General features: G+C 36.7%; 34 protein-coding genes and 1 long non-coding RNA gene across 79 annotated transcripts in view; 19 read left to right on the forward strand and 16 right to left on the reverse strand.

The window, feature by feature from the left end:
- Positions 1–1,671, forward strand: part of LOC109187998 (GDSL esterase/lipase At5g33370-like) — a 2,129-nt gene extending 458 nt beyond the window's left edge. Inside the window, exons 2-5 of the mRNA XM_019338452.1 lie at positions 48–175; positions 260–502; positions 760–1,012; positions 1,184–1,671. Of these exons, the coding sequence (XP_019193997.1) occupies positions 48–175; positions 260–502; positions 760–1,012; positions 1,184–1,419 (860 nt within the window). The 3' untranslated portion in view covers positions 1,420–1,671. The remainder of the gene's footprint in view (positions 1–47; positions 176–259; positions 503–759; positions 1,013–1,183) is intronic.
- A 2,078-nt stretch (positions 1,672–3,749) lies between these two features.
- LOC109187947 (GDSL esterase/lipase At5g33370-like) lies at positions 3,750–6,561 on the forward strand. The gene is made up of 5 exons (XM_019338386.1): positions 3,750–4,064; positions 4,256–4,383; positions 4,474–4,716; positions 5,854–6,106; positions 6,243–6,561. Exons 1-5 carry the CDS (start codon positions 3,752–3,754, stop codon positions 6,473–6,475), a joined length of 1,170 nt encoding a protein of 389 aa, XP_019193931.1. The 5' UTR covers positions 3,750–3,751; the 3' UTR covers positions 6,476–6,561.
- Positions 6,562–10,293: 3,732 nt separating this feature from the next.
- Positions 10,294–35,327, forward strand: LOC109187944 (eIF-2-alpha kinase activator GCN1). 27 transcript variants are annotated; one of them, XM_019338359.1, is made up of 62 exons: positions 10,295–10,615; positions 11,627–12,003; positions 12,086–12,217; positions 12,396–12,777; positions 12,942–13,088; positions 13,258–13,442; positions 13,567–13,693; positions 13,789–13,862; positions 14,013–14,089; positions 14,234–14,270; positions 14,359–14,522; positions 15,955–16,138; positions 16,434–16,511; positions 16,609–16,728; positions 16,848–16,907; positions 17,250–17,405; positions 17,514–17,613; positions 17,719–17,729; positions 17,786–17,947; positions 18,440–18,733; positions 18,854–18,970; positions 19,074–19,175; positions 19,255–19,404; positions 20,152–20,316; positions 20,405–20,581; positions 21,400–21,522; positions 22,014–22,094; positions 22,195–22,311; positions 23,128–23,300; positions 23,499–23,576; positions 23,724–23,871; positions 24,727–24,849; positions 25,035–25,091; positions 25,177–25,287; positions 25,362–25,553; positions 25,629–25,802; positions 26,724–26,834; positions 26,977–27,046; positions 27,270–27,348; positions 27,584–27,686; positions 27,756–27,926; positions 28,013–28,135; positions 28,247–28,360; positions 29,754–29,860; positions 29,950–30,001; positions 30,094–30,200; positions 30,290–30,349; positions 30,433–30,547; positions 30,695–30,805; positions 30,896–31,033; positions 31,112–31,234; positions 31,342–31,413; positions 31,751–31,863; positions 32,104–32,262; positions 32,373–32,469; positions 32,550–32,735; positions 33,778–33,972; positions 34,059–34,238; positions 34,345–34,477; positions 34,648–34,726; positions 34,837–35,057; positions 35,103–35,327. In XM_019338359.1, exons 1-61 carry the CDS (start codon positions 10,501–10,503, stop codon positions 34,877–34,879), a joined length of 7,911 nt encoding a protein of 2,636 aa, XP_019193904.1. In that variant the 5' UTR covers positions 10,295–10,500; the 3' UTR covers positions 34,880–35,057; positions 35,103–35,327. The 27 variants fall into 27 exon arrangements, with proteins under 27 accessions (XP_019193922.1, XP_019193928.1, XP_019193929.1 ...); XM_019338365.1 differs by lacking the exon at positions 17,719–17,729 and having other exon boundaries at positions 10,296–10,615; positions 17,766–17,947; positions 18,440–18,451; positions 18,494–18,733; XM_019338360.1 differs by lacking the exon at positions 17,719–17,729 and having other exon boundaries at positions 17,766–17,947; positions 32,104–32,189; positions 32,321–32,469.
- Positions 35,328–37,060: 1,733 nt separating this feature from the next.
- LOC109187293 (DNA-directed RNA polymerase III subunit RPC10-like) lies at positions 37,061–39,216 on the forward strand. Of its 4 annotated transcripts, none has more exons than XM_019337467.1 (4): positions 37,061–37,435; positions 37,882–38,023; positions 38,108–38,198; positions 38,849–39,200. In XM_019337467.1, exons 2-4 carry the CDS (start codon positions 37,910–37,912, stop codon positions 38,974–38,976), a joined length of 333 nt encoding a protein of 110 aa, XP_019193012.1. In that variant the 5' UTR covers positions 37,061–37,435; positions 37,882–37,909; the 3' UTR covers positions 38,977–39,200. The 4 variants fall into 4 exon arrangements, with proteins under 4 accessions (XP_019193012.1, XP_019193013.1, XP_019193014.1 ...); XM_019337468.1 differs by having other exon boundaries at positions 37,890–38,023; XM_019337469.1 differs by having other exon boundaries at positions 37,907–38,023.
- A 401-nt stretch (positions 39,217–39,617) lies between these two features.
- Positions 39,618–42,341, reverse strand: LOC109187429 (probable aminopyrimidine aminohydrolase, mitochondrial). The gene is made up of 6 exons (XM_019337615.1): positions 42,094–42,341; positions 41,489–41,588; positions 41,107–41,379; positions 40,609–41,026; positions 40,259–40,519; positions 39,618–40,177 (listed from the first exon to the last, which is right to left on the reverse strand). Exons 1-6 carry the CDS (start codon positions 42,339–42,341, stop codon positions 39,741–39,743), a joined length of 1,737 nt encoding a protein of 578 aa, XP_019193160.1. The 3' UTR covers positions 39,618–39,740.
- Positions 42,342–44,030: 1,689 nt separating this feature from the next.
- Positions 44,031–46,790, reverse strand: LOC109187430 (probable aminopyrimidine aminohydrolase, mitochondrial). The gene is made up of 6 exons (XM_019337617.1): positions 46,369–46,790; positions 46,040–46,148; positions 45,659–45,937; positions 45,170–45,584; positions 44,819–45,082; positions 44,031–44,725 (listed from the first exon to the last, which is right to left on the reverse strand). The coding sequence occupies exons 1-6, from the start codon at positions 46,788–46,790 to the stop codon at positions 44,283–44,285; spliced, it is 1,932 nt and encodes a 643-aa protein (XP_019193162.1). The 3' UTR covers positions 44,031–44,282.
- Positions 46,791–49,603: 2,813 nt separating this feature from the next.
- Positions 49,604–52,210, reverse strand: LOC109187431 (probable aminopyrimidine aminohydrolase, mitochondrial). Its single transcript, XM_019337618.1, has 6 exons — positions 51,861–52,210; positions 51,682–51,787; positions 51,320–51,601; positions 50,846–51,236; positions 50,493–50,762; positions 49,604–50,412 (listed from the first exon to the last, which is right to left on the reverse strand). Exons 1-6 carry the CDS (start codon positions 52,208–52,210, stop codon positions 49,973–49,975), a joined length of 1,839 nt encoding a protein of 612 aa, XP_019193163.1. The 3' UTR covers positions 49,604–49,972.
- A 2,716-nt stretch (positions 52,211–54,926) lies between these two features.
- Positions 54,927–57,525, forward strand: LOC109188417. Its single transcript, XM_019339083.1, has 10 exons — positions 54,927–55,218; positions 55,326–55,385; positions 55,684–55,731; positions 55,870–56,002; positions 56,098–56,174; positions 56,415–56,513; positions 56,601–56,671; positions 56,758–56,848; positions 56,928–57,034; positions 57,311–57,525. Exons 1-10 carry the CDS (start codon positions 54,973–54,975, stop codon positions 57,315–57,317), a joined length of 939 nt encoding a protein of 312 aa, XP_019194628.1. The 5' UTR covers positions 54,927–54,972; the 3' UTR covers positions 57,318–57,525.
- Positions 57,526–68,328: 10,803 nt separating this feature from the next.
- Positions 68,329–70,755, forward strand: LOC109188416 (ammonium transporter 1 member 2-like). Its single transcript, XM_019339082.1, has 2 exons — positions 68,329–68,813; positions 69,379–70,755. The coding sequence occupies exons 1-2, from the start codon at positions 68,381–68,383 to the stop codon at positions 70,479–70,481; spliced, it is 1,536 nt and encodes a 511-aa protein (XP_019194627.1). The 5' UTR covers positions 68,329–68,380; the 3' UTR covers positions 70,482–70,755.
- Positions 70,756–73,629: 2,874 nt separating this feature from the next.
- On the reverse strand, positions 73,630–75,793 carry LOC109187265. Its single transcript, XM_019337435.1, has 2 exons — positions 75,353–75,793; positions 73,630–74,278 (listed from the first exon to the last, which is right to left on the reverse strand). The coding sequence occupies exons 1-2, from the start codon at positions 75,701–75,703 to the stop codon at positions 73,781–73,783; spliced, it is 849 nt and encodes a 282-aa protein (XP_019192980.1). The 5' UTR covers positions 75,704–75,793; the 3' UTR covers positions 73,630–73,780.
- A 4,398-nt stretch (positions 75,794–80,191) lies between these two features.
- Positions 80,192–82,801, forward strand: LOC109187432 (probable aminopyrimidine aminohydrolase, mitochondrial). The gene is made up of 6 exons (XM_019337619.1): positions 80,192–80,409; positions 80,820–80,919; positions 81,024–81,299; positions 81,386–81,791; positions 81,876–82,133; positions 82,207–82,801. Exons 1-6 carry the CDS (start codon positions 80,192–80,194, stop codon positions 82,632–82,634), a joined length of 1,686 nt encoding a protein of 561 aa, XP_019193164.1. The 3' UTR covers positions 82,635–82,801.
- A 2,700-nt stretch (positions 82,802–85,501) lies between these two features.
- On the reverse strand, positions 85,502–86,857 carry LOC109187433 (protein GPR107-like). The gene has a single exon (XM_019337620.1). It carries the CDS (start codon positions 86,834–86,836, stop codon positions 85,502–85,504), a length of 1,335 nt encoding a protein of 444 aa, XP_019193165.1. The 5' UTR covers positions 86,837–86,857.
- A 735-nt stretch (positions 86,858–87,592) lies between these two features.
- On the forward strand, positions 87,593–91,149 carry LOC109187978 (probable aminopyrimidine aminohydrolase, mitochondrial). Of its 2 annotated transcripts, none has more exons than XM_019338428.1 (7): positions 87,593–88,289; positions 88,794–88,902; positions 89,140–89,427; positions 89,563–89,977; positions 90,063–90,329; positions 90,446–90,781; positions 90,825–91,149. In XM_019338428.1, exons 1-7 carry the CDS (start codon positions 87,886–87,888, stop codon positions 90,878–90,880), a joined length of 1,875 nt encoding a protein of 624 aa, XP_019193973.1. In that variant the 5' UTR covers positions 87,593–87,885; the 3' UTR covers positions 90,881–91,149. The 2 variants fall into 2 exon arrangements, with proteins under 2 accessions (XP_019193973.1, XP_019193972.1); XM_019338427.1 differs by having other exon boundaries at positions 87,715–87,756; positions 87,825–88,289; positions 90,446–91,149.
- A 2,955-nt stretch (positions 91,150–94,104) lies between these two features.
- On the forward strand, positions 94,105–98,419 carry LOC109187979 (probable aminopyrimidine aminohydrolase, mitochondrial). Of its 3 annotated transcripts, XM_019338430.1 has the most exons (7): positions 94,105–94,457; positions 94,961–95,060; positions 95,160–95,432; positions 95,513–95,927; positions 96,015–96,275; positions 96,357–96,799; positions 98,361–98,419. In XM_019338430.1, exons 1-6 carry the CDS (start codon positions 94,210–94,212, stop codon positions 96,791–96,793), a joined length of 1,734 nt encoding a protein of 577 aa, XP_019193975.1. In that variant the 5' UTR covers positions 94,105–94,209; the 3' UTR covers positions 96,794–96,799; positions 98,361–98,419. The 3 variants fall into 3 exon arrangements, with proteins under 3 accessions (XP_019193975.1, XP_019193974.1, XP_019193976.1); XM_019338429.1 differs by lacking the exon at positions 98,361–98,419 and having other exon boundaries at positions 96,357–96,916; XM_019338431.1 differs by lacking the exon at positions 98,361–98,419 and having other exon boundaries at positions 94,105–94,412; positions 96,357–96,916.
- Positions 96,480–117,600, reverse strand: LOC109187980. Of its 2 annotated transcripts, none has more exons than XM_019338432.1 (3): positions 117,186–117,598; positions 114,627–116,240; positions 96,480–96,499 (listed from the first exon to the last, which is right to left on the reverse strand). In XM_019338432.1, exons 1-2 carry the CDS (start codon positions 117,292–117,294, stop codon positions 114,652–114,654), a joined length of 1,698 nt encoding a protein of 565 aa, XP_019193977.1. In that variant the 5' UTR covers positions 117,295–117,598; the 3' UTR covers positions 96,480–96,499; positions 114,627–114,651. The 2 variants fall into 2 exon arrangements, with proteins under 2 accessions (XP_019193977.1, XP_019193978.1); XM_019338433.1 differs by lacking the exon at positions 96,480–96,499 and having other exon boundaries at positions 114,482–116,240; positions 117,186–117,354; positions 117,385–117,600.
- Positions 105,206–108,100, reverse strand: LOC109187982 (vacuolar protein sorting-associated protein 26A-like). Its single transcript, XM_019338434.1, has 12 exons — positions 107,985–108,100; positions 107,317–107,354; positions 107,161–107,235; positions 106,997–107,071; positions 106,835–106,907; positions 106,656–106,700; positions 106,457–106,568; positions 106,164–106,230; positions 106,029–106,073; positions 105,868–105,923; positions 105,616–105,791; positions 105,206–105,413 (listed from the first exon to the last, which is right to left on the reverse strand). The coding sequence occupies exons 1-12, from the start codon at positions 108,073–108,075 to the stop codon at positions 105,235–105,237; spliced, it is 1,032 nt and encodes a 343-aa protein (XP_019193979.1). The 5' UTR covers positions 108,076–108,100; the 3' UTR covers positions 105,206–105,234.
- LOC109187977 (MDIS1-interacting receptor like kinase 1-like) lies at positions 110,836–114,395 on the forward strand. The gene is made up of 2 exons (XM_019338426.1): positions 110,836–113,794; positions 113,874–114,395. The coding sequence occupies exons 1-2, from the start codon at positions 111,157–111,159 to the stop codon at positions 114,281–114,283; spliced, it is 3,048 nt and encodes a 1,015-aa protein (XP_019193971.1). The 5' UTR covers positions 110,836–111,156; the 3' UTR covers positions 114,284–114,395.
- A 3,777-nt stretch (positions 117,601–121,377) lies between the features above and the next one.
- On the reverse strand, positions 121,378–122,460 carry LOC109187434. The gene has a single exon (XM_019337621.1). It carries the CDS (start codon positions 122,458–122,460, stop codon positions 121,378–121,380), a length of 1,083 nt encoding a protein of 360 aa, XP_019193166.1.
- A 7,039-nt stretch (positions 122,461–129,499) lies between these two features.
- Positions 129,500–135,456, forward strand: LOC109187579 (histone-lysine N-methyltransferase SUVR4-like). Its single transcript, XM_019337810.1, has 9 exons — positions 129,500–129,582; positions 130,043–130,262; positions 130,691–130,925; positions 131,357–132,387; positions 132,554–132,819; positions 132,918–132,984; positions 133,091–133,141; positions 133,711–133,804; positions 135,287–135,456. The coding sequence occupies exons 2-9, from the start codon at positions 130,080–130,082 to the stop codon at positions 135,334–135,336; spliced, it is 1,977 nt and encodes a 658-aa protein (XP_019193355.1). The 5' UTR covers positions 129,500–129,582; positions 130,043–130,079; the 3' UTR covers positions 135,337–135,456.
- A 1,225-nt stretch (positions 135,457–136,681) lies between these two features.
- On the forward strand, positions 136,682–140,705 carry LOC109187221 (protein PHOSPHATE STARVATION RESPONSE 1-like). 3 transcript variants are annotated; one of them, XM_019337364.1, is made up of 9 exons: positions 136,682–136,901; positions 137,561–137,628; positions 138,361–138,853; positions 138,943–139,135; positions 139,242–139,318; positions 139,397–139,436; positions 139,612–139,672; positions 139,841–139,910; positions 140,040–140,705. In XM_019337364.1, exons 3-9 carry the CDS (start codon positions 138,410–138,412, stop codon positions 140,358–140,360), a joined length of 1,206 nt encoding a protein of 401 aa, XP_019192909.1. In that variant the 5' UTR covers positions 136,682–136,901; positions 137,561–137,628; positions 138,361–138,409; the 3' UTR covers positions 140,361–140,705. The 3 variants fall into 3 exon arrangements, with proteins under 3 accessions (XP_019192909.1, XP_019192908.1, XP_019192910.1); XM_019337363.1 differs by lacking the exon at positions 137,561–137,628 and having other exon boundaries at positions 136,683–136,901; XM_019337365.1 differs by lacking the exon at positions 137,561–137,628 and having other exon boundaries at positions 136,684–136,901; positions 139,615–139,672.
- Positions 140,706–141,682: 977 nt separating this feature from the next.
- On the forward strand, positions 141,683–144,977 carry LOC109187298 (protein IQ-DOMAIN 1-like). Of its 3 annotated transcripts, XM_019337478.1 has the most exons (7): positions 141,683–141,888; positions 142,283–142,366; positions 142,454–142,762; positions 142,841–143,068; positions 143,155–143,277; positions 143,427–143,915; positions 144,030–144,977. In XM_019337478.1, the coding sequence occupies exons 2-7, from the start codon at positions 142,286–142,288 to the stop codon at positions 144,789–144,791; spliced, it is 1,992 nt and encodes a 663-aa protein (XP_019193023.1). In that variant the 5' UTR covers positions 141,683–141,888; positions 142,283–142,285; the 3' UTR covers positions 144,792–144,977. The 3 variants fall into 3 exon arrangements, with proteins under 3 accessions (XP_019193023.1, XP_019193021.1, XP_019193022.1); XM_019337476.1 differs by having other exon boundaries at positions 143,427–144,977; XM_019337477.1 differs by lacking the exon at positions 141,683–141,888 and having other exon boundaries at positions 142,183–142,366; positions 143,427–144,977.
- Positions 144,978–155,349: 10,372 nt separating this feature from the next.
- LOC109188298 (LOB domain-containing protein 1-like) lies at positions 155,350–156,685 on the reverse strand. Its single transcript, XM_019338918.1, has 2 exons — positions 156,286–156,685; positions 155,350–156,038 (listed from the first exon to the last, which is right to left on the reverse strand). The coding sequence occupies exons 1-2, from the start codon at positions 156,577–156,579 to the stop codon at positions 155,667–155,669; spliced, it is 666 nt and encodes a 221-aa protein (XP_019194463.1). The 5' UTR covers positions 156,580–156,685; the 3' UTR covers positions 155,350–155,666.
- An 8,041-nt stretch (positions 156,686–164,726) lies between these two features.
- LOC109188294 (pentatricopeptide repeat-containing protein At2g16880-like) lies at positions 164,727–169,332 on the reverse strand. Of its 3 annotated transcripts, none has more exons than XM_019338914.1 (2): positions 166,791–169,332; positions 164,727–165,531 (listed from the first exon to the last, which is right to left on the reverse strand). In XM_019338914.1, the coding sequence occupies exon 1, from the start codon at positions 169,187–169,189 to the stop codon at positions 166,853–166,855; it is 2,337 nt and encodes a 778-aa protein (XP_019194459.1). In that variant the 5' UTR covers positions 169,190–169,332; the 3' UTR covers positions 164,727–165,531; positions 166,791–166,852. The 3 variants fall into 3 exon arrangements, with proteins under 3 accessions (XP_019194459.1, XP_019194458.1, XP_019194457.1); XM_019338913.1 differs by having other exon boundaries at positions 164,727–165,541; XM_019338912.1 differs by lacking the exon at positions 164,727–165,531 and adding an exon at positions 166,044–166,410.
- Positions 169,333–171,563: 2,231 nt separating this feature from the next.
- LOC109188295 (uncharacterized serine-rich protein C215.13-like) lies at positions 171,564–174,145 on the forward strand. The gene is made up of 6 exons (XM_019338915.1): positions 171,564–171,744; positions 171,872–172,057; positions 172,392–172,561; positions 172,641–172,854; positions 172,944–173,467; positions 173,561–174,145. The coding sequence occupies exons 1-6, from the start codon at positions 171,594–171,596 to the stop codon at positions 174,125–174,127; spliced, it is 1,812 nt and encodes a 603-aa protein (XP_019194460.1). The 5' UTR covers positions 171,564–171,593; the 3' UTR covers positions 174,128–174,145.
- Positions 174,146–174,231: 86 nt separating this feature from the next.
- Positions 174,232–174,680, reverse strand: LOC109188299. The gene is made up of 2 exons (XR_002055378.1): positions 174,547–174,680; positions 174,232–174,418 (listed from the first exon to the last, which is right to left on the reverse strand). It is a non-coding gene; the product is annotated as an uncharacterized LOC109188299 (long non-coding RNA).
- A 1,564-nt stretch (positions 174,681–176,244) lies between these two features.
- Positions 176,245–178,700, reverse strand: LOC109188297 (probable RNA-binding protein ARP1). 2 transcript variants are annotated; one of them, XM_019338916.1, is made up of 6 exons: positions 178,097–178,700; positions 177,838–177,988; positions 177,584–177,746; positions 177,448–177,490; positions 177,125–177,356; positions 176,245–176,646 (listed from the first exon to the last, which is right to left on the reverse strand). In XM_019338916.1, the coding sequence occupies exons 1-6, from the start codon at positions 178,298–178,300 to the stop codon at positions 176,594–176,596; spliced, it is 846 nt and encodes a 281-aa protein (XP_019194461.1). In that variant the 5' UTR covers positions 178,301–178,700; the 3' UTR covers positions 176,245–176,593. The 2 variants fall into 2 exon arrangements, with proteins under 2 accessions (XP_019194461.1, XP_019194462.1); XM_019338917.1 differs by having other exon boundaries at positions 176,560–176,666; positions 178,097–178,698.
- A 5,187-nt stretch (positions 178,701–183,887) lies between these two features.
- LOC109188014 lies at positions 183,888–185,323 on the forward strand. Its single transcript, XM_019338474.1, has 2 exons — positions 183,888–184,762; positions 184,987–185,323. Exons 1-2 carry the CDS (start codon positions 183,888–183,890, stop codon positions 185,240–185,242), a joined length of 1,131 nt encoding a protein of 376 aa, XP_019194019.1. The 3' UTR covers positions 185,243–185,323.
- A 5,426-nt stretch (positions 185,324–190,749) lies between these two features.
- LOC109188016 (DNA-directed RNA polymerases II and IV subunit 5A-like) lies at positions 190,750–192,898 on the reverse strand. Of its 4 annotated transcripts, none has more exons than XM_019338478.1 (5): positions 192,841–192,898; positions 192,443–192,650; positions 191,738–191,917; positions 191,188–191,301; positions 190,750–191,100 (listed from the first exon to the last, which is right to left on the reverse strand). In XM_019338478.1, the coding sequence occupies exons 2-5, from the start codon at positions 192,641–192,643 to the stop codon at positions 190,975–190,977; spliced, it is 621 nt and encodes a 206-aa protein (XP_019194023.1). In that variant the 5' UTR covers positions 192,644–192,650; positions 192,841–192,898; the 3' UTR covers positions 190,750–190,974. The 4 variants fall into 4 exon arrangements, with proteins under 4 accessions (XP_019194023.1, XP_019194021.1, XP_019194022.1 ...); XM_019338476.1 differs by having other exon boundaries at positions 192,443–192,659; positions 192,841–192,895; XM_019338477.1 differs by lacking the exon at positions 192,841–192,898 and adding an exon at positions 192,751–192,831 and having other exon boundaries at positions 192,443–192,659.
- Positions 192,899–194,429: 1,531 nt separating this feature from the next.
- LOC109188013 (leukotriene A-4 hydrolase homolog) lies at positions 194,430–197,126 on the reverse strand. Its single transcript, XM_019338473.1, has 4 exons — positions 196,019–197,126; positions 195,570–195,803; positions 195,157–195,483; positions 194,430–195,082 (listed from the first exon to the last, which is right to left on the reverse strand). Exons 1-4 carry the CDS (start codon positions 197,000–197,002, stop codon positions 194,798–194,800), a joined length of 1,830 nt encoding a protein of 609 aa, XP_019194018.1. The 5' UTR covers positions 197,003–197,126; the 3' UTR covers positions 194,430–194,797.
- Positions 197,127–197,321: 195 nt separating this feature from the next.
- LOC109188015 (histidine biosynthesis bifunctional protein hisIE, chloroplastic) lies at positions 197,322–200,015 on the reverse strand. Its single transcript, XM_019338475.1, has 6 exons — positions 199,859–200,015; positions 199,321–199,477; positions 198,498–198,743; positions 198,307–198,402; positions 198,052–198,197; positions 197,322–197,882 (listed from the first exon to the last, which is right to left on the reverse strand). Exons 2-6 carry the CDS (start codon positions 199,462–199,464, stop codon positions 197,684–197,686), a joined length of 831 nt encoding a protein of 276 aa, XP_019194020.1. The 5' UTR covers positions 199,465–199,477; positions 199,859–200,015; the 3' UTR covers positions 197,322–197,683.
- A 589-nt stretch (positions 200,016–200,604) lies between these two features.
- LOC109188012 (small G protein signaling modulator 3-like) lies at positions 200,605–206,847 on the reverse strand. 2 transcript variants are annotated; one of them, XM_019338471.1, is made up of 17 exons: positions 206,463–206,843; positions 206,010–206,079; positions 205,291–205,842; positions 205,028–205,216; positions 204,811–204,924; positions 204,187–204,245; positions 203,585–203,651; positions 203,375–203,426; positions 203,171–203,263; positions 202,944–203,027; positions 202,484–202,853; positions 202,264–202,333; positions 202,067–202,147; positions 201,863–201,964; positions 201,437–201,573; positions 201,220–201,340; positions 200,605–201,055 (listed from the first exon to the last, which is right to left on the reverse strand). In XM_019338471.1, the coding sequence occupies exons 1-17, from the start codon at positions 206,522–206,524 to the stop codon at positions 200,939–200,941; spliced, it is 2,340 nt and encodes a 779-aa protein (XP_019194016.1). In that variant the 5' UTR covers positions 206,525–206,843; the 3' UTR covers positions 200,605–200,938. The 2 variants fall into 2 exon arrangements, with proteins under 2 accessions (XP_019194016.1, XP_019194017.1); XM_019338472.1 differs by lacking the exons at positions 200,605–201,055; positions 201,220–201,340 and having other exon boundaries at positions 201,499–201,589; positions 206,463–206,847.
- Positions 206,848–209,649: 2,802 nt separating this feature from the next.
- LOC109187246 (CDP-diacylglycerol--glycerol-3-phosphate 3-phosphatidyltransferase 2-like) lies at positions 209,650–212,421 on the forward strand. Its single transcript, XM_019337406.1, has 7 exons — positions 209,650–210,126; positions 210,728–210,825; positions 210,933–210,983; positions 211,150–211,263; positions 211,611–211,667; positions 211,774–211,859; positions 211,947–212,421. The coding sequence occupies exons 1-7, from the start codon at positions 209,739–209,741 to the stop codon at positions 212,065–212,067; spliced, it is 915 nt and encodes a 304-aa protein (XP_019192951.1). The 5' UTR covers positions 209,650–209,738; the 3' UTR covers positions 212,068–212,421.
- Positions 212,422–212,897: 476 nt separating this feature from the next.
- LOC109187217 (protein ACCELERATED CELL DEATH 6-like) lies at positions 212,898–215,059 on the forward strand. Its single transcript, XM_019337359.1, has 3 exons — positions 212,898–213,700; positions 213,769–214,292; positions 214,387–215,059. Exons 1-3 carry the CDS (start codon positions 212,992–212,994, stop codon positions 215,044–215,046), a joined length of 1,893 nt encoding a protein of 630 aa, XP_019192904.1. The 5' UTR covers positions 212,898–212,991; the 3' UTR covers positions 215,047–215,059.
- A 1,309-nt stretch (positions 215,060–216,368) lies between these two features.
- On the forward strand, positions 216,369–226,074 carry LOC109187435 (ankyrin repeat-containing protein At5g02620-like). The gene is made up of 3 exons (XM_019337622.1): positions 216,369–217,074; positions 225,595–225,987; positions 226,067–226,074. Exons 1-3 carry the CDS (start codon positions 216,405–216,407, stop codon positions 226,072–226,074), a joined length of 1,071 nt encoding a protein of 356 aa, XP_019193167.1. The 5' UTR covers positions 216,369–216,404.
- On the forward strand, positions 226,022–227,066 carry LOC109187218 (ankyrin repeat-containing protein NPR4-like). The gene is made up of 2 exons (XM_019337360.1): positions 226,022–226,151; positions 226,307–227,066. Exons 1-2 carry the CDS (start codon positions 226,107–226,109, stop codon positions 226,955–226,957), a joined length of 696 nt encoding a protein of 231 aa, XP_019192905.1. The 5' UTR covers positions 226,022–226,106; the 3' UTR covers positions 226,958–227,066.
- Positions 227,067–232,500: the final 5,434 nt, after the last annotated feature.

Raw genomic sequence — 232,500 nt, forward strand, 5'->3', positions numbered from 1 at the left:
TATGTTAGTTATGTTGGTTACATTTTTAACTTTTTGGCATTTTTTAGGTGAGCGGTTGGGATTGGCGGTTGCAGAGCCGTATCTGAGCCCAATGCTGAAAGGGGATAGCCTGCTCGGAGGAGCCAACTTTGCTTCTGCCGGCGTTGGCATCCTCAATGACACCGGCATTCAGTTTGTACGTAATTATTATTATCAATTTAATTAAACTTGTAGTTGAATGGAATGTGGTAAACTTATTAAATCTGGGTTTAATTTGCAGCTGAACATAATCCATATTGGGAAGCAATTGGAGTACTTCGAACAGTATCAGATGCGGGTGAGTCAACTTATCGGGCCAGAAGGGACGCAGCAGCTGGTCAACGACGCTCTGGTGCTCATCACCCTCGGCGGCAACGATTTCGTTAACAACTATTACTTGGTCCCGTACTCCGCAAGATCTCGTCAGTTCTCCCTCCCCGACTACGTCCGTTACATCCTTTCTGAGTACCGCAAAATTCTTCAGGTAATCACTATTTGATGATGTACACGGAGTAAATCACTCTTCCTGCTCAAACTAAGAAAACTGAACTTAGAATATCCTACTTACCAAATCAGATATCTGACCAACTTAGTTAGTGTTGAGTATATAACTATTAATGTGCAATCCAACTATCAGCTTAGCTTTTAGTTGAGATAGAGCACATGCTTCAATTAGCGTGAATCCTAACAAATTATGAGTAGTATCTTTTGGTTATAATTAGTGTGAAAAATGTGATGCAGAAACTGTATGATTTGGGAGCGAGAAGGGTGCTGGTGACAGGAACAGGACCAATAGGGTGCGTGCCGTCAGAGCTGGCGCAGAGGAGCCCAACAGGGGCGTGTGCACTGGAACTGCAACGGGCTGCCAACTTGTACAACCCCCAGCTGCGTCAGCTAATTGCGGAACTCAACAACGACCTCGGCGCCGATGTTTTCATTGCTGCCAACACTTTCCAAATGAACATGGACTTCATCTCCAACCCCCGAGCATACGGTAATTAAACAGATTTACTCTCTCTGCTCAACTCAAGAAGGTCAATATAGACTGTTTCTACTAATTCAACAACCTGATCAACTTGGTTGCAGTTGTATCTATACAAATTTAATTTAACTTGACCAGTTTATATTATAGTCACAACTTAGTCGGTCTATGGTGCATTTATAGGATTCGTGACATCGAGAATAGCATGTTGTGGACAAGGTCTGTACAACGGGATCGGGCTATGCACGGCGCTGTCCAACTTGTGCCCGGACCGGAACGTATTCGCATTCTGGGATGGATTCCATCCGACGGAAAGGGCAAGCAGGATTATTGTGCAGCAGATCCTGACCGGAACCTCGGAGTATATGCATCCCATGAATCTCACCACCGTCATGGAGTTGGATTCCAGGAGGACCTAATAATCAACCATGGCGCGGCGCCGCGGTGTTAATCCTCAGTATTATTGTTTGTCTTATTGTGATTGTGGATCATCTTGTTTTGCAATTAGATTTATATATATATTATATTGAAGTAGAGTTATGTATAACTATTTGTATACTGTGTATTCCGTGAGTGATGTTTAGTTGCTTTTAAGGTTTGTGGCAACTTTGTCAATTTGTAGTTCAAGGTTTCGGAGAAATAATTATCCAAACATTTATTTTTTTGGAGAATTGATTTTTAATTTAGTTAATATGTTATAAAAATCTAATTCATTTATGAGTATTGTTGTGACTTGTTATAATTAATGGATTAATTATTATATGGTGTACTATGATTGCGGTTAACTAACTGACTCCATGGTTTAATAATTAATCAATCCTGAAACATACTCCGTATATTATAAATAATACAATGGAGGACTTAAAAAACAGAGGACATTTACAATGATGGCAATCTGGCAAAGTTCATTTAGCCCTAATTGGAGAGGATGGATCACATGGAGCCATGGAGGGTGGGTGGGTGGGTGGTTCATCTTGAATCCTTGATTTCAAGTATATGCAAGTTTTCTATTACGGAGTATTATTTTTAGAGTAAATACCCAAAATATTCACAAATTGATCCTCGACTTTCAATTTCAACCAATAAGTCCTTAACTTTGTAATTTTGACACGATTTGATCCCCCATCTATTTGACTGTTTGTTGACTGTGATTTTTGAGGATATATATGTAATTTCATGGTCCACCGTCGGTTTTTTAAGGTTCCGGTTGCATTTCCAGACCGCACTGTCACATTTGAATCCATTGCCGAAAGCAATCTACCAAATTCGGTCGTCTTTCTTCATCCTCCCTTTGGATTCAATATAGTTGAGTTCATACCAGAGCGAAGAAGACGGCGTGTTTCCGAACCAGTGCAACATCATTATGGAGGCCTCCACGTGCTCCGACGAGAGCTGAAGGTTCTTCTAGAGATCTTCGATCACGGTCAACAAACGGTCAATAGATGGAGGACCAAATCATGTCAAAATTGCAAAGTTAAGGACTTAATTGGTTGAAATTGAAAGTCGATGACCAATTTGTGAATTTAGGTATAGTCGATGGACCATTTTGGATATTTACTCTTATTTTTACATATTGTCATGTATTAGGATCTGTATATTTTCCTTTTTTATTTGAACTGATTAATTATGTGTAAGTATGTAACATAGACTAGTTTATCCCAATATACATTTGAATAACGGGCTTTTCAATAAATTAAAGTTTTTTCAAACAAATTTTTTTTTTTAAAGTTAACATGCCAGAGTAGCAGGAGAAGTCTGAATTATATGTACTGTTACAGATGCTTGGGTCATCACAAAACTTCAACCTAACTAGATTGAATTTAATTATGAATTGAAGATGGAAGATATTGTATTGTAGAGGTGAGTGTTTGAAAGGTTGAAGTATGAGAGGCAGTGACGGTGGTATTACATTACCCATTACGTTACCAATGGTCCAATGCATTAACGCCTGGTAAGTAGCAGTTAAGACCTAAGATGGGTTGTTAGAAAACAGGAATCATCAATGCATGGGGAAGGTATCATGTCACTACTTCCAAAATCATTATATCAATTCTACATTTCTACTCTATTAATTATTGTTAATCATTCCAATTATATATAAATTTTTGTCAAAGCATCATATAACTCTTGAACGTGTAGATTAGATAAATCATATATAACACGACCTTTAAATATATATGACAATTATATTCTACTCATCCAACCATTTATTTTGAGACCAGCCAGGCAAGCATCATATACTTTGACTATTATATTAGAGTTGACACTCAAATTTGTCATAGCCTAAATTATGGGTGACGGATCATACATCAATATATATCCCCATCCACCACCACTATATACTACAACCTACCCAATTAAGAAACGCTTCACAATTTGAATCCCTAATTAAGACAATGAAACTCTATTTTCAGCTGAGTTTTCATCCTTCCAAATGTATTGTCGGATCTGAGTGTGGGGGCCATTGGAGTTGGGGATTCAACATTTTGGGAAGAAAGAGAAGGAAACTCTAATCTGATCGGAGTTGAATGCTTTAATTTAATGGATGCATTAATTTGGGTTTAACAAGAATCACCATTATTAATTAATACCATCATCTTCCCATCCAGCTCCCTCCCCTTGCTAAACAACCGTCCTTTGCATTGATTGCTACATGATCCTTCTCCTTTTTTTTTTTTTTTTTTTGTGTATATATATATATATAGGCCTCTATCTCCTTTCCCTACACTTCACAAGAGTTCTTAGTTACACATGCAGGTATTGCTTATGGGGAAATTAAACACTGCAGTAACACTATACACACTACATATGGCCGCTGCTGTTCCTTTCTTCCTCAATTTCGCGGTGATTTTTGCCCTCTCGGCGGCGCCCTTGCTTGCCGCAGATGTGGCGGCGGCAGGGCGGCGCGCGTTTTTCGTGTTCGGAGATTCCTTGGTCGACAATGGCAACAACAACTTCCTCGCCACCAGTGCCCGCGCCGATTCTCCCCCCTACGGTATTGATTATCCCACTCACCGCCCCACCGGCCGTTTTTCCAACGGCCTCAACATCCCGGACATTATCAGTTAAGTTCCGATCCGCCCAATTCAATCCACTTTCTATCGTCCGGTTATGAGTTTTTCTACCCACCGTTTTGATGACTCCATGCATGTTAATTACGTAAGACCGACCTTAGCTTGTTACATATGACCCGGACGGAAAAATTCCTTTTTACTTTGTTTGATGAAAAAAATTGTTTATGTGATTTTTTTTTAGGTGAAAAGTTAGGATCGGAACCAACAATGCCGTATTTGAACCCACAACTCGATGGGCAAAAACTTCTCATCGGTGCCAATTTTGCTTCTGCCGGAGTTGGCATATTGAATGACACCGGAATCCAATTCGTAAGCCTATAATAACCTCTATCTTATAGTTTAAATTAATTTTTATTTCATACTTAAATGACTCAAGATTAACTCATTTCACTTATGCAGGTAAATATAATAAAGATCTACCAACAGCTGGACTACTTCGCAGAATACCAACAAAGATTGGCGGCATTGATTGGTGGCGAGAAGGCGAAGAAGCTGGTGAATGACGCCCTTGTCCTAATCACCCTCGGCGGAAATGATTTCGTCAACAACTATTATTTGATCCCTTTTTCGCCAAGGTCTCGCCAATTCACCCTTCCCAATTACGTCGACTTCGTCATCGCCGAGTACAAAAAAGTTCTAAAGGTAACTTTTTTTGAAAGGAGCTTGTACAACATTTATTCGAAATATCCAGAAATAGCAGCTAGTGGACCTAAGTCCGAATACATAATAGTCGACTGAGTAAAGGCAGTAGATGTTAATGTATGAGCTAAATAATTATTTAATCTAGGAACATAATGAATCAAACAGTACTCAAAAGTTAACATACTAGTCCTGCAACTATCAATGGCATAGCCTAAGTATGATCGTGAGGAGCGTGTCATAGACGATAGGTATTGTTATGTAAGTAGCTTAAATTTCACATTTCCCAATTGTTTTCTTCGAGCATTTTAAAGTGTATTTTTATAGGTTATTCTTCAATTCGATGAAGTTCTATTATGTTTTGTCTAAAAATAGATTTATGATGTTAGGGACAAAAAGTTGTCCAAGCTAGGGAGAGTGATGTTTGAGAAAGAGAGAAACATAATTAGTGTGATTTGGTAGATAAACAAAAGATATGGGTATGTAGTTGGTGTAGTTAATAATAGAATAAATATAGTATCTATTTACCTCCTCTGCGGGATACATCATTGGATTTCGATAAAATAGAACAAATGTGCATCATTATATATATGTGTTGGCCTGAGAATGAATTTAGCATGTGTTATGTGAAATTAATTTATTTTTTTTTTAAATTCATCATCTAGTCCTTTTTATGAAAGTATGATTTCATACATTTCTTAATTAATACTAATGTGTACTTGAATAACATAACATTCCCCTCGGTCATGCATGAGTAAGAATACGTATATAAGTATATTGACTAAATTCTTTGATATAACCCTATAAGTATACACGTTCATTAGATATTAAGTACTTTAAAAAACAATGGAAATTAAAATACAAGTTTTCAATTCTAAAAATATATTTTACACTTGCACTAATTATTTAACTTGACCATGTAAAGGTGCCAAATTAGTTTCCTAGCTCACTTAATACTATAAATTGCATGTATTTACTTATATCAAATTAAATTATTATTTAAATTCATATCTCAAAATGGCAACTTATTATTAGCCAATTTTTCCAATAATGCATGGTAACTTAATGTGCATGCAGTTTCTTGATACATAATGTTATTATACCATTTGTTTACTTTTACATTCAATAACATTTATATAGAGACTCTACGATTTGGGAGCTCGAAGGGTGATGGTTACAGGAACTGGACCGTTAGGGTGCGTGCCAGCGGAGCTTGCTCAGCATAGCTTAGATGGCAAATGTGCCCCAGAGCTACAAAATGCAGCTTACATGTTCAATCCTAGGCTTGTTCGAATAATCAAATGTCTCAATAGGGAAATTAAGTGTAATGCTTTTCTTGCCGTCAACACACACCAAATCCACATGGATTTCATCACTAACCCTAAAGCTTTTGGTACGTATATATTAAACTTCCCGTCTAAAGTCATTGCATGCTATCATTTTTTCATATATTGGATTGATTTTGAGTCTTGCATCATACAAACATAAAATAAAAGATTAATTTAGATAAGTCTTGGATATGCATACAGGATTCGTGACATCTCAAGTGGCATGTTGTGGACAAGGACCGTATAATGGGATGGGGCTCTGCACACCATTGTCTCACTTGTGCACCAACAGAGATGAATATGCATTTTGGGATGCATTCCACCCATCAGAAAAAGCTAATAGAATAATCGTTGATCAAATGATGAATGGATCCAACACTTACATGCATCCCATGAACCTTAGCACTGTCCTAGCTATGGATTCACATGCTTAATCGTAGTTATCATGATTAATTTCCCATGTCAAATGTGTTTAGTTTATGTTGACAGTTATTCCTCTTCCTATGCTGTTATATTTTTATAGGGTTTAACAGTTCGTAATGAGAATTGAGTTGTTATGTTTATGTAGTTGGTACCTTATCTTTTTAAGTGAGTACATTAAAAAAAATAATAAAAAAAAAAATAAAAAATAAAAATAATAAAATAAAAAAGGACCCATTACAATTTTAAGTTTGAATGTTTAATTTATATTACAGTTTTTATTATCTCATCAATATCTTGCGATTAAATATTACATTGGGGTGTGTATTAATCCTGACATTAGCACAAATTACAACATTGATCATGTTTATTACGCCAAATTTAATCCTGATATTAGCACAAATTACAACATTGATCATGTTTATTACGCCAAATTTGATAATGACAAAATTCACCCATAACTATTGATCTTCGCACTGATAAATCAGAGTTTCAAATAACATATAAAAATAAATGTGAGGTGGACTTCTTTTATAAGACTTTGTTTTTTTTTTTTGAAAGTTACTGGCTCTATTACATTGTAGTATCTGTTCATTTATAAGACTTTGTTATGTTAACGCAATTCATATAATTAAGAGTTTTCTTATTTATACGAGGTTGACCACCAATGTGAACTCAGTTTCACTAATCAACCAATGTAGTACAAATGGTAAATGGACGATATGATCAATCATTCAATTTAATCGTATAACTCACCTCGTGCTTTCTTTGAAATCTAAAATTGGTCGAACTACATCAAATCACCTAATAGTTATTGGATCACATCCATAACAATCCCATCGTTTAGTTGGTGCATATGAACGAATGATGAGTAATGCCCATATCACCGATTAAACCACTTTGAGACTATGTGAAGTTGTATAGAGAGTGAGTATTGTAATTTTGAGAGTACTAAGTAGTAAAAACCCGTCTTAACATTAAAAATGAGTATGAACTTAAATCCATTTAGTTGATGCTTTAATCTATTATAGGTGATATCACCAAGAGCCAATACATCACAACACACGTAAATGTTATACTTGTGTAGCTGTGTATAGTTTGTTGTTGGCTTAATTCTTGAAGAAATTAGACTAAGAAGTCATTATATCTTGGAATAAGTGTTTGTACCAGTTTGTGGTATTACTTGGTTAGGAAAAACGGTTATGACGAGTTACGAAGGAGTTGGCAATTCATTTAAGACTTCCGCACGTCCTAAGTCATAAATATTATAGAAGGTCTTATAACAAAATTCTCTTGCCTAGGTGGTTAGGATATTAATATTTTATTTAAGTCTATAATTCTAAAAATAAGTGGTTCGATGGTGTGTACTATGTAAATCTCGATTTGTGACAAAATCATCAATTATGTGTAATTTATATTATTTGTACTTTATCATCAAAGTTGAGATGTCCTTATAACAATTATAATCATGGGTGCCAATACAGGCCCACTTGCCCTGTGACGGGCTAGAAATTTGGCGGGCATTATCGGCCGGGCCTCCAGGCTAACATATAATTTAATTTTGTTTTTTAATAAAATACTTATATAACATGACATACTGTATTTTAATATATAAATAGGAAAATGCGTATGACTTTTAAATTATATTTATTATAATTTGGAATAAGGTTCAAATTAGCCACTGAACGTAACCTGAAAATGCAATTAGGCCACTGAACGAACAAAAAGTGCAATTAGGCAACTGAACACTCAAAAAACGTGCAGTTTCACCTGATAGCAGGTTACCCTCAATTTATTATTAACCTGCTATCAGGTTTTTTGAGGGTAACCTACTACCAGGTGAAATTGCACATTTTTTGAGTGTTCAGTGGTCTAATTGCACTTTTTTTTTTTTTTTTTTTTTCGTTCAGTGGCCTAATTGCATTTTCAGGTTACGTTCAGTGGTCAATTTGAACCTTATTCCTTATAATTTTATAGATAATGATGTTTTAAGGGATAAATGTCAAATAAGTCCTCTAACTATATTGAAATACACAAGTAAGCCATTGAAGTTAAAAATGCTCTAGTTAGATCATTGAACTTTTAAAAAATTAAGCAATTAGCCCATTTTTACATGTTTTTGCCAGTTATTTAAAAGTTAATGTCGTGTCACAAATTGATATTATTATTTGATTTTTTTATTTTTATTATTTAAAATATTATAACATTGTAAATAATTAACATTTTGTCACTATCGTTTGGTTTGCTTGTTGTCGCCACCCATATGCTTGTCAGTTGTCATCGTCGTTGTCTTCTGCCTGGAAAGGGCCGCGATGCGTTCTTCCCAGAAGAATGTCATGAAGCCTTCCTCCTATAAGAAGGCAACAAAAATGGGTGTGACGGCAAACGACAGACAATCGACAGTGATATTAACTGGCGACACTTGATGACGAGGAATATTTTCCTCTCTTTTTTTTTGATTTATTATTATTATTATTATTATTATTATTATTATTATTATTATTAAAAATGGTCAAATAGGCCTCTAAACCTTATACCAAAAGTCAATTATGCACGTAAACTTTTAAAAAATACAATTAAACCCTCAAACATGTCAAATTGAGACAATGAAGCCTAAGAACCGATAAATGGCTTGTTATTACATGTCATTTCATTTCAAGTGAAAATCCGGCGACCGGCGAACTGTATAGTCTCGGTGAGATAATCTCCATCATTACATATTAAAAGAATAATGACCTAACAAATTATTTGAATGATTTTAATCCAGTAGACACACTTTTAGCCATTGTCGATATGAAAAAATAATTTAAGGGTCTGTTTGGAAACCCGGAAAATGACTTCTGGAAATCATTTTCCGGGTTTTGGGTGTTTGGCTAGGCTGAAAATTGAATGGTCAAAGGAAAATTAAGAAAAGTCAATGGAAAATGAGCCCAAATTTATGGAAAATGACTTCCCCTTTTTTTTTTGGGGAAGTCATTTTCCATCTTCTCCACACACTTGCTTATCTTCAATTCCTCCTCCTCCTTCAACGGAACAACTCCATGTCTCCACCAACAATGTTTCCGGCGGAAACCTCCGCCGGAAACCCCTTCCGGCGAACATTATTAAAAAAAAAAAAAAAAAAAAAAAAAACGTAAAGATGGACCAGAGAGAAGTCCTTCTCTCTGGTTTCTTCCGGCGAGGAAAACCAGAGAGATGTTCTCTCTGGTTTCCCTCGCCGGAAGAAACCAGAGAGAACGTCTCTCTGGTTTCCCTCGCCGGAAGAAACCAGAGAGAAGTTCTCTCTGGTTTCTTCCGTATTCTTTTTTTTTTTTTTTAATCATTAATATTATTTGATTTTAAAAAATAAATTTTATTATATATTTTTTTATTTTAAATAAAATAATTAATTATATAAAATGATTAATTATACAATTCTATCTCATTTTCCGAAAATGAACCAAACACACAAAGACTGTTTTCTGCCGTGCTGCCAAACACAAGAAAGGAAAATGTTAAATGACTCATTTTCCAGAAGTCATTTTCCTGCTTTCCAAACGGACCCTAAGGTTGATTGATCAAAGTTGGGACAATAATGTATTATGAAAGCGATTAGATACCCATCTACTTGCATGGATCAACCGGCTCAAGCCAAGAACCAATGCGAATAATTGAACTTAGAATTTGATGGTTACGAAATCAATTGTTCGACCAACTTAGTTGGCTCACCCGATAAATACATAATATTATTAATTAATTTTAAACATAATAAGTATTAAAAGTTTTTAATATAAAATATTATTTGATCATTTTGAAAGCCATACTAGTTTGGTTATATTCCAATATCACCTTAGAACCATATTGAACTAACACCTCACCACATCATTAGCAATCTAAAACCCTAAAGCTAAAAACTTTAAAGCTCAACTTCACAGAGTCCTGAACTCCTTTCCTACCCATTCCGCCGGCGGACGCCATATAATTTGGCGCAATCAGAATCAATAGATTCGAGCACCTCCGAGTCACTCCCGAGTCAACTGTCTGAACTGAATCCTAACTCATGGCAAATCCAGTGGAGTCACTCGCTTCCATTGATTCATCAGTGCCAACCTCATCCACCAAGCGTCGAGTTCAGATCTTCCGCGATGAGATTCCATCTATTCTCAGCGGTTCAGGTCAGCATTTCCACATTCACACTCTATTTTGGCACTACTATGTACTACTTATTACATTATATATATGCACCAATCGGTTCTGTGTAAATTGAGGTTTTCATTTTTATTTTTATTTTTTATTTTTTATTTTTTAGAGCAGATTGTTGTTCATCTTCAGTATTTTAATCTACATTTTAATAATGGGAAAACGTTATGCTTTTATATCAATGCAGTTTTTTTTTTTTTCCTCTTGATTTCCACGTGTGTGTATTTGCTTTGGCTTAGCCTTATGATCCCTGAGTTCATTTGAATTGGAGTTACTATTTATTCGTTGCAGTTTGGTGTGAGAATGTTCTGTTTCTGTAATAAAGTAAATATGCATTATTTGTTGTGTTAGAGGTTGGTAAACGATCAAATTATGAGAAATGAGGATATCAAGCAGCATTATATGCATTATTATAATGCTTATAGCTTCATATAATTCCCCTTGTTGCAAGCAAACATATATGCATGTTTGCAATCTCTAGATGGGGAAGAATTCAACAAGTTATCAAATAAAGGAAGCCTAAAGACCAATTTGATCAATTTATAGGACTGCAGAGCTACGTATAGTTATGGGGACAATTTTGTTAGTTATTTTAGTAAACAGGTGGAAAATTCTGGATTGATGTGAATGCTTGAAACTTGAACAAAGTGAGGCTTTTGCATCTATCTATTGCTAGAAGCCTAGAATGAAGCAAACCCTTGCTCACAAAAGAAAGCTTAAAGAAAAACAACACTTAAGGCTTGCAATGATTTACCCTCTATATTGATACTTGTTTAGATATTGGTAAATAGAAGCTAGGGATTGATGTTGAGACATATGAAGTGCCTGTTGATACTGGTTTTTTTTTTTTTTTTTTTTTTTTTTTTTTTTTTTTTTTTGGTTATAATAACCTATGCGTTTAACATTATACTGCAGCATCTCTACTTTCATTTGTATCTTTTATACTTAAATAAAATGCTGATGTAATCTTTTATATTAATCTGCAGAAATGACGACTGAGATGGCATCCGTGTTGGTAGATTTAATTTTCAAGACATTATTTGTTTATGATGATCGAGGATCAGTTAAAGCAGTAGATGATGTGGTAATAAAATCTCTGAGACAAGTAGCATTTATGAAGAGTTTTGCAGCAACCCTTGTACAGGTTATGGAAAAGAATTTGAAGTTTCAGTCGCATATAGGCTGTCACAGACTTCTGAAGTGGTCTTGTCTCCTCCTTACTGAAAGTGAGTTTAGCTCAGCATCAAAGAATGCATTTTGTAGAGTAGCACAAGTGCAGGCATCAATTCTTCATATTGGTATGCAAGGATCACTCCGTGTAAGAAGAGCCTGCAAACAGACATTTTTCTTTTTGTTCTCAAAGGTCTCATCTCCTAAAACTTTTGGCTTATTCTGGTTTGAAGTATGCCTTTTAAAGTTATTAACTTTGTTTTATTCTCTTTCAGTTACCAGATATTTATGGAAGTTATATGGAAGAACTTAGGGATTCGAGGATCTCATATAAGGATTGCCCTGAAATTGTACTGTTGATGTTAGAATATTCAACACTGAACCCTTCTTTATTTGAGAAGTGGAAGGTAATATCTGCTTGCTATTGATCTATTACATCATTGGGGATGCTAAAGATGGGTTTTCTATGCCTAGTATTTTATGGGTTTGATCATATTCTATGTAGTTGTAACTATGGAAAAATGTTTAAATGATACAAGTTTTACAACTTTACCGTATCTAATATTTTGTTCCTATATCATACAGCAAGTATTTCTTGACATGTACACCAAAGTGGTTCTAAATGCAAGAGAAAAGCCTCCAAGGGGCCTCAGTGAGGCCTTCTTTCCATTATTTACTCATCTATCTCATGAAGATTTTAAAAGTACTGTCATCCCGCTGTCTGTCAAGATGTTGAAACGGAACCCTGAGCTTGTTTTGGAATCAGTTGCAATCCTTTTACAATCTGCCAACCTTGACTTGAGCAAATATGCTGTTGAGATGCTTGCAGTGGTGTTAACACAGGCAAGGCATACTGATGAAGGAAGAAAAACTACTGCGTTATCCATAATACGATGCTTGAGCACAAAGTCTAGCAGTCCAGATGCTCTTGAAGAAATGTTCAAAGCAGTCAAATCTGTAATTGGAGGTTAGTTTTTTTAACTTAATATTTTGTCATGGTTTGGTAATAATTTTAATTTACTTTAGAAATTGTTTGTTTGTTTTGTTTTTTTAGTGGGTGTGGGGTTAGTTTAGTTAATTGATAAAGCGGTGCTGTTAGTTAGCATTTGACTGGTTTTGAATCTTTGGCAGGTTCGGAAGGAAGGCTCACGTTTCCCTACCAGAGAGTTGGTATGATTAATGCACTGCAAGAAATGTCTAATGCCCCTGAAGGAAAATATCTTACCAGCTTATCAAAGACGATTTGTAGTTTTCTTTTGTCCTGTTACAAGGATGATGGTATGTTTTGATTTTTATTTTATTGGTCTATGTGTTACGTGTATGTCATTCCTACATACGTTCATCTAAATGTCTGTATGCCAAGTTTTTATTCATATTTCACAGGTTACACTTTTATTCTATCATTTTCAGCTTATTGATCTATGTTTTGGGTTGTGTGCATATCCAGGTAATGAAGAGGTAAAGCTTGCAATTTTATCTTGTTTTGCTTCTTGGGCAGCAAGATGTGCAGATGCTATTGATCAGGGTGTTGTTTCCTTCATTTCAAATGGGCTGAAGGAGAAGGAAACGTTGAGGAAAGGTCATCTTCGATGTGTTCGACTAATTTGCAAGAACATTGATGCTGTTCCTCGGGTAAAGGGGATATATATAGTTTTTTTTTTTTTTTTTTTTCTTTTTTTTAATCTGCCTCATTGTATTGGGTTTCCTGGCTGTCATTATATTCTACATTATATAACTGTCAATGTACTTGTTTCAGATTTCATCTTTGCTGGCACCTCTTCTCCAGCTTGTTAAAACAGGTTTCACCAAAGTAGCACAACGTTTGGATGGAATTTATGCACTTTTCTGTGTTGCAAAAATTGCTGCGATAGATGTTAAAGCAGGTTTCTTTTGGATTTCTCACCTCAATTTCTATGGGTCTGTGTATATATAAAGTACTCTAAAGTGCATTCTTACTTTTGTGATTCCCTTTCTGTAGACGAGACTGTAATGAAGGAAAAGATTTGGGCTTTAATATCACAGAATGAACCTTCATTGGTACCAATTACTATGGTAAGTATTCAACAAAAACTCGCTAGTGTTATTTTGAATCTTTGTATTTTCTTTGAATACTTGTTAGATTTGGCAGATAACTTTTAATCACTATGTAGTTCATTGCTCCCTTTCATTTGAGTCTTAAACATAATTCACTCAATTCTTCAGGCCTCAAAATTACCAATTGAGGACTGTATGGCATGCCATGACCTTTTTGAGGCCCTTCTGATTGACCATCCTCAGAGGTATGTTTTTCATAATTTGATGGATAACAATGGATCCATTTTCATTAAATTATATGGATAACTGCTAACGACATAAGATGTGCTCCTACACTGAAAGTCTTAATCTCATTGTAAATGAATGTTTGTCTTTTGTGTATTCTTCAGGATGTTGGAGACTTTTCCTGTCAGTACATTTGTGCAGGTTAATTTAGTAATACATGCTTGAACATCACTTTTCTTTCAATTGTTGTTTTCTGCTGATTAGTAATCAATTATGGATTTATGTGCAGTTTATACTATTTGTACTTTGTCATCCAAGTTGGGCTGTCCGGAGAGCAGCTTATAATTCTGTGAAAAAGATTATTGCTGCTATCCCACAGTTATCTGAAGCCATAATGCTTGAATTTTCAAATTATCTCTCCGCTGTTGGTGAAAAGGTTCTTTTGAAAACAAGGTGAGTTCCAACAGTTCAATGCCACTTGCTTGTAGCAAATCTGGTAACTATCACAATTTGGTGAGTCTGAAAGTAAGCGGATTACCTAGAAGTGTTTGGGTAGAGGGTAGGATTGGTAATCATGGCCATTGGTATTTGATAGCTTTCCAAATTTTACTTGCTTGGGATGGTATTGAAAGACAAAAGGAATGACTTTATCCTTTCCTTTCTTTATCTCCTGAATCAATGGAAAGAATGGTAATTCTTCCTCTTTCTTCTGCCTCTTTCGCCACTATCCCTCCCTCCTGACCTTCTCAGCCCCTTTGGTACCTTGTTTATTGGGTGGAAGTACTTTCTCCACTTTCTTTTGCCTCCTTCACTCTTTCCCTCCCTGAAAGTAGGCTTGGGAGTAGAGGCTGGAGAGAGTTGTTTGGATAGGTGGGGGTTTTATAAAGAAAAATGCCGATTTCAGCAAGATCCCTCAGATCATCAACATCCACTCTTTGAATGATTGGAAAACCTGACCCAATTTGAAAAATCAAGTAGACATGTGGCAGCTATGAGATACAATCCAATTAATGGCTTGAAAGAGAAGATGAAAACTCTGACTATTTTGTATTAGTAAAAGCAAGACTATATTGCATTCAAGAACCAGTGTTTGAAGTCAACAAAGCCAAGTTCACTATGAAACATAGTATGCATCTCCTTGGTTTTGCAAAAAAAGATGGAAAAGATGACAACGAATCCAGTCCCTCTGGTAATGTGATTAGTTCAAATAGTTGAGGTAGAGAGCAATGGATATAATGTGAAGATTGGAGGCTTCTCTTCAGAAAGATAAGATGAACAGTGGTGGTGATGGTGGTGGAGGGGGAGGAGGTGCTCAGATGCCATGTTGTAATAGAGAAAAGTTCAAAATTATAATTGATTCCCATTCCATCTTTCAAAAAAAAAATTTTGATTCCCATTCCTATCTTTTGTACCAACAATATGTTTAATTTTATTTTTTTTTTGCTGAAACCAATCTTGATTCCCCATTCTTATGATTCTGATTGCACATGTTTTTTCAACCAAATGCCTGCCTATTGACTTACTGGGGGCTGGGTGGGGTTCATTGATGCACTGATGTTTGCTTGGTCACATCCAAAGATTTGACAAAATTTTATCCTGGCTGTCAACTTTCTGTGGCCCTTCTTTATCTTGGAGAAGCTGTGTTGATAAATTTTCTTCTCCTGTTTTGCATTTCAAATTACATATCAAATAACTGATTCATCACATAAGATAGTATTTAAGGTTCTAAGTAACTGAAGATCTTTCTACTCCTGTTTATTGTCATTCCATTAAGGTAAAATGAGTTGGCTTATTATTCTTTCATGGTAGTCTTAGAATGTTGATTCATTATTCACATGTTTTCCCCCCTTCAAAATCAATGTTATTAACTACTTCTGGCTTATAGTGACACAGACAGCTTATCAGACAACCAAGTTCCAGTCCTTCCATCTGTTGAGGTTTTGGTCAAGGCTTTAGTTGTCTTATCACCTGCAACTTTGTCTGCTGTGCCACATGTTTGCAAGCAAATTTTATTTTGTTCGCATAATCCATGCCTCATTGGCTCAGCTAAGAGAAATGCAGTGTGGAGGGTAAACACTTTGGCATTTCAGTCTCTCTCTGTATGTGTGTGTGTGTGTATTTAATTGAAGCTTGGTATAGTAATTATAGTTTTTTTTTTTTTTTTTTTTTTTTTTTTTTTTTTTTTTCTCTATAAATAGTATCTTTAATTTGCATGTTTGAAAAATATATTGAGCATTTTTGTCAATTCCACTGGCTATGTCCAGTTTCTGGTGCTTCCTATTTTTTCAGTTCCGCTATGGTCTATACTCTAGCACATGCTTGTAGTGTCTAATATTTCTGCTCTCTTCCTTTTTATTTTCTCAGAGGGTACATAAGTGTTTGCAGAGACAAGGCTTTGATGTTGTTCATCTTCTTTCCACTGATGTTGCTGGCTTGTGTCAGGTGAATAACTTAATTGATTTTATGTGGACTTCTTTGTTTTGACCATTGCTGAATGCTGACTTTAATAAAACCCAAAATCTCTTTGTGGTATTTCCAGGGCTTGCTGGGCTCAAGGGGACTGATGAGTCAAAACCATTTTGAGCAAGAAGCAGCAATAAACTCATTTTCAACTCTGATGTCTATAATTCCTGGAGAAACTTATACTGAATTTGTTAAGGTTATCTGCTTTGTTTTGTGAAGTTTTGATTTTTTTTTTGTAAGTAATTCATGAAGTTCTTAGCTTATTAGTTTATTACTGCTTATTGTGAGTTGAAACTTGTGTTTAATCTTCTGCAGAACTTCAATGACCTTCCAGACCGTCATGCACATGATATGTTTTCAGAAAATGACATTCAGGTCGATTCTTACCCTTCAAAATGTAGATCAATTATGAAAGGATAATTGCACTTATGCTCTTTAAATCATTATTAATTTTACTGTCATTTACCTGAGTTCATCTTTATTATAGTGGTTTTTATCATTCATGTGTTTGTGGCACCTATAATTGTAGTATCTTCTTTACACTTCAAGTGTATTAAATCCAAGTCTTTTATATGTGAAATGAAATGTATTGTTTTTTAGTGCTAAAAAAGCCTATCATCCTCACTGTGAATGCGAAATCTAAAAGATACCATTATCTTTTAGTTTTTACTTAGCTTTAGATGCTCTAATTTATGTTCTCTGTATGTACTACAACTGGCTTTCTCATGCTTGTGTTATTTTATTCAGATCTTTCGTACTCCTGAAGGGATGCTTTCAACTGAGCAAGGAGTTTATATTGCTGAATCCATTTCATCTAAGAACACAAAACAACCGAAAGGCCGTTTCCGAGTCTATGATAGCAATGATGACCTGGTAACTTCATTTACCTTTTCTTCTTCTTTTGTGTATGTCTGTGTGTTCTCTTTTTTAGAGTAATCTTTTCCCTCTGCTTTCCTCATTGACTTTGAACTTGTGGCGCAGGACAAAGGAAATTCTAATCGTTTGCAAAGACACGAGCTTTCTAGCAAAGATGCAACTGTTGTAGGGAAAAAGGATGGCGGAAAGTCAACTAAGAAATCTGGTTGGTCATTTTGCTACATTTATTTGTTGCATTTAAAATTTAATTCTTTACTCATAATTGTTCTAAATAGCCTAAAAATTTCGGTTTTATAATATCAATTGTTAGGCATTTATTTTAACTATTTTATTTATATTTTTATTTCCTTCTTTTAGACAAGGACAAGGATAAGGGAAAGACAGCTAAGGAAGAGGCACGTGACATGCAGCTTAGGGAGGAAGCCTGCATACGAGAAAGAGTGATGGTTGTGCAAAATAATCTCTCTTCAATGCTGAAAGCTCTAGGAGAAATGGCCATAGCCAATCATGTTTTCACACATAGTCAGCTACCTTATTTGGTTAGTATTCTGTGGGTCTGCTTTTTAATTCATCTGTAGATTTGACTAACAGTTAGGAAATATTTATGTTACACCTTGGGTTGCACGGCCAAAATGAAAACTGAAAAGAACCAGAGAAGAGGGGAAAATAACTTATATTGTGATTTATGCTGCTAAAGACTTTATAATCTACTTTCATAAGTTTTCTACTCTAGGTAGAAGGTCTCAGGTTTAATCCTCATTCCGTTTAGATGTACCAAAAACTTGTGATTTATACTATTCAGTATGCTAGAATGCCATTTATACAATTATATGTAATATGTAATTATATATAGTATACTACTAAAATGAACACTTTTTGACTGTTAAACTTTGGGTGTCTGGTTTGTGTTCTAGAAGAATATAAAATAGAAGTGATAATTTTGGGATGTAAATATGTAATCTTCATTATACTTTGTTACTTTTTTTTTTTCCTCAAAAAAATTAACTTTTGTTGTTGCACTATGATTATAGTTCAAGGTTATCGATCCTCTATTATGTTCACCAATAGTTGGTGATGTGGCATATGATGCGCTGGTGAAGCTCTCAAATTGTGTTTCCTCCCCTCTCTCCAACTGGGCTCTTGAAATTGCCACTGCTTTGCGTCTAATTAGGACAGAGGATGCCAATGTCCTATGGGCACTATTTCCGTCAGCCAGTGAGGAGGCCAATGAAAAGCCTGGTCTCTTTGTGCGAGTAGTAAATGGCTTATCGTTTTCCTGTAAATCTGGGTCTCTTCCTGTGGATTCGTTTACTTTTGTTTTCCCAGTAAGTTAACTTATTTTTTGAATGTACATTATTTGACTCTTTTTTTTTTTTTTTTTTTTTTTGATGTTTGTTTTTTCCTGTCTTTTATTCATTTCCTTTCACTTCCCTCTTGGTATGCAGATAATGGAGAGGATACTGCTGAGCTCTAAGAAGACGAGGCTGCATGAAGATGTTCTCCAGATAATTTTCTTACATTTGGATCCTGTTTTACCCCTTCCTAGGGTTCGAATGCTATCAGTTACGTCCTTGGCTCTGGCTCATTTGCCAATGTGTTATTCTGTGTGATTGTAATATTATTTTCTAATTGAATGATCTCTTATTCTTATGCTATCATCTGCAGGTTCTATATCATGTTCTTGGTGTTGTTCCTGCTTATCAAGCTTCCATTGGACCATCACTAAATGAATTGTGTCTAGGTTTGTCAGCAGCAGAAGTGGCACCAGTACGTGTAATGAATATTAGTTTCTTCTTCAAGTTATCATGTATAACATCTCATGCTTGTTGCTATGTTCTCCCTGCAGGCCCTTTCGGGTGTTTATGCCAAAGATGTTCATGTAAGAATGGCGTGCTTAAATGCAGTTAAATGCGTTCCTGCTCTTGCTGGCCACTCTATTCCTGAAAATATTGAAGTTGCAACCAGCATATGGCTTGCTTTACATGATCCTGAAAAGGTCAATTTTTTTGCTGAGAGATTTCTTATTTTGTCATGCTGATTGCTTACACAGTTTTTGAGTACTTCATTTACTTAGCAGGCGGTTACATCTTGGTTTTAGTAGAGGGCTTCATACTGATTGATAGTTTGCAGAGACAAGTGTTGTTCAAGGAATCAAACGTTAGGTCCAAACTTAATGTAGGTCTAAACTTTCAATTAAGTGTAATGACTTCAAGAGAGTCCTGACTGAAACGATAAACAGGTTTTGTTTGAATTATTAAGTAATAATTTTGAGAGCATATCCTTGTTGAAATGAGAAGTTGATAGTTGTAAGGACTAAAGAGAATTTGAGATTCCATAAAATACCCAGATATGTTGATAAATGATGGTTGAATTGGATGTATAGTAACTAGTTCTAGATCATGACTTTGAAATCATAAACTCTAAAATTGAAGCAGAGCAGATCTGTAAGTATAGAGTGTTTTTTGCATACCTTTTAACTGTTGTTTCAAGTCATCAACATGGCTTAGTATGGTGATGTTGCGTTGGAGATTGGGCTTCTAAGTTATAAAGGAGGTTGCACTAATTGTCACCATTTGTGGTTGCCATTGCCTTTTCCATGATGTCAATCTTCTGTTGCATTCTCAAAGTTCTATGCTATGTCATGGTTTCAATACCCATAGTAAAATCTTGAAAGTACCATTTTTAAAAAATGTGAAATTTCTTCTTTTTTCTACCCATAGTAAAATCTTGAGGTTTTTTGCAGTCGGTTGCTGAAGCTGCAGAAGACATATGGGACCACTATGGATATGACTTGGGGACTGATTATTCAGGAATCTTTAAGGCATTTTCAAACATCAACTTTAATGTTAGGGTTGCTGCTGCAGAAGCATTAGCTGCAGCTTTAGATGAAAATCCTGATACAATACAGGTGATTTAACTTGCCTTGCTTTTTGGAAAAGACCACCAATTTTCAACCTGCTAATTCATTTTTTGCCATGATTTTGATATTGATATAGGAGTCATTATCAACTTTATTCTCACTGTATATCCGTGATGCTGGTTTTTCTGAGGACAATATTGATGCTGGTTGGATCGGCAGACAAGGGATAGCATTGGCTTTACATTCTGTGGCTGATGTGCTTAGAACCAAAGATCTTCCTGTTGTTATGACATTCCTAATATCACGAGCGCTGGTAATCTTTTATTTTGTTATATACAAGGTTTACATGTTTGCTATGTAGTTGGCATCTTGATGTGCTCCTTCCTGATAACGGGCTATGTATTATCATTACATGCTTTAAGTTTGTTCTTTATGCTTAGCTCTCTCTCTCTCTCTCTTTGAAATAGTATGAGAAATCTGGTTGACTCATTTAAGTGTATGGTTCAGTTAAAGTCTTAAAGAATTAGAACTGTCTACTGGTCCACTGGATGACAATTAATGTTCTGGTTCAGTAATTGAGAAATTTGTTGACTGCTTTAAATTGGTTTCTCTGGATTTTGTGGTTTGAAGCCTAGTACAAAAAGTAAGTGCAAATAAAATTTCATTAAGAAAGGATGACAATTAGTGTGCTGCTTGCACCTAAAATAGTGGTCTTGGGTAGGTTGACCTGAAAGCTTTGTTTTCCATTTTTTTTACCTTCCAATTGTCAAGAGAGCTGGAGAATTCTTTGGTTACTAAATAGGTCCATACTTTTCTATGAATCAAGTGAGTTGAATTGGGTTCTGTAATGTTAATTTTAATTTATAACTTATCTGTTTCTATACTGATGTAGTGACATTTCTTTGGTCAGAAAAGATATTATGACTTCCCTTCCATTTCCTTTTGCTTCATTGACATCCGGATAAATAACTGAGCTATGTCTTTTCATGTTATCCATGGAAACTTTAGGAGCTTTATTTATTTATTTACTTGTTTTTAAATTGAATAGGACACCAAAAATTCTCTGACCAGAATTTTGTTCGTTTTAATGGCTCTGAACTTTGTAACAATATGGATGCTATTGAGTTGCAGGCTGATCCTAATGTGGATGTTAGGGGAAGAATGATTAATGCTGGTATACTGATTATTGACAAGCATGGGAATGATAATGTGTCCCTGCTATTCCCAATTTTCGAAAACTACTTGAACAAAAAGGTTGTGTTTCTGGAACCTTTGCTTTGAACATCCTATTATTTGGCTAGTTAATTGCACTGCTCTCATACATATGTTCATGCTTTTGTATTCTTTATGGTATTTAAGGGTGTGATCTACACAGAAAATTTCCATTCTTTTGGAAAAATAGAAAACAAAAATGGAAAAGTGGAGTTTGTATTCAAGTTGAAATATTCTCCAACTGGAAAATGGAAAAATATTCTCCATTCTTCCAACAGGAAAATGGGAAAATTGTTTTCCAAATGGAAAAAGGCGGATGACCAATACCGGGGGTACTTTTTATCCGTCTTTTCCTTTTGAAGTGTTTTTATTTTTTTAATTTTTTAATTTTCTGATTTTCCAACTTAAAGATTGGAAAAAATGGAAAACTATTTTTTGCCCTTTTTATTCTATTGAGTTGTGAAGGCAGCAAATTTATTGAAAGGTGATTAAACTAGAACTGTTCATGACCAAACACTTGTGTTATTGTCCAGGCATCTGATGAAGAGAAATATGATTTGGTGCGGGAAGGTGTTGTAATATTTACTGGTGCTTTGGCAAAGCATTTGGCGAAGGTGAGAAATTAGTGTGTTATGTATATTATCTAAAGTAACCGAGGTGTTGGACTACCATTCCAATACTCTTTTGACATGTATATTTTGGATTTTGGAATAGGATGATCCTAAGGTCCATGCTGTTGTTGAAAAGTTGCTGGATGTACTGAACACTCCTTCTGAAGCTGTTCAACGAGCTGTCTCTTCCTGTTTGTCTCCACTAATGCAATCAAAACAGGTTCTCAAGAGAAGTGTTGATTATTAAATTGCAAAGAACGACTTTTATTTATGTATTTATATTTTTTTTGTTTAAATCTTTCTTTTGTAAGTTATTGATTAAATTCTAAGCTCATTATCTTTTTATTACATGTATGTGTCCATTTTTAATACTACACATAACGTGAAATTCCTCTTCCTAATGATATTTATCAAGCTTCTTTATTTGGTAGATCATGGAATTGGTGGATTTGAGCCTCATCAATATGCCTCGAAAGTGACATAGTCAAGCCAAGTCTCCCATTTAGCAAGCTTCTATTATCTTAAAATAGGGCCTCTAATTTGTTGTAAGATACAGAATCAGATTTAATACTGTTAGGAGCTGTACCTGATTCTGGCTTTGAAGAATGTTCCAATGATTCTAGGTTTCTGTTGCATATTGAATGTGTTCATATCAAACAAACTCAACTCAACTCAACTATGGCTTAACTGCAATCCAGTTTGGTACCCCCTAGATTGCACTTCTAATGTATTTCTATAATCTGGTCTTTCTCCTAAGCCCTTCTATTTTATCAGTGATATACAATAGCTTTGTTTTGGGCCTTGTGGCTAAAGCCCCTGTTTATTACCCTTACCCTTGTTTCCTTGTATTTTTTTTTTTTTTTTTTTTCTGATCAGCCAAAAGTGAAGTTGAATGAATTTCTTATTGTTTATCTACTATTTCTTATTTTTACTGCACTTTTCAAATACAAAATATTTTCTATTCTCACCATTGATCTTTTTTTTTTTTTTTTTTTTTTTTTTTTTTTTTTTTTAATTTCCTTTTTACATTCATCAGGAGGATGCACCTGCTCTTGTTTCTAGGCTTCTAGATAAATTAATGAAGAGTGACAAATATGGGGAACGCCGAGGAGCAGCTTTTGGACTTGGAGGGGTTGTTAAGGGTTTCAAAATTTCCTGCATAAAGAAATATGGTATCATTACAACCTTGCGTGAAGGATTTCTAGACAGGTCAGTAGTTTTTTCCAGTATTGATTTGTTGTTACATTAAGTTTTGATTTTTCCTGGTGGGTTAGCTGATGCATTTGCATTTCCATGTCTGTACTTTTTCTACTTGAAAGGCACCATGATTGTGTACCTGAATCTTTTTTTGTTTTTTTGTTTTTTTGTTTTTTTTTTTTGTTTTGTTTTGTTTTTGTTGTTTTGCAGGAATTCTGCTAAATGCCGTGAAGGAGCATTATTAGCATTTGAATGCTTCTGTGAGACACTGGGAAAATTGTTTGAACCGTATGTCTGCTCTGACTAAAAGATATCCTCCCATTTCATTCTAGATAGTCTGTGTTTCAAATGATGATGGGAGGTGTATACCAGTATATAATTAAATGTTAATTGAAAAATCATTATCTCATCACAGTCTCCCTCTGTTTCCTGCAGCTATGTAATTCAAATGCTACCATTACTACTGGTTTCTTTCTCTGATCAAGTGGTTGCGGTCAGAGAAGCTGCAGAATGCGCTGCTCGGGCAATGATGTCTCAATTGACTGCTCAAGGAGTGAAACTAATCCTTCCATCACTGCTAAAGGTTCTATTATACATCCTTTATTTTTCATCTGTGTGCTAATAGATAATTACTTGTAGTAGACTCTTGCATGGATGCATATTGAGAGTGTTTTCTTGTAATATTTGGATTTCTAGCTGTGTACATATGTGGTCCGTGCCAAATTTACTGTTCAAAGACCATCACTTTCTGAGTAACATTTATTGTGACAAACTAGCCATGCACCAGTAAACTCTTCAGCCTTTTGTCTTTGGCCACACTCAAAAGTCTATTCATTGAAATTTTTGTAATTTATAGAGGTATGCTCCCACCTCTGCACCTGTCAAATTGGAAAAAGAAATGAAAACAACCCTAGCCATATTTTGGAACCAGTTCTGTATATGAAGAAAGCTATCCCAATCTCTCTAACTTTCCCAGTCTTTTTTCTATTTTTCATGAGTTCAATGGATTTGAGAGCTTCTCCAAGGGTTTGATAAGTTATGCTTGCTCCACTAGAAAGTTTCAGATGTTACAAAACTGTACTACATGCACTATGTAAATGGGTTAATGTATTGAAATGTGTTTTCATTTGTGATTCTTTAAATATGCTGCATCACTTTTATTGATTGACTCCCATTCTCCATTTTCTTACTTTGTCCTCTTTGAGGTGCATTTAAAATATTTTAATTCCCTTTTTTTGACAAGCCAATTATTCTGCCATTTGCTTCTCCAATTATCCTCTGTGCCACATTTCTTTTCTTTAATGACCTTATTGTGCTCATTCTGTTCTCATACTTTGTATTAGTGGTATTGCCTGTTTCTTTTTATTCTCTACCTGTATTATGTATTGTAAATATTTTATAGTGGAGATGCGTGTTTACAATATTCTTATTATATCAGGGCCTTGAAGATAAAGCTTGGAGGACAAAGCAAAGTAGTGTTCAACTTCTTGGTGCTATGGCATACTGTGCGCCACAGCAGTTGTCACAGTGCCTCCCTAAGATTGTGCCAAAGTTAACAGAGGTTTAGTTTTAGATTTCTGAATGTCTTGTTATTCCCTATTGATGAGGTGCATTTTTCAAGCTATTTGTAAAAAAAATGTTGAATGCATACATTAAATTCATACATAAAACCAAAAGGCACATGCTATAAACTGAACAGAAAAAGCAACAAATTTTCAAGCTGGCCTCAGTTGTTTGTTTTTACAGGTCTTGACTGACACTCATCCCAAAGTTCAATCAGCTGGACAGACAGCACTTCAGCAGGTGAAAAAGTTCCTTGTATCCAAATTTCTATTAATTTTTTATTCTCTTCTTTGTTTTACAAATTTTGATATTTTGTTGCTTATAGGTAGGGAGTGTTATAAAGAATCCCGAGATATCTGCTCTTGTGCCTACACTTCTGATGGGCCTTACAGAACCCAATGAACACACAAAATACTCCCTTGACATACTCCTCCAGGTTTATACTGCTCTGCCTTAGTTTTTCATACGTTTACAATTTTGGAAAGACTTATGCATATTACTTTATTGCAGACAACTTTTATTAATACAATTGATGCTCCATCTCTGGCATTGCTGGTACCAATTGTCCATCGAGGCCTTAGAGAAAGAAGTGCTGAAACTAAGAAGAAAGCTGCCCAAATTGTTGGGAACATGTGTTCTTTGGTCACAGAACCAAAGGACATGATACCTTATATAGGATTGCTTCTTCCTGAAGTTAAAAAGGTACTGTAAATTAGTTGAGGTGAATAGACCTTGGAGAGAAAATATGGATTTATAAACAGTCTTTATATTCATTAGGTTCTTCTGGATCCTATTCCTGAAGTTCGTTCAGTGGCTGCAAGAGCCATTGGCTCTCTTATAAGGGGAATGGGTGAAGAAAACTTCCCAGACTTGGTTCCTTGGTTGTTAGATACTCTGAAATCAGATGGCAGTAATGTTGAGCGCTCAGGGGCAGCACAAGGCCTTAGCGAGGTAAAAATGCTTTTTACTTTGCCACTGTTGCAGTTTCTTTTTCAAATTTACCGTATTTTAGGATTGTTATCTGTTTCACAATTTGCAATCAGTTCTAGACTTTTAGCCAACTACAGAAGGCCTTTCTGCTGTCCTTTTGCTATCTGAACTTGCTCATATTTACTTCCAAATTGGTAATTCTTTGAAGAATGAGGTTTTAATCACTAGATGCTCATTGTGTAAATATTTGCAATTAACAGCATTCATTGTTTATATAATTTAGTACTTCAATTAGAAAGTATCTTTTCCACCCTTTCTTTGAACCTTGTCAATGATCGAACTTGATATTAAATTTTTCTGCCATCAGAGGAAGTGTTATATACAAGTTGGGTACATACATATATACTTTTATTCAGTTTTTTCTGTTACAGATATAATAGAAATTGCATTTGCAATACTGACTCATGATAATTCTATTCAATGCCTAAAGTTATGGTATTATATAAGAATTCAATTGAATTGGAATATCACCAACTATGTTCTTATTTGCAAGTATGTTGTTCTTTTTGCTTGGATTTCTTGAAAATTGAAATAAATAAATAAAGGTTCTTTCTTAAAATTGAAAATACAATGTTTCGTTTTGGCTATATAAGCCATATCATAAAATTTTGGCTATTGGAGTGGAACTAGCCAACTTGGACTATTGAAAGCAATCACTGTTCTTTATTACTTTGAACTGCAAAAGACTAGTTTTGAGATTTAATATGTGGGTTTAGAGTATCAACTATTGTTTTGTGCTTCATATATCTTTTGCTTTTTTGTTGCTGGGATTTAAATGGTATCTCTGTGATATTCTTTATTATGCATCTGCTCTTTTTTCTCACTTGGACTAAATTTTTGACAATTGACATATAATTATGCCAACTACATTTTCTTTTATAGGTATTGGCTGCACTGGGTTTGGAGTATTTTGAGACCATACTTCCAGATATTATTCGGAACTGTTCTCATCAAAAGGCATCAGTTCGAGATGGCTATTTGACACTCTTTAGGGTATGCTCTAATGGTTTTAGTTTTCTTGCCCTTGCACTGTTTTTTTATTTTTATTTTTTATTTTTTATTTTTTATTTTTTTTTTTTTTTCCTTCTTGAATCATTCTGGATTTCAAATAGCTCTGATGATCTTTCTTTTTTAGTATCTTCCGAGATCTTTAGGTGTCCAATTCCAGAACTATTTGCAGCAGGTTCTTCCAGCAATTATAGATGGTACACACTCTCCCTATCTTTCTCTCTGTCTCTTCACTCTTGCACCTGCAAACAATAGGTGCAGTAGTTGTTAAGAATTCATACACACACAATTAGAACATCTGAACCTCAAGTTAAATATCTTGTATGCTTATTTTTCCTTCACGAGGTCACTGGTAAATGGGCTTGTCATTGTTTTGGTGCTAATTCTTACTATAATATCTGCTGATGCTACATTCCTCAGGACTCGCCGATGAGAATGAATCTGTGCGTGATGCTGCACTTGGTGCTGGCCATGTTTTGGTGGAGCATTATGCAACAACGTTAGTTTTAAAAATCCCTTAAATCTGGTTTTATGCTGCAACCAAATATTTTATTTTGATGCGGATGTGCTTTTATAATGCCTCCTGTTTAAGTTGCCTAGTGGGAAAATACTATGCAGTGTTTTTCGTCATTATTATGGTTTTTGAACTAATAGATAATTGTCAATCTATAGGTGTTATTTTCAATATTCACTTATTGAAACTTCATTTATTTTTTGCCCTAAATAATATGTAGATCTTTGCCTCTGCTTCTTCCTGCTGTGGAGGAAGGCATTTTCAATGACAATTGGCGTATTAGGCAGAGCTCTGTGGAATTGTTGGGTGATCTTTTGTTTAAGGTATGCATTTATAACTTAAGAGGGTTTTTTATTCATAATTTTTGTTTTTATAACGTCAATTATCTACAGGTTGCTGGGACATCTGGAAAAGCTCATCTTGAGGGTGGTAGTGATGATGAAGGTTCTAGTACTGAAGCTCATGGACGGGCAATCATTGAGGTACTTGGAAGGGAGAAGCGTAATGAAGTTCTTGCTGCAGTGTATATGGTTCGGACTGATGTCAGCATAACTGTGCGCCAGGTATTATTGAAGTCAATAGTTTATGGTCGCTTCAATGGAACTGTTCCCTTGTAATTAATGAACTAAACTTAACTCTTATTTTTCAGGCTGCATTGCATGTGTGGAAAACTATAGTTGCAAATACTCCTAAAACTCTAAGGGAAATTATGCCAGTTTTGATGAGCACATTAATTAGTTCTCTTGCTTCCTCATCCTCTGAGAGGCGACAGGTTATTAATATTTTTGTAATGTGTTACCAGAGGCTGCCTTGATAAGCATGGTATGAAAAATTTGCAAAATTTGTAAATATGAATATGAATTTTGTTGCTTGTGCTTGCCAGGTTGCCGGACGAGCACTGGGTGAGCTTGTTAGGAAACTCGGAGAAAGAGTGCTTCCATTAATCATTCCAATATTATCAAAAGGTCTAAATGACCCTAACCCTAGCAGAAGACAAGTGAGTCTTTTTACCCTTTGGGCTATTGTTTTGGATCTTTTATTGAAAATTTGGTCATTGTTATTGCCTGCTCATTTGAAGCCTTTTCCGTTTTGTTTTCTAACCAATAATCAGTTTTTTTTCTTCTTCTAAGTTCTAATGCTTTATGCATGCACATACAAAATTACAAACAGATCCATGTATACATTTTTATTTAAGATAAATTTATCCGTTCTGCATTTGGTACCTGATGCTGCTTTATTGATATTAGCATTAGGAAACCAGAATGCTCTCCAAACACTTGGCTGAATGAGAAATATATGGTTGATATAGAATTTTCATATCATGCTTCAATTTCCTCTCTGGTATGTGCATGAATGAAAATGTCTATGATAAATAACTTCTATCATTGTACATGTGTACATAATGAATAATAATTCTAATGTATCAACTGGATGTGTATTTTAAGCTAACACTTAAATGGGACATTGTATAGCTGCTTCTCAAATTACTAAAATCCATATTTGTCACTAGAAGTAAGTGTAGGTCCACAAGGACCGTAGCTTATCGGTGGAGTCTAAACAAATGTTTACTAGACATGTATTTATTAACTTATATTTTTATGCCTCTAGGGTATTTAGTGTGCCTTGCAAGGAATAGTTTGAGTTTGAATGCTTGAAGTCTAGAACTTGCTTCCATAAAACTTCCGAAGACTCGAAGAGAGCAATGTCTAGGAATCATCATATACTGAGTATACTTTAAATTGCAAGATATAAACTATAGTTATGGTGATGATTGATTTGGATTTATTCTTTTCTCTACTATAATCCAATGCTTCACATTGGTCATTTTCACATAATCGAATTGTATCTTCAGTCAACTAATTTGGTAGGGAATCATTGTGCAGGAATAGGCTTTAACTTACTGATCTTGCTCAGTGTTTTGAAAGGTCTAATGGGTTTGGATGTAACAACACTAAGGTGAAGTAGTATGCCCCACTGACAGAGATACAATACATAGTATCTTTTAGCCCTTTGTTTTATAAATTCTTCAATGCTTGTAGAAAATGTTTAAGGGAGATGAGGTGGGAGATATATGATTTTTAATAATAGGTACATAGATGGTATTATTTTTGTAATGTTGTGTTATGCAACCTAGAAAACTCACCTTTAGCCATCATCATTCTCATTTGTGTTGCTTTCATTTTGATTGCCTACAGCCCTTCTTAGTTTAGTTTTTACTTGGAATAGTTTGAATGGATGTCATCTTTTCTTGGATAGAAAAGTTTTGCTTATTCTGCTTTGTTGTCCAACTGATTGAACTCTGGAGTGATATCTTCTTCTTTCTCTTATTCACTATTGGTTGAATTCTTCAAATCTACCAAAGCCTTTAATGTAATGGAACTTGGTTTCAGGGTGTTTGCATTGGTTTAAGTGAAGTGATGGCAAGTGCTGGGAAGAACCAGTTGCTGAGTTTCATGGACAAGCTTATCCCTACCATTCGGACAGCACTTTGTGATAGGTTTGAGATTGTTTACTTGTATTGAAGGAAGCAATTTTATTTCTGCTTTCTTGTATGCAAAATTTCTTACTGATTTTCTGATGTTATAGCATGCCTGAGGTTCGTGAATCAGCAGGGTTGGCATTCAGCACTCTCTACAAGGTACCACTAGTTAGTTCTTGGTGTGTTGCCATACCAGTTTTTATATTTTAAATATTAGTTTGATGATGAATTGATGATGGTTCCTTGTGTAGACTGCTGGAATGCAAGCAATTGATGAGATTGTTCCGACACTTCTGCATGCTCTGGAGGACGATCAAACCTCTGATACTGCTCTGGATGGTTTAAAACAGATTTTAAGGTTGAAAACCATTTGCAAATGTGTATTTTCTTACATTTCTGCCTGGGCACCTTTTCTGATTTTTAAAATGTATTGGATGTTTCTTTCAGTGTCAGGACCAGTGCTGTGCTGCCTCATATCCTTCCCAAGCTTGTCCACCTTCCTCTTTCGTAAGTACTGTGTCTGTTTCTTGTAGCGTTTTGTATACTAGTATTTCTTTATTATTCACAAAGATCTTTGGTTTTATATCCAGTGCCTTCAATGCACATGCTTTGGGAGCTTTAGCAGAGGTTGCTGGAACTGGTCTTGATGCCCACCTTGGTACCATCCTTCCTGCTTTACTCACTGCAATGGGCTATACTGATATGGTAGGAACCTATTTTTTTATGCCATAATGTCATTTACTTGGTTTCCTCTTTCACATCATTTAAATTTGAGTCATTGCTTAAGTTCATTTGTGTTTTGTTTTTCATTGCATAATTTGCATGTGTCATGCTTTCACCTTGAAAATATAGGAGGTTCAAAGCCTTGCCAAGAAAGCAGCAGAAACTGTTGTCACTGTAATTGATGAGGAAGGTATCGAGTCTTTGCTGTCAGAGCTTCTCAAAGGAGTTGGAGATAGTCAGGCATGATTTATTGTTTTACATAATGATAATGCAACTTTCTTTTCTTTGTATTCCATTCTTCAGCTCACTATTTAAGTTTTATTCTTCCAGGCTTCAATCAGACAAAGTTCTGCATACTTAATTGGATATTTATTCAAAACCAGTGATTTATATCTTGTTGATGAGGCTCCAAATTTGATATCCACCCTGATTATTTTACTAAGTGATTCAGATTCAGCTACCGTGACGGTATTATTTTGATTCATTGCATGACATTTTTATAATGCACTTCAATGTACTAGTTTATCTTACCATGCTCTTTTACAGGTCGCTTGGGAAGCATTGTCTAGTGTGATACGTTCAGTTCCTAAAGAAGTTCTTCCTTCGTATATAAAGTTGGTCCGTGATGCAGTATCAACATCCAGGGATAAAGAACGTAGGAAGAAAAAGGTAAAGGAGTGTGCATTTTACTCTAGATGGTGGTACAATCTGTTTATTGTTTATGCTTCCTGTTGATTTACAATTTTTAAATCTAAGCGGAGTATACAAACATGCAGGGAGGACCAGTTCTAATACCTGGTTTTTGCCTCCGGAAAGCTCTTCAACCTGTGCTTCCTATTTTCCTCCAGGTATTCCTGCTTATCTTTTGTTTGTGAACTTAAAGTTTATATTGAAATTTATTTCAAAAAAAAAAGTTTACATTGAAAGAATCTCTCTTCATTTGTATACCAAATTTTCTAATATTTAATAATTATGGCAGAGAAATCCTTCCAAGAATTATTATATGTAAGAAACTAAGTATAATCTATTAACCATAGTACCATACATAAAGATTGTTTTTATTATTGCTGTTGTCGTTTTTGGAATCTGTTTCGCATTATTACAAGCATTGGTAACAAGTATTAAAAATGCAAGATTGTTGAGCTTTGATTGCATGGTTATGTGAATTTCCTTTATTATCTGTAGGGTCTTATAAGTGGATCTGCTGAATTAAGAGAGCAAGCAGCTTTGGGCCTTGGAGAGTTAATTGAAGTGACAAGTGAGCAAGCATTAAAGGAGTTTGTCATTCCAATCACGGGGTATGAGCTGTTACTATAGTTCTACACACTGCTAGTTTTGACTATGAGACTATTAAAAGTATTGCAACCAACACAATAAGCTATACGTAGACATTATGTTGCCAATTTATGGTATGCTGTGAACTATGCCCTTTATTAGTATATATCAACTATAAAACAGTCCTCTACTTGTCTGTACCTTTGGGTCATCAGTGTAAGGGCATTCTAGATTGCTTGTTCATGAATTGTTATTTGGTGTAGGCCGTTGATTCGTATAATAGGGGACAGATTCCCATGGCAAGTGAAAAGTGCAATTCTCTCAACTTTGAGCATCATAATACGGAAGGGTGGGTTGGCCCTAAAGCCTTTTCTTCCCCAGCTTCAAACAACATTTGTTAAGTGTTTGCAGGATAATACAAGGTTAGCTTTTAATACTTATGGTTTTTCAGCTTTTTTTGAGACTCGTTTATTCTGTTAGGTTCGGTACTTCGATGTATATTCCTAGCTCATGCTATGCAAGTTGTTTGCAGGACTGTTCGATCAAGTGCTGCTCTTGCCCTTGGTAAACTAAGTGCACTCACAACTAGGATTGATCCTTTGGTTGGTGATCTTTTATCTGCTTTACAGGTGACATACTTCATCTTATGTATTTTTTTCTTTTCTTTGGTTTTAACCTTCAAAATCTAATATTGTGGTGATATGGGCAGCAGGCTTCAGATGTTGGAATTCGTGAGGCTATTTTGACTGCTTTGAAAGGAGTGATCAAACATGCTGGCAAAAGTGTGAGCAGTGCTTCTAGAACACGTGTCTATACACTCTTAAAGGATTTGATATACAATGATGATGACCAGATACGAATTTGTGCTGCCAGCATATTGGGAATCATATCACAGGTTAGACTTGCTATCCCACATATATCAATTTCAAATTATTTGTTTAGTTAACCTGAAATGACATAATCGAACATCTTTTTGTTGTAATCCCTTTACTGTATACTAACGACTAACAAGAACCAATCTGTATATTTAAAAAATTAATTTCCACATTTTCATCTTCTTCTGTTTTTGTGTCATTTTGTTTCTTTTGCAATTCATTTTACCCTTAGAGGATGTTTCGTTTACGGAATGTCAGAAACTCAGAAAGATTACCCCCAAAACATTTCCTCCTGCACATTACCAAGAATGTGCTCAATTTCTTTTTGTCAGGACAATTTGTGTTTGGTTAAGATTGTGGGAAAGCAAAATTTACCTGTTTAGTTGAGGGTTATCTTTTACTGTCAGGATAAACATTTTACTTTAATGCCCTTAATATGTATATATTTATATACTTATAAATAAGAAATGATTATATTCAAATATGCAAATAAATACACATATAGATGTATATATACATACACATATATGTGTGTGCGTGTGTATTTCAAAGGGCAAAAATAGAAAATTTCCAGGGTTATCTCACAATACTTAGTATTCAAATTTCCTTGTATATTAAGAGTTATGACACAACCTAAACCAAACAAGAGCATATATCATTAGGTTACCCACATTACCAGGGTTATGCAACGTAACCCGTAGCAAATGCCCCCTTAGGGGAGATTTGGTGACTAACGAGGTGGATTTTGGTCCAGGGACTATAGGAAATGGAAACGCAGGGTGTTTGACATTTAAATTAACAGTGTGGGGAGTTATGTTTTTACTCATGCACTATTTCCTTGAATATGTTTCCAATTAGGCTAGATGTGTTTGAGAGGATATCTACTAATATTTTGAACAATTCAGCCATTGTTAAAGCCATTTTGAACTATTATAATGCATGTTGGTTTGCCTGAAGAAAGAATATTTGTCATTTCTACTACTTCCCTATCAATTCTAATTATAATAGAGTACGTTGTTAATGATGCTTACTTATCCCAACTTTGCTTTGATATTTCTCCAGTATTTAGAAGATGAAGAAGTTCTTGATTTACTTAATGAGATCACAAACTCAGCATCGTCTTCTACCTGGTGCACAAGGCATGGAGCAGTACTTACAATCTCTTCAATGCTAAAGCACTCTCCTGCCATCATTTGTACTTCATCATCATATGGAGCTGTAGTAAATTGTCTCAAAAGTAGCTTAAAAGATGAAAAGGTATTAGGATTCCTTTACACCATTATTCTTTTATCATGTGAAATGAGAACTGCTTCTTAACATTTAAATAATTCTTTGTTTATTAGTTCCCGATCCGTGAAACATCCACACGAGCATTTGGAAGACTTCTATGTCATCAAATTCAGAGTGATTCTTCAAATGCTTCTTCACATCTGGAAATTCTTGGATCTATAGTATCAGCCATGCAGGATGATTCAAGTGAAGTCAGAAGACGAGCTTTGTCTTCCCTTAAGATAGCTGCCAAAGTTCGTATTTATACTCATAACCTACTTTACTCGGAGCTGTGTTATTGTATTTTATCAATTTATGTATTCATGTGGAGGATACTAAACCATTGCTTTTATATTGCAGTCTAACCCTAGTGACGTAATGATCCATGTATCAAAGTATGGCCCCGTACTAGCTGAGTGCATGAAGGATGCAAGTACACCTGTCAGAGTTGCCGCTGAGAGATGTGCCTTGCATGCTTTCCAATTGACTAAAAGTAAGGAATTCTTTCACAGTTTTTCCTACCATGCTTCTAATATTTATAAATCATGAATTTATTTGTCCATATTTTTACTTTCAAGCTACTTGGTAAAGACAACACAACTTGTTTTCAAATTTTTGGAACTGTCTTATGATCTTAATTGTTGGTTGAACCGTGTTTTTCAGGTGCAGACAATGTTCAAGCTGCACAAAAGTTTATCACAGGTTTGGATGCTAGGCGGATTGCAAAGCTTCCAGAATATAGGTGAAGGCTTATTAACTGTTTTTGAAAATGATATTGGCTTGCAAACCTAGACTGACATTTCTTATAGACACTGGCTCGCTTATAATATTTTGTCGACTTTGTTGGTGCAGTGATGTTAGTGAAGACAGCGACATTGATACTTCCAGCGGTTAAAACCAGATTTTGCCTCCCAATCATATTTTTTCGTTTCGCAGTTCAACAATGGCTGAGGTTTTGCGTTGAAGTTTCCATGACCACTTGTGACTACAGGAATGTGATCGAAGTACATAGTTACATGTGGGATATACATACAAATATTCAAGAAATCTTTTCACCAATTTTGTAGCCATTTATACTATATATATATATATATATATATATATATATATATATATATATATATATATATATAAGGATCATAAACTTGAAGGAGGTCCCGAGGTCGAACTCCAAAATCATGATATAAATTATTGTATGATTCACTGTAGATATTCAATCATAGTGTTGTTGAAGCATCAAGGCTTGGTGGTTATTTGGGAATTCGTTAAAAGAAAGCTTTTTATGTCAATTTTCAAAGGACTTAAAAGAGGGTTTCCAGCTGATCACCATTGCATTTCTCTGAGTCCAGATTATGGTCTACCACTAGTTTATTTACTGCATTAAGAAGCCTTTTGCCCGTTGCCTGGCACTAATCATGGCTGCAACATTGAAGGAAGGTTTCATTTTGTTAAAAAAAAAAAAAAAAACAAAACAAAAACTAGATATTATGACTATAATATAATTAACACAGAATTGTTGCTAAGGTTAGCCACCGTCTCCAGCAAATTATACTGTGGATTATGGTCTATGTTCTAATGTGGACTACTGATAAATTTTAGCATATTGAGTATACCGTGGATTATGGTCTATGTTCTAATGTGGACCACTGATAAGTTTTTTTATGTACTTAATATACTCCTTAAAAAAAATGATCATTTGATATACTACAAATGAATTCTTAATACACAAAAAATCATCTTTTATTAGTGAGTAGGATTATTGTCCTCACTAAGTTGGTAGTGTAAATGGTTGTGTTATTATTTTTTAGATACTCGCTTGAGTTGTTAACTTTTTAAAATTGTTACGATATATAGAGTTTTGTTTGGAAATTTGAAAAATAATTTTTGGAACTATTTTTTGAATTTTCTCATATTTGAATATTTTTAAAAAATAAAGTTAAATGAAAATATTTTTATTGTCAACGTAAAAAATTGTCTTCTTAAATTTTTAGTTAGAAGATCTTTTTTTGATTCTTTAATTTTTCATATTTATCTTTTCTTTCATTTATTTTTAAGTTAATTTTCATATTATGATTCACACCACCACAACTACATAACCACCACCACACTAGCACCGCCACTAGCACCATCACCACCAAATAGAAAAATATAATTTTTTAACTTTCCATCAAACAGAATTAGATAATTTTTTAACCTTTAGTTAAACATTAAAAAATTAAATTATTTTTTGTAAAATAAGTTATTTTTTAAAAATCATTTTTCAGATTTTCAAAAAGATGGTTTAGTTGGTATATAAAATGTATATATATTTATAAAGTTAAATACATAATTTGTACTAAAAAATTGGAGATAAATCTCTGTTTAAAAAAAGAAAAAAAAAAGAGATAAATCTTCTAAATACTAAAATGGCGAATAAAATGAGATAGTCGGAACAATTATTATGATCAGTATCCACTTAGACCTAGAGTCATTGACTACTTTGACTGTCGGTCCGACCTGTCTCACTCTATTTAAATAGAGAGTGAGTTTTGAAAATAGCAACACGTCAAGGTGTGAACTTTTTGGCCCGCCCCACCCTACTTAAGTCCGCGAACTTGACAGGTCGCGGGCTGTCCGCTGCTTTTATATATATATATATATATTAAGGAAAATGCTACATGTATTATCATTTTCTACTCTCTAACTTTTACTCTCACATACAAAATCATGTAAACACTTGTATAGAGAATTAGAGACCCACATGAAGAAAGAAGTCTATCAGTGTTCGCCACATCAGGAAGTAAAATTTAGGGAGTATGATTTGAGAATTTATGTAGTAGAACTAATTTGGGAGTCTATGTAGTAGAACTAGTAATAAGACAAATATACCCAACAGAGTAGCTCTCTCTTTGTGGGTAATTTTTTTGAGATAACCTGATTCAATTTCCACAAGTGACGATTCTCGTTGTGTCTCTCGAAACAAGCGGAGATTAGATGGGTGGATCTGGGCCTGGACCGTTAAACAAGACAAAGAAAGACACGTGGTTTACGCACACACCCAAAAATAAAAAATAAAAAAAAAATAGCAAGATTAACATTAGGCTCCCTAGCGCTAGTCTTCACTCTTCCAAACTTCACGCCGCCTCGTCCGACCTCCATTCTCCAGTCTTCTCCGCGCAGACCGCGTCTCCACTCCCCACCCCAGCAGCACTCTTCCGCTCTTCGTCCACTACCAGACGGCGGTCTCCGCTCTCGCCAGTCGCCTCCAGCTCTCTTCTCCCTCTCCTACTCTTGCCGGTCCGCGAACGCTCAGGCGCTCAGCGTGATTGCTTGAACCCTCGCGAGTGAAGTCACGCCATCTCTCTCGCTCTCACAGAGTCGCGGGCTAACTCTCTCACTCTCAGTGCGGCGAGCTTGAGAATCAGGCAGGGTGGTGAATCTGCGATAACCTCCGGGATCTCCGCCGTCTCCGGTATGTCATAGCCTTCTACTACTGTGTTGAAAGGAGAAATATGGAGATTTAAATGTTTAATTAAATGTTTTTACTACAATTTTCTAACTTGTCTATCGATACTTTTTAGTATAATGGTTTGTTTTCTAGTACTTGTGGAAAGACTTGGGTTTTATTTATTTATTTTATTTTATTGTTTTACCCATGTTTGCTCTCTGGTTTATCAATTACAAAGATGTTCAAGATTTTGTTGTTATCTTTTATTTGCCTGAGATGATTATGCTATCTGTCTGCTAGGCCTGGGTTTTGCTCTTTTGGTTGATTGGGTGAATAACTTTTGTTTTTCATTGATTTTGCTTTTTGTTCTCGTTATTTACTTCTGTAATGTTTATTCCAGTAATTACTTGCCTTAAAATTATTTTGATTCAATTTGATTATGTAAACATAGTAATTTTGATATTCTAAAGTTTAATAGTTACTTCGGATTGCAAGAAAATGGAATTTTGCCCTACGTGCGGGATGTTGTTGCAATATGAGTTACCACATATGGACCGATCTGCCAGATTCTACTGCCCTGGTTGCCCATACGTCTGTCAAATTGAGCCTAGGGTATGAATGTGTGATACCTTCCAAAAAACCTCTTAAACCAATGTTACTTTGGGTTTAACATAGTTTTTTTTTTTTTTTTTCCAGATTAAGATCAAGAGAAGGCAACATCTAGTTAGGAAGAAGTTAGATCCAGTGATTTCAATAGATTCATTGGATAACGCCCAAACAACTAGAGGTAAGGGAAATGATCTTTATCTCATCTATTCCTTCTTTTAGTTGACTTGAGATTTTTAATCAATTGATGTTTACATCTTGGCTTCAAATTTAAATCTCTTCCAAGTGTTACTTTTTTCAGAATTCTCCGGTCTTATGATGGTTCATAATGTTATCCTGATTGAGTGCTTGTGCTGGTGTTTACTTGTTGGTATCCCATTTGTCAACTCGTAATTCTGTGTGACCTATGAGAATGGATAATGAATTATGATACCATGGACAGCTGCATAGCTTTGCCTTTAGTAGGATGGTGGTCCATCTAGCATAAATCACTCCTTGTTTAACCCAAGTATAGTTTGTTGGAGATTCTTGCGTTTTGCACCTTTGGACTTATTATCCCATTTATATTTTTGTCACTCTTATATGCAGTTGTAAATGGATTATATTGTAGTGTTCTTCAGTGGAGTTTGAGTCCTCCCTTTAGCCTATTTTCCTATTCAGAAAGTAACTCATTATATTTAGTAATATCTTGTATGAAATTAAAGGGCATAAAACTAACATCATACTTTTTATGGAAGAAAGTTTCTAGTTGGCAGTTTTGTGAAAATACAATGGCAGAATGTTGTAGTTTATTAACTTGAATCTGCCATTCTTACTTTATTGTGCATGCAGAAAGGTGCGAAATGTGTGGGTTCGATGAAGCAGCTTTCGTGGAAATGCAGACTAGGTCTGCAGATGAGCCTGCAACCCGGTTTTACAAATGCAAGGGGTGCCGACATACTTGGAATGATAGCAGCTAGGCAAATTCACTTGAACAACTGGGAAATTTTGAAGAAAAGCTAGGTGATAAGATATATTTGGGGAAGTTGATTGAGTTAGACAACTCTGTTCTTCTGGCTACTTAAGTTTTATTTATTTATTTATTGGTGTAAACATTTTTCTGCCCTCATTTTGGGTATTGGGTATGAATTGAGGAAATTTTGTTCTTTCCCTTTTAAATTTAAGAGCAAAGAAATGGTTATTGAAAACTTTGTAAGAAATTGTCTTCTTTATGCTTAGCTCTCTCTTTTTGAAATAGTATGAGAAATCTGGTTGACTCATTTAAGTTTATGGTTGAGTTAAAGAATTAGAACTGTCTAGTTGCCCACTGGATGACAAAAATATTGAGAAATTTTGTAATCATTCATACAGATTGTTTTTATATTAAGTGGATCTGGTGAATTAAGAGAGCAAGAAGAGTTAATTGAAGTGACAAGTGAGGAAGCATTAAAGGAATCACAGGGAATGAGGTGTTACTATACTTGTACATCCTCAGATTCCCAGATGCTTCTCCGAGACCTACTCACTACTCACTCAAATAATTTTTACTACCAAGTAATAAAATCCATGCAGAGATGAGACATTCATTCATAAAAGCTAAGCTAGCTTCAATATTCTTCCATCAAAAAGTATTGTTTCTATCTCCAGCCAAATGAATCACATTTACATTTCTGCCTATAAAGAAAGGAATTCATTGTATCTATCTCACTAATTTCTATTTTGTATTAACATTTCTCTCAATATCCTAAGAGCCAAAGACAAAAGCGTGTATCTCAGCCCAGCTTGAGGCTGTGTAAAGAATGCCGGACAGCCCTTTCCAAGTAGAAGAAGAGTCTGCTCCCTCGACCTCGACACATTCCCTCTGCTTCTTAACCACACCAGTAAAGAGTGGAACAAATTTGACACCAAAATGACTCGCCACGCTTATCAGACTTTCGATTGGAGCTAGCACGATCCCTACATCTGCTTTAAGCAAACACAGCAAGTCCCCTACTGCATCTCCGATGTAAACACTCACTGCTTTCTTCTTATCATTCCCTTCCCCGCTGCTCTCTAGGAGGATTTTGTCAAAAGCTTCAACCTTGTCAATGGGGGACTGCACCTTCATCATAATTCCACCAGTGGACAAAGATTCTTCAAATTCCAACTCATTCGCATGCACCTTTAAGTCATCTATACCCCCTAGTGACAACACAGACATTAAGAACATTAGGAAGAGATAACGATTTGATCTTCTAATCAAACTCCTCAGTAACCACATACCTGTTAAAAACACAGATCTAATGAGGTAATAACCACACCAACAATAGGAGATCACATGAACATCTGCATTCTTCTTTTTTATAGTTTGGAAAAAATTCATACAACCGTCTTGGAGTTCCAAAAGCTCCCCAGCTTCTCTTATGTCTTCCAGTTTAAGACCTTTAAGCACACCAGATTCAATCACCCTTAAATTTGCTTCTTTCTCAAAATCTGAAACTTGCTCAAGTGCTTTTCGCAGACCTTCATAGTTCAACTTCTCCGCTGCAAAACCAAAACAAAAATCTAAGCTTGCATGTATGGGGCAATATAATGGGGGTCATCAATTATCACAACCCATGAGATAAAATTACCTTTTTCAGTGGCTAACAACAACTTCTCTATACACTGCTCAAGCCCATCTCTGTACTTATTGGCGATAACTTTCCAATTGTCTCTTAGAGCAGACAATGTCATACGTGCAAATTGATTTTCTATTGGGATTTGATCAGATTCTGGAGCTGTTTCTATTGTAAGATCTGCCAAGGTGGAACCTGAATCAACACAAGTGCATGTCAAATCAAAATTGGAAAATATCATCAGTCGGCGTTCTTCTAGGTTATGCTCTCCTGAGAGGGGTACAATAGCTTTCTCAATAACTGGCTGAGCTAAGAAAAACTCTATCTCTTGTTTAATTCCTTGAGAATAAAGTCTTTCAATGATGCCAAGCTCCTCCACAGTCAAAGCCACACTTAACTTGTCCAGCAACTTCTCTGTTTGCAAACAAAAATCCTGGAAAACAACACCTTCAGTCATGATTTGTATCTTCTTAAAAGTTCAAATTAAAGAAAACAGAACAAAAATAACCAAACCTGGAAACTGTCTGAGGAGTAACTCTCAATCCACTTCTTGTAGCGATGATTAGTTTCATGTTCGCAAAAAAGTTCCCGCACCTCCTTACCAATGTACGCATTAAGCCTTATGCAAGATGTGATAGCGCCTAGGATATAAGCGGCCAACTTGGTTTTCTCAGAAGGTTTGATCCCATCAATCTTTCCCGACGTTATAGCCAAGAAGAAATTTGTGCACTTAGTAGTTGCTGGATTCGGAGTAGCATCGTCTCTGATCAAATCAGAGCGCCATTCCTGTAGTCCAATTCCATACATTTATAGAACAAATCTAGAATGAAGAAGAAGAAGCCGGAGGCAAATGACATGTGAAAGCAAGTAAATAAACACTTGGTAGTATTTTTACCCTGGCAACACACTGGATCTTCTTTCTGGTAATCTTCCTCAACTCTTTAATCCCATCCTTTGCTTCATTATCGAGTACGTATGCTTCTGCAAACTCAAACCTGCATTACATCCATTATTGATTCCTAAGTTACTACACTTTCTACAAACTAAACAAATAAAAAAGAACAAAGAAACTCTGCCAGCAGACTAATGACATTTTAAGAACATTATAAAAATAAAATACAAATTAAAGAAGGGTGTGTCTGGATAATCTCTCTATCAGAATTGAGCTTAGAAGAATCCTAAAAGTGCATCCGCATAAACTTCAGAATAAATTGTAGAGAAGCTAAGTAATTTTCAAGAAATGATACGATGGAATTAATAAATTTAAAGAATATAAATGCAAATATGTTTATATACATTGTCTTGCTTGAATTGATCAATAAAATAGAAAAGAAGGAATACATTCAAACGAAAAAAGAAATTCCCGCCATAAATAAGATAGAAAAGAACGAACACATTAAAACGAAAAAGAAATTCCCGCCATAAATAAGATTAGATTAGAGGAGGTTCTATATATTCTTCAAGAACAAAAAAAAAAAAAAAAGAAAAAAAACAACTGACGCTGTAGCAAATAGCTCGAGGAAATAAACGTCCTGTGCGATGCAATGTCTGAACGTCTCGACCTTGAGTTTTCCCGACGCCAAAGAGACGATTAAGGGAGTGTAGAGCGCGAATATCGCCTCGTCCCTGAACTTGACCCAGCAAGTCTGCGCTATGCCGTCGGCATTCCCAACCGCCGGCGGCGGATTTGAACTCGAACTAGCCGGCGGCGGCGGCTTTGAACTCGAACTAGACGACGTCGACGCCATTCTCGGGTGGTTGCGCGCGCAGTCACGTACTACTACCACTAGCAGTGGCGGAGGATCGGCGGCAGTAACTGCAAAATGGAAATCGGAAAAGCTAGCAGTACAATTCTCGCTCGGGGATTGAATTCGACTCATCGGAAAATCCAACTGATTCACTTATTTAAAGGAGTAATCCAGCGCGCTTAATGCCTGATCGGCTTAACGGTTACATGGCAAAACTATGGCGTTGTTCGTTAGGCCGTTAGGGGTTATTTTTTATTTTATACAGTAATTATTTTTTTTAGTTTAAGAGCATATTTAATAATGGTAGTTTTTGAGAAATTTTGATATGTGTAACTATAGGATGAACGGAAAAAAAAAGTTGAAAACTTAAAAAAAAAAAAATTCTCTCTAGTTTTTTTTATAATCCTTTTAAACAGATATTACATCTTTTTAGTCGAGTAAATCATGATAAACTGTAAGTGTTTGCATTAGAATGCTGATAAGTTATCCAACTCTCCCTAATTGAATGTGTAGAATGAGTTCGATTGTTATATCAGAGCTGTCTTTCGGATTTTTTTTTTTTTTTTTTTTTTTGTGCGCGTCCTGGATGGATACAGTTAATAGTCTCCCAAAAACCCTTTACTGGATAGTTGTTCACAACTTTGACTATAACAGGTTTAAGTTAAGATAGTCCCGTACGGGCTTAGTTCAATAGTTCAATAGACAGTATTTAGAAGAAGAGATCAATGTTTGAAGTTTGAACTTCGGTGGCGGCATTGTGGGTCGGGGTATAAGGGTCCTTGGGGTTGAGATTAAAACTTTTGGAAGAAGGTTTAAGTTACTGATCCTCAATACTACTTACAGGGCGTTTGGTTGGAGAGAATTTAAATTCCGTTCTCACGTAATTCCCACCTAATTCCAAAGGCCATTAAATTCATTAGTTTGGTTGGAAGGAATTGCAATTCCCTCATTTTCATGGAATTAAAATCACATGTCCCCCCTTAGGATTTTAATTGCATGGATTTTAGGAAGAAAAAAAGATAATGATGAGACAAAATTACCCTCCAATTTTTTAACCTAAAATTGATACCTGAAAACAACAATGGACATTTTAGACTTTATACTACTTATTCCCTTTCAATTCTCATGTATATCAAACATTGGAATTGAAATTCTCAGTAATTTTATTCCTGTAAACCAAACACTGGAATTTAAATTCCCATTTTATTCCCAGTAATTGATCTCCCATAGAATTGCAATTCCTTCCTTCCAACCAAACGCCCCGTTATTGTTACTTTTCATTTCTCAAATATCAATTAGTGATTTTTTTAAAAAAATATTTTGTAAATTAAGAGACGAACTTCAATGATTAATTGGTTTAATTTAAAAAGTGAAAGTAGGTCCTTTTGGACTAATCTTATGTTCGCAGAAACTTAAAATATGAGTTTTGAAAGATTTTTTTTTTTTTTTTTTAAAAATTCATGTTTATGTAATCAGGAAAATAATGTCAAAAGAAAATATTCATTTTCAAAGTGTTATTGTAAATAATAAATAAAACTCTTAGAATAAAAATGGCTAACTTTTGTCAGTGTGGATTCCTGTTTCACCAAACAGTACAATATAATATTTTTCTATAAATTCATAAAAATATTCTCATAAAATTTTAGTTGATGAACATGTTCTAGACATTGAAGATAGAACATCTACGCAGAGAATTGAAAGATGAAACATTCATAAATGCAAGCTTCAATATTGTTCAAAGAGAAATGATCGATCAAAAAGTATTGTTTGTGGCTAAGATCTCCAGCCAAATGAATCACATTTACATTTCTGAGCACAGTAGCCTCCTGCCTATAAGGAAAGGAAGAGTTGCAGTGTGTGTAGCCACAATAAAATTGGCCACCAAACTCATTGTATCTATCTCACTAATTTCAATTTTGTATTAACATTTCTCTCAATGTCCTAAGAGCCAATGACAAAAGCGTGTATCTCTGCCCAGCTTGAGGCTATGTAAATAATGCCGGACAAGCATTTCCAAGTAGAAGAAGATCCCTCGACCTCGACCTCGACACGTTCCCTCTGCTTCTTAACCACACCACTAAAGAGTGGAACAAATCTGACGCCAAAACGCTTCCCCACTCTTCTCAGACTTTCGCTTGAACTTGAAGCTAGCACGATCCCTACATCTGCTTTAAGCAAACACAGCAAGTCCCCTACATCCCCTCCGATGTAAACACTCAGCAGTTTCTTCTTATCATTCCCTTTCTCGCTGCTCTCTAGGATGATTTTGTCAAAAGCTTCAACCTTGTCAATGGGGGACTGCACCTTCATCATAATTCCACCAGTGGACACAGATTCTACAAATTCTAAGTCATTCGCATGCACCTTTACGTCATCTACTTCCCCTAGTGACAAGACAGACATTAAGAACACATTAGGAATTGAAGAGATCGATAACGAACGAGTACAGTTGATCTATATATCTTCTACTCACATACCTTTTGTAAAGACAGCTCTAATGAAGTAACCAGACCAACAATAGGAGAGCACATAAACATCTACTGCATTCTTCTTTTTTATAGTTTGGAAAAAGTTCATACAACCGTCTTGGAGTTTCACAACTTCCCCAGCATGTTTTATGTGTTTCAGTTGAAGACCTTTAAGCAGGCCAGATTCAATCACCTTTAAATTTTCTTTTTTCTCAAAATCTGAAACTTTCTCAAGTGCTTTTCGCAGACCTTCATAGTTAAACTTCTTCACCGCTGCAAAAGCAAAAGCAAGAGCTTAATTAGAATCTAAGGCATCAATTATCACAAGCTAGCCAGCCATATATGAGATAAAATAATTACCTTTTTCAGTGGATAACAACTTCTTTATACACCGCTCATACCCATCTCTGTACTTCTCGGAGATAACATCCCAACTCTTTTTTAGATCAGACGATGTCATATGTGCAATTTGATTTTCTGTTGAGATTTGTTCAGAAACTCGAGCTGTTAGTACTGAAAGTTCTGCAAATGAAGCAGATGAACTAACTTTAGTGCATGTCAAATCAAAATCGGAAAATATCATCAGTCGGCGATCTTCTAGGTTATGCTCTCCTGAGAGGGGTACAATAGCTTTCTGAATAAGTGGCTGAGCTAAGAAATAGTCTATCTCATGTTTAATTCCTTGAGAATAAACTCTTTCAACGATGCCAAGCTCCTCCACAGTCAAAGCCTCACTTAACTTGTCCAGCACCTTCTCTGTTTGCAAACGAAAATCCTAGAAAACAACACCTACTATACAGTCATGATTTGATTGTATCTTCTTATTAAAGAAAAGAAAAATAACCAAACCTGGAAACTGTTTGAGGAGTAATTCTGAATCCACTTATTGTAGCGAGGTTCGGAAAAAATTCCCCGCGCCTCCTTACCAATGTACGCATTAAGCCTTATGCAAGATGTCATAGCGCCTAGGATATAAGCGGCCAACTTGGTTTTCTCATAAGGAGTGAATCCTCTAGAAAGAGGTTTGATCCCATCAATCTTTCCCAACGCTGTATCCGACAAGAAATCTATGCACTTAGAAGTTGCTGGATTCGGAGTAGTATCTTTGACCACATCAGAGCCCCATTCCTGTCCAATTCCATACATTAATTTATACAACCAATCTAGTATGAACAAGAAGAAGAATCTAGTACGTAAATAAACACTTGAATTGGTAGTATTTTTAATTACCTGGACAAAATAATCATGCAAGTTGAGCTTCTTTTTTGTAATCTTCCTCAACTTATTCACCACACGCCTATCATCATCATCGACTGCGTATGTTTCTGCTAACTCAAACCTGCAATACATCCATTATTGATTCCTAAGTTACTATGTTTATATACATTGTCTTGCATTGCTTGATCAATGAAATAGGAAAGAGAGAACACATTAAATTAAGAAAAAAAGAATAAAGAAATTCCCGCCATAAATAAGATAGAAAAGAACGAACACATTAATTAAAACGAAAAAGAAAAAGATATTCCCGCCATAAATAAGATTAGATCAAAAGAACTCACGCTTGATCAAATGGCTTGAGGAAATGAACGTCCTGTGCGATGCACTGTCTCAACGTCTCGACCTCGAGAGTCCCCGACGCCACACAGACGATGAAGGGAGTGTAGAGCGCGAATGTCGCCTCCTGACTGAACTTCACCCAGCAAGTCTTCGCTATGCCGTCGACTATGATCTCCTCCTTCGGGAGCTTCGGCGGCGGCTTTGAACTCGAACTAGCCCGCGGCGGCGGCGTTGAACTCGGACTAGCCGGCGGCGGCGTTGAACTCGGACTAGCCGGCGGCGGCGGCTGCGGCCTTGAACTCGAACTAGCCGGCGGCGGCGGCTGCGGCCTTGAACTCGAACTAGCCTGCGGCGGCGGATTTGATCTCGAACTAGCCGGCCGCCGCGACTTTGAACTCGAACTTGAACCCGAACTCGACGCCATTCTCGGGTGGTTGCGCGCGCAGTCACGTACTACTACCACTAGCAGTGGCGGAGGATTGAATTCGTAACTGCAAAATGGAAATCGGAAAAGCAGTACAATTCTAGCTCGGTGATTGAATTCGACTCATCAACTAAATCCAACTCATTCAGTTATTTAAGCGAGTAATCCAGCGCGCTAAATGCCTAGTCGGCTTAACGGTTACATGGCAAAACTATATGGCGTTGTTCGTTAGGCCGTTAGGGGTTATTTTTTATTTTATAATTATTTTTTTTAGTTTAAGAGCATATTTAATAATGGTAGTTTTTGAGAAATATAATTTTGATATGTGTAACTATAAAAGAGAATATAGGATGAACGAGAAAAATAAATAAATAACAAAACAAAGTTAAAAACTTTAAAAAAAAAAAAAAAAAAGGAAATAAATTGACATTAACGTGCTTGATTGGGCGTTATGTAGTACAAAGTGATTTTTTTTAATAAAAATCAATGTTTTGCATAGTAATTTTTCACTCATATATATATACTAGTCTTTTTTATGCGCGATGCGCAAAAACATATATGCCCAATATTTATATTTTAAAAAATAACTAACAAATTTTTACTAATTAAAATCAAAGTGAAATAAAATTATTTATTATATTAATCTAATATATAATAAATATATAATGTTTTACAAATATTTTGTTATAATTAAATAATATAAGAAAAGATATGGTAGATGCATGTGCATGGTAAGTAACGGAAAAGATAACGGAAGTTATAACGGTAAGGGTATTTTTGTCCAAAAAATTGTATAGTACAACTCTAGAAGCACAATGTACAAAATAGTTAGCATTAAAAATATGGACATAAATGAGGGATATAACTTTTATTGAGACTTATTATGTTTTTAGATATGGAAGGGATCAGGTGCAGTCGTGGCTTCCTATGCGGTTGTGCGGTGGATTGCGTGAGGTTTATACTTAATGTGCGTGAGTGTTGTGCTTAATGTGCCTGAAATTTGTACTTAATGTGTGTAATGTTAATATGCGTGAGTTTTGCACACTTGTGGATTTCTGTTGTATTATTCTCATAATTCTTAACCACCATAGCCTGCATCCGCATCATCATCATCAGGGATGGGGCAATGGCTACTGGGGATGGGGCAATGGCTACTGGGGATGGGGAAGAAGCTGACATCCATATTTTCTGTTGCATTTTACACATTCACGCACATTAAGTACAAATCTCAAACACATTAAGCACAACACTCACGCACATTGAATACAAATCCCACGCACATTAATCAACTTGGAAGCATTCAACCGCACGGAACCTTTCAATATATATATATATATATATATATATATATATATATATATATATATATATATATTATTTAAAAATAATTAACTAACAGCTTTAATATATTATGTATTAGTAGGTCATGTTAGCCTATAAAATACTTTTGTTTATCAAATTAAAGCTGTTTACCACTAATTCTTATTTCATTTGTTTTGCTTCTTGCCTAAACTCCACCGCCACCTCCCACTAATCACGGTGCATGCAGCATCTGACTTTTGCTACTTCCTATTTCCAAAGAATGAACAGTGAAGGGCTGTAGCGACGAACGGCGGCGGCAACAAGAGGGAACGACAACTTTTGGACAGAGTGATGGGCGGCATGCAGAGTCCATGGCCGAACAAGATAGCACTAGGAAGCTTTTCTGCATATATATAAATCTGGAAAAATGAGAGTCCAGACGGCAGGGGACGAAGAAGATGATGTGTTTCACGCCGGCGAGGATTGAGCTGCAGTATCATACTGGGCATGAAGAAGACCGATGAACTCGCCGGCGAACCTCTACTACTCCACAACGTTTGATTCTTCAATTGTGAGGAGAAAACAATACGAACCTTTCGGATCTTTTTCTGGAAATTTTCGATTGCCTGGAGAGTCCCAAAAATTACAGACGGCACTCGTGGATGACGATCTCTTCTGGATTCTAACAGCAAACCCGAGTCTCACAGCTACGGCAGCTGTGCTGATCATTGCATGCATAAAACTTCAGCTTCCCCAGAGCTGTCTGGATTTTTTCCTTTGCAGATTTAACTTCTTGCTTTTCCTGGTTGATAGAGTAGATGATAGGTTTAGCCTCGTCTCTTGTCCATATGTGGAAGAAACTGGAGGGTGCTTCTCACCAGAACATTTCACTGCAATGACGAAGGTGTCGATGGCAATGTGGTTGGTCGCCGGAGAAGCTTAATTGCTGACTGCTAATCTTCTAGCGTAGTGGTCTGGGCGTTGGTCACCTAATCTCTCTGTAGTTTTTTTTTTATTTTTATTTTTATTTTTTATTTTTTATGGTAGACGGCTACGGTAATTTCCGTGTACGTAGGAAGTATGTATGAATAATAATGGAGTACACAAGAAGAGAAAGAGAGTGTGTGCGGAAGAAGAGGGGAAGAACCCTTCATGTGGAATGTTTTCACAATATGAGTTACCCCATATAGATCGATCTGCCAATATGAGTTCATGATACTTTTATACGTATATGTCCACCTTATGAACGAATGAGTATCGTTACTCTAGTTGTGCACGTGTCATTTGTTTTAATGATGAAATATTATACTAGACCCTCCAAATTTCAGTCTAACGGATAAAACACAAACTAACTAAGACCAATGACTAAGTAATCCGTTTGCATAGTAAAATTCATTAAAATTTTACAAATTAATTGTAATTTAATTATTTATATTATGAATTCATTTATTTTTTTTTTGAAAGGAAAAAAATGCCATGATTTGTTTTTTCAAGGGAAAAATAATGATCTTAAATAAACTGATAAAACTATAAAAAAAAAAAAAAAAAAAAAAACTGGCAAAGGCTCTAGTGGCAGAGAAGGCTTGTGGTTCCCTCTAAAAAATCCCCATGGCTTCTTCTATTCTTTCTGCTGTTCTTCGTCTTCATCATCGGAATCTTCCCAACTATCTCTCTCCCCATCTTACCATGCCCCTTCTCTTCACTGCTCTGCGCCACTTTTTTACATTAATTCTCTCAAATTCTCAAGCATTTTTGTGATGTGATGGCCGTCGCAACTCAACTCATATCCAATGCTCATAGGTAGCCGTTGGATTCTTTATTTTTCGTCGAAAATATTTATTCTGGTCAACGGAAAGGAATCGAATGAGGTTAGTATTCTTCTAAGAGCCAAAGACAAAAGCGTGTATCTCAGCCCAGCTTGAGGCTGTGTAAAGAATGCCGGACAAGCCGCCTTTCCAAGTGTCTTCTCCGGCCTCCATCTCTTTCACACATTCCCTCTGCTTCTCAACCACACCACTAAAGAGTGGAATAAATCTAACGCCAAAATGCTTCCCCACTCTTCTCAGACTTGGGCTTGAACCTACCACGATCCCTACATCTGCTTTAAGCAAACAAAGCAAGTCCCCTACTGCATCTCCGATGTAAACACTCACTACTTTCTTCTTATCGTCATTCCCTTTCCCGCTGCTCTCTAGGAGGATTTTGTCAAAAGCTTCAACCTTGTCAATGGGGGACTGCACCTTCTTCACAATTCCACCAGTGGACAAAGATTTATCAAATTCTAAGTCATTCGCATGCACCTTTAGGTCATCTAAACCCCCTAGTAGAACACAATTATTGAAGTGTTATAGTGAGAGGAAGAAGAAGAGATAAGTTGAGATCTTCTAATCACATACATACCTGTTAAAAAGGCAGATCTAATGAGGTAACCACACCAACAATAGGAGATCACATGAACATCTGCATTTACATTTTTCTTCTTCTTTTTTATAGTTTTGAAAAAATCCATACAACCGTCTTGGAGTTTCAAAAGCTCCCCAGCTCGTCTTATGTTTTCCAGTTTAAGACCTTTAAGCACACCAGATTTAATCACCCTTAAATTTGCTTCTTTCTCAAAATCTGAAAGTTGCTCAAGTGCTTTTCGCAGACCTTCATAGTTCAACTTCTCCGCTGCAAAACCAAAAGAAAAATCTAAGCTTGCATGTATGGGGCAATGGGGGTCATCAATTATCACAGCCCATGAGATAAATTACCATATTCAGTAGATAACAACTTCTCTATACACTGCTCATACCCATCTGTGTACTTCTTGGAGATAACTTTCCATTTTTTTCTTAGATCAGACAATATCATACGTGCAGTTCGTCTTTGATTTGATTTTGGAGCTGTTACTATTGCAAGTTCTGCCAAGATGGCACATGAATCAACAAAAGTGCATGTCAAATCAAAATCCGAAAATATCATCACTCGATTATGCTCTCCTGAGAGGGGTACAACAGCTTTCTCAATAACTGGCTGAGCTAACAAAAACTCTGTCTCATGTTTAATTCCTTGACAATAAAGTCTTTCAACGATGCCAATCTCCTCCCCAGTCAAAGCCACACTTAAGTTTTCCAGGCACTCCTCTGTTTGCAAACAAAAATCCTAGAAAACAACACCTATTATACAGTCATGATTTGTATCTTCAATTCTTAAAAGTTGATAAAAAGAAACAAAAATAACCAAACCTGGAAAGTGTCTGAGGAGTAATTCTCAATCCACTTCTTGTAGGGATGATGTTCGCATAAAACTCCCCGCACCTCCTTGCCAATATATGCATTAAGCCTTATGCAAGATGTGATAAGGCCTATGATATAAGCGGCCAACTTGGTTTTCTCATAAGGAGTGAATCCTCTAGCAAGAGGTTTGATCCCATCAATCCTTCCCAACACTGTATCCAACAAGAAATTTTTGCACTTAGAAGTTGCTGGATTCGGAGTAGTATCTTTGACCACATCAGAGCCCCATTCCTGTACTCCAATTCCATACATTTATAGTATTTTTTATGTGAAATTAAAGCAAGTAAATAAACACTTGGTAGTATTTTTACCTGGACACAATAATCATGCAAGTTGAGCTTTTTTATGGTAATCTTCCTCAACTTATTAATCCAATGCTTATCATCATCGTCTGCGTATCTTTCTGCTAACTCAAACCTGCAATAATTCCTAAGTTACTACACTTTCTACAAACTAAACAAATCAAAATATAAGAATAAAAAGAACTGACGCTTGAGAAAATGGCTTGAGGAAATGAACGTCCTGTGAGACGCACTGTCTGAACGTCTCGACCTTAAGATTTCCCGACGCCAAAGAGACGATGAAGGGAGTGTAGAGCGCGAATGTCGCCTCCTTGCTGAACTTCACCCAGCAAGTGTTGGCTATGCCGTCGACTAAGTCCACCTCCCACGGGAGCTTGGGAATATTCCCAACCGCCGCCGCAAGCTTTGATCTTGAACTCGACGCCATTCTCGAGCGCAGTCGCGTACTACTACCACTAGCAGTGGCGGAGGATCGGCGGCAGTAACTGCAAAATGGAAATCGGAAAAGCAGTGATTGAATTCGAGTCTCAAGGCGCATCAAGTAAATCGAACTGATTCAGTTATTTAAGCGAGTAATCGAGCGCGCTTTACTGCCTAATCTGCTTAACGGTTACATGGGAAAACTATGATGTTTTTTTTGTTTTTTTTTTTTTTTTTGATAAAGTACAAATAAGCAATTGAACTATTTGAAAAACAACAATTAAGCCATCTAACTCAAATAACCCTCAAATAAGCCATTGAACCCGAAAAAAAAAGAGCAAATAAGCCATTGAACCCTAAAAAAAAAAAAGAGCAATTAACATTTTTTACAGGTTAACTCCAGGTTTTTGCTAATTAGATTGCCAAGTGTTTATTTTATTTACGTTTATTATTTTTTTAATAATATTATCCACTTGAATAGTATTATATTTTAAAATAATTATAATCAAAATAGTTTTGTCTTGTCGAGATTTGATTTATTTATTATTATTATTTTTCACTGGATCTTTTGTTTAAAAAATAATAATAAATAAATAAATTAGATCTAGACAAAACAAAACTACTTTGATTGTAATTACTTTAAAATATTTTACTATGTAGATGGATTATAATAATAAAAAAAACGTAAATAAAATAAACATTTGGCAATTCAATCAACAAAAACCTGGAGTTAACCTGTTAAAAAAGATAATTGCTCTTTTTTTCCGGGTTCAATGGCTTATTTGGGGATTATTTGAGTTCGATGGCTTAATTGCTTTTTCCCAAATAGTACAGTGGCTTATTTGTACTTTATCACTTTTTTTTTTTGTTTAATACTCTTAACATATCTTTAGAGCATATTTAATAATTGTAGTTTTTGAGACGTTTTGACATGTGTAACTATGAAAAAAAATATAGGAGGAGAAGAGAAATAAATAAAAAACAAAAACAAAAAGACAAAGTTGAGAACTAAAAAGGAAAAAGAAAAAAACGGCATTAATGCGATCTACTGGGTGTTGTGAGACACGAAGTGATTTTTTTGATAAAACAAGATTACCATTTATCGATAAATGTACTTGTGTTCACATAAATAACATATATCATATAATATCACATATAATATCAATATGTACACTAGTCGGGGAAAATAATAATTCAAGTGAATATAAAATCTTACCACCGAAGGCAAACTTTCTATCAACCTTAATAGCATCCTAACCACCTTGATAAGAAACCTGTGAATAAAATAAATCCAATAATAATAATAACCGAAGCATATTATTCATTGATCATCATCATCACCAATCTCAACAAACTTAGATTTAAACAAAAGAATTTGGAGAGTAGAAACAATTACCTGAAGTAAAGATTAAGTGAATGAGTTTTGTTAGGATTGAAGAATACGTAGGAATAGATTGAAAATCATGAAGAACCAGTAGTGTGAGAGAAGATGAATGAATGCCAAATTCTATAAATTTGTATTTATAGATGGAAAATAGTAATTCGAAAGGAAAGTATAATAATTTATTTAAAAAATATAGAAAGTAAAGTAAGGTAATAAAATTATTATTATTATATATAGATTAAATTAAGGGAAAATGGTACTTTTTCTCCCTAAGTTATATACTTATAGCATTTTTTCCCCGTCAATTATTTATGTAAGCACATTAGCCCTCTCAATTATTTTAAAAGTGGTGGTTTTTCCCCCTGATATATTAAATTGACATTTCTACCCTTAAAGTAAACACTTTATTTATTTTACTTCTCCAACAAATTATTGTGTATATGTAGCAATGACCACGGTTCGGTTCGAACTAAACCGGACACTATAGCAATCGAATTAAAATTGTTCGGTTATGATTCAGATCTAGAACCCAATATTTGAATTTCAATTTATTAAATTTATGAACCAAAAAAACTGGATCATGAACCGTTTACCGGCGGTTCTGGATCCGGTTCGCGATTTTGAACGGTCTTTATTTTAAAATTTTATTTTATTTTTTATTTTAAAATAGTCTTAATTCAACAATAAATGTATTTTATTTTTTCAGTTCGGAACATGAACCGACCATTCCGGTTTGCGATTTTAATAAACTCTAAATATCGCGTTTTGATTCTAAATTGTAATTGGAATATTTTGATTTGGTTGCTATAGTATCTGTTTGGTTTGAACCAAATTATAGTAATAATTTGTTGGAGAAGAAAAATAAATGAAATATTTATTTTAAGGGTAAATATGTCCATTTAACATTTTAGGGGGAAAAGAGCCACTTAAATAATTTAGAGGAAAAAAGTGCTATAAGTATATAACTCAGGGGGAAAAAGTGCCATTTTCCCTTAAATTAAATATTAATTATATATAATGTCTATATATATATCACACGAAATATTTACTATATTTAATTATTTAATTATTCTTTTATTACCTAATTTATATTTATATATTATTAATATCAATATATACATCCATATATATTGTGAAAGTGCATTTTTATTTTTGTAAATTTGTGTAACATCAAGTATTGTCACTCTCTTTTGTTTTAATGATAAAATATTAAACTAAACTCTTTAAATGTTGGTCTAATGGTTAAAACACAAATTAACTAAACAAGATTGAAAGATCAACTCTTGTATAACTAGGCAATCCCTTAGCATAGTAAAATTCATTGTAATTTAATTATTTTTATTATGAATTTAACATTTTTTTTTGAAAGGAAAAAAATGCCATGATTTGTTTTTTTTTAAAGGAAAAATAATCATCTTAAATAAACTGATAAAACAAAAAAACTGGCAAAGGCTCTAGTGGCAGAGAAGGCTTCTTGTTCCCTCTAAAAAATCCCCATGGCTTCTTCTATTCTTTCTGCTGTCCTTCGTCTTCATCATCGGAATCTTCCCAACTATCTCTCTCCCCATCTTACCCCTACAATCTCCCACCATGCCCCTTCTCTTCACTGCTCTGCGCCACTTTTCTACATTAATTCTCTCAAATTCTTCAAGTCCTCAAGAACGGTCCCGTTTGCTGTCACAGAATCCGACTCCCCTAAATCCATCGAACCCGACCCGCAGGCACTTCTTCAAGAAGTTGCTGTAAGCTCAAATGCTCATCCATCCTTTCGATGTTAATTCCTTTATTTTTTTTTATTTTTATTTTTTGCGTTGATGAAGCTATTGCTTGTGTTTTATTTTCCTTTCAGGACAGTTTTGTTCTCCCTGCGGATTATTTCTCTCGGCTGCCTCGCGATCTTCGTCTCGATGTGAGTTTAGGGTTTTGGGCTCTTAAAGCTTACATTTTTAACAAATATGAAGTATTGTAAATTGGAAATGTCAGTGTGAAAATCATGCTGGCAGAAATTGATAGACTGATTTTATTTTGCTCCAGCATCATGAGTTTTTGTATAGTTATTGAAATGTCAAACTGACTATATTATGCAAGACTCTAGTGGTGTGCTTCTAATTTACCTCAGTTTGAGTGTTTCTCTTGGAATGGTGGGGGGAATGGAAACTAACCAGTTTGGTGATTTCTAACTTGTGGAAATTTTCAATGGTATGAAGTTGAATGATGCAGCCTTTGATCTTTCAAATGGTCAAGTTAAAACTGAGGTTAGTTATCGATACTATTATCTTTAATTTTACCATTTGTATTTATTTTTCTTAACCACCTTCGGTAAATTGTTGAATTGGATGCTTACTAACTAAATGAAAAATAAAAGTTGAGATCTTTGAAGTAAACTCTTACAGTGTGGTGAAGATCTCGGGGAGACATTGCTAAATATAAGTCGAGCATGGGAACAAGCTGACACATCAACATCCACAGCTTTAATGAAGACGGTTCCTCAGCTGGCAGGCTCTTTGACCGGTTATCAAAAATCAGGCAAGAAATTCAGACTACAGTTCTAAGGCTTTGCTTTTACAAGCATGTAGTTATTTAAAAATGAAATAGCTGAACTTTGTTTTATTGTTAGTTAGCACTTGGAAAGCGCATATTATCTGCTGGAAGGAGGTTTCAATCCATGGGACAGTATGGTCAGGGTGAAGTGCAGCTGGTAGTGTACTTACACTTTATTAATGCTTTTATGTAAATATCAAAGTTTTTTTTTTATTTACCCCTAACACAAACCCCACACTGTTGGAATACAAGAGCAAAATTTCATTATGTGAAGCAACACAATTTAAAGGTGTCCAACACATTTAAATTGACTCTTTGCTAAAGTTTACACCTTTAACATTAATTATCGTGGAATTAGTCATTTATTTGACACCTTTGAATTTATGGGTGAATATAGATTGCTAAAGTGATGATGAGGAATGGAAAGCTCTTGTCTGCAAGTCCAGTATCTGGAGGCACTGATGAAGAACCAAAGCAACAAATCCGGACCTTTAAGGTAGTTAGGGTGTTACTTTTGAAGTTGGGATAAAGTTTTCTTGCTCTTAGGGGAACATTTGTGAGAGAGAATATTTCTATGGTGCAGTTTGGTGAGCTTCAGGTTGCACTGACTTCAGAAAAAGCGTACATTGGAGCTGCTATTGGTGCTGTATTTGGGTAACTGTTTCATTTTCCGTCTAAAAATAGTACGAGAATCATCATCATCATCATCATCATAATTATTTTCTATCTTCCAAATATAGGGTTCTTTCTTGGGGATTAAGCCAAGGTGTTGCAAGTATACCTGAAAGCTCATTGCAGTATGCAAATGACAATGCTTTGTTACTTGCTAAGGTAACATAACGTACAGGGTAGAAGAAGCCTTTTACTTTGTTCTATAATTTGGCATTTATGGAACTAGTTTCTTTTGCAGTCACTGCGTGGATCTCTTCTCGTACTTTTCTATTCCTCTACAGCCTTATCCGCTTTTGCTACAGTGGGACTTGTTTTACTTGCCGGACAACTTAAGTCAAGCGATAAGTAAGTGCCATCTTTGCCTAGCCACTTTCTTTCTGTTATAAAACTGCCAGACTATATTTCACCTGGTCTCATGGTAACAATATTGGATACAATATTTCATCGACCATATCCAATGCTCATAGGTAGCATTTGTCCTTCCAATATAGAATCTTGGAATACATTCATCTCATTTGGCAATGAACTCATTTCCTTTCCATACTGATATCCTTTTTATAGGCTGTCATGTTCTAGTTATGCTAAGACTATATTCCGTATCACCTGTTGTTTGAATGCCAGGGAATGACCCATTGGCGATGGAAAATCTAACATGCTACTTTTATAGAGCGGACTCCTACAAAGACTTGAAAATGTCGAGAGATTTACAAGTTATTGGTTTGATGGCTGTAACTTGTAAGCTGTCAAGAATTTATGTATATTAAATATCTCCCAGTTTTTTTCATAATCCTTTTGAACAGATATTACATCTTTTTAGTCGAGTAAATCGTGATAAATATGTAAATGTTTACATCAGAATGCTGATAAGTTATCTAACTCTCCCTAGTTGAATGTGTAGAATGAGTTGGATTGTTATATCAGAGCTGTATTTCGGAATAATTTTTTTGTGCAGTTAGCATCCTGGATGGATACAGTTAGTTTCCCAAAAACCCGTTACTGGATAGTTGTTCACAACTTTGACTAGAACAGGTTTAAGTTTAGATAGCCCCGCACAAGCTTAATTCAATGGTTAAATAGACAATATTTGAGAGAAGAGACTAATATTCGAAGGGAGAAGTGTCAAATAGGCCCATGTACTATTGTCAAGTGCTCAATTCCCACCATGAACTAAATTAAAGGCTAATTAACCACACTTACCTATTAAATTTGTTCAATTAGCTTAGTGCTCAATTCCCACCATGAACTAAATTAAACGTTAATTAACCACACTTACCTACTAAATTTGTTCAATTAGCTTTTTTTGCAGGTAATTGACTTTTTTTTGCAGGTTACTAATTCAATTATTAAAAAATAAAATTCAAAATAATTTAAAAATTATTTAAAAAAAAAAAAAAAAAAAAAAGAATACAGCCTTCCCCTTTTCAACTTGTTTCCTTCCCCTTTTCCATCCATAGTTTCGTAGAGAAATAGTGGTTCTCGCTTTCTGTTTCCAGATCCTGTTGCAAATCTTGTTTTTAATTGTGCCATTATTTAAAACTGACTAGTAATCTTAAAAAAATAAACACTTGCAAAAATATTTGAGCAGGAATTTTTGAGGGGTTAATGTTCTGTCTGGGCAGTTTGTGATTTGAAGTTATTTGGTGTGGTTATTTGGTGTGGTTGAATTTTTATGTCAATGTTTTGTTTAACATAGTTGTGTGCTCATATATGACTGTGTTGTGGTTTGGATAACATGCAGCAGCTTGTGCCAAGCTTACCAGACTGGATGAGTGGAGGTTGTGGCATCAATAGGGTACTGGAATTGGTAACTTTGAAATTTACGAGCCTTTACCTGGTTAAATTGTTATGCACAAGGGATCAGATGAGATTTTGATGGATAGCTGGTTGGCAACCACCGGCTGTCCGGCGAGGACAGCCGGTGGCTGTATTCTTTTTTCTTTTTTTTATTTTTATTTTTATTTTTATTTTATTTTTATTTTATTTATTTTAATAATTAAATTGGTAACCTGTTGTTAACCTGTAAAAAAAGTCAATTGAACAAATTTAACTTGTAGATGTATTTATTTGACACTTAATTTAGTTCGTGGTGGAAATTGAGCACTTCACAGTAGTAGGTGGGCCTATTTGACACTAGTGCCAATATTCGAACTTCGGTGACGGCATTGCAAGTCGGGATATGAGGGCCCTTGGGGTTGGGATTAAATCTTTTGGAAGAAGGTTTAAGTTAGTGATCCTCAATACTACGTATTGTTACTTTTCGTTTCTCAAATATAAATTAGTGATTTTTTTTTTAAAAAAATTATTTTGCAAATTAAGAGACGAACTTCAATAATTAATTGGTTTAATTAAAAAAGTAAGTAGGTCCTTTTGGGCTAATTTTATGTTCTGTTTAGAAACTTAAAATATGAGTTTTGAATGATATTTTTTTTAAAAATTTCATGTTTATGTAATCAAGAAAAATTTTCATTCTAAAAGTATTATCGCAAATAAATAAATAAAACTCTTAGAATAAAAATGGCTAAGTTGACAATTATCAAATCTTTGTTGTCAGTGTGGTTCCCTGTTTCACCAAACGATACAAAGAAATGATGTCATCGCAAATTAATTAAACTAAGTCGCATTAATTAAATAATATAAATTAAAAAAGATGATAAAAACAGCATCATCATTAAATCGTAGTAACAACCAACCTACCAGTCTCAATATTTTAGTTTAAGTGACTGCTAGTTGTTTGAGAAGCCATGAGCCTTTGCCAGTATTTGACAACCTCAACTTTTATATATATATATATATATATATATATATATAAAAGATGACAAAGAAACACATAATTACTACCTGCACTAGATAAATTATATTTTTTTATAATAACCATAAATTATAAAAAAAAAAAAAAAGATAAATCATATTTAAAAAAATTTTATGTAATAAATTTAACTGAAATAATATTGACAAAAATTAAATTCCTAATTTTCATGTATAACCTGCTTAACTATCCTTTCGGGGCACCTCAACTTATATTTGGTCATTACAAATATTGTCCCTCTACTTAACTATAATTATGGACAGTCAACTTATAAGTTATAAACAGCCATACGGGGAATCTTTAGTGTCCAGGATTCCCATGACGCACGCAATAACGTGGACTATTCGCTGCCTCACGCTTCTCTATATATTTTATACAACATACCAAAATTTAAACTACTAAAAATATAATAATGTGTGCATCACTCACGTAAGCTCTGCTTACATTCTGGTTTTTCAATCAAATCAAATAAATGTTTTTCTTTTTCTGTATATTTTAATTTTTACCTATAAGATGCATGATAATTGATTCTTAACAAGGAGAGGTATGAAATTGATATTATTGTAAAAGAAATTAAGAAATTTATAGACCAATGAGATACGTTTTACAATATATTCTTTATCAAGAAGTTAAGTTTTGATTGTGTTGTATAGGTGTTCATAAGGTTGAAGTTCAATTATTGTTTTTTTTTTTGTTTAATACTAAAAAAATTTCAATTGCATGCAAGGTGTATGATTCGATTCTTATCAAGAGGAGGTATGAAATTGGTATTATTATTGTGGGCAAAACTTGTATACTATTGAGGTGTAGCATGCGATTTACTTCCACAACAATACTCTAGGACTGAACTGAGGCAGCGTGGGAGCCCTTAGGGTTGCAGTTTAATCAGTTATTTTATTTTTATTATGTACTATAATTTTTCAACTGCAACATGCAAGATGCATGATTCGGTTCCTATCAATAGGAGGTATAAATTAGTTTTATTGATCAAGACATATATAAGCTCCAAATGGTTACGACTTACAAAGTTAAAAAGTAACAATTATGCAACGAATGTGGTGGTCAAGGAGTAGAACATAATTTTTGTATTAGAAAGTTACGAGATCTTTCTGATGTGGTTTGCAATGCAAACTATTACATAAGAACAAGATTTATTTAGAGTACACCCTCAAGTAGTGGTTATTGTATGTTTCTCTCATCATTAAAAAAATAAAATTAAAAAGAAAAATAACACTATACCACTATAATGTATGTGTAAATTTTGAATTTTAAACTTTAAGATTATAGGAATAGGTGCTGTTTGGCCATTCTTGAATTATATTCTAGAATATAATGGACTGTTATCAAAGAATCATTTAATGTGATCTAACGTGCCAAATGAACTTAACCAACTAGATCAGGAGTACGTCGCTAGTGAGTGTGGACCATTGACACCATGTACTATATATTTATGGTATTACAATTTGAAATATTATATGATCTAGCTAGCAGGTATAACCGTATTAGTATATAAGATTGAATTTTGATGATGCTATTCAATATTGCAGTTGATATTCATAAAATATTTTTATCGAATAAGAGTTGAGTATTAAAATATTTTACAGGTTAATTGTACTTTTTGTTCTTCAGGTATAAATCAAGTGTAAACTTGATCTATAATTATTACTATTAATTGTCTCGTGCAATGCGCGAACTATTATTAATTTAACAAATTTATCAATTAAATTTTTGACATTCTCTAAATTAGCAAACAAAAGTAATGGTTGTGAAAATAGACAAACGTATTTGAGTTCTTGAGTTCAGAATTAGTTTGATTAAAAATGTAAGTATAACTATACAATGTAATATTTAATATTTTTAAAAGTTTAATTATGCAATTATTATGTTGATTTTAAAGTTTTTTTTTTTTTTGAAAGGAGCCGTCATGGCATTTATTCAAAATACTGCGAAATAATGTGAGGCGGAACATAGTCCCAATACATAATAGCAGGCTGACTAGAATTAGATAAAGCTAAAGTATGAGCTAAATAATTCTCCGATCTAGGAATGTAAATAACTGAACAATAATTAAAAGTAACGATACGCGCCCTGCAGGCATCTATGGCATAGCCAATATACGACCGGAGAGAGGTCGCTGAGTGTGAGAGGTATTGTTGTAGTGTCAAACCATCCGTGAACAATTGTATAAAGTGATCTCCACGAGTCCATAACCATGATAGTGCTTCCTTACATGCAAGTGCTTCAGCCATAAGAGGGGACTGACAATCTGGCAATCGTATAGTGAAAGCCGATATATATTCTCCTTCTCCAGTCATCAACACTGCCCCAGTAGTTGCCGCCCCCGTGTGTCGCGAGAAACTGGCATCGAAATAACATTTGAGCGGCACATGAGCCTCCGGTGATGGCAGTGTATCTTCGGCCATGCGCAACTGGCGCGGTAAAGCCGGCACGGTAGGCTGTTGCGACGGCATGGGAGTCCGGGCGGAATGTGCTTGCTGCCATGCACGTACTCCGGCAACGGCTGCGGCAATAACTTTTCGCGGGACTGCCCCAGTAGTTGCCGCCCCCGTGTGTCGCGAGAAACTGGCATCGAAATAAAATTTGAGCGGCACATGAGCCTCCGGTGATGGCAGTGCATCTTCGGCCATGCGCAACTGGCGCGGTAAAGCCGGCACGGTAGGCTGTTGCGACGGCATGGGAGTCTGGGCGGAATGTGCTTGCTGCCATGCACGTACTCCGGCAGCGGCTGCGGCAATAACTTTTCGCGGGCGTGGTAGGCATGCATCCCACACCGCTCCGTTTCTGGCTCTCCAAATGTAATATAGAATTGCAGCTGCGTGGATAATTTGGTTAGTGTCTAAAACATTCAATAGTTCACTAAACCAATCATAGAAAATATTTGTGATGTTGATGGGGATTGGAAGGTGAGATTGGCTCCAAATGGTCTTAGCATAGTCACACAATACTGGAGCATGTATTGTGTGTTCATTTGCCATTCCACACATAGCACATGTTGGTTGTATATCCACTCTCTTTATAATTAGATTTGTCGTGGTGGGGAGAATATCATTCAATGCTCTCCATAAGAAAGTTTTCCATTTGGGAGGTACTTTGAGCTTCCATAGGCCTAGCCAATTATCAAACCCGGTTGTAGTATGCCCATAATCTCCAATAATAGCTCTGTATACATTCTTTACTGTATAGTTTCCTCCCTAGTCCCCATACCAATACCACATATCGTCATAGTCTGGTGATATTGGTATTTTCAAGATCCGGGGTATATCAATGGGGTCAAAAATATCTGTCAATATATCCGGATCCCAAGTCTGTGTCTCCGGGTCTATTAATCCCTTGACAGTCGCACCACTCAAGTGCACAGGCTTTTCTGTGTGAATCTTTGGCTCATGTTGGTCCTGCAACCATGGGTGGTCCCATATTAAAGTTGTATCCCCATTTCCAATTCTCCTCCTGATCCCCCTACATACCATATCATGGGTTGCGCCAGCAGAAACTTGGGTTACTCCCGACACATGCATCATAAAAAGTCCCTTTAGGATAATATCTGGCTTTATAAACTTTTGAAATCAGAGATTCAGGCTTAGTGAGTAACCACCATGCTTGTTTACCCAACATTGCCACGTTGAACGCATGTAGCTCCTTGAATCCCAAACCCCCATACTTCTTTGGTATACACATCTTATCCCAGGCTTTCCAATGGATGCCATGGTCATTCCCAGATCCCCACCAGTAACAATTCATGGTTCGCTCAGTGGCTGTACATATCCCTATTGGCAATAAGAACACGCTCATCGAAAAAGTAGGTATAGCTTGAGCCACACTCTTTAATAAAACTTCCTTACCAACCTGTGATAATAGTTTCTTATTCCAGGATACAACTCTTTGCCTGATCTTGACCTCAATATACGAGAAAGCTGCCTTTTTATTTCTCCCTATAAAAGAGGGTAGCCCCAAATACTTCCCATAGTTGGGAGCTTGGTTCACACCTAAGATATGTGCCACATCATTCCTGTCATCATCCCTCGTATTCTTACTGTAACAGATGCTTGATTTATGATAATTGAATACTTGGCCAGATAATCTTTCATATCGTGTTAAACACTATTTAATCACCTCAGCTTCGTGTATTTTTGCCTTAAAAAACAACAAGCTATCATCAACAAAAAACAAATGGGATATAGGTGGTGCACCTCTCGCAACTCTACAACCATGAATTTTTCCTTGGGTCTGCGCCTGTTGTAGTAGCAGTGATAGACCTTCTGCACAGATAATAAAGAGGTACGGGGATAAACGATCACCCTGTCTAAGTCCACGCGTCGGAGTAATAGGCAAACTACGAGAGCCATTCAGTAAAATATTATAAGACACAGTGGTCACACATAACATAATTAGCTCCACCCACCTACCATCAAATCCCAACGCCATCAACATATTACGTAGGAACGACCATTCCATACGATCATATGTCTTTGCCATATCCAATTTTAACGCACCCCATCCCGTCATACCACACTGCTTTCTGTTCAAAAAGTGACCAACTTCCGCAGCAATCAGAATATTATCCGTTATCAGCCTGTCAGGTATAGATGCGCTTTGCATATCAGAAACAATCTCATTCATAAGGGGTTTCATCCTGGCCGAGATCATCTTTGCCATGACTCTATAGATCACATTACTCAGCGCTATTGGCCGGAGATCCGAGACTAACTCCGGAATCTTTTTCTTGGGGATCAAAACTATATCAGTATCATTCAAATTAGCTGGAAAAGAACGAGTATTCAGACAATTCACAATAAAGTCTGACACATCCTCACCCACCACATCCCAATAATTCCGATAAAAGCCCGAATTCATTCCATCCGGACCTGGTGCCTTATCAGGAAACATAGCTGTCAACGCAGCCTTGACCTCCGTTCTGTCAAACGGCCGTAACAGGTCATCATTCTGTGCTTGTGACACCCGGGATAAAATACTTGCATAAAATTCCGTATCAGTCTCAGTCTGACCCGTAGCAAAGATACGCCTGTAATAATCAACTATAACAGTCCCCATAGCCTCTCCCTCCACCCAATTCCCATCATCATTCATAATTTTAACAAGTGTATTCTTCTTTTTACGGTGAGAAGCATACCTGTGATAAAATTTCGTATTTGCATCCGCTCCCTTCAGCCATGTTTTGCCCTTTGTTTCCAATACGCATCTTCCTGTATTTCAATCTGAGCCAGACATCCCTCCAATCGCTGGTATTCTGCTAATGATGCCTGATCCATACACCCCCGTAAACGCAATTGCTGTTTACGAAGATTCATTGCCTGTTCACCAAACTTATGAAATCTATCTCCTCCCCATCGTGATAATCTGTCTCCACAGAGTTGAATACAACCCTGTAGCCCCTTATTCCTCCCTTCTACCCAGGCCTTCTCCACAACTCCCCTGCAACCCTCATCATGTAGCCAAGCCATCTCAAAACGGAACCTTCGTCTCATTCTATTCCGTCTTTCCCGAAGATTCAGAATCCCAAGGAAAAGAGCAGAATGGTCTGATTGTCGGGTCAGAATGTTTAAGACACTGGCATCCCTAACCACGTCCCGCCATTCCTGTGTTACCAGCACCTTATCCAGCCTCTCTTCAATCCAGTCCACAGTCTCTTCACCCCTCTCCCATGTATACGGGTATCCCTGTATTGGCAACTGGGCCAAACCACACTCGTCGATGTGATAATATCTAATAAGCTCCCATGACTCATTCCGCCTCCATCGCTGTGCAAAACCATAGAACCCCGTCATTCTCCACTTATTAAATCCTGGTATACTCACCTCTATATCCACACGGTTCTTTGAGTAGCTCAACAAACTAGCCGTATTGTTTTTCCTCCACAGTAGCGCCATACCACTTCTCACTCCTACATTGTCAACATAAAAAAGGCCATCAAACTCAATCTTCACCCGGAGTCTCTCTGCATGATCCCGGGCTACCATAGTCTCCATTAAAAATACAAAATCGGGTTTCTTACGGGACACCATGTCCACAATTTCCTGAACTGTCTGTGGATTACCCAAGCCACGACAGTTCCAGCTCAAAGTACTCATTGGTTCGGGCGGGACTGGGCACCAGTTCCCGCCATATGCAAGTTTTTTGAACCACTATCCACATCCGTTTCTCCACCATCCTGGCCCACCACCGCACGGCGGCGTTTCGAGGAGGCCACCACACCCTCCGCTACATCATCATCCGAAGCCGACATCCGTATATCACTCTGGCTATCATCGGAGGAGGCTGTTCCCTCCACTCTCTGGCGATAGCCATTAGCCGAACCCGCCCCCTCTACCGGTGGTAAAAGCCATGCCGCACCAACCTGCCTGGGACCCTTATTCTGCCCCGCTCTCATCCACGGTCCATATGGATAGAACTCCGGAGTGAGACCGGACACTCGTGCTTTCAAACAAAACTTCTCCAGCTGGCCAAGCATCCCACAATAGAAACAAAAATTATGTAAACGCTCATATTTCAGATTAACCCATCCCCATGTTCTGTCCCTACGAATCAACTTCATACGCCGTTTCAAAGGTTTGTCCACCGGTACCGCCACTCGGACCCGATAAAAAATCTTTACCGGTCCACCAACCTGTCAGTTATCACACTGGATGAACTTCCCAACATAATTCCCAACCTGCTCCAGAATCTTATTATCAGTATATCCAACCGGTAGATCGTAAACCTGCACCCACATATCTACAGTATCCAATTTTACCTCCCCCGGAAGCATTCCATCCGGAACCTGTCTGCATACAAGAGTATGATTCTCGAAAGACCAGGGCCCCTCCTCAAGCACCCGTACCATGTCCGTTTCATGATAAAAGGCAAAGAGAAACAAATTCGCATGCATCTCCGTAACCCTCATTCCCATGACCGGCATCCAAACGGACGCAAGCACCTGCCGCATATACTCGACCTTAATAAGTTTGGCCGTCAAGAACTTGCCCACAACAGAGTAAACCACCGCTGGATCGCCAATCACCGGCTGCCCTACCCCTTCGACCATCACCCCTTCTTCTTCATCTTCTAGAACCAAATCGGCCCACCGCTCTGCCATTCTCGCCACACCACCGTCATGCTGCTGTCGTGTGGGAGATGCCATGCTGGTGTCCTCCCTGCCGGAGACTCGCCGAGATCGTGTTGAGTGCGCTCGGAAAACGTAAAAGAAAACCCTAATTGGGAGAGATGGAGAGAAAACCCTAATTGGGAGAGGGATACTATGTTGATTTTAAAGTTTATTGTTACTTGTATTATTATTTGAATTTGATTTTTTTTAAAAAAATGAATTTGAATTTGAAATAACTACTTTAATTATATAACTAACGTATTCAAATAAAACTTGTAAATAAAATAACAGGCGATATTTGTCGAAAATCTCCACCAAGAATGAATAAGATTATTTATGTAAGCACTATATTTATTTTATATCTAATTTCTCATCTTTATATATGTGCAGTCAAATTAATTATAATTGAGGTTTAAATGAATATATACACAAATTATATTAAACATAAAACTTTACCAATAAATTTGAACACAACAAACTTTTTTTCATATTTCATTATGCTTTAATATATATAAAGATAGAGATAGAAATAGAGCTATAATAATAAAATATAATTTATAAAATATAAATACACATAATAATTTCAAAAAAAAAATATGTATAAATACATCTACCCACACAATTAATGCATTCATACTTGCTAATCTTGTTTCTATAAAAATGCATTCACATTTTGGAGGGAAAATTTTGTGGCTAGATTATGCTTTATTATATATATATATATATATATATATATATATATATATATATATATATATATAAGTATAAAGTATGTATAAATACATCTACCCACACAATTAATGCATTCATACTTGCTAATCTTGTTTCTATAAAAATGCATTCACACTTTGGAGGGAAAATTTTGTGGCTAAATTATGCTTTATTATATATGAAGATAAAGATAAAGATGAATTGTAATTTTGACTTTTTTTTTTCTGTGTAAATATGTATCATCACACTACATAGGTATATAGTTGACTCTTTTTGAAAGCAACAAATTGAATTCATTAATAATCGCCCAAATGAACGATACAGGCCGGTAGCACAGTTATGTAGTGTAATTGACTCTTAATTAGTCATAAAAGTGATTATTTCTCGATGATAATCTCAATTTTTTTAACAATGATTCCAACTACAAGTCTTACATCCGTTAGGTTGGGCTGCAAAGTCAAATTATCACAACACTAAATTGTAACTTATTAATCATTAATATCAAGCAACTTTTTTTTATCATTAATTAATATTGATTATCACATCTCATTTCACAAATTTCTACGCGATTATATCATCTCCTCGCTAGTTATGCGGCAATTGGGCAAAAAGGACCACCCTACTATTGGCAATAGATTCTTGGTCACCTGTTGTATATTCATATTGGATTCTTTCTCCTTTTTTTTTCTTTAATTTTTATATGAATATGCATCTGAAGACTTTTAAGATCAAGAAATCTAATCTAAACATTTTCTGATTATATATATCCCCACTCTCTAATGATGATTAGGACATGGTAATTTTTTTAATAAAATATCGGTAATTATTTTATTTTTTCACTTGCTCCGTTGCTGACATATGTAGATGTCAAAATCATGTAATTTTTCAAGCCAAACAAAGCACAATAAATTAAATTAAATTAAATTAAATTTGAACTTATGAATATAATGATGCTATAAAAAGAATGGCCGCCTCTCTATATATATAGCCGCAATAGAGACAGACTTTTTCATATTTAGTTCCACTTCCAAAGCCTTTAATTTCTTCGACAACTATGGCCTCTTTGAGCTGCTCCGCCTCCGAGCTCAGCCCACTTCTGGGCGGAGCCGTGAACGCGACGGGTGCGGCGAACTTCATCTGCGGCCAGTTGACGGCCTTCTCCGCCCAACTGACGGCCACGAAATTCGCGGTGGACAACACGTACCTCCTCTTCTCCGCCTACCTGGTGTTCGCCATGCAGCTGGGGTTCGCCATGCTCTGCGCCGGCTCCGTCCGCGCCAAGAACACCATGAACATTATGCTCACCAACGTCCTCGACGCCGCCGCCGGCGGCCTCTCCTATTACCTCTTCGGCTTCGCCTTCGCTTTCGGATCCCCCTCCAACGGCTTCATCGGCCGCCATTTCTTTGGCCTCAAAGACTTCCCTTCTCCTGCCTCTGACTATAGCTACTTCCTTTATCAATGGGCTTTTGCCATAGCTGCTGCAGGTACAACTAACACTGCCCAAATTCTACCTCTTTTCCACTTTTTTTATTTTGTGAATTTTCCATGGTGCCCGGTACATATGCCAATAATGGGTCACCATAACGGTGGTTTAGGCGACTGGCCGACTAGGCTGTCTAAGCACCGTCCAGCACCATGGATTGCCTAGGCTTCCTAGGCACCAAGTCTTAGTCGGTCATTTAATTATTGTTCTTTTTTTTTTAATATTAACTATTATCAGTCTTAAAATTTTGTCTAGGCACCCGCCTAGGTGCATCCTGAACGTTCAAGGAACGACTAGCGATTTTTTTAGTGATGATGTCAATTTGAACTGGTCACGCAATTGAACCAGTTCTGAATCGACCTTGAGTTTAGGTGTGGACCACTATGATCCCGATAGTCTTAAGCCCATTAACCATATACTGAATACATTTTTATCAAGACACTATAGCAACCATTCCTTTTTAGGTTATTTTTCTTCATTTTAATATATATATATTTTTGTCCTATTTTCTTTGTTTGTTTGGTTAAAAATGCTTGCAAATTAAAATATTTATTTATTATGTTCAGGAATCACAAGTGGGTCCATAGCAGAAAGAACACAATTCGTGGCATACCTCATCTACTCTTCATTTCTGACCGGTTTTGTGTACCCAATAGTTTCGCACTGGTTCTGGTCTGGTGACGGTTGGGCCAGCGCATCAAAAACTGACAACGATCTTTTGTTCGGGTCTGGAGCCATTGACTTTGCCGGTTCAGGGGTGGTCCATATGGTGGGAGGGATAGCCGGGCTATGGGGGGCGTTGATTGAAGGCCCGAGGATCGGCCGGTTCGACCGGACGGGCCGGTCCGTGGCGCTGAGGGGCCACAGCGCTTCGCTCGTGGTGTTGGGCACTTTCTTGCTGTGGTTCGGTTGGTACGGGTTCAACCCCGGTTCGTTTTTAACTATATTGAAAGCGTACGACACCGACGCCGGTCCATATTACGGCCAGTGGAGCGCCGTGGGGAGGACGGCCGTGACGACGACGTTGGCGGGGTGCACGGCGGCGCTCACGACGCTGTTTGGGAAGCGGTTGTTGGTCGGGCACTGGAACGTGATAGACGTGTGCAACGGACTCCTCGGCGGATTCGCGGCGATAACTTCGGGGTGTTCGGTGGTGGAGCCGTGGGCGGCGATCGTGTGCGGATTCGTGGCGGCGTGGGTTCTGATAGGGGCCAACAAGCTCGCCGCCGTCTGCAAGTACGACGACCCGCTAGAGGCGGCTCAGCTCCACGGCGGCTGCGGTGCATGGGGGCTAATCTTCACCGGTTTATTCGCGAAAAAGAGCTACGTCAACGAAGTCTACCCGGGGCTCCCGGACCGGCCTTACGGGCTGTTCATGGGCGGCGGCGGAAAGCTACTGGCGGCACAGATGATCCAGATTGTGGTGATTTTCGGGTGGGTTTCCGCCACGATGGGGCCGCTGTTCTACATGCTACACAAGCTGAAACTGTTGAGAATCTCGTCGGAAGATGAGACCCATGGAATGGATCTGACGAGGCACGGCGGGTTTGCATATGCGTACCACGACGAAGACGACCAGTCATCACACTATCCGGGAATCAAAATGAGGAGAATCGAACCGTCCAACACTCCCACACCGGATCACAACTCCCACCCGTCGGCGGTATGACGACTGGCACCATGCATGGACCACACCAACCAAATTACTTTCTATCATATTACAAAGCTAAGTGTGCGTGGTTTTTAGTGTAATATATACTTTAATGTAGCAGGTTTGTCTGGTTTGGTTTTTGTGGTTTGTCTGGTTTAATCATGAGGTGCATGTATCCTTCACTTCTTGCTTGTAAGTTGTAACATGTACATAATAAGTACGAGCCAATCGAGGATGTTTTATTAGGTTCAATTCAATATAATGGAAAGCTTGTAGTTGCTGTCTGAATGTATGTTCTAGAAGAAATTGACTTTGTAACTTTATATAGAAAATGTTGGACGGAAACCAGTAAATGGTCAAGTGAAGCACCTTAATTATTTCTAAAAAATGTGGTGGCATTGTATGAAAAAGAAATGAAGTTGCGCCTCAGCAAGCTATAGCTTTTGATTTTTGGCGTAGTAGTAATCATATCGTTTGATCTAAGAATTAGTTATAGCTTATAATAATGTTTAGTGTAGCTTTAGAAATGTATGTGGGCAAGTGCATGGACAGCATCATATATCCTCAATGCCATACAGAGATTTGATTCTCATCCAATTGCGCTGCTTCAGATTTGTATGTATGGTGAAATCTATTAGTTCAACCGAATCAACTGAAAATATGTCTATTCTATACAATTTAGGCTATTCTATAAAATTAAATTAAACTTATTCCCAACAGCTCAAGTAATCATGCATAAACAAGGTAGCTACAAATGCTACATTTAATTTGGGTCACATTTGCCAAATGTTCAAGACACCTTTTGATTATCCCAATCTCAAGTGTTTGTTAAAGCCCTAGGTGTAAGGACCTTAGTTACTAAAGATGAGCACACCTAGTCAACAATAGACGCAAATGACTTAGTACGTACCTAACATCAAACCAAGAATAGACACACAGGATGGACTTGGAAGCTCAACTCATTCCTAGCTAGGCTAACTAGGATAGGTGCAAAAGATTTGGTACCTGACGCCTAATCGCAAAGAATATATAGATATAGAGGACTTGACACTTAACACCTATTCAAATTCAAAGATGAACTTTAAGGACAACCATCCAAGCCACTCATCCTTGGCCAATTAAATCCAACACCCACACTATATGCCGATTTATTTGTTTATTCTCCAATAATTTCTTTCTAACACCCTAGCTACCCACCCTCGACTCTCTCTCTCTCTCTCTATATATATATATATATACCATTCCCAATTTCTTTAATATTTTCTGAATTATTAACACCACTTTCTGTTGTCCCTATTGGAGGTGGAGGACAATAGATTGTGTTGGCGTTTATCTCAGAGTTAAAATGGCCGTCCAATGTTGCAGCTCTGAGCTGTCACTGTTAAATAAAAGCTGGTTGTGTGGAATATGAACCAGTGCGTTCTTGATGGTTATCAGTTATACAGGAAGGAATCCACTGTTTGGATATGATGCTGTGGTGATTTCTTGGCCTCTAACTCCTTTTTTGGACCATACCGCCCCCCATTTTTCTCACCCACGAAAACCAAAATTCTCTCATCTCGTGGGGTTCAAATCCCGACAAGATAGTGGATGAATAAATCACAATGACTGAACGACCCATTATGTGAGAGGAACGTAACAGTGTCTAGTGGGTGAAACACTCACACTACGACAATGCCCACAATATAATCTATCACTCAGGAACAAACTGAGTTACCCGTGCATGCTACTACCATTCTTCTTTTCATCCTTGTCTACTTCAACCATAGATTAATAAATAAAAGCACAAGTTTGAACCCCAAAACTTAAGGGTCATTTACCGCTCTTGCTCCAGAGACTGGTGAAGGAGATAAATGGCAGGACGTGCAAAGTTTACGAAGCTATTTTAGGTTGGTTGACCAGCTGAACTGTCAAGTCCAACATTTTGCATAGAGTTAATACCCAAAATAGTCCCTCGACTATGTCGTAATTACCAATTTGGTCCTCGACTATCATTCTTATCCAATTAAGTCCTCAACTATACAATTTTTACCCAATTTAGTCCTTTGTCAATTTGACTGTTTGTTGACTGTCAAAAGTGGAAATAAAGTTGTAATTTTACAAGTTTTCTCCTTCCTCCTCATTTAGCAGCGCCAAACCATGTAGCAATAAGCTCCGGTTGGGTTCTAAACCTGTCAATATCGAAGTAGTGGTTATGCATAGGATAGCCCATGAATTTGATTTCCAACGATTTTTTGACGATCGAAATCTGATCGGAGTGTATTGCTGCATGGTTTGGCGCTGCTAAATGGAGAGGAAGGAGAAATCTTGTAAAATTATAATTTTATCACGACTTTTGACAGTCAACAAACAGTCAAATTAATACAGAGGACTAAATTGGGTAAGAATTGTATAGTTGAGGACTAAATTGGGTAAGAATTGTATAGTTGAGGACTTAATTGAGTAAAAGTACATAGTTGAGGACTTAATTGGGTAAGAATGGTAGTTGAGGACCAAATTGGTAATTATGACATAGTCGAGGGACCATTTTGGGTATTAACTCTTTTGCATATAATGGTAAGTATTTGGCCCTGATAATGCCATTAGGTGTGTCCAGCCTCGGCATATTATACCATGGACCAGGCCCACCTTGCATTGTGGACCCTGATCCAAAATGGCATTCTTATTATGTGTTTGCATTTAACATATTATGTGCCTGCAGTTAATAGATTATGTGTGTTAACTACAAACAAATAATATGTTAACTGCAGACACATAATATGTAGTTAACATATTATGCGTCTATAGTTAACATATTATATGTAGTTAACAAATTATGTGCCTTCAATTTATTTACCAGCACATAATTTGTTAACTGCAATCACATAATATGTTAACTATAGACACATAATTTTTTAATCAGGATCTACCGTATAAGGTGGACCCTGGTCCATAGTATAACAATTGTCCAGCCTCCTGACAATTATTTTTTTGGGTCTAAATTTTTGCTAGATATATCATATATGTCTCAATAGGGGACTTACATCAAAGTAGACCTGTCCCTTGAGGCCACACCATTCCTATCTAAACTTGTTAAAAACTCATTGTCTTTTGGTCTTTTGTCTGTTTGGTTCCCTTTCGTAGTTTTCTCTAGATCTCTGGAATTTGTGGCTAGAAAAACATCACATGCATAAATTGAACGTGGAACCATAATTGACATTTAATCTTTATACTGTTATTCAGATTTTGAATTTGGCCATAACTTTACACGCTATGTGAACTTTGTGAAGCATAGTGAGAGTTACAATACAGTTGCAGATAAGAACAATGCAGTAGAATTACAATACCTTTGTCCAGGATCCCAAGAATGGGAAGACCGCGATGAGTAGCCTCAACAGCAATGGTGTTTCTTTCTTGCTTATTCTCCGGCTCAATTTGCCTTCACTCCGCAGTCTGGTTGTTTTAGGCGTTTTGTTTGCAGATGTAGTCCCTGGGTTATCTAGTTCATCCCATCCACCAAAATTTTGCGTCGTTTTCGCCTCCTTTTCATTTGAAACATCATTTGATCCATATCCCCTAACTCCCTTCCCGCTCTGGGTATTTTGTTCTCCCTCTCTCGTTCTAGCATTGGCTTTGGCTCTGGCATATGGCCGCTTCCTTGTCCTGGACTTTGGTCTTGCACGGTCATAGGATGTTCCTGAAAATGCATCCATTATTAAAGAAAGAGAAGATTGGGCTAAGGGTAGCACCAATGCCATTATAATTGTATTTGTCCCTGTTCCTAAAAGCATTGATACGAGAACAGCTGGAACCATCCAACCAAAGGCTTGGAGTACCTGTAGAAACTCCAATATCATCACCATATGATATATGTATTGAGCATTATCACTTGTGTGTGCAGTGCAATAGAGTAATCTACCAGAGTTGCTACAATAACTCAAGACAGTTGATTGTGCAAAATATCGGGATTCTATTAACTACTTAGAAGTCATAAACTAATAATAAGCAAAAGTCAAGAAAGTTGTTTCAAGTATGATCAACAGAACTGCAACAACTTAGAGAATGTTCTTGGGCTCCCATCAATGATTTAATGCTCAATCACCAATTACTTGTTTTACATTGCACGCAATGTCAATGAATGCGTTACTGAACCCAAATAAAAACTCAAGTACAGATTTCACCAATAAGCCATGTGGGAACCAAAAAGGCAAGAGGAAAAAGAAGACACTAGAAAAGATCAATCAATAGGTTGTGCCACAACGAAACATTGATGGGCTCATTGAAGGTCCTAAAAGCAATCTGGGAATGCTAGAGCCTTCACCATTCATTTAGTGTTCAAGGCAAAAGTTCTGAGCATCCATTAACCTATATCAACTAACCTCAAACAGTATGATTCTGAGCTTCCCTAAATCAAACAGATCAAACGTGTTTCATTTTCAGCAATGGATAAATTTTCAAATCACATGCTATATAAATGGGCTCACTGAAGGTCCTAAAAGCAATCTGGGAATGCTAGAGTCTTCACAATTCATTTAGTGTTCAAGGCAAAAGTTCCAAGCATCCATTAACCTATATCAAGTAACCTCAAACAGTATGATTCTGAGCTTCTGGCACATGCCTTCTACCCTAAATCAAACAGATCAAATGCATTTTCTAAAGACAGTCTACATTAGTGGCTTAGTGCATCAACAAATTTGGCTCAAATGGTATAGTGATATACAACCTTATGATCATTAAAAGTTGATAGAGATGCTGCCTAGTATGCACTACACTCATGTATATTAAAAATCCCAAATGCAAAATTTATAATTTATGATTACTTTCATCTTTGTTTATTGAAAATTGGAAAAAATAATGAACAGGTGAAAGCTAAAATAATGATAAAAATCTTGAAAAGATAACGCTTTTACCTTGAATATCCAAGAAAAGCCAATGGAGCCCTCTAATTCTCCAAACCCTTCAAAATCTTCATATTCATCATCAAAGCCATCGCCCCGGGAGGAGTCATCATCGGACCACCAAATCCTCTGCTTGGTGGCGGCACCGAAACCGAATTCCGCATCTTTTTCGCCGCCGTTAGCTCGGAGCTCCTCCTCGTCAAATCTGAACCGTTGCTGGCCATTTCCAGTTCTGCTCTCCCACCTGGAGCCGCCGCTACGGCCGCCGTTCCTGGCTGAGAAGCAGCATACGGTGCTTGATGAAGTGCGATTGAGAAGAGCAGTAGTAGTGAGGGATTGAAGCATATGAGTTGTAGTCACCATGGAAGGGAACCCCCGTCTTTTACCAAAGCCAATTCTCTGCTCCAAAAATATTATTCATATCCACAATTTTTCTAATCCAATGCAAATTTCATTAAAATTTTAGGGTGTGTTTGATTCATAGTGAATTTATTGAATCTTTTTAGTGAATTTATTGTTTGGTGTGGTTTATAAACTATAAACTGTCTCATTTAAGAGAAAATAGCTAAATAAATTTTTAAATTGTACATCAAAAATCAATTAAGTTTTTAAATTTTTAAAAAGGGCAATTAAATATTGAAATATGTTATTCTTAGTTAAATAAGTTAAATTTATCGATAACTTGTAAGTTATCGATCAAATTATACCGTTATTTATTTTCAATCCGTTTCATTCTGAAGAAATGTTACTGAAAAATTGATCATTGACCAAATGATTGCCTTTTTCGAAGAAGGCGACCACAAAATGTCGACTTTTCCAAGAGAATGTGACCACAAAAGATTGCCTTCTCCCGAAGAAGATGACCAAATGGTGGCCTTCTCAGAAAGAAGACTATAAGTAGTTGGGGCTAGAGATTCGTCAGATTTTTTGCCATAATAGGAATGACCGCTTATAACAGGTTGGTAATGGGTTAGTGGATTTAGTTGCACGAAAATAACATATTTAAGCGTTTAATTGTACTTTTTTTAAATTTAAAGGTCTAATTAATTTTTTGTGTAAAAGTTTATGGACTTATTTGAGCATTTTCTTTAAAAAAAAATAAAAATTTAAATAGTGATTGTGAATTTTTATTTTCATAAAATTAATAATAAACAAGATAATTAGAAATGTTATACTCCGGTAATAATTTGAAGGATGTCGTCGAAGGATTGTAAGAGTTTTCATAGATATTTTGTGAAATTTGAGTTGATTTCAGCAAAGGTTTCTTAATTTTTTTTATAACAATTTAAAATTTAATTCTAAATTATCGCTTTTACCATTTAACATGTCAGATTATTATTTTTTGGACATTTTTAGTTATTCTCATGACTTTTCTTATTATTAGTAAGAGATTTTTGTCTTTTCATGTATTCTTTTGTTATTTTGCCGGTTTCAACCGGTTTAATTGGTTTAGAACTTTAGGTAACCTCTAATTTTTAGTAACCATTTTTTTCAATCCAGTTTTAGTAAAGTCATAAACCAATTAAACCAGTTGAAACTGAAAAAATAACAAAAGAAAAATATGAAGAGACAAAAAAAAACGTCATTACTAAAAATATGAAAAGTCATGAGAAGGATTAAAATTGTCCAAAAAATAATAATTTGGGATGTTAAATGACAAAAATGGTAATCTAGAACTAAACTTTAAATTATTACCAAAGACAATAAATCTATGGTTGAATTAATTTTGTGAACGTTGGTAGGCCGTAGGGGAGTCCACCTTGTTTAAGGATTGTCCTCAAGCAAGTCTTGCCACTTTGTCGAGATTTACCCGCACAAGCTTAACTCAATGGTTTAGTGGACAGTATTTGGGACAAGAGATCAAAGTTTGAACTTCGCCGGCGGTAGTGTGAGAATTATATCCAAAGTTAACAGATTTTTTGTGCGCATTGACATTTGGCCCTATCTACTGAACCATTGAGTCACCGTAATTTACATCATCTCACATGTTTTATCTGATCGGAGTGTGGGGGCTCTTAGGGTTGGGGATTCAACCTTTTGGACAAGAGATAAACACGAGGACTGGACACTTGATTAAGAATAAATCACATATAGGACTTAGTCAAGGACAATGATCTTATCCAAGACATATACTGAAGGTCTTTTGACCGTGTTTAATTCTATATAAATACTAGTTTTTTACGCGCTTTGTGCGAATGGGATAATGCCCAATAATTATTTTTAAATAAGTATTTCAAAGTATATCAATGCAATATTATATAGGAGATGTTCATGCATAGGTAAATAAATGGTGAATTTGTTTATTTAAATTGGTAATTTAAAGTAGGGAAAATTGTAATTTATGCCCCTCATAAATAGACCAATTATTAATGTTACCCCTGAATTATTAGTGGTGTAAATGTTACCCCTCAATTTTCAAAACGTGACATATATTGCCCCTCCCCTGAATTATTAGTGATGTAAACGTGGTTACCCGTCGTCTTTCTTGTTCGAAGACCACATTTTTTTCCTCAATTTTTCTTTCTTCGATTGTTCTCATTCCGTCGACAACAAATTTTTCTCCTTCTTCATATTAGGGGAGGGGCAATATATGTCACGTTTTGAAAATTGAGGGGCAACATTTACACCACTGATAATTCAGGGGTGACATTGATAATTGACATATTTGAGAGGGGCATAAATTACAATTTCCCCTTTAAAGTATATAAATGCAAGATAATATATGAGAGATTGATTATAATTGTCACTAAAATAAATGTTTGCAATTTGTTGTAGCTACTAATTTATTTAATTAATAAGAGTAATAAAGTGTCGTATATACTTTTCTTCAACAATAATGAAATCAATGATTTTTTTAATTTCAATTCCTTGTTGAGACAAATTGTTTTGAGAGTTTGTCCATGACAATTGCTACAATTGCTGTCATAGAGGATGATAATAAATTATTCAAAATATATGGTTAAAATAGATATTAATATAATGATATAGTAAAAAAGAAGACAATGAACATATAGTGAATATAATAAATTAATAAATTTGAAGGTAAGGAATCTTTGTAGAAAATAAAGATAATATAACTAATGAAACTATATTTCTTTTAAGTTTTTTATGATGAATAATTTTTTTTAAATAAAGCATTATAGACATCTAATTCTAAATTAATTAAATACATATGTATTATTTTTTGTTGTAGCTACTAATTATTTAATTAATAAGAGTAATAAAGTGTCGTACATACTTTTATTCAACAATAATGAAATCAATAATTTTTTAAATTTCCATTCTTTGTTGAGACAAATTGTTTTGAGAGTTTGTCCATGACAATTGCTGTTAATAGAGGATGATAATAAATAATTCAAAATATATGGTTACAATAGATATTAATATAATGATATAGTAAAAATTAACTTACAAATTTCTTTAGAAGTTTTCATGCATTGATAAAATTTTGATGTGTAAACTTGTTCAATTGGAGCTAGTATGATGTTAATATTGTCAATTATTTGGAAAATGATCCTACCGTTTTAGAGTCCATGTGTAATTGTATTTATGATCAACAACTTTGTAGTTAGGCCGCGTAGGTCTGACAATGATGTAAGAACAATTTTGCCTGATAAAAAAATAATAATATAATATTTGTAAAGTAATGTACAATTGTACCATTATAAAAAAATACAAAAAATATTAATACCATAATGGCCTAAATCATTCCAATAATGCAAAAGCATAATTGAAATATTAAGTTTTGTTCTAAATAATCAGAAGAAGATTAATTAAAAAAAAAAAAACTTAACCTACATTTTTTATTTTTTTGTTAAATAAAAAATTCAAGAAAATCAAATGATTTTAAAGTAGTTCCTGATTTATAATCTTTGATGCTCAACTTTGAATGCTATGTATTTAGTCGAGCTAATTATTTGACCAAAGTTTATGTTAAATTTTATATTATATATTTTTTAATGCATTTTAACATATTCATAATATATGTTTAACAATTATGCCAACTATACTTGGGATGAGGTTCGAACCTAAGACCTTATATAAATTAAGAGTATGTTAAGAATAATAAATAGTTAACGGAATATTCCGTTACTAAAGTTTAAACTAACGGAATTTAAGGTTATTTAAGGGAAGAAAATAATATAATAGAAGGTAAATAAGGAAAATCATTAAAAGATGCTAAAATCAAAATAATATGAACAATTCATTTTAAGAAACAATTAGTACCGACATTTTTTTTGTTCCAGTTAAGGGCCTAACATTATTCGCTCTTATTAGATTTGTAGATGTAGATTTGTAGATGTAGATGTATATTGTAGATAGATTGTAGATATCTAACTGAAATATTGTTGAATATAAACTAAATTAGTTAAGATTAATTCAAGTTGGCAATTCTTTTAATCTGTTGGGATCAAATAAATGTATCTTTTTTGAGCTTATAATTTATTATTTGAGTTAATACCTAGTTTCTGAATATTAGTCATTTACCAGTTGTGATTATTCAATTTTTAAACGATCACGAGATGTCATTCATTTTTTAAAAAATAACCACCGTTAGTCCTCCGTTAAGTTTGGTGTCAAAAGAGCGTTAAATGTAAGGACAAACATGTCATTTAACCCCTAACGGCCTAACGAACAACGCCATAGTTTTGCCATGTAATCGTTAAGCCGACTAGGCATTAAGCGCGCTTAAATAAGTGAATGAGTTGGATTTAGTTGATGAGTCGAATTCAATCCCCGAGCGAGAATTGTACTGCTAGCTTTTCCGATTTCCATTTTGCAGTTACTGCCGCCGATCCTCCGCCACTGCTAGTGGTAGTAATACGTGACTGCGCGCGCAACCACCCGAGAATGGCGTCGACGTCGTCTAGTTCGAGTTCAAATCCGCCGCCGGCGGTTGGGAATGTGGACGGCATAGCGCAGACTTGCTGGGTCAAGTTCAGGGAGGAGGCGATATTCGCGCTCTACACTCCCTTCATCGTCTCATTGGCGTCGGGAAAACTCAAGGTTGAGACGTTCAGACAGTGCGTCGCACAGGACGTTTATTTCGTCAAGCCATTTGCCAAAGCGTCAGTCACATAGAACCTCCTCTAATCTTATTTATGGCGGGAATTTCTTTTTCGTTTTAATGTGTTCGTTCTTTTCTATCTTATTTATGGCGGGAATTTCTTTATTCGTTTGAATGTATTCGTTCTTTTCTATTTTATTGATCAATTCAAGCAAGACAATGTATATAAACATATTTGCGTTTATATTCTTTAAATTTATTAATTCCATCATTTCTTGAAAATTACTTAGCTTCTCTACAATTTATTCTGAAGTTTATGCGGATGCACTTTTAGGATTCTTCTAAGCTCAATTTTGATATAGATCAGAGATTATCCAGACACACCCTTTAATTTTTATTTTATTTTATTTTTAATGTTCTTAAAATGTCATTAGTGTTGTAACTTAGGAATCAATTATGGATGTAATGCAGGTTTGAGTTAGCAGAAGCATACGCAGACGATGATGAAGCAAAGCATGGGATTAATGAGTTGGGGAAGATTACCAGAAAGAAACTCGAGTGTTTTGTCCAGGTAAAAATACTACCAAGCTAAGTGTTTATTTACATGTCATTTGCCTCCGGCTTCTTCTTCTTCATTCTAGATTTGTTCTATAAATGTATGGAATTGGACTACAGGAATGGGGCTCTGATGTGGTCAAAGACGATGCTACTCCGAATCCAGCAACTTCTAAGTGCACAGATTTCTTGTTGGCTATAGCGTCGGGAAAGATTGATGGGATCAAACCTTTTGAGAAAACCAAGTTGTCCGCTTATATCCTAGGCGCTATCACATCTTGCATAAGTCTTAATGCGTACATTGGTAAGGAGGTGCGGGGAGTTTTATGCGAACATCATCAAAGTAATCATCCCTACAAGAAGTGGATTGAGAATTACTCCTCAGACACTTTCCAGGTTTGGTTATTTTTGTTTCTTTTTATCTATCTGCAGTTCAAACTTTTAAGAAGATACAAATCATGAGTGTTGGTGTTGTTTTCTAGGATTTTTGTTTGCAAACAGAGGAGGTGCTGGACAACTTAAGTGTGGCTTTGACTGGGGAGGAGCTTGGCATCATTGAAAGACTTTATTGTCAAGGAATTAAACATGAGACAGAGTTTTTGTTAGCTCAGCCAGTTATTGAGAAAGCTGTTGTACCCCTCTCAGGAGAGCATAATCGAGTGATGATATTTTCGGATTTTGATTTGACATGCACTCTTGTTGATTCATGTGCCATCTTGGCAGAACTTACAATAGCAACAGCTCCAAAATCTGATCAAATCCCAATAGAAAATCAATTTGCACGTATGACATTGTCTGATCTAAGAGACAATTGGGAAGTTATCGCCAACAAGTACACAGATGGCTATGAGCAGTGTATAGAGAAGTTGTTGTTAGCCACTGAAAAAGGTAATTTTATCTCATGGCTTGTGTTAATTGATGACCCCCATTGCCCCATACATGCAAGCTTAGATTTTTGTTTTGGTTTTGCAGCGGAGAAGTTGAACTATGAAGGTCTGCGAAAAGCACTTGAGCAAGTTTCAGAATTTGAGAAAGAAGCAAATTTAAGGGTGATTGAATCTGGTGTGCTTAAAGGTCTTAAACTGGAAGACATAAGAGAAGCTGGGGAGGTTTTGAAACTCCAAGACGGTTGTATGAATTTTTTCAGAACTATAAAAAAGAAGAATGCAGATGTTTATGTGCTCTCCTATTGTTGGTGTGGTTACCTCATTAGATCTGTCTTTTTAACAGGTATGTTACTGAGGACTTTGATTAGAAGATGAATCGTTATCTCTTCCTAATGTTCTTAATGTCTGTCTACTAGGGGGTATAGATGACCTAAAGGTGCATGCGAATGAGTTAGAATTTGATGAAGAATCTTTGTCCACTGGTGAAATTATGAAGAAGATGCAGTCCCCCATTGACAAGGTTGAAGCTTTTGACAAAATCATCCTAGAGAGCAGCGGGGAAGGGAATGATAAGAAGAAAGCAGTGAGTGTTTACATCGGAGATGCAGTAGGGGACTTGCTTTGTTTGCTTAAAGCAGATGTAGGGATCGTGGTAGCTCCAAGCCCAAGTCTGATAAGCGTGGCGAGGCATTTTGGCGTCAAATTTGTTCCACTCTTTACTGGTGTGGTTAAGAAGCAGATGGATTGTGTCGAGGGATCTTCTTCTACTTGGAAAGGGTTGTCGGGCATTCTTTACAAAGCCTCAAGCTGGGCTGAGATACACGCTTTTGTGATTGGCTCTTAGGATGGATCATCTCTTTTTTGACTTGGGACATTGAGAGAAATGTTAATACAAAATAGAAATTAGTGAGATAGATACAATAATGAGTTCCTTTCCTTATAGGCAGAAATGTAAATGTGATTCATTTGGCTGGAGATAGATAGATCTTAGCCACAAACAATACTTTTTGATTGAAGAATATTGAAGCTAGCTTAGCTTAGCTTTTATGAATGAATGTCTCATCTTTCAATTCTCTCTCTTTCTATATATCTTCCATGTCTTGAACATTTTATTACTTGTTGACTGAGTATGTAGGTCTTGGAGAAGCATCTGGGAATCTCAGGATTATACCTTAGTGTGTTGGTTGCAATCCTTTTCATAGTCTCATAGATTTCTCATTCTATTTCAAAAAGAGAGAGAGCGCTAAGCATAAAGAACACAATTTCTTTCAAAGTTTCCAAAAAAAAAAAAAAAAAAAAAAAACAGCCAGCCGGAGACGAAGAAACCTTCTACGTCTCCGGCCGATTTTTGTTTTTTTTTTTTGTTTTTTGTTTTTTTTTTTAATGTAAATAATTAATTTTTAAACTTTATTTTTAAAAAATAATTAATTTGAGAGGATGACCGGTTGAAAACTTTCAAATTGAAAGAATTGTTTGAAATTGATTAGTTTAAGGACCCTGATTTTTTTTAAGTTCAGTGGCCTAATTGCCTATTTGACCCTTATTCCTTAAGAATAATCACATAGGACTTAGTCAAGGACAATGATCCTATCTAAGACATATACTGAAGGTCTTTTGACCGTGTTTAATTCTCTATAAATATATCTAACTGAAATATTGTTAAATATAAACCGAATTAGTTAAGAGCTAGCATCTTGAACTCACACCAAAACACTAAATTTTTCAGTCAAATGTTACATCATAATGAATATTTTTACACCAAATTTTATTCAATCTCTAACCCATTTACACCAAAAACATCAAAACACAAAATTTCTACACTAAAATAATTTGATTTCTCAATTATTCTTTTTTTGAAAGTTACTGGCTCTATTACATTTTGTAATATTTTTTTTTTTTTGAAAGTTACTGGCTCTATTACATTGTAGTATCTGTTCATATACTTTCTCAACCTATTGAAACACAAAGAACCAATAACGCCTCCACTGAGGCTCGAACTTATAATCTTCCAAATGGAAGTCCAACCCGGATACCATTGGACCACATAGTCCTGGTTAATTAGTTTAATATAATTTAACTCGAACTCAATTAATTTAATATAAAATATAACTTGTGATGTAAATAATAATTTTTATTAACATTGATTTTTTATAACATTAATTATTTTTAAAAAAAATCAAATTTAACAATATTTTTGAAAATTATGTTGTATTTTCGAATATCAATATTATGTCGTATGTATTTTAAGTTTTATTATGTTCTAGTTATGTTTGATGTATTTGAAATTTTAATTAATATATATTCAATATTAGTCTTGTTTTGATCATCTCAGATCTCTAAAATGGTATAATTTATATTTAATAATACAAACTTTAAATATAAGTATTTAACAAAATAAAAAATTACATATAAAATAAATAAATGATACATTTGAAATTCCTCTCAATTATACATTTGTTGTGGATGAACAATACCACGCCAAACAAAATGACGTAATGCAGTTATGCAGCGATGCAGTCTCCCAATTGGAGCAGTGAAATTTGCAGGTTTGGTGTTTTGGCGTTGGATTATACAATTTTGTAGCTCCCTTGAAGATGCTCTAAGATTAATTCAAGCTGGCAATTCTTCTAAGCTTATATATAATTTATAAAAATATAATAAGTATCAATCAAAGTTATATCCTTCATTTATGTCCATGTTTTTAATGCTAATCATTTTGTACACTGTGCTTTTAGAGTTGTATTATATAATTTTTTGGACAAAAATATCCCTACTGTTATAACTTCCGTTGTCTTTTCCCATTATTGTTATCATGCACATGCATCCACCATATATTTTCTTATATTCTTTAATGATAATAATATCTGTAGACATTATATATTGGATTATTATAATAAATAAATTTGATTTCATATAGATTTTAATTGGTAAGGATTTGCCAATTATTTTAAAAAAATATAAATATTGGGCATATATTTTTAAGCATTGCGCATAGAAAAGACTAGTATTATTTATACACCTGATGACAAGTTTGCATATGATCTAAATATCTAGTTAAGCACAATTTTAGAAATAGTCACGATTGATTTTACCGCTTAGGTCAACATTACCATAAAAGTATTAAGTAAAAAGTGAGAGAAATTCGACAGAATAAAAGTGATTGTGTTGAATTCAAAACCCTTTACAATGTGACCCTATAGGGTATTTATAGAAGAGATTTGGTCCTTCAAAAAGAAAAGGAGAAAAATAATCTACCAACAAAGAACGTAGGAAAGCTTCTAAAACTGCTAGATTAACTTCCTAATGTAAAAAATGAAAATACCATACCGCCAAATGAAAGAATCCCGTCAAATCTCTTTACACCGCCTCTGAGTGCAGTACTCGGTCAGGACCCATCTGAGTGTATGTCTGGTCGCTTAACCGAATCGACTGAAGCTAAATAAGCGGTTAGTCGGAGCTAATTTAAGCTGTTGCGCGAGACCTTACTCGTCTTTCAAGTGATCACTACGCAATCTCCTGATCGCCTAGGGGCACACCCTACTAGGGGTATCCATCAGTCACTTTGCATAATTACAAGACTGTCTATATACGGAGTATTATATTTAATTAATATACACTAATAGAGACTAATCTGATAATTGTTTACAAGCTAGCAGCGCAGCACATTGTGAGCTGAGAAACAACTAACTTTCCATAACCATTGCAATCAAATTACAAATCTTGAATGAAGTCGTGTTCATCATTTGCTTTTGAGTGATGGGTGGGTGAAGATTCCCCGTAATGATCGACGGCTAAATACGGGTTCTTCTCAATCGGCCGGAAATTATAGAATATGAAGAGATAGAACACTAAGTTGACGGTTTCGGCGGCGGCCACCACCACCCATTCATGCATGTAACTCACCGCATTCCCTATCATCGCCACCCCTAACCTGGTGAAATACAAATACGCCACCACCACCACGTAGAACTGCTTGAAAAGCGTCAGCTTTTCCAGATTCCTCGCCGCCTTCCCGGACGCCTCCCGGAGGCTCCTGATGGACCAGAAGATTGGGAAGAATATAGTGCAGCAGCAAACCACGTCGATCAACAAGAACGTCTCGTTCCACACCAGCCACTCCTTCTTCGCCGGCCCCGTTTCGGCTATCACCACCGCCGCTATGTTCTCCACCACCTGCAACGGTATCGCGAACATTAACAGCTTCTTCTCCCGCTCCTGTAGATAGGGTTTCAGGAACGACCAGCCGGTGCCGATGAGGATGATGACGGTGAAGAGAGTGATGCCTTTGAGGAAGCCGAAGATGTAGAACGCCACGTCCCAGCCGTGCGGGGTCCCGGTTTTTCTGATGAACATTTTGTCCTCCGCCGCGCATATCATCCTCAACGCCTTGAAAACCAGCAATGCCAGCATGATAATGTGGATCTTTTTCACGGTTTCTGATTGTTTCACGCACACGGATACCCAGACTGCTAAGAAACACAGGTAAACGGAGAAGAAGAAGAAGAAAATCATCGGCAATTGCGTCTGCCCCGCCGGGAGAAAATCCTTCTCGCCGTTCCCGTTAACATTGTACATTTCCGTGAACACCCTCATGGAAACATGGAATTCCGGCTGGCAGTTCCCGAAGATGAGATTATACTCGTCGGGCTCCTCGCTGATCACCAGCGTCGCGTTGTGCGATGACACCGGCGACAGCTCGTCGAACTTGAACACCGGCTTCACGTACTGGCTGGACAGAACGCAGAAGGCTTCTGTGTACGAGGATTCGTTGAGGATCCTGGGAAACGAGGCGTCGCTGACGAGGAAAAACCCCATGGAAGACGGGTTAAGCTTTGCGTCGTGATGCTTGGATCTGTACAAGACGTGTTCGACGGAAACCGTGACATCGCCGTTGAGGGCGAAGCCGAAGCGCTCGAAGAGGATGATGGGCCTGGAATCGTCGACGATGTTTGTTTTCTTGATCTCGCAGGCGCCATAGTTGAAGAAGCTTAGGATAATTGTGATTATTGCAAGTAATGATTGTAGAAAGAGAATCTGGTTTTCCATGAGATCGATCAGATTAATTTCATCCAGTTGTAATAATAATATAATCGATCTGTACAAAATAATGTTTGGATTGTGAAATTCTACCTCAAATACTTGAATATAATGTTGTGATTGAATTGAATTTGGGAAAGCTAGCTAGCTAGCTATTAGTGTGGCACAAGTTTTGGCTTTTTGTGGGGGCGGGAAACACGTACTCTTTCCTCGCATTATATTCATCCAATTTAGTTGGTGGTTACATGCTGCCAAATGCCAATCAGATCCCAACATATATGCATATATATTAAGACTCAGCCTGTCTGGTAAAATAGTTAATCTATCAATCAATTTTAATTTATTTAACTATTATTAATTATTTGACTTGGTTAAAAAATTATTTGATTAATTAACTTTTTGTAATTCCAAAATGCTAAAAGCTGTTCAAAACAACTTTTTCAATTAATTTTTTGAGAATAAAAAAATTATACCAAACAGATATCACCTAACAACTAATTTACCATACACTTTGTTATCAATTAGTTATATAATTTAATTGATCCAATCAGCTATCACCTAACAACTTATAATCATTTACCAAACAGGCCTAAATATTATTTTAAACCTTAATGAATAGTATATTGTTATAATAATGAATATTCGAATCGGATTTGATGTATTTGTCGTAATATAATTTGTGCGAATTCAGTTGAAATGTTTAAGGTGGATTTGGAAGGCCCAACTTATCTTTCACAAAATTCCGAAGGCCTTTGTTTGACTAGATTGCCCATACAGCCCATAGCAAAAAGTTAAAAAGAAAATACCAAATTAAATGAAAATCCCACTTTTGCCCCCGTAATTATCCCCAAACAACACTTCCCCAGGCCCAGCCTTTCTTCTTCTCCGGGATCTCAAGCTCTCCGGCGATTTGCTTTTCTTCGTTCAAACCTGTATAGAGATATATATATTTTGATTTTAGTTTTTTTTTTCCTATTAATTAAATTTAATAACTGAGTCAATTTTGAAATTAAAAAAAAATAAAATTAATTCTCGAAATTTTGGTATATATTTACTTGATGCGTCTCTTATTATCCAGAATAGTTCCCAAACCTTCATCCCCGAAAGCCGAATTCAATCTTTCGGTTTTCCGATTCCCGTTTTGCAGTCACCGCCGCCGATCCTCCGCCACTACTAGTGGTAGTAGTGACTGCGTAACCACCGAGAATTGTACTGGAATGGCGTCGACGTCGGCTAGTTCGAGTTCAAAGCCGCCGCCGGTTGGGAATATTCCCAAGCTCCCGAAGGAGGTAGACGAAGTCGTAGGGATAGCGAAGAAGTGCTGGCACAAGTTCAGGAAGGAGGCGACGTTCGCGCTCTACACTCCCTTCATCGTCTCTTTGGCGTCGGGGAATCTCAAGGTCGAGACGTTCGGACAGTGCGTCGCACAGGACGTTTATTTTCTCGGGCCATTCGCTCAAGCGTCAGTTCTTTTTTTACGTTTTATTTTTGTCCTTGAAGAATAGAACCTCTCATCTTAATCGTATTCTGTCTTTTGATATATCTATAGATTATGTGTATATCGGGCGGGAATTTCTTTTTCGTTTTAATGTATTCGTTCTTTTCTATTTTATTGATCAAACAAGACAATGTGGATAAACATAGCGTTTTCATTTCTATTCTTTTCTGCAATTTATTCTGAAGTTTGCGTGTGTGGTATCTTATGGGGGTGCACTTTTAGGACTCTTCTGAAGCTTAATTTTGAAAGAGAGTTTATCCAGACCATTTCTTCTTTCTAAAATGTCATTAGTCTGCAAGATATGCTGGATGAGTCTCTTTGTTCATTAACTTTGGTACCGTTTGCCCCTTTGCTTCATTTGTATTTGTTTAGTTTCTAGAGAGTGTAGTAACTTACAAATCAATAATGGATGTATTGCAGTTTCTAGAAAGTGTAGTAACTTACAATTCAATAATGGATGTATTGCAGGTTTGAGTTAGCAGAAGAATACGCAGAGGATGATGATGCAAAGCATGGGATTAGTGAGTTGAGGAATACTACCCTAGACAAACTCAACTTGCATGATTCTTTTGTCCAGGTAAAAATAGTTGTGTTTATTTACTTGCTTTCACATATCACTTTATTATTATTATTTTTTTTCTTGTGCAAATTGTCATGGATTGCCTCCATGACAAACTCAAATTTTTGCATTTGCATCTACCCATTATTGTGTGCTGAGTTATAAGAAAATCTGAAGAGTGGTCATGATGCAAAAATGTGGTGGCGTGCATATATTTTTGATTGTTGGTTGTGCTATTATTTACCAATTGGACAGGAATGGGGCTCTGATGTCGTCAAAGATACTACTCTGAATCCAGCAACTTCTAAGTGCACAGATTTCTTGTTGGCTACAGCCTCAGGAAAGATTGATGGGGTCAAAGCTACTGGTAAACTTGCAACTCCTTTTGAGAAAACCAAGTTGTCTGCTTATACCCTAGGTGCTGTGACATCCTGCATAAGGCTTTATGCCTACATTGGTAAGGAGCTGCAGGGACTTATTGATCATAAAAGTAATCATCGCTACAAGAAGTGGATTGAGAATTACTCCTCAGACAGTTTCCAGGTTTGGTTATTTTTGTTTTCTTTGAACCCAAATACCCAATTATTCTTCTTATCATCATCTCAAGTCTCTGTAGTTCAAACTTTTAAGAAGATACGTATGACATGTTTCTTACTGGGTCATGTATTTGTTTTCTAGGATTTTTCTTTGCAAACAGAGGAGTTGCTGGACAAGTTAAGTGTCTCTTTGACTGGGGAGGAGCTTGACATCATTGAAAAACTTTATTCTCAAGGAATTAAACATGAGATAGACTTTTTCTTAGCTCAGCCACTTATTCAGAAAGCTGTTGTACCCCTCTCAGGAGAGCATAACCTAGAAGAACGCCGACTGATGATATTTTCCGATTTTGATTTGACATGCACCTTTGTTGATTCATCTGCCATCTTGGCAGAAATTGCAATAGTAATGGCTTCAAAATCTGATCAAGTCCGAACAGAAAATCAAATTGCACGTATGACATCGTCTGATCTAAGAAACAGTTGGGAAGTTCTCTCCAAGAATTACACAGATGGCTATGAGCAGTGTATAGAGAACATGTTAGCCACTGAAAGAGGTAATTTTATCTCATGGCTTGTGATAATTGATGACCCCTATTGATTCGTGCCTTAGATTCTAGGCTTTTGCTTTTGGTTTTGCAGCGGAGAAGTTGAACTATGAAGGTCTGCGAAAAGCACTTGAGCAACTTTCAGATTTTGAGAAAGAAGCAAATTTAAGGGTGATTGAATCTGGTGTGCTTAAGGGTCTTAACCTGGAAGCCATTAAACGAGCTGGGGGGCTTTTGATTCTCCAAGATGGTTGTATGAATTTTTTCCAAACTGTAATAAAAAAGGAAAGTCTGAATGCAGATGTTCATGTGCTCTCCTATTGTTGGTGTGGTGACCTCATTAGATCTGCCTTTTCATCAGGTATGTGAGACACAGCCTGTAACTAAGTTGACTTTGATTAGAAGATCTCAACTTGTTATCCCTTACTAATGTATGTGTAGCATGGTTCTCACTGTTCTTTACTGTCTGTCTACTAGGGGGTTTAAATGACGAGCTAAAGGTGCATGCAAACGAGCTCGAATTTGAAGAATCTTTGTGCACTGGTGAAATTGTGAAGAAGGTGGAGTCCCCCATTGACAAGGTTCAAGCTTTTGGTAAAATCCTCGTAAAGAGGTGCGTGAGTGATACGAAGACACCACTGACTGTTTACATTGGAGATTCAGTAGGGGACTTGCTATGTTTGCTTGAAGCAGATGTAGGCATCGTGGTAGGTTCAAGCTCGAGTCTAAGAAGAGTGGGGAAGCATTTTGGCGTCAAATTTATTCCACTCTTTCGTGGTGTGGTTGATAAGCAGAAGGAATGCATTGAGGTCAAGGGAGCAGACTCTTCTTCATCTTCTTCTTCTACTTGGAAAGGGTTGTCCGGCATTCTTTACACAGCCTCAAGCTGGGCTGAGATACACGCTTTTGTGATTGGCTCTTAGGATGGATCATCTCTTTTTTGACTTGGGACATTGAGAGAAATGTTAATACAAAATAGAAATTAGTGAGATAGATACAATGAGTTTGGTGGCCAATTTTATTGTGGCTACACACACTGCAACTCTTCCTTTCCTTATAGGCAGGAGGCTACTGTGCTCAGAAATGTAAATGTGATTCATTTGGCTGGAGATCTTAGCCACAAACAATACTTTTTGATCGATCATTTCTCTTTGAACAATATTGAAGTTTGCGTTTATGAATGTTTCATCTTTCAATTCTCTGCGTAGATGTTCTATCTTCCATGTCTAGAACATGTTCATCAAGTCAAATTTTATCAGAACATTTTTATGAATTTATAGAAAAATATTATATTGTACCGTTTGGTGAAACAGGGAACCACACAAGATTTGATAATTGTCAACTTAGCCATTTTTATTCTAAGAGTTTTATTTATTTATTTATTTATTTACAAAAACACTTTGAAAATGAATATTTTCTTTTGACATTATTTTCCTGATTACATAAACTTAATTTAAAAAAAAAAAAAAAATCTTTCAAAACTCATTTTAAGTTTCTAAACGGAACATAAGATTAGTCCAAAAGGACCTACTTTCACTTTTTAAATTAAACCAATTAATCATTGAAGTTCGTCTCTTAATTTACAAAATATTTTTTTTTTTAAATTACGTAGTTATTGAAGTCCTAAAGTATGTAGTTCTTCGGTTCTCCCGTCTCCATCCACCTCCAACTCTATCAAACAATTACTAAAACTAAATCATCAATTCATACATATTTATGACTTACTAAATCTGGTGAGGACAACTATGAGGATGGGAACAAAGAAACAGATCCTTTGCAAACCTTGGGAGGTCCAATGACGAGAGCAAAGACGAAGACATTTCATGAAGCTTTGAATGGCCTTATTAAAGGAGTAAGTGAAGCTAATCAAGAATATGAAGATGGAGTTGAATGGAAGGTGGTCAATCTGATTCAGGCATAATTTGAAGAATAAAGATCGAGTGGAGGTTCATACCTTATAAATCGACACTTGGAGTTTTTTTTTTCTTGCAAATAAAAGTTAAGATTATTTTAGACCGTCCCTCTGCTATTTAATTTGTAAAGTCCATATTAGACTTATAAATCCTAAATTCAATTAGAATTTAGTTTTTATAAAGCCTATTTGACTTAGTTATCCTAGTCTTGTGGCTAGTTGCATCTTTTAAGCTAGTATAGCACTAGAATAGTTCATTTTGAACTTAAAAGCCATTGATGTAGGGGCTTGCTAAATTGTATAAATAGCCTTGCTATTAAATTGTTTGATGAACAACTTTGATAGTAGTAAATTCAAGAATATTGCTGTGGCAATTTCTTTTCCTTGAGTTCTTGAGGAGTATTTTGACTTATCTTGGGATTTATCTCCTAAGTGGCGTCAACTCTTATCTCCATCCTTGGAGTGGCGAGCCTTTACACCACCACCTCCCTTCCTTTGTTTCCATCGCCCAACCATCAATCTTTCTTGATCGGAGCCCACAACAAAATCGCCTCCAAGTCCAGCAAACATACATATTTATATATGTATTATACACAAACGGGAACTGTAGAGGGAAAATTTGAAGCTGAGAGAGAAATAGAGTGTGCTGTTGAACCCTAGCTTTGATCACCCTTCTACAGTTTTGCTCAACGCGCGGTATCGATCCAGAAGATTTGGGCGAGGTTTATGAATTTTATGGAAGTTTTCGGTGCATTGAGGTGTATCGTACATCGTGAGGATGCGAAAGAACGACCAATAAATAGTGTCATATTTCAAGCGGTTTTAACATGTTTATATTGTATTTAATGTTTTTTTTTTTAAATTTAAGTGATGGCACGCGGGCCAGCCAGCGAGACTCGCAAGCCCGCGTGGGGCGGGCTTGGGCTGTATAGTTCCAAGCCCACGGGCTTCGCGGGCTGGCCCGCAAAAGCCCACCAAATAAAAAGCCCGAGGTGGGGCGGGCCTAATGAGGCAGGTCGGCCCGCATTGACAGCCCTAGTTGGAGGGAGAGAATTACGTGGGAAAGGAATTGCAATTCCATTAGAGATGAATTACTGGGAATAAAGTGGAATTTAAATTCCAGTGTTTGGTTTACAGAAATAAAATTACTGAGAATTTCAATTCCAATGTTTGGTATACATGGGAATTGAAAGGGATAAGTAGTATAAAGTCCAAAATGTCCATTGTTGTTTTCAGGTATCAATTTTAGGTTAAAAAAGGGGAGGGTAATTTGTCTCATCATTATCTTTTATTCTTCATAACATCGATGGAATTAAAATCCCAAGGGGGGGCATGGGATTTTAATTCCATGAAAATGAGGGAATTGCAATTCCTTCCATCCAAACTAATGAATTTAGTGGCCTTTGGAATTAGGTGGGAATTAAGTGAGAATAGAATTTAAATTCCCTCCAACCAAACGCCTTGTAAGTAGTATTGAGGATCAGTAACTTAAACCTTCTTCCAAAAGATTTAATCCCAACCCCAAGAACCCTTCCCGACCCACAATGCCACCACCGAAGTTCGAACATTGATCTCTTCTTCTAAATATTGTCTATTGAACTATTGAACTAAGTCCGTACGAAACTATCTTAACTTAAACCTGTTATAGTCAAAGTTGTGAACAACTATCCAGTAAAGGGTTTTTGGGAGACCGTTAACTGTATCCATCCTTGTGTTATCCATCCAGGATGCTAACTGCACAAAAAAAAAAAAAAAAAAAAAATTATTCCGAAAGACAGCTCTAATATAACAATCGAACTCATTCTACACATTCAATTAGGGTGAATTAGATGACTTATCAACATTCTAATGCTAACACTTACAGTTTATCACGATTTACTCGACTAAAAAGATGTAATATCTGTTCAAAAGGATTATAAAAAAACTAGGGAGAGTTTTTTTTTTTTTTTTTTTTTTTTTTTTTTTTTTTTTTACCCCCTCATTCATCCTATAGTTACACATATCAAAATTTCTCAAAAACTACCATTATATATTAAATATGCTCTTAAACTAAAAAAATAATTTTATAAAATAAAAAATAACCCCTAACGGCCTAACGAACAACGCCATATAGTTTTGCCATGTAACCGTTAAGCCGACTAGGCATTAAGCGCGCTGGATTACTCGCTTAAATAAGTGAATGAGTTGGATTTAGTTGATGAGTCGAATTCAATCCCCGAGCGAGAATTGTACTGCTAGCTTTTCCGATTTCCATTTTGCAGTTACTGCCGCCGATCCTCCGCCACTGCTAGTGGTAGTAGTACGTGACTGCGCGCGCAACCACCCGAGAATGGCGTCGACGTCGTCTAGTTCGAGTTCAAATCCGCCGCCGCCGGCTAGTTCGAGTTCAAATCCGCCGCCGCCGGTTGGGAATGTCGACGGCATAGCGCAGACTTGCTGGGTCAAGTTCAGGAAGAAGGCGATATTCGCGCTCTACACTCCCTTAATCGTCTCTTTGGCGTCGGGAAAACTCAAGGACGAGACGTTCAGACAGTACGTCGCAGAGGACGTTTATTTCCTCGATCTATTTGCTACAGTGTCAGTTGTTTTTTTTTTTTTTTTTTTTTTTTTTTTTTTTGGTTCCTGAAGAATAGAACCTTCTCTAATCTTATTTATGGCGGGAATTTCTTTTTCGTTTTAATGTGTTCGTTCTTTTCTATCTTATTTATGGCGGGAATTTCTTTTTCGTTTGAATGTATTCCTTCTTTTCTATTTTATAGATCAATTCAAGCAAGACAATGTATATAAACATATTTGCATTTATATTCTTTAAATTTATTAATTCCATCGTATCATTTCTTGAAAATTACTTAGCTTCTCTACAATTTATTCTGAAGTTTATGCGGATGCACTTTTAGGATTCTTATAAGCTCAATTCTGATAGAGAGATTATCCAGATACACCCTTCTTTAATTTGTATTTTATTTTTTTAATGTTCTTAAAATGTCATTAGTCTGCTGGCAGAGTTTTTTTGTCCATTTTTATTTGTTTAGTTTGTAGAAAGTGTAGTAACTTAGGAATCAATAATGGATGTAATACAGGTTTGAGTTTGCAGAAGGATACGCAGACGATAATGAAGCAATGCATGGGATTAAAGAGTTGAGGATGATTACAAGAAATAAGGTCGACTGTTTTCGCCGGGTAAAAATACTACCAAGTGTTTATTTACATGTCATTTGCCTCCGGCTTCTTCTTCTTCATTCTCGATTTGTTCTATAAATGTATGGAATTGGACTACAGGAATGGCGCTCTGATTTGGTCAAAGACGATGCTATTCCGAATCCAGCAACTTCTAAGTGCATAAATTTCTTGTTGGCTATAGCGTCGGGAAAGATTGATGGGATCAAACCTTTTGAGAAAACCAAGTTTTCCGCTTATATCCTAGGCGCTTTCACATCTTGCATGAGGCTTAATGCGTACATTGGTAAGGAGGTGCGGGAACTTTTTTTCGAACATGAAACTAATCATCGCTGCAAGAAGTGGATTGAGAGTTACTCCTCAGACAGTTTCCAGGTTTGGTTATTTTTGTTTTGTTTTGTTTTCTTTAATAAGAAGATACAAATCATGACTGTATAGTAGGTGTTGTTTTCCAGGATTTTTGTTTGCAAACAGAGAAGGTGCTGGACAAGTTAAGTGTGGCTTTGAGTGTGGAGGAGCTTGGCATCATTGAAGGACTTTATTCTCAAGGAATTAAACATGAGATAGAGTTTTTCTTAGCTCAGCCACTTATTCAGAAAGCTATTGTACCCCTCTCAGGAGAGCATAACCTAGAAGAACGCCGACTGATGATATTTTCCAATTTTGATTTGACATGCACTTGTGTTGATTCAGCTTCCACCTTGGCAGATCTTACAATAGAAACAGCTCCAGAATCTGATCAAATCCCAATAGAAAATCAATTTGCACGTATGACATTGTCTGATCTAAGAGACAATTGGAAAGTTATCGCCAAGAAGTACAGAGATGGGTATGAGCAGTGTATAGAGAAGTTATTAGCCACTGAAAAAGGTAATTACTTTATCTCATGGGTTGTGATAATTGATGACCCCCATTGCCCCATACATGCAAGCTTAGATTTTTGTTTTGGTTTTGCAGCGGAGAAGTTGAACTATGAAGGTCTGCGAAAAGCACTTGAGCAACTTTCAGATTTTGAGAAAGAAGCAAATTTAAGGGTGATTAAATCTGGTGTGCTTAAAGGTCTTAAACTGGAAAACATAAGACGAGCTGGGGAGCTTTTGAAACTCCAAGACGGTTGTATGGATTTTTTCAAAACTATAAAAAAGAAGAATGCAGATGTTCATGTGATCTCCTATTGTTGGTGTGGTTATTACCTCATTAGATCTGTGTTTTTAACAGGTATGTGGTTACTGAGGAGTTTGATTAGAAGATCAAATCGTTATCTCTTCCTAATGTTCTTAATGTCTGTGTTGTCACTAGGGGGTATAGATGACTTAAAGGTGCATGCGAATGAGTTAGAATTTGAAGAATCTTTGTCCACTGGTGGAATTATGATGAAGGTGCAGTCCCCCATTGACAAGGTTGAAGCTTTTGACAAAATCCTCCTAGAGAGCAGCGGGGAAGGGAATGATAAGAAGAAAGCACTGAGTGTTTACATCGGAGAGGCAGTAGGGGACTTGCTGTGTTTGCTTAAAGCAGATGTAGGGATCGTGCTAGCTCCAATCGAAAGTCTGATAAGCGTGGCGAGTCATTTTGGTGTCAAATTTGTTCCACTCTTTACTGGTGTGGTTAAGAAGCAGAGGGAATGTGTCGAGGTCGAGGGAGCAGACTCTTCTTCTACTTGGAAAGGGCTGTCCGGCATTCTTTACACAGCCTCAAGCTGGGCTGAGATACACGCTTTTGTCTTTGGCTCTTAGGATATTGAGAGAAATGTTAATACAAAATAGAAATTAGTGAGATAGATACAATGAATTCCTTTCTTTATAGGCAGAAATGTAAATGTGATTCATTTGGCTGGAGATAGAAACAATACTTTTTGATGGAAGAATATTGAAGCTAGCTTAGCTTTTATGAATGAATGTCTCATCTCTGCATGGATTTTATTACTTGGTAGTAAAAATTATTTGAGTGAGTAGTGAGTAGGTCTCGGAGAAGCATCTGGGAATCTGAGGATGTACAAGTATAGTAACACCTCATTCCCTGTGATTCCTTTAATGCTTCCTCACTTGTCACTTCAATTAACTCTTCTTGCTCTCTTAATTCACCATGCAATCAAAGCTCAACAATCTTGCATCTCTTTACTACTTGTTACCAATGCTTGTAATAATGCTAAACAGATTCCAAAAACGACAACACCAATAATAAAAACAATCTTTACAAATGATTCCAAAATTTCTCAATATTACTGAACCAGAACATTAATTGTCATCCAGTGGGCAACTAGCTAGACAGTTCTAATTCTTTAGCTCAACCATAAACTTAAACGAGTCAACCAGATTTCTCATACTATTTCAAAAGGAGAGAGAGCTAAGCATAAAGAAGACAATTTCTTACAAAGTTTCCAATAACCATTTCTTTGCTCTTAAATTTCAAAGGGAAAGAACAAACTTTCCTCAATTCATACCCAATACCCAAAATGAGGGCAGAAGAATGTTTACACCAATAAATAAATAAATAAAACTTTAATAAGTAGCCAGAAGAACAGAGTTGTCTAACTCAATCAACTTCCCCAAATTTCCCAGTTGTTGAAGCGAATTTGCCTAGCTGTTATCATTCCAAGTATGTCGGCACCCCTTGCATTTGTAAAACCAGGAGAATGGGCTGGGGAGTGGAAACGCGGAGAAGACAGGAGAATGGAGGTCGTTGGAGGGGCGTAAGAGAATCGCCACGAACCGGGTTATCCCGGAATTTCTCCCCAGAGAGAGCTACCCTGTCGGATTATAATTGTCTTATTACTAGTTTTACTACATAAACTTTCAAATCATACCCTCTAAATTTTACTCCGGATATGATGTACACGGATATATAAACTACTTTCTTCATGTGGGTCCTATATAAGTGTCTGGCATTCTTTACACAGCCTCAAGTTGGACGAGATACACGCTTTTGTGATTGGCTCTTAGAATCATCTCTTTTTCGACTCGCATACGACACTGAGAGAAATGTTAATACAAAAGAGAAATTAGTGAGATAGATACAATGAGTTTTGTTTACTTTTAAGGCAAACTGGGTTTTTTTTTTTTTTTGTTGATTGGATTATGCAAATAGCATTTTCCCTGTGTCGTATGTGTTGAATATACATCCAACATGTAGTGTTTTTTGAGCTTTTAGAATTGGGAGTATCATATCATTTAGCCGCCGCATCCACTATCAAATTTTCTTTTGTAAGAATAGTGTTTGTAGACAAGTCATGTCCATCTCCGATCCGGATAGAACTTGTCGGAGAATTTTTTTTCTTTTACATCATAAACAAAAAAATTCAAAATCTAAAGCCATCACATGAATTGTGGTCTAATCACATCAATATAAGGTGTTACGTTATCCATATCCTTTCATGTGTGTAGATTGCAAATCTAGGAGACGAGTGACGACATGCAAGAAAACTAGTGATTTTATTCGCAGGTTAAAAGGAATGAATTGTAATTCAGTGGGAAAAGAATGAGGTGTTAATAAAGTAGGAATTAAAATTAGATTGTTTGATAGGGATGAATGGAATTATTCATAATGAAAATGGGAGAAGTAATATTAATAATAACATTCAAGGACAAATATATCATTTTTTTCCTTTTCCCTTTCTTTGTATGAATGAATTGCAATTCATATGGTTTGACCACTAAATTTTATTTAACTACCGAACTACATGTGAATGTGAAACATAGCTGATTGAGTTAATTATAGGGTAACTAGTTGATAACATTAGCTAATTGTATAAAGGTGTTTAGTAAATTAGTTGTTTGGTATAATTTCTTTTCTCAAAAAGTTAATTGAAAAAGTTACTTTGAGTACCTTTTTGAATTTTAGCATTTTAGAGTACAAAAAGCTAATCAACCAAACACTTATATTGATTTTAAAACCAAGTCAAACAATTAATAGTTGTCAAATAAATCAAAATTGTCCTATAGGCTAACTATTTTACCAAAATAACCCCTAATTAGTTGTGAATGGTGAGTGATGATGGAGATTGATGATAATTAAGTCATTGAGTTGCCTTAGCGCATGCCCAATCTTTTTTCTTGGCTAGTAAATGAATATTCAAACTTCTTTTAATTTCTTTTCTTTCATGTCCGTACAAGATGGTATCTCCACCAAAGCTAAGTGGGACCTAATGATTTATTTATTTTTCTTCTTGCTCTCATAATTGATTCCACCAAATGAAAGCATTGAGTTTATGACCAACAACAGGGACACTTGTATGTATATGAGTGTGTATTAATAATATTTTAATTTAGAGTAATTAAAAATACTAATAATTGTTTTCAAAAAAAAATACTAATAATTAATTAATACTACGTAGTATTTAATGTAAATGATTCATAATTGTATTATATTGTTAGTTGTACTTATCATAATTTAGAAAGAAAAAAAAAAGAAAAAAGAAAAAAGAAAAAAGAAAAAGAAGAAGCTAATAGCCAAGGTTTCAAAAAAAGAAAAGAAAAAAGAAGCTAATAGCCAATGAATGATGCCATTGATCGAATAAGGCCTCCAGTAATCAGGTCAAATTTTATCACATTTAAATGATCGAATAAGGCCTCCAGTAAAAAAATACAGAACTTTATCTGCATGTCCATCTTGATTGATTGAATGGTTTAGATTGAATTTGTTTTTCTTTTTTTTTTTTCAGACGTCGTTTTTTTGTCGAGCAAATTTTTTGAATCTTCTCAATATTTACAAATTCGCCATCTTCGTTTTGCATTGATTTGGAGTTGAGAGTTTAAGTAAAAAGTGGTGCATACTAATACAAGTCGTCAATCTAGGATAATCAACGACTTAAAAAAAAAAACATATTTTTACTTGAACCAATCCTAACGACACACATATGGCATCATCATATCATTTAAAAATGTTCCTTTATTATTAATTCAAAGCCTAATAATGCCAATAATTATAATCATTTCTCAGCCATATATTTTAAAATCCACTTTGGATTATAATCGTAACTACTAGCTATACACTAAAGTGTATAGAGTATAGTACAAGGCCTTCAATCACATCACACAAAGAAAAGAAAATAAAATCATTCTTGGTATATCAACTAGCTCAAACACCCTTTAATTTGATGATGTTCCACACATTATTGCCAGACCACAATCACAATGTATCAATCTTGCCAGCTAGCTGGGGATTGGATTTTTTTCTTAACAAGGAAACCTAATTAATAATTTCTTAGAAAGTTGTGTTAGAACAATTAAAAAAACGCATTAAAGAATAATCAAATTTAGGAAAATATTATTTGTATTTTTTTTTTTTGTGTCAGCGGCGACTCTCTAATTCTTCTAAACCTGGATTCTCCAAGAGCTTAGTTGCCCAAATAACTGTTTATCCAAAATTGACAAGAGAAAATCCGCACATTTAATTTGTTCCCTTCCCCTTGGCACATGAAAGAACACCACACAGTCAAAGCTTTTAGCAAGAAACTTGCAGTCTATAATAAGGGAGGAAAGGGCTTCCCCCTGGCCTCCTGTATTAAATCTATCATAAATATTAAAAATTCAACCTTTTTCGACCATTCAAAAAGTAAAAGAAACTTTCTAACATTTGTTGGTAGTTGGTAATATATAGCAACAACATTTTTTTGAATCCTTAAAATGACTGGTTAAAATAACTCTTGATTTCTGACCAATTTTTCATGACTAGAAAAGCTTTCTATTTGTACGTTCTTTTTAGTGTAGCTATTTGTATCATTTAATGAGGATTTTATCGTGTTATGTTATTCTTTATATTTATTGGTTATGAACTTATGAATCCATATCACATATTATAATTATTATTTCAATTTTCTTCTCCATCTTTCGTTTTCCCTTCCCCACCCATTTTGGTGACTTTACCTTTTTAGTAATATTATTTTCTTGGCAGTTGTCCCACATGTATTATGTATATATAGTCTTTCCTTATTATCAGATTCCCATTTTTCCACGAATAAGTTGACGTTATAGTTGTAAATTTTAAGAAAATGATAAGTTTTAACTCTATAATTAAGAATTCTTATAGTTTGTCTTGAAAATTGGTAAAGAAGGTAAATTACAGAATGTAGTTCAACTATTTGCTAATAAAGTAAAACTTATAAATTTTTTTGGATTGGTTAACCACTTAAATTGTGTTCAGGACAAATTAAAGAAAATTATATTCATTACTGTGCACTTGTGAAACACACACATATGTTGTGGTGATGTAGGTCCTCATGTACCTTTCATGTCTTTTTCTTTCTTTTAAAAAACATTGGTCCGGTTTGATAACATAGTTAGTTTATTAGTCAATTTTAAATTACTTGGCCACTATTAACTGTTTGATTTGGTTAAACCGTCAATATAAGGGTTTGATTAATTAGTTTTTTTTTTTTTTTGTAATAGATTATTTTTTCAAAACATTAAAATTCGATCAGATTTTGAGAAAATCATTTTTCGATGTAATCAGCTAACAGTTAAATTACTAAACATCTTACTACAATCAGTTAATGTTATCAACTAGTCAAACCTACTAAACAAATCAGCTAATATCTATTTACCAAACACCTCGTTATCTTTTCTTAATTTAACATAGTGCCTTCCGTCTGTACCATATGGAAACCATATATATTCCATTATATTCCCATTCCTCTCCCTCTGATCTATATATAAAAAATTTGACCTCATTGATTGCTTCCCGACTGTCTCATCATGGCCTCTTCTTCCATCTTCTGATCATCTGTTCTTCATATATGTTTGCAAGCTAGGGGAGTTCATGGCAGGATTTTGCCGCCGGCCGCCATGGATGCGGTGGCCGGGAGGGAGGACGATGAAAGAGCCGAAGAGATCGATCAAATAAGTATAGCGGCGGCCGGCGGTTATACCAACTGCAACTCAGAAGAAGAGGATGATCTGATCGATCGATATGGCCTGGTGATATGAGGAAATGCAAGTACTATGTAGGCAAGTCTAATTCTTGGCTTTGCTCTTTTTATATATTCTTGTTTTTGTAATATCTTTACCTTACTGGTTTTGCTTGCTCAAAGAAAAAAAGGGGGGCTTTCCATTTGGAAACCCTAGCTCCAAACATATATATTATTGTGTTTCTTCTCATGGAAGAAATTCCCATTTTCATTTTTTGTGGTCTTGTATCCATTCATATTGGTTAAACAATTCAAGATTTTGTTCCCAAAAATCTTGTAATTTATTGACATATTTTAATTTTATGTGTGTTGTTTTATTCTTTCTTTTCAGATGCACGTAATAAAAGAAAATAAAGAAATTTTTGATTCAATTATTATATTCTTTTCGATACTTTTGCGTTCATATCTCTTGTATTTAGAGCAACAACAATGGTTTAGTATTTAAATTGTTGGCCGGGTTTTTGTCCGAGCAATAAAAAGAGAAACAAAATAGGAAAAAAACGTGCAGCAGACTTGACGGGTTATGCTTCACCTCTTTTTTTTTTCTTCTTCGTTTTTAGTTTTTCAAAAACAGTGTCAATTTTCTTTTAGTAAAAGAACTTGCCAATTCTCTTTTCTCTCACTTCTCTTCCAAAGCGGTATATTAGAAGAAGAGTATATTGGAAAAACCCCCTCAACGGGAAAATCATTAGTATATCCTCAATAGATATGATTTTTTTTTATAGGTTTTTGAGGTGTCAACTAAGATAAAGATGATGAGGAAAAAAAAAAGTGAAAAAGAAGAAGAAAAAAATAGAATAATAACGTGCCCAGTAGGCGCGTGCTATTGAGGATGTTTTTTCTATATATATTGGACTATTCACGCGCCTACTGGGATGCCTTAATTCACCTACAAAAAAAAAAAAAAAAAAAAAAGTATAATAGTCCAAAGGGGTGGTCGGGACATGATACTTATACTTAAATTTTATGAGTTTGATTTTTACTAATACCTTTTAATTGAGGCCACGGTATAAATCTTCCCACTTCATAGTGTGTTTACGTGTATTATTAATTATAGTGTACAACTCATGTGATTATATTAAATGGAATAATTTAATCTGATAAACCTAACTTAGCAATAATACACTCTAGTATATGCTATAATATTGTAATGGGTCCCAATTCAATTAATATATATGGAGTATGCATTATAATTAGTATAATTTATAATAATGTCATAATTTATCATGGGGTAGAGCCAGCTTGATTGTTCAATACTCCAAAAAGTTTCATCTTGTCCTAAATAATGTTACATTTATTACTGTCGAAATCTTTCATATTCATAAACTATATGTAAATTGATTGTATTCATTATAATTTAATGAAATAAAATTATATTGTTTTAGAGAATTTTAGCTGAAAAGATTTTGATCGATTGCGTAGGTGTTATCTTATGTGTGTGACTACAGTGTGAGTGTGTGTGGTGTGTGTGTATATATATATATATATATATATATATATATATATATATATATATATACCCACCAAGAGAAATATAAACTAATATGAGCCGTCCATCTGAAAAGATCAACAGATCTGATGTAATTTTAAAAAAAACAAGGTGGTATTTTTATAAATAACCAAAACTTTAAATGCAAGTAACATATGCAAGTGTACAAGTGCAATGTACAAGTAAAATCACTTAAAAGTGCAACCATTTACACAATTACATTTAATAGTTCGTGTAATTAGTTTACCTTTTCAAATTGGTGCACTTAATGATAACGTCTTTCATTTTGGTGCACTTAATGATAACGTTTGGTGCAGCTAATGATAACGTTAAGTGCACTTAATATTGTTACTCAATGTACATTATTTATTGCACTTTTAATACATTTTACTTGAACTTAAATACACTTTATGAAACTGATATTTGTACTTTTAACACAATTTACTTGCACTTCAAAGTTCAATTATTTACAAAATGACACCGTATTTTTTTTTATATTTATATAAAAGTGTTTATGATCGCTAGAACTATTTAGATAGACGGTTGCGATGAATTTTCATTTAGAGTTTGAATGTAATTTACACAAAAGTATAAATTTCCCTATAGGCAGATATGACTTGAGAAATACAACCCCGACAACATAAGAGAACAAAATTTGTTGTCCGAATTTCTCACATGTTTTAGGTCAAATTATAATTGTGAGATCATTGTAATCATTTTCCTTTTTTTACTTTCTTCTTCTCGGATGACAAAGAAAATTCATAGTCACTGAGTATGTATTCTATTCGTATGTAATAACTTGCAAGCCAAAACTCTAGTCTTGTGTAAAAATGATCTTTAGATACGAGTGTAATTTTGGTCAATAATTCACTTTCCCAAATTGGAAGAAACAAGAAAAGACGATTTTACCCCTTCAAATTTAGTTCAAATGTTGACTTAAAATTTTTCGGTCACAATTCACCGGTAATTTGGTTGGTGTGACCAAAATTGATAAAAATTGTATAGCCAAGATACTAAATTAACATTTTTGAAAATCAAGTGTTGTAATTAACACAACTCCAATAGTCACTGAACTAAAACTGAAATTTTCTCGAGAATCATATACTCATCGACCATGGCTTAATGATGTTGAGTGTATGGGGTGTACTCAATTGGGCAGGGCGCAATCATGTTGTTTATACTTGAGGATAAGGAAGATGATGAATTTCAGTGTATGGTGCCAAAAGCTTTGATGCAATGAATAATTATTAATGTCTCAATCAGCGGATCGGACAGCGACCACAGACCAAAAGAGATTAAGATAAACAACAAAGTTAGAATCATAATCCATAATCACTAAACAATTTTCTATTGGCTGGCTAATGACTCATCAACTACTCAATCACAGAGTTTAATTAATCACTAATCATCATAGTGCTGAGTTAGTTCAAATCCCATGCTTCACCAATCACCACCTTTGTGGAGATCTTAAGAAAAGTCAGAAAGCCAGCTAAGCAGCAGCCACAAGACCAACCAAATCCATGTTCTTTGATGGAAAATGATAAGTGTAGTAAAACTCCCACTTCTTCTTAATCAATCACAACATAACACATAAACTGTAAATCAATCGAAACATGTCACGTTAACAGTGAGTAATACGTGAATCAATCAGAAAATGTCACGTTAGCAGAGAGTAGAGTTAAACGTGAATCAATCAGAAGATGTCACGTTAACAGAGAGTCAAACGTGAATCAATAAAAAAAAAAAAAAAAAAAAAAGGAGTTGAGAATGCCAATCAATTAAGATCAGGATGTGTCAGCGAGGCGGTACAGTTTGATTTCTTGCTGTTTAAAATACCGCCTGTCTTCTTCGTCAACAAGGACGAGGTTCAAATAGTATTCCACGCTAAATTTGTTGTTGATGTTTCGATATGTTGGTGTCAATTCATATGGACTCAGGAAGAGTCTGATGAGTATCGATTCACCTGAGAAAGCGAGAACAAGTAATCACTCGTTATCTCATGCATCAAATTACTAATCAATAGCTTGAAGGTCGTAAAATCAAGGACAGCAGTGTTCTATTCCTATTCTTTTTTTTTTTTTTTGGAATAATTCCTATTCCCATGAAACTACTAGTTACGCTGATCATAAATCTACGAAAACCCGAGGGGGGATAGATTTATATACCTCTGACAGGAGCACCATCCATCAACTCAAACTTTGCGAGGGTCTCTGTGTGAACATGGGCAGTCGCCCCAGATCCTGTAGATTCTATGCGTCTGATCTCAAGATCCATATTTTTTATCTTGATTCGCACGAGAAGGAAATATACTTTGCCTATAATAACATCTTTCAAATGATACCTGTTTACACATAATTGAACAAAAATTACATACGAGAATGCTAAATCGTTTTCTAATTACACTCCACTTAACTTACTTGCTCTTGTTGTACTCGAACTCAATATGAAGGCAATCTTCGATCCCAACTTCCATCTACAATAAGCTCCAAACAACGAAGAATATTAATCAAGTACAGTTAGTTTCCTTTCCCTCTCGATTAATTAAAGAGCAAGACGTGATCATCCTAAAGAACAGTACCTTAATACTATTGTTGATTGGCGGAGGTGGGCTATAGTTGCGCACCTGATTCATAGATGTGAAGATAACGGTCAGGTTATTAGAAGATAACTTGGAAAGCAAAAAATAAAACGGATATTAATATATATGTATTACCACAAAGTCTTGGAATTCCACTATGCTTCCAGCATATCCTCGACTGATTGTCACTTTGAGGACGTACCTAAACCAGCAAAGAGTTAAATTCCCGAAACATGCATGTTTGCTCAGCATCAACATATACGAGCGTGAACAAGACCATCAAAAAAGGATAAGGCAATGCAACCAATGAATGCCTGTAAATTTATCCTAAATAAAAGCCCAAGTACACAAAAGAATAGAGTAATTAGTCAAAGCCTCGATCGTGCAAAAGGTATATAAATACTCGCCTCAATATGTACCATACTTACCTAAGACGAACATTTACTCCATTGTATGATTCATAAGGCATTTCAACAGTTGAAAAGTCAAATGGGTATGTTTTCCTCTCATATAATTCCCCAGGAACATCCAGCTCTCGGACTACATTAAATACCTCAAAGGAAAAATCAAAGCTAATAAGAAAAAACAGAGAAAAGAAAATGGATAATGGATAATGATTATACTCACCCAGTGAGGTAAAGTCATACAAGTTCCCTCTATCAAAGTACATTTCTGCGCACAAAAAAACTGGTGGATATGATCATACAATTACCATTTTTATACATACAAATTAAAAGAGATACTAATAAAGATATGTTCACAGAAATAATGGCACCCAACAAGAATACATATTGAAACAACCTAACCTATCTGACCAAGCAGCTCTACTTTGATGCCATTGTGCTCAACCTTCTTTCCGGATATTGGTTCTATTGATATCTGTGAAGTAAAATTTTAAATTAATTAGCTAGCGTTGCAAAACGTTTAATTAAAGTAATCCATCAGAAACAAAAATGATTATAGAATACCTTCCCAGTAATGTTTTCTTGAGTTTGAAAAAGTGGGACCATTACTGTTCGGCCATTTTCCTTTTTCAGTGGGACCTAAGGATGTATGCAAATAAATGATGGAAAGAAAAACTTGGAAGCGTACCACAGAGCAAATTGGTTAATTAAAAAGATCACACACACACCTGTTTCCGTGACTTTCCATCCGAAAATGTGATTACAATGTGGCATGCTGGCTTAAAAGCTCCAAGTATATAATTCTGCAAAGGAATTAGGAAACTCCAATCAACAATGCAAAACGCGGGACTTATCAAAACTATAATAATTAATAAGGAGGTTACCATGCTATTAAAGGATGAACGATATATCTTCAAATTAGCTGCAGCATCTTTCAAAGATCAGGATTAGTCCATGGTATACTAATAGCTATATATGAACAACTTGATCCAAGAACTGCCAAGTACCAACTCATCTAATCACTTTCTTTTCTCAATTCCAACCTGGATAGATGATTTCACTACAGCCTAGCCCAAACCATAAAACTAACTCAAAACTCAAAACCCTATTAGCATTAACAGCCAGAAGTGTGCAAACAGAGAGAAATTAAAATAATACTAAACAGTCCAAACCCGTGCATATGTGAGCTTAAACCCACTGACATTAGGTAAAGAACCCTCAACCCCTGAAAACACAGGTTGTGGGAATTGCCCAGATAATAAAAAAGACAACTTTCCCAACAAAATGCCGCCTGCTAAAACAGGAAACTTTGGGCCTTAACTTCTTATGTAAATGTCATAAACATAGGCACAGAAAATTTTCAGCAATAAACTGTAGACCCAGAGAATTCTTCCAGTAATAACATGAATCACGAAAACCCAACATTGCCATTCCTAGTAATTAACGAAATATCAGTTTCCGTATGATCACGTGCATGTCATAATGTGTTGTCATCGAGCGGGGGTTGTGGGTGCAAGTAAAGAAGTGGCGAAGAAGAAGTGAAGAGCCATACCTCGATCGGGCGGATATATCGATCGATCAATCGAGAAAGAGAGTTCAGAGCATAGTTTCAATTGTACAAAATTTTTAAGAGTTTTAAGCATCCGACGTTAGATTTGGTTTCCTCTGAGGTTTTCCTTTCTGTTTTTTTTTTGTGTGCTCAAATCACAATTCAGTCCTTTAATTCTCATAACATCATACTACGGTCCTTTACTTTGTTGTCTTTCTCTTGCTACTCCCTCTTATCTTTTTTTCTTTTTTTCAATTTAATTATTTTGGAAGCATTTTTACATCATGTTTATCCATCATTATACAATAAACCATAGTTCACATGATACTATATGCCACTAACATACGACTTTAAATTACTTTTAATATACTCAAGCCTAAAAGTTTATTTTAATTTTATTAAAGGTTTATATTTTTCAAAAGTTATTTTTTAGTGTACTGCAAATTTATTTTTTAAATATTATCTAAAATTTAACTAATAATACACTAAAATGGACTTTTAGTATATTCAAAATGAATATTTATCAGTAATTTAGCTTATAATGTGAACTATGGTCTATAATATAATTTATCCTTTTTCTGGCGGTAAAATTTTAATGCATAATAAAAATCCAAATTCACTCCAAGGTATTATTCTAGTGGACGATAAATCTCATTCAATACTTGTTTCAAGCAGCAATGTGGGGATTTAAACTTACCACAAACATTGAAGTTTTGGGTTTGGATTCGACAATTGGGCTCTTTCTACGCAAAAATGTATAATTTGGTACGGTATTGAGTTTTGAAGTTAAATTAACTTATTTTATCTTCTTATGAGTTACGTTCATGGGTCTAAGATATAGTTCAAAAAATTCGAGAAATCTAGTTATTTAAAATATTTTTTAAAAAAAATTCCAACCGGCTTATTGGGTTGAATACTACCAAGTTTTGCCCATAGTTTAAATGGGCTAAATATGGGCTGCTTGCTAATTACTACTAAATTATGCATGTATGGACACTACAACCCAAAAAAACAAATTTTGTGACTTGAGCCTTCTAATCTTCTATGTCTGTATTATAGCTGTGTAGAGGTAGTAGTAAAGGTTTGGCCCAAATTATGGATCATGTCGATTTTGGGCTGGACCTTTGTTATGGGAGGATCTAGTTTGGATCACTTGCTACAAAGTCCATCAAGATCGATTCTACATTATATAATTCCTTGAATGAATTCCTCTTAAATTGAGAAAGAATCTAGCTAGACCAATCCTTACAAGCTCGCTACGATTCGACTAGCTAGGTTAAGCTTAGTCCTGAATGGTGATAAATTCTATATATAGGTACACATTGGAACTGTGTTAAAACAATGACACTTATATTCCAATTATTATTAAATAAATGAATATATAATAAATATGATGATTAAAACTATATATTATTACAATGTCCACACATTTTGTTTTCATATCATCACTTTTCGGTAGTATGAAACGAAGGGCTTTTTTTAGCAGAATACCATGCATGCATGTATGATGTATATCAATTGAGTTGAGAAAACCTAAAAGAAGAAAATAAAAAAAAAATAAAAAAAAAACTAAAAACAACTTGTTGATTGGTTTATACAATAATATAAGAAAGATAAGTTGTCCAATTCGATATAGGATGAATGATGAAGGGTATAGTATAGTAGTGTGGGGTGGGTAGCTTTTGATTGAAAGCCATGTGGGGGCACCTAATCCTCCACCGCATATATGGATTCTGATGCTGTTGCCGCCGTTTGATTAATCAAAATCAATCAACACTACATTTCACAAAATTACATATATGCATATCTCAATCATCAATACTATACATATGAAATGAAATAATATATATATAGCCCACTCTATCTATCTTTCAGTGAAAAGGAAAACTCATAATTATAACTAAAGGGTACTAGGTAAATTTGTATGATATATTTGATATAAAAAATTACTAGTAATAGAATGGTTAAAACAGGCTAAATTCATCGAATTGGCTCGTTCCGACCCATAATAAAAATTATTTAAAAAATATTAACTCACCAGGCAATCAGAAGAAATAGACGTTAATCTGCTATCAGGTAAAATTACATATCTTTGAGGTGTTCAGTGCCGTTGCCCCCTCACGTGTGCGGTGGGTTCGCTCATGGCTCTGATACTAAATTGAAACATGTGCCCAATCACAACTAAAAGCTTAAGCTGATAGTTGTGTCACACGTTCAGTGGTCAATTTGAACATTTTTTCAATATATATAATCCATAACCTTTAGGTAAAAAAATTATATACATATATATATATAGTCCATTGTCACTGAAGCTAGGAAGCTGCGTGCATGGAGCCCTGAGTTGGGTCACATGGGCAGCAACTTTTTCTTTGGGTCTGCATTATTAACATATCATGCATTAGCACACACCCATGTACTGTACTCGATCTTCCCAGTTATCATTACATTATTGTTTAAAATAAAATAATATAATAAAAAAAGATTCATTTTGCCAGATGGGTCCATGTGAGTGCATGTCGAGTAAGATCAAATTTTGGTGTTCAGTGGAAAATGGAAATGGCGTTTGGTGGACAGACACTGATGAATGATCCATCTTTTCCTTTCATTTTTCTGTATATATGCACCTTCTCTACAGTCCACAAGTACTAATGTATACAAATTCACTGACAATAATATGTAGAGCCAATTAAGGAACAGATGAGATTGTAATAAAGTTTTAACCATATATAATGTATGCAGATTAGAGGAAAGATTAAGGAAAAAGAACATCATTATATTGTCAGAAACTTGGGTTGACCAAACTGCAACACATTCCCTCCATGTTTTAATGTCTGTTCCACTTTTAATAACTCCAAAAGCTTTACAGTCATTACCTGCAGATTACTAGCTGGTTCAGATCCCAAGACCTCACGAATTTACATTAATTATAATTTAATCACCTTATTATTATTATTAGTGTTATTAGTTTGATCATTAGATTCTTCTTCACTTACACATTCCCAAACATCTTCTTTCTTGCAGATGGGCATGGACCCCACTTTGGGTAATCATTATCATGGTCCATGGACCATAACTAACTCATAAATGTGTGTTTAACTTTAGTTTCAGTTGTTCCAAGAACCAGAAAAACAAAAAAGATGAGAAACTGAGAGGGAGAGAGCAAGAAACAGAAGACATGAAGATGAAAATCCACATTGTTTTCTTGTACTGTTGTATTGTTCTGTCTTTAGTTTTTGTCAATGGAGATGATGATGATGAAGTATCAGTGTTGCTGTCAATTAAGGCTGGTCTGGTTGATCCAATGGGTCACCTGAAAGACTGGGAAGAAAGTGGCAACACTTCAGTTCATTATTGCACCTGGACTGGAGTGTTCTGCAACTCGAAAGGCGTTGTGGAGAAGCTGGACTTGTCGAACAGGAACCTCAGTGGCCATGTTTCAGAAAAGATTCATGGGTTGAGTGTCCTGTCTGATCTGAACTTGTGCTGCAATTACTTGTCTTCATCGTTGCCACGCTCCCTGGCTAATCTCACTTTGTTGAGGAGCCTCGACGTGAGTTCTAACAGCTTTGTTGGCACGTTTCCAGGAGGGATTGGGAGGGCGCCTGGGCTGAGATATCTGAATGCTTCGAGCAACAATTTTGTGGGGTTACTGCCTGAGGATCTTGGGAATGCAACCGGGCTAGAAGAGGTGGATTTTCGCGGGAGCTTCTTTGAAGGCTCAATTCCGGGTTCTTTCAAGAATCTGCAGAGGCTGAAGTTTCTTGGCCTGTCTGGGAATAATCTCACTGGGAAGATCCCACCCGAGCTTGGTGAGTTGAAGTCAGTCGAGACTATCATTCTTGGGTACAATCAGTTTGAAGGTTCGATTCCAGCAGAGTTTGGTAATCTCACTAGACTTAATTATCTTGACCTGGCTGTTGGCACCCTGAGTGGTGAAATCCCAGTTGAGTTAGCAAAGTTAAAGAATCTCACCACGGTTTACCTGTACCGGAACAGCTTTGAAGGGAAGATCCCACCTGAAATTGGAAATATTAGTTCTTTGATGTTCTTGGATCTTTCTGATAACAGATTTTCCGGGGAGATCCCGAATGAGATAGCAGAGTTGAAGAATCTGCAGCTGCTGAATCTCATGTGCAATCGGCTGACAGGTCCGATTCCAAGAAAGCTAGGGGAGCTGACAAAGCTTGAAGTTCTTGAGCTCTGGGAGAATTCACTAAATGGATCTTTGCCAAAGGATCTTGGGAAAAATTCTCCCTTGCAATGGCTAGATGTCTCGACGAATCTTTTGACAGGTGAGGTTCCTTCTGGATTGTGCAACTATGGCAATCTGATCAAACTCATCCTCTTCAACAATTCCTTCTCGGGGTCCATCCCATTAGGCCTCGCGAATTGTTCTTCTTTAATCCGAGTTAGAATCCAGAATAACATGTTTTCTGGCACAATCCCAGCTGGTTTTGGGGATCTTTCCAAGCTTCAGAGGCTGGAATTGGCTAGAAACAATTTCACTGGTGAGATTCCAGGTGATTTTTCACTGTCCACTTCACTTTCATTCATTGATGTCTCATGGAACCACCTTGAATCATCATTACCCTCAGCCATTTTATCCATCCCGAGCCTTCAAACCTTCATAGCCTCGAACAACAAGCTCGGGGGAAACATTCCTGATCAGTTCCAGGACTGCCCTTCTCTCTCGGTGCTTGATCTGTCAAACAACCAATTCTCAGGAGAAATTCCCCAAAGCATCGCTTCGTGTGAAAAGCTTGTGAGGTTAAACCTTAGAAACAACCAATTCACTGGAGAAATCCCAAAAGCCATTGCCACAATGCCAACACTAGCCATTCTTGATCTCTCAAACAATTCCCTTGCTGGAAAGATACCAGAGAATTTCGGGAGCTCTCCAGCTCTCGAAATGGTTAACTTGTCATACAACAAGCTCGAGGGTCCTCTCCCGAGCAATGGCATACTAATGACCATTAATCCCAATGACCTTATAGGCAATGCTGGTCTTTGTGGTGGCATACTTCCACCATGCTCTCCTCTTCGTCTCTCCACCCCTTCCCAGACAAGGAAAAACCACGTTCAACACATCGTCCTAGGATCCGTGGTTGGAATATCTGTCATTTTAGCTCTCGGGATCATGGTCCTTGCAGCAAAATGGCTGTATCATAGGCGGGATATGTACGAAATCTTCTTCAACGATTGGTTCAAGAAGAACAGCTCAGAATGGCCTTGGAGACTCGTAGCCTTTCAGAGGCTGGATTTCACCAGCACAGACATCTTGGCCTGCTTGAAGGAATCGAATGTGATTGGCATTGGAGGCACTGGAATTGTGTACAAGGCTGAAACTCAGCACCCCCACTCTGTAGTGGCAGTAAAGAAGCTATGGAGAACGGGTGGAGACCTCGAGACCCCCGGGGATGATCTCCTAGCAGAAGTGGATCTTCTGGGGAAGCTTCGTCACAGAAACATAGTCCGCCTCTTGGGCTATCTCCACAATGAAACAGATGTTATGATGGTTTACGAGTACATGCCCAATGGAAACCTCGGTGCAGCATTGCATGGAAACGAAGCTGGAAAGATGCTCGTGGATTGGGTCTCGAGGTACAACATTGCTCTCGGTGTTGCTCATGGCCTAGCTTACCTTCACCACGACTGCTACCCCCCAGTCATCCACCGCGATGTCAAGCCCAACAACATCTTACTAGACTCAAATCTCGAGGCAAGAATCGCAGACTTTGGCCTGGCAAGAATGATGCAGAGAAAGAACGAAACAGTTTCCATGGTAGCTGGATCATATGGCTACATAGCACCAGGTTAGCTGGCTGCTTCCTTCAACATCAATTCGACAATTCTCAAAAACTAATCTTTTTCTTTCTCTTATCCAATCTGCAGAATATGGATACACATTGAAGGTTGATGAAAAGAGTGACATATATAGTTACGGGGTAGTACTTCTGGAGCTTCTGACAGGGAAAATGCCATTAGATCCTGCATTTGGGGAAGCCACAGATATCGTCGAATGGGTTAGAAGGAAAAAGAGCAGCAATACCTCAGAAGAAGTGCTGGAACCTGATATAGCTGGGAAGTGCAAACATGTCCAAGAAGAGATGCTTTTAGTCCTTAAAATCGCGATTCTCTGCACTTCGAAGCTCCCCAAGGACAGGCCATCCATGAGAGACATCATAACAATGCTTGCAGAGGCTAAACCAAGAAGGAAAAGCATCTGTGAGAACAATTGGGGATTAAATTCTAATAAGGAGAAGTTAATCTTTGCTCATTCACCAGTCATAGGCCTTCTATAGCAACCCAAAACCTTGTTCTTATGTAAAGATTATATTTTTACTCATCTTTTCCATTTTGCCTTGGGTAATTGCTAGTACCCAGTATAAGATTACTTATGAGGATTCCAAAAAAGGAAACTGGCTTGTAAAGTTGAGATTATGATGATATTATTGTAATAGTATTTCCCTTTTCTTCTTTGATCATGCATATGTAGATTGTACTAAACAGAAGTACTATATCATTGCACTCAAATCTTCTATAAGCATTACATACAGACAACAATTAGCACAGAAAGCTGACAAAAAAATGTTCTCTTTACAATTTCACATTACCAATAGGTAATCTGCAGCTTTCATGGTAATCATGGTGCTTTTAAATGCGATCTGCTTCACCTTTCATCCCCAAACCAATTGTTCTTCTCTTTTGGTCCTGTTGGCCCAGCCTCGCCATATAGTTCAGTTGGGAACAGTTCAAAGAGAGTCTCCACTGAAAGTCTAATGAAGAAGGGAAGGTGGTTGATTATCTTATCCACCTCAGATGTGGAATCGTATTCGATAGTAGGGCCCCACTCCCTCATGTACTGTAACCAAGGCGGTTCTGCAACGACTCCCACTCCGAGGTGCTCAGCTGCAATGATTTGATACTTGGTGCTTGAGTCCAGGTAATACTTGCTCGTATCGCAATCATTCCTTACTCCTATTCCAAGAACCGAAGAGCCTTGAAGGTAACAGCCAGCATGAGGGAAGCTCGCGTGGCCATTTCTTGATGAGTATACTATACACTTGTTTCCCTCGATAAACTCCAGGTCACTGGCATCCACCCATTCACCGCCACTGTGCTCAGAGAAATACACCGACCAAAGTTCTCCGGTGAAGTTGCTAATTCGTAGAGTGTAATGCTCCCAATCACCAACATGCTCGCCTACTTTGTTCATTTCGAAATCCCACAACCATAGTTTTAAGGTGGCTGGGCCGTTGAAGGGGCAAAAGATCCACATTGCAATATCGGTGAAAGTCCCCCCTAAAGCTGGCTTTACATGAACATACAGTTCAGCACTGTCAATATTGCCACACTTGATATAATTCTTAGCTTCATCGTCATCATCTGGCAAATCAAGCCAAAATTCCCCATCGTTTTCCCCCCCTGGTGGCAAATTTGAGCCTAGAGAGTCGACAGCTATGCCACCATTCATTCCATATTTGTATAAAAGAGCACCGTTTTTGAAGAACCACGGAACTGATGAAGGCAAATAAACCTCATCCGGATGGAAGTAAACGGTTGGGCCATAGTGGTTGATGAGAGCGTGAATCTGCTCCAGGTTTGGCATTGCAGCCTGAGAAGAGTCGAGGTTTTTCAAACAGGCTATATCAAGGTCATCTCCAGAACTACTGCAGAAAAACGTCCCAACTGAAACGCCATTACACAACAGCCCCCTCTCGCAGGGTCTTGTTGTCCAAACGTGAAGTTGGGTCTTCGACAAGATTGAGCCAGTACTAAAGATTGTGTCGCAGGTTTCAGCATCATCAGTGAGGTCAGCTCGAACACATTTAACATCTTCGAGATCAGGTTCATCAGGCTCAGTGGTTACCACAAAGCCCATTGGTTTATAACCGTCTGGTGCATTTGGCAGCCAAATGTAACCAGACCCGCTAAGACAAAAATCTTTACTCCAGACCAAAGTGTAGCCAAGAGGCTTCTCGAGAGCAGGAAGATCTGGCCCCGAATCTTGAACAAAGTTATCTGAAACAGACAAATCTCTAGCAACCAGAACATAGCCTCTCAAGGGAAGATCATCGAGTTGACAGTAATGACCAAGAACTGAAAATCCATCAGGAATTTCCACCGGACGATAAAATGTAATACTGTTTGATTTTTCAAACATCGGGCTGTAGCTCCATATTTTCTCAAACTGAGTGATTTGAGCTACTTCAATTTCCCCTAGGCATATTCTTCCAGTTGCAAAATCATTACCATTACCTGTGGAAAATGCATCACATCGGTCAGTATACTAAGCAAACATATCAAGAATAACGTTAAATGACTTCTTCAATCCACTATCAAGACAACTGCTTTACATAAACTGCAAACATATCCACTCTCTCCACATTTGTGCATATACATAAACTATAAGGAAAAAAAAAAAGGGTAAAACCATATTGTCTCCCAATCCGCGAATCAGGATGGAACCATGGGCTCCAATCGTGAGAAATACTAAAGACGAAAATTTGTTTTTCTTAAAGTTGTTCCATATGGATCAACGAAACATAAGTAGATGCCACAATTCAACAAGTAAATAGCTATCTATTTATATGTTTTAATTCCATGACCATCAGGCTCCATATATGCTGAAAAGTTTGATCCATTTCAAGAGTTCCAAGTGAAGATATTGAACTTTAACTGAGTAAAGTGAGGTAATTAAGAAGAAATTACTCACTAGCCATGATCTCAAATGGCCAGTGTCTTAATTTCTTAGCCCAAATTTAATGACAATAACATTCTTAATGTGTTAGTGCAAAAGCCAAATGCTCAGAGCAGCTTCCTAATATTCTAACACTATTAAATGAAAACAAAACCCAGTTTTTTAGAGGAACTGGTGAGGTTATTAGGATATATTCCAGCAAAACATCTCTTTCTCAGCCCAGAAAAGTGCATAAAGCATAGTATCAACTACCAACACAAGAAATAGATTCCAGAACTCCATCCAAAAAGGGAAGGAACCAAATGGTAAAGAATAGCCCTACACCCAAAACCATAAAATTGCACACCAAATTCGAATCAAAGTCATGACCTTTTTCTAAAAATTAACTGATAACTATGCAGACCCAAAACCAAAAAGTCAAAAAGAGAGCAACTTTGGGATCATTAGCAATAAAAACTCAAGAACAATTGATCAAAAACAGAGAGAGAGAGAGAGAGAGATACCTTGAGGCCACTGGGGGAGAGGGGAAGGCAGGGAAAAGGTTTGAGGTTGTTCTACTGGTAACAGGGAACTATGACTGTCCCAGCAACAGCAGCACTCCCTCCCAAACATTCTCTTCTTTCCTTCTCCTCTCTTAGCTTCTTGATCACAAACTGCAAATTGCAAATCAAGATTCCCAAAATCCACCTCTCTCAGGCTTCTATTCCCAGCTGGTAGAAGGAGAATTTCTGTTTTTTGTTCTTTTTCTAGTTTTTGTCTGCTGGAGTTGGTGGGAGGGAATTACAGTTTTCTATTCTCTCCCTCTCTTTCCAATGCATTCTATCATTTCTATGCAAATTCCAACTACCAAGTCGCATAGGAGTTGGGAAAAGTCAAGCAAGAAAACAAGGGAGGACAATTCTACCGTTTCCTTGGCGTAGAGTAGAGTGGTAAGAGCTGACTCTTATATAGGGAGAAAGGGCAATGTTAAATTTTATAGTACTATTTACAAAAGTTATAAATTTTAGGGAAAAGGGTCAAATAGATCCTCGAAGCTTAAAAGTCAATTAAGCCTCTAAACTTTTTAAAGGTTCAATTACACCCATCAACAATTCATTTAAGTACAATGAAGTCTAAAAATAAGTTAATGACCTGCTATCACAGGTCATTAAGGTTCAGGCCACCTTCCGGCGAATTTTCTGACAAAAAAAAAGGTGAACAGCAACCAACCTAGATTTGTCGAAAATTTCGCCGGTCACTTCTTTTGTCAAAAATTTCGCTGATCACTTTTTTTTTTTGCCGGAAAATTCGCCAGAAGGTGGCCTGAACACTAATGACCTGTGATAGCAGGTCATTAATTTGTTTTTGAGTTTCATTGCACTTAAATGAATTGTGATGGGTGTAATTACACCTTTAAAAAATTTAGGGGCCTAATTGACTTTTAAGCTAAAGTTTGAGGGCCTGTTTGACCCTTTTTCCTAAATTTTATATAATTATATATATTAATATGATTGTACCAAATGCTATTTGTACTGACGGCTATTAGTACTATAAAACAATTTTAAATTAATATTCATGTAGTAAATTTAAAACAACTCATCAATCTCATTTGTTTATTTGTACTACATAAACTCAAAAATTGATATCCATATAATAAATTGATTATGGTTACAATCTCGTACAAAAATTATGTTATACTTTAATTACAAACTAGAAGTAAACAAATTGTTTATTTGTACTACACATGAATAGCCATCGAACTATAATGTTATAAATTTGGTTATGATTAATATTTTTTTATCAAGATGGTGGCACAATCTTTTTTATTTAATTTATTTCTCATATATAATTTATAAGCTATTAATGTATTACACAAAAAAAAAAAAAAAAAAAAAAAAAAACATATATTTTAATTAGGTGATTTCTTGGTCTCCCAACAAAAAATGGTGAAATGGAAGCATGATAATGAAAAATTGATGGTTTCTTTCACGTCTCTAATAGCACGTGAAAGTGAAAGATGATGATGAGTGATAGGGGCGTTGACCTGTAGAAGCTGAAGCCGCCATTAATGATCTCATCTCCATCTTCTTAAGTTCTACTTCAACCACACAACCTTCCAACTTATCTATTCCTAACCCCTTTTGTCTCCCCTTCTATATATATATAGAGAAAAAAATCTCAATACTCATCACAAAGGACCCTCCTTGACCGAGGGAACCCATAATGTCCTCCTTCAAATTAAAATCTAACAAATAACAAGAGTTTCTTCAAAATTTTCATATCCATACTATGATCTATGTAGCGAAATTATAATTAAACGGATACCAACTCTAGTTTGATAAAATTAGTTATTAGTTAATAGTTTATTATATACAAAATTACTTTCTCCAAATCTTATCAAAAAAGTTGTTTTGGTCAGTTTTTTTGAATTTTAATATTTTGAAACAATAGGTTATTATAAAAAGTTTTGAAGAATGACCAAGAATCGAGTCTCACCAACGACACTGTGGTCTGTGGGAGCTACCTCTCAAAGTGAGGGGGATTCCTTGTGCGCAGTGAGCAAAGGTCTAATCTCTGTGGTTCATGTTCAGTTGAGTTACCATGATTTACATCTTTCCAAATGCTTTGTCATATCAGAGTGTGGAGGACCTTTAGGATTAGGGTTTAACCTTTTAAAATAATAAAAAGTTAATTAATCAAACATTCATATTGATTATTTAACCAAATCAAACAATTAGTAATAATCAAATAAGTTAAAATTAATTAAAAAGTTAACTATTTTACCTAACAATACAAATAAGCTCCGAACATTTTTCAATCATTAAATATCGATGGGTTATTACATGTGCTAATATATATATACATGTAAGAGTTATCCATCCAATAAAGAGGCACGAATGACGATAAAAACATAGTTTTTTTTGAATGCGATAAAAACATAGTTTATATTTAATGGGTTAAAGATTGTAACATGGAAAAGGACCGCCGACTATGTTATGTTATATTATAAGATGGGAATATCCGACAAGCACAAAGTATCTTACGTCCAAACTTCCAGCAAGAGAGCGCTGTGTGCATGAATGTGGAAATGTGTGCAACTCTCCTTATCGATCAAAACCCTTTGATTTATGTAATATTGTATTATATTTTTCCCTTATAAAAAGAAAAATATTATATTTTATCATATAATTAATAAATATTTTATTTTTAATTTAATATTACAGTTACTAGTATAAATATTACATTTCATATTGACCCGCCGACATGTTTTATAGACAATAATACGTGAGATGGTCTTACACAAATTTTTATCATAAAAGTTAGACTTGTGAACTTATTATTATATTAAGCTTGCAAACAAGGTAAGCTAACAAATAATACCAAAAAAAAAAAAAAAATCACATTAATTGTCATATAATTACTAAGTCAATTGTCAAATTTAAATTTGTGTGATTATAAAATTAACTGAAAATCAAATAGATTGGGTTTGCCCTCTTTATCAAAACTTAATCTTAGAATCCATTGACCAGTACCCCTCAAGAAATCCAGATCAGATTTCGTAAATCGTAAGTAATGTAAAAGGAAAGAATACAAAAACTCTTTGTTTAATTTGATTTTATAAAAGAAACATTGTATTGTGTTTCAAGCATCCAAACCGTTGCTTTATAATATTATTATTATTATTGATCAAATCTTTTTTTGTACTTATTTTTAAACATTTTCTTATAGTTTTATATTTGAATTTTTGTTTTTAATAATGTTTTTAGTATAGTTCTTAAACATAAAAAGAATTTAATTGAGTCAAATCTTGTTAATTAATACATAAAATGGACACAAAAACTTGAAATATAAGATAGAACGATTTGGCGCTAAAGAGAATAGCAAAATAATAATTGGGCCTAGCCTCGTTGTGTATTCATGTTATTCATAAATTGATGATCCAGGTTCTAATTGGGCATACAACTAATGGGTGTTTGGTCCAAGTTCTCACATAAATTTAGGTACGTGAATATATAATTTCAAATTTCTTTGTTTGATTCCCAGGAATGTGAGATTATGCAGGAATATGATATTTCTAAATTTTATTCTTAGCTCAGTTCTTTTTAAAAATCTTTTATTGGAATCATATTCCTCATATTTTTATGTCATGTATGTGATATTTCTGATAAATCAATAATATTATATTACCTCAAAATATCACTCAAATGTAACCATGCAATAGTGTAATGGTTGGAGCAATGAGTGATTGTGCAAATTATTTAAAATATAATCAATGACATGATCGTTATGCATGCACATCACATAATAATGTCGCAAAATGGGACAAACATATATACTATACGTAATATCAAAAAAAGCAACTTTAATTTATTACCTTAGAACAAATCTGAGGTAAGTACCACGATTCCACAATACAAATGATTTAATGGAAATCAAAGATAGAAGATTAGGAAAATTTTATACAAAACAAGAGTTTGGAATTTACAGTAATTATATGATAATAAAATGAAATCTCTATTCTTCCACATATGTTTTGTTGGGCCGGGGTGTGGGGTGGGGGCCTAGGTTGGGGATTCAACCTTTTTGGGAAGAATGGAATGAAATCTCCAAAATTATTTAATTAATTACTGTAATTAGTAGGTAAAATTGTAGCATTTTAGGAGCTAATTAAGCAGAATTAATTCGATCTCCAGCCAGCCTACTCATCCATCTTCATCAAGTCTTGGATTTTCCGGCCTTATTGACTTTACTTCCGTTGCCGTTGCCGGCCCCGCAAACTATGGTGAACTCAAACCCGTAAGCGTTTGCGAAACACTTCACCTTGCCGTCTTTATCCTGCCCGCCATGCCCCTTCTTCCCGTGAGGTTTCGCCGCATCTCCCCGCTTCCACCTTTCAACGCTCGTCGTGTTCAGCCCTTTCGCCGCCGCTTCCTCCGCCGTCATGTCTTCCAATATCATGCTCTCTTCGCCGTCATCGCCTTTTCCTTTTCCCTTCTTGGCCGGCGGAGGCGCCTCCTTCGGCGGCTGCGACGGCGACAACTGCGATTTTCGGATTATCTCCGCCGCGACCACCGAAGCCGACGGCCCAATATCGGAGCAGATTTCGGATCCGGCGTTTATGAGTGATCCGTTGCACACCGATCCGTCCACCATGGATCCCGGCTTTCCCGGGAAATCCTCGTTGAGGGACGTGGCTCGCCATTGTTGGATTTTGGCGTTGAGTTTCTGTTTCTCCTCGTCTTCGTCGTCATCGTCGTCGTCGTCTTCGTATTCAGGCACGCTCACCATCTTCCCCATTTTCATATCCACGATTTCCCCTTTGGCATTGACTCTACGGTCGATTAGGGAAACCGCCATGTTCAGAATTCCCTGATGATTACCGGAGGGACGGCGAACCTGAAGAGCCACGAATCTCTGGCCATTGACGGCGATCGGCGTGATGAGATTGCTGGTAGTGACGCGGACCGTCCCGACGAGCACATCGCGGAACCACGATGAGGCGTAAATCTCAACGTTCACGGCGGAACGTTCGGAGTTGAGGAATTCATCGGTGACCCGAAACGAAAACTTGTCGTTCCATGCGGGATTGGTATTTCCGTTCTGATCGATGCCGGTGGAGCGCTTCCGATTGGGGTGGACCCAGATGAGGGCGTAGGAGCGGAGAGGCTTAGAGACGGGGGAGAGATCTTTGGCGGAGATGAGGCAGATCTCGAGGATCCGGTGGCTTGGGGGAGGCTGGAAAGTGACGGCGGAGCCGGTGATTGTGGAAGTCCCCGGCGTGGGGTTGGTGGGATTCATATCTGCACCGCCCGCGACGGAGACGTCCCAAGTCCCAACGGCTAAGGGATTGACATCAATAGATCAGAAATGAAAGCTTAATTGGAAAGAGAATCTGCATGGATGAGAGATCTTAGAGGTGGAGACTATTGTCTGTTGAGCCTAAATCTTTTCTACCACTCTTTCACCAATCGTCAAACGCCTTAAAATTAACCTTACACTACCACCTTTCAATAATCTTCTACTTTTAAAATTCATTAAATGTATACCGTAAATAATAATATTGGTCTTCATCTACATAATACGAGGTAATTTTATTTTATTTTTGGTTGTCCAGGTATTCCTCCATAATACGGAATAATTATTTTATAAAAAAATAAACCGTACAACAAATTAGTACAATATTCAAAAGATGTTACACTTTAACATCATGTTAATTAATTTACATAGAGTATAATTTGAGATGTATATTTAATTATATTTGATATTGTGCAGTGGTAAGAAGTTGGTGCAATCCAAAATATTTTGGGGGGCATTTGACAATTAGCTATTAGCTTATATAGTTGATAGTTGATCGAAGTACCTGATAGCTACTAGCTGATTGACGGGTTAATTGATTTGACAAGTTAACAATATTAGCTGATTGTAAAATTGTATTTGGTAAAGTAGTTGTTTAATATTAGTTACTTAATTATATGTGAAATGACCTTTTAAAGTATATTAAAAGATATAAAAACTTAATCTTGATAAATGATTTTAAAATTTGAGTCATCAATTATACTTGCTTGTAAGTTTTAAGTGTATTATTTTTAGAATAAATGACTAATTTAGTCTATCGACTATGCTGTAATTATTAAATTGATTATCAATTATTAATTCTATTCAAATAAATCCTCAACTATTAATTTCGTAATCGAGATGGGGAAGATTGAAGTGCTGACTGGAAATGAGGGGGAGATAAGTAGGAAACGTTGATTTGTTACTAAATTTGCCATCACATTTCCTTCTTGTCGTCTTAATTTTTTTTCCTGATTTTTTCTTTTAGTGGCAGTTGGGTGTTTCACACCTATTGAGAATTTTGATGAACGAAGCAATGGTTGAAGGGTGGAAATGCAAGAACATCGTGAAAGTATCATTATGACTTCAAAGTAAACGGTCATTTCACAACTAAGAATGAATCGGATGATCAAATCAGTTACGAAATCAATAATTAATGATTTAATTGGATAAAATTAATAGTTAATTATCAATTTGATAATTATGACATAGTCAAAAGATCAAATCATTTATTTATTTTTATTTTTATTTACATAAGTTTATAGTCAAATGACCAAATCAGTCCTTTATTTGTATTTTTATTTACATAAGTGTGTTGTTTTTATTTATTTCACTATTATTAAATTATTTTTAATTTTAAATAATTAAAATATAAAATGAGTATTATTATTATTATTATTATTATCATTATTATTATTATTATTATTATTATTAAGCCCACAATCCACAACCCATATATGTCAAACCCTAAATTCAAATACCTACCCGATATTTTCCTGTGTAGCGACAACGAAGAAGATGAGAAAGACGGCGATGGCAAGAAGATGATTATGAAAATAAAGAAGATGACGATGGCGATGAAGATGAAAAGAAGACGATGATGGCGAAGAAGACGACGTGGATTAATTCGTTTCTTGACTCAAGTATGTAGTCTTTTCCCTTTTATTTTTTTAAAAAAATAATTTTAATTGTGAATAAAAAATCTAGGTTTTTTTGTGTGTTATGAGTTTTGAGAACGAGGATGAACATGAGAAAACTTGAGGGTTAATCGATTAGAAACGTTGCTCCATTTGTCTCTATATGAAAAATACAAATCTAGAAATGGCGAAGCATCAGAGGAGTTAGAGATTAGAGATTACAAGGCTAAAATGATCATTTTATAAATATAGTAAATTTGCTCATATGAAATGCTACTCACTTCAGCGTGCGTTTCATGTGCGTATGCTACTCATTTCAGCGTGCGTTTCATGTGCGTATGCTACTCACTTAAGGTGTTTTGGCTGATTGACCCAATTATCCATTTACCGATCCGAACACTTAAAAATAACTTGTTGACAGGTAACTAGCTTAGATTGTCCATAACCGACCGACTCAAACCAATTAATAAGGTTGGGATTCAAACTCGTGCCCTTGTGGTTATAAGTTCGTATCCTTAGCCATCTTAACTAGGGTTACTCATAAAGGTACACTGTATACTTTGATTTATAAAAAAATCTTACCGCTGCTATCCAAATGTATGCTCTTGGTGAAGCTTACCATGTGACCCTAGTCAGCAATTCAAAGGATCATAATGAGATAAACAAGCTGACCCGCATGGACAGCTCAACTGGTCATAGAGATAAAAGTTTGGAAGAATGACTAGAGATCGAGTCCCACTTGTAGTTTGTGCGCCGTAGTTGAACAATCTTACTATTTTCTATTGAGTGGACGACTTTTCTGTGCAAAAATCAATGGAGGGAGACAAAAATGTGAATGTCATATCCTCTTCAAATTTGCATGATTTTGGTTCTCTCTCTCTCTATCTCTCTCTTTTTTTTTTTTTTTTTTTTTTTTTTTTAGGTTATCGTTATGGTATTTTTAGGAATACGATAAAATTACCAGGTATTAAAAAGGAGTGTACCACACTTTCACAATTGGGATGGTAAATAATTTTATCCGAGACATCCCCCCAAGTCACCATCTAGGTTAGGGAAAGCTGCGACGAATATCACCTGACGATTCATGCATTATCTTCCTCTCTCTACCGGCGGCCACTCTTCGCGGTCATCCTTAGGTAGGAAGACGGCGACCTCCGATCCTCCCCATCAATTTTCCGGCGATCTCTTAATCTCTCCCGGGCGAAATGTCTGCACAAGCCCCCACCATGCTCCTGGAAATCAAGGTGATTTCCGCGAATGACCTCCCGCCATTGGCCAGAATGTTGCGCACATACGTCGTGGCTGGCTTAGATCACGACAACCGATCGCACACGGCGGTGGACCGGCAAGGCGGCACAAACCCTACCTGGAATCACAAGTTCTCGTTCTACGTGGACGACAGCTTTCTCAATTCCAAAACATCGGAGATCAAATTCGAGATCTACAACGTTGCGTGGCTGCGTGATCTTCCGATGGGCGCAGCCAGCCTCGTGATCGGCACCATTTTCCCTCCCCTCTCCCCGAAAAACCCAACGGTGCGCCCCTTCGCGCTCCGGCTTCGCCGTCCGACGGGACATTTACAGGGGATTCTAAACGTCGGCATCCAATTAAAAGACAACCTTGTCGGTCCCCCGGAATCGACGATCGGTAGTCAAAAGCCGCCGGTCAACGCGGACGATAAAGTTCCCATAACACTGGAATTGCAGAATTATAATGGCGATGAAGGTGGGGAACACCAAAATATGCGAAAAGGATGTAAAACAAGGAAACCAAGCGAAACGGCGTCGTTCTTTGAAAGCATAACCACCGCGTACGAGGAGGAGAAAAGCCTCCTGTCTTGCGTGACGGAACAAAGTAATAATGCGACACTGAGGTCAGCAGTTAGAAGCTCCGGAAAACATCGCGTGACGTCATCGGAGATGCCCCCCAGTGATTACTGGGGGGGAGATGTAGAAAACGACTGCCTCGCCGGGAACTCTATATTTGAGAGTTGGATGGCGGCGGCGGCGGCCAGGGATGATAGGGAGGGAGAAAGTGAAAAAAACATGAGAAAGGAAAGTTTTCCGGTGACCGGAAAGGATAAGGGTAGCCGGCGGGGATGTAGGAAGTACTGTTTGCATAGAAGATGTGAATCGGAAGGAGGGCGGGGATTGTTATCGTTCTCCGCCAAACTTAAGCTCATCTGTGGGATCAGTATTGTGGACAAGAAGAAGAGGCCGTCGAGGAGGAAGAAGATCGATGGTTGACGACGGTGTTGATGATCATACGGCGGCGCTTCTTTCCTGGTAGCCACCTGAATTGGTGGCCATTTCAGTGGCCTAACCAGCTTTCACTATCCTCTTATCTGTTCAATATCGTAATTTAATACTTCTATCATTTGAAAGATAATAATAAAATTTCTTTATAGAGTGAAGGTTTGATACAATAATTCTTAAATTGACTTTAATATAAGATTTTTTATTTGGAACATTATTGATTAATTTTTTTAATACAATTAATTAAGTTGATAAAATATTTATTTTCGTATAAGATATCTCCCTATGGATATCACTTAAAAATTAAAATATAATTCCACTTATCCCGAAAGTAGTGTTTTATCGCTAATGGAGTAAAGCAAGATTCTCGTACTTAAAGGTAGCGAGAGTGTAGCCCGTATGAGTAAGATCTATCCCAATTTTGCAGTTTTCCTCCTCAAATTAATGTAGGACGAGGAGGAGAACTGCGAATTGGGATCAATCTTTGGCATTTATTTATGCTCAAATTGGAATATTAAGTTGAAAAGGACGAAAATGCCATTAAAATTTTTAGTTTTCGGGATGTTTTAAATAGATGGGTGACCGACGTGATGAATTTTGGTACTAAAATAATAGTCGTGGATGAAAATTGGTAAGAATTAAACATGTGGACTAAAACCGTCATTTTGTTAATACTCGTGGGACTAAAATTGGTATTTACTCTTTAGTCAAATTCGATTAGTTGGGTATTAATTGGCACTTATGTCGCATGGAAATTCCGCTGAGATTACATTTTTTATTTTTGAAAACATTTCATTCCCATAATTCAAGAGAATTCGATTAAAAAACGTTTTAGGACTGTCTCTTAATTTGTCAAAGTTTTTAGACCGTTTTCTAATTTTAAATAAATTGAGGGAACACGTTTTCTATGACAGGAAACATGTATCCCCTCATCCAACAACCTTACATGAAAAAAAATAAAATAAACGTTTCATTCCTGAAATTCAAGGGAATTCGACTTGGGCCCTATGTTGTACATGAATTCCACTGAGATTGCTTTTGTGTTTTTTGAAAAAGTTTAATTCTCAAAATTCAAGGGGATTCAATTTGGCCCCTATGTTGCACGAGAGTTTTGCCGAGATTGCGTTTTCCATTCTTCGAAAACGTTTCATTCCCAAAATTCAAGGGAATTCGATTTGGAAACGTTTTCGGGCCATTTCCTAATTTGCAAAAAGTCTGTGGACCGTTTCCTAATTAAAAAAATTAGAGAACGTGTTTTATGTGGTAGGAAACACTTATCCTCTTACTCAACAACCTTACTCAGGGGGAGGGGGGGGGGGGGGGTTGACTTTATGTTGCACGGGAATTTCATTGAGATTGTATATATGTGTGTGTGTGTATGTGTTACATTCCTAAAATTCAAGAGAATTTGGTTTGCCCCCTATGTTGCACGGGAATTTCGCCGAGATTGAGTTTCATATTTTTTGAAAATGTTTTATTCCTACAATTCAAGGAAATTAAATTTGGCCCCTATGTTGCACAGGAATTTCACCGAGATTGTGGTTCTCCTTTATTGAAAACGTTTCATTCCTGAAATTGAAGGGAATTCGATTTGAAAAAAAAAAAAAAATTTAAGGGGGTTGACTTTAATATATGAAAAATTAAATTAAATACTAGCAGAGTTTAACATTCTTATTCCGTCAATTCTTTGTCTTCAGCATCCACTTTGTGCCTCTCCATCGGGACGAAGTAACAACCACTCAGAAGGCCTGAAAATCTGTCGGAATTCATATTCAGTCATCATCATCGTCACTCATTTCTTCTTCATCCTCCAAAACATCTTCATTTTTTTAAGGTTTGTTTCTCCCAGCTATGCATTTGTTCTGTTTTGCGCCTCTATATCTGGAAAAAGTTTGTAAACTTTCTACTAAATTTGTTGCTTTGTAGCTAATGTATTCTTGCTATTCTGGTTTTAGATTTTCAAGCCTTTGCCGAACATTAAAGTGGACTAGTAAAAATTTTTTAGTCCATGCACCATATATGCATAAAAATTCTTAGAAGGTAGAGATGATTTGTTATGTAACTGCTTTTGTTTTTTATAACTCATTTAGAAACGGTTTTGTGTTGTTTAATAATCAAATATTCAAATACGGAGTAAAATTTTTTGGCCTGTTTCATTATTAACCCCCCCAAAAAAAAAAAGTCCTCATGGCATTGGTCACGGTGGAGGTTTGAGTTTGGGTTGGATTTCATCCACAATTATTAGGAGTTTGGGTTTCAATTGTTGTACCATGGAACATAGTCCACTTTGTTTGTAGTTAATGTATTATGTGTTTTTAATTTGTTTATAGACACATAATATGTTAACTGTCATTTTAGACTAATGTTCACAAATGTAAAATAAATCCTAGTCCATGATTAATTTGCTTTTGAGTTGAGTTAGGTTTTTTGGTGTATCCCAATCAATAATTTTTGGAGAGGTTTTTTTTGAGGAGGCCAAGCTTATGTGGAGGAGAGAGAAAGATGAGAGAGAAGGAGATTTGGTTTTTGCAAGAAAAGTGGAGTCCACCAAAAAAATAAAGAATCTCCCTAACACGCCAATCGGGCGTGTGCACTCCACGTGCCCACTGGTCCGTTTGCTTTTCATATTTTATTTTTTATTTTTTATTTTCTTTGTTGGCTTTTTATTTTCTTTTCTTTTATAGTCAAAAACTCGAATTATTAAAGATGCTCTTATAAATTTATTTTTTTATAGGCCCAAAGCAGGCTCATGATTAAGATATAATCTAACAAACTCGAAAAATGTAAGTTATCAAAAAAATCATAAACACTTTCAATTTTACAAATTAAATTTTTTGAGTGAGAAAATATGAAAAATTAGAATCAAAACCTAAAAGTCATACTTCAGTCTTCGACTCATCGTTTTTTGAAGTTTTATTCAAGAGTCACACTTCCCGGCCTGGTTCGTCCATGGCGCATAGATCGTAGCGTGCCGCGTGCGTGATTGAAATACACTTCCCTCGTCTCTGCTTGTTTGCAGCCTCGTTGCCACCACCATCGCCAATCCGATTCCTATTTAACCAAAACGAACGTTCTCTATAGCTCTTTCTGCATTCTCAGCACAAATACAGCGCATAAATGTATACGTGAATAGTGGACTCTCTCTGGCATCGGCGCCGGACTTCCCGATTTCATGTTCACGCCGATAAAGACTCGTCAGTGATTCATACGTAATCTCTTTTCCTAATTGCTGAAAACTTAGATAGGACTTGCTTTCCCTGATTGTGATTAAGCCTTGTTTTGTAATTGTGCTTGAACTGTTTGCGCTGTATTTATTGCTATTTAGTTAAAAGTGCATTCTCGCAAAAGGTTCGTTTCAGTAATATTTATATTTTTTTAAATTTTAATCATTGATTCATTGATCATTGTTCATCCCGGTTTCAAGGGAGTATAAATTTTCGGTCTTTCTTGCTGAGCAAGCAATACCTGTAAGATACAAAATTGCTGCAGCTGAATGCTTAAGTCTAGCAGAAATGTCTGATCTTTTCTTTGGATTTTTGGTGACTAATTGTTGTTTCTTTTATTTCTTATCAAAGTTGAAATAAGACAGGCAGTGCAGATTGGAACTTAATATTGGTTCAAATAAGTGAAATTTTTTGTTTGTTTATGCACTAGTGCAGATTAAGGTTAACTGGAACAATTTGTATCAATCATGCCCGGTGATCCAAAGGTTGCAGGTGCCTTCAAGGCAATGAGGAGCTTGGGCATTGAATCAGACGTTGTTAAACCAGTCCTGAGGAAGCTGCTAAAATTGTATAACAAAAAATGGGAATTTATTGAGGAGGATAACTATCGTACTCTTATAGATGCAATATTTGAGGCTGATGATGAAAAGGTTCACTTGTTAGTTTATTTAATTTAATTTCGTTGTCCATGGAGGTCTTGTCTTCATCTTATTCTTGCTTTAGCTTATTTCTAGTCCTCTGAAAATCAGTGTGTGAAAACTTTAGCTGAAGTAGCTGCTTGCTTCAAGCTAACCAGCCAATCAACCAATCATAAAAATGATATCTTAGGGTATATTTTTTATTTTGCCTATCATAAATTAGAGTTTGAATTTTTGAACATACAACTATCGTAATGATGACAGTTTTTAATGGACAGAGGGAATACATTTTACTCTTTAAAACAAGCAGAGTGTGCTGTATGGAATCAATAGTATTTTGGTCTTCCATTGTCTTTACCATTTTATAGTTCTAGAATTATAAAAAAGTTTATTTAGGATTACAATGATCTAATCTGATACATCACTTTTTGAATGGCTAGCCTCCTGCCAATGAACCTTCTTGTAAGAAACAAAAACGAGATCATGATTCATCCATGGAAAATGGCAATACTTATTTAAATTTTGGAGAGGGTGAACTTCGAGAAACATGTGAATCAAAGCCAGAGACTGAATGTGGTTATCAAGCTATGGACAGAAGAAAGAATCCTATTTTAACAGAACAATCTGATCAAGTCTTACCAAATATCACCTCTCCTGCTTCAAATGCTTCTCCAGGTAAGGGATACATATTTAATGATCATCAAATGGCTGTCTATTACTCTATTAGTACTCATAATGACACGGGTGCTGATCATTGGCACAAAAACAGTGACTACATCATATGATCATCAAATCGTATGTTCAGATCAGTGTGTCTCTTATATAAGCTTCATTGTAGGCTAAATGAATTCTTCCTGTTTTATCATGAAACACTTATTTATTTTTTCCATCTTTTTTCTTTCTTAATGTAATGGAGAGTGGTCAGAGTGCAGATCTAGATATTAAGCTTCATAGGTTCTTTGTTTAAGAAAATATTATATTTGAATCCATGTCTATTTCATGTTCAGTTATTCTATTATAATGTCTGTGTACCAAAGAATATTCTATTATTATGTCTTATCAGAATGATGATATATGTGTCATTTTTCATATGTTGTTTCTTTCAGCTCTTTCAAACTCGGTGGATAATTTTCCCAACAAGCCCGTTCCTGCTTCCCAGTGCCCTGAGAATATGAATATCAAACAAGAAGGTTCATCGTTTGATTACAGCACTGACTTGCAAAGTATTTTCGATATTGTTTCATCTTCTTCTTGTGGAAGGGTAAAACTTTCTCTAAAATATGATGGTGTGTCTGCACAATCCAACCATTTCTGTTCAATCATCAATGCTGTTCTAAAATTGGTGGAGGACAATTTCTTGATGTCTTATAAAATTGAGGGATTCCAGTTTTCTCTAAAGAATTTATTGAAAGAAATATGTGAAGGTTACTTGGAACTGGCTAATGCGCCTACTGAGCCTACTGAGGGATCTCTTGAGAACAAATCCACTGCAAGTTGTCTGCAGAATAACTTGTGTTCAAATGGGGAACCTCTCAGAGTGGATCACTCAGAGAGAAATTCAATGAAGAAAGGTTCAAGCTCTGCATCTTCTTCACTTTGTTTAGTTGCGCAAGAGCAACCTGTAAACCGTGATAAGAAAAAACCTTTAAAGATCAATGACATAACAAATGGTATTGAGGAAATGCGTATTTCATTGCTGGATGAAATTGGCAATGGACGACGACCTAAGTTTTCTTACATTAGAGAAAATACTATATATCAAAGTGCATATGTACAGTTTTCACTGGCTCGTATTGCAGATGATGATTGTTGTTCAAAGTGTAAGGGGGATTGCCTTTCATCCTCAGTACCTTGTGCATGTGCCCGTGAAACTGGAGGAGAATTTGCTTACACATCAGAAGGGCTTCTCAGAGAAGAATTTCTTCGAGATAGTATTTCTATGTATCAAGAACCTCAGAAGCATTACCACTTTTATTGTGAAGAGTGCCCCTTAGAGAGAGCTAAGAATATGCATAGGCCAGAAAAATGCAAGGGCCACTTAGTAAGGAAGTTCATCAAAGAATGCTGGAGAAAATGTGGCTGCAAGATGGGTTGTGGAAACCGTGTTGTACAGCGAGGAATAACACGGAAATTGCAGGTCAGTGTTTGGTAAACAAAATTTCCTACTTCTTTCTTGAATTGAAGTTTCTTCACTGTCTAATTCTTTGATGCAAACACCTGATTTTGACCTTGGATTGGTTGCTTCACAAGGGTCTTCATTCTTGAATGTTTTAATGACAACATTTTTTTTTTTTAAATCTAAGGTGTTCCTGACAACGGATGGTAAAGGCTGGGGTGTTCGGACACTTGAGGAGTTGCCAAAAGGTGCATTTGTGTGTGAGTATGTCGGGGAGATATTAACCAACATTGAGTTGTATGAGCGAAATAAACGAAGAGGTGGCAATGAAAAGCACACATACCCTGTCCTATTAGATGCAGATTGGGGTTCTGAAGGAGTTCTGAAGGATGAAGATGCACTTTGCTTGGATGCAACATACTATGGTAATGTTGCGAGGTTTATCAATCATAGGTACTCTTTACATTACCTTCTCTTTATTTATGTAGATATATGGAAACATGAGATTTTACTCTTATAACGTGTATCTTGTTTGTTTGGTTGAATTTAAGGTGCTCTGATGCAAACTTGATCGAGATACCAGTTCAGATTGAAACTCCTGACCATCATTATTATCATGTATGGCTTACCATCTCAGAGAAGTGTTCCGTCCCAACTATACAGTTTATATTTTATATATTGTGTTCAATAGAGTAAAGCTAAAATCCATTTTGGGACCCTGCAGATTGCATTTTTCACCAATCGAAAAGTGAATGCTTTTGAAGAGCTAACATGGGTGAGTTGCTTCAGTATTACTTCGTAGTATTTAGAGCAACCTCAATAGCGTAGTCTTTTTGAAGTGTCAATTAAGAGAGAGAAGATGGAAGGGAGGGAAAAAAAAAGTAAAAACAAAATCAAAAAAGCAATTTTTTTTTTTTAAATGCAGATTAACACGCTCAGTTGGGCACGTGCACTGCACATGCCTGACTGGGTGCTGAATTTGCACCATACGTGCGCAAAGGCAGTAGACTTATGCCATCTCTCTCTCTCTTGCGGGACCCACAAAAAACTTGGGTATTACAAGAGAAAGAACATCAAAAAAATCAATTTTTCCATTTGTGTAAAAACTCATACCTTGCTTTTTTCTTTATAAAAAACTGAGCTAAACTCCCTATTAGGAATGCTCTTATAATTGATTCACCATTTTCCCAAAATGTTCAATTGAAGTTTTAAACTTTAAAAAAGTTATGGATTTCAGAGCAATTTTTTAGATAGCTGTGATGTTTCAGTTAGCTCTCTTTGATTCCTGAGATAAATTACTCTGCACAATAAACTGTTATACTTTCTTTTGCAATTCTATCCCAGGATTATGGTATTGACTTTTACGATATTAACCATCCTATCAAAGCGTTTAAATGTTCCTGCGGAAGTCCTGGCTGTAGGGATCGAAAAGGAAAAGGTATTGTCTTTTAAGTACTTCATACCAGATCTAACACTTCTTGAATAAAGAGTAACAAAATGATGGTGGTTTTTAACTTTAAAAAAAAATAAAAATTAAATGCACTTTGCAATATTATATTGTACATTTTGATTTTTGGTTTGGTTTAGTGTGTCACTATTAGTTCACTTTTTACTTCTTTAAGTTTTAGTATTTACTGTTTTGATTTAAGATTTAATATATTTTTTTTTAATTTAAGTTTTAGGGTCTATATAGAAATGCTCTCTATACTATTAAAAATTAGACTTTATAATCTTATATTAGTATATTACACTTTTAAAGTTGAAAAAAATCAGAATATCATCATTGTTATATCTTTCTTGATCGTTATGATTGGTTCTTAATTTTCTCTTAAGAACATGTTTTTAGGTGGGTGTCTTCATATGTGTATATATATATATATATTGGATCATATGAGAACAAGCCCTTAGAGGTAAAACTAAGAACAAATCTCAATCTTAAATTTGAAAAAATCGGACGCATTAGATCATATTATTTTTTTAAAAATGTGGTGGCATATTTGTAAATATTACTAAATTTACTATGCAAACTTGAACACTAAAATCTGCACTTTTTAGAAATTTTCAGGTTTGCACATTTAGTTGTTACCAAATACACATTTACTATTAACATATTGCACATTTAGTATTAAAAGATTGCACTTGCAAAAATTTGATAGTGCATTGCATTTAGGGTTTGGTTGTAGTGTGTACTGAATTGGGCATCTTGTGCATTGCTGATTTATTAGTGTGTATGTCGTCATTTAAGTCAAGTCATTGTCGGTTGTTCTTGTTTTTGGGTTCATATATTTGTGCTATTGTGTGTGCACTTATGTATTATGCGGGATTTTAAAAGTGTGCATTTGTGTTGGTTTTGTTTGTGCTCAAATTGTGAACTTATTTATTAATGCACAAAAATTTGTATACACATGCACATATCCGTTAGACATAACCCACATTCGTCTTTGATGTAAAAATAGGCTTTATTCCTTGCTTACATGGAAAGAAATAAATTAAAGAAATGAAAAAAGATGATATATACGGATGTGCTTATTTTATTATGTAGAAAAATAGATTTATTTTGCTGTTGATTTACCTATTTTGACAGAAATTTAGAATTTTGCTTAGACAAAGTTGCTCTTAATTGATATTATTGGGAATTTGGATTGCTGATTAGACTCATGGATTTAGGGAATCTTTTGATTTCTACCAAGGTTTAGATCTGTTCTCACCTTTTCATATGGAAAAAGTTCTTATAGGAACCACCTTCTATATATATGAGTGTGTACGTAACCATATTATTAATTTAGACGGAACAATCTAATCTTTAGTTGAGATGAACATATATTTTCATATCTACACCATGCAATTGTTGCTTGTGGAAACAACTGAATATCACTGTGTTACTTCCTTGCCATTCATGTTTCCCTTTTGTTTTGAACAGGAATTTCATCGAAAAACTCGCAGTTTAAGCAACCTGCAAGCAGGGGATGATGATGACAGAATTGACGTATTAGCTATTTTTGTTGTTCCTGAAACTCCCCCAGCTGTTTTAGTTTTGATTCCAACATTCAAAGAAAATAGTTTAGGCAAGTAGCTGTGGTTCCAATGTTCCATTGCTGTCCTAGGAAAATCTTCATTCGATCCATTCACAAAGCTTGTGATTCCGAATTATGGTTATACAGAGTTTCAAGTTTTAAATACATTGTAATAAATTTCTGATTTATTAATTAATAAATTGAAAAATTGATTAACAATAATGTTGCTAATAAGTCCCTAAAATTTCAATTTTTTTATTAAGAAATACAAACATTCTATAAATTGGAAAGTGACTTTTTGAGCAATTTGTCCAAAAAGGATCCCACAACGATGGATTCAAGAAAACGAAAACCTACTTGCTTGTTATGGGCCCAAGAGGGAGGTGACACCATCACAACTAATGTTAGGCAATTTATATTGTGGACCATGGTCCACGTAGCATTGTGAACATTGGATCAAAATGATGTCGTTTTGATATTTAAATGTTTCAACACAAATTTTACTCCGTAATTTATTACAGACACATAATTTAATAATAAAAGACATAAATTCTTAAAATAAAATACACAATATGTTTGTGTTACACAACTATAAATCTATTTCAGGTGCAGAATACATACGCTTAAGATATAAAATTGCATAACATGAGACACAGAAACACATAACACAAGGTTAAAAAAAAAAAGCCTGTAACGTGAATTGAACAACAAACAATCGCCGTCAAAATTAAAATTCAAAACTACGTCATTTAGGAGCAGCGTCTACAGTACAATGTGGACCATGGTCCACGGTATAACGATTGCTAATGTTATGGGCACATGTTCGTTCTAGTCCAATTGTTTACTTTTCGTGTGTGATTTAATAACTTTTATATAAGTAGAATTTACTTAGTATACACATTATTATATTACTATATTGGTAATTGATAATTGATAATTGATAATTATTATCCCATGAACTATAATCTACACAATTGTGTATACCATAAATAAAATGTACATTTTAATATAAATTATTATTATTTAAAAATAAATTATTTGAGTACTGAATGTATATTATTTTGTATACTACTGTATTAAATAATGTACCTTCAGTGTATAAATTATATATTTTATTTATAGTTTACATAAAAAATTTGTCCCACATTAAAATTGTGATGTCAGATTTTCCTCTTCCGAAAAACAATTTAAAAAAAAAAAAAATCCAAACGGCCCAAGGTGACTGCAGAGAGACAAGAGAAGCAAATAAGAGTGCAGAGCTAGCAAAACCACATGTATTAATTTATTCTGAACGTAAACATCATCGTCAGCATCGTCATTATCACAAAAAAAACAACCAATCATTCACCTCTTAATTTGGAAACCAGAAGAGCTCTACCAAATTTTTCCATTAACGCTAAGTTTTATGGTCTCGGGCCTCTCGGCTGCCTGCCCACTGAGCTCCTGAGCATAAGATTCCTCAGCCGCCACCAAACATTCAGTCAGATTCCTCTTTTACTGCTGCTTCTCTTAATTATCAAGGTCCAATCTTTATAATCCTATCCTTCTCAGATTTCTTGCCAAGTTTTAGCGTAGTCACTTCGGGGTTCTCTTCTTTTTTTATTGCGTTTAATTTATATGAACGTTAGTGTGTGTTATTACGCATTCTTGTGATGAAATGGTCGTGTGTGAAAGTTCCCATTTTTGCTGCCTTTTCTTTCGTTTGACTTGTTTTTCTGTTGCATATTCTTGAGCTGGGCTGATTTTGAATTTCACGAACAAGATTAAGATTTTAAGCAATTCTTTGTTATCAAGTCTTGATCTTGGTGGCTAGAGGAATGTGAGCTATTATTAGTTTTCCTTATGATTAAGGATTATACTGTTTTGGTTGTTTGGGTCGAGGTCTTTTTTTCTTGATGAGATTGTTGATTGCTGGGCGGGTCCACTTCTTTGGAACTGTTGTTATGATTAAGGATGAGAAGTTAGGTATTGGTATATGGTGGTTATTTTAACAATTTGATGATGATGATGGAGTAAGGCTTGGTGATTTGGCTGGCCGGATTATCTATAACATGGGGATGGTGATGGTGGTGGTGGTGGTTCTGATTTTTATTTATTTATTTTTTTTTTTCCGGTGACGAGAGAAATTGCAGTTACTAATAGTGAGTGTGTGTTTTGTAAATCTTGTCTTGTGATTTTAGCTGGTAAAGGACCAGAAGAAGCTAAACCAACATAGGTTGTCCATCTCTGACCGGCTCAAACCAAAAAGGTCAATAGATTGCTCCCGCTAGGAATTGTACTTGAAACCTTGCAGTTACCAAGTCAACAACTTATTGTTGTTTATACTGTGATTGAGATACTACTTTTGCTTTATTGTAAATGTGTTTTATCATGAAAGCTATGTTAATAGTCATTGTCTTAACATCTTTATGCATTGAACTCACTAATCAAATCAAATGGATCAATGTTTGTGTGGACATTTATGATTCAGTATAGTACTCCACACCAATAACTCTAATTCTTTACCCATAAAAGGTGAAATTCTCTCGCCCCAAGGGCCTGCCACCCCAGCCCGACAGGATAGTAGAAGGGTAAATCACGGTGACTCAGCAGTCTCTCTAATTCTTGTGTGTGTGTGTCAAATTTATATTTGTGCATTGCTTAATATGGTCTGTTATGATCTCATACATGATTCAGTCCAGTCACAATTTTGTCATAAGCAGAAATTCCATCTAGAGATGATATGAAACGTTTAGCAGCCAAAGTCTATGTGGGGTGCTATTCATTGATTTGGTTCCTATGGCATGTGAAATTTTCTTGGTTTCTCCTTGCATCTGAAGAAAACTATATGAACTTTATTTCATTTCCTGATTCTCAAATCCTCTTAGTAGATATGTCTGACTAAAGACATGCCAGAATTATTGGTTTACCTATTAACTTCATTTTTTTTTTTCTTTTTCACTTCTTTCATATTGAATTATTTATTTTTGTACATATTTAGTTGCAGAGACAGATAAACAGCTTCATTTTGTTCAGTTCATGGATAAAAAATGAACATGCATCCTGCAGTATTTCTTCAGATATCGAGTGAAGCAGAACATAGTAAAATCGGTGTCTCTGGAGCTATTTCTACTTCTCTACCGATTCTGCCTTTAATAGAGGAGAGGTATCCCAAGTTGCCAGATGCCTTACATTCTCGCTCAGAGAACAAGGAAACGACAAATTCTTTTTCCTCTATGACAATTCCATCTGCTTCCAACAATGTTGGTTCCTGGGGTAATGATGCATATCAAGAATTTCTTGAGTATAAACCAAATATTTCTGTTCAGAATGGCCAGGTAGAGACACTTGCTGGAGTCATGTCATCTGATGAGTATGCTAAAAGAAAAGATTGGCAAGAATGGGCTGATCAGCTAATTAACGATGACGATACCTTGGATCCAAACTGGAGCGATATTCTTGTTGATGTTAACTTTCCAGATCCCGAACCTAAGGTTTGTTTGTCAACCTTGATAGCTTCATGGTATTATGAGTGATGACTAGCTGATTCTGCTTCAATGTGTTTTTCTTCTCTTATGTCCAGATGTTACCGGGACCCACTGATGTTCCCGTTTCCCAGCCCCAACTGAATCATCTAACTCCGACGTCATCTGGACAAAACTGCCCTTCTGCTGGCCCTTTGTCCACCGCCACACTGACCAAACCACGAATGCGTTGGACACCAGAACTTCATGAAGTTTTTGTAGAAGCTGTCAATAAGCTCGGTGGTATGGAAAGTGAGTAGCTTGCTTTCTGTTTCTTGTTTTATGCTATGCTTTCAATCTTGTGCGGATTTGAGATGAGATTTTGAAGTTTGCTCACGTTTAAGTCGCTGTGCCATAGAGGCTACTCCAAAGGGAGTGTTGAACCTCATGAAGGTTGAAGGCTTGACGATTTATCATGTCAAAAGCCATTTGCAGGTATACAGAAGATTTCTGACTCTTTAACTCCTCTAGAGTTTAGTCGGAGTTCTTATTATCTCTCGTTTTGAATTTCAGAAATACAGAACTGCCAGATACAAACCGGAGCCAACAGAAGGTATGTAATGCATTGATCATCCCCGTTAAATTGTTGTTTATATCGAAAACCTACAACAATAGTTCTGGGCAATGTCTTCTGCTGATCATTTCTTTTGCCCTTTATGGTGGCCTGTCTCTTCTGAGATTTCCCGACCACCTTAATTATAATTCGTTCTCAGAAACTATGTTTTTTATAGGAAGCTCAGAGAAGAAGCCGGTTACTATCCCTGACTTGGCATCGTTTGACTTGAAACCGTAAGTCCCTATCCATAAAATTTAGATCAATATCCCTAAAATGAATCAAAGTAACTGTGTTTTCCTCAGTTGTGGTTACATATTTTTAGAGTGGTTTCCCCTTCACAGATTTTAGTTGCTGTTCGTTTCTTGCTGCTAAAATCTCCATGTCTGGATGTTTTCTGACAGGGGTATGGGTATAACCGAAGCACTGAGATTGCAGATGGAAGTTCAAAAGCAGCTTCACGAGCAACTTGAGGTATGCCAAGTTCTCTTCTGTTATTCTTACTCGAATGTCTGAAATAGAAATTCGTGTACTTTCTGATGGAAGTTAAAACCAGGAGGTTTCGAAACCATGATGTAATGTGATAAAATCTCTAATCTGCAGACACAAAGGAAGTTGCAGTTGCAGATTGAAGAACAAGGGAAATACCTGCAAATGATGTACGAAAAGACGAGGGAGATGGAGAAAGAATTGAAGGCATCGTCATCCTCAAAACCAGACGAACATCCTCTTTCACCACCACCCAGTGACAATCAAGAACCGCTAAACCTGGATAACACCAACGCTGAACTGTCTGCAAACGATGCCAACAGTTCAGGCGTGCTGCTTACCCAGAATCAGAGCTCGGAAACAAGCTCGCAGGAAAATATAGCTTGCGAACCACCAATGAAGCGTGCTAGAGCCAACGAAACGGCAGTATGCTGATGGTGGATTCTTGATTTCTTGTAACACAACATAAAATCTGGGTGTTAATTATTAATAAAGATATGGTAATTGCAGACCAAGTTATCTGAAATGTGTTTCTATGAAGATCTGTAATGTTTGAATTCATAGTTTCCGCGTTATCAGGGTGTTTGGCAATTAGCTGATAGCTGATAACGTGTTAGCTGTTTTAATCAGCTGATTGTATTAGCTGGTTAATTATATCGTCAGTTTGCTCATGATTACCACAAGGATATTGGTAAGAATACTGGCAAATCAAAAGAACCTTTAACATTAACATGAAGGCTGTATGTATATATGTATACAATGACAGATGTTTTGTATGTATATATTATGAACTCACCAGTAACATAAGTTTTAAGGAAAAGTATGAATTCTCCAACATGCATGATTACATAGGATAAAGAGTGCCTACCATTTTCATGATATATTAATGAAGTTCCTAAATACATTAAACTCTCATCATTGCTTCTGGGAATTGAAGGCTGCAGAAACAAGTAAACGTGAAGGCATGTTTTATACTGCTGTGAAAGAGACTCTTACCTGCAATGCTTAAATAAAGAAAGTGAAATCTCTGATCTGCTTTATTAATTTAGCATGTAGTTCCCTAAATTTTTAGTATATGAGAATCATTGTCACTAATTATAATTATATGGATAATAATCTTGAAAGGTTATGTGATATGAATTATGATATATATGAACTTCTGTCCAGTACTTTGTGCTCAAATGACATCTCTGTGGCTCCCGTTGAGAGAAGTTCAATGGCTCGATCCTTGACTTTGGAAATGAAACAGCCTTAAATCTCCAGGCCAGCTGTCCTACCTAAAAGAGGTGCTTACAATTCAGCAAGAGAATTAATCGATGGAAAATCTGGGTATACCAAAAAAGAAAAAGAAAAAGTGTACACATTATTACACTATCACATGAGAGTTTTGCAGGTTAGTTAAGTGAAATGTTCTCGCCTTTAATAAAGGCATTGGAAGGGTGAATTAAAGGGAAGTTAATCTCAAATTAAGCTATAAGTTGTGTTAATTAATCGTAAGTAACTGACAGTTAATTTTGGTCAAAATTAATTAATTTTACTGATCCGAAATTGGCTTTCCGTTTATTAATTACCCTCACAAGTCAGAAAGACAGGTGGTTGGTAAGATGTCGGGCGTTTCAGAATTGGACATGTGGGCCCCCACACCCCCCAAAAACTCCTAAGCCTCTGGTGAAATGCCCAAAATACCCCTGTCCGTTATTCCTGTTTCAACTACTTCCCATTCCCCACATTCCTAGTTTTTCCCTGTGAATGTCATTCACCATTCCCCCCGCCTCTCCCTGCGGTCGCCGGAAACATCCTTTCCTCTCTCTGAAGAAAACCATTTTCTTTTTCTGTAGCTTTTTATCATCTCCTTTTTTAGCTGCCAATCCATATATTATTATTATTATTATTATTATTATTATTATTATTATTCTTTTCTTGCTTTTCTAGGCATTATCCAAAGGTTTTGTTTCAGCTTCAGGTATATTTATTCAAATTTTTCTGATGGTTTTTGTGATATTGGTGCTTATTACTTCTGTGGGTTGTTTTTATTTTTCGCATTTTAATGGAAGGAAATCTGTGGGTTAGTTGGATTTTTCATGCATTTATATCTGTTATGAAATAGATTGGAGATTCTTTGACCCCTTTTGATACCGTGCTTCTCTAATTCCTATACATTGTAGCTTGAAACCATGGATATTATGGTGTTTTATCCCATCCCCGCAGCGATTGTCCCTGATTTTTGTGAATTTTATTTTTTTTTTGACATTTTTATGTGTTTTTAGTGTGGATTTGTATTTCCTGTGGGTATGGATGAAACGTTCCTTGCTTTAATTTGATGGTTTTTCTTAAGAATTTCCAACACCAATTGGCAGAAAATGGGGAAGAAAGGAAGCTGGTTTTCTGCAGTGAAAAAAGTTTGGAGTTCTGATAACAAGAAGAAAGACAAGTTTGATCAGGCAGGACTAACTCTATGATTTGATGATCCCCTTTTTGCAATTACACAATTAGAATGTTGTTTCTTGACTGTTCATTGTTCTTACCAGGAGGCACAATCTAGAGGGGTTGAAACCGAGAATACAGAAAGCTTGGATGATTCTCCCAAGGGAGAAACTGCTTTGTTGAATCCTTTACCCGAAACGATGACAACAACAACGGGAGCAGATGACGACGATGAGCAGAGCAGGCATGCTTACTCTGTCGCTTTCGCCACCGCCATTGCTGCAGAAGCGGCGGTGGCAGCTGCTAAGGCCGCCGTGGAGGTGGCTCGCCTCACGTCTGTAGCCCGCAGCTCACGTATATCAATGGAAGAGATGGCTGCTATCAAGATTCAGTCGGTTTTTCGGGGCTACCTGGTGAGTGTGAGTTAGTTTAAACTTTTAGTTGAGACAGAACGCGTCTTTTACAGTATCTTTAATTTGGGTTTTTCTAAGGCAAGGAGAGCACATCAGGGCCAAAGAAAATTAGTGAGGTTGAAATCAATGATCTCTGAGAGATCTGTCAAGCAACAAGCCATGACAACCTTAAAGTGCATGCAGAATATTGCTAAACTGCAGGCCGAGGTTCGTGCCAGAAGAAATAGATTGTCCGAGGAGAACCGGACACTCCATAGACAGCAACAGCAGAAGCCCGAGAAAGAACTCGAGAAGTCAAAAACACTTGTGAGTGTCCATATAAACGTGCAGTCTCACTATCAGTTTAAAGTTGTCATTTTTAAAAGTGTCTTGACCCGGAGTTGTACTTGCAGCCTCCTGGAGGCAAGTTTGATGTCAGCACACATACAAAGGAGCAGATCAAAGCAAAAAATGACAGCAGGCAGGAGGCAGCCAAGAGAAGGGAAAGGGCACTGTCATATGCTCACACACATCAGGTATAAATCTTGTTCTGTGATCCTAGTCAGCAAAGGACGACAAGGAGGTAAACCAGCCTAGGTTGTCTATGGATGACTGGCTCGATCAACAACAACCTGTTTGTCTTTTGTTGTTGATGTTTGTCTTATAATGCGACGTTTTGTGATAGATGATGAGGAGGGGGTCCTTGAAATCCACAACGAATCAAAAGGTGATGGATCCGAACAATCCAGAATGGGGTTGGAGTTGGTTAGAAAGGTGGATGGCTGCCAGGCCATGGGATGACAGAATTGCAGTGATGAAAGAACTTAGCAGCAATAATGACACTGCACCTGTTAAGACTGCCCCAAAAGTTAATGCCAGGTCTAGTAATAAGGAGCTTAGGGATGACCCTCTTCCTGTTAAGGCTACCCCAAAAGTTAATGCCAATTCTGCTAACAAAGAACCTCTTCCTGTTAAGACTGCCCCAAAAGTTAATGACACTAAGAGCTCTGCAACCCCCAACATGCAAAGATGCCCACCTGCTACCCAGCAATTGCCTCTAAATACAGCCACCACACTGCCTGCTGCAGCAAGATTGACAGTGGAGGTGATCCCCAAGGGAAGCCATGAAAACGACGATCCAAGAAGCAAAACCATTGTGAACCTGAGCTCCAAGGGAAGCCATGAAAACGACAATCCGAGAAGCAAAACCATTGTGAACCTGAGCTCCAAGGGAAGCCATGAAAACGACAATCCGAGAAGCAAAACCATTGTGAACCTGAGCTCCAAGGGAAGCCATGAAAATGACGATCCAAGAAGCAAAATCAGTGTGAATCTGAGCTCCATGGGAAGCCATGAAAACGACGATCCAAGAAGCAAAATCATTGTGAACCTGAGCTCCAAGGGAAGCCATGAAAATGACGATCCAAGAAGCAAAATCAGTGTGAATCTGAGCTCCATGGGAAGCCATGAAAACGACGATCCAAGAAGCAAAACCATTGTGAACCTGAGCTCCAAGGGAATCCATGAAAACGACGATTCAAGAAGCATAACCAGTGTGAACCTGAGCTCCAAGGGAAGCCATGAAAATGACGATCCAAGAAGCAAAATCATTGTGAACCTGGGCTCCATGGAAAGCCTTGAAAACTATGATCCAAGAAGCAAAACCATTGTGAATCTGAGCTCCAAGGAAAGCCATGAAAATGACGACCCAAGAAGCAAAACCAGTGTGAATCTGAGCTCCAAGGGAAGCCATGAAAACGAAGATTCCAGAAACAACCCCAGTGAGAATTCAGAGAATTCCAGGAGGCATAGCAGTGTAGAGGCAATAGAAAGAGAGTGTGATCACACTCCAAATGCAAGGCCACAGGTCATTGGTAATCCCACTTTTATGGCACCAATGGAAACAACAAAAGCTAGACCAAGAATGGCGGCGCCATTGTTGGTCTTAGAGAAGAGACATGGAACTCTGGAGAAGGGTGGTTCTGCAAAGAAGAAGCTGTCTTCCCATGGATCCACAAGGAGGCATTCTGCTCCCCCAGCCCTGATATAACCTCCATTAATGGTTAAATTATTTTAAAACCCCATCTTATGACTGAAGAGGCTAATTGATTGATCAATTTAGATGCAAATTTATATGTTTCTTTCTTCTCCAGCGACTGAATCCAAGCACATTGAAGAACAGTAATTGATTTGTGTTTGTATTTTCCAATGGGACAACTTTTTGTTTTCCTGCATATGATACTCCAATAGTTACGGTCCACACAGCAGTGTGGACAACGGTCCAAAAAACGACATTGTTTTGCACAATTTTTTTCACCTTTCACGCGACCCATTGCAATATATATTTTTATAATTCATAATGTACATTATTCTAGCACATAATGTACATTATGTTCCTCCAAAAGTTTCATTATGCTAATTCATAATGTACATTATTATAACACATAATGTACATTATCTTGCCCCCGAAGTTTCATTAGTCTAACACATAATGTACATTATCTTGCCCCCGAAGTTTCATTAGTCTAACACATAATGTACATTATCTTGCCCCCGAAGTTTCATTAGTCTAACACATAATGTACATTATTCTAATTCATAAAATTTAGCGACGTCATTTTAGACCGTGGTCCACACAATAATTTGCCATGATCCATCTCCTTGGGCTAATAATTAACTTGTCTTAAATCCTAATCACCTTGTACATACTGGGCTTAATAAGAGATTTTTCCATTAAATGTCTTTGATCTAACCTCAGGACCTGTTGGAAACCATAGCGCAAATTATGCTGTGGATACGTGTTCACCATGCGCATAGTGCACACAGGGGTAGATCCATAATTTCTATGTTGTATATTCATAATTTTGGTTTTCATTTGTTGGCGTTTCTCTCTTCACAATCACATTATTTCGTCTTCGCAGTACAGAAATTATGAATCACAGTACAGAAATTATGAATCTACAGTATAGAAATTATGAATTTACAGTATAAAAATTATGAATCTACCCCTGTACAGTATAAAAATTATGAATCGATGTTCATATATCCCAATTATGAATTTACGGTATAGAAATTATGAATCTAAAGTATAGATGGTATGAATCTACATTATAGAAATTATGAATTTACAACATAGAAATTATGAATCTACCCGTGTTCACCATACGCATGATGAACACGTATCCACAGCATAACGATCCAAACCATAGCCCAACAGCCTCCATTAATGGGTCAATCAATGTCCGATCCTCTTATGTTTATTGAGACTAAATAACGAAATCATCGGTCCAACCTATCTAATCACAATCGTTATACCCTGCACCACGGCGCATATAGCACTGTGTGCCCCGCGTCTCCCAAAACGACGTCGTTTTGGGAGGCGCAGTAGAAAGTTGACGTGATTATGTGTATTTGTTTATATAATTATGTGTATTTGTTTATACAATTATGTGTATTTATTTATACAATTATGTGTGTTTTTTATACAGTTATGTGTATTTGTTTATACAATTATGTGTATTTTTTTATACAGTTATATGAAACGACGTCATTTTGCATCAAAGCGCATAATGCAATGCGCGTCCTAGTGCACGATATAAATTGCCATCTAATCATATCCACAAAATACTTTAGTTTAGGATACATGCATGTTCGACCATATTAGGACTTAGGAGTCTAACACTGTGGGGATTAAGGATTCAATGTGACGTGATGGAGCAAAAACATGTCATGCTGTTGAGACAGAAAATTTGATACACAATTATTTTTATCATTAAATTTAAATATATTTTAGATAATATTAAAAGAATTTGAATCTATCAAAACTCTTCTATCCTACACCTTATTTCTATGTAAACATCCTGAAAATATTATTCAGATCACAATAAAATGATCCTATAACAGTTTCCGGTAGTGGAGGCTTAGATTCTTTGACCTGAAAATGTTTAAAAAATATAGAACATAAACTACCTTGTAAGAGTTTCTTAATTGATTGTTCCTTCATTTTTTTATTTATTTATTTATTTTTTTTTTTTGTATTCCTCTTTCCTTCAAATATATAGATATATTATATTTTAATATATCTTACATTTGGTATCGGAGTCAACCCCGGTCGTGAGTTCGAATCTTTGCGTCACTCGATAAAAAAAACTATAGTCTATGTGTTGTTTGAAATTCGTCAAAAGCAATTAGCTCGCACACGTGAAGGCCTGTTGAACATATCAGTTTAGCTTTATAAATGTGCAATCCAACTATCAGTTTATAAGATGATCGAAGCACATGCTTCTATTGCATTAATTAGCAATCTATATATCTCATTACCAACTGCTGAATAAATGAAGTATGATTCTCGTATAACCCACTTGATTAAATTGATCACACATTATCTTGATCTTTCTAATACAATTTACATTTTTCTATGTGATTTATAGATTATTACACAACAACCACTATAACTATATTTTAAAATATTTTAAATAACATTTACCTTCACGAAATGGGAGTGGTGTACATTTGTGACCTTGAAAAGTAGTAATGATTACTCTATTAGCAGTGACCACAATGCAAAGATGGAAAGTCGTTGCAGTGCGAAAAACATGGGAGGAGTAGAGCATATGCATGGTCGGTATTGACCGGGGGTGTTGGATTATGATGACCTTAATTTGGAAGGTAAGGTGGGATGAAAATTATGGCCGGAATTACCTAATTTGGAAGGTTGGATTAAAAAAAAAAAAGGGGAAAATGACATTTTTTCCTCCTGAGTTATATACTTATAGCATTTTTCTCCTCTGAATTATTTAAGTGGCTCTTTTCCCCTCTAAAATGTTAAATGGACATATTTACCCTTAAAATAAATATTTAAAATAAATATTTCATTTATTTTTCTTCTCCAACAAATTATTACTATAATTTGGTTCAAACCAAACAGATATTATAGCAACCAAACCAAAATATTCCAATTACAATTTAGAATCAGTACGCGATATTTAGAGTTTATTAAAATCGCAAATCGAAATGGCCGGTTCATGTTCCGAACTGAAAAAATAAAATAATTTATTGTTGAATTTAGACTATTTTAAAATAAAAAATAAAATAAAAACGGTTCAAAATTGCGAACCGGATCCGGAACCGCCGATTCACGGTTCATGATCCAGTTTTTTTGGTTCATAAATTTAATAAATTGAAATCTAAATATTGGATTCTAGATCTGAATCATAACCGAAAACTTTTAATTCGATTGCTATAGTGTCCGGTTCAGTTCGAACCGAACCGTGATCATTGCTACATATACACAATAATTTGTTGGAGAAGTAAAATAAATAAAATGTTTACTTTAAGGGTAGAAATGTCAATTTAATATATCAGGGGGAAAAACCGCCACTTTTAAAATAATTGAGGGGGCTAATGTGCTTACATAAATAATTAAGGGGGAAAAAGTGCTATAAGTATATAACTTAGGGGGAAAAAGTGTCATTTTCCCCAAAAAAAAAAAAAAAATCAATTATTACTGTTGTATCGCCTTTTGTTAATTTATATATATAGAGTCATGCTCACATGAGAATGTTTCGTCTATAAACCTGTGGATAATCATTATACATAGTAATATACTTGATTCTCTCATTCTCACCATTACAAAACTAATTTAGATTCAATAATACACCTTACATCACTGCTAGAAATCTTTGGATGGTGGTAGTAGCTAGTGTGGTGGTGGTGGTGGTGATGGTGGAGTGTTGTTGGTGGTGGTGGTTGGTAGTGTGGTAGTGGTTGTGGCGGCGGCGACGACGACGGTAGTGGTGTTGGTGGTGGTGATGGTAATGGTAGTGGTGGTGATGGTGGTAGTGTAATGGTGGTGTGAAAATTGAAAAATGACTTCCCAACAAAAAAGGAAAGTCATTTTCCTAGAAACAATTATTTTTCTTTGACTCACATTTTTCACTATTTACCAAATACTAGAAATCGAAAAATAATCTTCAAAAACAGTTTAATTAACTTGTGAGTTCTCTTTTTTTTTTTTTGTTTCCGGATTCCCTTACATTAAGAGTTTAATTACTAACTATGAAGTTATCTCAATCTTATTATTATTATTATTATTATTATTATTATTATTATTATTATTATTATTATTATTATTATTTTGACTTGTGAGTTCTCTTTTTTTGTTTCAATACAATACTACTTCAATTATTGCATATTCTAAACGAGTACAACTCACCTAATACACAAAAATTCCATTCTAGAAGTATATACTATCTGGCATATATCGATCTGCCTATCTACATCTTAGTCAATCTACTCTCTTATTTTCTTCTTCATCATGCAATTACATTAATTTAATTTAAATGTGTTCCATATACGTTTTACCATTTGCCGACATGTGGCCTAACAGCACAACAAATTACTGTAACATACATACATATATCATTAGCAACCAATGTTCGGTCTGTCCACGAATTACCGGTTGGCAGACTGGCATGGGATTTACACCATACACAAAATAAAAGAATGGCCTTCAAAGAGGTGTCAAATTAAAGTCAGTGAAAATTAGGACGTACTTTAAACTAACTGTTGTAAACAATTAACAGTTGGTGTTTCATGAAAAACATCTTAATAACGATGTTCATGCATGGGAGTGGTGTACATATGCCACCTTGAAAAGTATAAGTCTTGCATAATCATTTCATTTAGAATAAGATGGAAATTAAAGAAAATATGCATGGGAGGGGTAAAGCACATGTTATGTAAGTTAAGGTAGGGGATCATGGTGACTCCTAATTTGGAAGGTGCGATCAAAATCTTGGATGACCATTATATCATGTGCTAACTTATTTATATTTTCTACAAATAAAAAATAAATAATAAGTGATCACAAATATTAATAATTGGATCAATTCAAAGTTGTATATTAATTTGACTGAACTCATGACTGGGCCATAGCCGACTTCTCCCTTCAATAAAATTCCAAAAGTTTCCCTTCCTGTCTGCATGTGGTTTCCATATGATAAAAGTTTTTCTTCTTTTTTGTTAACTTTTATCAGACTTCAAATCTGAACCCGTCTCCTCTTTCCCATTAATCTTCTTATTTCGATCTGGATGGGTTTCCATTCTCAACTGTACTCGTCTCTTCGTTCACAACAAGCGGGTTTACAAGCAAAGATATGGTGTTTGATAAATAAATGTTAACTAATTAAATTAGTGGGTTTGATAGTTGATTGTAGAAAATTGTTTGATAAATTAACTACTAGCTAATAGATTACATGTAAGATGATTTTCTCAAAAAGTTGATAAAAGAATTGCTTTTAGCAGCTTTTATAATTTTAGTCTTTTATAATAAAACTAATTGATCAAATACTTATATATATTGATTGTTTAATCAAGTCAAACAAATAATAATGTTCAAATAAGTCAAAATTAACTGATAAACTAACGATGTTACCAATTAAGCTGATGGTATAATGTGAAGAAAGAGAATTTTAACTTTTTCATTGAAAATGGTAAAGAAATTGTATTTTTTTTTGCCTGTTCCCAAAATCTTCCTCAAAATGTTTATACTTTCTAAAACTTTCTTGCTTTCAAAATCCAATCAAAGATATACGCGTAGAGAAATAAATGGAATAAAAAAATGGAATTTAAAAAAAAAAAAAAAAAAAAAAAAAAGGGAAATGGATTCGTACGTGTTGCACAGAAGCGCAAGCCTGGCGTCCCATTCCCACCTTTACAATCGACAGATTCAAATTTTCACACCAAACCTCACTTTCTCTGCAGATGCATAGTATGATCAAAGTGAAATGGCATAATGAGACCATCATGATCCGACCCAAATTGGGAGTAAATCTCACATATATTTGTATCACAAAATAGTCACTTACAATGTCATTTTATGCTAAAAAATCCAATAATATTATATTATCCTAAAGTACACATTCTTTAGGCAACAAAGCTAACAACTTGCTGCAGATGATTATTGATCTTCTTGATTTGAATTGGTCAATTATGAACAATTATTTAAATTGGTTTACCTCCTTATCCTTTTACCAATTAAGGTCATAAATTAAGCTTCCTCAAAACTCTGAAATATATATTTAAATAATATAATAGTTGTAAACTTTTTCATAATCAGCTCCCTTAATGTATTCATTTTAATGGGTAGAGGTTTATTTTGCATGTATACGTAGGTGCAACGTAAAGGGAGGGCATGGAAATGTAGTCAATTAAAGTGAGGAATCAACTTTAATAATGGGTTCATGTTATGTCACTATTTGAAATTTGAAGATGGAGACAAGCAATATAATCTCATGGAAGTGGGACAGTGATGAAAACCACGTATACTACGTAGACGAGGAACACACATACATATATAAGGTCTAGTTCTTGTACCGGTAGGGCTTATAGTGTGGACATACGGCCATTAACTATTAGGTATGTAAGAATGCACCATATTTAAAAATGTGTTAGGGTATGATGCATTTTTGTAGTATATTTGTGCATTTCACCTTGATATATTTATGAACACGTTGTGATGCATTTATGCATAACCGCAAGTCTCAGGGTTGTGGTGCATTTTTACAATTTACCTTGTTTCATTTATGCATACCTAATGGTACAATCCGTACAACCGCATTTGAAACTATATATATATATATATATATATATATATATATATATATATATATATATATATTAGGGTCAGATTCTGTGAGAACAGAGCTTCCCGTGTGGTCGGTGCGATTTACACCATTAGGTATGCATAAATGCACGACATAGTGTTCGAAAATGCACCATTATGTGTGGTGCATTTTTTGGTATGGGGTGCATTTTGTGGCATTTTATTCGGGTGCATTTTTATGTTTTTATAATATTGTTTAATTTTTATGTACATAAAGTGGTTGTGCCTACCTTCAAGTCCCTAATTTTTGAGTAAAAGACATTTTTGGTCCTATACTTATAGAGTTATAGTGGCACGGACAATTTTGGTCCTCCATAAAAAAATCAGACAATTTGTGGACACTCTTATTGTGACGAGGACAATTTTGGTCCTCTGTCACACCTCCCGTTAGCTGCCTCGTTTGAGAAGGGGTATTTGTGTCTTTTTAACCCTAAGAATTTTTCATCTGCCTCACGTCTCTCTGCAGTTTCTCTTTCTCTCGTCTCCCTCGAGGAGTTTTCCGGCGGCGAAGCAGGCCATGGAATCAGGCAGTCACCATCTTCATCCCTTCTCTCTCTCGACCACCCAGCAATGAACTAGTGGCGTAGCAGCTTCGGGGACCTCCGCCATCACTTTCTCGTCCTCGGCTTCTTTAGTCCAGCGACCTGCAGCAAACGACGACGGCAACACCCAGCAGATTCGACGCTTCACTCCAGTGACCTTTCCTCACTCTCTTCGTTTCTTGTTTTCCTTGGGCGAAGGTGGTAGATCCAGTGAGCAGAAGGTAGAAAAACGACAGATCATCAGGCGTCTTTCGGTCCGGTTCGAGCTTTTCCCGGCGATGAATGGCGGCGACGACCTCCAGCCCTGCTCCGGAGAAGTGGCAGAAATGATGACAGTTAGGATATCCATTTTCCTTCAATTTCCACTCTATTTTTCGCTAATTCCTTCACACAATCTACTTCCTTTGTAAATTTAATGAGAACATTTCTCGAATCAAGAGATCCGATGTGCGCCTTCGTGTTTCCTTTGCGTAGCTGAACTCAGAGTATCAGAAATTATACATTGATTTCCATTCGCAGGCAATCGCTACTCCGATCATGCTTCACGATTCTAATTTCGCACCGTCTCTATTTCGCGATTCTGCATCGTCTCTGCTTTGCGATTATGCACCATCTCTGCTTAGAGCATAAGGATTAAACCCGAGAGCATAAGGAAATTGTTGAATTAAACCCAAAGGAAATTGTTTAGACCACTGAAACTTCATCTCTCTTTGGGTCTAATAGCTGGCTGAGAACGACAATGAAAAGGGTTGCAAAGTGAAGGAGAAGGAGGTGTGTTGCTGAAAAGACGCAATTACCCTCGCTCAAACGTGACATCTAACGGGAATATTGACGGAGGATCAAAATTGTCCTCGTCATAATAAGAGTGTCTACCAATTGTCTGATTTTTTTAAGGAGGACTAAAATTGTCCGTGCCACTATAAGTCTAAGACCAAAAATGTCTTTTACTCCTAATTTTTATACACAATCTTGCATTGCACCATGTAGCTGCTAGCAATAAATAAACTTATGAAAATATTTTGAATTAGTTAATCATTTGAGTTCTGTTTGAAACCAAGGGTGCGTTTGAAAATTCGGAAAATGATTTCTAGTTTGGGTTTCTAGTGTTTGGCTAGAGGGAGAAAATGGAAGTCAATGAAAAATAGGGGTGTGGTCAATGAAAAATAGAAGGGGTTTTCTGGAAAATGACTTCTCCTTTTCTTTTTTTTTTTTTAGGGGAAGTCATTTTCCGTTTGCATTAGTAAAGCAGCCAATGACCCGTCGTCGTCGCCGTCACCACCACCCCCACCACCTTCATTGTATATTTTAAATATTTAAAATTAAAAATAGTTATGCTCATTTTTCAGAAAATGAATTAAACACACCAACACAATTTTCTGGAACGCAACCAAACACTTGAAAGGAAAATATTTTCTGAAAAATGACTCATTTGTCGAAAGTCATTTTCTTGCTTTCCAAAGACACCCCAAATTAATAGTCTAATTATAGTTGACGTACTTGTTTAATATTAACAGTTCGGAATTTTATTTTTTTATTAATTCATTCGTTATGCGCAATGAACCGTCAAGCACTCATCAACTCTCAACTCAGACCAAAAACTTATATGATATTCGTGTAATTCCATATATATCATGCGATGTAGCGCAGTAAATGTTAGAATAATAGAATATTACATATACTAATTAAAATCTTGCTAAAATTATTTTTAATTATATCGCATTAATATAATCTAGAAAGAAATTGTTTCAGAGCTCAGCCTCCTTAGCTTGACTAAAACGTTTGTGGAAAATTTAGGGTTTAATTTAGGCAGCTTACTTAAATGGACATTTTGTCAACTGTTCTGGCAGATCATGACCTTGTTTATGTCTAGTTATAACTTATATGGGTTGTGAAGTTTGCAACATATATGCATGCAACCCTGCCTAAAACAATAGGAATTGTTATGTTTAATTTAGTCCAAAAGGCTGAACCCCAACCCTAAGGGCCCCCACGCTCCGACCCGACAGAGCATTTGGGAGGATGTAAATTATGGTAACTCAACTGAACATGAACCACGGAGGCTAGACTGGTGCTCACTGCGCACAAAGAACCCCCTCACTTTGAGAGGTTGTTCCCACACTGCCGTTGGTGAGATTCGATCTCTGGTCATTCTTCCAAAGTTTCACCTCTGTGATAATTTAGTCCAAAATTGAATCCACAATATGTATACGAAGGTGGGGATGCATCTGTTTGTCTCGCTGTAAAATATTATACAAAATTTAACTTGACCGTGTAAATTGTATTATTATACTTTTTAAATGGGCCCACAGGGAGCTTTGTTAACCTATAAAATGGGGAAGAAATGAAAGTCAATACAATTATCCAATTATCAATCAAGAAACTTGGTTAATACATAGAGGTCGGCTTCATTCTAACGACCCATAGTCATATATTTTCGTTGATTTCTGACTTTGACTTAGATTTTCTATTACCATAGATTATTAAACTATTTAATGTTAGCTTTAGTACGTCCCAAGTAGCCTTTAACGAGACGTTGTTTACCGTGCACGGCGCACGCTAGCTCAACTGAGATACATGCTTGTGATGAAATATAAAGTCGGAATTAATCGCTACATAGTTTTGGCTTAGTATAAACTTTAACTGACAATTGGTATTTGATGTACTGATCAGCTTGTCATACTTTAATTTACGAAAAAATTTACAAACGTTATTAAAAAGTGAAATTCGTCTTATGACATTCGTCTGTCAAGGATTATAAGAAAATAAACTGATATTAGGTTATCCATATAAGTAATCAGATTAAATTATGAAGACTAATAGACAACTCAAGCTTAAAATTTTATAATTAGTAATAAATTAATTGTCTAATTAACTTGACTAGAATTACTTCATATATAATTGATATTATAACAGCTGCGCCCATTGGAGAGCTTGTCGTGTTTTACATAATTCCCAAAGTGTTTGCGGACAAAAAGTAGTGATGATGTTTTGTATTTGCGCAGATATATTCCATCTTAGTACACGTGTCTCACACTGATGAACTTTTTCTTAAAAAAAAAAAAAAAAAAAAAAAAAACAACAAAGCAGACGACATTTCCTGAAACCTTTTACACGTATTAGGTGGTGTATACATGCTTGATCTGATCTAATAATCCTAATCAGAATCTTTTTCCATTTACACATGCACTGCCGTCTACTGTGGAGTCTGTCCTTTTCAGTTTCCTGCTTTTTCTTCTCTGCAAGTCAGTATAGAGCAGCATGGAAGTTGAACAACAAATTTGAAAGGGAGTACTATAATTTCTCAAGAAAGTCAACAGATATTATATATATTATACAAAAGCGGGATTTAAAGGGTGTGTAGTTAAATAATGCAAATTTTACTCGTACAAAAAAACAAAAACAAAACAAAAAAAGAAATATATTGTAATCTTTCAGTTGTTGATGGTAAAAATAGTATTCTTCATCAGTAATATATGTAGAAAATATTGTAATTAAATGGCATCAGCTGCTGCTTTGACTGCTTCAGTCATGGATGCATGCCCTCCGTTGATCATGACATTAAGATGGCTTTAGCCTCTCTAATGACGAAATTAAGTAAGTAAAATTTAATCCTTAGCTTCTCCATCGATCTCTCTGTAAATTATTGTTTTTTGCAAAAATATATATATATATTCTCCGATCCCTAGGCCTTCAATTCTGATCATCTGAACAGTCTTCTTCATCCCCAGAGCATTGGTTCCAGAATGTCCGATGAAAAACTGCAATCTTCTAGAAGGAAGCTGCTGCCGCTTTCGTACGACGACAGGTGTTCTTGTACCGGCGAGGAGAGGTTGTCGTGATGATGACGTTGTTGCTGCTGCGACGACGACGACGCCATTTGCATGCAGACTAGGGTTTTGAGGTTCGTGTTTTGGCACTGCAGATTCAAGATCTCCGCCTGCGCCTTAGCTAACTCCGCCTGCAGCTCGCTCATTTGCTTCTGCAGCTGGCAAATCGCCCCCGCGCAACCGTACACCGGATCTCTGATCCTCGCGCCCGCCTCGTACACCATGCTGTTCACTGCATCCGCTCTCTGATCCTCCGCCAGTTCCTGAAATATTAGGTATGAACGGGTTAAGCTGATAGTTGGACTGTACATTTATATTTTATATTATGCTGGAGAGAGTGAATAAATTAAGTTAAAATTAAAGTATCACATTTTGCAATTGGAATGTGGAAAAGAGAAGTTTAATTTGTCTGGTCTTTTCGTGTTAAATGGGAAGAGAATAAAGTATTAAAAAATGGAAAATTATGTTCCTTTAATTTGTCCATATATAAAAGATGAAATCCTTTATTACCTGTAGCATTTTGATGATGTTGCTGGCGCCAAAGACGCGGTGGGCGATGGTGAACTTGAGGGGGTCGGTAGGCGGGAAGTAGGGCGCCAACACGCACCGGTCGACGCATCTCCGCCGGAGAATCCTGCACGCGGCGCAGGGAGTGAGAATGACCGGCGGAGGGGACGGAGGAGCGGGGCTCGCCGGGGATCCAACACAGCCGCCGCCACTAACTGCGGAGGATGAGGGAGAAGAAGGGGAAGATGTCAGGTGTGAAGTGGTGGTGGTGGTTCTCTTATCAGTACTGTATCCCATTTCGGTGGTGGTGGTGGCCGGGAGCGGCTGAGGTGGTGGTGGGAATCTTGTGTGTGAAGAGTCCAAAGTCGCTGGTGGAGTTTGGAATATTATTGTGGATTTAGTCAGATGCGGTTGATATATATATAGGAAAGAAAATGTATACAGACTTTAGACGTCCACCATTGACGTCATGATAACGCTGCCCAACGTCATTATCGGGGCATAAATATTTAAAAATTAAAACTTATCCTCTTTATTTTTGCCCAATATAAAAGGAAAAAAAATTAAAATATATTTATGCCTAATATCAAGATTTATATTTGTCAACTAAAATAATATAATTAACTACTAACGTCTAATGTATATTAATGGAAAATAATATTAAAAAGAGATATAGTCTCAGAAAAATTGGTTGAGGAATTGATTTGGTAATTACAATATTTAATGTTAAACTAAAAATGTTATTAAATGAACAAATCTCTTTAGTTTTTAGCAAAGATAAGGTAGCTAGTGGATGGGTAGTCGAAAAGGTAGACTAATTTTTGTCAAAAGCTCAAAAGTTATATAAATTAAAAAATGAGAAAATGACACTTTTTCCCCCTATGTTATATACTTATAGCATTTTTCCCCCCTCAATTATTTAAGTGGCTCTTTTTCCCCCTGAAATGTTAAATGGACATATTTACCCTTAAAATAAATATTTCATTTATTTTTATTCTCCAATAAATTATTACTATAATTTGGTTCAAACCAGATACTATAGTAACCAAACCAAAATATTCCAATTACAATTTATAATCAAAACGCGATATTTAGAGTTTATTAAAATCGCGAATTGGAATGGCCGGTTCATGTTCCGAACTGAAAAAATAAAATACATTTATTGTTGAATTTAAACTATTTTAAAATAAAAAACAAAATTTTAAAATATAGACAGTTCAAAATCGCGAACGGGATCCGGAATCGCCGGTTCATGATCCAATTTTTTTTTTATTCTTAAATTTAATAAATTGAAATCCAAATATTGGGTTCTAGATCTGAATCATAACTGAAAACTTTTAATTCGATTGCTATAGTGTCTGGTTCAGTTCGAACCGAACCGTGGTAATAGCTACATATACGCAATAATTTGTTGGAGAAGTAAAATAAATAAAATGTTTACTTTAAGGGTAGAAATGTCAATTTAATATATTAGGGGGAAAAACCACCACTTTTAAAATAATTGAGGGGGCTAATGTGCTTACATAAATAATTGAGGGGGAAAAAGTGCTATAAGTATATAACATAGGGGGAAAAAGTGTCATTTTCCCTTAAAAAATTATTATTATTATTACAAAAATATATAACATTTTGAATCATCATTCTTTAAAATCAAGACTATTATTGACAACTATTAATTGTATAATTAAAAACAGTTGACAAAGCCGTCACTAAGCATTTACCTTAACTTCAATTGCCCATTAGTGATGATGGTTGACAAAACCATGGTTATTAAAACTATAGTGAAGTTATCTTACACACAAATTAAAGTCGAAATCGCTTGTCCCAAAGATTTTCACATTCAGGTTCCAACTGATCTTGTATGGTAAATCATGTTGACTCAGTGTTCTATTAGGATAGGAGGGCGGATGCTTAGTTCTTACGAGGAGTCAGCCCCACAAGAAGGTGAAACTCTCATATTGCAGTTACACTGTAAAGGCTACTCCTGAATATATCCTGATAGTGAAGTTATCTTAGTTGTATAATAATATTGACCGATTCTATCGTTAATTTTACTCACAAAAGGCAAAATTTCTATACTCCAAGTGCTTCCGCCCCAATCCTACATGGGAATAAAGGGGAATAAAGGTGATCTAACGATGATCGACAACGTTGTGAAGTCCAAAGAACATGACTAAGTTCCTTGATTAGTGCTAAAATAACAAGAAAAAATAGAAGCAATGCTCCAACGCGGCATTATATTCTTTGCTGGACCAATCAGAATATTACATGACGATGACCTGGCATGGCGCTGTGCATGGGTATCGAGAAAGAAGATTAATGGACGGTAGCTGCGCTGTCACCGGAATGTATAGCTGGGTCCGGTGCGGTGACGTGCCGACATTTTACCGGTGGAAATTGACTGTGTGTATATATTCCTCCATGGCTGTAACCACCGTTTACTAACTCAGTAGTGACGTGGCACTTGATTGAAAATGACTCTCACAAAACTAGCTCTGCCCAACCCCATTTTTCTTTTTGTTGTTAGCTACCCATAGGATTCGTGTCCAACGAGAATATGACTGTTATTTAACTACTTTTACACAGGTAGGACATTAATTAATTACATTGTATTAATTACATCCTAGCTTGTTATAAATACTCCATACATGTATAACCACAAATGTGAACAATTCAGATGCTAACTAATCTCTTCATAGTATGAGCTGCATTAAAATTAAACAACCCAAAATAGGTGACTAAATGAGTGGAGTCTGATTTTGTACTATAACGTTATGTATTCAATTATTGTCAACACTCTTCCGGTCAAACCTATTACACAACGACAATGTCTTTTAGAGTGATTTATATTATCCATATTCTTAATATTGTTTGCGGACTATTAAAAAAATATAAGGTTCAATCCCAACTCTTTAAGGTAATACATACTCTACTATTTTAATTTATATGATTTTATAAGAAAAAAGTTCGTATAATTGTATTGTACTATATTTATTAGTGCTATTTTGATTATTTTAAAATTAAGTTGATAATTTAATTGTCGAGGGCTTGGGGGTGAAATGTTGAATGATTAGTTGTGCATTATTTGTGTTGGAACGTTGAATGTAATTTGAGATTCAATTTTTATGAACAAGTCACAACTTATATATGATTTCTACTTGACTAATATATTGTCTTGATGTTTTCTAATTTTCAAAACTATAACGATATTCCATTTTCATGTGTTTTGTACTTGAACAAAAGTCCAGCTAATAATGTGTTTTATATTTGAACTGTTCTATACGTATTATTCAAATTATTCCAAATGTATGAATGTGTCCTCCATCTGCCACATATAACTCAGCTAGAGACATTTTGATAATTTCAACGAAAAGATACAAATTTGGCCCACTTTAGTGTAGTCAAACATATCTTGTTGTAGCTTAGAGGAGTTTTAGCTAGCCAAAGTTGTTGAAGAATTTTATCATATATATCCATCCCCTCCATTATTTGAGCTAGTTTGACTATAATTTCTACCACCCCTAAATATATATGTATCTAACACTCTAACATGACATGCTACGCTCAATTGAGTAAAAGAGACTTTGCATCAGGACTGAGCTAGCTGTATAGGTGATGCGTTATCACATGTAGGAGGAAAATTTGTGTGGATATCATATGATATGATTTTGAGGCTTATTAAACACGTGAAGTTCATATTATTGTTTGGTCTTGGTCTTCTCTAACGTTGTATATATAGTATATCTGAAAATTTGGTGTGTAATATTCAAACATTTTAACCTATTTGCGTAATGCAGTCACGTGGGAAACAAGTCTACGGGTACATGCGACGCATATAATTGGGCTGAACCATGCACCTAAGACAACACGTGATATGGTAATATATGAGACTTAGGAGTGTGTATGTGAAAATGTGCATTAATTATATTGATTGGGAACCTTAAATTCATGTCGGGTGCATTTAAGGATGATTCAAACCCTATAATTTGATGTAATGTTTTAGCGATTCAAGTATATTAAAGAAGTATTTATTGTGTGAGAATACATTTAGAATGAAGAAGTATTTTGAATGGTATGTAATCGAGACTCAATTGGATTGTCATATTTCACGAGATATATAATACCAGTTTAATGTGGAAAAGGATGAGTTTAATTCTTGGAAATACTCTTCCTGTCAATTAAGTCCTTTGCATTAAGTTTTTCTAGTTAGGATGATTTGCATCTTTTATGTGGTTTGTATGCTATTACATAAGAGTGGGGTTTACCTAAGCCCAGTACACACTCTCCGGTGGTGGTAGCAAATTTTTCTTGTCACAAAAAAATGTATTTGTTAATAATAAGCACTCAAGGTGAAGACGACGTCCGTGGTAGCCCATATTTAGGGCTGTTAACGAACCGAACATAAACGAACGGAGGTTGTTCGTGTTCGTTTGTTAAGGTTTTTGGAGTATTTGTGTTCATGTTCGTTTGTTAAGGTTTTTGAAAATCATGTTCGTGTTTGTTTGTTAAGCATTCATTAGTGTTTGTTAACGTTCGCGAACACGTTCATGAACCTGTTCGTTTACGTTCATAAACATGTTCGTGAATGCTTAATAACCATACATATGAACATGTTCATGATCAAAATTCCTTCGTGAACAATAAATAATATATGTACACGAAAAATAACCAAACAAGTAACACAACTACAAAAAGAATACAGACAAACATTAAACGAACACAAACAAACTTGTTCACGAACATTATTAAACGAATACTAAACGAGCTTGTTCGCGAACATTATTAAACAAACAAAAACGAGCTTGTTCACGATCTCTTAGCAAACGAGCTTACAATTGTTCAGACTCTGTTCGTTTATAAATCAAACTCTAAATTTTGTTTGTTAATGTTAGTTTATCTTAATAAACGAACGCTTACTGAACACGAACACGAGTGATTTACCGAAAGCTCTGTTCGCTAACACCCCTACCCATATTGTGTGCTCTTTTCGTCAACGAGCTTGAGAACACCAAGTGCATGCCTACCAAAACTTTACAAAACCCTAACTCTATCATAAAAGTTAAGTCAAGAGTAAAAATTTGGTCCACATTGAACACCACTCATTCTCTCATTTCTAAAGGAACTAATGTGACAAATCACACCAGAGAAGTAAATCATATCAAGAAGACCCGATGTGAAGAGCTTGACTGAGAGAGTGTTAACAATAATAAAACGTGATCATAACTTTTAGGAAAATATTATGTACTTTCACTTTTTATTCCAACTTTTACTCTCATACACAAAATCTTAATGTAAACACTTGTATTGAGACTCACATGAAAAAAAATAGCTTATCAGAGCCGGCCACATCAGGAAATAAAATTGAAAGAGTAAGATTTAAAAGTACATGTAGTAGAACTCTAACTTTTTGGTACAAGAGTCATGTTATTCACTCACTCCATCGTTACTTTTGGGGCCAACATGTACACTTGTTTATTATTATTAAGATTGATGCATGCATGGCGTTCTTATTAGACATCTACTATCGATCTTAACCGTTCCCTATATATTTTAGAAGCTATATGAGCCTATGACTGGAAATATCCAAATTCTATGCATGCATGATTGTATAGAGCAGTTAGGTTTTGTTCTTACTTTATCACACCACACATTCAAAATGCACCGAACATCATTGGACTTTGATTATATTATTATCCCATAAAACATTAGAATCCCATAGTGTCATTCCTTAATTAGTCAATTAATATAATGCATTTCTCAACGACCTTAATTGCTTAGTGGGTTAAACTTGATGTCAGAAATCCACTAGGTAGTTTCAAGCTAGGAAAAATGATTACTTAATTATTGCTTCATTATATTTCTCATGAATGACCTTGTCAAAAGTTAGTTCAAAGTTGAAATTACTTTAAATTAATGATTCTAACTTTTATACGAGGTAATTTTATTCTTATTCAGAAAAACTCTCCCTGCAAAATTTTTTTAACATGACATAATATCTTTTATCACAATTGAAAATTCAACCTTATAGTTGCATTAGTAAGCTAAATTACTTACCAATGTCTCATCAAAATTCATTAATGGTGGAGAGTTTTAATAATAAAAAAATATTTGATTAATTTTATAATTATTATAAATTTTTAATTTTATAATATTTATAAAATTAACCCACTCATTTTCTTTTATTTTTCAACAACGAACCATCAATCGTTGATTTATCCAAACGGATGAATTATATCCGTCCTCATTTTTTATATGGTATGTTTTGTCAAACGCGTCCCAAACTTCCTACTCTAGATTCCAAGCCACACCCAGCCTTTATGGCACGTGACCTGGATCCCGCCACGACCTAAATTTTTTATGTATATATAATATAATTTTATATATTTAAATTCACCATACAATGTAGACCCTAGTTCACGATATATTTTGCCATCATTCTTCGACACGTTTGGTTGGACTTATGAGAAAGAAGTCATATACGCGTGGACCAGTGAGTATTCAAGGAAAGCATCCCAAAGAGATAGAAATTTATATATGGTGGGTGGGGCATGCAATGGTCTTCGATCTTCCTCTCTTTTTTTTTTTCTTTTTTTTTTTTTTTTTTTTTTTCTGAACTCCTCCATGATTGAGCAAAATTTCTTAGTAAATCCATATATGGCTGACATGCGACATTAGCGTGGTATTAAAAGTAAATTAATCACGCAAGAGTTGAAAATTGGTGCAAGGGCAGAATGTTTTAAGACTCCAACGTTAAATAATTCTACCTTTGACCAGGTCTGTTTAGAATAACCTGGTTATTACATGCAATTAAAAGGTAGATTTGTGGATTGTAAGGTAGAATAGATAATTTTAAGATTGATTATGGAGGCAACCCATCTCACCAAAAAAAAAAATGGAGGCAACCCATCCAAGTTAATTAAGTTGTCAAATTGGTAACTGCAATGTTATAATAAGTTTGATTCTCCGTGAGAGCGGTCTATTGGCTTATGAATTACGTCTGAAAATGACTTTTGAAATATGGAATTAGAAAGTAATTGTTTGGTAATCTATAGCATCATATAAAAACAAATAAAACTCCAATCCTTCTGGAAAGAGAGCACTACAGTCAAGAATTAATGTCAAAGAAACAGAAGATTGTGCAAGACTGGTTAGAATGTTAGATAACTTACAAAAGCCATGAGAGGCACAAGTATGACTTTTGGTAAACTGCAGCAGATCAAACAAGACATTTTAGTCAGCATCTTTGAACATGTTCTTCATTGAAACCATATTAGCAAGAAAAAAAAATTGAATAAAATAATTCCGGGTTGAAACGATACATGCATCACATTAATTGAACTAAACTCTGAACAATATGAAAGAATATTTGACTATTTATCTTCTCCCAAAAGGTTGATTCCCAACCACAAGGGCCCCAACACCCGGCCGCCGGCCCGACAGAGTATTTAAGAGCTGAGGATGTAAATTAGGTGACTCAATGGTTCAGCAGACATGGCTAAATGTCAGTGCGCACAAAGGATCTGCTCGCTACACTTTGGGCATAGTGTCAAACATTAATATCTTCTTTCAAATACTGTCTACTGAACCATTAAGGGCGAGCAATATTTAAGTATTTATCGATGTAACGGAAAGTGGTGGAAAGCCCCTCCAAAATGGTAGTTGTCCCATCCAAACTGGCTTCCATAAATGGTGATGAGCTCAAGCAATGATGTGTGCGCTCCACCGTTCACAACATACTTTATTCTCCACACGGTTTCGTACCAATGCTAGATTGATTGGACCCCCTTCATCTACTTGGCAATTGCCATTTTCTTTCTAAGAGAATATATATAGCTATCATAATGTCCATCTTAACCTTCTGTTAAGCATCATTACACACTTTACTCATCCACCCCATTCTTCTTAATTTAATAACGAATTTTTAGTGTCAATCAAAACTGATATCTTTTATGCTTGATATGTACGATCAAAACTGATATCTTTTATGCTTGATATATACGATCAAAACTGATAACTTTTATACTTGATATATACGATTACACACAGTATGTTAATGAAATAAAATTGCACCTATAACTTTTGACATAGTGATAAACAATTAATCCTGAAAATTAGTTTCAAAGCAAGTCATCCTGACAATTACTATATTATATTGTATTTTGGAGGTGAAATGATATTTGTTTGAAAAGAAGGGCAAAGAAAGGAAAAAGGATGATTAGCTTAAGGTATCCAAGAATGGTGATTTGATCTTCAAGAATGACTTTTTTGAGTCTCAAGATATGATTTCTTTATTGTTGGGCATGAAGAGACATTTACATTTGAACTTACAATAATCATGCTTTGTTTAATTGATTTGAGGAACCTGTCATCCTGCCAAAAATTTCAAGACCACAACTATGATTAATTACATTAAACAAAAGTTTATCCCAACCAAATCTTTGAAATTCAGTCCAGAAAAATATAGTATATTTTGCAGGCAAATACCCACTATTGTATTTGAAAATGTAATAATGTAAGTATGACCAACTCAACATCCTAACAAGTCTAACAGATATATGATTATATTATACAAAGATACTACACACAGATACATACAAGTTGAACAGAAACTAATGGAACATATATTATATGTGTGAGGATTCTAGATGTCTGCAATAAGTCCACACATATATATAAATATCTATATTGTGATGATCTATGACAGAATATGAAAATGCTTGGAACTGTAATGGAGGTCAATTACTGTAGGGTTGGATACCACTTCTCCTACTCCAACATGTGAGGCTGTCATGTATGTATGTATATACATTCAGATCCCTTCATCTTCTTGGTTTCATACACAACCTAGGTTTCTCAAACAGAAGCAAAAACATGGCAGCTTTTGATCAGAGTCAACTAGATTAATCAAAGACTGCTGTAATGGATAATGGTTTATGCATGGTTAGTTTAATCAGGATATGCTCGTATTAATTATGTAATCATCTTTGAAATGTGTACACAAAATATAGTAAGCAGAATGCGGCATTTAATAATGGTTGGGTCAGAAACTGTAGCATAGCACAATGGAGACAAGTATACTTAATGAAATTAATAATCACAACAATGGAATAAAAATGGCGACTTTATGTAGCAGGTGTCACTTCCCTTTTGACACAGTCTTAGAGGCTCCATAGTCCATACTCATCTCTTGCAAACTGCTTTTCTCACCTTACAATACCCATGGAATGTGCACTGTAAGAAACTTCAGACCTGAAATTCACTATACCAGTAAAGAATTGATATCATGGTTAGGCTTAAGCAAGAAATTGAACTTCTAATCAGGGTTAAGTTTCTACAAACACAAACAGATCATAATCGAGGTTATGCAAATGTCTAGTGTTCATTACAGGACAGTTATACATTCTGCATTTAGGAGGCTGAAGAGCAACTTCGGTACAAGGCATAAATCGCACTTTCTCATCCATCTTAAGTCATCAGTTCACCATCTTGGGGCCCATTCCTATCATATCTTTAATGCTGTTGATAATTCAGTATTAAATACACTAGTGATTCAGTATTCCAGTTCTTATTGTGTAACCAGACAAGCCAAAAAAGTCAATTCAGTTGCATTTTCATTTTACCATTTCTTCTCTCTCTCTGTTAGAGTGTCGGACCAATGGATTATAGATTTGTAGTTGACCAGATATGGGTGAAGAGAATGTCCACAGAAGAAAAAAAAAAAATTATGAAGTAGAAATAAACCTGTTCAGAGCTTGGAAGAGTGGTCCTCAAAATAATGTTTAATTTAAATCTATCTTCACAAAATTCTTCTTTCTATATACCCAAAAGAAAACTACAAGAAGGATGTTATTCTACAAATTTCTTGAGATGGCAATGAAGAAATAGATGCAACACACATATATCCACTTTACGCTTTATGCATGACATATTACACAGTTCATTGAACTAATTTAGAACACAGAACTTTCCTCTCCTAGGCAATAGGCATTAGGCGGTTGCTTGTCACCTTTTGCATCTTTCTTTAGCTTCCATATTCACAAGTCAGTCGATAAAATTAGTACTGCAACAGAGTTGAGCAGTGACTTTTTGCAATTAGTTGAGCAGTGACTTTTTGAAACTAGTTGAGCTCTGCACACAACTTCTTATCAAAATACAATATTTAGTTGTACACTGAAGATTTCACAATAAAAAATTTATTTAAAAAAATACAAACAAACTCTCCATTTTCCGCTACAAAAATTTCATTTTGCAGTCTCTGAAGTCATCATATATTGATATATACACAACAATTCCCATCAGAATATGTTTGAGAACATCTACTCCACTATTTGAATACATTGTCGTCTGTATCTGACTCAATTAAATTGCACCACATAGCTTATGACAAGAGATGTGGCGGTGATGCTAATACACGATACTGTCATTCATCTCCTTGGAAGTACGTGATGAAAATTCAAATGAGTTTTCTTAAATTTCAGGAAATAAATAAATAAATAAATTATATGTACCTAGGCTCCTTTCTCCCATTTCAGTTAATCACCGAGTGTAGCCAACAAGCAGCATATCAAGTTCACCTTGCTTTGGAGATACTTTTTCTCCTCTTGATGAGTCCATACATTAAAGTGATATAGGTAGACTTTGGTATGAAAACACCCTTCTGAGTAAGTTCTCCAAAGATATGCATTGCATCCTTAAATCTCCCTTGAGCACAAAGCTCATTAATCTCTTCTGACTGAGCAATAGAGCTCATGTCCTGTTCCACTGAGGACTCACCCCCGATGTCTTCTTCCCCCTTATTCATTCCAATGGACTCACTAGATGATATTCTCATCTCAACCATTTTTGAAGTGAACTCTTCTGCTTCTCTAATCCTTCCAACGTTAGTAAGTGCTTCAACAATGGCATTGTAAGTGTAACTATCTGGCCCTAGTTTCTTCAATTCCATTTCAGCAGCAAGGCCTAGAGCATCCTCTAGCCTTCCGTTCTTACATAAGGCTGTTATCAGCGTATTGTAGGTTACTGCATCAAGCTGTTTCCCTTTATCAATCCATGTATTGAAGAGACTAATGGCTTTTTCAATCATTCCTTCCCTGCAAAGTCCAAGAAGAAGAATGTTGCATGTATAGATATCAGGTTTGACTGAATTCTCAACCATTTTGTTGTGAAATTGAAATGCTTTCCTAACATTCCCCTCCCAGCAGTATCCATGAATAATCGTGTTGTATGTTATCTCATCAGGAATTAACCCATTCTCCAAAAGTTCATTGAACATAGTTATAGCTTGCTCAGTTTTGCCTGATTTACAGAGCCCTCCAATTAGAGAATTATATGTGACAATACTAGGAATGATCTCTTTCGCTTTCATCTCACCCCAAAGCTTAAGAGCTCCGTCTACATTTCCATCCTTGAAGTAGCCAACAATCAGACTGCCATAGCTTACTTCATCAACAATATAGCCACGTTTAGTGGCACTAGTCAGCAACTCATAAGCCTTACTAAGATTCTTTTCCTGACAAAGTGTGTTCAGGACTGTGTTTAGTGTTACAGTCTCCATTTTCAATCCTTTTTCTCCAATTGTGTTGATTATTTTAAATGCCTCGGCAAGATTTCCCCTTTTAGAAAACCCACTAATCAAAGTATTGTATGAAACACAGTCAGGACAATATCCATTCTCCTCCATCTTCCGAACAGTTTCAGTAGCATCATTCATCCTCCCTTCCTTGCAATACCATTTGATCAATATGTTATAAGTAACCTCATTAGGTCTCAAACCATTTTCACTCATTTCATCAAGTAAGCTAAAGGCCTCTGAACTCATTCCACTATCAAAACACCCATTTATCAATGTATTATAAGTTACCACATCAGGTAACAACTTCAACCCTTTCATTTCATCCTGAAGCCTAAACGCCTCGTCAATCTTTCCTGCATTACAAAGCCCATTAATCAACATGTTATAGGTCCAAACATCAGGCAAGGTATTGCTACGTGTCATCAGCTCAATAACCTCAGCAGCATCCTTCAACAACCCAATTCTACAATACCCGCTCACCAAAATGTTGTAAGTGTTCTTATTTGGAAGAAGCCCCTTGTTCTTCATATTCAGTAGTAATTCACGGATCTCTTTTAATCTACCCTTCTTGCTCAATCCGTCCAAAACAGTATTATAGCTTACATTATCTGGTCTGCACCCAAATTCCTCCATCTTATACAACAATTTAATTGCATCATTAAACTTGTTCTTTAAACAATGCCCATTAATCAAAATGTTATAACTCATAGTATTTGGAGCTAAACCAAGCTTAACTGCATCATCCAGCAATTCTTTACAGAAATTTACAGAGTGGGCAGAAGGGTACTTTACCAGCGCAATGAGGAGAGTGTTGAGAGTAAGCAGGTTGGGGCGCAGACCATGACGCCTCATTTTCTTGAAAACCTGCAGAGCGAGGTGAGGGCATCGGCAGTGGCAGTAAGCGCCGATGGCAGTGTCCAATAGGGCCTTGGAGGGCTTCGGAAGCGGCGGAGATGGGCGGAGAAGGTGGCGGTGGAGCTCATTCTTGGGTTGATCGGAAGGGATGAAGTTAACGAGGAGCGACTTGGCGTCAGAGAATTTGCTTTTGGAGAGGAGGGATGAGAGGAGATGGAGAAGTGATGGGAGAGGGTTAGCGGAGAAGGAGGGGACATTGGAGTGGGCCCACCTGAAGAAAGAGAGGAGAGTTTGAGGGGAAGAAGACAGAGCTCCGGAGGAGAAGACGGAGTGGATGACCGGCGGCGTGAGGTGGGGAAGGTATGGATTGAGGGAGTCATGGCGAAATAGCGGTTTGGAGGAGGAGGAGGCGAGTAGAGCGATGATTGTTTGACTCAGTTGGGTAGGGTTTAATGGAGGTTTTGGTGAGATTGAGCTCATTTCTGTCTTTTTTCTGTTTTAGGGTTTGAGGGTTTCATACAGAAGGCTGACCTTGTGAATCGGAAGAGAAGCGGAGAGGTCAGAGGCGATGGAAGTTGAGCTGCACTGCAACCCTAGCTCACCAGTTAGTTCTTTTTAGATGGTTGAGCTTCATAGTTAAACGGATGAATATCAGAAACAATAAAATGAAAATGTGTACTGCACATATCTAATATCTTGGCGGAACAAAAAATAAGTTATTTTGAAATGCAGCTCTGTTGGGGCGTAGCGAATCCTTTGAGATTGGGATTCAACTTTTTGTGAGAAGAAAATAAATTATTGACTTATAATATTTGAACGTAGCTCGATCTCATGACCTTCCATATGAGAGAGGTCTACATGTCATCCGAACAAAAATACTTGGAAGGTTTCGTGCCAGAAGAAGAATAATGAAGTTTATAAATTAAGGGTGGGAATAAGTCAGGCCCCTTCTAGGGCATAAGGCCCGGCCTACTTAAGGCCTACATAGATTTGATTTGTTTAATAAAATGGATGATCAGGTTTAGTTTATTTTGAAATCTATTAAACTAAAATATGTCAGGTCTATTTATACAAAGTTCGGCCTTCAGACTTACAGACCTAGCCTATTTACACACATATATATAATTTATTTGTAATATTAAGTTAGTATATATTTTATTTTTTTTAAGAATTTAATTGTTTGTTTTATAACTTTCGATAGTCAATGACTAACATTATCATTGAAATAATAATATAAATATAGAGAGAATAAATATATTTGTATTAATGAATTTTGCTTATCATTTTCCGTATATGAAGGGATATTGAATATTGTTTATCCGCATATTGGGAGTCATTATTATTTTGGGAATAGAGAAGCTCAATTTGTTTTATATAATTAGTAACCGGCCTAGTCCTACGGTCCAAATCTCCCGCCCGAGGCAAATTATATCGTGCACCGTGGTGTATAATTGATTATGTACCACGCATTAAAACGACGTTATTTTGTTAAATAAAAAGAAAAAGTATTTGTTTTCCGCCGTTCCGCACCCTTCCGCAAAAAAAGTAACTATATTATTCAGTTTCATTTTGTATAAACTGCAATTTCAGTTCAACACAATTACAGTTTCATTTCGATATAACTACAGTTTCATTCGATATTTATATACTCAAATATGTGAAAATGTTATTTAATTTTATTTTATATACACTATATCTTTATTAAAACACAACTATATAATTATTTTGATATAATTACAACTTCATTGTACAATATACACTCAAATATGTGAAATGTTATTCAGTTTCATTTCACTACACCTACAGTATAATTTTGATATAAGTGCAGTTTCATTTGATAATATAAAAATAATATGTGAGGCAGTGACGGTTTAGATGTACTATAGTATCAGTTGGTGTTTAATACACCAAGCATGCAGACTCTGTTAACGGTAACAGCGGGTCGTTTCTTTACATAAAGAAACGGTGCCGTATGCACCGTGGTCTACAATATAACGACTGCCAGCCCGATCGGTCAGCTCGATATGCATATCCATCATTAATCTATGGATTATAAAGATTGGAACTTTGATTAATTAATTAATTTATTTATTTATTTATTTTTTTGGATCAGAAGGGGAACCCTAGTGTTAGAAAAACTCAGCACCTCACATCCTAGAAGCAGGTGTTCTCAGAAACTCAGCACCTCTCATCATCAGTCATGGCCTGTTGGACATAACGAGGGGGAGCTCAACAGTCGATCCAACTATTGGAGCAATGGGTTGTTTGTTTCCTGACGATGTCAGTTGCTTTATTTTGTTCATGGAACACATGTCGAAGAGTCACTGTTCAGTTTTTACTCAACGATTTTCTACAACTCTCAATGACACTCTTGATTGGCTCTCTTGGAATTGTCTTTCTTGAATTAGTTGAATCCAATCAACTTGTAGTTACCAAAACATCAAGTCGACTATCTTAATGTGAGAAAAATCTTTGTTTTCAAACTCATATTTTGATCATCAGAAATTGATACTAATTAATGATACGATTTACAGCTTTAATGCATATTTTGAATATCAAATTTGGTAGTAGAGTCAGGTCAGATGCTAGGTTTAATGTATAGTTCAATTATTAATTTCAGTAGTAAATTCATATCAAATATGAGATTTTAGTTGAGACAAAATATAACGGAGCGGGCCGCATTCATGCGATGCAATCAACGTTTACACAATCAAATACCCTTCAAGAATTCAGGGACGTTCCAAATCTGTATTCCATTAATGCAATCAGATCACTGTAATCAGTTACAGAGTATATTTTCATCATAAATTTATTGAATATTCAAAATTTCCCTTCCTTCATTTTAAGGGCGTCTCTCAGTTGAGGGTGATGTTATTCTGCAAAAATGCAATTCGAAACGAAGAAGAAGAAGAAGAAGACGAGTTTCAGTTACAACGTTGTGGGTGAAAAGCTGAAGCTGATTGATATATCTTCAGAGGACGATTTCCTTATCGATTCCCCTTTGTTTGATTCTCTTGAAGACCTTCGACTTTCAGGTTCATTTTGCTTTCTTGTCGGATGATCTATGAAGCCCAGTTCGCCAATTTGTTGCTTTTCCAATAAGTATATGACATTTGCTAGAAAGTTTGGTGATTTATACCTTTATTGTCAATCATTTTGCAGTAACGTGGGATAATAGTAAGGAGAATGAGGGTTCTAAGGTTTCAGGCAATGGAACTTCTTCCAGGAGCAGTGTTGCAGAAGAACTGTTGCAGAGGCAACAGAACAAGCTTTCATCAATGGAGTCTGGAAGACCTAGTTACTTGCGTAAAAGTTTGGCGTGGGATAAGGCTTTCTTCACCAATGCCGGTACAAATTAGCAATTCATTTCAAAAATAAAAATAAAAATAGGGACAACCCAACCAAGCTGGTCAGACTAATGACTTGTTAACTACAATATTACTAGTTGCTCTTTAACTAGAGCAACATATTGACCTTCTTAGTTTGAGCCGATCAACTATGGGTAACATAAGTTGATTTATCTCATGTTCTTTTATCGATTAGGGTGACAAGACGTGATTTATTTGGTGCACATTCTTGAGTAGTGGCTACCGATTTCCCTTAGACACCCAAATTAGCAATTCAATAACCCAGATTATATTTCTTGCTGATTAGTGATTACTAACACTCTGGGCATTCACAGGTGTCTTAGATGCTGATGAATTATCACTCATAAGCAATGGAGCCTGTCAGCTGCCTGAAACTCAACAAGATGTCCGTGAAAGAAGACCAGAAGGCAGTTCAAATGATGATCATCTCTCAGTTAACACCATTTTATCCTCCAAGGAAGATGGAATCAGTTCTGGGAATATGGTATGTCAAACTGATGGTGACTTGGGCATCTTTTAAAATTTCTTGAAGATGAGAACTCTTGCTTTAATTTGGTTTTCAGATCAAGTCTGCAGCAGCTTCCAAAAAGGATCCAATCAATATTCCAAGATTGGAGAGAACTAAAACCAAGATTAATGGAGAGCTCAACTTGCAGTCGCTCAAGCCGCCTAAGGTATTGACGACAAAGATGAAAAATGGTTCTTCTGGGCACAGGAAAACAGGTTCAGTGGGTGGTTTCCAGGCCAAAATGCAAGAATCGAAGACAGCTAGAACTGGTAAGAACTAAAAAGCCGCATCTGCAGAAGCTTTTGTTGTTAAATGCATTAGTTTCTGGTTTTTTAAATGGTTTGAATTTCTTTTACAGCACAAGCTTTGTTGGCTCCAAAGAAATGTGGTTCTGGGACTGGGACTGGGAGTTCATGCAGTACAGTTCGATTTTCATCATCAACTCCAACAGTTTTTGCGTCTGTTTCTTCCATACCCAAACGTGATTCGTCCACAAAAGCTTCTTCTTCTTCTTCTTCTTCTTCAACCATTCTGAAAAACAGGGCAGGATCCAGAAAGACTAAACTCTCTACCTCTGTTTCAACCTCACTTGGAAGTACACATCTGAAAAATCTCATCAGTTTCTCAATCCCAAACAAACCTCGATACAAATCTCCTCCTGCAAGCTCCTCCACCAAGGCTGCAGTGGCGTCTCCCATTGATGGCACTCCAAAAGCTTCTGACTTGAGCAGCCTGCAAACTCCAAAACGCTTCATTTCTCAGGAAACAATATCCACACCGAGTCAACTCGGTGAACAAGCAGTATTGGGACCTGCTGCTTCTTCTGCAGGGAAACCTTCCAGTCTTCGTCTGCCATCTCCAAAGATTGGCTTCTTTGATGAGGTATTTAAGTTTCTACTTCAACTAAACAAATGTTTCATTCCAATTAAAAAATCACAGTAAAACTACAAATTTATTATGGTAAATATATTGCAGGTGAGGCCAAAAGCAAGTAGAGTGTTGAAGTTTGAAATAGGACAGGCAAGCAAAGGGTGTGCAGAAGAAGGCAAATCTGCAGGGAAAGCTCTGAAGCCACAAGCAGCTAAAACTCCTGTCGGAAACGGTAAACTGAAGAATGTTTCAACTCCTCGTCGTCAGCTCCGAAGTTGTGCATCTTTCAGGCTAGCAAGTTCTTCATTTCTCCCTGAAAACTCTCCGGAGTGTGACCGTGAAATCTTCTGCAAGTCAAGAAAAGTGGGCGCCGCCGGGGAACACGAAAGGAGAAGCGTGGAGGTGGTCGGAAGTGGCGCCGTTAAATCAAGAAAGAAAAGGGCAGGAGGAGAAGTCGGCGATTTAAGCAGGCGGTTGGAGCTCATTGATTTATGGGATGACCTAAAGATAGACTGTCAATGGCGGCAACAGCCTCACGGTGAAAAATCTACATCTCCTTTCTGTTCAAGAACTCCCCTTGCAGATAAAACTCGTCTCTGCAACGTAGTGGAGACGAAGAAGCCTCCATCTTTCCCTTCTTCATCACAAAACACTGATAAAGAGAACATCTGAGCTCTCTCATCTCATCTGTGGATATATTATTCATCACACAATATAATTTTAGTTATGGTTTTTTGCTTTTAATTTGTTTGTGGATTTGGAATTCCAAACTCTTGATCTAATTTCGATCATTATTATTAAGATTAATGAGAACAAGAATCCATATGATGATTAATTACAAGAATTCATTCATCATCAAAGTGTAAGTAGCTAATTAAGCTAGACAACCAAGACATAAATAGCGTATATAATGCCGGGTATGTATCCCAGAATGGTTAGCAGCAAAGCAATCCAGAACTCCACCTGCAAATCCCACATAACAAAACAACAACGTAAGACATCTCGATCAACTGCAGCCATATATATATATATATATATATATATATGATGATTCAGTAAGAGACAGAGAGAGAGAGAGAGAGAGTAGTTACTCCACAGCCATAGCGAAGGAAGACACCAACTGGAGGAAGGAGAATTGCGAGTAAGATTTCAACGAATGTTTCTGAACCCATTATTTCTCTTTCAATTCGATTGATCTATCTTAATTGGAATCTTAGACTACAATATCCCTTATCAACTGCATGTATATTAATAAATAGTGGCAGTGGCAAGGGCGATGTGCCAGGTGTGCAGGAGGGAAGACGACACGTGGAAGGAGTTAAAACACGTGGCACTCCCACCACATATACACATGTAATGTGTCCCTGTCAATCATCATCATCATCCTTCAAAACTTCACCTTCACCTGCGAGCCCATCTGGATGGCTTTGAGATCAGATCACCATATCTCCTTTCGGCCCAAAGTTTCAATTTATATTATAAAAAAAAAAAAAAGAAAAAAAAGAAAAAGGACACATTATATTGTAAGATGCCTCGAATGATACGAAGTAAACGGTACATATATATTCCGTAAATCCGTAATGTTTACGATGATGCAAGTGGCACATAGACTAAAATTAAAACTAGGGTTTGATATGATAGATGGCACATGGTTTTGGTGCATGCATGAATGCATCATATATGCCTTCAGTTTTTGCTCCCCGACACAATCTCGCTTCCACCCTGCTCCATTCCTGCCACCTTTCATTATCAATGGAATAATTACAGGTGGATCTGGGACGAACCGGACCCGAGGTACTAAACCCGGGCAAGCGATCTACGAGGAGCCTGCACCCTTCTTGGGGTCGGCCATCCGCGCTCGGCCGCTATGCAGGGCCGTATTTTAAGTTTTGGTGGCCCTGTTCTAGTAAATAAATGTGGCCCTACCAAAATCATAATTTTTAAAACTAATACATGCAAGTTTCGAACCTTTGACCTCCAAGTTAAAATACAATAAATACACATTCTTACCATCTCTTCATAAAACCTTTAAAGTTTAATTAAAAACTTTTTAATTTTTATTTTTAAACTAGCTAGGTAAAAATTAAATATTGAACCTCTAAATTTTGGGGCCCCTCTAAAATTGGGGGCCCTGTGCGGTAGCCCAGCTTGCACAGCCTAAAATCCGGCCCTGCCGCTATGGGGTCGGTCTCCATGGGCTCGGCCACCCTAGACCGGCCTCATGGGGTCGGCTGCTCTTTTGCCGACTGCCTGGCCGAGCCCTGTGCTCAGCCAAGAGACGTGGTCCACGCGTAGAGAGAGTCATGCGGTGACGATGGTGGCACCCCGTGTCTTCTGGAGCTGTTGGGGCGACATAGAGTATAAAAGCACTCCTCAATGTTCTAATCAAGCATCTTTAGTCATAAAGTCATGCTTGTTATTACAGGTTCCGTACCTCTGTAATAGCGTTTTATATTCAATTAATACAATATCAATCTCCGTGATTATATTTGTATCGATATTCACACCCCTATTATCGTTTTAATCACATACTTGTCACATTTATTTATTTACTCAGGTTAATTAATTCGGACCTGATTTAATTAATTCCATCAAATCCCTACGTTTTTCATTTTTCCATCTTTCGAATTTTTGAACGAATAACCTATACTCTGTATTAGTTAATTTCTGAATGACAGATTATATATATAGACAAACAAATTTCTTCATAATAAGTGTAACGAATGACTGATATTGAGTTTTTGAGAGTGAGCATAACATTTAAGGGTGATTATGCAAGTAAAATTTAGACCGAGCCATGAAAAGCATGCATGATTTTAACTGTTTTAGGTTACATTACAATATAATATAAAATCCCAGATTTATGCCAGCAGCTCAAGCTGAGCCACCGCCTACGTACAAGGTTAGACGACAATGAAGAGAATGAATGAATCTAATTAGCGGCTGCCTATTCATAACGAGAATCTTTTCTTTTTTTCTCCCATAAAAAAAATTAAAACAATAAAAAAGAAAAATAAATAAAATGGGAAATCAGAAGAGCCACTGCAGATCTGATAATAATTTTGTTCTGAGCAGCCATCATCATCCTCTTCTTCCTTTTCTTTTTGTGTTATTTGCACTTTGATCCTCCTTCCATACCTAATTTCCCTTAACCACCCACTTCAGAGCTTCTCCATTCCCAACGACTGTACCTATTCCACAGCCAAGCAAACTGTATAGTGTACTATATATCAGATTATCATGTTACAGACTTACAGTTTATTATACAATAAAATTAATCAAAACAAATTATACCATGTCGGTCCATTTCAGTGATAATATATATACATGATGGATCATAGCTTAAAATTAAATCAACTTGCATGTAAATAAATTAATAATCTGATTATCCACTCAATGCCCACGTGGTGGTGTTCTAGTGGTCCACTGCATAATCATGATCTTTTTAAAAATAAAATAATTAAATTACCCAGATTTTACAGTTGGCAGAGGAGATTATTACTTGTAAGATCCCAACCCCATGTGAGGCTATGATTTCTTGTTTCCTGCGGTCAAATGTAGGTTTGACCGTCCGGAAAACACGTTTACTGGTGTACTAGGTTAGGTAAAATGAGTAGAATTTGAAAGTATTTGCAGTAATTTATTACTCACTAGGTTAAGGATATGTACCTGCTGCGGTCGGGGCGATTGATGTGGGCTTTGATAAGAGGGCCGGAACAGTGGGAACTGGGCCCGGAGTTGTCGGAGAGTACAAATGGGCCGGCAGGCCCAACGTCTGTGTCTGATGGTGAATTGGGTAGAAAGGGTAGACCGGCACCAACGTGTTTGCACCCATCATGGCCTGGCCGGGGTGATAAAAATGTCCTCCGTTCATGTAGGCCCCGCCGCCGTAGCTCACCTTCTGCACGCGCCACCGCAACCAACGAAATTTTTAGAAAAAATTACTATCACTTTTAGTTCCCAACTATCAATTCAGTTCGACTATTACTTACGTGGTTATAAGTCATGTCTGTGGCGACGTATGTCGGAGGGTACCTATGAAATTTGAAAAGAAAGGGGAATAAAGTTTTGGGCCTACTGATAAAGCATATGGACCATGAAAATCAGTGCGGAGATCCGGGGGCATACCCGTAAATTGGAACAGCTTGGCGGTGGTTCTGAGGGTGGAATGGCGGAGCAGCAGCGATGCCGGCGGCCGGAGGAGGAGGTGGCGGCGGTGCTCCGGCGGGATAGTACCACTGCACGTGATTTACGGGCGGTGTCGAGGCTGCCCTCGGTCCAACATTGGATCCTTCACGATTTGTATTATATTATTTAGTGGAAAAGTTATAGTATATTTTTAGTCATTTTGGACAAAAAAAAAAAAAGAAAGAAAATAATACCTTGTGGAAGTGGAGGGGTGGTGGAGGAATGCGGCGGCCGGGGGCGGCGCGCGCCAAGCGAAGCAAGATTGCAGTTGGCTCTCCGGCCGTGGATCATCGGCGAAGCGTCCTCGCAAGCCTTCTTCGCTGCCTCCGCATCTTTAAAAGTAACCTTTTTGACATTTTTCAAGAAAAACACATGCAATAATATTCATTATATTGCCACAAATTCAAGAATAATAATAAGGAGAAGAAGAAGAAGAAGAAGACGGCGGCTTACAAAACCATAGCCTTTGGATCTGCCGGTGAGCTTGTTGGAGATGATGACAGCCTCCAAAATCTCACCAAACTTCTCAAAGTGCTCTCTCATGGCCTCCTTCGGCGTCTCCCACGCCAACCCTCCGACGAACACCTTCGTCAACGTGGTGTCACCCAAGTTATTCTGCCCGGCGACGACGCTGCTGTTAAGGTTGCTCATTGTCATCTCCGAACCCAATCCACCACAATCTCCCTATATATATAACCTCGCACTCTGCAAACCTTAATTAGAATAGAATAGAAGAGAGAGAGAAAGAGAGTCAACAAGGGGTTTGAGAAGAAATGGCGAGAGATTACATATATAAACAGGCCAGGGAGATGGAAGTAGTGGGGAGGGAGGTAGTGTGAGTGTGCTGGAATGGAATAATATAATATAATGAAAAAACAGATGGACAGAAGAGCAAGACAGTTGGACATTGTGTGTTGAGGCCATCAAGAATTCAACATGCTTTCTTTTTCATCCATCTCCTCCTACCTGCCTTTAATTGCAAGCTCTCTCTATCATATTGCACCATATACTTTCGTTAATGCAATACTATTATTAACTGGTCTGACTAGTAGATAGCATTAGCTGCTGATTGTATAAAGATATTTGGTAAATTAGTTGGGGCCCTTAAGGTCGGGGTGTGGGGCCCTTAGGGTTAGGGTTCAGCGGTTTGGAAGAATGTTTGGTAAATTAGTTGATAACTTATTAATGAAAAATATAATGACCTTTTAAGGGTATAATTTATTTTCAAAAAAAAAAAAAAAAAAAAAGAAGAAAAAGTTGATCCAAAAAGTTAAAGTTGTTTTGAGCAACTTTTTAAATTTTAGCGTTTTAAAGCAATAAACAGTTACAAAAAACTTGTTATAACCAAATCAAAGAGTTAATAATGGTCAAACAAGCTAAAAGTGACTAATAAACAAACTATGTTACCAAATAGGGTCAATATCTATTTCAAAAAATTTGTCCCGGTCCATAATATCGAGTACAATCAGCATACTTCTTTATTTCAGGTTACCATGTATTACAAATATATATATCTCAAAAAGGGTATGTAAAAGGGTGGAACGTTATATGACTCTTATTCTTACTTAGGGTATAAAATCAAATGTTTTTATATAATTTGTGAAGTATTATATATGCGGACCCTCTAATAGTTGTTGTTGAATGTAAATGTTATAGTTGTTGTACTTTCCAAACAATTATTGTATCTTTGATGTTTAATTTATAAATATTTAAAAAAGTTGTTTCATATGTACCACCTAGTATTAGATAGATGATAGATCTATATATATGTACTTAAAACTTAAAAGTGGTATTTAACGTGCCTAGATCTGTATGGAGATGATTCATGATTGTGTACTGCTTGCATATTTTTGCAAAAAAAGTACGTGGATTGGCGCTGTAATTAGTATTTTTTTTTTTGGAAAATAAAATCTGCACTAATGACGGACCATAATTATTAGCAACTGCCAACTGGTGTATTATAAAGTTCCCTAATTACTTCTACACCAAAATAATGCTATTCGAAACTATGCAGATATCATTTCACATTTTTATGACAATTAATTTCATTTTTTATCCTAGATTTATAGATAACAGTTTATTTTTAGTCAATTTTTTTTTTCAAAACATTCTTTTTTAGTTCTAGTATTAATGTGCCATGACCATTTTTGACCCCCCATCAACAAAACAGCTTAAATTTTGTCAAATACACGAACATTTTAGTCTTTAATTTTGATTTTTTTTAAAAAAAATAAACATAAAAAATATAGTGGATCAACATATTTTGTATAAAAAAATCGAAATGTCCTTGTATTTAACGATATTTTAATGATTTTCTTGACGGACGACCAAAAATAGTCATGTCATAATAATACTATAACCAAATGAGGATGTTGTAATAAAAAATGACTAAAAGTTGACTGCCACATATAAATTTATGACTAAAGAAATAATTATAATGGCTTGAGTTTGAGCTTGATGGAGGTAAAAAATTTAGAGTCAAGTTCATGTTGTTAATTTTTATAAGGTTTAAACTCGATTTGATTAGTTGAATTGAACTTGAGTTTAAATTTTAATTGTAATTTTATTTTCACCTCCTTAATTTTTTGAATTAAGTTGAACTAGAATTAAACTTTTAATCAAACAACTCAACTTATTTGCACCTCTATATAATATTTAGTTTTGTTGGGGACGGGATAAATTGTCATCTCTAAAAGACGTTTGAATTAAGTAATTTTAAATTATCAGTCTAGTAATATTATATTATTTTATTTGATTTAAGTTATGAGATTACTTGATAACGTTATATTACCTCAAAAGTGAATGTGTGGGGGGTTGCATGTGGATGCTGCTTCTTTTCTCCCTGGCCTCGTCTTGCAATTGGCCATCCAAAGCTATGTACGCAGCGAAACGGTCAAAGTCAGATTTCTGTGCTTCTTCCGCTTTCATCACGTGGCCCCACTCATAGCCTTCGTGGCAGCTTTCAGCTTAAAGGGACCCACCCTTAGCCTGCATGGCAGTGAAAAAGCCAACTATATATGTATATAAAACAATCTTGCCCATGGGCCGTATGATCAAGCCCAATCAATCTGGGCTGATCCGAATTTTTCAAAAGAAAATACTAAAAAAAAAAAAAAGAAAAAAAAAGGTCTGAGTGGTTTATGTCTATGGTTGAATGGAAGATTGACTGACGCCTTTGAAAGGGGTTATCTCTTGCCTAACTGGAAATTCCTTTTTCTTCATCCTTCTTAGTTGGCATATAAATTTTTATTTCTATTATTACAATAATTGCCATTATTGCATATAATATTATAAATATTTTAATTTTGAGAAGAAAAAAAAAAGTAAATAGAAAATATTTATTTTTGTTTTATAATTTTTAATTTGGATGGATGAGGGGAATTTGATGGGTGTAAGCTGGCAAAGCTCGTGCAGGCAAGAAATGATGGAATCACGTCACGTCGTGGGGAATAAATTAAAACGGAAGGGTCATTTTGGGAATAAGAAATAGGAATGATGTCACACTTTTAGAATGATCACAAGTCACGTGCCCCTGACGTGTTGCCATTGTTGGACAAGTGAACATCACGTGCATAATGCATGTTCCCCTGTGACAATGTGACATGGGGGCACTACCTTCATAGTTGCCTGTCTTTTATGTTGTCTACGTAACAACAAAATCATTTTACACTAATAAATATTAAGTCATCAAAACTGGAAATATGGGCCAGGATTCTTCAGCCCACTAAAGATGAATCAATTATTCTGCATATATGGGCCAAGATACATGTAGAAATTTGGGCCTTTGACAGATTGTGATCCAGTCAACATTTCAGTAAAAAGCCCAATGTTGCTTTCGCCCTTTAGACCAACGAAATATAATGAAAAGCTTACAATTTATTAAATTTCCTTAAAACCTACCACCTTTTTACGTTACTAATAATAAAGTTACACGGATAACAAATTTTGACCAAAATCCATCACTATTTGATATAACAATCAATCTCTTTTTATTTATAGATCATACTATAGTGACCAAAAATTGTCACCAAAATCTCTCAACATTTGTCTTCACAATATAAGTATATTCACTTAAACACTTTTCTTTTAAAAAAATAATAAAAATTATTAATAATCAATATTGCGAAGGCACTAGGCGCTAGTCGAGCACCCAAGGGCACCTAGGCGGCCAATTAATTTGAGTATATCATCTCCCTTTTTCTCATTCAGGGTTGGAATTTGTTAGACTATTATAATCTCTCAAATATGATAGATGATTAGTTGTGTATATAGTCGGCCGAGTTGGGCGCCCAACTCGGTGCCTATTCGGTTTGTTACTCGACCGACCGACTAAAAGCCACATATATAGGGATGAAATTGCCCCGGGCCTAAGGGCGCCAAGGCGGCCGCCTAGTCTGATTTTTACAGCACTATTAATTACCATGAATTGACTGATCACACCGTGAGTTATAAAAAGAAATATAACATATCTCAAAAACACCAATTCCATATAAATTGAAGGATCAAAAGTAGAGGCATCAGTAACCAAGAGATTGAATCAATAATACTTCTAAGGAATCAAATGTGTTGTTTTGCATTATAAAAACAATTTCAATTTATATATATAGTCAATTTAATTATTTTGTTTGTAGCCTTTGAAGTTTGATTTTAATCTCAAATAGTTTATTTTTTAGTACTAATCTCAAATAGTTTAATCAACAAAACACGAAACCACAAGTATTAAATCCCTAGGTATTTCATCTACTGTGGGTAATAAAATCCAGAAATACCTACCACTTCAGTTAGGAATTTAATACATATAGTTTAATTTAAATTTTAACGGATTTTATATATATATATATATATATATATATATATATATTTATGAAAAATCTACAAATGTTATTGATATATCTACATATATAGGTTCAAAGCTAAAAATCTACTATATTGATATATATCTACATATATAGGTTCGAAGCTAAAGTAATTCCCTACGAATTTCATTGACATACCTACGTAACTCCTTAAATTATTAGATATATAAAGATAATTGGGAGAAGAAGAAGATATAAAGATAATTAAATACCTACAATTTTCATTATATAGTTACACCTATTTGTTTTTGTTACGTAATAATTATGCATTAGTATGTAACTATACTCTTTTTTTTTTTTAATTAAAAAAATAAAATTTGAAACAATTGTCATTAGGATATATTCATGTTTATTAATGATTTATTTTAATTATTTTTATAATTTGATCCATATAATTTGTTTAATTTTTTGGTAAGTTTGAAAGTATTATAAGGAAAATATTAAATACATAATCCTGGATGGCTTTCATTTATATCCATACCATTTTGGCTTATGTTATTAGGATTCGTTTGAATTATATAATGCAATTAACTATCCGTAAGTATAATATAATTTTCATACAAAAATGTCACGAGTTCAATTCTTGTCAAAAAATTTTTTGTTGAGTCCATCACATAAGGTGTTTCTAGAGCAGTTTACTTCTCTTTTGTGGTTTGCAACCTATTACATAGAAGTGAAATTACCCGTAAACGCCCTCAAATAATAACTACGAATTTCTCTTGTAAAAAAATAAATAAATAATAACTATTGACTAAAAGGAAGAAATCATTATTTATTAATTATTGGTACAAAATAAATAAGAACGAACATTTCAAAGCATACAATACTTATGATCCTTATTTACCCATGCCCCAACTTATAACACTTCCCAATTATCCCATATTTCATTGTCCAAAGAAAATAAGCAAAGAAAGAAAAGTTAATCAGATTACTAAAATGTGTATTATATTATAAGTAATATACATTCTCATTATTAACCGTAATATACTGCGCTCCATTATTCAAATCAGTAAGATATCTAATGGATGAGTCAGACTTTTCTCGTTACTATTTTTCTCTTTTAATCATTTTGAAATGTAATAATATATATATCCCGCCAACTCCAAGAAGCAGAATTGGCAAGTGCACCTGGCAATTTGAACAAATTTAACCGTTACATTTTATTATTTTTCCCACAAAAGAAAAACACATAATCAGAAAAGACACAAAGATTTACTATATCTAATCTCACCATTTAATTGCATCCCTTAAGAAGAATTTCTTGAATCCTCAAATCCTCAATAGCCACCTACTAACAGCCACCTTCCATCCCACCCCTATATAAAACATGGTTTATATCATGGGCAGAAATTATAAGAAATATTAAAGAAATTAAAATAGTAGAAAACATGGATTTCTCTGATACTCCATCACTGTACTCTTTCCCCAGTGTTTATGTTTCTGACGAAGATTTCAAGCTTTTTCACAGCATTGATCGGAAGCTTTTTGCTCGGCTGGTTGTGGGGTTGGGGCGTGATCCTTCCGAGTCGCTGCAACTGATGGCGTTCTGGCTGTGGCTTGAGAACGCCGGAAATGATATGTTTCTGGTGAAGAAGGTGCTGAGTTTGCCGGCGCAGTTGGTGAGTGAGGTGGCGGAGGAGACGGTGCTGTGTCTGAAATGCGTGAAGAACGAGAATTTCCCGTTCATGGAGGTCGACCTGGCGCTGCTCCCAAACTTGGTTAGAAAGAACGGCCTTACCAGCCCGGTTTATCTTCACCACAACCGGGTCGCCGTCATGCGCGGCCTGAAAAAGATGGTGACGAAGGTCTGCTTTAGGGCTTTCGAAGACATTTTACTCCATTTCGCCCCTCAGACACCCGCCGTTTCCGCCCCCGGAAAGGTGGGGTCCACCGGCGAGCCCAGCTGGAACAACGCGGTGCCGGAGGGGCCCCACCCGCCGTTTTATCATGCACCGGCTACTCAGTTTTACCCTAACTCCCCGTACCCGTCATCTCTAGGGCAAATGAGTTATCCGCCCGCGGTTGTGAGCGCGGATTATGCTCCGCTAGTGCCCCGGCCGAAAGCAGGATCTCCTCCGCATGCCGCGGCGGCGGAGCAGCGGCCGTTGCCGCCGCAAATGAACACTGAAATGCTGGAAATGTTCAACCGTTCGATGAGAATCGCGGCGGCCGAAGACGTCCATCCCGATGACAGAACAATCTTCTTGACCTTCTCTAAAGGTTACCCCATTTCTGAACAAGAAGTAAAAGATTTCTTCTTTAGGTAAATTAAATCCCATTCTTAATTATATGTACACCCAACTTTATTTCCTTATATATCACCATATTTCACGAGCCACCCAACATTTATCCTTTTTACTGGATTTTATGATTGATATAGATATAGATTGGGAGCAATATGATGAAAGTTGACTGTATAAAGACATATAATTAATTAATGAAATACATTTAATTTTTTACTATATATATATATTTTTTGTGATTCAGGAAATTTGGAGATAGCATAGAGACCATATACATGCAAGAAGTGGCGTCTGGAGAGCAAGTACTGTACGCGCGGCTGGTGGCGCGGTCGCTTGCGGCGCTTGAGGCCATCGTCGTCGGCGGCAAAGCCAAGTATAACATCAACGGGAAGCATGTTTGGGCGCGCAAATATGTGAAGAAACAGAATCCCAAGGCTCTCGCCTCCTCCCCATCATCGCCATCGTCGCCGGCTGCTGCACCTTCTTCCTCGAAACCCTAATTTCATTGTTTCTTGTACGGAGTATCTACCTGCAGCTGCTTATATACATTATACATGTATACATATATATAGACAATGGAGTTCAGAGGAATTTGTAGGTTGTATTTTTGCGAAGTTGATTTCTTGTCTGAACAATGTTTTCAAGAAATTATACAATGTTGTTATAAATAAAAGTGCAGGAATGATGATTTCATTTATAAAACATAATGCCCTTTTGGACATTCAATTTTGATTTCATTTAATATACAATTTTCTATATTTTTTTTAATTAGACCCATATTCTTCTTAGTATAATTAAGTTGCTACCATATTTGTATAAATATTATAAAAACAGTAGGGCGACTACTCCACACGCACTCTTAATATTACCGAGATAGGAAGTGGTCATGGTGACAATCGTTATATTATAAACTGTGATCTAAGTTATTAACATATAATACACTAAACATAAGTGTCTAAATATTATTAGATTTGCTCATCAATTATTTATTTATAGGAAGGGGACACCTAATTACATCAAATGTCTCCCACTGAAATTCGAACCTATCACCTCTCACATAGGGAAGTAACGTGGGACCATTTGATTACAAGGTTTTTGGTCCGGTCCAATATTTTTAGATTTGTTCAATATCTCGCCTCGTTTCACATTTTTAGATTGATATATAGTTTCGTCCGGTCCACTTTAAAATATTAATAAAAATTTAAATTATTAAGTTAGAAATTACAATTTACACTTTTTAAAAATTTCAATTATAATCATAGAATTTTAATTTTAATACATATTTGTGTAATTGTTAAATAATATATTGTTAATTTATATTTCTAATTTAAAATTTGAAAATTAAATTTAATACAATTTATAAATTTACAATATATATATCATTATTAAATTTAACCTAGCCATTACATACGTACATACTTTACAATGCCCCAACCTGTATCAGATAAAGGGTGGTCCAACACAAACACAGTTATCCTGTATATAATTGTGATATTAATTAGAATTCTTAAGTAAAAATTGAGAGTACATATAGTATTTTCCTTATTAATTATCATTGTTGTTGTCGGTGTTGTCCTCAGTGGTGCTGGGGCGCGAGATAGCTTGGTTAATTAAGTCGTCAATAGCAGAATCTATAGCAGAAGCAAGAAGTTGTGCAATAGCAATCCTGAGGGCGAGTTCCAATGCCATGGCGTAAACCAGATATGCGAGGATGGGGAAGCAGACCAGACCCACGACCGTGACGCTAATCCAGAGGCGAGTGTACGAGGAAGAATGGGTTAGAACAGCGTACATCCAAATAGCCAATGTAAGAGCCGCCGTGGCCCAACTTAAGGTCCGCAGAGAAAGCAGCTTACTGGAAGGCAGTGGCTCCAACTGCCATCTCACCGCCATGTAAACGCACATCGCCGCAATACAACATACGAAACAAAACAGAACCGCCAGAAAAGCTGCTTGTCGGATCATAACCGGCACCTCCCTCACAGGGTCCCTTCCCACGATGTAACCCACAGCAAATACTAAGGCCGCCATTGAAGGTACCAGGATTCTATATGGCATATTTTCCTTTAGCATCTCCATTTCCACCTCGTACAATCTGCTGTTGTCGGTTTCCGCCATTTTTCTCGATGATATATATGTATATTATCGATCGATCTCCCGTATATCCTTCGCTAATGCTGATTATTATGTGTATATATAATAACCACCGGTATGGTAGTTCCGCGGGCGCATAAAAGATAAATTTTCTTGTAATTAAGCTAAGGCATCCCAGAATTGAAGAAACCTAGCTAACCGCCATGTTTACTTGTTCTTTTCCGACATAAGGACTAAGGAATCTCATATATATTCCGATCCTATACGTGAATTAATTAACTAACACATAATAATACATTAATGTTACGATTTACATTTTACGCACAGTATTCTGTATAGTATAGACTGATTATGTATGTATTTTATTTCCAAATCAATATGAGAGTAATGGTTAATTCCCCAATATTATCAATATTTATTTTCTTTATTTTAACAAAATACAAAATTGATCATAGCCCGCAAAGGATCACAAAGATAATAAATAGGCCGCTTACGAAATCAACCGTCTAACAAACTTGACTGATTGCTCCATACTAATTATTGAAACATTATAGTTTTGTCCTTAAATATAAGTCACTAATGACAAAATCATATAGGTCCGATACAAATTAAAATTAAATGTGGTAAAGATTTAAAGTAGTAAAATCAAATATTAAAAAAAATAGTGGAGACCACATGTTGAAATTATGTCGGAATAACCAAATGTGTAAAGATCAGATTTAAAAATTTAGTATTAAATTATGAATATTTAATTTAAAAGTTTAACAATTAGCTAGCTAGATAGTATATACTCCAGGCAAATATAACAATCCGTATTGTTACAGATATCTTCAATTCGCAGGTATAGTTATATTACAACATATGACTCCAGGTCAATTCATTGAATCACTGACGAGGAGAGATCGAGGAAGCAGAGCAGACCCACTGCACGACGGTGACATTTTCACATCGCCGGCTAATATGTCCGCCGTGCCATTTATAATTTTTACCTATCTAGTTAGCTAGATGAGACAATATATATATGTCACTGTCACATTCCATGTCCTATATATGGTGTACGTTTTTACTTTAAATTTATTTTTGTTACGCTAATAGTTTCAAAATTTTAGTGGCTAGAGGTGATAATTTATAGTGATGAGTCACCTTGTCAATCTTCATCATCTCTGATCGGTGAAGGTCTCTTAATAATTCCTCAGGTTTTCAGTTGTCAGAATTAGAACCCCACATTGCCTCTGATCTGGAGTATAGAGTGATGATTGAATCAAATGATGAGCTAGCTAGCTAGCTTCGCGGAGCAATAATTTATTTCACTCCATTTTGACGTATATGTAATTTTTTTTTTTTTAATTTTTGGAGTGATGAGGACAATCTGTCATCACTATCTAGCTAATTGTGTGCACCGGTTAAATCCACCATTGTGACCCTAGTTGAACCGAGCTAAATCAATATAAGTTATCCATAGACCATAGTTGTTCACTTGTTCGGGCAAATTATGCTGTGCATCCGTATGATTATCCATAGACCATAGTTGTTCACTTGTTCGGGCAAATTATGCTGTGCATCCGTATGCATCATACGGATGCAAAAACGACGTCGTTTTATTAAAAACGCGCGTCTCCCTTTAAAAAAAAATTCAGGTTCGATTCCCAGCAACAACATATGAACTAAAATTTTAGAATTGATGAACTATAATTCCAGAATCGATAAACTATAATTCCATAATCTATGAACTAAAATTCCAGAATCTAATCTATGAACTAAAAATTCCAGAATGAATGAACTAAAATTCCATAATCTATGAACTAAAATTTCAGAATCGATGAACTACAATTCCAGAATCGATGAACTAAAATTCCAGAATCAATGAACTAAAATTCCATAATCTATGAACTAAAATTCCAGAATGAATGAATAACATAATGTTGTTGCTAGGAATCGAACATGAATTTTTTTTTAAGGGGAGACGCGCGTTTTTAATAAAACGACGTCGTTTTTGCATCCGTATGCACCATGAATGGTGCATACGGATGCACAGCATAACTATCCGGTTGTTCGGCTCAAACCAAGAAAACAAATACAACATATTTGATGTTACCTTGAAAACACAAGAACTTAAAAAATATAATTTAATATTTTGAGTCTAGTAATTGAATTTAATTAATTTTTTTGTATGACCAGAAGCACCATATCTCTTGTATACAATTTGATAGTGATTACAAATTTCTCGATCTAATCATCTAAATCTCTAGTCATTTCAAGAAAAAAAAAAGGGGGGGGGGGGGGGGGGGGGAATAATGGGACAACATTAATACTAATAATGAAGAGGTAGCTATAAATGCATATATGATTAGATAAATATGAATAACACTTGGAGGGCATAATTTGTACATTGTTAATAAAACATAAGAAAATAGAAAACATAATACACCATATTAAATATCATTAATCAAAGAAATTAAACAGTTAATACATACACAACATTCTTCCAAGGCGACTCAGCTGAAGGACCATAGAGGTTAGAGTGAGCAAAGGAGCCCCTCACTTTGAGAGAGGGCCGCTGATGAGACTCGATCCCTGGTCATTCTTCTAAAATTTTATCTCTATGACCAGTTGAGCTACTAAGCGGACATATACATACACAACATGACAACACAACTCGAACATACATTTTAACTTCTTTATTTATTTATTAATATTTATGAGTATATGAGTGAATTATTGATTAATGTTAATATTAATTGGTATGCTGGGTATCGTGTGGTTGAGTCTGAGAAGGGTTAAGAAGGTGGCCGAAAATGGCTGCTAAACCAATCCCCAGAGCCAGGCGATATGCCCTGACGAAAACAGCAAAGCCGAAGAGGAGGAAGCCGGCCAGGCCGACGGCGGCGCCGGCAACCCAGAGGTGAGTGTAACCGGGAAGGGTTAAAACGGCGTACATCCTGACAACGAAAGCAAGCGCCGCCACCGCCAGAACTAAGGAAAACAGCGACGTGTCGTGAAGTTTCCAGGAAGATGTCGCTTCTCTTCTGATGACGATGTAAGTGAACATCGACGCGATGCAACATAGAAGCGAAGAAACAAATGCCGCGGAGCCTGCTTCATATGTTAAATCAGGCGCCGCCGCCGCTGCCACCTCGCCGGCGGGATTATTGCCGTCGTCGATGCACCTTCCCGCGGTAAAACCACCTGCGAAGGTTAACGTTGCTAGCATAGTAACCGCGACCGTTTGTTTTCTACCGGCGGCCGCCTTTATCCTCTTGAACAACGTGTCGTTTTCCTGCGTGGAATTGTTGACGATGCAGATTTCCGCCATTTTTATCTAGCTTAATTAACTAGTAAACGCTGTGATTAAACTTGTCTTATATTAATTTGATGATGTTGGGTATATATATATATATACACACTATAATTCGATCCAGTATTTTAACGGATGCATATCAATGGTATAAAAGCTAGACTTTTCTTCCAAGGGATCTTAGAATCATAATCATGTTTACTTGTTCTTTTCCGACATATGGCCTAAGGTATCATATGTATAATTCATCCGTGCGAATTAATTACTCGCCACATCAGAAAGTAAAATTGAGAGACTAAAAGGTTCCTGTCTTAGTGCAAGTTAAGGTTCCAATTCCTTCTCCCAAAGGTTGAATCTCCAACCCCAATGGCTCCCTACACCCCAACTCGACTGAGTCACTGAGCATTTGGAAAAATGTAAATTACTATGACTCAATAGTTCAGCAGACATGACCAAATACCAGTGCTCACAAGAGATCTGCCCACTTTGGGCATAATTCTCACACTGCCAAGGTTCAAACTTTGGTCTTTTCTCCCAAATACTGTCTACTAGTACTAAAACCCCACTAGTTTGCAATTGTTAGGTCTGCTTCATGATCCCAAACAGTATGTTAAAAAATGAACAAAAAATTGAAATAGTCATCCATATTAGGGTTCTAATAACAAGTGCATGCTCGTGTGTGTATTTAACGTCCAGAACGCAAACTACCAAAAACACAAAAAAATGAAGGTTCTGTACTGAGCTTGGCCATAGCATCTGGCATTCAAATTACAGTCTCCATCCCTTTGAGCAAAACGTGTTAACTTGGACGAGAAGTCGAGAACTGCATATGCATCTATGAGTTTACACAACATATCGATAGGTAACATACTGCCCTGCAGTCTCACTTTGCCTGATAATTTTCACCACTTGCCCACGCTTTAGCCCATAATATCTCGCCACAGAGTCTGTCACCTGGATACGAGGTAGCTGTTCCGCCAGCCACAGTATATAAAAAGTGAGAGTGATGCAGAAGAAACTATAAAGAAATGTAAAATTATCACACAAAGAACTAACCTGTGTTTCTTTCACAGTGTATCGATCGAGTAAGGTCTTCTTTTCCTCGGTCGTAAGCAGCTTGTGCTTGGGAACAAGAACGTGCTTTGATATGTTGACCAATAATTCAGCCTCCTGCAAGATTGCAGCAATTAAAGATCAGTCTGGCTGGACTATACTACTTCACTGTGTTTCAGTCTTCTTGATCATACAGATTATTATGCCTATATTCAAGAATGGCCGCTTGAATTATAAAATAGAGGTTAGTGTAAAACATATTCACCAAATTCCCAAAAGAGATAGCTAACTTGTCTTCCATGGAATACAAGAATTTTGTTAAATAAAGCATCCATTTCAATCGAGATTCATGCAAACATTTCAATGAACTTTTCCTTCTTTCTTTTGTTTTGTGTACTGTGTAGTGTGGTGGGGTGGGGGGCATAAACACTCCCATCTTGTGTGGTTTACTCCAAATTCTTACCCTCATAGTTTCATATGTGCAGGAGACAATACAAAGAGATGATGAAAGAAATAAAATAATGCTCCAAGAGGTAGAGAGAGCAACAGTTACCAGGAAAACCTCAATGTAAAATCTTGAAGATATTTCAGCTACGCAAGTACGAGCAAATGGAGTCAAATGCTGTTGGACAACCAAGATTGCACTCAAAACATTCTCTGATTTCATGCGATCGGTAAATGTTTTCACTGTCTTAACACCAACCTTGCTCTCCTCCGGAAAGAACACAAATATCTGGATCACGAATTTCAATTACTATAAGCAAGAAAGAAAGAGACAAATACATAGGCAAGGGCAAGGCATTCTAAAACTATAATACAATTTTGAAATGAACTGACAAATCAGTCAAGAAAGCATATAAATCCTTGGGTTTGATGTCAATGACTCTTTTAACACAGAGATAATACAGATAAGGGGCAACCCTAATCGAGTTGATCAGATAGTTATTCATAACCACAAAGTTAAAGTTCCAAATTCAACTCACATAGTAGCTAATGACTTTCTTAGTGATAGGCTATGAACAATTTAGACTGATTTAGATTTTATGACCATTTGCCGGTTAGGATCAAGATCATATTCACCTTCGAGTAGGTGTTGTTTGCGGGCTTTTCAGGAAATCAAATTAAAGATAATACAATGATACAAAAACTACAAGTAACTTGAAGATACTTGTTCACCATTTTCACCAATCTGACTCGCATTAACTATCTGATTATAGACTGTTCTCCATTCAAACATAAACAAGTGAACAAAATATACCTGATCAGAGCCTCCATTGATCTTTGCCTTCTGAATTACGAGGTCCTCTCTTTTCATATGCTCACCATACTTCCCAATGAAGTCCTCTCTGCTCTGTTCTATCTCAAAATCGAGGACCAAGTAGCCCCTATCTCGCAGCATTTGCATCACAGTCTTGTGAGCTCTGAACAGCCTCGTAATCTCCTCGTCCGAAAGAGTCATCTTCGCGCTGCTTAATCTAACACGTTTCAACAACAAAAATTAGTTTTGTTTTCCATTATAAAATACGCGAAAAAAAAAAAAAAAAAAACTATTTCGTGAATATATACACAGACACATCTTCTTGCACATATAAAAATGAAAGGAGCTTTCGCCCTTTGTTCTGCGTGCATATAGCGATAGAGAGAACGGAGGCGTACCCGGAGAAAATGGCCGAAAGCAGAGGTTTGGCGCTGCGGAGGGAGAAGCGAGGTTTTAGCCGGTGGCCGAATTATATAGATTTCTTTCCAAAAGGTTAAATAGGGTTCTACACATTGCCACTCATGAGACTTATTCCTAATCATCATCATTATTCTTTTTAAATTTTAAGCTTTTGATCAGTTGAGCTGTCATACGAACTATATAAATTTTAACCGACATTATTTTTTTTAGTAATTATTACAATGAGTTAATTTTCAACTCTTTTCAAAATAGTCATCCCATTATAACATTTTTTCAAATTGGTTTCTTGACTTTTAATTGCACTCAAAGTGTTCCTCTGACTATTGAATTTTAAGTCAAAATGGTCATCCGTTAGCTTTGGTGTTAACCTGCCGTTAAAAAGAAAGGCAAAAGGGACAATTTATATTATTTGTTGTTTAGACATTTGACCAGCTCTTTTAAAAAAAAAAAAAAAAAAAAAAACTTGACCAACCGATTTCTTCCCATCAAAACAATTACCCCAAATCCCCAAATTAAACAATAAACCTATTTTCTCCTTCTTTCCAGCGAAACGATTCTGCCAAATTGCGACCAACACGAAAAAAAATAATAAACATGGCAGTTTTAAAAATGAAAAAATAGGTTTATTGTTACATGCTGGTCGCAATTTGACAGAATCATTTTGCTGAGAAGATGGAAAAAATATGTTTATTGTTTAATCCCGGGGATTTGGAGTAATTGTTTTGCTGGGAAGAAATCGGCAAGTTTTTTTTTTTTTTTTTTTTTAAAAAAAAAAAAAAAAGGCTGGTCAAAGGTCTAAACAACAAACAATATAAATTATCTCTTTTGCCCTTCATTTTAACACCCATTTAACACCAAAGCTAACCGTGGACAATTTTGATTTAAAATTCAATAGTTGGAGGACCACTTTGAGTGCAATTAAAAATCAAAGAACTAATTTGAAAAAAAAAAAAAATCGAATGACCATTTTAGAAATTAACTCTCATTACAATGCTCGCCTAATCCTTTTGGACATTATAAATGTTTACCCTCTAAATTTTGTGTCCATAATTCATATTATTTTAGTATTATTGACTTTGTTATAGTGGAGTATTGTTCATAATTGCTTTCTCAATCTACTAAAATATAAAGAGTCGATATTACCCCCACCAAGGCTAGAACCTATAATCTCTCATTTGAAAAAGAACCTATAATCTCTCATTTGAAAAAGTTCTGGGCAATAATTCTTAATTTAGGCAGACAATTATCTGTATAAGATAAATAACCACTCGTATATAAGTTATTTTACTGGTCCACTCTCTGGACGTTAAATTTATAAACACTCTCTGGACGTTAAATTTATAAACATTGTGATTACTGATAATTTTTGACATAGTAATAAATGTTTAAGTGAAAGATGAAATACAAAGCACAAGCCTTTTTTTTTTCTTGTCCAATATATAAAATTTGCTTCCCATTATTTGTATTTGTTGTTACAGCTTTTATTACAAGTGTTGAGTGCTATGCCCATAGAATTTAATCAATATTTGCATAAGAACTGTAACAACTGCCAGGAGAACGCCCAAAGTGCTGAACCTTGGAAGAATTTCATTGCCCATATAATTAGCTAGCAGACATGCCAAAGGTACAACCACCTGGATTTAAAAAAAAATTACAACTTGCAACCAACAATGTAGGTAGAATTACGCGAACAACCTCAACCAAATTGGTCACACTCAAACTGACAAAGTTTCAAATTCGATTCTCCAACCGTGAGAGCTATTTAATAGTCTTCTTGATTTGAGCTGATCAACTATGAAGAATGTGGAATACTACGATTGAAATGAAACTTTGGGCATCTGATCAAATTATGATTATGATGCAAACGTTTTCTGAATCCTCCCTCAAATACAGCCAGCCAGTATGGAGAGAACAAGTTTAGAAATGAGATGTCTGTCATACATGTTTGGCAAGAATGGCCTCAACCATTCCCTTTGCAATGGGGTGATAGCATCCACAGGCATCTGAAAATATCCTTCTAGCAACACCTTTCTCCTCTTCCTGTACAAGTGCAGTGTAGAGCGGGCGAAGGTACTTCATCCTCCCAACTTCCTTCAAAGTTTTTTCAACTTCGCTGTAGTAATCTCTGCACCTTGCTGAGATTGCCAGCTGAAGGAAAGCAACTCTCACCTCGTAATCTTTTGATTCTGAAAGCCTATAGCAACCATCTAAAGCTTTGATCTGAAAACAACATTCATGTAAAGCTCAATCCCGTAAAATAAATAAATAAATGATTGGTTTAAAAGTAGGCAAACCTGTGAAGCTTCAACAGATTTGGGTAGGCTCTTCAGGTAAAGCTCCCATTCCTGTCCCCGCCAATCACAAACTTCATCCTCCCTTGGAATCTTACCTAGATTGAATTCATTGGCCAGAGAAACAATCTTCGAGTAGATGTTGGAAACTAATTCCATGGCATCTGGAGGGAGGCCAGTACCCTCAGTCCACAGCTTCAGATCAATCTCATTCTCAATCCCAGGGATATTTTCTTTCAGGAAATCAAGAAACATATCAGTGTCAATAGACTGAAACTTGAAGGTGGCTATGTACTTCTTAAGAAAATCATCAAAAGCCGGTCTTCCAATCTGAGCATTTAAAATGGAATAACATTTTAGGTTCTTTCCCATCTCAATAATATGCTAAATACTCAAGAGGACAGCAATTTTCTTACTTGTCTCTCAATCCGCCATAAAAACTGGAAACCTTTATCATATGGGACTCGAGAATATACGTCATCCGGGTCAATCCCCGCCTGGTTCATTTTCAGTTTCGTGAATTCCAGGTTGCCCTTGAATCTTTCCATTTCATCAACAAGTCCCTTCCAGCCAAGTGCAATACTTAGTGCAGCTCTGTTCTCCCCTTGCACTGCCTCTACAATTCTCCGCTCTGCATACGTTGTCCAACCCTGGGAATCACAAGAATTCATTTTATCTATTTGGCTGTAAAGAAAGGAGATGAGTGAAACTAGATAATTCATAACATTCCATAGTCCTGCTGCAAAGGGAAAACAGAATTCACAGCAATTCCCAGGATAAGCATAGTTTATTGCTAAAGATCCTAACTTTCATGTATAAAAATGGGGAAAATATTAGGTTTATAAGTGTAAGAATCGAAGAGTACCTCGTTCAACCAAAAGTGGTTATTATTTTTGTTAGTGATCAAATTTCCAGTCCAGCTATGAGCGAGCTCATGAGCTACCACCTGAGCTCCACTGGCATCGCCTTTGATCACAGTGGGTGTAAGGAAGACCATCCTAGGGTTCTCCATTCCTCCATAGGGGAAACTTGGAGGCAAAACCAATAAATCAAATCTTTCCCATTCATAAGGTCCAAAAAGGGCCTCTCCAACCTTGATCATCTCCTCTGTTTCTGCAAATTCCTTGGCGGCAGCATCCAACACCGTAGGGGCAGCTTCTGAATAGACTCTCGTCCGTGGCCCCACCTCCCGGAACCCTAGTTCCCCAATTGCGAAGGCAAATAGATAAGGAGGAATCGGCTGTTCCATCACGAATTCCTCCACGACCCGGTGATCTCCGCACCATTTTGCATCCTCACACACTCCGTGAGCTTCGGCCGGCAGCGGGGGCCGCCTTCCCACGTGCTTGGCGGACATCACCGCCGACAGCTGGCTTGGGAGGTTCAGTTTCGCCGAGTATTTGATTCTGGCGGCCGGGGTGTCCTGGCAGGGGAAAATGGACCTGGCGTGGATGGACTGACATTGGGTGTAAACAAACGGGTGGGTTTTGTTAAAAGTTTGCGGCGGCGAAAGCCACTGGAGAGCTGAGCTAGAGGGGCTCGTTTTCGAGAGCACCAACACCTGAGCTTGGCCCGAAAGTGAGACGGTGACTGATTGCCCGATCACTGGGTCCGGCAGGGACGGAGAAAGGGAGAAGGGGAGCGGCGAAAGTGAAACTGGGTCGAGAACGGCGGAGATGGAGAGGGAACGGGTGTCAAGAGTGAGGTCGCCGGAATAAGGGGCGGCGAGGGAGAGGAGAGTCGCAGCAGAGATAGTTGAGGACGGGAAATCAAAGTAGAGAGTAAGGGAGATATGGACAGTGAAGGGATGAGCAGAGTCCGTGAAAGAATGGGGATCAACGGGCGCCATGACTTCGGTTTTGCAAGGACTTCTACACAAAACTGGATTTTTGGAGTAGCGAAGAAGACGATTGCTTTTTTCTAAAATTTACCGTCTTGGAGGGTCAAGACCGCAGATGCATAAATATATGAGATTTGAGAATAATTGACACTTCCTCAAAAAAAAAAAAAAAAAAAATATTTGACACGTAAATTAATGAATCAATCAAGCCTTTAAAAGATGCCATCAATCCCAATTAAAAAGTCTGAGAATTTTTGCAGAGTAAGAAAGAAAGATGCCTGACACTAATTTAGTGAAAGAGTGAAGAAGAAAAGGAGAATGAAGAAGGTAAAGAAGGTGCACTTATTGAGGAATCCATTGATATATCAATATATTACAGTTTTAGAGATAAAATGCCCCCTTTTCCATCTTTTATTCTTGCTTATGAACTAATCAAGTAACCAGTCAAGCCTTTAAAAACAAAAACAAACACGAGCAGCTCAGTTCGTTCCCGGTAAAAGATTGTGGCCAAGGACAAGACAAGCCTTTAAAAAATGTATGGATACAGGAACGCAGAAATATCTGGAGATTTGAGAATATTAGTGGAGAAAGATGTCTGGAACTGATGTAGAATAAAGGTAAAGGAGGTGCACTCTTTTAAGGAATCCAACAAACAAACTAGTGAACCCAGGTAGCTTTGCCAATGGCCTACTAGGATTTTCGGCTTTTCTTTTCTTCAATTCCTGACTGTGAAAACCTCTGCCTAAGTACTTGGAGAACTTCTTCAATTTTCACTCCTCTATTAGCCAGCAGAACCATGGCATGATAAAGCACATCTGCTGCCTCTGATGCAGTGCGAGATTTGTCCTCATTTTCCTCCAACGTTCGGCATAGCTCATCAGCCTCCTCCCTGCACGAAATGATGCATAATTGCATACACGAGAATGTATCAGATGTGGATTATCTGGCGGCTAACTGTTTACTACTAGTGAATATATCTAGCTAAATATTTTATCACGTAGGCATTTACTCAAGACATTAAATAAATCACAATTAACAAGTGTAGTAAAGCACATTACCGAATTTTTGAGCAAAGTAACTTATCATCAAGCAATAATCGCTTTGTCCACGAGGGTTTTCCATTTGTTGGTATTTCATCTTTTCTTTGATGGATTGTAGATTCTAATGAGTACAAAGTTGTGAGTGCCAACTTACTCTCTTCCACCTACCACAAATAAGAACATGTTTTTGAGCATCTCCAGGATGAAGAGAAAACTGCCAACAGATGATGAGACCCAAGTTGAGGATAAAGCAGTGTATGGTGAAGACAGAACCTGTGTATTGTTCAAGGCATCATAAACTGATGTATAATAACAAGTCTCTGAGCCCGTGTGGCAAGTTGGTCCGTCAGGTTTCCCTAGATATATAATCTGAAGAAAGTTCTTACTAGGTCATGCTGATGAAGAAGAAGAAGAAGAAGTCAAGATGGAGAATTCACTGCCAATAAAGAATTTTCTGAACTTACAGAGTCACGATCACAATCGAGAAAGATATCGCAGACATTGATGAAGTTCATAGAAGTCTCTCCCTTAGTCCACAAAGCAGACCGTGACCGGCTATAGAATGTAGCTTTTTTAGACGAAATGGTCGTTAAAAGAGCATCCCTGTTGGCAAAGCCTTGCATTAGAACAGCTCCGGTGTCAATATTTTGAGCTATTGCCACTGCCAAACCTTTGTCGTCCCATTTGATACCATCTAGTAATAGACCAACCTAGAATGCCCACATCACACTTTCAGCCATGTAAAGGAAAGGGAACATGATATTGAAGGGTGAACTTGCTAGTATTTCAATTATACCGAAACAAAGATATTTAGGAAGCAACTAGCCAAACAGAATTATTAATGAGCAAAATATGCATATTTAGGAAGCAACTAGCCAATTACATCAGTTTCCAGCTAACATCAGCAAAGTGCAGCTCTTGCCACAACAGATAACAGCTCCTCTCATCCACAATGATAGATAGACTTACATGTGGAGTCCAGATGTGGCCCAAATAATTAGAAAAGTTATTGAGCATTCATGGACACTTCAAGAGACTTTAAATGATTAATAAGGACTCCACCCATCACATTTAATTACCAATCCTGTTTTTTAACTGGCGTTACAGCACTCCAATATGCAGACCATAGACAAATCACAAATGACAGTGTCTCATAATCATGTACAAGAAGTGATGAAGATCAATCACATATAAGTAGATTTTTTGCCCATTAGATGGCACTTGTATACACTTTTTAAACAATTAAAAAAAACAATCTTAGATACGCAACAAGTGGGATGGGAATACCTTTGTTTGAAGATCTTGATCAGACTTCTTGATGCATGAAAGCACATTGTGCTGCCTGTTGCTCTGCCAGCCACTAGAATAAAAAAGATTGCATCTTGATGCAACTTTACCGGGCCTAAAGCAACAAGAATGTGGAAGTGCCATTATTGTTTCGGTCCTGGAAATTCTATCCAGGTCAGCCTCAAGTAGAGAACCGCATAATTTACCATCATTAACACGGCAACAAGAATATAGCATGACAGATAACAATCTTAAAAAGCTTAAATAAAGATATACTATAGTCATCAAACATTTCCCAGCAAAAAGTGCAATAATTCAAAAGATTTCTGCTTTCCTGATACAATTGGGGAAACTATTTCCAGTCTCAGATAAATTCAACAAATTGTTCGGATTACTATATACCAATCATATAAAACCAGTAAATCGCCTTCTCCATATCACTTAAAGCATGCAATTAAACTGACTACAATAAGCAAAACAAAATGCATAGTCACCAACCGTGAATACAAACGGGCATATACATTCAGAGAAGGCTGACCTTGTGAATCGGAAGAGAAGCGGAGAGGTCAGAGGCGATGGAAGTTGAGCTGCACTGCAACCCTAGCTCACCGGTTAGTTCTTTTTAGATGGTGGATAGTGACTTCATAGTTAAACGGATGAATATCAGAACCAAGAAAATGAAAATGTGTACTGCGCATATCCTGGCGGAACAAAAAGCAAAGGGATTCTCCTATTGTATGGCCCTGTTTGGTTAAAATAATAATAATTTATTTTTGAAATGCACCAATTTGATTCAACTTTTTAAGAAAAGTAAATAAGTTATTGGTTTTTAACCTTTTTTTTTTTTAATATTATTAATTATTTTTATTTAATTAAGTTTGTGAGTACTATTGACTTTATTATATTTTATTTAATTAACTTAATTTTACTTATATAAATCTTTAAAATAGTGATTGTGATTTTTATATTATTAAAAAAAAATGTTTCCCAACATTTTTTTGTTTACAAATTACTATTAAAAATAATATTTTTGTAATCTTTTAATTGTACCCAACTTTTGTAAGTAATAGAAGAATAAAAAATAAAAAAAAGTGACTAGCAAAAAGTGCTATTTCTCATGTAATTCAAAGACTAAAGGTATTATTTTCTCAATAAAAAATTACAAAATGTAAGTTACAAATAAATAAAAATATATGAGGACAATATCAACGTTGATGGAATAAGTTAACTTGATAATTAAAGATTCTAAATTTGACTTTTCGAGACACCAAAGGCCGCCGGTTGTTTTTTTTTAAATAAAAAATATATTATTCATCCATTGTTTATTTGTCACATCTTACAAGAATAATACACTTCTAAAAGAGAGAACTCAATAATTGAAGCAGTGCTTATACAAATGGGAACCAAAACCAACTTTTCATTTCCCCTCTGTTGACCCATATATCTTCTCTAAATCCCCAGATGAAATGGCAGTGAGGGGGGAATGACACACAGGAAAAAACAAGATTCATCTGCTTAATCAATGGTTAAGGTGAATCTCAGTTTTCATCAAATTCCTCTGAAAAAACAAAACAAAACAAAACAAAACAAAACATTCTGGCATCATTATGTCCACCTTTTACACCTTCTCTTGTACAGGACTTGCCTCTGCATTCTCCTCTTCCTCAGTTCTTGGGCTCTGGTCCTGCCTTTCTTGTTTATCATCACTTTTCACATCTGCAGAACCGGGACTTCCCTGTTGAACCAAGATCTAGTTAGTTGCCTAAATCCCGGGGACTCGGGGAGAAAACCCACAAAATGCATGCATATATAGGTTATTGTAATCACAACCACTGATGCATACTGTAACAAACGTTGTATTGATCGATCCATTGAAGCAGAACATGCTTAATAACTGACCTTGTTCCTGTCACGCCATCCGAGTCCAAATGGTCTAGATAGCAAACTGACTCTTCTAGGCTGAAATTCTTGCGCGGATTCTTGATTAGTTTGTGCACCAGGAGAACCGAGGTTTGTGGTTCTATCAAGGTACGTGCCAAAGAATTGGAACTACATTAAATTCTATTCGTCTAAATATGGCAGAAGATAATATTGATTCTTTACTATCAGAGCATACCGTGGGGAGGGTTGTGGGGAGGATTGTGCTCGGCTTTGTCCAGTTTGGTACTGCAAAGTCGCCTCCAATATTGATTCTGCCATAACCGCTCGTTTTTCCATCTCAGCTAGTGAACCCATGGCTTCTTCATACTTATCCTACAAAGTTGTTGCACTGGTTCGTAAACAATGCAGTACATAGATCATTTCCCAGTATAATATCTAATAGTTCGATGATTTTAGTCGAAAACTTTCAATAATTAGGAAAAACATTACATAGATAGTGTTACTAACTTTTGGTGCTAAATTATAATCATCTTACTAACTTTAGTGTTAACAAATATATTTGCAAATTACATAGATAGAAGCAAACATGCTATACCAGTCGTAGAAATGCCTTGGCGAATCAAAGAAAATGGTTTATGACATTTTAAAGAGGAAATAAAACCTGAAGCATTTGAACAGCGTATCTTTGAGCAGCTGCATCTTGTTCAGCAAATCTCCGAGCATCTTCTGTCTCCTTCTGTTCTTGTTCGACCCTCATCAATACCTGAGAAAATTAGCGTGGAAACCAACAAATTAAAAGGTCAAATAACGGAAGGAAGAAAATCCCCAGCTATGTTGCATTTAACAGAAGTAAAAGAATTCTCACCTGAAGCATGGCATTCTCTTCTTCTTGTTTATGAGCAAGAGCCTGCTTGAGCTCTGCAACATCATGCTCTAATTGCTCGGCCTGAAGCCATAGAAAGATAGTAATCGTGTTTCATTTAACCAGAGAGTAAGAAGTCAAAGATTTATGTTTTTTTATAAAAAATAATAATAATAATAATAATAATAATAATGACTTACCCTTGCACTCAATTGTCGCCGGTTATCCTGCTTTACCATCTCCATTAATGCTGTTTCCAATTCCTCACCTCTGTACTCAGAAAAGACCAATTTGAACATCATGGTTTATAATGTCGCTTACATTGTTGGTTTGGTTTACATAAAGTAATTCAGGTAAGGGCTCTCTCTATAGTTTAAGCCAGAATCTATAGTCAAATTAGAGAGTATATGATAACTTTACCTGAGTTCAGCAGATCTTTTTTCCTCGAGCAACTTGCTTAACTCAACCTTTAGCCACTTTACCTGCTCTTCAAGATCAGTTCCAGAATTTTTCGTGTTCCCATTCATGCTCACGTATGCTTCATCCACATTAGCCGGTACTAGATCCTGAGAATCCCTCCAGCCTTTTATCCCTTTAGATCTCTCTTCCAATGCAGCCTTAACGGTTGACCGATATTTACTTCTTAGTTCTTGCAATCTGGCTTCCTTGACATTTTGATAGCCCATGCAGGCCGTCAAAACAAGTTGACTGCTATCAAATGTGGAGCCAGCAAGCGACTGTAGCAGAGTGACTGCATCTCCTGCATCCTTTGTCGTCACCAAGGCAGGTCCTTTACAAGATTCAACAAATATAAGTTCTCGCTTCAAAGCAACCCAAAAGGGAAAGTGAAGTAATTGATGCTTATGAACTGAAATATTACCATATAAATCCATTAAAGCCAGTGCAGTTCGAAATAGCATTACTCGATTCCCTTCAAACAAAAGCACATCCCATACTCTAAGAACTGCAAGCCATTAAGAACTAATCAGATATAGCTAATTATGACTTACGAGTAAGATAAGCCAACAGCAAATGAAAAGAATCAGAGAACTGAAAAATAATATATGTATATGTAGATATATAGCATGACAAGATAAAGATCATGACCACTTTCCCAAGGAAGTACGTTCATAAATATGGAGAGGAACCATGGTCCAGTGATCCATTGTATTTGCACTCCCAGGTAATCTAGATGATTAACTGCAACAGAGTAAAGATCCAAGAAACCAGGAAATATGATTAGCAATAAAAATAGGTAGAAATCTGGACACTTGGACGGGTTGTAGAAACAAGGGACAAAAAAAGACGAACCTAACTTTGGGAATTTCTCACGCACCAATTCCTCAAGAACACGTTGGTCAACCTGACCAAGCAAAAAGGAAAAAAGTAAAACATCTGCTGTCTATTTATATTTTTTTGTCACCCACTTCATTTAAATATGAAAGAGGAACGTAAAGGACTAAAGGGTTGTATAGTAACTAGTAACTAATTTGCATGCATAAACCAAGACTTGAATTTTACCTGAGACTCTATCATCTCTTCTGAGTAATAGCCATCAAAACAGTCATCTAGAATGCCAATCAAAGTCCTGAAAGTTCAATTTACGTTTAGACCACATTAAAACAAACTGAGCTAAGCCTGAGATAGTGCTTTTTGCTATATAAAGTATTGTTCAAATACTGATAAAAATGATATTCCATGAAATGAAGAAAAAAAAAAACACAATTTTTTCCTTTGCAGGACTAAAGTAATCCTCACTCTTAACAAGGTTAGAGTTTGGGTGGCCTCTAGTTTGCAAAGTTACACATGAAGTACTTCATGTGGTTTTCCAAATAAAGAAGAAATATAATGCTTACTTGTTCTTCCAAAGTTACCCATGGAGACCTAATAAAATACAAATCTCAAACTTTTTTATAAATAAATAAAGATTGCTCATTATGCTTGGCAAGTCACATGAAAAAAAAAAAAAAAAAACACACACACACACACACACACACACAATTTATATTAGGAGCAATACAGTCTACAGAAAAATTATTTTTCATGGTATTATGTAAGGAGTAATTTCTTTTTTTGCAACTATTCAAATTAAAGATAAGATGGCAATCAAATCTGAAACTCACCAAAATGCATTTTCCTCGGGCATTAGGAGCAAAAGTAGACCAGCAAAGAAGTTCATGGCCTGCATTGAGGAAAGCAGGATAAGTAGATAAAAATTAAAATGTAGTGAAGTTTGGATACCATAACTACACTTAGATCAAGACCCTTCACTTTGAATATAAATCTCCAAGACATAAGTAGGAGTCTAAAATGGGGAATTACAAATAAGTACCTTCTCAACTATGACTCTTCTCTTTATGAAACACTCCAGGACTCTTTTGCAAGTGTATCACATCTAAATATACTATCTTACTTCCAAAATTTCTAATCAAGTGTGCAAGAGAGATTTATAATTTCATAGAGTATGAAAAGAAAATAATGCAGGACCACTAACACCATACATAGAGTATGAAACAGTAACTCAATTTTTTAATGCCATATTATTTTTAGTATGATTATTACTCCGTATTTTTGTACATCATGGAGGATGAGATTGAAGCCCATGCATACTAAATATATTCGGTTGAGATTAGGCATTTACTCTTAGCTTCCTTCCTTAGATAATCTATTCACCTCTATAGCAGCCTTCATCAGTAACTAGCAAACAAAAGGGAGAAGGAAGGCAGATAACCTTTTTGTTGATGTACCTGACAGTAGCCAACAGAAGGGTTGTGCCGAGCATATGCAATCAGTAAACGCCTCAAGGCATTTCTTCCATTCTTGTCGAGAGCAGGATGGCCAGGAAATGTTCGGGGCAAATCCTGATTGTGAGGTGAAGATAAAGGATCAGAAATCAGATTAGCATTAATGCAGCAGAAAGATAGACAATAGAATGTACTGAATATATGATGCAATTATACTGACCTTATCAATCTGTGCTTTCCACTTCTCGACTGCACATTCATCTGCACTTAACTCCTTTGTACTGTCTGTCTCCTCTAATTCCATGCTTCTATGATCAGAATTATTGCCAGATTTAGTTTCTCTTGAAAGCAAATCTTGATAATAATTTTCCACTCGACGTGCTCTGACACCAACAAAAGCTTGCCAAAGCTGTAATTGCAATTTCAAAGACTAGATCAATGAAGCATATGTATAATAAAGAAGGTAAAGGAGAATATATCTACCTCTCCTCTGAGAGCCATTGGCACCCCGCCTTGAACAAGACACTCCAATTCTTCTTTCCAAGGAGGTAAAGACTTTGGAGATGAAACATCCTGGGCAGGACTCTCATTCAAAGGCACATCGTGTAACGAATCTGATCTCTCCAAATCATAATACTCATCCTCCGAGTCCTCTCCTTTTGTGCGTTTAGCTTCTTCAGTAGGAGTACTAGAATCTTGCTCTCTTTTCACTGCACCATCCTTGTTTTTGACACGCGTGTTCATCATATCTTCAATGGCTCGAAGTGATGGCCTTATATCAGACCATATCTGGACTTGATGAATTTTATCATTGGCTGATGTTGGCAACTCTTTAATCTCTGTAGTGTTTTCAGCAAGACCATCACAGACTTCAGCTCCATTCTGAGAACTGGAACCCAGTTCCCGGTTGATTGGCTCATCAGGCAGGTCTTTGAAATTGTTAACTGCAGATGATCCATTTATGGGAAATTGAGTGGATTCTGCTAGCCGTTCCAGAAAGTCTTTCCACCTATCAGACCTCTCCTCCTCCTCTTCCTAAGAGCATTATCAAACCAGCAATGAGGAGACAAACACAGTTTTTTTTTTTTTTTACCAGAGTAGTACTTCAATGTGCATTAAAAAAAAAACATTTACTTTCATGATTTAATCTGTCCATCTTTTTATACTCTTTAAATGGAGAAATAGGAAAAAGAGCTTAAAACCTTGTAGATATTAGCATATTCACGATATCTCTGTACATGCTGAGGCCTTACTGCAAACCCGTAAGCATCTCTGTACACATTAACCTTTATCAGTAAAGCGAGAGAATAAATAATCAAAATGAAAACTTTTGTCCAAAGATTCGTCTTTTCAAGCAGAAAACCCAAGAAAATAAGTGTCGGTGCAAGTGCAAGTCAGTAAAACCTCCCTCACAGCCAGTTTACCACAAGTTGAACCAATACATATTTGGAAAAGTTAAGGAAAGTAAACAAGAAAGAAACTTTAAAGCAAAATCATTAACTAATATGTAAGAAAGGAAAGAAAAATCTACCTTTTCCATAGCATTTAGTTCTCTAGTGTAAAATCTAGACGCTCAGGAATCAAGGATCCAAAAGAGGGAAAGTAATGGGAGAACAAAGTAGAAATTGCAGGTGGAGTGGATATTGATATAGTACCTGTTCTGATCAAAGGAAATGAGCTGAGGGGTCGCCGCTGAAACTGAATCTTTGGGCTTCATTGTCGGAGCACAGTCGGAATCCAGCAAACAACAGTGTAAAGATAAGGATTTCCGACTTTTTACTGTATTTTTCAATACATCCCTATATATTTTCCGACATAAAACATGGTCGCTGGTTTGAGTTAGACCTAAAGACGAAAATGGAGCGACTTAAGTGTGAAGTTGTAAAGATTATTTTCTTTCGTTTTCACCCTCACCCTGTGTAACCAGTGACTGCTACACTCGATCAGGAAGAAGATGGACTGTCGGGGCCACGGGGGACCCAAATCAGAATGCCAAAATTACCTGACACGCCTGGCCTGCCTTTACAATAATAATACGGAGTAACTTTTTATTTTTTAAAAGTTGAATTTTAACCTTATGACTTGTGAGAATCCAACCGCATCTTGTTAAAGCAACCTCAAGGATGCTCTTAAAAGCATATGCATCAATTGTGGAGTTTTGGGGATAATGTAAGAGTGATTTAGGAAAGATAATGTGAGATGGAAGAGAAAAAAAAATAACAAAATTGAAATTGAAAAAAAAAAAATTAATAAAAAATCGAAGCGTCAGGCGCGCTGATAGCGCACCCGTGTAGCTATTGGGTGTGCGCAAATACGCACAGCTAGTGTTGCTTTTTTTTTTTTTTTTTTTTTCTGACATTATTTTGATATTCGCAAGACAAATCTTTTCTAAAATAACCCCACCCCACATTTGTTATTAACCCACCCAAGAGAATTCATCTGACAATAACTCTATAACAACCATTATAGTGGATGCTCTAATAACTATAGTTTGTTTGAAGATTTTGATGTGTCAACTAAGAAAGTGAAAACAAAGAAAATAAAAGCTAGCAAAAAAGATTTAAAAAAAAAGTTAATATTACACGCCCATCATGGCACATGCTATGCATGCGCTTACTGGGCGCGATTATTGACTTTGTTTTCTCTCTTTTTTTTTTTCTCTCTTGGCGAGCCCCACTTAAAACCAATACTTGCAATAATAAAAATCCAAGGCGAAAATCTTGTTCTCCATTTGTTGAAAAATCTTTCAACCATATTTTTTTACTGTAAAAATCATATAAAATTCACTAGTGTGGATGTTCTAGTGGAGTAAGACTTTCATAACGACTGTTGAGACTTTTTTTATTAAAAAAATCAAGAGAGAGAAGACCCCAAAGATACAAAATTGCAGGTACTGAGCACGCTAAACTCTCCTGCTCGCTACGCAAGTGTAAAATTCTGTAAGATAGTGTATCCTACAATAGTTATTACAAAGGTTCAAACTCATAACCTCCCATATGGGAGTCCAACTTGGGTGCCATTATACCACAAGGTCTTGGCGACTACTCCAAACTATTAGCTTATAATGATTAAGAATTTGTTGCATTGTGAGAGTAATTCCAACCAAATTGGTTGGACCACTGACTTTATAATTATATGGTTTCAAATTTGGCTCTCTATAGTATTTGTATCACCAAACTCTGCTTTGCAATACAAAAATTTTAAACTTTATATATTTCCGCATGAACAACATGGTACAATGAGCACATCATCATACAAACAAACTAAATTGTCCATTAGAGTCAGCTCAGTTGATTAAACCGATCATCTTAAGTCTTGCATCAATGACAATGTGTGGTTCAAATTATATTGGATACCTGGAGGGTCATTGTGAGACATTAATCTATCATATGTGATGATGACTCCTTTTGTGTGCATAGTGCACATGCAATGAATTGGAACTTAGAGACGGCTGGAATTTACATTCTCCCTAGTAACTCTTGAGCATGAGTTTTAGTAGTTTAAGATTAGTCCGAACTCCGATATAAGATATAATTATGAAACCTAATGTAAAAGTTAATAAAATAAAATGAAAAAAACTAAATCACCTTGCATTTGAAATTTTATTCGAGAATAAACTCGAACTTGAATTTCCCTCTTTACTTTGGATCACGAGGTTGTTAGTTATCTAATAATATTAACATTTACTGTAAAAATATTATTTGTAAACAGAGTTTATACTAACTTACAAATGAGGTAAATGAAATAATGTCAAAAAAATTAAGTTTTAGATTAATAAATTAAAATAAAATATTATCCAATATCCAACATTTCACCAATCAAATTGCCCCTAAAAAAGTGTGCACAATTCTTTGTAGTATTACTTTATTTTATTTATAAACAAAAACAAAACAAAAAGTATATTTCGTGAACAATTATGTACACTAGAACAGTTGTGGGGGACAGCAGGAATAAGGAGGTAATTCACCTCTATTATTTATTGGATAAAATACATTAGAATATACAGCAACACTAGAATCTCATCATTTGATATATATTTTTTCTTTAAGAAAAGTTTAGTTTTAAAAAAAAAATTATATATGTTACTCTTTTTGTGTTATTTTGTTTGTCTGATTCAATTAACGATGTTTGATTTAAATTATTTTTAATTCAATTTTCAATAATATTAAGTTTATTATTAGTATATAAAATTTAAATATTTAGAAAATACATTAAAAATACTATTAAACACAATAAATTAAATTTAAAAATTACTAAAGAAAATAAATAATGAAGAAAGAATTTAGTTGACCAATAAATAGAACATAGGAAGTATTATGGTATATATGAGTGTATTTAATAATAAAAACAAATAAAATACTAATAATGTAAAATGTTCAAATAATTTCATTAATTAAAGTTCAATTAATGCCATATGGAGTCCTCCGAATATAGTTATTTTGTCACATTTAGTCATAAACTTTCAAATTAACTACTTATGGTGTTTCGACTTTCAAATTGTTATCATATGTGGTTAAAGTTCACCACCAATGGTCCTCTAACTTTTAAAATTTTACCGGCGGCCTTCTTGGAAGAGCCATGTGTGGTTAAAATTTGATAATTGAAGGACCATGAGTGATTAATTTGGACCACAGATGGTAACATTTTGAAAGTCAAAGAATCACGGATAGTCAACTTGAAAGTTTAGAATTAAATGTGACAAAATCACTATACTCAGAGGACCCTAGATGATATTAATTGAGCAAAATTGAGTAAAAAAATGCTATTGTGGTTGCTATAATGAACTCGTATGATTAAGTTTAGATGAAATATGAAAAATTATAATAATGACGGGACTAACAAGCAAATAAGCAAAAAGTAAGAACAGCGCCACAGCGGCGTCAAGTGAAACCGGTTTTTCCCGTCCACCGCTAACACATTTTCTCCGAACGATGGCCGGAGGAGCCCTCAAACTCCACGCCGTTGTTACTTCTATTTACTCTCAGAAGCCCTATACTTGGGCCCGCACCATCTCTTCCGCCGCCAAATCCGAGACGCTTAGAGGCCCCGCGGCGTCGACACCCAGGTGGCGTCGGAGGATACCGTTTCCAGCTCCGGTGCGCGGAGTACCCAATTACCAAATTTCTCTAGGTTTTCACAACCGAGACTGCTCCCCCCTTCTGCCCGTCAGGAGTATATCTACTACTCAAATGGGTTCCGACCCCGATAAGAAGGAACAGCAGCTGCCGGATACTGTGCCCTCACAGTCGGATAAATTGCTCACATTGCCCACAATATTAACGATTGGCCGCGTCGCTGCTGTTCCGCTTCTTGTGAGCAGTATGTTTCCCTGCCTATATAGCTTCCTTTGTTTCTGATTTTTTCTGCATTTAATTTTAATTGGGTTTTCTTCATCGGTAATTAGGTTTAAAAAGTATGGAAATTTACTAGAATTGTAGTCTGCTGTTGTTCTAGATTGCTGCTCTGGTGTGGTTTACTTGAGAAAGATTCCAACTTTCAATCTAAATATCAGTTTTCTTTTATTTCAACAATTGCATTCTCCTATACAGCTCCTGTTAGTAGTTCTTTGTGAGAAATACATGATTTCTCCTGGAGAATGTCTTTCTTAGATATAGAATATATAATTTTGCGTGGCTTTTGATTTTTTTTTTTTTTTTTCTTTTAAGCAATTGATATGAAAATTACCAGTGAGAGCTGCCTTATGAATATTCTTTCAATCCACTGTAATTCTGAAAATATAAAGAATGCATGCCATTCTCTTATTCATTTAAGAAACCTCCAATGCATAATGGTTCCAATTTGGCAAACACTCTGCTTCTTGACCAATTTAAAGCAGTGGTACTTGGAGAGAACTATATTGTGGTTAATCTTCAAAAATAAATAAATAAAAGAGAACTAATATGGGATGTTCTTAAACTAGCCTTCTATGTCGATAGCTGGTGGGGGCCAGCTGCTACAACTGGTATCTTCATTGCAGCGGCAATTACTGATTGGCTAGATGGGTATATTGCCCGAAAGGTATGGGCCTTTGCTGCTTCCCTTAGAATCCTATACTGTAATTCTGTCTTTTTTTTTTTTTTTTTGGGTACAATTTAATTTATGGTTTGATGTATTGACATTTTCAGAAGAAATTAGGAACGGCATTTGGTGCCTTTTTGGATCCAGTGGCCGATAAGGTAATCACTTTGAATGAAATTTATCATTTGTTTTGGGTCAGAAGTTCACATTTATAGTAGCAAAGGATGCTTTTGTCTTTCAAAGCACATAATGAATCTTAGACATATAAATTTAAAATTTTATAATGATGGTATAAGACTAAATTTGCCTTGTTTATTACTACAGCTAATGGTTGCTGCCACTTTGGTCTTGTTGTGCACTAGACCTTTGGAAGCTAGTGCCTTTGTACATATGCCATGGCTGCTGACTGTACCTTCAATTGCTATTATTGGCAGGGAGGTGAGTGGCCATTTATGTTCCATGTTTTCATAGCTTGTTGATCACTCTAAGCATTTCTTGTTGGGAGATGAGTGAGCATGGAACTGGTAAGCTCAAATCCTAATTTTTTATTGTTCTTTCCCATCCCTTGGGGGCAAGTGAGGGGTTGAAATTTTAGGTGACAATGAATAATGCTTCCCCTAAATGTTTCATGGGAAAATTTAATGACTCTCGAGTCTCGATGTAGTACTGCTTCACGATTAAAAATGTATACACCGAGTCATCTATAATGATAATTACTTTATTAAACACTACAGTTTGTGATGTCTACTGCTGTTTGTAATCTGAAGAACAATTCTTGTATGTAGATAACAATGTCTGCAGTTAGGGAATGGGCGGCCTCTCAGGGCAGCAAACTTTCAGAGGTTACAATTTCTTATTTGGACTGCCATTATCCGTTACAAAATAGTCCTTTCCGGCATTCTATGATAGTTTGCTGATGAAGCATGAATCCAATTAAATTTTCTCCAGGCCGTTGCTGTGAATAACTTGGGGAAGTGGAAAACAGCTACACAGATGTCAGCCTTAACCATTCTACTCGCAACCAGAGACAGCAGGTAAACTGGTCTTGTCTGCTACATTAGCCCGATTGTCTGATAGAATTCCTATCTAATTATCCATTCTGCCCCTTTCTCTTTTACCAGTCTCGTTGATGCTGGAGCTCTAGTGGGCTCTGGTGTAGCTTTGCTATATATTTCAGCATGGCTCGCAGTTTGGTCTCTGTTCGTGTATATGAGAAAGATATGGAAAGTACTGCTGGTATAGGAACATCTCCGATTTGAGGTGCATCTTGGTTCAAACTTCCAACACTCACCGGACTCAGCACAGTTCATCAAAACCATTGGACCACAAGTATGGAAACTCATACTCTCCCACTGCTTGTTGCTACATCTGGTGATTGCCCTTTGTTCAAGATTGTATTTTGCACATAATAAAGCTAATATCGAGTAGTAAGTTCAAATTTTATAGTATTTTCCAGAAAACATTAATGCAACATATGAATTTGATTACTATCAAGCTAGTATCTAGTACAGTATCCTGGCTTGTAAACTTAACTTTGATTCATTGTAATTGAAGATACGAACTTGAATTGCAATATTGAATTGAAATCTAATATAACCCTATTTTAAGTGGAGAAAAGCTAGAGATTGCAAATATCAGAAGTTCCTATAAAAATTATTATCAATCCCCTTTTACAGCAACTGGCCTCATTGCATAATATTGGGCGGGCTCACGATCAACCTCACAGTTGTGAGTTCACTCTTGACAATTTAACATTGAAGTAAGAATCAAACACAAAAATGGTGTTTTCTCCCCAACATTAAACCCAAAAATGAAAATTTTCTATCTTTTGTTAAAATTTAAATAGGATTGATGGGTGGGGAATAGAATAATAAAAGAGACTATAACAATAATAAAAATCTCAAACAAATTAAATTCTATCTCACAAAATTTTTTAATAGTAACTTCTAACATCTTTATTTTTGGAAAGTCTTGATCCGTGGTCAACCCAAGTTTAGCATGCTGTTTATATTATATTTTTCTCCAATAATAAAGGGAGTACTTTTTAACTCCAAGTGGGAAGCTATTTCCAATAGGATCCAATGGATGAATATCCAATTCAGCGTTTTTCGTTGACTGAAACTGGGTGCAGTCTTCTTCCACGAACACGATGGATACAGACATGGAATGGCCATTATACAAAGCATGCGAGCTTCGCTGCAAATTATATTACCAAATAATTTTTTTTTTCTCTATCAAATGGATCCTGCAGCTGCTTTACCCATTGATTATCTTCTAATGGATTCAGCTTTATACGAAGCACTGGTGGAAGGAAACGAAGAAGATGTAGATGAATCTCTTTGGTACAAGATGGAACAACATGGCGGCCGCCAGGTGACGCCAAAGGGTAACACTATCCTTCATATCGCGGCTCTATATGGTCACTTGCATTTCGTGCAAAAGATTCTTGAAAAGCACAGTTCTTTGTTATGCGTTCCCAACAAGAAAAATGAAACTGCGCTTCACATTGCTGCAAGGGAAGGCCACAGTGGGGTCGTCTCTGCGCTCATCAACTGTGCCAAAGCGCGCCCAGAACTCGAATCTGGGATAGGAGCAAGAGATATGGTGAGGATGATGGATGGCGATAAAGACACAGCTTTGCACAAGGCGGTGAGGAAAGGGCATTTGGAAGTTGTTAAATTGCTGGTGAAAGAGGATCCCGAATTTGAGTTTGGTGCCAATGAGGCAGGGGAAACCCCACTTTACATAGCTGCAGAGCTCCAATTTCATGAGTGTTTGGTCCAAATCTTGAACAATTCCCATAGACCTGTTTTCAATGGACCTCTTGGCCGAACTGCGCTTCATGCAGCAATAATTCATAGGGGGAGCCCAAAAGGTAGAGCCTTTTAATTTGTTACATACTTTGTGTTAATTAATCTGATAATTGTTTGTTTTATATATTAGATTCCACAAAGTTATTGTTGGAAAAAGAAGCATCTTTGTGTGAGGTGGGTGACAATTGGGGTTGGACGCCATTACACTACGCTATAAGGCTACATAATGAGAAAGCTGTTGAGGAGATTCTGCAAGTAAAGAGCAGTGCAGCATACATCCCAGCAGGAGGCAAAGAAGGTGAGTGGACAACTGCAGTTCATATAGCAGTAAGTGAAAACTCTGTGGTTTTGTTCAAACAAATATTACAGCAGTGCCCACTCTGTTGGGAGATGGTTGATAGCAAAGGTCGAAATGTCCTTCATGAAGCAATTCTGAATGATGCAAGAAAGGTTATCAAATTTATCTTAAATTCTCCAAAAATGGATCACCTTGTTGATGAGAAAGACGAGGATGGTGACACTCCTCTACATTTGGTTGCTGCTTCCAACAACTATGTGCCACAATTGATCCCTCATCCAAGACTGAAGGGTACTGTGATATTTAATAAACAGAACTTGACGCCACTGGACATTGCATATCAGGAACCACCTTTGGTAACTACATTTCATTTCATTTCATTCTATTCTATCTACAATTTTTTATGCTGCAACTAACTCATATAAAGTTAATGAAACAATGTTGTAATAGGTTGCCTTAAAGCCTATGCTAATTAAAGTTGGTTGGAAGCGGGGTTGGCGTTGTGACCTAACAATGAAAACAAAGAGGAATGCTTGCAACCATGGTGGAACCAGCAGGACGCAAATGATACAGAAAAGGAAGGACCGCGAGGAAATGTATACTAATAGTGTGGCGAAGGTAGCTCAGACACACATTGTGGTGGCGACTCTAATAGCAACAGTAACCTTTGCAGCCGGGATCACATTACCAGGTGGCTACAACAACACTGTGGGTGAAACCACCCAAGGGATGGCGATTTTATTAGGAAAGTCAGCTTTCAAAGCGTTTGTTATTACCAATGCTATTGGCTTTGTGTGCTCCATTGCCTCACTAACTGGATACATCCGGTTGGTGGGAGAAGCCTCGGATACTAAGAGATTAGAAATTCTGGAAAATGTTGGTTTTTACTCGGCTCTTATGCTTGATTTATCCTTGATAGCAGTTGTGCTTGCATTTGCAACGGGGATGTTCGCAGTTTTAACACATTCAACTGCCCTTGCGGTGGGGCTATGCATCAGTATTTGTATACTTGTCGTAGGCCTCATCAGTTTCCCCGTCTTCATAGGTTACAAAGAAAGAGGGCTCATTGTAAGCAAATTTAAAAAATATGTGATAATAAAGAAAGCTTAATTAGCTAGCTCAATCTAATTAAGCTCTCATGCATACAGCCTAACTTGCATTGTATACATTTTGTTTAGATACCTTTATGTCGTTAATTAGTTGGTTTAGCATTATATTTCTAGTTTTATGCCTGCAATACTCCTACCTGGATATGCATCTATCTGTTGCTGCTGCAAGTAGTGGCATTAGGCTAGATCACAATGCAAATTTCACTCACTCAGAATACACTTTCAAATTAAAACTACGGACTTCTCAATAAATGTTATATAGATCTACGCGAAGGTGAAAGGCAAGGTGTAGGGTCGACCCCTACCAATGGAAAGTATGAAAATGGTCTTGTCGTGGAATTTGTTAGATTTCAAGACAAGCCTAGATTGAACTATTGAAAGATGATGAAGATGTTTGAGAATGGAGTGCAATCTTTTGGAAAATGCTTCAAAGTTAAAGTTGAGAAGCTTCATTCCAACTATAAAGAAAGTTGATGAGATGTTTCATTCCAAGTATAAAGACAGTACGTTGATGATGAGATGCTTCATTCCAACTATAAAGTTGCAATATAATTACGTGACATTAATGATACTTGCAAATAAAATACGTACTCAACTAATATAATTAATAAATTAATCTCAACTTTAAACTAAAGTAGATTTTGATTAATGTAATATTGAGACACTATATGTGGTGCGCTAATTAAACAATATCATGGTGGAGAAACTTGGAATATATATATGTACTCACGCGGAGGGAGAAAGTTGGATTAATGATTTTGCATGCACTTTTATTCCACACAATATTCAAACACGTACAAAATAATAGTCCGTTTGGAAACTCGAAAAATGACTTTTGAAAAAAAATTTCAGTGTTTGGATGTAAAAGAAAAATTCAGTTAACAGAAAACATTTTCCATTGACTGGGAAAATAAAGCCATTTTGGCGGAAAATGACTTCCACCAAAATTTGGGGAAGTCATTTTCCGCCTTAATGTTTAAACATACAACTCTATTCAATATATTTTTCCATGAAATAAGCTAAACACACCAAGTTTTTCAAAATACAATCAAACAGAAAAAGAAAATATTTTTCTGCTTTCCAAACCGACCCTAAAATTAAACTTGCCTTTTTCAAACAAACCCAGAACGAAATTTCAAGTGGGGCCGGGAGGGGAAATATTTCTTCGTTCCCACCTTTCTTTTTAAAAAGTCACAGCACAGAATTATTATTGTATTATTACGCGTTTTCACATTTCATGCTGGAGACATGGCATGGTAATTATATATACAAATTACCCATCCATCAGTAACGTAACATTACCTGTACCAACTAATCCTTCACCTCAAATCAAATACAGGCAGGCCAATATATATAATTATGGATTCTGCTTCTGATGCTGCTGCTTTACCCACTGATTATCTTCTAATGGATTCAGGTTTATACGAAGCACTGGTGGAAGGAAATGAAGAAGATGCTGACGCTGTTTGGCAGAAGATGGAACAACATGACGGCCGTCAGGTGACGCCAAAGGGTAACACTGTCCTTCATATCGCGGCCCTATACGGTCACATACATTTCGTGCACAAGATCCTGCTGCAGGAACAACACAGATCCTTCTTGTTATGTGCTCTAAACAAGAAAGGTGAAACTGCGCTTCACATTGCTGCAATGGAAGGCCACACTGACGTAGTCTCTGCGCTCATCCACTGTGCCAAAACAAGCCCAGAACTACGTCTACTTGGAGTTGAATCTGGTATGGGAATAGGAGCAACAGATATGGTGAGGATGGTGGATGAGGATAAAGACACAGCTTTGCACAAGGCTGTGAGGAATGGGCATTTGGAAGTTGTGAAGTTGCTGGTGAAAGAGGATCCCGAGTTTGAGTTTCCTGCAAATCAGTCTGGGGAAACCCCACTTTACATAGCAGCAGAGTTGGGATTTCATGAGGGGTTGGTTGAAATGTTGAACAATTGCCAGAGACCTGTCTACGGCGGACCTCTCGGCCGAACTGCGCTTCATGCAGCAATAATTAATTGGACCCCAAAAGGTACGTAGAGTTACGTTTTTGTTATGTTACTTTTGGTGAAAGTAGCCAATATGCCTCAAAACTTTAACCTAGCTTCCTTTTATAGTTACATGTGATTATCAAGTCAACAGCAGACAAATTTTGTTGAGTTGAGATTGTTCCTTTAATTTTTTGTTATTTTGACTTATGTAATCATGAAATAAATATTGATGGGGATATGGTTGTTGGGCCTAGCCCATGGTGCTTGGGGGTGGCCGGTGGGGGTGTCGGGGGTACGACGGCCGTGCCCCGCTTGCGTGGTGGGGTGCATGCTTGCGTTTGCGGAGGCGGGAGCATCGCCCGCCATTGGCGGGGTGATGGTGGCTAGTGGGGGGCGCAATGGGTACCCGTAGCTAGGGCGGGGAAGGTGACATGGGACACGTGGTTGGTGGAGATGGGCTTGCATGGATGCTGTATGCCCGAGAGCAATATGATCATTGGTACTTCTCTAGTTTGGTTTACTTTCAACGTTTACATTGTAAGCACACAGAGTCAACAACGCCTCCATTGAGACTCAATCTCATGAGCTCCCACATGAAAGAGGTCACTACATGTCATCTGAGCACAAGGTGCTTGGCACAACGACAACCTCTCTAGTTTGGTTGTCTTTAGCCTTCTCTCTAAACTGAGAGATTAGTGTTGGAATCCTAACAACGACAATATTATTTCTAGTACGTTGTCCATGGTTGACGGCTTGTGTTGTTCATTTGGACCATCATCTTGCAGCTTGTCTATATTTTACTGGGCCTAGTGCCCTGGCAAGGGAGCGGATTAAAGACTGAAATATGCAGTCAAGAGCCCCTATTTCCACAAATGTGTGCTGTTTTTTTTTTTTTTTTTTTTTTTGACATCAATATGCAAAACTCAGTTGGGAGTTGCGTTTTTGCTTGTGTCCCGCCCCTTTTTATTTTTTTTTTTCCGTATTTACGTAAAACGCAACTACGAGTTGCGTTTACAAAATCGTATACGTAAAACGCATTATGAGAACGCGTTTTTGAAGGAGATACGGTATCCTGGAAAACGCAAGTTAAATTTGCGTTTTACGTATTATACGTAAAACGCAAAAGTGAGTTGCGTTTACTGGTTTTGTACACCTGCGCTCCGCTCGTGGCGCCGCTTCATCTACTCCCCTTCTTTCCTTCCCTTCTACTGTCTCTACGCTCTGCTCTCTCCTTCTTCATCAATGGCGGCCTCCCCGTCGTCGTCATCGTCGATCAGTAAGCCAGAAGTTCCGCCGAGTTCGATTGAAGTCTTGTGTCTAGACCCCTTTCGTCGAAGTGGAGCCAACTCCCAAGCCCGCCGCTCTGCTCGTGGCGCCGCTTCATCTACTCCCCTTCTTTCCCTCCCTTCTACTGTCTCTACGCTCTGCTCTCTCCTTCTTCATCAATGGCGGCCTCCCCGTCGTCGTCATCGTCGATCGGTAAGCCAGAAGTTCCGCCGAGTTCGATTGAATTCTTGTGTCTAGACCCCGTTTCGTCGAAGTAAAGCCAGCTCCCAAGCCCGCTGCCGGAACCCCCTCTGCGAATCCTCCACCGCCACCCTTCCTTTATTTCTAGAACCCTCCCTGTCCAGTCATTAGTCGTCTCCGGCAGGCTTCTCCTCGTCGCCGGCACCACGGACAACTTCCTTCCCGCTCACGAAGAATACCGAGTTGCATTTTTCGTATTTTAAAGTATTATACGTAAAACGCATCTCCCAAATGCGTTTTAACGTATGCTATACGTATCATGAAAACGCATTTGGCATATGCGTTTTACGTATACAATACGAAAAACGCAACTCCTACTTGCGTTTTAAGTAAATAAGGAAAAACAAACAAAAAAAAAAAAACAAAAAACACCCGGGACACATGCAAAAACGCAACTCGGAAGTGAGTTTTACACATTTCTGTAAAAAAAAAAAAAAGTCAGCACACATTTACGAAAATACTGTAGGAACCGTTGGTAGAAAACAAATAATAATCAAATAAAAAATTGACTATTATTTTCTGGAAAGAAGGGAAGAAAAATTTGAAGAAAATTGGCTAGTGTTTGGTGTTGGGTTTTTGCAAGAGTCAAGTGTGCACTCTTTCCTTAAAACCTTATTTGCCACCTCCCGTAGATGCTAGGAGCGTTGTGGCCTAGGCTTCCCAGGATAAAACTTGCTATGATCCAATGTTTGAGCATTCAAACAAAGGATCCGGCGAGCAAGACAATGGGTATGAACACAGTATGGCTTAAAGAAAGAGTAGAAGCAGAGAGGTTTTGAGGCTAAAAGATGAACTTTCGTGTTCTATATATTCTGTGTGTTAAACTCTACTGCCTCTACCCTCTCTTATATAGGGTTGAAGGAGCCAATAGCCTTTATTATGGCAATTAAAAATGACATTAAAGCTGCCTTCCAACAGCTATAACAGCAGGCCACTACCTGGGAATTGAATTCAGAATTCAAAATGTGAATTCAAAATTGGAATTAATAGACAATTAATTCCGTAACAGATGAATTCAATCCCCTCAACAGTCAGAACTTTCGGGTTCCTGACCGTTAGCGTACAGGGTTCGGTCTCAACTTTCGACCTCATCCAGTTTCGGCCCTTGCACCTTTCGTGGACTCTGTTGCACGAGAGTTCGGTCTCAACTTTCGACCTCATCCAGTTTCGGCCCTTGCACCTTTCGTGGACTCTATTGCACGAGAGTTGTGCTCTCAGTGCACCACAACCTCTCGTGCTCTCTTGTAGCACGAGAGTAGGTGTGCTCTCGGTTCGGTTCTGGCCGAACCCGAACCCAATTTCCGGACGACATTCGTGCTCCCAGGTGCCGGCGCACACGAGCTCGGGTTTGAATCAAGCCTTTTTTCAATCTCTGCTAGTTGGAATTTGATTTGCATCCCCCCCCCCCCGTGCGAGAGAGCCTCTATGCTATACAATTCTACAAGCTTCAAAAGAGCTCTTGTATATAAGGGGGGAAAATCTTCATTCCAAAGCAATGTGGGACAAAAGCTCACTTTTTCCCTTCATTTTCCAACTCAAATGGGTCTACTTTGAGAATCAATATCTCATTCACCCATTATCCGTTTTGAGCGTACAATATATCGATCTCTTCGTCTCACTACGAAGAATCCGAATCCACTTTAACCCGACCCAAATCGGAAGTGGACCCCACTGATAATTGTACCACAAAATAGCCACTTAACATGCCATTTTATGCTCTTTTTTTTTCCAACAATCCCCCACATGAATGAAAAATTGATTTTCGGGGTATTTTGAAATCGGAAACAACTGTGTTCAAACGGTCGATCCCTGCATAGGATAGGTAGGGAGTCACTATACCCTTTGAACCTTCCCTCGTAAAGACATGTTTACTCTACTGGCTGTACGGTAGAACGCGATGTCTTTGAACCGACTGCCGTTTGTGTAGACGATGACATATCTCACACAGGAATCTCCCAACCATGCTCTTGCTCTCATGAGTGTGCCCGTTTTGGTCGTGGGTCACCGTTCCTGGTTCTGCGAGAGTTTCTAAAGAATTGTGCCCAACAATTCTCCTTTGAAGCGACCCTCACTTCTCTCTAACATAGGTGATTTTTTCTCGAGTATCCCGCATACTCAAGAATCATTAAAGCATTAACATGCTAGCCTCTTGCGGGAGTCACTGTTTTAACGAGGAGTGGTAGGGAATCCGAGACCCCCACAGTGACGCGCTCCGTTCCATAATTTAGTTGTCCCATTGAACCTAGGTGCCAGCTAGGTTAGGTATCCACTATAGAACTTTTTAGTCCAAGGGCAGTAGACCCATTCCTCGTGTCAACTTCTCCACAACTTCTCTTCCTAACCCTTTGGTCAGCGGATCCGCTATATTGTCTTTTGACTTTACGTAGTCAATCGAGACAACACCAGTTGTGAGTAGTTGTCTAATGGTATTATGTCTACGACGCACGTGTCTAGACTTACCATTATACATATGACTCTGTACTCTCCCAATTGTGGCTTGACTATCGCAATGCACACATATTGGAGGTACCGGTCTTTCCCAATTAGGAATATCCTCTATAAAATGGCGTAGCCATTCAGCCTCTTCACAACCTTTGTCCAAGGCTATCAGCTCAGATTCCATCGTGGATCTAGCTATCACAGTTTGCTTAGAGGATTTCCATGCAACGGCTGCACCGGCTAGTGTAAACACGTAGCCACTCGTGGACTTAGAGTCCTTAATATCAGATATCCAATTCGCGTCGCTGTACCCTTCAAGTACAGCGGGATATCTCCCGTAGTGCAGTCCAAGATCACGAGTATACCTCAAGTATCTCATAACCTTTACTATTGCCTTCCAGTGCATAGCACCGGGGTTACTCGTATATCTACTGAGCTTACTAACCGCATAGGCAATATCCGGCCTAGTACAGCTCATAAGATACATCAAACTACCAATAACCTGAGCATATTCCACTTGTGAAATACCTTCTCCGTGGTTCTTGGTTAGATGAATGTTTGTATCAAATGGTGTCCTAGCCACTTGACTATCATCCTTGTTAAATTTCTCAAGGATTTTGTCAATATAATGTGATTGGCTCAACACGAGACCATCAGGTCTTCTAATGATTCTAATCCCGAGGATCAAATCAGCCAACCCCATATCCTTCATGTCAAATCTCGCATTTAACATGTTTTTGGTAGACTTGATCATCCGATCATTACTACCAACGATGAGAATATCATAGACATATAAACAAAGAATGACGTAGCCATCTATCGTTTCCTTAACGTAGACACATTTGTCACCTTCGTTTATTTTAAACCCGTTCGTTAACATCGCATGGTCAAACTTCTCGTGCCACTGCTTAGGCGCTTGTTTTAAACCATAGAGTGATTTAACCAACTTACACACTTTCCTTTCTTGGCCCGGAACCATGAACCCTTCGGGTTGTTCCATATAGATTTCCTCATCTAATTCACCGTTTAGGAAAGCGGTTTTCACATCCATTTGATGAACTTCCAAGTTCCGCAACGCGGCTATGGCAAGTATCATCCTAATGGAGTTTATTCTCGTCACGGGAGAATACGTGTCGAAGTAATCGAGGCCCTCGCGTTGCCTGTAACCCTTGATTACAAGCCTAGCCTTATACTTCTCGATGGAACCGTCCGGTTTCATCTTCCTTTTAAAGACCCACTTGGATCCTAAGGGTTTACTACCCGGAGGAAGATCAACCAGTTCCCAAGTGTGATTCTGTAGAATAGAATCCACTTCACTTTTTATAGCCTCTTTCCACATTGGTCCTTCTGTAGAAGTCACGGCTTCTACATACGTTCGAGGCTCGTTCTCTATCAAACAAGATAGAAAATCGGGTTCATTTTCTAATAAACAAGTTAGAGTACCCGAATCGTACTCTAACAAGTAAGTTAGAAAATCAGGACCGAATGATTTTCCAACTCTCGCCCGCTTACTGCGTCTCGGCTCGAGCTCGGGTTCTCTCTCGGATTCCCCACTATCAATATCCATAGTTTCGTCAAACGTTCGTTTTGACGTACTTGGTCCCTCGTTGGAACTACAAGGAAATATATTTTCGAAAAAATATGCATTCCTTGATTCTATTATCGTGTTCTCGTGTACATCCGAATTATTGGACTCGTGTACTAAGAACCGATAAGCACTACTATTATGTGCATAGCCAATAAAGATACAGTCCACCGTCTTAGGACCTATCTTTACTTTCTTAGGTGTTGGCACCAAAACTTTGGCAAGACACCCCCACACTTTCAGGTACTGGTAGGAAGGTTTCCTACCGTTCCACAGCTCATAAGGAGTCTTATCGAGCTTCTTTCGGGGTACCTTATTCAAAAGGTAATTACTTGTCAAAATCGCCTCACCCCAAGCATCTTGAGGTAGACCCAAACTTATAAGCATCGCATTCATCATATCTTTCAATGTACGATTCTTTCGTTCGGCAACACCGTTCGATTGAGGTGAGTAAGGTGCAGTACGCTCGTGTATTATACCTACACTCGCACAGAAGTCACCAATAGGTGCTTCGTACTCACCACCTCTATCGCTTCTAACCTTCTTAATTCTCCGATTAAGTTGGTTTTCCACTTCATTCTTATAAAGAACGAATTTATCAACGGCTTCGTCTTTGCTCTTAAGCAAATACACATAGCAGTATCGTGTGCTATCGTCGATAAATGTGATAAAATACTTATTACCACCTCTCGTTTGTATCGATCTAAAATCGCACAAATCACTATGGATTAATTCTAGTGGTTCAGTTTCCCTTTCAACCGACTTGAAAGGTACTTTCGTTAGTTTTGCCTCAACACAAATTTCACACTTGTTATTTGTGTCAATTTGAAAGTTAGGAATATGGTCCATGCTAATTAATCTACGCATAGAATTAAAATTAACATGACCTAGTCTACCATGCCACAAACTGGAAGACTCAAGCAAGTAAACAGAATTAACTTTGCTTTTATTGATAACAGGAATTACATTGAGCTTAAAGAGCCCATTAGTTACATATCCTTTACCAACAAACATCCCTAACTTGGACAAAACTACTTTGTCTGACTCGAACACCATGCGAAAGCCATGCTTGTTCAACAGAGAGCCAGACACAAGATTCTTCCTCAGCTCAGGAACATACAGCACGTTGTTCAACGTTAGTTCCTTCCCGGAAGTCATCTTCAGAACCACCTTGCCCATGCCTTCCACAGCAGACTGAGCAGAGTTTCCCATCCACATCTTTTCACCATCAACGGTCTCAAAGGTGTTGAACATTTCTCGGTTGCAACACAAGTGCCTGGTTGCACCGGTATCAATGAACCATTCACGAGGGTTTGAGCCCACGAGGTTCACCTCGGTCACCATAGCCGAAAGGCTAATCTCGACCTCTTTCTGATTGCTATCTCCAACAACATTGGCTTCAGAACTCTTGTTCTTCTTCCTTGGAGCCTTGCATTCAGATGCTCTGTGGCTATGCTTGCCACAATTGTAGCATTCACCAGGAAACTTGTTCTTGGTAACGCCACCTTTCGGACCTAGCTTTCGCTTGTCCTTCTTGTTCCTCCTGGAGTTCTTACCGTGCTCCACAACGTTGGCCTTAGCACCAATAACGATAGGAGCCTTCCTATCATTCGTCCTGTTCCCTTCCTCAATCCTGAGTCGCTGGATCAGGTCCTCCAGATTCATCTCCTTTCGCTTATGCTTAAGGTAGTTCTTGAAGTCCTTCCAACCCGGAGGCAACAAATGGATCACAGATCCCACTTGGAAGGCTTCACTTAGCACCATGCCTTCGTCACGGATCTCGTCAAAGATTAATTGCAAATCTTCTACCTGACTTAGCACGGTCTTTGAATCAACCATTTTGAAGTCGAGGAATCGGCCAACTACAAATTTCTTTGAGCCGGCATCCTCACTTCGGTATTTATGATCCAAAGCTTCCCACAACGCTTTTGATGTGCTTATCTTTCGATATACATCATATAGCGTGTCACACAATCCATTCAGGATGTAGTTTCGGCAAAGGAAGTCCGAATCCTTCCAATAGCCAACCGCCATCACGGATTGTGCATCTTGTTCCTTCAACTCGGGAACACTCTCGGACAAGAACCTTGCCAGGCCGAGAGTTGCTAGGTAGAACAACATCTTCTGTTGCCACCTCTTGAAGTTCGAACCAACACCGGTGAACTTCTCCGGCTTTTCAGCCGAACCACTCGGTACCGTAGGTACCCGAGACATGGGAATATATCCCTCAGTTATATAGGGTTGAAGGAGCCAATAACCTTTATTATGGCAATTAAAAATGACATTAAAGCTGCCTTCCAACAGCTATAACAGCAGACCACTACCTGGGAATTGAATTCAGAATTCAAAATTGGAATTAATAGACAATTAATTCCGTAACAGATGAATTCAATTCCCTCAACCGTCAGAACTTTCGGGTTCCTGACCGTTAGTGTACAGGGTTCGGTCTCAACTTTCGACCTCATCCAGTTTCGGCCCTTGCACCTTTCGTGGGTTGTGCTCTCAGTGCACCACAACCCTCTTGTAGCACGAGAGTACGAGAGTAGGTGTGCTCTCAGTGCACCACAACCCGAACCAAGTGGCTATACCGGCATAACTTAGCCCGCAAGGCCAGCCAATTTTAGGACGACATTCGTGGGACAAAAGCTCACTTTTTCCCTTCATTTTCCAACTCAAATGGGTCTACTTTGAGAATCAATATCTCATTCACCCATTATCCGTTTTGAGCGTACAATATATCGATCTCTTCGTCTCACTACGAAGAATCCGAATCCACTTTAACCCGACCCAAATCGGAAGTGAACCCCACTGATAATTGTACCACAAAATAGCCACTTAACATGCCATTTTATGCTATTTTTTTTTCCAACAAATACAACTTGGCCCCTACACATTTCAGTCCTTTATCCCAAGGGAGCTTCCACTCTATGGTGGACCCGGTCCAACAAAATCATCAAATTAAATATAATATAATTTGTGTATGTGATAATTGTTTTATATGTTATTATAGATTGCACAAAGTTATTGTTGGTAAATGAAGCATGTTTGTGTGAGGTGGGTGACGATTGGGGTTGGACACCATTGCACTACGCTGTAAAACGACATAATGAGAAAGCTGTTTGCGACATTCTTCAAGTAAAGAGTTCAGCGGCATACATTCCAGCAGGAGTAGGCAAAGAATGGACAACTGCAATTCACATAGCAGTACGTGAAAACTTTGTAGGGTTGTTTAGAAAAATAGTAGAGCGTTGCCCACTTTGTTGGGAGATGGTTAACAGCAAAGGTCAAAATGTCCTCCATGAAGCAATTTTGAACAATAGCACAGGCATGATCAAATATATCTTAAATAATAATAATTCTGGGAGAAAAAGGGATCACCTTGTTGATGAGAAAGATGAGGACGGTAACACTCCTCTACATCTGCTAGCGATCGCTGCTGCTGCTTCCTACAAATATGTGCCAGAATTGAAACAACATCCTAGATTATTGAAAAATGCCGGTGTGGTTTTCAATAAACAACACATGACCCCGCTCGACATTGCATATCAACAGCCACGATCAGCTTCGGTAAGCTAGCTAGCTAGCTAGTACATTATATTTCATTTTGCATGCCATATTCTATATATATATATATATATATATATATATATATATATATATATGCTGCAATTAAGCTAAGTTAACTCGATCATATAGATTTAATGAAACAACGTATATATTAGGTTTTCTTACAATATGTTCCAACTAAAGTTGGTAACCGGCATGGTGGCCTAACAATGAAAAGAAAGAGGAAGAATAATGGCGATGAAAGGAGGAATAGGGAAGAAATAATACAGGAAAGGAAAGCTCGTAAGGAGAGGTATATGAATAGTGTGGCGAAAACGGCGAATACAAACATTGTGGTGGCAACTCTAATCGCAACAGTAACCTTTGCAGCCGGGATCACATTGCCAGGCGGGTACCAAAGCAACGAAAATCAACAAGGGATGCCAATTTTATTAAGAAAATCAGCTTTCAAAGCATTTGTGGTTACTGATGCTATTGGGTTTGTGTGCTCCATAGTTTCCATAATTGGATACATCCGGTTGGTGGAAGAGATGTCCGATGCTAAGAGACGCAAAATTGTAAACAAGCTTGCTGGCTACTCGATTGTTATGCTTGATTTATCCTTGGCAGCAGTTGTGCTTGCGTTCGTACTGGGGATGTTCGCCGTTTTAACGCTGCATTCATCGGCTGTTGCGGTGGGAGTATGCGTCGCCATTTGCCTATGTATCCTCGCCCTCATCGCTTTCTCTATGTTCTTGGGCTACAATGAAGAATGGTGGATTATAGTCAAATTCCATGAAATTGTTCAGTTTTTCAACAAACTTTGACCACAAATTAAAAGAAGCAAGAAACAATGAAGGGTAGACCAGTTGCATTCACTTTGTAGTTTGTACTGACACTCAAGTCACCACAATGAAATTTCGCCATCTTTATTTCTGGAAATTAAAGTCTAAGCTTGATCCCGTGGTTGACCCAAGTTTAGCATTTTTTTTTAAATTATATTTTTCTCCAATAATATAATTTGTACGTAAACTCCAAGTGGGAAGCTATTTCCAATAGGATCCATTGAATCAATATCCAATTCAGCGTTTTTCGTTGACTGAAACTGGGTGCAGTCTCTTCTTCCACGAACACGATGGAGGGAGCTGAGACATATATGGAATGACAATTATATAAATTAAAGCAGCAAATTATATTACCATCCAGTACCAAATAATCTTTTTTTCTCTAGCTATCAAATGGATCCTGCAGCTGCTTCACCCATTGATTATCTTCTAATGGATTCAGCTTTATACGAAGCACTGGTGGAAGGAAACCAAGAAGATGTAGATGAATCTCTTTGGTACAAGATGGAACTGTCAGACATATATTTTATATATATCTTTTATTGTACAGTTTATAATAATGTTGTTATTGACTTACTGAGAGATCTAGTCTTTAGCCTAGTTGTTAGCTCTCTCTCTTAAGTCTATATTTGTATTCTCCCGTTTTGTTATGAATTGAATTAACTGTTCCACTCTCATCTGGTATCAATTAGCCAGTAGGAATCCTAGAATCCCAGTCTCTCTCCTCCTCCTTTTTCGACCATGTCGCAGAGTTCAGAGAGAACCATCACCACCACCTCCGTTTCCTCCCCTAATCCCCCGAATTCCTTACCGAGTGCACACCATTTTGTGTCACTCAAATTAACCCACAGAAATTACCTATACTGGCGTACCCAAATCATCCCGTTCCTCCGTGGGCAGCGCTTGCTCGGGTTCATTGACGGCTCCCGTCCGTGCCCGTCACCGGTGATCGAAACTCCCACCAGCGAAGCTGCGATCGACACTGCATCCGTGACTCCTAATCCGGCCTATGAGGCGTGGCTGGAGCAAGATGCCTCAATTCTCTCTCTTCTTATCTCCTCCATCTCCGAGGAGGTAGTGTATCTAACGCTCGGGCAGACCAGGTCGCGTGGTGTATGGCTCGCGGCGGAGACAGCGCTCGGATCCTCATCGCAGGTGCGCTGTCTGAATCTCATGGGGCAATTTCAGGCGTTGAGGCAGGGAGACATGTCCATGCCGGAATATTTGGGCCGTGCGCAACATCTCATGGAGGATCTAGCGCTCGTCAGACGCCCCATGACCCTCTCGGAACAGAATCTATATGTGTTCCGGGGGTTACGACCGGAATTCAGATCCATGGCCGCTTCCTTGGCAGTCAGCGGCACACCTTTGACGATTCCCCAGCTTGCGGACTATTTACAGGCGCAACAATTTATTCATGTAGATGATTTTCCCACTCCGGCGACCGGCGATCCAGTGGCGATGTATGCAGGTTCTGGCCGTCGAAATCATGGAGATGGGAACCAGCGCGGTGGTCAGCGCGGTGGCGGCAATCGCGGAGCAGGTGGTCGTGGCGGAGGTAATGGCCGTGGTGGCCGTGGCCGTGGAAATGGCCGCGGTCCTGTTCGCTGCCAAATATGCCGAGCGCAAGGCCATTCGGCGGCTTATTGTCATCGCCGCTACTCGGAGCCACCTCCATCGCAGGCTCATATGGCAGTCATGGCAGATGACGGTTCTCATAATCCGGCCACGGCGTGGCTACCGGATACAGGGGCCACAACTCACGCCACACCGGGCTCCGGGCTGCTTTCGCAATCTGAAGATTACCACGGAGATGATGTGTTAAGAGTGGGCAATGGCGCAGGTTTGGATATCTCAAGTGTGGGTCATGCAGTAATTCCATCGGGTTCTAAATCATTAAAATTATCCAGTGTCTTACATGTCCCCGAATTATCTGTGTCACTATTATCTGTTAACAAATTTACAAAAGATAATAATTGTTATTTTGAGTTTCATCCCACCTTTTTTCTTGTGAAGGACTGCGTCACACAGGCGGTAATGCTTAAAGGTCCAAGCTCGGGGGGCTTGTATTCGTTGTCGGTTCCAAAGTCAAATTATGCGTTCGTCTCGGCTCGTGCCTCATCAGCTGTATGGCACCAGCGTCTCGGTCACCCACATAATCAAGCCTTGAGTCGTGTTTTACGGGATTGCCCGGTTGTACCCACAAATAATATCATGCCTAAATTATGTACTTCTTGTCAACTTGGGAAATCATCCCGGTTTCCTTTAGATAGGGTTCATAGTTCTAGTCGCAGTGTTTTGGATTTAATTTACACTGATATCTGGGGTCCCGCACCTATTCTTTCTGCGGATGGCTCGCGCTATTTTGTACTTTTCGTAAATGATAATACCCGCTATTGTTGGTTTTATCCTCTACGATTGAAAACCGATATATATAAAGTTTTCGATGTGTTTAGGGCGATGGTAGAACGTACGTTTTCACGTTCTATATAAGTCCATTCAGTCCGACCTGGGGGGGAGGGATACCAAAAATTACACAAGTTGTTCACTACCTTGGGAATTGTACACAGACAGTCTTGTGCGTATACACACGAGCAAAATGGCCGTGTTGAGCGTCGAAATCGACACATTGTCGAGACTGGTCTGGCTCTAATGGCCCAGGCGTATGTTTCACAACGCTATTGGGATCATGCCTTTGAAACTGCAACCTTTTTAATTAACAGATTACCATCATCCCCACTACAGTTTGATACACCATTTTTTCGCCTATATAAGCAACCACCCAGCTATACATACTTACGAGTATTCGGGTGCCTTTGCTTTCCTTATCTCCGGCCATATAACCGCCACAAAATTGAGTATCGCTCGAGTCCACCGTCTTCTTAGGTTACCCACCTTCCTTTAGGGGTTACCGCTGCATAGACTTAAACACTGGGAAAACCTATACCTGCCGTCATGTTCGCTTTGACGAGACTGTTTTCCCTTTTGCAGTTAATTCCGTGACAATGGGCTCCAAGGCGTCTACACCAGAGGTACCATGGGCCTCCTGTCCTGTGGCCCATCAACCTAGCCCGGTCCTTCCAGCCCTACCTCCACCGCCAGTGGCTGCACCACAGCAACCTAGGGCACAACCGAGGAAACGGGGAAGGCGGGTTCAGATCCAACAAGACCGGTCACACACTATGCGGCTCCGGCGCATGACTCAGGGGTCCGGGGAACAATTACATGCCCTCATTGCAGCAACTGATGATCCAACCTGCTACTCACAGGCAGTTGGACATCCGCAATGGCGGGATGCTATGGACCAGGAGTTCAATGCACTATTGCATAACAATACTTGGCAATTAGTTCCGGCCTCTCCAGACATGAACATTGTGGGTTGCAAGTGGGTTTTCCGCACAAAGCGGAAGGCCGATGGTTCGATAGAGCGCTACAAAGGCTAGTAGCCAAGGGCTTTAATCAGGTTGCCGGGGAAGACTTTTTCGAGACTTTTAGTCCGGTGGTCAAGCCCACTACGGTCAGGATACTTTTATCATTTGCAGTATCTCGACAGTGGACGTTACGTCAATTAGATGTCCATAACGCCTTCTTGAATGGGCATCTAGCCGAGAAGGTCTACATGCGACAGCCGCCGGGTTATGAGGACCCGGATCAGCCCGATTATGTGTGTCACTTACAGCGGTCTCTCTATGGGTTAAAGCAAGCCCCGAGGGCATGGTTCAAGCGTTTGCATGATTTCTTACTTGTCACAGGTTTCGTTGCCTCGAAGACGGATGTATCCCTTTTTCATTACTTTGCAGGGGACTCAAGAGTCTTTTTGCTCGTATACGTGGATGATATCATTATGCTTGGGAATGCACCCCCACTAGTTGACACATTACTCGGTAAATTAGCTGCAGCGTTCAAGATTCGTGATCTTGGAACTCCCACGTTCTTCTTAGGCATTGAAACGTTGAGTGTTCCCGGAGGACTAGTTCTTTCCCAGCGCCGTTATATGCGTGACATCCTACAACGGGCTGGTATGACTGAGTGTAAGCCACTTGCAACTCCCGCTTCTGTTTCTCAGCCGGTCAGTCAGTCCACAGAGTCGTTTGACAACCCGACTCTTTATCGACGTCTTGCTGGTGCGCTACAGTATCTCACCATCACACGCCCGGATCTATCCTATTCGGTGAACCGCCTATGTCATCCACAGAAGAACATTGGGGGCTTCTTAAGCGTGTGTTACGCTATGTTCGTGGTACTTTGGACTACGGGCTTCAGATTTCTGCTTCTGCGACCTCCGACATTCATGCGTACTCTGATTCCGATTGGGCTGGATGCCCAGTTGACAGGAAGTCTACTAGTGGCTACGCCGTGTTCTTGGGGTCGAATCTGATATCCTGGGTGTCCCGGAAGCAACGTATAGTTGCACGCTCGTCCACTGAGGCTGAGTACAAGGGATTGGCAGATGCATGTGCAGAGGTTACTTGGGTTGTTTCATTGCTTAATGAGCTCGGCTTAGGCTCATTGACGGCTCCGACGTTATGGTGCGACAATCTTGGAGCCACATATCTCTGTGCCAATCCAGTCTTTCACGCTCGTACGAAGCACGTTGAGGTAGATTATCACTTTGTTCAGGACAAAGTCTCTGCAGGACAGCTTCAGGTTCACTTCGTTTCTACCAAGGATCAGCTAGCAGATATATTTTAGACATATATTTTATATATATCTTTTATTGTATAGTCTATATATATAAAAAAGTAAAATCCTCCTAGCAAGTTTTCCCCCCAAAACTTAGGGGCATTTTTGTAATCTAATAATAATAATAATAATAATAATAATATCTTAAATAAATAAATTATTATACTTTCCTTTTGAATTAGTATTTTCTACTTATAAATACAAGTTTATAATTCTTTTAATTCCTAGCCTTCCCAGGATTTTCCTTCTCCACATTGGTAGGGCTTCTCCACCCTGTATCTTCCCCATCATTTCATTGACTTTTGTTAATCATCCTGTGATCTTCCACAGTTGAGGCTGATACGTGATTTGCACAGGTGAGGTTTTCATTATCTTAGTTTTTTTTTTTTTTTTGGGTTTTATTTTGTTTTGGATTTTTTGATATTTAAATAAGAAAAGTGGTTTGTAATCAAAATAATTTTGATATATTCTTCTTCTTCTTTTTTTTTTTTTTTTTTTTTTGTGGAGAAGATACAGATCTAGAAAGATTGATCGAGAAGCAATAGAGTTCGTTGCTCATCAAGTGGATAAAGTTTGGAGAGGGACGGATTCTGTGTATATGTAAAGAGATATAGAGGGAAGCATGATAAGAATACTGTAAAATTAAAATGAAATTCAAAGCATTTTTTAGTTGTTAATATATCAAAGCGTTGAGCTTTGTTTTGACTCAATCTCTTCATTTTTAAAGTGTGCATTTTCTATAATACTGAGTAGTTTGTCTATCCCTTCAAGAGGTTTTTCTTGCCTTTTAAACTTTTTTTTTTGGACAAAAAAATTATGAACTACTGTAGCTTAGTTTGAAT

This window comes from Ipomoea nil, unplaced genomic scaffold, assembly GCF_001879475.1.
Source record: "Ipomoea nil cultivar Tokyo-kokei standard unplaced genomic scaffold, Asagao_1.1 scaffold1421, whole genome shotgun sequence".
Classification (NCBI taxonomy): Eukaryota; Viridiplantae; Streptophyta; class Magnoliopsida; order Solanales; family Convolvulaceae; genus Ipomoea; species Ipomoea nil.

Coding starts and splice junctions, on each gene's coding strand:
- LOC109187947 (XM_019338386.1), top strand. CDS start 3,752: ATGCAGGTATTGCTTATGGGGAAATTAAACACTGCAGTAACACTATAC. Junction 4,717..5,853: donor AGTACAAAAAAGTTCTAAAG/GTAACTTTTTTT, acceptor ACATTTATATAG/AGACTCTACGATTTGGGAGC. Junction 6,107..6,242: donor CACTAACCCTAAAGCTTTTG/GTACGTATATAT, acceptor ATATGCATACAG/GATTCGTGACATCTCAAGTG.
- LOC109187944 (XM_019338356.1), top strand. CDS start 10,501: ATGGCAAATCCAGTGGAGTCACTCGCTTCCATTGATTCATCAGTGCCA. Junction 17,948..18,439: donor ATAGTCAGCTACCTTATTTG/GTTAGTATTCTG, acceptor CTATGATTATAG/TTCAAGGTTATCGATCCTCT. Junction 30,201..30,289: donor GGTTTAAAACAGATTTTAAG/GTTGAAAACCAT, acceptor TGTTTCTTTCAG/TGTCAGGACCAGTGCTGTGC.
- LOC109187293 (XM_019337467.1), top strand. CDS start 37,910: ATGGAATTTTGCCCTACGTGCGGGATGTTGTTGCAATATGAGTTACCA. Junction 38,024..38,107: donor TCTGTCAAATTGAGCCTAGG/GTATGAATGTGT, acceptor TTTTTTTTCCAG/ATTAAGATCAAGAGAAGGCA. Junction 38,199..38,848: donor TAACGCCCAAACAACTAGAG/GTAAGGGAAATG, acceptor TTGTGCATGCAG/AAAGGTGCGAAATGTGTGGG.
- LOC109187429 (XM_019337615.1), bottom strand. CDS start 42,341: ATGGCGTCGACGTCGTCTAGTTCGAGTTCAAAGCCGCCGCCGCCGGCT. Junction 41,027..41,106: donor ACTCCTCAGACAGTTTCCAG/GTTTGGTTATTT, acceptor GTTGTTTTCCAG/GATTTTTGTTTGCAAACAGA. Junction 40,178..40,258: donor TAGATCTGTGTTTTTAACAG/GTATGTGGTTAC, acceptor TGTTGTCACTAG/GGGGTATAGATGACTTAAAG.
- LOC109187430 (XM_019337617.1), bottom strand. CDS start 46,790: ATGGCGTCGAGTTCGGGTTCAAGTTCGAGTTCAAAGTCGCGGCGGCCG. Junction 45,938..46,039: donor TGCATGATTATTTTGTCCAG/GTAATTAAAAAT, acceptor GGAATTGGACAG/GAATGGGGCTCTGATGTGGT. Junction 45,083..45,169: donor GTTGTTATCCACTGAAAAAG/GTAATTATTTTA, acceptor TTGCTTTTGCAG/CGGTGAAGAAGTTTAACTAT.
- LOC109187431 (XM_019337618.1), bottom strand. CDS start 52,210: ATGCGCCTTGAGACTCGAATTCAATCACTGCTTTTCCGATTTCCATTT. Junction 51,237..51,319: donor ACTCCTCAGACACTTTCCAG/GTTTGGTTATTT, acceptor GTTGTTTTCTAG/GATTTTTGTTTGCAAACAGA. Junction 50,413..50,492: donor TAGATCTGCCTTTTTAACAG/GTATGTATGTGA, acceptor GTGTTCTACTAG/GGGGTTTAGATGACCTAAAG.
- LOC109188417 (XM_019339083.1), top strand. CDS start 54,973: ATGGCTTCTTCTATTCTTTCTGCTGTCCTTCGTCTTCATCATCGGAAT. Junction 55,386..55,683: donor CTCGCGATCTTCGTCTCGAT/GTGAGTTTAGGG, acceptor AATGGTATGAAG/TTGAATGATGCAGCCTTTGA. Junction 56,003..56,097: donor GACCGGTTATCAAAAATCAG/GCAAGAAATTCA, acceptor ATTGTTAGTTAG/CACTTGGAAAGCGCATATTA.
- LOC109188416 (XM_019339082.1), top strand. CDS start 68,381: ATGGCCTCTTTGAGCTGCTCCGCCTCCGAGCTCAGCCCACTTCTGGGC. Junction 68,814..69,378: donor TTTTGCCATAGCTGCTGCAG/GTACAACTAACA, acceptor TATTATGTTCAG/GAATCACAAGTGGGTCCATA.
- LOC109187265 (XM_019337435.1), bottom strand. CDS start 75,703: ATGGTGACTACAACTCATATGCTTCAATCCCTCACTACTACTGCTCTT. Junction 74,279..75,352: donor GCTTTTCTTGGATATTCAAG/GTAAAAGCGTTA, acceptor GAGTTTCTACAG/GTACTCCAAGCCTTTGGTTG.
- LOC109187432 (XM_019337619.1), top strand. CDS start 80,192: ATGGCGTCGACGTCGTCTAGTTCGAGTTCAAATCCGCCGCCGGCGGTT. Junction 80,410..80,819: donor GTCAAGCCATTTGCCAAAGC/GTCAGTCACATA, acceptor GATGTAATGCAG/GTTTGAGTTAGCAGAAGCAT. Junction 82,134..82,206: donor TAGATCTGTCTTTTTAACAG/GTATGTTACTGA, acceptor TCTGTCTACTAG/GGGGTATAGATGACCTAAAG.
- LOC109187433 (XM_019337620.1), bottom strand. CDS start 86,836: ATGGAAAACCAGATTCTCTTTCTACAATCATTACTTGCAATAATCACA.
- LOC109187978 (XM_019338427.1), top strand. CDS start 87,886: ATGCGTCTCTTATTATCCAGAATAGTTCCCAAACCTTCATCCCCGAAA. Junction 88,290..88,793: donor CTCGGGCCATTCGCTCAAGC/GTCAGTTCTTTT, acceptor GATGTATTGCAG/GTTTGAGTTAGCAGAAGAAT. Junction 89,978..90,062: donor CATGTTAGCCACTGAAAGAG/GTAATTTTATCT, acceptor TTGGTTTTGCAG/CGGAGAAGTTGAACTATGAA.
- LOC109187979 (XM_019338430.1), top strand. CDS start 94,210: ATGGCGTCGACGTCGTCTAGTTCGAGTTCAAATCCGCCGCCGCCGGCT. Junction 95,928..96,014: donor GTTATTAGCCACTGAAAAAG/GTAATTACTTTA, acceptor TTGGTTTTGCAG/CGGAGAAGTTGAACTATGAA. Junction 96,276..96,356: donor TAGATCTGTGTTTTTAACAG/GTATGTGGTTAC, acceptor TGTTGTCACTAG/GGGGTATAGATGACTTAAAG.
- LOC109187982 (XM_019338434.1), bottom strand. CDS start 108,075: ATGCTTAAAACTCTTAAAAATTTTGTACAATTGAAACTATGCTCTGAA. Junction 106,908..106,996: donor AAGAAAACATTACTGGGAAG/GTATTCTATAAT, acceptor TTTACTTCACAG/ATATCAATAGAACCAATATC. Junction 106,231..106,456: donor GGAGTAAATGTTCGTCTTAG/GTAAGTATGGTA, acceptor TTGCTGGTTTAG/GTACGTCCTCAAAGTGACAA.
- LOC109187977 (XM_019338426.1), top strand. CDS start 111,157: ATGAAGATGAAAATCCACATTGTTTTCTTGTACTGTTGTATTGTTCTG. Junction 113,795..113,873: donor ATATGGCTACATAGCACCAG/GTTAGCTGGCTG, acceptor TCCAATCTGCAG/AATATGGATACACATTGAAG.
- LOC109187980 (XM_019338432.1), bottom strand. CDS start 117,294: ATGTTTGGGAGGGAGTGCTGCTGTTGCTGGGACAGTCATAGTTCCCTG. Junction 116,241..117,185: donor TCTCCCCCAGTGGCCTCAAG/GTATCTCTCTCT, acceptor CATTTTCCACAG/GTAATGGTAATGATTTTGCA.
- LOC109187434 (XM_019337621.1), bottom strand. CDS start 122,460: ATGAATCCCACCAACCCCACGCCGGGGACTTCCACAATCACCGGCTCC.
- LOC109187579 (XM_019337810.1), top strand. CDS start 130,080: ATGCCCGGTGATCCAAAGGTTGCAGGTGCCTTCAAGGCAATGAGGAGC. Junction 132,388..132,553: donor GAATAACACGGAAATTGCAG/GTCAGTGTTTGG, acceptor TTTAAATCTAAG/GTGTTCCTGACAACGGATGG. Junction 133,805..135,286: donor TAGGGATCGAAAAGGAAAAG/GTATTGTCTTTT, acceptor TGTTTTGAACAG/GAATTTCATCGAAAAACTCG.
- LOC109187221 (XM_019337364.1), top strand. CDS start 138,410: ATGAACATGCATCCTGCAGTATTTCTTCAGATATCGAGTGAAGCAGAA. Junction 138,854..138,942: donor TTCCAGATCCCGAACCTAAG/GTTTGTTTGTCA, acceptor TCTTATGTCCAG/ATGTTACCGGGACCCACTGA. Junction 139,437..139,611: donor CAAACCGGAGCCAACAGAAG/GTATGTAATGCA, acceptor CTATGTTTTTTA/TAGGAAGCTCAGAGAAGAAG.
- LOC109187298 (XM_019337476.1), top strand. CDS start 142,286: ATGGGGAAGAAAGGAAGCTGGTTTTCTGCAGTGAAAAAAGTTTGGAGT. Junction 142,367..142,453: donor AGAAAGACAAGTTTGATCAG/GCAGGACTAACT, acceptor TGTTCTTACCAG/GAGGCACAATCTAGAGGGGT. Junction 142,763..142,840: donor CGGTTTTTCGGGGCTACCTG/GTGAGTGTGAGT, acceptor GGTTTTTCTAAG/GCAAGGAGAGCACATCAGGG.
- LOC109188298 (XM_019338918.1), bottom strand. CDS start 156,579: ATGGGATACAGTACTGATAAGAGAACCACCACCACCACTTCACACCTG. Junction 156,039..156,285: donor ACATCATCAAAATGCTACAG/GTAATAAAGGAT, acceptor CTAATATTTCAG/GAACTGGCGGAGGATCAGAG.
- LOC109188294 (XM_019338914.1), bottom strand. CDS start 169,189: ATGAGCTCAATCTCACCAAAACCTCCATTAAACCCTACCCAACTGAGT.
- LOC109188295 (XM_019338915.1), top strand. CDS start 171,594: ATGCAATTCGAAACGAAGAAGAAGAAGAAGAAGACGAGTTTCAGTTAC. Junction 171,745..171,871: donor TGAAGACCTTCGACTTTCAG/GTTCATTTTGCT, acceptor ATCATTTTGCAG/TAACGTGGGATAATAGTAAG. Junction 172,058..172,391: donor GGCTTTCTTCACCAATGCCG/GTACAAATTAGC, acceptor GGGCATTCACAG/GTGTCTTAGATGCTGATGAA.
- LOC109188297 (XM_019338916.1), bottom strand. CDS start 178,300: ATGACAATGAGCAACCTTAACAGCAGCGTCGTCGCCGGGCAGAATAAC. Junction 177,747..177,837: donor CACCCCTCCACTTCCACAAG/GTATTATTTTCT, acceptor CAAATCGTGAAG/GATCCAATGTTGGACCGAGG. Junction 177,491..177,583: donor CAAGCTGTTCCAATTTACGG/GTATGCCCCCGG, acceptor CAAATTTCATAG/GTACCCTCCGACATACGTCG.
- LOC109188014 (XM_019338474.1), top strand. CDS start 183,888: ATGGATTTCTCTGATACTCCATCACTGTACTCTTTCCCCAGTGTTTAT. Junction 184,763..184,986: donor GTAAAAGATTTCTTCTTTAG/GTAAATTAAATC, acceptor TTTGTGATTCAG/GAAATTTGGAGATAGCATAG.
- LOC109188016 (XM_019338478.1), bottom strand. CDS start 192,643: ATGACTCTTTCGGACGAGGAGATTACGAGGCTGTTCAGAGCTCACAAG. Junction 191,918..192,442: donor TCAATGGAGGCTCTGATCAG/GTATATTTTGTT, acceptor TTCGTGATCCAG/ATATTTGTGTTCTTTCCGGA. Junction 191,101..191,187: donor ACACTGTGAAAGAAACACAG/GTTAGTTCTTTG, acceptor CTGGCGGAACAG/CTACCTCGTATCCAGGTGAC.
- LOC109188013 (XM_019338473.1), bottom strand. CDS start 197,002: ATGGCGCCCGTTGATCCCCATTCTTTCACGGACTCTGCTCATCCCTTC. Junction 195,804..196,018: donor ACCACTTTTGGTTGAACGAG/GTACTCTTCGAT, acceptor TGTGATTCCCAG/GGTTGGACAACGTATGCAGA. Junction 195,083..195,156: donor AATCTGTTGAAGCTTCACAG/GTTTGCCTACTT, acceptor TGTTGTTTTCAG/ATCAAAGCTTTAGATGGTTG.
- LOC109188015 (XM_019338475.1), bottom strand. CDS start 199,464: ATGGCACTTCCACATTCTTGTTGCTTTAGGCCCGGTAAAGTTGCATCA. Junction 198,744..199,320: donor ATCAAGATCTTCAAACAAAG/GTATTCCCATCC, acceptor TGGGCATTCTAG/GTTGGTCTATTACTAGATGG. Junction 197,883..198,051: donor TTACTTTGCTCAAAAATTCG/GTAATGTGCTTT, acceptor CATTTCGTGCAG/GGAGGAGGCTGATGAGCTAT.
- LOC109188012 (XM_019338471.1), bottom strand. CDS start 206,524: ATGAAGCCCAAAGATTCAGTTTCAGCGGCGACCCCTCAGCTCATTTCC. Junction 202,148..202,263: donor GGCGACAATTGAGTGCAAGG/GTAAGTCATTAT, acceptor CTATGGCTTCAG/GCCGAGCAATTAGAGCATGA. Junction 201,341..201,436: donor TCCCCACAACCCTCCCCACG/GTATGCTCTGAT, acceptor GTACCTTGATAG/AACCACAAACCTCGGTTCTC.
- LOC109187246 (XM_019337406.1), top strand. CDS start 209,739: ATGGCCGGAGGAGCCCTCAAACTCCACGCCGTTGTTACTTCTATTTAC. Junction 210,826..210,932: donor ATGGGTATATTGCCCGAAAG/GTATGGGCCTTT, acceptor TGACATTTTCAG/AAGAAATTAGGAACGGCATT. Junction 211,264..211,610: donor TTGCTATTATTGGCAGGGAG/GTGAGTGGCCAT, acceptor TCTTGTATGTAG/ATAACAATGTCTGCAGTTAG.
- LOC109187217 (XM_019337359.1), top strand. CDS start 212,992: ATGGCCATTATACAAAGCATGCGAGCTTCGCTGCAAATTATATTACCA. Junction 213,701..213,768: donor TCATAGGGGGAGCCCAAAAG/GTAGAGCCTTTT, acceptor TTTATATATTAG/ATTCCACAAAGTTATTGTTG. Junction 214,293..214,386: donor CATATCAGGAACCACCTTTG/GTAACTACATTT, acceptor ATGTTGTAATAG/GTTGCCTTAAAGCCTATGCT.
- LOC109187435 (XM_019337622.1), top strand. CDS start 216,405: ATGGATTCTGCTTCTGATGCTGCTGCTTTACCCACTGATTATCTTCTA. Junction 217,075..225,594: donor AATTAATTGGACCCCAAAAG/GTACGTAGAGTT, acceptor ATGTTATTATAG/ATTGCACAAAGTTATTGTTG.
- LOC109187218 (XM_019337360.1), top strand. CDS start 226,107: ATGACCCCGCTCGACATTGCATATCAACAGCCACGATCAGCTTCG. Junction 226,152..226,306: donor AACAGCCACGATCAGCTTCG/GTAAGCTAGCTA, acceptor CGTATATATTAG/GTTTTCTTACAATATGTTCC.